Source organism: Podarcis melisellensis, assembly GCF_964234715.1.
Source record: "Podarcis melisellensis genome assembly, chromosome: 14".
NCBI classification, from domain to species: Eukaryota; Metazoa; Chordata; class Lepidosauria; order Squamata; family Lacertidae; genus Podarcis; species Podarcis melisellensis.
This window is the reverse complement of record NC_138546.1, coordinates 5,135,980-5,421,870: the sequence shown is the minus strand read 5'-3', so window position 1 is coordinate 5,421,870 and position 285,891 is coordinate 5,135,980. Positions and strand designations below refer to the sequence as shown.

Genomic DNA, 285,891 nt, shown 5'->3' with positions numbered 1-285,891 from the left:
CCAGATTTGGAAACTGGGTTTTTGTTTATCCACCTCCCGGTTAGGGGAAGGGGAGAAATTTGATTCAGGCAACTTGACCTAATTCTCCTTTTCCAGGACAATACAAGAAATGAAACACAGGCACCTGTTGAAATTTGCACTTCTCCGTATTTTGCACTCCGGTTCTCCAACTGTGTCCAGAAATGTATATACTGTAGAGACATATACTGGTGAAAAGAACATACAAAGATGCATTAGATTAAGGGAAACGGCTTTGCAGAAATGTGTACCTTAGGAAATGTTTCTCGTTCGCCTTCAGAATTTCACTGGCACAGCTGAGAGATATGGCAGCGTGTGGTTCTTTTCTGCCAAAGCATAATATCACTCAGAATTAAAATAGGGAGATTCACAAAAAGGACTTAACGGGGAGGGGGGACGTGTCATAAGTGGAAGGTTTACAGGCCGATTCTTTTCTCAGTTTTGACAGAGTGCAGACCCAACGGCAGTTATCTCTCTCCAGACTCCCCACAGATGGAATGGCAGCCCTGTGCACATGTTGGCTTAGCAGGTTTGCTGTTCCCGTTCGCTCTGATTGATAACCCCAATCGAGTGTCCAGGACATAGTGTTATCATTCTCTGCTTATCAGGCTTTGTGTGTGTTTCACAAGAGCTATAGGAACTGAGAATTGCCATTGATGAATTGCCCGTTATGCTGAGGGAGCCGTATTCAACGCGGGTGGCGCTGTGGTCTAAACCACTGAGCCTCTTGGGCTCGCCAATCAGAAGGTCGTGGTTCGAATCCCCACAACAGGGTGAGCTCCCGTTGCTCTGTCCCAGCTCCTGCCAACCTAGCAGTTCGAAAGCATGCCAGTGCAAGTAGATAAATAGGTACTAATGTGGCAGGAAGGTAAACAGCATTTCCATGCGCTCTGGTTTCCGTTACGGTGTTCCGTTCCGCCAGAAGTGGTTTAGTCCTGCTGGCCACATGACCCGGATGAACTGTCTGCAGACAAACACTGGCTCCCTCAGCCTGAAAGCGAGATGAGCACCGCAACCCCATAGTCGCCTTTGACTGGACTTAACCATACAGGGGTCCTTTAACTTTTTGCCTTTACCTTACCTATTCAAGTGTGTGCAGCTCCCGCTTACCAAATGCAATGCCGTCCCTGAAAATCATTTCTTAGGCAAGTGTTCGCATAGCGAATGCATGATTTCCATCAATTCCTATGGGAACATTTCTAATCTGGGCTTTGTCCCATCTCGCCCTGCCTCCTTTTTTTCCAATGGAGTCTTCCTGAGACGGCTGCAGCCAACCAGCAAAAGAGACACAAAGGAAAAACTAACTTGTCCCATCTCTCCTGCTCTCTGATTTATCCGATTTTGCTCCTTCCCTGCATGGTTTCTGCCTGAAAATAGCTGCCGCTAACCAGAAAGGAAGTAAGGAAGTGGGCAAACTCTGGCTGTTTGGATATCTGAATCTGTGGAGTGTATAGTGAAGTTTGGGCATAATTCTTACCTTTGGATAAGTGAATTTTCACATAGCAAGAGGCTGGATGGTGGTACATGCATGTACGCTTCTTATTGGGCTGATTTCAATGGAGCTGTCAGAAACATCCCTACTTTACATCCTTGCTTAGCAGTGGGAAGATTTCAGGCTTGTGGGTTCAACTTTGTTTTTTAGCGGAACCCTAAGACCCACCGTCCAGGGCCAAGTGAAAAAAAGTGGCTGAACTGGGTGGAAGTATATAAAGAATTAAGGAACATAATACAATATAAGAACATAGGAAGAAACTAGGAGTTGGTACCTTTATGCACATGTGGTGGGACTGTGCAAAGTTAAGAGAATTCTGGGATATATTATACAATGAACTCAAAAGGATTATTGTTTCAAAAAAAAACCTGAAGCCTTTTTGTTAGGCATTATGTCCATTGATATACCAAAACAAAAACAAAAAAACACAGAACCCTCTTTATGTACACAACCACAGCAGTGAGGATTTTAATAGCAAATAACTGGAAAGGGGATGTATTCCCCACAAAATCTGATTGGCAAGCAAAGATGAAAGAATTTTCAGAACTTGCAAGGATGACTAGGAGAGTAAGAGGAAATTCTAACCAGAAATTTGGTAAATATTGGACAATGTTCAGAGGAGATCTTAAAAAGTACTGTAATAACACAAATCTCCTGACAGACTTGGTTTTTGCAAGTGGCAGCTGGAGTCAGGGCCCTCGGTCTGCAAAGGTTGAAGCCCATTGCTGCAGTGAAGGAGATCTCTGCCTTGTTGCTCTCGAACCCTTGGAGATGTTACGTTTCGTTGATAATCCTTGCCCAGTCAAACATGGTGAAGCCTTATTCCCAGAAGCTGCAGCCTTTGGGAAAGATGGTTCACTGACATAAAAATGTGGGTGGGTGGTCTAGTCTCCGGTGGCCTTCAGGTGTCTATGGGGTCGATAAGGGCTGTATCCCAGGGACTGATACAGTCCCTTCCCATATCAAGGTCTCCTTGTCCCCGGCTGAAGTTCAGTGGCTCCTCCAATGTGGCGTTGGTCCAGGGAGGGTTCTGCTTCCAGCCGCCCCCTTGGCAGGTGATATCCCTCCTGTTGTGGCCTTTGACATACTCTTCCCCTATGAGAACAGATTGCTCTCACCTTTCCTCCTCTTCAAACACTGCAGGTTCCCCTTTGGCCCGTAAAAATACCTGCTCGGGGAGTCCGTGTCTGAGCAGAAAGCTTCTGCGCACTGTTATCGCTCTCCCCAGCCAAGTCCTTATCTTTGTTTCTGCTGCATTCAAAACATGCGTGAGAAATTACACCACAACAACACAATGCTGAGGGAGAAGGAGCTGAGCTGTGGACTTTGCTGGGTAGGCTCTGGCCTTGCCTCCGTTTTCCAAGGGAAGAGCTGTGAAATTAGGTCACTCTAGTAATAACATTTATTAAGAGGAGACCATGGAGAAGCTGCCATTCTTTGAGTGAGACCATTCGTTTATCCGGCTCCTCAGTGTGTACACAGACTACCAGCCGCACTCCTGGGTTTTAGGCAGGAGTGTCTCCTGGAAAGGCTGTGAATTGAACCAGGGATTTTCTATGTTTTCTTTCATGGCAGCTTGACACATTTTAGAGGTTGCACATTTTATATCGCCATTATGCCTTCCCGTGCTAGAGCATTGTTATACGGTATATTGCATTTTCTGTTTTACAATTTATAATACTCATTTAAACTTACTTACATTATCAATGACTTCCCTTCTTCTCTTTCCATAGTTCATTTTGCATATCATAAATCTCTGCATGTTTTACATAAACTAAACCATTCAGTATTCCATTATTACATCCATCAAAACTTATTTACACTGTTGAATTTATCTTAATGCTGCCAGCGTTTTCAAGTGTACACAATTCTCCCCCCCCATATATTCAATAAACATTTTCCAATTTTCTTTAAACGTATGTTCGTCTTGTTCTCTTATTCTGTATGTTAAGTCTGCAAGCTGTGCATATTCCATCAGCTTAAGTTGCCATTCTTCTTTAGTTGGTTTTCCATTTTTGGGCCAACAAAACACAGGCCGCAGTAGTTGTATACATAAATTACCTTTGTTGACACCTGGGAATTTCTGTCTGAATTATCCCCAACAAAAATGACCCCATTTTTGGGGGGTAGGGGAAGTACTTTTTGTTGAATGGTTTATCTAAATATTAAGGTTCATTATTGTTTCACAAGATGTGTATCTCTTTAAAGGCCAGAGTAAATACCATGACCTAGTTTTACAGCTGTGAAGCAGTACAGCAGGTGCTGTTAAGTTGTGTTAATTAAGCTGTGTCAGCAATTGGGTAAAGTATATAAAGAGCAGCGTGTAAGTCTCTCAGTACCCTGGTGAATGGGTCGGGTCATATTTACAGATTTAATGTAGGAGGAGTGTTAAGTTGAGGGTGAACATATCAGACGACACAGCGATTCTTCAAACAGCTCTTGTTTATTCACAGGCCAGGACAGAACTGAACTGAAGGGCTCAGTCAGCCTGCTTATATAGAGCTCCAGTACCACGTTACTGTAACAACTTTCTAAACCTATCCAATCACTGAACGTCACTTTCGATCCTTCATTTGCATAACTACAGTATCCATCCAATCACTGAACGTCACTTTCGATCCTTCATTTGCATAACTATCTACAGTATCCATCCAATCACTGAACGTCACTTTCAATCCTTCATTTGCATAACTATCTACAGTATCCCCCTGCTGGCCCAGGGTGAGAACTTCAGTACATAACAAGGAGTTTTTGTAATTAAAGCCAAGCAAAAGATATTTTTGTCTTTCTTCATTGTTTCCTGAACGTGTGGTCTCCCCAGCACACTTTCTGCAGTGCAATTAATCTGCTAAATACGCAACACATTTAAACATTTTTTTTCAATTCATTACAGATTATTTCCCAGCATGCTTTTACCCTTTTACAGGTCCACCATGCAATGGTATATTTTTAACTGGGCACCCCTAAAATGCAAAATCGAGATCTGGAACAGAGACCAGAAAAGTGGGCCTTTCCATAAATAGGGACTGTTGGAGCGTCCAAAAGCTGGTTTTAATCATGTTGCCATCAGAGCAATAAATTCCCCTTTCCCTCTGGGGTTGCCACTTGAGTGAAATATTTACAAGGATGCATTGGTTACCTTTCCCCCAGAGCAAACAGCAATAAATCAGAGGTTGGGAAGTTTTGCAGAAAAAGTCAACAACGCCGTCGGGCTACCAGCTTCCAGTTCAGAGCTCCGGGGGGTTTAAAAGTATGCAAACCTTTCCGTCACATTCTCTCCCCCTGCATCAGGTATTCTGGTAAATCAAGAGGTAGGATTTCTCCTCTCTTGGAAAAGCTGAATATCCAGAAAGTCCCCTCGCTGTCCCCACTGCTAAATGCGCAAGCCACGGTCGTGTGCTGTGATCTTGTTGTTGCACAATAATTCACTTGGGGCCATTCTACGTAGAAAGTGTATTCGATGGCAGCTTCTTTGTGGTGGTTTCACGGTTGTGCCCTTTCATTATACTCATGTCAGATTTCTACACCCAAGGCTTTTCAGAAGACCCCAAAGACTCCCCACCCCCCAACTGACCTGCCAGACATGGTGCTTATTATCGTCTGATTGAATTACTCTTTCTGGCTCTGTTTATTTATTTATTTTTCAAAAGTGGTGTGTTGCTAAATCCTAGTTTTAAGTTTTACCATTTTGTATACACTACGAGTTTTATGGCAAGCTGCTTTGGATGGGCACTTTGCATAGAAAAGAAGCCTAAAAGCATTTAAAATAAAATAATATAAAATATTTGGGTAAAGCCATGATTTTTTTACGCGATTATGATACTGCTGTAAATGTATGGGGACAGATGGGGACTAGGCCAGACAATCATATGGGGCAGATCTCAGTCAAAAACGCATACCTTCCAACAAGACGTGGCCCAAATTCGGGACACCACTTTCTGCATCTGAAATCCCATGCAAGTCACGTGACCAGTGCAAGATTGTGGACCCAAAAAAAGTAATTTTCCCTGTAATTTTTCCTTGGTTCTCAAACTTAATCCGTTCCGAAGTCCGTTCGAAAACCAAAGCGTTCGAAAACCAAGGCACAATTTCCCATAGAAAGTAATGCAAAATGGATCAATCCACTCCAGGCTTTTAGAAACAACCCCTAAAACAGCAATATAACATGAATTTTGCTATCTAACAAACTATTGATCCATAAAATGAAAGCAATAAACAATGTACTACAGACACACAATCAATCAATCAGTACCTGAACTGGGTTCCACACAGTTACAAAAAACCCCAAAACCCCGCAAAAACAAAAATGCAAAATAAATAGCAAAAACGGACCTCAGCGTAACACTCAAAACAGAAGTGTGGCACTCAAATGGGAAGCGTAACACTCAAAATGGAGCACGTTCAGCTTCCGAAAAAGTTCACAAACCGGAACACTTACTTCTGGGTTTTGCAGTGTTTGGGTTCCAAGTTGTTTGAGAACCAAGGCGTTTGGGAACCAAGATTCCACTGTAATCCTCAGTCTGGTCTCTGACATCACCACACAAGATTACAGACCCAGGAAAAATAAGCTTTTTTGGGCACAGCACTCAAAATGTGTGTTTCAGGGTGCTGTGCAAGCTCGTGGATCCCCCCCCAAAAAAGCTGGGGGGCAGGATCTTGGCCCAATATCATGTGAGAGAAAGGCACCCCAAATTTTTGTCGTTCACTTGTGGGGCAAAATTGGATGTCCCAATTTTTCCGGGACAGTTGACAGGGATGTAAGCAAATGTCAAAATACTTGGTGTTCACCCAACAGTGAATCTGGTTGAGTTTACATGGTCTTTGTTTACAAAGCAATCTGGTGCTTAATTTTGAAAACGAGGCATGGCACCTCTCCAGGCCCCAGACCTGATTCCTGGCAGACCTGGCAGTCTAGGTTGCATCACCTACACATTTGTTTAAAAGAATTATAGCCAACTTGATGACCCAAAGAGACTCTCAAACAGGGGTGGCAAAAGTTTCCCACAAATTGAACTAGCAACTGAAACATAAATCATGGTCCCAGGCACACCATATGTGCAAACCAGATTTAACGCATCTTTAAAGCACAAGGCTTACTCCAAAGAACCCTGGGAACTCTAGTTTGCTAAGGCTGCTGGGGAATTGTAGCTCTGAGGGGGGTAAGCTACCATTCCCAGGGTTTTTTTGAGGGGGGGAGCTAGGGGTTTTAAATGTGGTTCCAATACATGGGGTGTATGTAACTCTCATGTTTGTCTGTTGGGATGGGAGAGAGAAATTTGGTCAGATCGGCTTTCAGTGTGAACATCCCTAATTCTTATCCAGATAGCAAATGAAGATCATTCCAGTGGCAGCTACCCCAAAAGATAAGTAAAAGTGTGGGTTTTTTTTGTGAGACGAAAAGTTCTATTCCCAGCTTCATTTGTCATTACCAATACGCCGTGTTTAGAAACCTGTGAAAAAGCAGAGATTTTTTTCCAGGGTCAAGAAATGCAGGAGGGAATAAGCTTTAAGAATCTGCCTGGCATGGACAGGGGACAAGGCCCTAGCGAATCTCTGGGATGTTGGAGGAGATGTTTTTATAAACTCAAAGCCAGAGATGGGGGCCTGTAGCCCTCTAGATACTGTGGGACTTGAAGTCCCACCATCCCTGGTCTTTCAACAGGCAGGGAGAGGCTGATGGGAGCTGACCTGCAGGTTCCCCATTCCTGATCTAAACTTAGGGTTGTTGAGTTTGTTTAATACACCAGGCCTTTGATCTTAAGCACATCTTAAAGGGACCCCCGACCATTAGGTCCAGTCGTGGCCGATTCTGGGGTTGCGGCACTCATCTCGCTTTATTGGCCGAGGGAGCCGGCATACAGCTTCCAGGTCATGTGGCCAGCATGACTAAGCCGCTTCTGGCGAACCAGAGCAGCGCATGGAAACACCGTTTACCTTCCTGCCGGAGCAGTACCTATTTATCTACTTGCACTTTTTGGCGTGCTTTCAAACTGCTAGGTTGGCAGGAGCAGGGACCGAGCAACGGGAGCTCACCCCGTCACGGGGATTCGAACCGTCAACCTTCTGATTGGTCCTAGGCTTTGTGGTTTAACCCACAGCGCCACCCGCGTCCCTAAGCACATCTTAAGCCTGTAGAAATCCCAGTGGTGATTGTTAGGAAGACAAATCCACTTGCTAAATACCTTGTTATCACCCAGCTGTTATAAGCACCATAGCACCATCTGTCTTGGCAGACAATGGAAGAGTGCATTTCTGGGGATGAAGTCAAACTGCTGGAGAGTTACAGCACCTGCTGTGGCTGTGGAGACTGAAATGGGAGATGCAGTGTAGCTGGGTTCCCACGAGGCAAGACACGGTGATAACAGCAAGAGCCTTTATTGAACTAACAGAACTAGACACCGGGGCAAAGCAACTGCTTATATACATTTCTGAAGGCCTGGGCCACTCCCACTCCCAACGCGATTGGCTTTCTAAACTTCCAAGCTGCGAATCATGACTCATAGTTTAAGGGCCAATGGCAGAGGCCCAAATCCTGAAATGTTCTGTGATTGGATAGTGTTAAGTTGTGGGTGAACATATCAGACAACACAGCGATTCTTCAGACAGCTCTTGTTTATTCACAGGCCAGGACAGAACTGAAACTGAAGGGTTCAGCCAACCTGCTTATATAGAGCTCAACTAAAAAGCAACAGTAACAATTTTCTGTAACTATCCAATCACTGAACGTCACTTTCAATTCCGTATTTGCATATGCGGACCTGAGTGAAAACTATCTACAGTATCCCCCTGCTGGCCCAGGGTGAGAACTTCAGTACATAACAGGGATTATGTATCAAATCAGAATACAGGGGCTAAGAAGCCTTGGTCCAAGCTCAGGCAAACACAGATTACAGTGGACGCTCGGGTTGCGAACGTGATCCGTGCGGGAGGCACATTCGCAGCCCGCAGCGCTGCATCTGTGCACACGTGGATTGTGATTCAGTGTTTCTGTGCATGCGCAAAGCGCCATTTAGCGCTTCTGCGCATGCGCGACCGCCAAAACCCGGAAGTAACCCGTTCCGGTACTTCCGGATTTTGGCGGATCCGTAACCCAAAAAATGCAACCTGAAGCATCTGTAACCTAGGTATGACTGTACTGAATACATACCAGGAGAGACATGTTTTGTTGCAGCTGGGGCAGATGAAGACAACCAGGTGCGCTGCCGCAGATGTACCATGGCGTTTCTTCTGTCTGCAGTCCTCATTTCTGCTCGGGCCACTGCTGTGGATGCACAACCTGACTGTATGTCTCCAGGCACTGCAATCGTCTGCAAGGAATTCCCAGATGGCGGGGTTGATGTCGCCAGCCTTCATATCACATTTCCAGGCATCTTTGTAACGCAGAGTTGATCTGCCAGCAGGGCCTGGTGCCTGAAGCCAGCTCCCCATAGAGCACGTCATTTGGGGACCCTGCCATCTTCCATTCTCTGGACATGACCAAGCTAGAGTAGTCGTCACGGAGACAGGAGTGCGAGCGTGCTGGGAATGTGGGCTTGGGTGAACACATCATTGTCTGACACACTGTCCTGCCATGTGACGCCCAAACTCCAAATAAACACGAGAGCCTTTCCCAGAGAAAAATCTGGTTACCTGTCTTGCAGGTGACATCTTCTCCCTAAAGCATAGCCTGCTCACAGGTTCGACCCGGAGCTCCTGATCTCATCTCATTTTCCCCAGGCTTATCTTAATTGACGCGAAGGAGCTCCTTCGGTGTAGATTTATTTCCTTTACAGCTCAGCTCTTGCAAAGGTTATCTGCCTTATCTTAATTGTTGCGGGCAATACATTTGCTTAGCGAAAATTAATGATGAAATAAATACACTCTGACGAGAATGAAAGCACAATTCAAAAGGTTTTTTGTTTTTTAAAAAACCCAATAGGGAGTCATTGTGGGTTTAGGGCCAAAGGAGGTTTCGCTGGCAGCCTGCCCCAGATTTTTGCAGCCTAACTGTACCTTCAGGAGATTTGAACCCAGAGACCTCAGGAACCAGAAGCCAGCAAAGTGAAAGGTTAATTCTTGGAACATGGCATCTTCTTTGTATTGCTTTGCTTGCGGATTCAGTGATTAACTGAAGAGGACGGATGACGTGGAAAGTCCTTTTTGGACCGATTACTTCAGTGCCTTTACTGAGCGTGTTCTTATCGGTGGATCAGTGCAAGGCTGCCCGCCTCTGTGTGCATCAGGGAATGGGTTGCCAGCAGGGATCGAGTCACACTCAATAGTCAGCTGTTGCCTCATACACTCCAATTGTCCCAACCAGTGGAGCCCAATACCCATTGAGACTGGTTGGGTGGGTTGGACATGGGAAAAAGCTAAGGGGTTTTGGGAAATGATATATATTGAAACGAATATGACAAAACGAATATGCAAAAATGACACAAAAAATTAGAAACCAAAAAAATACAAAGTTTATTAGCGATTGGAACAAATTTATGACTTACATTGAAGGGAACTATAAGAACATAAAAACTACAGCAGGACTGATATAGATCTTACGGTGTGTAAACCATTATAATTATTAACTGCAAGAGAAATAAATTACTCATATTAAGAAGCCTGAAACCGGGAGGGATGGAAGTCAATAGGTGTACAAAGGAACGATTTAAGTATCTAAAGATATAAAGAGACAAATGAGAAGACAAAGAATTGTAATGGGAAATGGTCGCTATTTTTCTGTTATGCTCAGAAATTTACTTAATTTTCCTTTTGTGTTTTTTGGGGTTTTATGTAATGGTTGTAACTGTTTTTTCGTTTTTCTTTTTGGTTATTTAAGCAAAAATTAATAAAAAGAATTTGGATCTATCTATCTATCTATCTATCTATCTATCTATCTATCTATCTATATTGAAACGAAGATGGTGATGTTAAAATTGTTCATTCCCCCAAAACCTGAGGCTTTACTTCTAGGGTTGCTCTCCGATGTCTTTGAGGTCTACAAAGAAGATGGCGCTTTGCATGCCTCTGCACCCGAGACACACAGCCTCAGCTCTTCAATGTCGCTTGAAGTTGAAGTTGAGTAGGTGTATCTCATGGTGCATATTGTCTGCAGCAGGCATACATGCAGACATCTTTTAACCAGAACCATGCATTGCATAAAGAAACAATCAAACCCATGCTTGCCAAGGATAAGGACAGTCAAAAAAACAGAAGCCAGAATTTGGCTGCATGACAAATTGTTGTATCAGCAAAGTTTGGCAGATTATGTTAGCTGCGGGGGGCAAACCTCACTGTAGAGTTGTTTGATCAGAGAGAGTTAACTAAGAGAAGCCATCTATCAGGATTCCTCAACCTCAGCCCTCCAGATGTTTTGAGACTACAATTCCCATCATCCCTGACCACTGGTCCTGCTAGCTAGGGAACATGGGAGTTGTAGGCCAAAAACATCTGGTGGGCCGAGGTTGAGGAAGCCTGATCTACATTCTCAGATTATCCTCCACCAGGGCCAGGGCCTTCTCAGTGATGGCTCCGACCTGGTAGAATGCTCTGTCCCATGAGACCAGGCCCTGCAGGATTTAACTTCCTTCCACAGGGCCTGTAAGACAGAGCTATTCCGCCTGGCTTTCAATTTCAACTTAGCCTGATCTTTTATTCCCCTTCCTTCCCTCCCTCTCCCCTTTTTGTGAAGATTACCCGCTCTGGGATCTCACAGCTGCTTCTCCTCTGGTCTCCCCGCTGGCCCAAATAGGACTAATTTAGCCAGCTAGCCCTGGTGATCATCTAATGTTTATTGGATGGATTTCCCCCCTAAATTGATTTTTGAATTCTGAATTTATTGTTATTCATGTTTTATACTATATTTCATGCTGGTTTTTTGTTGCATCAATTAAGTGTTTTAAATTTGTTGTCAGCTGCCCTGAGCCCAGTTTCCTAAACCGGGAAGGGCGGGGTATAAAAAAAAATTATTATAATATTTATTATTATAGTTCTTGTTTATTGAGTATGCATGTGATGGATCAGCCACCAAATTCACAAGCTCCTTTTTGGATGGAAGTAGAAATGAAAGCATATAAACCAAGTTGCATAAGAGATATTTGCAAAACATCAGAAATAAAGGTTCAAGCACAAAGTTGGCTTGTAAATAAAGCTTCTGTGGCGTTATATCATTATTGTTTACTGTTCTTTCATTTTATGAGTGTATATTTATATATACAAAACATAGCTAAATCTGAAACAGGGGGATCTATTGTTCCTCTCTAGCTTTTAAATGAAGGAGCTTGCACAGCACTGTGAGAAGATCTTTGTGTCAGATGTCATTGGACTCCAACTCCCATTATTGCTGACTGTTGACTATGTGAGCTGGGGCTGATGGGAGTTGGAGTCTAACGACATCTGAAAGGTACCTGATTTGGGGAAGGCAGTGTTAAGAGTGTACATTATTCTATTTGTAAAAGTCTGTGTTTAAATTTAATTTTGCAAACTATCTCTCTTGCAAAGCACAACTCAAATGTAAAAGCTCTCTTGGGGGTTGCAAAATTGGATCTAGCTATACCAAGTTTCCCACCAGAAATTGGGAAGTATTTCATTTCTGTTCACATTGATAGGCAAACCTCTTTCTAATTTGCACTAGCTGGAACAGCATGCAAACTAAAGCTAGCCTTCAGAATCTGCACTTTTCTGAAAACAGCAGTTCTCCAGCCAGGGAATGTGCACGAAAATGCATATATTAAGGTAAGGCTTGCAATAAAACGAAGATAATAGTGAAGATAACGTACAAGAATGCATGACATTAAAGAATATTGCTTTGGGAACATATTAGGCAAACTTGCATGAAAGGGTTTGTATACTGGGCAATGTTTGCATGAAAAGGCTGCAGGATACTCATGACGACTTGTTTTTAATAAATTCTCAAATGGATTTAGAAATGTGGGGATCTGAACTCACAAGTAAAAAAATGAGAAATCAAAACTGATAGATTTGCCCATCTCAATCTGCCAACCTTATGCACCACCCTTCCCTAAACTTAGAAAAACCCCAATGCTTTAGCCTGCCAAAATACGGCTGGCAATGCCATCGTAAGAACATGAGAGGAGCCTACAGGATCAGGCCAGGGGCCCATCTAGGGCAGCATTCTGTCCTCACAGTGGCCAAGCAGATGCCTGTGGGAAACCAGCAAGCAGGATCTGAGCACAAGAGGAAGTCTTCCCTCCTGCGGTTTCCAGCAACTGGTATTGAGAACTGGTAATTTATTGTCTCGAACCATGGAGGCAAAGCATAGCCATTATGAGTCTGTCCACTCCTCTTTTCAAGATCTGGCGGCCTGCACTGTGTCTTGTGGGAGTGAGTTCCATAGTTTAACTATGTGCTGTGTGGAAATGTCCTTTCTTTTATCGAAGAAGAAGAAGAAGAAGAAGAAGAAGAAGAAGAAGAAGAAGAAGAAGAAGAAGAAGAAGAAGAAGAAGAAGAAGAAGAAATTATTTATACCCCACCTATCTGGCTGGATTCCCCCAGCCACTCTGGGCGGCTCCCAACAGAATTAAAAGCACAATAAAACATCAGACATTAAAAACTTCCCTAAACAGGGCTGCCTTCAGATATCTTCTAAAAGTCAGATAGTTGTTTATTTCCTTGACATCTGATGGGAGGGCGTTCCACAAGGTGGGCACCACTACCGAGAAGGCCCCCTGCCTGGTTCTCTGTAACCTCACTTCTCACAGCGAGGGGACCGCCAGAAGGCCCTCGAAACTGGACCTCAGTGTCCAGGCTGAACGATGGGGTGGAGACGCTCCTTCAGGTATACAGGGCCAAGGCCGTTTAGGGCTTTAAAGGTCAGCACCAGCACTTTGAAGAGAGCCAGCATGGTGTAGTGGTTAAGAGCAGTGGACTCGTAATCTGGTGAACCGGGTTCGCTTCCCCGCTCCCTCCACATGCAGCTGCTGGGTGACCTTGGGCCAGTCACACTTCTTTGAAGTCTCTCAGCCCCACTCACCCCACAGAGTGTTTGTTGTGGAGGAGGAAGGGAAAGGAGAATGTTAGCCGCTTTGAGACTCCTTCGGGTAGTGATAAAGCGGGATATCAAATCCAAACTCTTCTTCAAATCCAAACTCTTCTGCTTGGAAACGTACTGGGAGCCAATGTAGGCCTTTCAGGACCGGTGTCTTATAGTCTCTCCCAACATTCAGCTTCATTGAATGTCTATGAGTTCTAGTCAGGGAGTCAAAACTTTCTCTATGCCATGCATAATTTTATAAACTCTTCACATGTCGTTTCTTCCTTGCCTTTTCTCTGAACTCAAAAGTCCTGAACACTACGACCTCTTCTCAGATGGGAGTCGCTTCTTCCCATTTATGTTTATGGTTGCCTTTTTTTCTGAACCTTTTCCAACTTCGCAATACGTTGTTTGAAGTGAGGCAACCAGAACTGGACACGGTGTCCAAAACATCAGGACACATTGCATCCAAAACTTAAGGTGAGAGCATTAGGGAATAGGGCAAAAATAAACAAAATGGAGGCTCTTAGCTGTATATTTGATAGTTTCCCCTTATCCACCCCACCGGTGCTGGTGTTTACAGGAACAAAATGCCACCGAGACATAACCAAGTTCAATTAAATGTCCGTCCAGCTCCCTGGCTCTGGCTGAAGGATGAAAACAACCCCTTCTTTCAGACAGCCCTAGAACTCTGCCAATTTAATTCAGCAGCCGAGGATTTGAAAATCCAAGGGTACCGTTTCCCCAGCAAAGGGACAAAGCTGACCAAACTCTCCTTGACGTCAAACCACTCCGAAGTTTCCCTACTTGAAATTTGGCTGGCTGCAGGCTGCGGATGTGTGGAAAAAATAAAAATAAAGGGAGTTTGTGTGTGTCTTTGGGGTAAGGAAGGACAAGTGGGCTTACAAACCTCTGGGTGCATGTACTGTCTGGAGCAGGGAAAAGGGAAATACCAGGGCCATAAATCATAGGAGCCTTTGCGAATTTCCTTTGCACAGACGTACCTCGTAAGAGTCTTCTTCTCCCCCAAGAGATGTCTGCAATACAGGTGTCATTTATAGAGTAAGCCTATGCTCACCTCTTCAGAAGCAAGTCCCACTGAGTTCAGTAGCAGTTGCATAAGTTTTATGCATAAGATTGCAGCCATCGTGATTTTAGACGCAGCAACAGAATCACGAATGAAGCACAGATTCAAGCAATCGCCCTCTAGGTTTTTGGGTTTTTTGCGAAACCTGTATGCTGGGAACGGTGTGACCACATGCAAAGGAAGATGGGCCCCTGTGCTTTTGATATCTCTGCCGTAGAAGGGATATTTGTGGGTTTAAAACCAAAGCGGCTAATCCTGTGTTTGAGGATTATCGTGCACATTGTGATGGCCTGGGACTGGGGCTCGGACTCGGAACCAGAGGAGGCTCAGTTTGCACTGGATCCTTTGCCTCAGGCATCATCTGAACCAAGTCTGAGGCCTGATCCTGAAGAATCCCAGTCTGCACAGGTTCCCCTGCAACAAACACCAGCTGGGCCAAGTCAGGGGCCTGAGCCTGCCCTGGCTCCAGATGCGGGGATGACCTCGTTGCCTTCAGCTGGGCCATCACTTACAGCTGCTCCCCTGGGACAAGGGAGGCTGAGAAGGCCTTGGGGTCTAGTAACCCACCGACATCTCCCAAGCTGCAGAGACTAAGGTCTGAGAGAAGGAGATACCCGAGTACTCGCAGGAGGAGGGCACGTCTTCGGGTGAAACAGGGAGGTGAGTCTCTGGGGGATCAGGACTGGCCGTTACCCCAACAAAGATAAAAGGCTGTCGGACCCCGCTCCAGGTTGCTGTATGCTAGATCCTGCCCGAGATCCTGTACCTGTCCTTGCCTGGTTTCCTGCCTCATGTCCTGCCTTGGCCTTGTCGGACTGACTCCCAGTGGACCTTTCAGATTCTGGACTGGTCCTGGATCATGTTTCATGGGTTACCCCTGGGCCCAGCACACACATGAATGAACTGAGCATAAGCGCAAATGGCGATGCTGCAGCAGAAAGGGTCAGTGCCAAGGGGTGGAGCACGGAGGGTGAAGGAGCCCACCGAAGGAGCCCACCGCATGCATGCTCGCGTCTTGTTTTCACCCAATCTGTGCATTAGGTGCACTTTCCCTTAAAATATGCATTTGCGCACACATGATTTCAACGTAGAACTGCACCTCGAAATTCAGAGAAGTGCAAAATTTTGGAGGGCTGTATTTCCATTCTTGCATTGTATTGGAAAGTGCAAAATAGGTAACTTCTCACTGAAATTTGAAATGAATCTAAATTTCTCCCCCTTCCCTAATTTTTATTGCTTTGGTCTCTCTCGTTGGCCCTTGGTTGCTACTGTGATCCCCTTAGAGAACCAGATCTCCAGGTCTACGATTGCTGGAATGCTACCACCCCCATGTGGGTTAGAAAGGATGACAGCCACTTTCTACTCCAGAATTTTTGTTCTGCAGGACTTGACTACATGGTGACACTATATATACATGTAGCATCACCTACCGGGGGGATATGGGATTCCTTTCAGGCACAAAGAGGGCGCGAGGCCGTTTTTCTTTGTTAATGCAAGCTAATGAATAGTTGGAAGCAAGCAAGACCTGCAACCAAATGTTGCAGTGCATCCTCACCTCGTAGCAGGAGCGCTCCTGTTCGGAGTTATAGTACTGTTATGAAAATCTGGCCTTTCCTCCCAATGGAGCCCAGGGCAGCAAACGACATTTGATGAAACAGTAAAAATAAAACCATCTTACAAACAATTCCAGTACAGATGCAGACTGGGAAAGTTCTCCACTTAAAAGGGTTTGTCGGAAGAGCTCCCGCCACCCAGTGATACCCATCTCCAGGATACTCTATTCCATTCCTCTTCCACCACATTTTCCATTTTTCTTTATCAATAGAGTGATGGTTACTGAGCATCCTTAGGCCTCACTGGACTGTTTTGGGGGCTTTAGGGAAGTTTTGTTTCGTTACGTTTTCTACTTCTGTGAACCTCAGTCACCAGTCTAGCTGCCACATGGTGAATTAGTTGCATTTTCTGAGTCACTTTCAAAGGTAGCCCCACGTAGAGCGCATGGCAGAAGTCCAAGCAGGAGATAACTAGAGCATGCATCACTCTGGCGAGACAGTCCATGGGCAGCTGGGATCTGAGCCTGTGCACCAGATTGAGCTGATAAACAGCTGCCCTAGACACAGAACTGATCTGCACCTCCATGGACAGCTCTGAGTCCAGAATGACTCCCAGGCTGCGCACCCGGTCCTTCAGGAGCACAGTGACCCCATTCAGGACCAGGGAGTCCCCCACACCTTTTTGCCCCATTCCTCCAAAAAGTCCTTCTGTTTTGTCGGGATTCAACCCAGGGGCGTAGGAAGGGAGGCAGACTGCCCCTGGTGACCTCACGGAAGGGGGTGACATTGGGCACACCACTCGCCCGCAACTCCCAAGCCTACCTCGAGCCATTGGAGTAAGGGGGGGAGCTACACCGCTTTGCCGGCGCCATTCCCCCCTTCCCCCTTCGTTTTGGCAGCTTGGGGGAGACTTAGGAGTCGCAGGTGGGTGGTGCGCTGAGTGTCCGGCTGCAGGGCACGCACGCCACTCCGAGCACCCAAGCGGCTATCCCGCGCATGGGAGGGCACCCTCCGCGCCACACCCTCCTCGGGAGCGTGCCCGCCCTGGGCAGCATGGGCATATATTCACCCATCCTCCAAACATTCACTGTTGTCACTCACCCTTTGAATTTGCTGTCACGAGGATTGAGTATACTGGTATACCCAGTCATTGCTCGGTGAATCTTTTTGACTCTTTGCGTGTGAATGAGTCATCACCTATCAAAGATCGTCGCAGTGGATATAATCGGGTTATACATTCAGCTGTGAGTCAACAAGCGTCAACTTGGCAATCCGCATGATGCATTTCTGCACTGTCAGCACAGGAACTGCATCACCAAAAGAAGAACTGAGGAAGGGTCCATCTGCTTCACGATTCTGGTCTCACAGTGGCCAATCAGAGGCCCATGGGGGTGTTCAAAAGCAAGGCCTGAACACCACAGCTCTCTCCCTTCCTCATGCTTTCAGGAAATGGTACTAGCTCTGAGAAAACAACTCAAGTACAGCGGCCACTCATTGGGTTCTTACGGATGGACTAGGTAGCAGTTCAACATAGGTAAAATAAAAGGTAAAGGAGCCCTGGACAGTTCAGTCCAGTCAAATGTGCCTATGGGGTTGCAGTGCTCCTCTCGCTTCAGGCCGAGGGAGCTGGCGTTTGTCCACAGACAGGTTTCTGGGTCATGTGGCCAGCATGACTAAACCTCTTCTGGCACAACGGAACACCGTGACGGAAACCAGAGCGCACAGAAATGTCATTTACCTTCCTGCCGTAGTGATACCTATTTATCTACTCACACTAGTGTGCTTTCGAACTGCTAGGTTGGCAGGAGCTGGGACAGAGCAATGAGAGCTCACCCCATGGCGGGGATTCGAACCGCCGACCTTCCAATCGGCAAACCTAAGAGACTCAGTGGTTTAGACCACAGTGCCACCCACGTCCCTTTAGCAGTTCAGCATGGTCCTTTGCCAACAAACATGAGCTGCTGCCGTTATACCAACAAGGGCCCTTATTCAACCTTTCCCTTCCCTTAAGCTGTACTTTCTATAGTAAAACGATCTTGGAAGCAATGTACTGTTTGCCTGACAGGGTGTAACTAGGAAAACAACAAGTACTTTGGGGATTTGTGCCTTTTAAAAAAATCCACGAAAGCTGGAAGACTTCTCAGAAAAATGCTCATGCAAACAGGGTGAGAAAGTAAATGATATCTTTGCACATATTGCCCTCTGGTGGCTGACTTTGGGATCCGGGGGAAAGCCACACGGGGACTTTGCCCTGTATGAAGTTTTTTTTTTTTATCTGTCCTGAATCTCCCAACATTCATGTTCCATCAATATGCGGATGATACCCAGCTCTACCTCTTTTCAAATCAGAACCAGTGAAGGTCCTGTGTGAGTGTCTGGAGGCGGTTGGAGGATGGATGGCGGCTAACAGATTGAGGTTGAATCCTGACAAGACAGAAGTACTGTTTCGGGGGGACAGGAGGCGGGTGGGTGTGGAGGACTCCCTGGTCCTGAATGGAGTAACTGTGCCCCTGAAGGACCAGGTGTGCAGCCTGGGAGTCATTTTGGACTCACAGCTGTCCATGGAGGTGCAGGTCAACTCTGTGTCCAGGGCAGCTGTCTACTAGCTTCATCTGGCACGCAGGATGAGACCCTACCTGTCCACAGACTGTCTTGCCAGAGTGGTGCATGCTCTGGTTATCTCCCGCTTGGACTACTGCCATGCGCTCTACGTGGGGCTACCTTTGAAGGTGACTCAGAAACTGCAAGTAATTCAGCGTGCGGCAGCTAGACCGATGACTGGGAGACCACATAACACCGGCCTTGAAAGACCTACATTGGCTCCCAGTACGTTTCCGAGCACAATTCAAAGTGTTGGTGCTGACCTTTAAAGCCCTAAACGACCTCGGCCCAGTATATCTGAAGGAGCATCTCCACCCCCATCATTCTACCCAGACATTGAGGTCCAGCGCCGAGGGCCTTCTGGCGGTGCCACTCTGGTGAGACAGTCCGCAGGCAGGTAGGGTCTCAGCCTGCGTACCTGATGGAGCTGGTAGACAGCTGCCCTCACTGCGAGAAGCCAAGTTACAGGGAACTAAGCAGAGGGCCTGCTCGGTAGTGGCACCCGCCGTGTGGAACCCCCTCCCACCAGATGTCAAAGAGAACAACAACTACCAGACTTTTAGACGACATCTGAATACGGCCCTATTTAAGGAAGCTTTTAATGTTTGAGGCATTACTGTATTTTAATATTTTGTTGGAAGCTGCCCAGAGTGGCTGGGGAAACCCAGCCAGATGGGCGGGGTATAAATAATAAATTATTATTATTATATTATTATTATTACTCAGCTCACTTGGACGCCCACGACTTCTAGTCTTATGAGAAATGCATTTCTGTTTCTGCTTTCTGCATGCCATGCAAAATTCTATAAACTTCTATCATGCTGCCTCTTCTCGAGTCTAAGGGGAGCCCCTTCATCCTAGCTCCAGAGAAGTGAATGGTCACGTTTGTTCATTCATATATGTGGAGGGAGAGAAAAGTAGGGGTGTAAGAAGAACTTGCTTTCTGCTCCACCTGTATTTGTGTCTTTCTGTTCAGCTGCAATTCGCCTCCTGCCCCAAGAATTATTCGTCTCACTGTCTGCTGTGCTGAAATTACATTGCGCCTTAAACAATGTCATCATTATGCCATCAATTCTGCAAATTCCTTTCTTGCTGCATTATTTTGTCTGTTTTATATTGTATACAGCCAAATTTCGGTTCCCAAACTCCTCCGTTTTGGAACATTTCGGATCCCGAATGCCGAAAACCCGGAAGTAACTGCTCCAGTTTTCAAACGATTTTTGGAAGCCAAACAGCTTCCGAGCTGCATTTTTCATCCCCCCCCCATTGACTTTGCAGCTATCCCATTGATCCTCAGTTTTCAAACTTTCGGAAGCCGAACAGTCTTCCAGAATGGATTAAGTTCGAAAACCAAGGTTCCACTGTATTGAAATCTACAGATGGAAGGGTGACATACAAATTTAATAAATAATGAAATAATAATTCCACCCCGTCGGGACGCAGGTGGCGCTGTGGGTTAAACCACAGAGCCTAGGACTTGCCAATCAGAAGGTCGGAGGTTCGAATCCCCACGACAGGGTGAGCTCCCGTTGCTCGGTCCCTGCTCCTGCCAACCTAGCAGTTTGGAAGCACGTCAAAGTGCAAGTAGATAAATAGGTACCACTCTGGCGGGAAGGTAAACGGCGTTTCCGTGCACTGCTCTGGTTCGCCAGAGGCAGCTTAGTCATGCTGGCCACATGACCCAGAAGCTGTACGCCGGCTCCCTTGGCCAGTAAAGCGAGATGAGACCACAACCCCAGAGTCAGTCACGACTGGACCTAATGGCCAGGGTTACCTTTATCTTTACCTTTAATTCCACCCCATTCATTTCAGTGCAAAGGAAACACAATGCAAACATGTGTGTATGTGACCAGCTACATAGCATCTGCAAACCGAAAGCAACAGCCGCAGCATATTTGCTGGATCAATTTCTGTTGCGGATAAGAGGCGAATAAGTGAACGTTGGCAATTTCTGCTTCCGTTTCTATTAACCGCCAGAATTCCCCAATGGCCCTAGGGGAAAAAATGGGTGAAAATTAGGAAAACGGGGTGTGAGAATTGGGAAGCGGGTCCTGTCCTCCTAACCCTTAAAAGATTATCCGGATTGGACTGGGAGCCCTGGAATTCTGCTGCCCTACTCTAAAACCAGGGGGAGGGGGCAAACATGGCCCGCTGGACTTCTCTATCTATCCCATGGGACTCTCCCCAAGCCATATCCCCTCTCTGCAGGTCACATCCCTTCCCAGCTCCGCCCCACACCCTCCTTGAGAGTTTCTGCCTGGCTGGAATGTGTCCTTGACTCAGATGATGGCTCTTAGCCACCGGGGTGTGCAGAGAGTTGTGTGAGAGGGTAGGCAGGAACTGGCTTACCATACAAGGGTAACGTTCATATTTATTGCTCTGCCACCGCTAGCATGTGGCCCTTGAAAGGCTGGCCAGAAGGGAATGTGGCCCTCGGCCAGAAACAGTTCCCCATCCCCGCCTGAGAGGAAAGATGGAAAACAATACAGGACTCTTGGATCGTCTGGATGGAAAACAAAGGTGTGTGTTTTGTAGAAATTAGCCTACTGTAGAAAGGGTAGATTTGCATTCATTTGCCAGCTGACAACTGTTGGGGTATCTCAGTTGATTGTGCATGAGACTCTTAATTTCAGAGTCGTGGGTTTGAGCCCCACACTGGGCAAAAGATTTCTGCATTGCAGGGGGTTGGACTCTACCACTATATGATTCTATGATTTGCCTCCACCTGTTCCCCAAAAGATGCCCAGAAGAGCACATTTTCCTAGCTTGAATCAGCGCTGCAGAAATCCAAACTGATTCTAATTCTTTCAGATTTATTTTTCAACATGACTGTTTAGGAAAGCTGCTGAATTTGGGGGTTTTGAACCGGGAGAATGGAAACAAGAGGACAGCGTCGAAGCACGGAATTGAAAACTTGAAAGGGCTGCCTTTAAAATACATTGGCCAGTGAATCTTTCCTTCCTTTCTTGTTTTGTAAAAGACTCAAACAGATTTCAAAAGCAGAACTTGCAAAATATTGCAGATTCATGAAGCCAAATGAATTCTGACCATATGCCCAATTTCAGCTTGAGGGGGTATCCTTTTGGCTTTCGTCTTCCGGGAACAATAAAGCTTTTTTCCTTGTGTGCTGGCACAAGCTTTTTAGCTGCCGTGTGTTGGGAGGGAATGAGAGCGTCTCATGACGGAAGACCTCTGTCCAGTGTCACTTGACTGAGACACTATAGCGCAAATGTTCCAGAAAGTTCCCTTCAAGGCGAAGCTCAGACCTTGCTCCTATGGGCAGCGAGTGCGTAATGGTCCACCTGCTCATGGACTGCCATATCTGTTTCAGGATATGGACCTCACATTGCAGTGTTCTCCTGCCCAAAAAATAAAATAAAAATTCCTCTGTATAGAAAACCAGCAGGCTAGAATATTTCTCCCTGGCATACTATTCTTCTACCTGGAGGGATATTTGGTGGGGTATGAAGTCCATTCAGTCTTGTGAGTCTATCCGCGAAAAATTACGTAGTTGACCTCCTCTGTTGCCATCTATGAGAACTGAGGCCTCCTCGCCCAACCTGAGATTCCACAGGCCTTCTTACGTCAGAAGGGCAGTCGCTTTGGCTTACACTGAGAGCCCCAAGGAGAACTTGGCTGGAACCAGGTCTCAGCTCAGAAACCTGGGTTTGTCGACCAGCCGCCATCTTGAACCATCAAACGCTACGACAGAGAGGATGTTTCTGGGAGTAAGGGTAGGGAAACTGTGGCCCTCCAGATGTTGACGGACTCCAATTCTCATCATCCCCAGCTAGCACGACCAAGGATGATGGGAACTGGAGTTCAACAATGTTTGGACCGGTGACTGGTTCTCCAACCCAGGCTTTCCCCCTGGCAAATGAGCTACCACAGTTCACACACACATATTTTGGATTTTGAAGTGGCTCCCAGACCGGCCTGCCCCTCAGCTCATTTCAACGTCCTCCCAAAACAAACTAAATTTCAGTCCTGGAGATTGGGAGCGGACGTTAAAGATGGCGGCCATCTTTACGGAAGCCAGATATAAAGTTAAACAGTGCTTGGTGGGTGGTGAACACCCCTGGCTTGGCCTTCCTTTGGGATAAGACGTCCTTTGGACTAGGCCAAGCCAGACCAAGGAAGGGTACTTGGCAAAGGTCCTTTGGTGGCCCAGCTTTGTGATGGCTTTAGCAGCATGGCCAAGCTCCTTTTTCTTGGGAAGCCTGCCCTCGTCTCTGGCCCCATAGCTGAAACCAAAGACATGTTTCTTCCTCCTTCTCCCCAAGGGGCCTAGTTGTGGTTTTCGGGCCTGCACCACTTATTCTGGCTCCTCGCCGGTCACGTTGAGGAGACTCTCCCAATGAGCTCTACAACGCCCGCTTGCTATCCAAGATGGCCTTCCAGTCGTCGGCCCACGAGTGCAGCCTCCGACGAAGAGGAGGCAGCTGGAGGTGCTTGTTGTGGCAGGCCGTGAAGAGGACGTGCTCCCAGCTCGGACTCTTCTCAGCTCCTGGAAGGCAAAGAAAAGAAGGAGACTTAGGACCTTTTAAACTGAATAACGCCTGTATGTGGGTTTTGGTTTTTTCAAAAAAAATTCTGTCACCTCACTGCTCTATGGAATCTAATAGTGGGGAATGAAAAGGGGAGAGAAGTTTCTAGTCCTCATGGGCTTTACAACAGCTGGTGAAGTCTCACAATCCACTAACAGAGGTCTGCGCTCCTGTCTGCAGAGCTTGTATACCATGGGATGGCAAGCTAAGGCCCGTGGGCCAATTGCCTTCTCAATCCGACCCGCAGACGGTCCGGTAATCAGCGTGTTTTTACATAAGTAGAATGTGTCCCTTTATTTAAAATGCATCTCTGGGTTATTTGTGGAGCCTGCCTGATGTTTTTACATGTGTAGACTGTGTGCTTTTATTTAAAATGCATCATGAGTTATTTGAGGGGCATAGGAATTCATTCTTTTTCCCCCCTTCAAAATATAGTCCGGCCCCCCACAAGTTATGAGGGACAGTGGACCGGCCCCCTGCTGAAAACGTTTGCTGACCCCTATTGTATAGGTTTCATGTTTCGTTTCTGTCCTCGAAGCAGAATTTTGAATTTCTGCATGGTAGACACAGCCCTGTGTGTGCTATATGCCTGTAAACCCCAAAGTCTGTCGTAAGCGACTTTGCTTATTTACTACGGTAGCAACTGGCAGGGAGCCATATAGTGTACTAGCCAACAGATACCTGCGACCAGGAGCAATGTGATCGAAACATGCCTACTTGGATGTAAGTCCCACTGCGTTCAATGGGGCTTACTCCCAGGTAAGTGGCCGTAGCCTCAGGAGTGGCTGGATTATGTTTGTCGTGACACACAGAAGAATTGCCTAAAAGCAAAAAAAAGATATTCTCACAGCTCCTTCACGTCCCTGCCTGCCAATAACCTTAGAGCTCCTCTGTGTCCCTCCATCCCTGCTCCATTTAAACTCCTGCTGTTGTTTAAAACCATCATTTGAAATCCTGCTTCTCTTTCACTCCCCCTTCACCCTTGCCCTGACTTCATGCGAATCCAGGATTGTGATGCAGGCCTAAAATGGGAGTTGCGTGATGACAGCCTTACGTTTTTATGTCTATAGGAAGATACATACTGAAGCTCAATCCAGATAAGGCTGAGACACTGTTAGTGGGTGGTTCCCTAGACCAGATGGATGGGAGGTTGCCTGCTCTTAGCTTGGATCTATTGGTAGCTTGGATCTATTGGTCTGGATCTATAGCTGGATCTATTGCTGTTGCTTGAGGCTCAGGTGGCCTCGGTGGCACAGAGTGTCTTCCATCAGCTTGGGCTGGTGGTCCAGCTATGCCCTTATCTGGACAGGGATAGCCTAACTACTGTTGTCCAAGCTCTGGTATGCACATTCAAATAAATAAGCACAGTATGTGTCAATGTTGAAGGGCTTTTGGGGCCTTCACTGCCTAGCACTTCCACACACCCCCCACCAGCCCCCGATACCCTTTCCCTTGGGACAACCCCTTCACCTATTATATCAGGCCTGTCGTCGATCAGCAGGTCGCCAGAGACCACCGTCTTATCTCGGGTGAGGACGATCTGTTCCAGGAACTCTTGGCCCAAGTGCTTCTCCACCCAGGCGTACTGGAAAGTGGAAAAGGAAACAGTGGAAGAAAAGTGTTTGTGGGCAGAGGGTGGGGGGAGGATGGAACTGGCACCGGCATGACCAGCAAACCACAATGACCAAAAAAAACCAAAATTAACCCCATTATGGGGTTAAGCAGGGAGCAGGAAGTGGAGCTTAACTTTGAGCCAAGACTTGGAAGACTCCAGATGGGCTGGGTGTCTGCACAAAATTTGACTGCAATCCTGCACTTGGTGCAATTATGGAACCAGCTCCCCACTGCTTTGAGGCTGATCCAGGAGTCCGTGCCTTTTAATTGGCTTTTCATATCAGTCTTTTCGTGGAGAGTTCTGCTTTATTCGTCACTTTAATGCCCTCTCCTGGTCTCATCCTGGCTCCCAGGAGTTTCACTGCAAATTTGATCACTTTATTTTCATTCTTGATTTCACTTACTTCTCAGCAATAATTAAAGGTAAAGGTAAAGGTACCCCTGCCCATACGGGCCAGTCGTGTCCGACTCTAGGGTTGTGAGCTCATCTCACTCTAGAGGCCGGGGGCCAGCGCTGTCCACAGACACGTGGCCAGCGTGACGAGCTGCTCTGGCGAGCCTGCACCAGTGCAGCACACGGAAACGCCGTTTACCTTCTCGCTATAAAGCGGTCCCTATTTATCTACTTGCACTTAGGGGTGCTTTCAAACTGCTAGGTGGGCAGGAGCTGGGACCGAAAGACGGGAATTCACCCCGCCGCGGGGATTCGAACCGCCAACCATACGATCGGCAAGCCCTAGGCACTGAGGTTTTACCCACAGCGCTACCCGCGACCCAGCAATAATTATATACCGCTTAAAATACAGACCCTCTCTAAGCAGTTTATATAAAACATACTATAAAATTGCAACAGTTAATATTAGGCAAGCGTCTTCGTTGTGATGTTTTTGACACCGGCTAGAAACCTTTCTTTGGTTCCGGCGAGCACCTCCAGACATAAAATTAATTGTGCACGTCTGTTGTTTTTAAAACTGTTGATGTTGCCTATATTTTGATCATTCTCTTATGCCTTTTTTTCAAAGTCTGCTTTTACCACTAGTTTCAACGAATATTTAATACCAGGAAAACCCAGGAAATGTATTGACAATTTCCAGCCAGGGAAAGCCTGGCTAAACAGATGGGTTTTCAGAAGGCGGTCAAAACACACGGCTTAGTTCCTGCCTCTCCAGACTGCACGTAGGAGGGTGTTCCCGTCGGAAAGATTCTGAATTTCGTCACTGTCCTCTACTCTGGGAATCCTTTTGATTGAAAGGCTGGCTACAAATTGTCTAAATGAAGAAATAGTAATAAAAATAATATATCCATTACCTTTTCGTATGGGCAATACCGATACTTCTTGATTGGACTGGTGCATATGAACACATCGGTCCTACCATGACAGAAAAGAGAGAAGGTGAAGGAGGGAAGGAGAGGGAGAGAGAGTGGAGAAGAAGAAAAAATAATCCACATTTGCATTTATTCATCCTGTATGGATTCTGGCCTTCCTGCAAAAAAAAAAAAAGCTTAAGTGTGCTCTGCATAGATATAAGCAAAGACTGCCTCAGGTGGAGTCGGACCACTTAGTCCAGGGGTCAGAAAACTAAGGCCCGGGGGCCAGATGTGGCCCCCCAGGCTCGTAAATCTGGTCCGCGGACCCTGCCACCCGCCTGGTCAGTCCCCACACACTGTGGATGCCTTGCTGTGCGGGGACTGACTTTTGCGATGCTGGCACGGCTTCTGGGTGGGTGGCGACGCTGGCGCAGCTTCGGATTGGCTGCAGGAAGATCCTGAAGCCAATCCCAAGCCGTGCTGCCCATGGCTGAGGTAAACCTGGCACGGCCATGGACAGAGAGGCCAGCGGACAGGTTACGGGTCTGGGCCACGCCATGAGCATTGTGACGGGCGCATCGCAGGGCTTCAGCCAGAGCTTGGCACGCCTGCTGGTGGCGTGCTCGGCGGCCGCGCTGGAGGGCAAGCTCAAACAAACTTTCTTTTAACATCTTTTGTTTAACTACAGACAGTAAAATAGCTCAAATAGGTAGGAGGGCGAGTGGAGAGGAAATCCTGGATGTATAAAAACCCTCCATGGTCAACTTGGAAATAAAAACATCCGAAGTGCTTCTGGAATATTCGCTGGTTTTTCTTTTCGGCCACGATAGGGGAAGAAAGCAGCCTCGTTTCAGTTTGGAAAAGCTGAAATGACGATGCCTTGCCAGAGCGGGAGCAAGGTGAGGTCCAAGAAGGTGTGAGTGTTTGGGGGGCTGGGGGGAGAGCTGTGCGCCGCCTGCCCGGCCCTCCACGTGCGCGGCATGCCCGCCAACCTGGCCTCAGACGACGGGCCACAGTGCGTGGTTTACGCCACCTGGGAGATCCACGGGGATGGACTGATGGAGTGGCTGCTGCCTGTCAACAATGCCGATGAACAGGCAGGAAACCAAGATGTGCTCCTGAGCGCGTGCAGAGTGCGTTCCTCCTCCAGGTCTAGAGGCAGCTGCAGGACCGGCTTGCAGGGTATTTATATTTTTCGAAATATAGTCTGGCCCCCCCCAAGTTCTGAGGGACAGTGGACCGGCCCCGTGATGAAAAAGTTTGCTGACCCCTGACTTAGTCTATCATTCTCAGGAATATTGACACTGCCTGGAAGCATCTCTACAGAATCCCAGGCCGGTCTTGCCCAGTCCTGCTCCCTGTTGTATTTGTTTAAAGTTAGCTTAAAATGCTTAGGAACCCAGAGAAGCTTTAAAAAAGGCTCTGTTGTAAGAATCTCCCTGCCCTCAAGCTTGTAGTCTAAAAGACATGGCATGCAAGGAAAGTGGGATGGGGAGGGAGAAGGGGGGAAGCAATGGAAACAGTTCAGGTAGGGGTGGCTAGCTGACAGTTGAGGGTGGGCCAAAAGTAGCTGGTCTGTCAGCTAAGGCAATGGAACGACTAGAGAGGCCAAATTTGAACCAGCAACCTTCTATGTTCAAAGACTGTGTTGCCTAGTCCGAGGCCAAAATGAGTGGATATGTGCTATATTCCCAGCTCACCTACCACGAATGCGGGGGCAGGAATTTGGAGGGTCTGGGGCAAGGGAGAAAGAGGGTTCTGCACCCTGCTGGCCAGCTCCTTTCTTCTGCAATGCTACCCCAAGAGCCCACCTTTCCCATGAGGCTTTTAGCACCGTCCTCTACTGAAATTTAAGCCTGAACAATGAGATCTTAAGTGTGCTCACTCAGAAGTATCCCACCTGGAGCTTTCTCCTGAGTAAGTGTGCACAGGACTGCAGCTCGAGAATGTTTGCATGTATCCTGGCCATTCTTTAACTACAAGGTGCCAGGGGTGACTGATGCCCATGCGAATGGTAGGGCGGAAGGTAAGGAGGCCAACAGTAGGTGGCGCTAGAACCAGTGTTAGAAACTCAGGTGTATAAGCTAATCACCAAAAGGCACCTAGGCTATGGTCACCACAAAGGAATGCCTAGGTGTCTTTTCCTCCCAATGAGACTTATTAAGATGATTGTGATTATGATTACAGTGGTACCTTGCAAGACGAATGCCTCGCTAGACGAAAAATGCGCAAGACGAAAGGGTTTTTCGTTTCTTGAGTTGCTTCGCAAGACGATTTTCCCTATGGAAAACGTCTTGCGGGTTTGCTTCCTTTTTCTTTAAGCCATTAATACCTAGGGAATCCGCGCTCCGCAAAACGAAAAAATCGCAAGACGAAGCAACTCGCGGAACGAATTAATTTCGTCTTGCGAGGCACCACTGTATTCATTTCTACACCGCTTTGTATTTAAAAGGGGGGAAATCTCAGAGAGGTTTACAAGACCTTTTAACATCAAATAAAACAATCCAGAATAAAACAAATTCAAGCTTCCTGGAAAATATTTCAGATCCTTCTCTAAGTGACATTTTGCTGTCCCCATATTTATTTGCCTACTTAATTTATAGAGCTGTCCCATAGCAGAAGGACTTTAAGGAAGTGGGGTGTAGTGGTTAGAGTGTTGGACTAGGACCTGGGAGATCAGGGTTCAAATCCCCACTCAGTCAGGAAGCTCACTGAGTGACCTTGGGCCTGTCCCAGCCTCTTCACCCACCTCACAGGGTCGTGGTGGTCATTAACTGAGGAGGGGGGTGAACCATAGACTGGGATATAAATGCAGCAAATAAGCTCTTCTGCTTAAGAAAACTGGATGGTTCAGCCTGCTAGCTTGGCATCCAAAGATCTCCATGTGGGCGCAATTGGAACCCAAAACACGCCTGGCGCCTGGGGGATTTCCAACACTGGCCAGAGCCAATGACAAACGGAACCCACTGATGATAGTTTTATCCCTATTCTTGTCCTCCTCCCTGCTGAATTCTGCAAGGGGCATCACTGAGACTGTGGAGGTGGAAGAAGCTGACAGCCAGTAGATTACTTGCAAGTAAGAAGGGAGACAGGGGGGACCTAGCAGAGAACAGACTGAGGTTTTTTTTAATGGGAGCAGCACCCCATCTCCCCTAACAAACTAGCCCCTGCTGCAAAATGCTCTCAGTCCGCTTAGAGGGAAAATACAGAAACAAAGGCAAGTGACTGATCACAAATCAACAGAATAAGTAACAGCAGCAGTTAAAATAACAACTGACAGTTAAGTCCAGTCGCGGCGCTCATCTCGCTTTACTGGCTGAGGGAGCCGATGTTTGTCCACAGACAGTTTTTCCGAGTCATGTGGCCAGCGTGACTAAGCCGCTTCTGGCGAAACCAGAGCAGCGCACGGAAACACTGTTTACCTTCCCGCCGTGGTACCTATTTATCTACTTGCACTTTGACATGCTTTCGAACTGCTAGGCTGGCAGGAGCTGGGACCGAGCAACGGGAGCTCACCCCGTCACAGGGATTCGAACTGCTGACCTACCGATTGGCAAGCCCAAGAGGCTCAGAGGATTAACCCACAGCGCCACCCGCGTCCCTAAAATAACAACAGCCGATAACAAATAGATAAAATGTTGCTGTTGTTGACTGATTCATGCATTTAGTGTCGTGTATTGATAGATATCGCCCGGCCTTATAGCTCATGCTCGCCCTGGGACCATTTGGTGTAGGGAGGGCTAGAAGGACAAAATAATGAAAATAAAGGAAGAAGCCCGGCTGGTGGAAGAGCTGGGGTGCGCCTGCAGTGGGGAAGCTTCTCCCTTGCAAATTCCGCCAAACATACTCACTCTTTTAACTCGGCCATCTGCTTGACGGCTTCCACGGCCCCTGGGAGTGGATCCAGTTCCAGGAAGAAGTTCTTTGACTCCCAAATGCCAATTGCCTTTTCCTGCAAAGAGGTTTGGAGTGAGAAGGTTGGGGAGGAGAACATTATCCTGTTAAGTCTGCGGCCCTCTTGGCTACTCTCCTGCACAACAGAATCCACGAGAACAGCTTGAGCAGCAACATTTGAATAAGGGCTGCATAGAGAGCACATTTAGAACACCTGACTTTCCTCAAAGAATTCTGGGGGTTGTAGTTTACCCCCTCGCCAGCATGCCCAGCCCTCCCTGCTTATCCGATCAGTTAAACCAATAGCAGCAAGAGGGAATAGAATCGCTCTGCCCAGGCCCAGGTCAGAGTTAGCTACTCGCTGCTCGGTTGAGCTTGCAACCTCGTGGACTTTGAACACACTCGGACTTTTGTCATTAATAAAAGCACAAATACGGGGTTGTGCAGCAGGCCTGAAACTTGGGTTCAATTCCAAGGCACTTACTTACCTGCCAGCCTCATTTCCACTCTATGCAACAGGTAGATAACGGTAGCCTACCTTATAGGGCTGTTATGAGCATTAATAATAATAAAAAAGCCTTGGAGGTGACTTTGCCTATTTAAAAGTGCTTGTTATTATCTACTACTCTAAACAAATGCGTATTTATTTATTTCTATGTGGTTCTACCCTTGAAGAAGACTTAGAAATTTCAACTGGTCCAAAATGCAGCCGCCAGATTTCTGCCTGGGGTTCCTATTCATATAACCCATTTCAAAACTGTGTTCAGGTTGGTTTTCAGGCCCAGTTCAAGGAGACTTTGGATTCTCAAATTTCAGCAGTGCTCTGTGTGGCACTAAAATTTGGCGCCCCCCTTACCTCTCACACATCATTGTTGCAGCACTGCCAAACCAGTCACACTACACTAAAACCGCCTCATGTCATTGTTTAAAGCCCTAAATGACTTGGGCCCCAAATATCTGAAGGTGGCCTCCTTCCCCACAGACCCTCCTGGTTATTAGGATCTTGGTAGTTCCATCCATCACCTGTAGAAACTCAGGATGGCAGCAGTGGCCCAGAAGAGGGCATGCTGCTTTTTGGCAGCTTTTGGGTTGTGGAATTCCCTGCCCACAGAGATGTGTCTGGCACCTTCAACGTATTGTTTCCTTGGGATGCTGAAGACACACTTGACCTAACCTAGGCTTTGACACACGAGATAAAATATCTGTACACATTCCAGGTTACTCTGCACCCAGTGAGCTGCCGGTACACATGACTTGGCCACAATCCGTACCTATCCTGTCATTTATTTATGAAATACTGTGTTTTGATGAATTTCCCCAGCAAACCAGCTTCAATCCAAATTGAGAAAAAGAATGACCTAGCTGTGTGGTAAGCCTGTAATGTGTACACAGCGATATTTTCAGGATCCATCCTTTTTTCTTTTCTTTTTGGAAATGTTGTACAGAATGTTAATGTTTTGTATTTCTTCCTACCTCCTCCTTATGGCATCATGTTTTTAATGGCATTACCCCAGTATGTTTTACATGTACCATAAGTTGCTAGGAGACCTTTTAGGTAACAAGCGATTAATAAGTTTCAAAACCACAACAGTATTCCTACCATTATACAGTGGTACCTCTGGTTAAGAACTTAATTTGTTCCGGAGGTCCGTTCTTAACCTGAGGTACCACTTTAGCTAATGGGGCCTCCTGCTGCAGCTGCGCGATTTCTGTTCTCATCCTGAAGCAAAGTTCTTAACCCGAGGTACTATTTCTGGGTTAGCGGAGTCTGTAACCTGAAGCGTATATAACCAGAGGTACCACTGTAATTTGTTCCAATATAAAATAGTGGTAACCTGCCCTGGAACCTTACTGTGAATGGTAGATAACAAATCCAACAAACGATAACATCAAATTTCTTTTGTTTTGCTCCAGCTGCATTTCCCTTTCTGCTTCTCTCTGGTCTCCCTTCTGTTTAATTATATACTGCAAGCCCCTTGGGGTTTTGTATTTACAAATCCCCTTGAATATTTGTATTTTGCAAGGCACTGTAGGTGGTGTTGATGCTAATAATGAGCAATTTCCTTCATTTTACTCCAGCTGCAATTCCCTTTCTGTTCCTTGGTGGACCTCCCTTGCGTCTAGTTATATATGGTAAGCCCCTCGGGGCAGAGATCTGTCCTCTTGTAATCTGCAAGCTGCCTTTACTGACATGATGTTGATAACAACAAACAACAACAAGGCCACTGACTCACACTCAGCCCCGATTCCAGCTGCCCATACTGCTCCGAGACCCAGAACCCCCTGCGGTCCTCCAAGGAGATGTAGGGCTTCTCCGGATACTTGGCTCTGAACTTCTTCAAGAAGCCCCCCTCGAAATCCGCCAGCACCCCGTCCATGTCCACCAAGACCCGCAGGCGCCGGCGCCGGCCGGGGGCGCAGCGCGAAGAGGCGCTGCGTCTGCTGCAGTGCGCAAAAGAGCCGGCGCCCGAGGCCAGGAAAGGGGCGCAGCAGCCGCGCAGGGCTGGCCGCGGGTGCAAGAAGAAGCTGCTCATGGCTAGCATGGAGAAGGGCGGGATCCCGCTCTTAAAAAACCGGGGAAGGGCGCCGGATCAAGGCTTCCTCGTCGCTGTGCTCCCAGATCCCCAGCCTCCTTTTCTGCAACTGCTGCATCACGCCAGGTTTTCTGTCTCTCTGCGGCGCACGGATTTGGGGACCCCGCGAGGTCCGCCAAACCCGCCGATAATTGCTATTATTGGTGCAATTATTGCCGCTGCAGCACCGAGTCCTGCCGCTCCCTTCTTGCTTCCTCGCCCCGATTTGCAGCCAAAGAGGAGCCCCGGGAGAGGAGATGGAGAGGGCGGCGAGGGGAGGCGAGGGCACCCGGGCCGGCTGCGCAAAAGCAGCGGCAGGGTGGCGCTCAAGGAAACGAAGGTGGGCGCGGGTCCGGGTGCGCTGCGCTCGTCCCGCGCAAGATCCGCACGGGCTTCCTTCTCCTCGTCCCCTTTGCGACGGAGAAGGGCGCTCCGTGGGGCTCCTCGGGGTGTTTCCGCAGCGCTGGGGGTGGCCGGGCGCGGCTTGGCGCTCCGGTGCGCGCTCCTCTGGGTTGCCGCCGAGCCGCGGGATCCGCTCTCTCGCCCTCCTCCCGAGGCGCCGGCAGAGCAGCCCAACCCGGCAGTGCTCCGGTTCTCCTTCCCATCGCCCGCGGGAGGAGCTGCGGGTGGGGAGGGGGTTGGGGCTTGCGCTCCCGGCAGCTCCAAGCGCCGCCTCGCAGCAGCGGCATGTTTCCAGCGCCGGCCGATCGACGCGCGCCACCAGCTCCTCGCATGGGATCTCCTGTGTTCCCCCCCTCCGGGGTCTCTCCCCAGCAGCGCCGGATTTACGTACTGTATAAGCTAAACAAGCTATAGCTCTTGGGGGCTCCAAAAAATATACTTCTTAATTGTATTTCACTATTAATATACTTCTTAATTGTATTTCAGTTCAACAAATACTTTGATAAAATACATACTTTGTTATGTGCAAATGGCTTTGGATAGCTATTAGGTTCACAAATTACCATAGAGCATATATTCAACACAGAAAACAGCGACAATTTGTTGTTGACAAAGGACAGCTGGACATATAATGGGCCCCATTACCTTCAGTAGCTTAGGGCCTCATCAAACCTAAATCTGGCCCTGGCAAGACTAAATACCTTTAAAGACAGTGTCAATAGCAAGCAACCTAAATCTGGCCCTGCCCCACCACCTCCCTCCTTGCGCTGGAAGTAAACCCAGGGGTAGGAAACACCTCCTCCATTGGGCCGCTTCCCCCACTGCAAAAAAGATGACCCAAGCAAGGTCAGTCGAGCAGCGCAGCCTGATCCCATACCCTCCAACCTTTATCCAATGAAAATAGGGACGTCCATTCTATAGTATTAGTATTAGTACCCCGCCCATCTGGGTTGCCCCAGCCCCTCTGGGTGGCTTCCAGCATGAATAAAAACATAATAAAGCAATAAACATTGTAAAACTTTCCTATGCAGGGCTGTCTTCTATAGGTAGTACTATATAGCTACTTATCTCCTTGGCTCAGGAGTTGCATAACTCCATGCCCTCCAACATCACTCCTATGAAAATAGGGACGTCCTAAGGAAAAGTGGGACATTCCGGGATCAAATCAGAAACTGGGATGGCTTCTGTAAATCTGGGACTGTCCGCAGAAAATAGGGACATTTGGAGGGCGTGTGATCCTGCGTGTGTTTACATGGAAGAAAGTTTTGTTTTGTTCAGCGGGGCTTTCAGGGTGCATGAGGACTACGGGCAGGCTCAGCTCTGGAATAATCAGGTTCTGATGCCAAGATTCAACATGGTGTATACAATTAGAAGAAGTGGGCCTCTGAGCGTGTGCAGAATGCCTTTCCAGCAAAGGTTGATGAGCGCACAAGCAGTTCCAACATTGAGGTGTCGGAGCTGAGCTCCTGTGAGCTCTGGGTGAAAAAAAGCCCCTATTATTATTTTAAAATTATTAATCACCCTAAGGTCCCAGGGTGAAAGTCCAAGCAACCTAACTAAAGGTGCTCATATTCCTTGGTTGCCCCTGCTCCAGCTTTGTTGAAATTCAGTGGAAACTCCTGGAAGCATAAAACTGTATTTTGTGATTGTTAAACTTTGCAGAGAATGCTGTATTTTATTGTGAAATAGCAACTACAGGCAGAACTAGCCATATCTTTAAAATAATAATGATAAAGGTTGTGAAAGCCAGGGGTTATTTTTCAGCAGGAACTTACTGGAACTCAGTTCCGGCACCTCTTAGGTGGATGCCATTGCCATTATAAGAGAACAAAGGAAGCTTTCATGGTGAGTTCCAGTACCTCTTTTTCAAGAAAGATGAAAGCACTGGTGAAAGCCAATTTTTCGCAAAACATCTCCTAGATCATAATTATCACACTTATTCTGTACTGTAGCCCAGAACTCGATCCTTACTGCTTCTTGAGCAACTCCCATTTCCTCCTCAACGTTTCTGGAAGCATAACAGACTGCAGATTGAAGTAGGCCTCATTCACATCACCTGTTTATAATATGTGGGTTACAATACACTATTTTTGTTTACTCAGAACAGCTATTCGCCATATGAACATATATGGTTTTCTGGAGCATAAGACATGAGATGATGAAGGTGAGAAGAGGTCGCTGGCAAAAGAGATGCAGCTTTGCCAAAAAACCACCCTGAACTTGAAGTGCTGTTCCATTATTAGGTACAGACTGGATATACATCAGCCCCGGATGTCCACACTGGGAATATCAAGTGAAGGATGAGCTCATCTCTTCTTAGGATTTCCTGGTATCATGCTGCTCACAGCACAACAACTGATTTCCCCTCTCTCAAATGGGACCTCTTAACATTGGCGCCTGAAATGCATTTCTCAGAAACAAATGTCATTTTTAGAAGGTTCCAGAAGAAGCATTGAAAGAACTGGTTCTGAGGTGAGGTGGATTGCTTTGTGTCTCCCAAATAATTGCTGCCCTGTTGGCAAGGAAATTAGAATCCTCAGTAGAAAGTTGGCACGCAAAAGTGCCACGCTCAGCAGAAAACAGGAACTCTGTGTACTCTTTATGGATTTGAGTCTGCTTTATCTAAAGCAGGCTTCCTCAAGCTCGGCCCTCCAGATGTTTTTGGCCGACAACTCCCATGATCCCTAGCTAGCAGGACCAGTGGTCAGGGATGATGGGAATTGTAGTCTCAAAACATCTGGAGGGCTGAGGTTGAGGAAACCTGATCTAAAGTATCTGATGAAGTAGATTCTCCAATCCATGGAAATTTGTGCCATTAGGCACCTCCTGCCCCTGAGCTGTTTCTCCGCAAGTCAGTCATTATGAGAACTACTATGTAATAAAGGTTGCCTGAGTTTGCTTTCTTCGTCTTCCCTCCCTATCCATTTGGATTTTATTATTATTATTTAGATTGTAATGCTGCAGGCGGGTGGGACGCGGGTGGCGCTGTGGGTAAAACCTCAGTGTCTAGGACTTGCCGATCTTATGGTTGGTGGTTCGAATCCCCGCGGCGGGGTGAGCTCCCATCTTTCGGTCCCAGCTCCTGCCCACCTAGCAATTCGAAAGCACCCCTAAAGTGCAAGTAGATAAATAGGTACCGCTGTATAGCGGGAAGGTAAACGGTGTTTCCGTGTGCTGCGCTGGTGCTGGCTCGCCAGAGCAGCTTCGTCACGCTGGCCACGTGACCCGGAAGTGTCTCCGGACAGCGCTGGCTCCTGGCCTCTAGAGTGAGATGAGCGCACAACCCTAGAGTCGGACACAACTGGCCTATACGGGCAGGGGTACCTTTACCTTAAGGCTGCAGGCAGGGACTGGCTTGTTTATAACTGATGTTATGCAATTGGCTGTGCTTTTCTGGCCCAAGAGTAGGGTACAAATGCACCTAAATAAATAAATTGAAATGTGTTCATCTTTAAAGTGCCACAAGGATCTTTTGTTCTTTTTGCTTATGCAACTGTGCTACACGCCTCCAAACATCAACAAAACAATGATGATGATACAATGATGTGATAGTGAAGTGAGAAGCAGGGAAGTGAGAAGCAGCCATAACCGGAAGATGCCATGTGCTTCTGAGTGGCGTGAAGTACTCTGTGTGACATCACACCGCGTCTTACGTCACCCTGACCCTTAGCAACCAGACTGGGTTGTCCCTGCCTTCTTACTATGTTTTTGTCTGCCAGACAGGGTAGAAAGCTGCAAAGGGCATTGTGGCCACCTAAATGTCTTATCTGGGAGGGAGATTAGGCAGTTTATTACGGGCTAGGTGCTTCTCCATGACGACACTTTGAAAGCAGACAAGGCGGGTTGCGGCGCCAGGCTAAAGAAGCCACCTTTCCCCGGTCCAAAACGCGCAGCAGGGCGAGTGACAGTTGGCGGCTGCCTCTGTTTACACCGGGGAAGGCCGCTTCCGGGTTGAGGGCCTGGAGCGGCGGTTCCCATGGCAACGCCCTTGCTTAGGCGCGCGCGCCGGCGCCGGCGATGACGCCCGGGGAGCTCCGCCCCCGCGGCCCTCCGAAGCGGCGTCTGATTGGCCCTGCGCGGGCGGAGACGCTGCCTCAGGAGGGAGAAGAGGCGACTTCCTCCCCTCCTCCCGCCCCCTCCCCCTCCTTCCCCGGCGCGGGGCCCGCTCCGTCTCCCCCGCCTCGCTGCTCTCCCGCCGCGGCCTCCCGCGAGCCGCCAAGATGGCGTCCGCCTTGGAGCAGTTCGTCAACAGCGTCCGGCAGCTCTCGGCCCAAGGTGACCGCCGGGGACCCGGGCTGAGGGGGCGAGGCCGGGGGGCTGGCGGGGTGTCAAGCGCGGGGACCCGCCGGGCGGCTCCGGCTCTCCTCGGCCCCCAACCCCGCACGTGAATGGGCAGAGCGAAAGCGGCCTGGTGGGAGGAGGAGGAGGCGGAGGGGGACGTGGGTTCGAATCCCGCTCCTGGGTGGTGGTGGGTGTCGGGGAAAGAAGCCCCCTGGCTGCCTCCTCGGGAGGGAGACGGGCGCGGCTCCCCATTTTCGCGCGTCGTTTTAGGATTAACCCCTTTAACGTTTGCCTCGTGCGAGGGAATTTTTTTTTGGGGGGGGGGTACAGATCCGACGCATGTTGTAAAGGCGCTGAGGGAAGAGGTTTAGGGATGGTTAGAGTGAAATAGTGCTGGAACTCGTGGACAACCAGTGTGCCTAAGAAGAACAGAAGAGCCCTTGTGGATCAGGCCAGTGGCCCATCTTACTTTCGCCGTGAATGAACATTTGCCTGCGGGGAAACCAGGACCTGAGCACAAGACCATTTCCCAGCAACTGATATTCAGAAGCATTGCTGCCTCCAACTGTGGAGGTAAAGATTAGCCACCAAGGCGAGTAGCCCTGTCCTCCGTGAATTTGTATATTCTGTCTTTCCAAGCCATCCAGGTTGGTGGTCGTCATTGCCAATGTGGGAGCGAGTTATAGTTCAACTATGCGCTGCTTGAAGATCTTTTATCCGACATAAATCTTCCAACATTGGTGAATGGTGGAATTATAGCATTGCAGAGTTAGGAGGGACCTTGAGGGTCATCTATTCCAACACCCTGCAATGCAGTAATCTCAACAAAAGCATCCATGACAGATGGCCGTCCAGCCTCTGTTTAAAAACCCCCAAGGAAGGAGGCCCCAACTTCTCTCGCAGGAATCTGTTCCACTTCCAAACAGCTCTTAGTGTCAGAATGTTCTTTCTGATGTTTAGACGGAATCTCCTTTCTTGTATCTTGAAGCCACTCGTTCAGGTCCTATGCTCTGGAGCAAGAGAAAACAAGCTTGCTCCATCTTGTTATGTGGCCGCCAAGACCACATAACACCAGTCTTGAAAGACCTACATTGGCTCCCAGTACGTTTCCGAGCACAATTCAAAATGTTTGTGTTGACCTTTAAAGCCCTAAATGGCCTTGGCCGAGGAGACCTGAAGGAGCGTCTCCACCCCCATCGTTCTGCCCAGACACTGAGGTCCAGCTCCAAGGGCCTTCTGGCAGTTCCCTCACTGCGAGAAGTGAGATTACAGGGAACAGGCAGAGGGCCTTCTTGGTAGTGGCACCCGCCCTGTCGAACGCCCTCCCATCAGATGTCAAAGAGATAAACTACCTGACATTTAGAAGACACCTGAAGGTAGCTCTGTTAAGGGAAATTTTTAATGTGTGACATTTTAATGTATTTTTAATCTTTGTTGGAAGCCGCCTAGAGTAGCTGGGGAAACCCAACCAGATGGGCGGGATACAAATAATAAATTATTATTATTATTATTATTATTATTATTATTATTATTATTATTATTATCTTCCAGGTCCCAGTCCTTTAGATATTGGAAGCTGCCTTTCATATCTCCTCTCAGTCTCCTCTTACCCAGGCTAAACACACCCAACTCCCTCAATTGTTCCTCACAACAGATAAAAGCAAGGACTTCTTACGCAGCACTTAGTTAAAACTATGGAAATCGGTTCCCACAGGAGGCTGTGGTGGCCACCAACCCTCCTGTGAGAAAAGGTTGCAGCATTTGGGACTTTTTAGTTCAAATAAAAGACAAGAGGTGACATAGTAGTTTATCAAGAAAGCAGGAAGAGAGAGGTTTTTCTCCCTCACTCAATGCTAGAACTTGTGAACATCGAGATTAATAAAATGTATGTTAAAAAAAAAAGAACGAAGCTGAATGTTGGAAGATTCAGGACAGATAAAAGAAGGTCCTCCTCCACACAGTTCAGTTAAACTGGAATTATCTTCTGCAGGAGGCAGTGATGGCCCCCAACTTGGATGACTTTAAAAGAGGATGAAACACATTCATTGAGGACAAGGCTGTCAGTGGCTACTAGCCACAATGGCTGTGTTGTACCACCACTGTCACAGTTGCTGAGAATTGCAGCTCGGGAGAGTGCTATTGCATTCATGTCCATCTTGCAGGCTTCCCACAGACATCAGGTTAGCCACTGTGAGAATAAGATGCTGGACTAGATGGGCCATTGGCCTGATTCACCCAATTCGCCTTACGTTCTTATGTTGTCCTTATGTCCTGCTTGTGGGTTTTGCGGAGGCTCACCAACCTGTGTTGCTGGCCGCTGTGGGATGCTGGACTAGATGGCCTTTGCTCCAATCTGCTTGATGTTGCGTTCTTATGATGCTACCGCGACAATAAGCCATGATGATAATGCAGCCTTGAAACAAGCCTACCAATGTTACTGTCTGCAAAACATTTCTACCAGCTTGCTGGAATCACTAAAAAAGGATGTAGTGCACTGTCTGTTCTGCAGCAGCCTGCTGTGTTTCTGTGCTGGCTGCTTGGTGTATATCTTGGGTGCAGAAGAGCAGTGGAACCCTGCACCCTTCCTTCATCAACCACCTTATTCATCTGCATGGAATTCCTTTTTGGATATGGTTATCAAGCTAATGCTTAAATACTGTGATAATGTGTGCAGCCCTGAGCTCCTTGGGGGTTAAGAGGGATATAAATGCTAAAACTAGGTAAATAATAATAATAATAAAGGTAAAGGTAAAGGTACCCCTGCCCGTACGGGCCAGTCTTGACAGACTCTGGGGTTGTGCGCCCATCTCACTTAAGAGGCCAGGGGCCAGCGCTGTCCGGAGACACTTCCGGGTCACATGGCCAGTGTGACATCGCTGCTCTGGCGAGCCAGAGCTGCACACAGAAACGCCGTTTACCTTCCCGCTAGTAAGCGGTCCCTATTTATCTACTTGCACCCGGAGGTGCTTTCGAACTGCTAGGTTGGCAGGCGCTGGGACCGAGCAGCGGGAGCGCACCCCGCAGCAGGGATTCGAACCGCCGACCTTTCGATCAGCAAGTCCTAGGCGCTGAGGCTTTAACCCACAGCGCCATCTGTGTCCCATATAATAATAATAATAATAATAATAATAATAATAATAATAATAATAATATAATAATAATAATAATAATAATTTATCATTTATACCCCGCCAACCTGGCTGTGTTTCCCCAGCCACTCTGGGTGGCTTCCAACAAAATATTAAAATACAATAGCCTGTTAAACATTAAAAGCTTCCCTAAACATGGAGAAGTTTCCTTTTAGTGCCTTGCACCAGGTGGCTGTGACAGCTACTACTATTACTACTAACAGTAAATACTACTAATACTATTACTAATTATTATTATTGTTTTCCCCCTATGTTTTTAGCTATTCATATTTTCACCTTGAGTCCCTGCCGGAGGGGGGACTGGGGTGTCAATAAATGGATTTAAATAAATAACTACCATTGTTATTGGGGCTTTGAAGAATAACATTAAAAAGGACAGATTCCTAGCCAACAAGGAGTTTAGTCTACTTTTTGACAGTAGAAAAGGAATCTTAGAGAGATGAGGGTAGCAAGTGCGAGTAGTTACTAATCCTTAGGTTTGATTTTGAGCTACAAGCCTTGAGGTGATGGCTTTTGAGGAAGGCTTTGAAGTTGTTGGGGGGAGGGGAGAGATGGAACCATCTACCCATTCAGAGCAAGGCTTCAAGGCACAAGGGGAAGAATGAATGGGGGCAAGACTTGAATGGCCATCTTGCCAGAGTTATACCATGTTGACAGAACATTAGGAAAACCCTACCAGCACAAGGAGATCCTTTAAGTTTTATTTGAAGGTTTATGTCTGCAGACAAGGAAGTTCCTAGCACTAAGGTGAAACTGTGACACTCCCTTGCTATTTTTACTATCCTTTTTTTTACTGCTATTGTTTTGCTATGTTATTATAAAATTATTTTTGTATAGTTTGTTTGAAATGTATTCCTGTTTTCTGTGTTGTTAAGCCACTTTGAGCATATTTTTTGTAGCAAAGCAGCGTACAAATAAAATGAAGGAAGGAAGGGAATAGATGCTACCAAAACAAGCCAGCCCTAACTCAGCACAGCTCTGTTCTTGCTCACTCTTCAAAACATATTGCTGTTTCTGCTCAGCATTTGTTAAGCCAGGGTTTTCCAGAGATAAGATGGGCAGTGCTACATGCATAGGAACAAAGGCTCAATGTCTACAGGGGATTTTCAGGGTTAATGAGGGAACAGAAGTTAATAATCTTGCAAGTTCTTTTCAGACACAGCCTGACACTTTGCATTGAACTTTGTGGCAGTTGGAAAAGGGGTGCCAGCATGTTGGGGAGGACAATGAGGAGGGGTGAGAAGTGTTGGGGAGCACGTCTTTCAAACGTTTTGTGTGCTATGTTTTACTGGTGTGGTTGTTTTTAAACAGCAGTGCAGAGCAGGGAACCTGCAGCCCTTTGGTGGAATCTCGACTCACATCAGCCCCTTCCCAGCATGCCCAGTGGTCAGGGATGGTGGGAATTGTAGCCAGAAGCATTTGGAATGCCAGAAATTAGCCATCGCTAGTCTAAATAATGGTTCATCTTTCAGAGAGGAAGGAGTATATGTCTTACAAAAAAGATACAATTTATGCTGCCATTCTGTTCTCTGATTCATGCCCAAACCTTGCATTCAGAGGTTATGGGGCATCTTGTGCATGTGACTCTTGTGTTCTTCTGATGAGGGATTTGTAGTGTTGATCTAACTGGTAAAGTGTATGTGTGAATGAGAAACACTGAGTGTCTTATGCATACCGTAGAAGTTCAGCTTAATCTCCCCAATATTGTTTAAACTGAGGTTATACTCTGCATGCACTTAATTTTTAAAAATCTTGCCAGTCTCTGAAATATGCATTGTGTTTAATGATAGCTTCTATGCACTTTGCAAAGCAGTTGGGAAAAAGCATCCTAGTGAAGAGATGGTAATTTGGGGGGGGGGTCAGACCTGTTTGAATTCATGACTTAGCATGTGGTTGAAAGCATTAGAATAGCTTCGCAGTGTTCTGCAAAACCTAATGTACGTTTCTTAATCTTTAGCACAGCTATATGTCTTGCGGAACCCCAACCCCACACCAGCTACCACTTGAAGATTCTGCATGCAGTAACATGTATCTTGTTTGGGACTGTTAATTGGAACAAAGGGAAGCTTTAAGGTTGTCTATGTTCTTTAAAAAATAGCTAGCACTGATGCTTTCTAATTTTGCTCCCAGTCACTTTTGACTGAGCCAAAGTAATATTTCGTATTTGTGGTCGTTAGTTTTGAATTTGGAGCCCAGCTTTGTGTACCTACAATAGATGTGCTCAGAGCTGTAAAAATTTTCATACTTCTAGGAATCCAGGTGTGAAAGCATTTGCATTATTATTTTTTTAAAAAGCTCAGTTTTCTTAGAGAATTCACATTTACTTTATTTAAATATATAAGCAACATTATACAGTACATTTTTTTTTTTTTTTGCATTGTAGAGGGGCAAATGTCAGGCTTGAGGGATCGATTTTTTCTCCCAGATCCCTGAGATCCACTAACTAGAGCCAGATTTTTGCATAGTACTGTAGCTGAGTGCACAGGCCTCCACTTGAATACATGCATACCCCAATAATTTGTTTTTGTTACCAGCGGTCAACCTTGTCACATAAAAATCCCCTCCTCACCCCCCACTCCAACTTTCCCTCATTTCAGAAGCCAGTGACAGAGGCTTTCACTTGTTGTCATTGTTAAAATGGCTGGCAGTCAGAAACCCTTGTTGGGCTGCTGCACATCACCCAGATATCTAATGCTAAATCTAAATCTACTTTTGCTCAGCCTGCTCTATATAAATGCTTCATCTAAGGTTTGAGGAAAGACTTGTACTATTTTTTCACTAGCTGGCCTAGGATTTCAGCTGTGGTGCTGTCCATGGTATTTCATGTGTCTCGGGATTTTCAGTCTTTTACCTCAAATTCCAGCTGTTTTAATCTGAGAATTAAACCCGCTACAAAAGTGATGCATAATTCAGATTATATTAGAATCTACTTAAACTCCCACAAACTGATGCTCTTGCTTATTTAAAGCTTGGCGACTAAGGATAGCTAATATGATGCTCTCCAGATCTTGTTGGACTCCAAACCCCATCATTCCCGGCCAGCACAACATCTGGAAGGCACCAGGTTGGCTGTCCCTGTTGCATTCTCATCCTGCGCTTAACTTTGGGTGCTTCCGACTTGCTGGACAATTTAAAAATACAGTTTGCTGAAGTTCATTAGCAACAGACCCTTCACTGACATGACTGGATGTAAGAACAGGCCAGTTTGATTGACCTCTTTCCCACAGCGCCCAACCACAGCTCTCTTCTGATATTCTGTGGTAGACAATTTCTGAACATGGATGCTCCCTTCAGCTGTTGTAGCCAGTAGCGATTGATGAACCTCTACATCTCTGTGGATTCGTCTAATCCAGCCTTTCCCAACCTTGGGTGCCCAGATGTTTTTAGCCTACAACTCCTATCATTCCTGACCACTGGTCCTGTGAGCTAGGGATCATGGGAGTTGTAGGCCAAAAACATCTGGGGACCCAAGGCTGAGAACCACTGGACTCTAATCCTTATTTCCCAAGCTGCCTTCCAGCTAGTGGTGATTGCCACACCTTATGACAGTGGATTTTCAAGCGTCGTGTGAACTGGAGGTGGGGAGATGGACTGTAGCACACCGTTCTCTTGCACTTCTTTACTCTGAGCTCAAGTTCTGTATGGTGTCATGATGGGTGTTGTCAATGGTGTTGAATAGGAGGGGCACTACTTCAGTTTCGGCTGGTGGCAGTGGTGGAGGGGTTCAAGTGGTGTTTGTAGAATAATAGCAAAGGAGGCAATCAGTTTTATCTGCAGCACCTGTTAAAACACCCCTCTCTCTGTAGAAGGCACCCATTGCCTTCCATTATTCCATCGTATTCCATCATAGAATTGTAGAGCTGGAATGTATCTCTCTTATTCCGTAAGAGGCTTTTCACCACTACGAATGTACTTATGAAGAGCCAATCGGTGCAAACAGGTTCAGCTCAAAATATGGCTAAGGTTCATTTGCAGCAGACACACTCCCTTCTCTTCTCTGCCCCTTTTTTCATTTCTTCCTAGACTGTAACAGCAGTGCTTCAAAGATAGGTGTGCCCTTCCCCTCTAGTATAGCTCACAGAGGAGAAAGGATATATGTGAAGCATTGTCTTCTCACTCGTTGCCCAAGATAATGATGCTGATCATATTTCCATGGCACATGCTTTTCATGCAGAAGGTCCCTGACTTCCCCAGGTAGGACTGGGCAGGGCTTCTCTCTGAAATCTTGGAGAGATGCTGCCAGTCAGTGTCAGAAGTACTGACCAAGGTGAGCCAAAGGTCTGACTTGGTGCAAGGGAGCCTCCTGTGTCCTTGCACTTGGTGCAAACTCAGAGGGTACATAAAGGTGCAACAGGGAGCCTTTGCTTTATATACTTTTATTGAGCTGAAATGTAACAGCCCCTTTTTCTTGTTCCAGGGCAAATGACTCAGCTTTGTGAACTGATCAACAAAAGTGGAGAGCTGCTAGCAAAAAACCTCTCTCACCTGGATACGGTGCTCGGTGCCCTGGATGTTCAAGAACACTCCTTAGGGGTTCTTGCAGTCTTGTAAGTTACTTTCCTTCATTTGAAATTTCTGAAGCAAAGGTTTGAAAGGGTGTACAGACTTGCTGTATGCGAGTTTTTATATTTTTATTCACGAAGGTTTCATATTACTATGTTTCCATTGCAAGAAATGTTAGAATGTGCAGATTGAAGCAATGGTTCATTGCCTTTCGAGCTGTCCTGTTCTGCATTCTGGCAGCTTTTAAGAGCCGCGCCCGTTTTCACGTGAAAGCTCCTGTTAAAACGTGGGTTCTGTCTTCGTTTTCAGGTTCGTGAAGTTTTCCATGCCCAGCGTCCCTGACTTCGAAACGTTATTCTCGCAGGTCCAGCTTTTTATCAGCACTTGTAATGGGGAACACATTCGATACGCAACAGACACTTGTGAGTTACTTCGGCAGCCTTGCATCTTGCCACGTTTGACGTGTTCGCCTTGTGGGGCTTCTCATTCTTTCTTTTTCTTGTTTCGTTGTCTCTAGTTGCTGGCCTGTGTCACCAGTTAACCAATGCCCTTGTGGAGCGGAAGCAGGTAAACAAGCCCAAACATGCTCCAGATTCTCTTTCGGGTGCTGGGATTGTACATGTCTTCTGGCCAACTAAAATTTTGCCTTTCCTCATGCACTAACTCTGAACCTTTGCCCGCCACCTAAAAACTGCTAGTGATGGCGCCAGGTGTGCCTCCCTGGGAAGAGTGTTCCATAAAAGTGGGGCCACCACTGAAAAGACTCATTCTTGGGCCCTCCCTGATAATTCACACTGTTTCCTTCTGCTCTTTTATCAGTGATGCTTGTTTTCTGTTTTAAATGATGTGAACCTTTGTTTTCCTTTTGTGATCTGCTGCAAGATTTCTTTTTAATGTAAGCGGTAGAGAAATGTTATTTATTAAAGTCAGTTGTTGGTGGCTTTTCGTTTATAAGTGCTGCCGCTAGGGTCCCTTGCGGAGGCTTCCCTAACGGAGACCTGTTACCTTTCCGACAGCCCCTGCGAGGAATTGGCATTCTCAGGCAAGCCATAGACAAGATGCAGATGAACACTAACCAGCTGACCTCAATACATGCAGATCTTTGCCAGGTAAGGGAATCCGGAAGGCTAACAGGCTGAGTCCTTTTGCTTCAAGGGTGCTCACAGTGCAAGAAGCTTCATCAAAACATCCTCACGATCCCTTCCAGCCATGTATATTCCAGTGAATAGGTTGAAACAAAAGTAAAGGCTCATCAAGTTTGTCTGCTGCTTTGCTGTGCTGCTGCAGAACTTCTGAGTCTCGGCGACCTTTCCTGCAGCACTGCAGAGTTCCTTACAAAGCTAGTTGTTCACAGTGGGCAGTTGGTCAACAGTGACGTGGCATCTCCCAGTTTAGCTTTCGACTCAAGCCCGGGAATAGATAAAGTTGCTTACAGCAATAAAGTATTCCAGATACCTTGTGCCGCCAGTAACCTTGCGACTCCAGGTCGCTGTGTGAATTGGCATCAAGTCACTTCAATGGACGGAGAAGCTTGTTCCCTTTCTCTTTCAGTCGCGCTCCAGAGATGAGACAAGCTGTAGTAAGAGGATCTGTAATGCCATGCTTTAAACAAACATAAAGCCTAACCAGAAAAGTACCAAATAGAAACAAACAACGCTTAACGCACCTTTCTATAACATGCATAACCTTCAATGGTTCGGTGTGCAACAGTTAACATGTTTTAGCATGAATAATAGTGGGACTTGCAGGCTTATAAAGTGGGAAGGCAGTCAAAAGTTCTGCTACACCTACATTAACCCAGTTTTTTGAAAGAGTTATTCAAGCATCCTGATGAAGCCATTTGCATGTTTTGTAAATGCAGTTGTGACCACCCCCTAATCCAGTCATGGCCAAACTTGGCCCTCCAGCTGTTTTGGGACTACAACTCCCATCATCCCTGGCTATCAGGACCAGTGGTCAGGGATGATGGGAATTGTAGTCCCAAAACAGCTGGAGGGCCAAGTTTGGCCATCACTGTCTTAATCTCACTCTCTCCTGACTGCCAATGTAGTGGTCCATATTTCTCAGGAGTCCAAATTATTAGGGTTATTTCACTTCAGGGAGGAAACGGGGCTGAGACTCCCAGCATCTCGTTTTTTCATATGGTTTCATAATGTAATTCTGTTAGCATTTTGCCATGGCTTGTGATTAAAGCTCTGTTCTTAAAGCAGGAAAGATTGGATTTGAACAAAGGCAGCGTGTGAAAGTGGCTGGTTGGTTTGATTTTTTTTGGTAACTCTGGTCTATTTTGTTTCAGCTCTGTTTGTTAGCAAAATGCTTTAAACCCGCCCTTCCGTATCTAGATGTGGACATGATGGATATTTGTAAGGAGAATGGGGCTTACGATGCAAAGCACTTTCTATGTTACTACTACTATGGTGGAATGATATACACTGGGCTGAAGAACTTTGAAAGAGCACTGTACTTCTATGAGCAGGTAACTTCCCCCACCTCACCCGTGTGTTGAAGGAGAGCTCTCTGTGCCTCAGGAGGTGTAAACTTCAGGCTGTAACAGCTCTGTTGATAGGCACATCAGAAGCTACTAGATTTCCCCAGTCATTTCTGGTTGCAGCAAAAGCCTACAAATAATGAAAAAGAAGACTTCCTCCACTTACAAAACCTATCCTCACCTGGAGACAATTCTTAGCACCCATAACAGTATAGGCCATTAGCAAATCTGTGCTGTGATTCAGCATAGTTCAGGAACAAAGGAAAAAACATGTCTGCTTCCCTTTGTGTCCAGCAAAAGCAACATACAACGGAAGTTCCCAGCAGACTGTGCTGGATGTAAACAGGCATGTGATACACAACAGTCATGCCTGACCCTTTTAAGGTGGAATGGAACTATATCCTAACAGTGTTCCCTTTAACTGACATTTCTGCCTAACAAATGGATTGATATACAATATTGGGGGGGGGGACCTCTTTCAGCCTGAGGGCACATCCCCTTCTGAGTGACCTTGCGAGGGCTACAGGTCAGTGGTGGGTGGAGGCAGAGGCATAAGTGGGCGGAATAATGGATGTAAATGTTATCTTGGGTACAATAGGCTTGTTTCTGCGCGCGCACACACACACCTCTCTCTTCCATCCAGTCAAGCAAAAGGCCTGATCAGAGTTCAGGGAACGTATCCCAGCTGGGCAAAATCACCCAGGGTGCAAAACAGGGACGTGGTCCAGGGGAGAGTTCCAAAGGCCAGATGGAGAGGCTTGGGGGCTGCATTTGTCCCCTGCAGCTGAGGTTCCCCACCCCTGGTATACAGCTATAAAAGAGAAGGAACAAAGGGAAGTGACCAAGCCGTTCCCATATCATAGAGTTGGAAGAGACCACAAGGGCCATTGAGTCCAACCCCCTGCCAAGCAGGAAACACCATCAGAGCACTCCTGACATATGGTTGTCAAGCCTCTGCTTAAAGACCTCCAAAGAAGGAGACTCCACCACACTCCTTGGCAGCAAATTCCACTGTCGAACAGCTCTTACTGTCAGGAAGTTCTTCCTAATGTTTAGGTGGAATCTTCCTTCTTGTAGTTTGGATCCATTGCTCCGTGTCCGCTTCTCTGGAGCAGCAGAAAACAACCTTTCTCCCTCCTCTATGTGACATCCTTTTATATATTTGAACATGGCTATCATATCACCCCTTAACCTCCTCTTCTCCAGGCTAAACATGCCCAGCTCCCTTAGCCGTTCCTCATAGGGCATCGTTTCCAGGCCTTTGACCATTTTGGTTGCCCTCCTCTGGACACGTTCCAGTTTGTCAGTGTCCTTCTTGACCTGTGGTGCCCAGAACTGGACACAGTACTCCAGGTGAGGTCTGACCAGAGCAGAATACAGTGGCACTATTACTTCCCTTGATCTAGATGCTATACTCCTATTGATGCAGCCCATTATACCATTCCTTGTTTATTCCTAGAAAATAATGACTGGGAACCCAAGAGCAAGCATTGATTTAGGATTGTGGTTTGTTTGGAAGGAAACAGAAGTTCGTTTCTCTACTGGAGCACACAAGGAGCAACAGGGGAGAGCTTTTACTGTATGTGCACAGGATAATCTGCTTGACCATGGCTCACGGATTAGGACTGAATGCAAATACAGCCTCTCTCTGTGTATTTGTTTGTTTCTGGTGATTTTCATTTGCTCCCTTAATTTTTTTTCTTTTGCAGGCTATAACAACTCCTGCCATGGCAGTCAGTCATATTATGTTGGAATCCTATAAAAAGTATATCCTAGTTTCATTGATACTACTTGGCAAAGTGCAGCAACTGCCGAAGTATACCTCCCAGATAGTGGGTAGGTTCGTTAAGGTAAGACTCCAGAAATCCTGTACTGGTGCATTATTTTTTTTTTTAAGGCAAAAACTGTGATGGAGGAGGAGGAGAACTTTAATTACAGTAGTTCTTGGGCCATAGCAGTGCAAAAAAGTGGAAAAAATTAAAGCAGAAAACGGAATTTACAGGAACAATCATCAAAATCAAAACTTGCTATTTAAAATTGAGCATTAGTAAAAGTAAGAATTGGAATTAATAAAAATGAATGGGCAAAGCTGTGCAGTCGGAGTTGTCTGTTTTCTCTCCTGCTTTTAGGAAAAAACAAAAGAACAGGAGATTTTTGGGAATAGCAGACTCATTCCAGGTTATAAGGAGAAGAGGTGTTGCATAACCTTTGCAGTCCACGTCCTCTATTCAATCCCTGGCATCCCCAGCTAACAATGATTTTGGGTAGCAGAGGTGGGGAAATCCTGGGGCCTTGGAGAACTGCTTCCAGCCAGAGCAGGCAGTACTGGACTAAATAGACCAATGCTTTGTGTTGGGATAAGACAACTCTTGAGACCACTAGCTCCTGATGGGGGTCCTCATTGGTGTTTTGAGTTGCCCTTCTCTGCATTTGAAAAAGTCTTATTTTGCTTTCTCATCACAGCCACTTAGCAACGCCTACCATGAATTAGCGCAAGTGTATGCAACCAATAAGCCCTCGGAGCTACGGAATCTGGTGAATAAGCACAGCGAGACCTTCACCAGGGATAATAATATGGGTTTGGTGAAGCAGTGCTTGTCATCTCTCTATAAAAAGAACATTCAGAGGCTAACTAAGGTAAGGCATCCAATCTGCTGTATTCTTATGAGTCCTTGGGAACGTTATGCAGGTGTGCCTTGGCTGAGGGTCTTTAGCCACCTGGCAAAATTGCTTGTCTGGTTCTCATGGGTGCTTTCATAAAGTCTAAAATGTTACCTGCCGACAGCATCACACACCTGGCTTCTGATTATCCTGGCTTCTGCCCTTTTGCAGGCTTTCAGGGGTGGTCCTGGGTGTGCTGTACAGGATGCTAGTTCCCCATGGGAGTTGGTCAGAGTTTGCAGAAATCTCTAATGACTCTGCTCTGCTTCTGGATTTCAGACATTTTTAACACTGTCGTTACAAGACATGGCAAGTAGAGTGCAGCTATCGGGGCCTCAGGAAGCAGAAAAATATGTCCTTCATATGGTAAGGAATGTTGCTTTTTGAACGAAATGTCAAGTCGGATTTATTTGAACGTCTCTTTTTTGCATATATTGCTTTCAGTAGCGATCAGGTTAATTGTAAACAATTGAAACTAGAGATCATATGGAATATGCGCAACTTGTGGACCTAACATATAGAATAAGAGAACTAGAAGAACATACGTTTAAAGAAGATTGGAAAATGTTTATTGAATATATGGAGGAGAATTGTTCTTATCTGAAAACGTGGGCAGCATTAAGATAAATTCCACAGTGTAAATAAGTTTTGAGGGATGTAATAATGGAATGCTGAATGGTTTAGTTTATCTAAATTATGCAGGGATTTATGTTATGCAAAATGAACCATGGAAAGAGAAGAGGGGAAGTCATTGATATTTCAAGGTTGTTCAAATGAATATTCTAAAATGTGAAATAGAAAATTTTATAAAAAATTATAGGGGGGAAAAGAAACTAGATGTCATTGCAAGTAGTCAACATTAACCAGTACAATAGGACGATAATGAATATTCCTAACAACTTAATTTACCAGGATAGGCAAAATTATTATGATAGCACAAATCAAAACGTATTGATCTTCATGTCAAAACAAGGGTGTTTTTTAAATTTTAATTTATTATTATTATTATTATTATTATTATTATTAGGAGACCACACATTCCTGGTTATGAGATGGGGAGGACTTCCTTTCTTGGAGGTTTTGCTGTCAGTTAAGATGCGGGAAATACAGGCAGTTGGAGGGTCTTCTGGGTGGGATGGCAGAGGCAAGATGAAACAGGAACAGCGCCCAAATCATAAAACACTAAAATCTTGTTATTTTAGATAGAAGATGGCGAAATCTTTGCAAGTATTAACCAGAAGGATGGCATGGTATGTTTCCATGACAACCCTGAGAAGTACAACAATCCAGCTATGCTTCACAATATCGATCAGGAGGTAAATAACCCTTCATTTTCACCTCGGTTATGGTTGCCATGAGCAGCCTAACGAGTCAGTAGAACAGCAAGCTCTGTGGCACACTATGAATTCCCTATTAATTCTTTAAAAAAACAAGCATGCAAATACCTAGCACAACCCAGAGTGGGTTCTAGTCACTGCTGTGCCAGCTTTCAAATTTTCTAGAAGGTGTTCTGATTTAACTCACAGGAGATCATTGAAAAACATCATTCCTGCCCGCCCTCCTGCCAGGAAGTCTGAAGCAGCATAGTTCATTCTGTCCCCACCTTCCACTTTCTCCTGTATGGACAGAGCCCACCCCCAGAATCTTCCAGCCTCACAATTGGGATGAATTCAGGCAGTGAATTTATGGAAAGCAAGCACTTAAACTGATGCTGCTTATGAAGTTGAAAGGCAAGATTCTGGATATAAGAGAGAGGGAGAGCTGATTTAAACGGCACTGCTGAAAAATCTCTGGGTGTTTACTCTCAGATAAGTCGCCCTGAGTTTCACGGGCCTTGCTTCCAGGTGTGTGTTCATAAGATGGCAGTCCTCTAAGCTGGGAATCTATCATTGAGCCAAGTGCAAAATAGTGGCTGGGATCCTGGTGCAGATTGCTGCGGTTAAACAATTGGGCATCAAGGAAGCCTCCTGCCAGCCTCTTGCAGACCACCCAGACACCTTTCAACAGATCCTCTTCCACCTTCTGTCTGTTCCTGCCATAGAAACATCAGAGGGGATGGGCCAAATTCCTTCCTTGCCCTTGGTCGCTGCATTTCAGAATTGATTGTGGCTTTGGGCAGCGGTAACTTCCTGATGGTTACCTTGACCAGCCCAGTGAAAATGCATTCAATGTTCTCTTTTTCCTTGCTGCCCTGCCCCGGATGCCTGGGTTCTTAGCAACAAACACGTATTTGTAACGATACCCAAATCTGTAAAGCAGCAGTCTTGAAGTGAATGGCAAGGGAGAGGATAAAGAGTTCAAAGTGGTTACTGGGATGGATTGGCAAACAGGCTATATATGTGATGCCTGGGAATTCTGGCACACGTCTGACCATAGGGCTTCAATGTGGATGTTGAAGCTAACAAACTGTGACTGTCCTGTATAATCTGACTCTTCCCAGATGCTGAAATGTATAGAGCTTGATGAGAGACTGAAAGCCATGGATCAGGAGATCACTGTGAACCCTCAGTTTGTGCAGAAGGTAAGTGGCAGGACTAAGCACTGTTTGGCCTTTTTCATAGAATTGTAGACTTGGAAGAGACGCTGAGGACTAACTAGTCCAGCCCTCTGCAATGCGCGAATATGCACTTGTCCCCATATGGGGATTGAACCTGCAACCTTGGCAATATGAGCACCACGCTCTAACCAACTGAGCAATGTGCGTGGAAGTCAAACGTTAAGCATGCATGGAAGCAAGCACCCTTTTTTGAACAGAAAGCACAGTGCATTGCTGCTTAACCAGTGGGTTGCGCCATTTCCACACACCCCTCCTCTCACCACCTTACAGATTAATCCCAGCGGTGCTGTTTCCTATTTTGCTGGATTCACAAGGACACGTTTCTCTTTGTCACCCCCAAATTACAGCTCTTTTTTACCTGACTGAAACATAAGCCAAGAAATGGCTTCAGAGTAATTTCCAACGTTTAGAAAAATCACATGGGGAAGAGGGAAAGAGGCGTTGCTTGTTAAACTACTCTGGGAATTGTAGCTCTCGTGAGGGGAACAGGAGTCTCCTAAGAACTCTCAGCATCTTTCACAAACTGCTACAGCCCTCAGGATCTTTGGGGGAAGCTGCGACTGTTTAATGTTTTATCATAGTGCTTTAAATGTATGGTGCGAATGTGGCCTGTACTTTTTCTTATTGCCTGTGTTTTGGAAGTAGGTACTAACAACTTTCCCCTTTCCTCGACAGAGTATGGGCTCCCAGGAAGACGAATCAGGAAGCAAACCATCCAGTTATTCTTGAAAATCACATTTTACTTGCTACTCTGTCATAGAGCAACAAAAAACAGAAAAAAACTAAAGAGAACCACCTTTAGGATCAGAGTGTTTAAAAAAAAAAGAACTGTTTCGCCTGGACACTGAGCAAAATTAAAATGATGTCTTCTCAGTACGGTGTGATTCCCCAAATATTCTCTGCAAGGAAAGGAAAAATCTCATTCTGTTGTGGATTTATCTTGAGGTTACCATCGTTATTGCATTAAATAATTTACTTTTTGTTTTACATGGCTTTGTTTTCATAATGGCCCTTCTTTTCCTCCATGAGACATTCAAGAAGTTTTATGTTGCTTCTTCAGGGAACAAGACAGGGCTAGTTGGTCTAAAAGCATTTTTTTTTTTTTTTGCCTCATTTGTTTGAAATACAACCTTTCTGAATGAACTTTGTATATAAGCAGGATAGCTTATTAAGGGAGGGGAATGGTTTATTCCCCCCCCCCCACGCGCCTAATTAAACTGGTACATACCTTTACTTGGTGGTAGCTATTGCTAGATTAAAGACTCCTCAAATCTGACTGGCAAGGGATGAATGGAGAATATTCTCCCAGATTGTTCCTGCCTCTCCCATTTCTAAAGCAGAGAAGCTGGCCTCGTGCGAGACCTTTTGATAAGGGAGCCTGTGAACTGCCAGCCATGAACAGAAACTTCTGCCTTGCTAGCAGCCACTGGCTCTGCCTGCTGCTTCCCCTTCTCAGCCTCTCAGCTGGGCTTCTCCCATCACGACCACTTGCTTATTCCAGCCCTACCTGGCTTGATCAACAGGTAGAGAGGAGGTGCTGTTGTGGTCCTGCAGCACCCAGTACATTCTAGGGCATCTCTCTTAAATGACGTATTGTGCAGGAGTGCAAAATGATTCCGCCATTCTTAAGAACAAGGATCTGTCTTAAAGCCACACATTCAAAATCAGTCCAGCCAATGGAATTTAGTTGCCCATGTGTGGTTCAGAATTGATCACTGCGATCCGCTCTGGCATGGAAGGTCCGAGTGAATCGTTTCCATGGCTGGTGTGGCTCCACTGTATCCTAATTTATTTCTGTCGCATTGAGAGCATATGTGAGCTCTGGAAAGGGATTTGTGACCACGGGGTGGGAGTTAGTATTCTTGAAGTCATCTTCAAAAGGGGTTTGTTCATGTGTCTTTAGATACTTTTGCAAAATCTGAAACGGGATGTAGGTGAGTTTTGGAAAGTAGAACATATAAAACACTGGTTTTTATTTGTTTTTGCGCTCTTGAGAAGCTCTTGTGGCACTTTATATACCAGAGCTAGGAAACAGGCATGGCATTTTATATCCACAAGCGGTTTTTAATGTGTATGAAAGATACAGGTTGTAGCATATATGTACAGTGGTGCCCCGCAAGACGAAATTAATTCGTTCCGCAATTTTTGTCGTCTAGCGAATTTTTCGTCTTGCGAAGCACGAAATCCCATAGGAATGCATTGAAAATCAATTAATGCGTTCCTATGGTCAAAAAAGGTCTAAACAAAGCCAAATTTGGTACAACAACAGTTTATTAACTGCTCTTTAAAGTCACACATACTGTAAAGAGCAGTTCAAAAACTGAAGGGAAAATAAATTAACTTTATAAACAAAACATGTCTTTGTTTTTAGACGTCGTGAGACGTTTTCGTCTTGCGAAGCAAGCCCATAGGGAAAATTCGTCTTGCGAGGCAAATCGAAAACGGAAAAACCTTTCGTCTAGCGAGTTTTTTGTCTTGCAAGGCATTCGTCTTGCGAGGTACCACTGTATTTTTAAAGATTTGCTTGCTCTGAAGTTCTCTTGCACAGTCCTTTTTTTTAAGGTGGTGGGGGATTTAATTCAAGGACTCTGGCTTGCGAAAAGAAGGAAGCCGTGGTTAACACTTGCTTGGGGGCTTTTAACAACCGCATCGTTTTGTAACTTCTGTAAAGTACCTATTGGATTAAATTTAACACCTGCCTAGTGTGTGGGCTGGTGGTTCTCAAATGATAGGTACAGACCCCCCCCCCCACTCAAAGAAACTTGAAAGATAAATTCAGAGCGTTTTGATGACGTGCAGGTGCTTTATCAGGAGCTAAAGACAGAACAAGCTTGAAAACCTAAACAAGATGGCTTGCACAGTGTCACGTGTCACAAGTGGAGATTTAGAATTGTAACCTTAAAAGTGAACCCACCCTAGTTAGCGTCGTAAGCATGTACCAACGCTTGCAGCAATTTGAACTGGAGATGCGGGGTTATCGCAGTACTGATATGGGAGCAGCCTAGTGTCCCGACAGATGAGTTACATCAGGGATGGGAAGATATGTTTGTTAGTGGCTACCGGGTGCTAAGGCGCTGGAAGAATTCTGCTCTAGGTGAAACCTGATCTGATCCTGCAAGCACACATGCTGATGCAACAGGACATTCTCAGGATCACTTAAAACAGGTCACTTTGATCAGGGTTTTTCAACCTGGGATCCCCAGCTGTTGAACTACAACTCCCATCATTCCTGGGAATTCCTCCTTATCCTGGCCTTTGACACCTGAGATGCGTGCTTTCCTGTGATTGCAATCTGTTTTAGCAATATTTAATTTTGATTTCAGATGGCTGTAACCTGCCCTGGGACTTACTGGTGAAGGGGTGGGTAAGGAATTTAAATGATGATGACGATACTGGCTGATCTGCCTGGAGGATGATGGGAGTTGTGGTCCAACAACATCTGGGAACCCTAGATTTAATGAATGCTAATTTCGTCCTTATCTGTTAGGCGGTCTAGAGGATGTGTGTTAAACTGAAACGCCACACACAGGATCTCATGTCAGGCAAGATCTAAGTGACCTTAACTATGGACCCTTCCTAACCTTTGAACACTTTGCTGTGGCAGGATACTCCAGTTGGCATAGACCACGTAGATCTGTCCACCCTTGGTGCATGTGCTGTGTTGCCAATGCTGGAAATAAATTTCAGTTCCTATAAGCCACTGCATGAATTGTAGATATTTAGCTACTGAGCTCGACATAGTGTGACCCTTCCATCTTGCAGGAAAGGTCAAATCTTCAATGCAGCCTCTGCTCTAATGTTGAGGCTCAGCTTCAAGCATTACTTTGAATCGCTTGCCTGCAGCCCCTGAAGTCTGCCTGCGAGTTGGGGGAACAATCTCTAGTTATTAGACACTTGCATGCAGTTTGCATGTGCAAAGACAGCTTGATAAAGCTGTAGCTCTGGTTCCCTGTGTAAACAATGGCTTTCTAAAGCTTTCTAAACCAGCTTTGGTGATGTCTTCTTTCAAAAGATTCCTGCATTCTCTCATAGAACTTTATGATTGTATGATTCCTGTTGTGTATAAACACCTCATGCTGGAGCAAGTTTTGCCGTCCACTTTTCAGCTTCAACCATGACTTATAATTACACATGCAGGATTGATCACTAGGTTCCCCAACGTTACCACTGATTTGCAAGTTGTGGTGAGTTGTCCCACTGGTTTGCAAGTTGTCCCAGGTTCATTCATTGGCATCTCCAGGTACGCTAGGAAAAGACTCCCCGTCTCAAGCCTGGGAGAGCTGCTGCCAGTCCGAGCAGACAGCAAGATACACGGATCCCTCTGTCTAAAGCAGATTCCTGCTCCTAAAAAGTTGCTTGCAAAGGAACCATGATTATAACATGCATGCTCATATATTTAGTGTAGGCGAGGGGGAAAGCAGTGCAGGTCCCCAAGGGCGGCTCCCGATTTGCAAACAATGGTTTGCAGAAACCGTACTGCGTAAGCCATGGTTTGCAGTCAAACTAGCAAAGACTTCCTTTCAGTGGAAAATGCTTTGCTAATATTTGTATGGCACTATTAAAATATTCAAAGTGTTCCATGTGCACTATGTTGTAAACCTCACAACAGTCTTGTAAGGTAGGCCAGACGCATTCTGGCATTGCAGACTGGGATGGGATGAGGCAGAGATTTGGCAATTTTCCTAAGCCTACCTATTGAGCTCATGGCGAAAGTAAGATTCAAAGAGGCTTGCAGCTTGATTCATGAAATTCAGTATTCACTATTGGCATGAAATTCTTATTAGATCTAAAACACCGTCTTTTTTTTTTTAGCCCTTACAATTGTGGGTTGACTGATTTGCTTGTCTTTCCAAAGAAATCTTTCCGAGTTTATTTCCATACATAATTGTTCCATAGTTCGCAACTGTTGCTCCAGTCGTCATCGTACTTGATGTCCCACAGAACAATAACAGAGGTCAAGGTGTATTTCTAAGTTCTCTTTAGGCTATCCAGATGTTAGGCTAGTTCCCATCAGCCCCAGCCGAAAATGGCTAAGATTATGGGAGATGCAGTCCTGCCACACCTGGAGGGGACCAGGTTCCCCTTACTATCTATAGAACAGCCTTTTCCAACTAGGAGCTCTCCAGATGTTTTAGACAACCTGCGCTGGCTGGGGCTGATGGGATTTGTGACCTAAAACATCTGGAAGGTTGGGAAAAGGCTGCTTTAAGCAACCTTGGACTCTTCTTTAATGACTGGAAGGAAAGGCCTGTGTGATCTATAGCTTAATCTGAAAATCCTTTTAGTTCTGTGATCCTTAATCAAGCGGAAGATTGCTTGCCTCAAACGCAGCTGCCCTCTGACCTGCAGAGACTCATAAAGGACGAAGCTAAAATCTGCAGCTGTTTTAACAATCTGTACTATGCCATATAAAGCAATGTTGCAGTGTGCACCTTGCACAACAGTTTCACCTTCAGTTTACATTAAATTTCTTCCCATTTCCATCCTAGTGTTGTTGTTTTTAAAAAGACCATTCTGTTGCAGAAGTTTTCCTTTATTACTCAGTGCCGTTGTGAGCTGTCTTATGTGTGCTGTCACAGGATTACTCTGTATAATATGGAGAGATGTGGGGTTTGTTTTGCATGGCTGTGACAGGTCAGTACTGAGGAGCTTTTTAAAAAAACCAGAAACAAAAAAACCCTGTATTATTTAGTGACAAATAAAAAAGATCACACACAAGACTTCCAAGTTTTTTTCCAATATGCTATGTAAAGGATGGCGCAACTCTGCTATGGGGAAAGATTGCAGCATTTGGGACTTGTTAGTTCAGAGAATGCGGGTGGCGCTGTGGTCTAAACCACAGAGCCTAGGGCTTGCTGATCAGAAGGTCGGCAGTTCGAATCCCCACGACGGGGTGAGCTCCCGTTGCTCAGTCCCTGCTCCTGCCAACCTAGCAGTTCAAAAGCACGTCAAAGTGCAAGTAGATAAATAGGTACCACTCCGGTGGGAAGGGAAATGGCATTTCCGTGCGCTGCTCTGGTTTGCCGGAAGCGGCTTAGTCATGCTGGCCACTTGACCCGGAAGCCGTCTGTGGACAAACGCCGGCTCCCTTGGCCAGTAAAGCGAGATGAGCGCGCAACCCCAGAGTCGTCCGCGACTGGACCTAATGGTCAGGGGTCCCTTTTTGTTGTTGTTGTTTAGTCGTTTAGTCATGTCCGACTCTTCGTGACCCCATGGACCAGAGAACGCCAGGCACCTCTGTCCTCCACTGCCTCCCGCAGTTTGGTCAAACTCATGCTGGTAACCTCGAAAACACTATCCAACCATCTCGTCCTCTGTCGCCCCCTTCTCCTTGTGCCCTCCATCTTTCCCAACATCAGGGTCTTCTCCAGGGAGTCTTCTCTTCTCATGAGGTGGCCAAAGTACTGGAGCCTCAGCTTCACAATCTGTCCTTCCAGTGAGCACTCAGGGTTGATTTCCTTCAGTATGGAGAGGTTTGATCTTCTTGCAGTCCATGGGACTCTCAAGAGTCTCCTCCAGCACCATAATTCAAAAGCATCAATTCTTCGGCGATCAACCTTCTTTATGGTCCAGCTCTCACTTCCATACATCACTACTGGGAAAACCATAACTTTACCTTAATTCAGAGAAAAGGCAAGTAAGAGGCAACATGATAGAAGTTTTTAAAATTATGCATGGCAAGGAGAAAGTGGATACAGAGACCTTTTCCTCCCTAACACTAGAACTTGTGAACATCCAATGAAGCTGAATGCTGGAAGACTGAAGACAGATAAAAGAAAATATTTATTCATGCAGCGCACAGCTAAACCTATGGAACTCGCTGCCGCAGGAGTCAGGGATGATCACCTACTTGGATGGTTTTGAAAGAGGCTTGGACAAATTAATGGAGGAAGAGGGCTAGCAAGGGCTTCTAGCCACAATGGCTCTGCTCTGCCTCCACAGTCAGAGGCAGAAATGCTTCTGAGTACCAGTTGCTGGAAGCCACAGGAGGGGAGAGTTCCTCTTGTGCTCAGATCCTCCTTACAGGTTTCCTGCAGGCATTTGACTGGCCCCTGTGAGAACAAGATGCTGGACTAGATGGGCCATTGGCCTGATCCATCCAGCTCGCCTTATGTTCTTATGTTGTTCTCATGTCCTGCTTGTGGGTTTTGCGGAGGCTCACTAACCCATGTTGCTGGCCACTGTGGGATGCTGGGCTAGATGTGCCTTTGCTCCAGTTGGCTTAGTGTTACGTTCTTATGATGCTACCGCGACAATAAGCCATGATGATAATGCAGCCTTGAAACAAGCCTACCAATGTTACTGCCTGCAAAACATTTCTACCAGCTTGCTGGAATCACTAAAAAGGGATGTAGTGCACTGTCTGTTCTGCAGCAGCCTGCTGTTTTTCTGTGCTGGCTGTTTGGTGTATATCTTAGGTGCAGAAGAGCAGTGGAACCCTGCATCCTTCCTTCATCAACCACTTCATTCATCTGCATGGAATTCCTTTTTGGATATTCTTTTTTGTTCTTATATATGTAGCTGTATCTATCAGATCCTAGACCAAATAATGACACACATACCCACTCTGGGTTTACAGTGGTACCTTGGGTTACAGACGCTTCAGGTTACAGATGCTTTAGGTTACAGACTCTGCTAACCCAGAAATATTACCTTGGGTTAAGAACTTTTCTTTGGAATGAGAACAGAAATCGTGCGGCAGTGGTGCAGTGGCAGCGGGAAGCCCCATTAGCTAAAGCGGTACCTCAGGTTAAGAACAGTTTCAGGTTAAGAACGGACCTCCAGAACGAAGTAAATTCTTAACCCGAAGTACCACTGTACTCCTTAGCCCTTTTCCCCCTAAAGATGTCCCACAAGGCAGTGGGTATGGATTTTTCCTTGCAGTTTACTCCCAAAGCCTTTCTCACACGAGTGAAGCCATAAGGCACTGGAGGTTTAGGACCAGAGCAGAGCCGTCTTACCCATAGGCACTACAGGTGTAGGGCACCAGGCTCTCAGGAGCGCCAGGCTGAGAGTCTGGGGCCCGAGAGTTGAGTCCAGGGAAGAGCCTGCCCGTCGGTCGGAGCACCGCAGTGGGCTCTTCTGCTGTGGGCGGCTCTGCGCCACGAGTTCAGGGGTGACTGAGCCAGCGAGATGCTGAGGCGCCCGGCTGGCTCTGCCCATGCATGGGACTGGGTAAGCAGAGGGGGGGGGGCTGGGTGGATCTTTGCACCCTGGCGCCACATATGCTTAAGACAGCCCTGGACCAGACTTTGCCATCTCCCACATGGGCTAGCTTCCCAGGTGGATGAGCCCCACCTGCCCCTCACTTCCCTCTACATCTCATGCAGAAACCGCTTTCTTAACCGTTGGACCCAATGTTGCTCTTGTACACTCAATCTACCAGAGCCTGTCTTTGCATGCAGGACACGTCCCTAACTCACCGAGGGTTTGAGACCCATCGGCTTACCTGTATCCGATATTAACCTGATGCTTTTGCTTCTCAAAAGCCAACATTTGCTCTCAGGCTCCCAGTCACTGTTTGCTTAGGAGAAACAAGGTACGAGATTTGGGAGCAGCTCGGGCCACTTCCCTTTGTTCCTTCCCTGTAATAGTTGGATACTAGGGTTATGGAGCCTCAGTTGCAGGGGTCAAATGTGGCCTCCAAATCTCTCCACCTGGCCCCCAGAACCCTTCTGCAGGCCACATCCCCGTTTCGCAGCCCGGGTGATTTTGCCTGGCTGGAGGTCTAAAGGGAACCCCAGGCAGCTGAATTGTGGACTAACTGTCTTCAAGGGCAGCCCCACGAGCAGAGCACTGCAGTAATCCAGCCTGGAAGTCACCAGGGCATGGAGCCCAATTTATTTTATCTATTTTATTATTTAAATTTCTATGCTGCTTCATATTTTTAAGAAAAATCTCAAAGCAGTTTACAGCATCAATAAAACATAAATAAAACAATTGCACTAAAGGCACAGCACTTTCCCCAATGTGCTTTCACAAGGCATCTCGCCTCTCCAGGTGACTCTGTTGTTCTGTGCTGCTTCTGTCACATGACTGTCACAGGACGCTCTGGCTCGCAACATCTCCCTAAAGGCATGGGGGGGGAGCAGAAAGAAGAGCCCGTGACTGAGAGGCACTTGCTCTGATCACCTTCCCTCTTCCCAGTAGATTTTCAGCCTTCCTGCCTCCATTCTCTTCCTGAGAAGGTACGAACCCCAGATTTGTATTGCGGAAATATTACTGCGCATCTCCCCCCTCTTTCATAGATAGACCCGCCCGTTCTCTCCAGGCTGGAGTAGGCGAGGGCGAGATCATTTTCCTATTCTAGGGGGCATCAGTGACGATTTGGAGGAGAATACCTGGAGGCTAACATGCGAGGTTCTGGAACTGAGTTTTTTTGTAGCTGTGCTTTCGACTCTCCACTCTGTACCCTTGTTCTCCGCGGGGCCTAAATAAAGGCGACTAGAGCTCGCTTGCCTCCCCCTTGGAGAGTGGGCCTAATGGTACGTCCCGCCCAGTCAGTGTCAGGCGCTTCGGGCAGGACCAGAAATCTGGATAGCTGCGCATGCGCATAGATGGTTGGCGGAAGCAAGGTTTAGAATGTTGTCCCTAGACCCGCGATAGAAGCCGACCTCACTCAGGACTAGGAGCTTGGTTTTGCACCTGCGGAGGGAACAAAGGGGTAAGGTCTTGGGGGAATGCTTGGGAATGCCAGAGCATGGCTAGGGATGGTGGGTTGGGGGTGTTTCTTTGGATGCGTGTTGAGCTCAAGTTTCCTGCAGAGAGAAGGAGCGAGCATGTTTAGAACTCAAGGCAAGCAGAATGGGGAGTCCTGCTTTTTATGCATTTTAAAAACTTCCCTGTGCTGCACTTTAGACTCGCTTGCATTGGTTTATTATGCTGTTAAAAGCTAAGAAGCAACCAGAAATGATATTGAAACAGGTCGCAGCTCAACAGGGTGATCTGCTCCTGCCTAGCTGCCCAGGGGGAGGAAACACACGAAGAGGGGTTGGGAAGAATCATAGAGTTGGAAGAGACCACAAGGGCCATTGAGTCCAACCCCCTGCCAAGCAGGAAACACCATCAGAGCACTCCTGACATATGGTTGTCAAGCCTCTGCTTAAACACCTCCAAAGAAGGAGACTCCACCACACTGCTTGGCAGCAAATTCCACTGTCAAACAGCTCTTACTGTCAGGAAGTTCTTTCCTGGACCTCTTCTGAAGGCTGGCGGGGGGCGAAAGTCTTTGCTTCCCCCCGCCTGCCTTCCCGGGGGCTTTAAAATCGCCCCGGGACAGCGGAGAAGTCCGCTGTCCCGGGGCGATTTTAAAATGCTGGCGGGCGGCAGCCAGCATTTTAAGATCGCCCCGGACAGCGGAGAAGCCCGCCAGCACTTTAAAAGACCCTGGGACAGCGGAGAAGTCCTCTGCTGTCCCGGGTTTTTTTAAAATGCTGGGGGTGGGAAGAAAAGCCCTTGTCCCCCCCCCCAGCCTTCAGAAGAAGGCTGTTTCCATAGGAACGCATTGATTGATTTTCAATGCATTCCTATGGGAAACCGTGCTTCGCAAGACGAAAAACTCGCAAGACGAAAAAACTTGGGGAACGAATTAATTTCGTCTTGCGAGGCACCACTGTATTTGAACATGGCTATCATATCACCCCTTAACCTCCTCTTCTCCAGGCTAAACATGCCCAGCTCCCTTAGCCGTTCCTCATAAGGCATCGTTTCCAGGCCTTTGACCATTTTGGTTGCCCTCCTCTGGACACGTTCCAGTTTGTCAGTGTCCTTCTTGAACTGTGGTGCCCAGAACTGGACACAGTACTCCAGGTGAGGTCTGGCCAGAGCAGAATAGCTAATGGGTGAGAAGATGGAGGAGCTTTCACAGACCCCAGACAGGGAAGGGCAAGTCTTGGGGGAAGACTTGCTGGATTGTCAGCTAAGAGGTGCCTGGTGCTATAGCTAGCTAGCTATAATGCCCCTTGACTGCAGTCTTTAGATTACATATTTAAGCAATGCGGTTTCATTTTGTACTGGGAGGCAGTGTTGCGTAGGAGTTGCAGGGTTGGGCAAGGACTGGGGAGATGAGGGTTCGAGTCCATTCTCAGCTGTGTAACTTACAGCTGACCTTAGGACCAGCTCCGGTGTTCCAGCCTACTTCACAGGGTTGTTGTGAAGAGGAAATGGAGGTGGGAGAATCATGTACTGTGGTACCTCCAGTTACATACGCTTTAGGTTACATACGCTTCAGAGTACACACTCCACTAAGCCAGAAATAGTGCTTCAGGTTAAGAACTTTGCTTCAGGATAAGAACAGAAATCGGGCTCCGGCGGCGCAGCAGCAGCAGGAGGCCCCATTAGCTAAAGTGCTTCAGGTTAAGAACAGTGTCAGGTTAAGAACAGACCTCCGGAACGAATTAAGTACTTAACCCGAGGTACCACTGTATACCATCTTGATATCAATTTATGTGAGTTCACCCCATTCCACTATCAAGGAGCTTTGTCTGTTGTGTTTTCATGTTGGCAGCTACCTTATTCCTTGTAGAAAGGCGGGATATAAATATTAGAAATAATATATTAAATATAGGGCATACTAGGGGAGGGTTTGCCAGTTTTTCAGGGAGCAGAGTGCGGAAAATGCTGCTCTTTGCTCCTCCAGAAATGCGAGTGGGTTCTTTTTTGAGGCACAGGTTCTGGAAAGGCTGTGTCTGAGACCTGCGCCTCTCTCTTGATTCTCCAGGGATTCCTGCCGGGGAGCCGCAATGAACGCCATCGTTGTGCTTTGCCACTTTTGTGAGCTGCACGGGCCTCGCACCCTCTTTTGCACGGAGGTCTTGCACTCGCCTCTTCCGCAAGGGGCGGGCAGCGGAGACAGCCCCGGGCAGAGCGAGCAGGCAGAAGAGGAGGAAGGAGGCATTCAGATGAGCAGCAGGATCCGGTCCCACAGCCCGGCGGAAGGTGCCAGCGCAGATTCCAGCAGCCCAGGGCCCAAGAAGTCTGACATGTGCGAGGTGAGTAGATTTGAGACCGTGAGCTGCTCTTGCACCAGAATGGAAGTGTCAATATCTTGCCTGTCAGTGGAAGACTCTGTGTCTTCACCTTCAAGCACTGTGGAAATTACTCCCGTGCAAATACTTGGAGGATTTGTTGCCATTATTTATTAAATTTATTGGTCATTCTTTAACCATAGTAACTCAAAAGTGACACAGAATGGAGAAACAAGCAAACTCGTATTTTGAAACCAGCATTGAAAAACAAAAGCAAAAGGCAATTCTGCATTTAAAAAGCTGGATTATAATAGGGTTGTCATAATAATAGCTTTTATTTTGCAAAATCTCCCCCCCCCCAATGTTTTTTTACCTATTTTTTAGGAAAATCACAAAAAAAAATCAACACTTCCGATATGGGCTGCCATACGCCCGGATATTTTTTGCCATTTTCTGAAAATTCCACCCGGACGCCGTTTCTGATGGATGAATCCTGGCTATGTCCGAGAAATTCCGAATGTATGGCAGCCCTAGATTATAACATCCCACCCACCATAGATAATTGAAAGCTAAAGGCCTGGTGGAAAATAAATGTTTCTGCCTGGCGCCTAAAGATCTGCAGTGATGGTGCCAGGAGAGCCTCCCTGGGGAGAGCATTCCACAAGCGGGGAGCCACCACCAAAAAGGCCTGTTATCGTGTTTCTCCCCTCCAGACTTCCTAAGAAGGGGGCACTTGGGAAAGGGCCTCAGATGATGATTGCAGGGTCTGGGTCGGTTCATATCACAGTTTGATCCATGCGACGGTCATCTCCAGGCTTGACTACTGTAATTCGCTCTATGCGGGGCTGCCCTTGAAGCTGTCCCAGAAACTCCAGCGGGTACAGAATGCTGCAGCGAGGCTCCTCACGGGGTCTCTGCCATGGGAGCTTATTCACCCAGTGCTTTTCAAGCTGCACTGGCTCCCGGTGGAGTACAGGGTCAGATTTAAGGTGCTGCTTTTGACCTTTAAAGCCCTTCACGGCCTAGGACCCTCGTACCTACGGGACCGCCTCTCCTGGTATGCCCCATGGAGAGCCTCAAGGTCCATAAATAACAACACCCTAGTGGTCCCAGGCCCTAAGGAAGTTAGATTGGCTTCCACCAGAGCCAGAGCCTTTTCAACACTGGCTCCAGCCTGGTGGAACGCTCTGCCTCATGAGACCAGGGCCCTGCAGGATCTGATTTCTTTCAGCAGGGCCTGTAAGACAGAGTTGTTCCACCTGGCCTTTGGCTTGGAGCCAATTTGATTCCCTCCCTCCCTCTCTTTCTTTTTTTCTTTTCTTCTCCTCCTGTGATGAGGCTACATTTTAATATTTTAATGTTCCATTATTTTAATGTTGTATTTTATTTTTGTTTTTAAGTTGTAATCATTCATCTTGTTTTTATTATTGCTTGTAAGCCGCTCTGAGCCCGGCCTTAGCTGGGGAGGGCGGGTTATAAATAAAATTATTATTATTATTATTATTATTATTATTATTATTATTATTATTACTACTACTACTACTACTACTATATGGGAGAGATCGTCCTTGCAGTATTGGGGTCCTGAGCTGCATAAGGCTTTATAGGTGAAAAACCAACACTTTGAATTAGACCCGGAAACTAATTTGCACCCCATGATAAATGCTTTGTGACACAAACGGATTTCTCATGCCCTTATCGTGTCTAGATCAGGAGTGGGGGCCTTCCTCAGGTGAAGGGCCACATTCCCTCACAAATGACTTTCTGGGGGCCACATGCAAGGCAAAAGTGGATGGAGCTTTGTGCTTGACTCTTGCCTTGTGAACGGTGTGCTATATTCCAGCCACATAAAAGTTGAGAGGTTCCTTCCTCCACTTCTCTAACCAGGCAAAGGTAAAGGTAAAGGGACCCCTGACCGTAAGGTCCAGTCGCAGACGACTCTGGGGTTGCAGCACTCATCTCACTCTGTAGGCCGAGGCAGCTGGTGTTTGTCCACAGACAACTTCTGGGTCATGTGGCCAGTATGACTAAGCCGCTTCTGGCGAACCAGAGCAGCGCACGGAAATGCCGTTTACCTTCCCACTGGAGCGGTACCCATTGATCTACTTGCACTTTGACGTGCTTTCGAACTGCTAGGTTGGCAGGAGCAGGGACCGAGCAACGGGAGCTCACCCCATCGCAGGGATTTGAACCACCGACCTTCTGATCAGCTAGCCCTAGGCTCTGTGGTTTAGACCATAGCGCCACCCGCGTCCCTCCAACCAGGGAAGCAAGACCCATTATCGCAGCTCAAGGTTCTCAGGCTCCTTTAATGGGCTGCGGCTATTATGGGAAACCATCCAAGAGGCTCCCCACCACCCCTTACCTAAAGAAGGAAGTACATTTACCCGTGGTGTTCCTGCAGTGTCAGTCTTCAGGGCTTCCTCCCCCGGCGGCAGTAGATAAGAAGAACAAAGGAAAAGGAGCCTTCTTACCAGTTAGAAACTTTTATAATTACAGCGAGAGAACAAAGAACACATCTCCTAGAATCTACGTCACTCCTACGTCTTGTAATCTGAGCTCTTGTAATCTGAGCTCGTACCCTCTCTGCTTTCTGTTCTGCCACTTTCTGAGCTCTCCGTGACTTTGGAGAAGGGGGTGTGAATGCTGCCCAGAGACTGTGAATCTGTTAACCCTCTCTCTTCCAGTGTCTCTTCTCCCAGCTGTTCCCCATCCAGTATTTCCCAGCTACTGCCTTCTGATCTGTGACCCTTTGCAAGCCGCTGTTCCAAATCTATACTGTCCTCCTGCTCCTGGGAATACACAAGATCCGGAGCAGGGGGAGGGAAAGGCACCCACCATTCCTCCTCAGTGCATCCCTTCTCAGCATGGTCCCTGACATACACTAACTCTGGCTTCTCTTTCCGCCACCAGGGGTGCCGCTCTCTGCCTGCAGGGCACCCGGGCTACGTCAGCCATGACAAAGAGACCTCCATCAAATACGTCAGCCACCAGCACCCAAACCACCCGCAGCTCTTCAGCATCGTGCGCCAGGCCTGTGTCCGCAGCCTCAGCTGTGAGGTGAGCCACATACCATGCAAATAATTGCCAGAAGCATCCTCTGGCTTAACATTCGTGCATTATGTGTATTTTAATGAACCAAACAGAGTGGAAGATTCTGAGTTATGAGAGTGTGTATGAACTTAAAGAGTGCTTAGCTTTTTTTAAAAAAAAGTTGCTGTTTTGTTAAGTTGTTAATATTGTTTTACAGATGATAAATGCCATATTGATTTGTTAATCATATAATACGACTTTTGTTGTAATGGTGTAAACATATTTTATTTTTCAGTTGCTGTTTTATAGACAGTAATTGCCCGATTGGTGATTTGTTCATTATTTTATATGATTTATGCTGTATTTGGGACGTTCTATTCTGGTTTGCACGTGGGTGGCGCTTTGGGCTAAACCACAGAGCCTAGGACTTGCTGATCAGAAGGCTGGCGGTTTGAATCCCTGCGACGGGGTGAGCTCCCATCGCTCGGTCCCTGCTCCTAGCCACCTAGCAGTTCAAAAGCACTTCAAAGTGCAAGTAGATAAATAGGTACCACTCCAGCGGGAAGGTAAATGGCGTTTCCGTGCGCTGCTCTGGTTCGCTAGAAGCGGCTTAGTCATGCTGGCCACATGACCCGGAAGCTGTACGCCGGCTCCCTTGGCCAATAAAGCGAGATGAGCACCACAACCCCAGAGTCGGCCACGACTGGACCTAATGGTCAGGGGTCCCTTTACCTTTTTTTATTCTGGTTTACCATGTTGTTATTTATTGTTTGCAAACCGCTTTGGGATTCATTTGAATGAAAGCGGCCTAGAAATACAATGAATCAAATCAAATCTCCCTCGCTCACTATTTTGGGAAGTGATCAGGGGTCGAGCACCTGTGCACTGCATGAAAAAATATTTTCTTTTATCTGTCCTAAGTCTTCTTTGGATGTTCTCAAGTTCTAGTGTTAGGAGGGAGGGAGGGGAAAAATTATGCATCTAGTTTCTCCTTGCCATGTATAATTTTAAGAACTTTTATCATGTCGCCTCTTATTTGCCTTTTCTCTGAACTGAAAAGTCCCAAATGCTGCAAGCTCTCCCCGCCATGAACTTGCCTGGTCCTCTTGCCCTGGTTGATAGCCATCACTGTCTCCTGTGGCAGGAAGTTCCACAGGTGAACCGCACTGCATAAACAAGTACCGTATTGGCCCAAATATAAGCCGCACCCGCAAGTAAGCCGCACCTTTAAAATTCGGCAGCTTGGGGGAGGCTTGGGAGCCATGGACGGGATGGGCGCCGTGGCCCCACACTCCCGGGCTGTTCTCGGGGGGAGAAGCTGCCACACTTTAACTTTTCACGATAGGAATTTGGGGGGAAATAAATAGAAAGGAATATAAGCTCTTTTTATATGCAATAAGAGCAGCAAGAATATTACTGGCCCAAAAATGGAAGCAAGAAGAATTACCGACGATTGAAGAATGGAGGATGAAGTTAATGGACTATGCAGAATTAGATAAACTAACAGGAAGGATTCGAAACCGGCGGGGCCAGAAATTCACGGAAGACTGGAGTAAATTTACGGACTATTTGAACAGTATTTGTGAAGATCAGGCGACGTTTGTAGGTTTGCAAGAAGTTTTGTGAGGAGTATTATTGGAAGTATTGCAAAAATGGAGAACGGGAAGGATGATTTGCTAAGAGATTTAAAGGCAATATAAAGTTAAGAAATGCATAAGAAGTGGTTAAAACGGTGGATCATCAGAGGTGCTGATGGAAGTCTAAAAAGATTGTATAAGTGATAAGTTTTGTGGTACATTTTATAATTTATATGTTAAAATCAATAATTTTTTTTTTAAAGGAATTTGGGGGGAAAGTGCGGCTTATATTCGGGCCAAAACGGTACTTCCTTGTATGTGTCCAGAACCTTCCAGCGCTCAGCTCCATTGCATGTCCGCGGGTTCTAGTGTTAGTTTGCTCTCGTTTCCAGGTCTGCCCGGGACGCGAAGGCCCCATCTTCTTTGGCGACGAGCAGCACGGCTTTGTCTTCAGCCACACCTTCTTCATCAAAGACAGCTTGGCACGCGGCTTCCAGCGCTGGTATAGCATCATTGCCATCATGATGGACCGCATCTATCTCATAAACTCCTGGCCGTTCCTGCTGGGCAAAGTCAGAGGCATCATTGATGAGCTTCAGGGCAAAGCGCTCAAGGTGGGAGCATGCTTGGGGGTCACTGCTGTTTCTCCCAAATATTTTTCATTGAATTTTTAAAATATCATTTTTATTAAATCTCCAGAAATATTCCAAAACATTTATCGTCATATACAAAACCCTTCCCCCCCCCACAACATAACTTCCTTGTCTTCCCACCCCTACATCCCTGGTGTTTGTTTTTTATTTTTTTAATAATAATAATTTGATTTTTTTATACCCTGCCCATCTAGCTGGGTTTCCCCAGCCACTCTGGGTAGCTTACAGCATATATACAAATATCATTTTTATTAGCTTTTTACAATGCACGTGTTTTTATTATCTAAACTTCACTATCGTTGGTTCTTTCTGTAATCCGCTGCTAATATATTTATTTATTTATTCCAGATTTTCTTGATTTGCAAAAGTGTGTGCAATGTCTCTCGTATTTTTTTTCCCATGTAACATTTTTACAAATCAGTTTCATTTGTTGAGACATTAGGAAGAAAAGGGGGAAAGAGGTGGAGGGGAGAAGATGGGTGGGGGTGGGGACAGGTGGCGATGTTTCTATTTTACTTAATATACAGTATGTAGGGTTTGGTGTCAGCTTTGCTTGTGCAGGTTCTTTGCTGTTCACTCGTGTTCCTTTGGTGGTGAGAGTGGTTTGGGTTGGCCTAGGGTGTGGCTGTTCATTTGTGGTTGGCTGTGGTGATATTTGTTTTCATGTGTGAGTGGGTGTTTTGGATCAGGTTAGCCATACTGATTTGTATGCTGTTGGTGGATTTTTGTCGTTGTCTTGTTGGGCTGTGTGTGTGATAAAAGGGACCCATACCGGGGTGAAGGTGTCTTCTTCTATTTGTCCCCGTGTCAGTTTCAGTTTATTGGTTAATTTTTCTAGTAGGGCTGTTTCCCATACTATTTGGTACCATTGGTCCATGCTTACTCCTGACAGGTCTCTCCAGTGTCTGGCTATGATGTTTCTGGCTGCTGAGAGTAGGTGGGTTATGAGTTCTTTGTGGTGTAAGTGGGCATCATTGTCTTGGAAGATGTTTAGTAAGGCCAATTCTGGGGTGGTTTCTAATACTTGCTTGGTTATTTTACTTATTTCTCGTATGGTTGTTGTCCAGAATAGTTGGATTTTGGGGCACTTCCACCACATGTGGAGGTATGTGTCTCGCTGCTAATATTTTAAATCTTGCCCGCAACTTCATGTATGGGTGATACTTTGATAGGTAATCCATCAATAGGCTCCATCAATTGAATTTTAATAAGGAGAAGCAGGTTGCTGAAAAGAGAAATGGAAGAAAAATTAGTTTTAGAAAAAGGGAGAAGTTGTCACAATTGCTGAAAAAGGGAGTCATAGCATCATGGAATTGTTGAATTATCTATAGTAAAGTCCAATGGACATCTAGTCCAACCCCTTGCAATGCAGGAATCTCAGCTAAAGCATGCAGGACAGATGACCATCCAACCTCTGTTTAAAAACCTCCAAGGAAGGAGAACCCACCGTTTCCTGAGAGAGTCTGTTCCACTGTCAAACAGCTCTTACTGTCAGAAAATTCTTCCTGATGTTTAGCTGGAATCTCCTTTCTTGTAACTTGAAGCCACTGATTCGAGTCCTACCCTCCAGAGTAGGAGAAAACAAGCTTGTTCCCTCTTTTGTGTGACAGCCCTTGAGATATTTGAAGATGGCTACCCTATCAGCTCTCGGTCTCCTCTTTTCCTGGCTAAACAGACCCAGCTCCTCTAACTGTTCCTCATAAGGCTTGGTATAGGATATAGCGATACTGAGGGCCTTTTTGGTGCCTGCTCCCAGACTTTGGAACTCCCTCCCTAGAGAGATTTGACTATGTTTCCAAGCTCAGTTCAAAGAGTTGGTGCTGACCTTTAAAGCCCTAAAAGGCCTCAGCCCAGTATACCTGAAGGAGCGTCTGCACCCCCATCGCTCAGCCCAGACACTGAGGTCCAGCTCCGAGGGCCTTCTGGTGGTTCCCTCACTGCGAGAAGCAAAGCTACAGGGAACCAGGCAGAGGGCCTTCTCAGTGGTGGCGCCCGCCCTATGGAAAGCCCTCCCGTCAGATATCAAAGAGATAAAGTACCTGACATTTAGAAGACATCTGAAGGCAGCTTGTTCAGGGAAGTTTTTAATGTGTGACATTTTAATGTATCTTTAATCTTTGTTGGAAGCCGCCCAGAATGGCTGGGGAGACCCAGCCAGATGGGTGGGGTACAAATAGTAAATAATAATAATAATAATAAGCATTATATGTTGTCCTTTGGAGAGTTTCTCATTTCAACGGGCTTTTGGGAACTGACGGCTTTTAGTGAAAGGGCTGGCTGGTGCCATTCTGTTTTCATTGCAGTTATCTGTATGCATCCAACTGGTATTCATAGAATTGTAGAGTTTGAAGGGGCCACAAGGGTCATCTAGTCCAACCCCCTGCAATGTGGGAATCTTTCACCCAACATGAGGCTCAAACCCACAACCCTGAGACTCATACTCTACTTTTATATGTAGTTGTCATTTTGTTAATGTTTAATTGTTTTTTTGTTAATTATGGTGGTCTTCGCCCCTCCCCTATGCTTTTAGGTGTTCCTAAAAGCTGACTCAGGTTCCCAGCAGGGGAAAAAAGTGGGGTATAAATAAATTTTAAAAATTAAAGCAACCATACTCAGGTTACTGAGTCAATAATAAAAGAGACCAAGAGGGAAAGGATGCGTGGTCTGGAATTACAAAAGGGTTCAGTGCTTCCTTAAAAGCCAAGGTTCGAGGACAGAAATCTGGCTGAGTCTGGAATAACCTTGTGAAGTGAAAGGATAAGAAAAAGGGATTTATATCTGGATGCTAGGGTAGAGATGATCAGGAAAACAGGAAGACACAGTGAGAGGTAAAGGAGGTGCTGTGGTATTGGTGGAAGCCAATGTTTGTTTTTCTTTTTAGTGTTTATATTATTAACTTGTAAGATATGGATTTGGGTTCTTTTTGTTTTTTTGAATGTCAGTTTTTGTGCTTTGTGTATTGTTATTTTTTGATATTTTTTGTGTTGTTGTTGTGTGGAAAATACTAATAAAATTTATTAAAAAAACAAAACAAAAGGGTTCAGTGCATTTTCATTCTGTTTTTAAATATAATTTTTAATTAGTTTTCCAAATTATTACAAATCCATCCCAATTACTTTAATACAATTTCTTCAAATCAGGTTTCCCACTCCTGTTGCAAACATATGCCCATCTCTTCCTCCCATTGCCACATCTTCTTTTCTTTAATTTCCATTCCCTCCATTACTAAGTTGTTGTCCAGTTTTACAGCAAGCCATAACTTCCTCCTCACAGGCAGTGCGTCTTCATTCTCGCTCGTCTGTCCTGCAGGTCTTTGAAGCTGAGCAGTACGGGTGCCCCCAGCGGGCGCAGCGCATGAACACGGCCTTTACGCCTTTCCTGCACCAGCGGAACGGAAACGCCGCTCGTTCCCTCACCTCTCTGACGAACGACGAGAACCTGTGGGCCTGTCTCCACACGTCGTTTGCTTGGTAACCCACTTTGTGTGTCTCTCAAGTACAGGGCCGGGTATACGTATAAGCTAAACAAGCTGTAGCTTAGGGCTCCACTTTCTTGGGGGCCCCAAAAAAATTTAAAGGAAAAAACCTGGATGTACATTTCCAAACTATAAGATAAAAAACAAATATAATAAAACCTACATACAGCAACAGTGTTTTGTGTTGTGTAGGCTCCTATGGTATAAGTCATGGGCCCAACCTGCTAGCTTGTTCCCTCAAATATCACTGGTTTGCTCCTCTCTATATATAGGGTGCCTACATTCTGCATGGACTGGTTGCAGGGCAACATGGGCAAATGGCTTGAGATACCTATTAGGTCCATAAATTACCATAGGGCAAATATTCAACACAAAAAACAGCAACCATTTGTTCTTGAGAAAGGGCAGCTGGACATAGGAAGGGCCCCATTACCTTCAGTAGCTTAGGGCCTCATCAGACCTAAATCCAGCCCTGCTAACGTAACATGACAGTTGTGATGTCAAGGAAAGATCTTGGTTGAGTATTCAACTTCCTTGAATTCTGTTGCATTGATTAAGTCTCAAATAAATTTGTAACGGACTCTGCGCCGGATCAGACCTGAGGATCTGCGGAGTCTGCTTCTAGTAGTAGTAGTAGTAGTAGTAGTAGTAGTAGTAATAGTAATAATAATAATAATAATAATAATAATAATAATAATAATAATTTATTTATACCCTGCCCATCTGGCTGAGTTTCCCCAGCCACTCTGGGCGGCTTCCAATTGAGTGTTAAAAACAATACAGCATTAAATATTAAAAACGTCCCCTAAACAGGGCTGCCTTCAGACGTCTTTTAAAGATAAGATAGATGCTTATTTCCTTCACATCTGAAGGGAGGGCGTTCCACAGGGCAGGTGCCACCACCGAGAAGACCCTCTGCCTGGTTCCCTGTAACCTCACTTCTTGCAGGGAGGGAACAGCCAGAAGGCCCTCGGAGCTGGACCTCAGTGTCCGGGCTGCACGATGGGATGGAGACGCTCCTTCAGGTATACAGGACTGAGGCCGTTTAGGGCTTTAAAGGTCAGCACCAACATCAACACCAACTAGACATTTGTCGGAAGGACTTGAAACCGTTGCCCACCCGCAGCTGATACATAGAGGTGATATTTTTGCTGTGCCATCTTTACTTAAATCCGGGGTCCTTTCTCGCCTCCTCAGGCTCCTGAAGGCATGTGGCAGCAGACTGACAGAGAAGCTTCTGGAAGGTGCGCCCACAGAGGATACCCTTGTTCAGATGGAGAAATTGGCTGGTAAGGCTTACGGCTGCTTGAGTTGGAAAAAGTGTTGGGTGGAGGAGCGGTTGTCATGCAGTTCTACTCAACATTGATCCAGAACAGAACCTCAACGTACAGTTAGCGGAGTAAAAACTTAAAACACGTTGCAGGATTTCCCCAAAATAGACCAGAGACAATTGTATTTCATCCAGCAGAGCTTTTGCTTGGTACTGAAGACAAATGAGCAGTAATGGTCACAAATCCAATACAATCAAGACTGGCACTGTCCAAAAGAAATCCAGTTGCAGCAGACTTAACTTGAACTTATAATAAGTCTAAACCTTAACACTATATACAGAACACCACACCAGAAGGAAGAGAGACAGAAAGAGTGAAACCCAGGCTCCTTCTGGCCTTAATTTTATAGTCAGCATGACCTTGACAGAAAGAGATAACCAATTTAAGCTGGCTGTACGCAGCTTCTCTGAAGGAATAACCCAAACATCATGAACCTTTTGCTTGTTTCTTTCACACAGAAAAGCTTCCAGAACCCTCTTGAATTAATCAGAATAGGAAAGATCTCGACACATCAGATCAATACTCTTAAGAAATGCAAACTGACACCCCCATCCACCCCCCCCAATTTTTTTTGAGGAGGAACGAGTGCTGAGCTTGGACTAGGAAACTCCGGCCTCAAGTCTCTCTGCACAACTGTGTTGGATCTTTACCTCTTACCTTGCAGGGTTTATATATTGATTTTACGTATATATTGGATGCACCGTATTTTTCCGTTTATAAGACTAGGGGTTTTTTTACCAAAAAAATAGGTTAGAAATTGTGGCTTGTCTTATGCACGGGTAGTGCTGCGGGGTGTTTTCTTAATTTGGAGTCCCCCCAAATAGGGGGCGTCTTATACATAGGGATGTCTTATACACGGAAAAATATGGTATATCTCACCTTTCCTTCTCTTGTCTCTCACTCAGATCATTCACACACACACACACACACACACACTCACTAGTGCAGTAGGTGAGCTGAAAATAATGCCGATATATTTCACATTTGGTAATCAATGCACCCTTGGGTTTCAGACAGTAGATGGGGAGACAAGTCTAAAAAGCCCGAGAGACACATTTTCACGGTCCTCTAGCGGTTACGAGGCTCATCTGTCAGAAGTAATCTTTTTAGCATTAACTCGATTTTCACGAAACTAGGCCCCCTGACGTATATTTTGCTCTAGGAGGCTTAGTTTGATCAGAATCAAGTGTATACGCTTCTAGAATGAACGCTAAATACATGACTTCTGGGAAATGAGCAGCCATAGCTGCTAGAGGGCTGGGAAAATTTGTATCCCAAGCTTTTTAGACTTGCCTATCCATGTACTTGGAACTTGGGTGGCGCTGTGGTCTAACCACTGAGCCTCTTGGGCTTGCCGATCAGAAGGTCGGTGGTTCGAATCCCCATGACGGGGTGAGCTCCCGTTGCTCGGTCCCTGCTCCTGCCAACCTAGCAGTTCAAAAGCACGTCAAAGTGCAAGTAGATAAATAGGTACCGCTCTAGTGGGAAGGTAAACGGCGTTTCCGTGCGCTGCTCTGGTTCGCCAGAAGCGGCTTAGTCATGCTGGCCACATGACCCGGAAGCTGTCTGTAGACAAACGCCAGCTCCCTTGGCCAGTAAAGCGAGATGAGTGCTGCAACCCCAGAGTTGTGCGCAACTGGACCTAATGGTCAGGGGTACCTTTACCTTTACCCATGTACTATTTAATACCAAAGAGACACATAGGTTACCAAATGTGATTTCAGTGGGTATGGATTTTTCCTTGCAGTTTACTCCCAAAGCCTTTCTCACACGAGTGAAGCCATAAGGCACTGGAGGTTTAGGACCAGAGCAGAGCCGTCTTACCCATAGGCACTACAGGTGTAGGGCACCAGGCTCTCAGGAGCGCCAGGCTGAGAGTCTGGGGCCCGAGAGTTGAGTCCAGGGAAGAGCCTGCCCGTCGGTCGGAGCACCGCAGTGGGCTCTTCTGCTGTGGGCGGCTCTGCGCCACGAGTTCAGGGGTGACTGAGCCAGCGAGATGCTGAGGCGCCCGGCTGGCTCTGCCCATGCATGGGACTGGGTAAGCAGAGGGGGGGGCTGGGTGGATCTTTGCACCCTGGCGCCACATATGCTTAAGACAGCCCTGGACCAGACTTTGCCATCTCCCACATGGGCTAGCTTCCCAGGTGGATGAGCCCCACCTGCCCCTCACTTCCCTCTACATCTCATGCAGAAACCGCTTTCTTAACCGTTGGACCCAATGTTGCTCTTGTACACTCAATCTACCAGAGCCTGTCTTTGCATGCAGGACACGTCCCTAACTCACCGAGGGTTTGAGACCCATCGGCTTACCTGTATCCGATATTAACCTGATGCTTTTGCTTCTCAAAAGCCAACATTTGCTCTCAGGCTCCCAGTCACTGTTTGCTTAGGAGAAACAAGGTACGAGATTTGGGAGCAGCTCGGGCCACTTCCCTTTGTTCCTTCCCTGTAATAGTTGGATACTAGGGTTATGGAGCCTCAGTTGCAGGGGTCAAATGTGGCCTCCAAATCTCTCCACCTGGCCCCCAGAACCCTTCTGCAGGCCACATCCCCGTTTCGCAGCCCGGGTGATTTTGCCTGGCTGGAGGTCTAAAGGGAACCCCAGGCAGCTGAATTGTGGACTAACTGTCTTCAAGGGCAGCCCCACGAGCAGAGCACTGCAGTAATCCAGCCTGGAAGTCACCAGGGCATGGAGCCCAATTTATTTTATCTATTTTATTATTTAAATTTCTATGCTGCTTCATATTTTTAAGAAAAATCTCAAAGCAGTTTACAGCATCAATAAAACATAAATAAAACAATTGCACTAAAGGCACAGCACTTTCCCCAATGTGCTTTCACAAGGCATCTCGCCTCTCCAGGTGACTCTGTTGTTCTGTGCTGCTTCTGTCACATGACTGTCACAGGACGCTCTGGCTCGCAACATCTCCCTAAAGGCATGGGGGGGGAGCAGAAAGAAGAGCCCGTGACTGAGAGGCACTTGCTCTGATCACCTTCCCTCTTCCCAGTAGATTTTCAGCCTTCCTGCCTCCATTCTCTTCCTGAGAAGGTACGAACCCCAGATTTGTATTGCGGAAATATTACTGCGCATCTCCCCCCTCTTTCATAGATAGACCCGCCCGTTCTCTCCAGGCTGGAGTAGGCGAGGGCGAGATCATTTTCCTATTCTAGGGGGCATCAGTGACGATTTGGAGGAGAATACCTGGAGGCTAACATGCGAGGTTCTGGAACTGAGTTTTTTTGTAGCTGTGCTTTCGACTCTCCACTCTGTACCCTTGTTCTCCGCGGGGCCTAAATAAAGGCGACTAGAGCTCGCTTGCCTCCCCCTTGGAGAGTGGGCCTAATGGTACGTCCCGCCCAGTCAGTGTCAGGCGCTTCGGGCAGGACCAGAAATCTGGATAGCTGCGCATGCGCATAGATGGTTGGCGGAAGCAAGGTTTAGAATGTTGTCCCTAGACCCGCGATAGAAGCCGACCTCACTCAGGACTAGGAGCTTGGTTTTGCACCTGCGGAGGGAACAAAGGGGTAAGGTCTTGGGGGAATGCTTGGGAATGCCAGAGCATGGCTAGGGATGGTGGGTTGGGGGTGTTTCTTTGGATGCGTGTTGAGCTCAAGTTTCCTGCAGAGAGAAGGAGCGAGCATGTTTAGAACTCAAGGCAAGCAGAATGGGGAGTCCTGCTTTTTATGCATTTTAAAAACTTCCCTGTGCTGCACTTTAGACTCGCTTGCATTGGTTTATTATGCTGTTAAAAGCTAAGAAGCAACCAGAAATGATATTGAAACAGGTCGCAGCTCAACAGGGTGATCTGCTCCTGCCTAGCTGCCCAGGGGGAGGAAACACACGAAGAGGGGTTGGGAAGAATCATAGAGTTGGAAGAGACCACAAGGGCCATCGAGTCCAACCCCCTGCCAAGCAGGAAACACCATCAGAGCACTCCTGACATATGGTTGTCAAGCCTCTGCTTAAACACCTCCAAAGAAGGAGACTCCACCACACTGCTTGGCAGCAAATTCCACTGTCAAACAGCTCTTACTGTCAGGAAGTTCTTTCCTGGACCTCTTCTGAAGGCTGGCGGGGGGCGAAAGCCTTTGCTTCCCCCCGCCTGCCTTCCCGGGGGCTTTAAAATCGCCCCGGGACAGCGGAGAAGTCCGCTGTCCCGGGGCGATTTTAAAATGCTGGCGGGCGGCAGCCAGCATTTTAAGATCGCCCCGGACAGCGGAGAAGCCCGCCAGCACTTTAAAAGACCCTGGGACAGCGGAGAAGTCCTCTGCTGTCCCGGGTTTTTTTAAAATGCTGGGGGTGGGAAGAAAAGCCCTTGTCCCCCCCCCCCCAGCCTTCAGAAGAAGGCTGTTTCCATAGGAACGCATTGATTGATTTTCAATGCATTCCTATGGGAAACCGTGCTTCGCAAGACGAAAAACTCGCAAGACGAAAAAACTTGGGGAACGAATTAATTTCGTCTTGCGAGGCACCACTGTATTTGAACATGGCTATCATATCACCCCTTAACCTCCTCTTCTCCAGGCTAAACATGCCCAGCTCCCTTAGCCGTTCCTCATAAGGCATCGTTTCCAGGCCTTTGACCATTTTGGTTGCCCTCCTCTGGACACGTTCCAGTTTGTCAGTGTCCTTCTTGAACTGTGGTGCCCAGAACTGGACACAGTACTCCAGGTGAGGTCTGGCCAGAGCAGAATAGCTAATGGGTGAGAAGATGGAGGAGCTTTCACAGACCCCAGACAGGGAAGGGCAAGTCTTGGGGGAAGACTTGCTGGATTGTCAGCTAAGAGGTGCCTGGTGCTATAGCTAGCTAGCTATAATGCCCCTTGACTGCAGTCTTTAGATTACATATTTAAGCAATGCGGTTTCATTTTGTACTGGGAGGCAGTGTTGCGTAGGAGTTGCAGGGTTGGGCAAGGACTGGGGAGATGAGGGTTCGAGTCCATTCTCAGCTGTGTAACTTACAGCTGACCTTAGGACCAGCTCCGGTGTTCCAGCCTACTTCACAGGGTTGTTGTGAAGAGGAAATGGAGGTGGGAGAATCATGTACTGTGGTACCTCCAGTTACATACGCTTTAGGTTACATACGCTTCAGAGTACACACTCCACTAAGCCAGAAATAGTGCTTCAGGTTAAGAACTTTGCTTCAGGATAAGAACAGAAATCGGGCTCCGGCGGCGCAGCAGCAGCAGGAGGCCCCATTAGCTAAAGTGCTTCAGGTTAAGAACAGTGTCAGGTTAAGAACAGACCTCCGGAACGAATTAAGTACTTAACCCGAGGTACCACTGTATACCATCTTGATATCAATTTATGTGAGTTCACCCCATTCCACTATCAAGGAGCTTTGTCTGTTGTGTTTTCATGTTGGCAGCTACCTTATTCCTTGTAGAAAGGCGGGATATAAATATTAGAAATAATATATTAAATATAGGGCATACTAGGGGAGGGTTTGCCAGTTTTTCAGGGAGCAGAGTGCGGAAAATGCTGCTCTTTGCTCCTCCAGAAATGCGAGTGGGTTCTTTTTTGAGGCACAGGTTCTGGAAAGGCTGTGTCTGAGACCTGCGCCTCTCTCTTGATTCTCCAGGGATTCCTGCCGGGGAGCCGCAATGAACGCCATCGTTGTGCTTTGCCACTTTTGTGAGCTGCACGGGCCTCGCACCCTCTTTTGCACGGAGGTCTTGCACTCGCCTCTTCCGCAAGGGGCGGGCAGCGGAGACAGCCCCGGGCAGAGCGAGCAGGCAGAAGAGGAGGAAGGAGGCATTCAGATGAGCAGCAGGATCCGGTCCCACAGCCCGGCGGAAGGTGCCAGCGCAGATTCCAGCAGCCCAGGGCCCAAGAAGTCTGACATGTGCGAGGTGAGTAGATTTGAGACCGTGAGCTGCTCTTGCACCAGAATGGAAGTGTCAATATCTTGCCTGTCAGTGGAAGACTCTGTGTCTTCACCTTCAAGCACTGTGGAAATTACTCCCGTGCAAATACTTGGAGGATTTGTTGCCATTATTTATTAAATTTATTGGTCATTCTTTAACCATAGTAACTCAAAAGTGACACAGAATGGAGAAACAAGCAAACTCGTATTTTGAAACCAGCATTGAAAAACAAAAGCAAAAGGCAATTCTGCATTTAAAAAGCTGGATTATAATAGGGTTGTCATAATAATAGCTTTTATTTTGCAAAATCTCCCCCCCCCCAATGTTTTTTTACCTATTTTTTAGGAAAATCACAAAAAAAAATCAACACTTCCGATATGGGCTGCCATACGCCCGGATATTTTTTGCCATTTTCTGAAAATTCCACCCGGACGCCGTTTCTGATGGATGAATCCTGGCTATGTCCGAGAAATTCCGAATGTATGGCAGCCCTAGATTATAACATCCCACCCACCATAGATAATTGAAAGCTAAAGGCCTGGTGGAAAATAAATGTTTCTGCCTGGCGCCTAAAGATCTGCAGTGATGGTGCCAGGAGAGCCTCCCTGGGGAGAGCATTCCACAAGCGGGGAGCCACCACCAAAAAGGCCTGTTATCGTGTTTCTCCCCTCCAGACTTCCTAAGAAGGGGGCACGTGGGAAAGGGCCTCAGATGATGATTGCAGGGTCTGGGTCGGTTCATATCACAGTTTGATCCATGCGACGGTCATCTCCAGGCTTGACTACTGTAATTCGCTCTATGCGGGGCTGCCCTTGAAGCTGTCCCAGAAACTCCAGCGGGTACAGAATGCTGCAGCGAGGCTCCTCACGGGGTCTCTGCCATGGGAGCTTATTCACCCAGTGCTTTTCAAGCTGCACTGGCTCCCGGTGGAGTACAGGGTCAGATTTAAGGTGCTGCTTTTGACCTTTAAAGCCCTTCACGGCCTAGGACCCTCGTACCTACGGGACCGCCTCTCCTGGTATGCCCCATGGAGAGCCTCAAGGTCCATAAATAACAACACCCTAGTGGTCCCAGGCCCTAAGGAAGTTAGATTGGCTTCCACCAGAGCCAGAGCCTTTTCAACACTGGCTCCAGCCTGGTGGAACGCTCTGCCTCATGAGACCAGGGCCCTGCAGGATCTGATTTCTTTCAGCAGGGCCTGTAAGACAGAGTTGTTCCACCTGGCCTTTGGCTTGGAGCCAATTTGATTCCCTCCCTCCCTCTCTTTCTTTTTTTCTTTTCTTCTCCTCCTGTGATGAGGCTACATTTTAATATTTTAATGTTCCATTATTTTAATGTTGTATTTTATTTTTGTTTTTAAGTTGTAATCATTCATCTTGTTTTTATTATTGCTTGTAAGCCGCTCTGAGCCCGGCCTTAGCTGGGGAGGGCGGGTTATAAATAAAATTATTATTATTATTATTATTATTATTATTATTATTATTATTACTACTACTACTACTACTACTACTACTATATGGGAGAGATCGTCCTTGCAGTATTGGGGTCCTGAGCTGCATAAGGCTTTATAGGTGAAAAACCAACACTTTGAATTAGACCCGGAAACTAATTTGCACCCCATGATAAATGCTTTGTGACACAAACGGATTTCTCATGCCCTTATCGTGTCTAGATCAGGAGTGGGGGCCTTCCTCAGGTGAAGGGCCACATTCCCTCACAAATGACTTTCTGGGGGCCACATGCAAGGCAAAAGTGGATGGAGCTTTGTGCTTGACTCTTGCCTTGTGAACGGTGTGCTATATTCCAGCCACATAAAAGTTGAGAGGTTCCTTCCTCCACTTCTCTAACCAGGCAAAGGTAAAGGTAAAGGGACCCCTGACCGTAAGGTCCAGTCGCAGACGACTCTGGGGTTGCAGCACTCATCTCACTCTGTAGGCCGAGGCAGCTGGTGTTTGTCCACAGACAACTTCTGGGTCATGTGGCCAGTATGACTAAGCCGCTTCTGGCGAACCAGAGCAGCGCACGGAAATGCCGTTTACCTTCCCACTGGAGCGGTACCCATTGATCTACTTGCACTTTGACGTGCTTTCGAACTGCTAGGTTGGCAGGAGCAGGGACCGAGCAACGGGAGCTCACCCCATCGCAGGGATTTGAACCACCGACCTTCTGATCAGCTAGCCCTAGGCTCTGTGGTTTAGACCATAGCGCCACCCGCGTCCCTCCAACCAGGGAAGCAAGACCCATTATCGCAGCTCAAGGTTCTCAGGCTCCTTTAATGGGCTGCGGCTATTATGGGAAACCATCCAAGAGGCTCCCCACCACCCCTTACCTAAAGAAGGAAGTACATTTACCCGTGGTGTTCCTGCAGTGTCAGTCTTCAGGGCTTCCTCCCCCGGCGGCAGTAGATAAGAAGAACAAAGGAAAAGGAGCCTTCTTACCAGTTAGAAACTTTTATAATTACAGCGAGAGAACAAAGAACACATCTCCTAGAATCTACGTCACTCCTACGTCTTGTAATCTGAGCTCGTACCCTCTCTGCTTTCTGTTCTGCCACTTTCTGAGCTCTCCGTGACTTTGGAGAAGGGGGTGTGAATGCTGCCCAGAGACTGTGAATCTGTTAACCCTCTCTCTTCCAGTGTCTCTTCTCCCAGCTGTTCCCCATCCAGTATTTCCCAGCTACTGCCTTCTGATCTGTGACCCTTTGCAAGCCGCTGTTCCAAATCTATACTGTCCTCCTGCTCCTGGGAATACACAAGATCCGGAGCAGGGGGAGGGAAAGGCACCCACCATTCCTCCTCAGTGCATCCCTTCTCAGCATGGTCCCTGACATACACTAACTCTGGCTTCTCTTTCCGCCACCAGGGGTGCCGCTCTCTGCCTGCAGGGCACCCGGGCTACGTCAGCCATGACAAAGAGACCTCCATCAAATACGTCAGCCACCAGCACCCAAACCACCCGCAGCTCTTCAGCATCGTGCGCCAGGCCTGTGTCCGCAGCCTCAGCTGTGAGGTGAGCCACATACCATGCAAATAATTGCCAGAAGCATCCTCTGGCTTAACATTCGTGCATTATGTGTATTTTAATGAACCAAACAGAGTGGAAGATTCTGAGTTATGAGAGTGTGTATGAACTTAAAGAGTGCTTAGCTTTTTTTAAAAAAAAGTTGCTGTTTTGTTAAGTTGTTAATATTGTTTTACAGATGATAAATGCCATATTGATTTGTTAATCATATAATACGACTTTTGTTGTAATGGTGTAAACATATTTTATTTTTCAGTTGCTGTTTTATAGACAGTAATTGCCCGATTGGTGATTTGTTCATTATTTTATATGATTTATGCTGTATTTGGGACGTTCTATTCTGGTTTGCACGTGGGTGGCGCTTTGGGCTAAACCACAGAGCCTAGGACTTGCTGATCAGAAGGCTGGCGGTTTGAATCCCCACGACGGGATGAGCTCCCGTTGCTCGGTCCCTGCTCCTAGCCACCTAGCAGTTCAAAAGCACTTCAAAGTGCAAGTAGATAAATAGGTACCACTCCAGCGGGAAGGTAAATGGCGTTTCCGTGCGCTGCTCTGGTTCGCTAGAAGCGGCTTAGTCATGCTGGCCACATGACCCGGAAGCTGTACGCCGGCTCCCTTGGCCAATAAAGCGAGATGAGCACCACAACCCCAGAGTCGGCCACGACTGGACCTAATGGTCAGGGGTCCCTTTACCTTTTTTTATTCTGGTTTACCATGTTGTTATTTATTGTTTGCAAACCGCTTTGGGATTCATTTGAATGAAAGCGGCCTAGAAATACAATGAATCAAATCAAATCAAATCTCCCTCGCTCACTATTTTGGGAAGTGATCAGGGGTCGAGCACCTGTGCACTGCATGAAAAAATATTTTCTTTTATCTGTCCTAAGTCTTCTTTGGATGTTCTCAAGTTCTAGTGTTAGGAGGGAGGGAGGGGAAAAATTATGCATCTAGTTTCTCCTTGCCATGTATAATTTTAAGAACTTTTATCATGTCGCCTCTTATTTGCCTTTTCTCTGAACTGAAAAGTCCCAAATGCTGCAAGCTCTCCCCGCCATGAACTTGCCTGGTCCTCTTGCCCTGGTTGATAGCCATCACTGTCTCCTGTGGCAGGAAGTTCCACAGGTGAACCGCACTGCATAAACAAGTACCGTATTGGCCCAAATATAAGCCGCACCCGCAAGTAAGCCGCACCTTTAAAATTCGGCAGCTTGGGGGAGGCTTGGGAGCCATGGACGGGATGGGCGCCGTGGCCCCACACTCCCGGGCTGTTCTCGGGGGGAGAAGCTGCCACACTTTAACTTTTCACGATAGGAATTTGGGGGGAAATAAATAGAAAGGAATATAAGCTCTTTTTATATGCAATAAGAGCAGCAAGAATATTACTGGCCCAAAAATGGAAGCAAGAAGAATTACCGACGATTGAAGAATGGAGGATGAAGTTAATGGACTATGCAGAATTAGATAAACTAACAGGAAGGATTCGAAACCGGCGGGGCCAGAAATTCACGGAAGACTGGAGTAAATTTACGGACTATTTGAACAGTATTTGTGAAGATCAGGCGACGTTTGTAGGTTTGCAAGAAGTTTTGTGAGGAGTATTATTGGAAGTATTGCAAAAATGGAGAACGGGAAGGATGATTTGCTAAGAGATTTAAAGGCAATATAAAGTTAAGAAATGCATAAGAAGTGGTTAAAACGGTGGATCATCAGAGGTGCTGATGGAAGTCTAAAAAGATTGTATAAGTGATAAGTTTTGTGGTACATTTTATAATTTATATGTTAAAATCAATAATTTTTTTTTTAAAAGGAATTTGGGGGGAAAGTGCGGCTTATATTCGGGCCAAAACGGTACTTCCTTGTATGTGTCCAGAACCTTCCAGCGCTCAGCTCCATTGCATGTCCGCGGGTTCTAGTGTTAGTTTGCTCTCGTTTCCAGGTCTGCCCGGGACGCGAAGGCCCCATCTTCTTTGGCGACGAGCAGCACGGCTTTGTCTTCAGCCACACCTTCTTCATCAAAGACAGCTTGGCACGCGGCTTCCAGCGCTGGTATAGCATCATTGCCATCATGATGGACCGCATCTATCTCATAAACTCCTGGCCGTTCCTGCTGGGCAAAGTCAGAGGCATCATTGATGAGCTTCAGGGCAAAGCGCTCAAGGTGGGAGCATGCTTGGGGGTCACTGCTGTTTCTCCCAAATATTTTTCATTGAATTTTTAAAATATCATTTTTATTAAATCTCCAGAAATATTCCAAAACATTTATCGTCATATACAAAACCCTTCCCCCCCCCACAACATAACTTCCTTGTCTTCCCACCCCTACATCCCTGGTGTTTGTTTTTTATTTTTTTAATAATAATAATTTGATTTTTTTATACCCTGCCCATCTAGCTGGGTTTCCCCAGCCACTCTGGGTAGCTTACAGCATATATACAAATATCATTTTTATTAGCTTTTTACAATGCACGTGTTTTTATTATCTAAACTTCACTATCGTTGGTTCTTTCTGTAATCCGCTGCTAATATATTTATTTATTTATTCCAGATTTTCTTGATTTGCAAAAGTGTGTGCAATGTCTCTCGTATTTTTTTTCCCATGTAACATTTTTACAAATCAGTTTCATTTGTTGAGACATTAGGAAGAAAAGGGGGAAAGAGGTGGAGGGGAGAAGATGGGTGGGGGTGGGGACAGGTGGCGATGTTTCTATTTTACTTAATATACAGTATGTAGGGTTTGGTGTCAGCTTTGCTTGTGCAGGTTCTTTGCTGTTCACTCGTGTTCCTTTGGTGGTGAGAGTGGTTTGGGTTGGCCTAGGGTGTGGCTGTTCATTTGTGGTTGGCTGTGGTGATATTTGTTTTCATGTGTGAGTGGGTGTTTTGGATCAGGTTAGCCATACTGATTTGTATGCTGTTGGTGGATTTTTGTCGTTGTCTTGTTGGGCTGTGTGTGTGATAAAAGGGACCCATACCGGGGTGAAGGTGTCTTCTTCTATTTGTCCCCGTGTCAGTTTCAGTTTATTGGTTAATTTTTCTAGTAGGGCTGTTTCCCATACTATTTGGTACCATTGGTCCATGCTTACTCCTGACAGGTCTCTCCAGTGTCTGGCTATGATGTTTCTGGCTGCTGAGAGTAGGTGGGTTATGAGTTCTTTGTGGTGTAAGTGGGCATCATTGTCTTGGAAGATGTTTAGTAAGGCCAATTCTGGGGTGGTTTCTAATACTTGCTTGGTTATTTTACTTATTTCTCGTATGGTTGTTGTCCAGAATAGTTGGATTTTGGGGCACTTCCACCACATGTGGAGGTATGTGTCTCGCTGCTAATATTTTAAATCTTGCCCGCAACTTCATGTATGGGTGATACTTTGATAGGTAATCCATCAATAGGCTCCATCAATTGAATTTTAATAAGGAGAAGCAGGTTGCTGAAAAGAGAAATGGAAGAAAAATTAGTTTTAGAAAAGGGAGAAGTTGTCACAATTGCTGAAAAAGGGAGTCATAGCATCATGGAATTGTTGAATTATCTATAGTAAAGTCCAATGGACATCTAGTCCAACCCCTTGCAATGCAGGAATCTCAGCTAAAGCATGCAGGACAGATGACCATCCAACCTCTGTTTAAAAACCTCCAAGGAAGGAGAATCCACCGTTTCCTGAGAGAGTCTGTTCCACTGTCAAACAGCTCTTACTGTCAGAAAATTCTTCCTGATGTTTAGCTGGAATCTCCTTTCTTGTAACTTGAAGCCACTGATTCGAGTCCTACCCTCCAGAGTAGGAGAAAACAAGCTTGTTCCCTCTTTTGTGTGACAGCCCTTGAGATATTTGAAGATGGCTACCCTATCAGCTCTCGGTCTCCTCTTTTCCTGGCTAAACAGACCCAGCTCCTCTAACTGTTCCTCATAAGGCTTGGTATAGGATATAGCGATACTGAGGGCCTTTTTGGTGCCTGCTCCCAGACTTTGGAACTCCCTCCCTAGAGAGATTTGACTATGTTTCCAAGCTCAGTTCAAAGAGTTGGTGCTGACCTTTAAAGCCCTAAAAGGCCTCAGCCCAGTATACCTGAAGGAGCGTCTGCACCCCCATCGCTCAGCCCAGACACTGAGGTCCAGCTCCGAGGGCCTTCTGGTGGTTCCCTCACTGCGAGAAGCAAAGCTACAGGGAACCAGGCAGAGGGCCTTCTCAGTGGTGGCGCCCGCCCTATGGAAAGCCCTCCCGTCAGATATCAAAGAGATAAAGTACCTGACATTTAGAAGACATCTGAAGGCAGCTTGTTCAGGGAAGTTTTTAATGTGTGACATTTTAATGTATCTTTAATCTTTGTTGGAAGCCGCCCAGAATGGCTGGGGAGACCCAGCCAGATGGGTGGGGTACAAATAGTAAATAATAATAATAATAATAAGCATTATATGTTGTCCTTTGGAGAGTTTCTCATTTCAACGGGCTTTTGGGAACTGACGGCTTTTAGTGAAAGGGCTGGCTGGTGCCATTCTGTTTTCATTGCAGTTATCTGTATGCATCCAACTGGTATTCATAGAATTGTAGAGTTTGAAGGGGCCACAAGGGTCATCTAGTCCAACCCCCTGCAATGTGGGAATCTTTCACCCAACATGAGGCTCAAACCCACAACCCTGAGACTCATACTCTACTTTTATATGTAGTTGTCATTTTGTTAATGTTTAATTGTTTTTTTGTTAATTATGGTGGTCTTCGCCCCTCCCCTATGCTTTTAGGTGTTCCTAAAAGCTGACTCAGGTTCCCAGCAGGGGAAAAAAGTGGGGTATAAATAAATTTTAAAAATTAAAGCAACCATACTCAGGTTACTGAGTCAATAATAAAAGAGACCAAGAGGGAAAGGATGCGTGGTCTGGAATTACAAAAGGGTTCAGTGCTTCCTTAAAAGCCAAGGTTCGAGGACAGAAATCTGGCTGAGTCTGGAATAACCTTGTGAAGTGAAAGGATAAGAAAAAGGGATTTATATCTGGATGCTAGGGTAGAGATGATCAGGAAAACAGGAAGACACAGTGAGAGGTAAAGGAGGTGCTGTGGTATTGGTGGAAGCCAATGTTTGTTTTTCTTTTTAGTGTTTATATTATTAACTTGTAAGATATGGATTTGGGTTCTTTTTGTTTTTTTGAATGTCAGTTTTTGTGCTTTGTGTATTGTTATTTTTTGATATTTTTTGTGTTGTTGTTGTGTGGAAAATACTAATAAAATTTATTAAAAAAACAAAACAAAAGGGTTCAGTGCATTTTCATTCTGTTTTTAAATATAATTTTTAATTAGTTTTCCAAATTATTACAAATCCATCCCAATTACTTTAATACAATTTCTTCAAATCAGGTTTCCCACTCCTGTTGCAAACATATGCCCATCTCTTCCTCCCATTGCCACATCTTCTTTTCTTTAATTTCCATTCCCTCCATTACTAAGTTGTTGTCCAGTTTTACAGCAAGCCATAACTTCCTCCTCACAGGCAGTGCGTCTTCATTCTCGCTCGTCTGTCCTGCAGGTCTTTGAAGCTGAGCAGTACGGGTGCCCCCAGCGGGCGCAGCGCATGAACACGGCCTTTACGCCTTTCCTGCACCAGCGGAACGGAAACGCCGCTCGTTCCCTCACCTCTCTGACGAACGACGAGAACCTGTGGGCCTGTCTCCACACGTCGTTTGCTTGGTAACCCACTTTGTGTGTCTCTCAAGTACAGGGCCGGGTATACGTATAAGCTAAACAAGCTGTAGCTTAGGGCTCCACTTTCTTGGGGGCCCCAAAAAAATTTAAAGGAAAAAACCTGGATGTACATTTCCAAACTATAAGATAAAAAACAAATATAATAAAACCTACATACAGCAACAGTGTTTTGTGTTGTGTAGGCTCCTATGGTATAAGTCATGGGCCCAACCTGCTAGCTTGTTCCCTCAAATATCACTGGTTTGCTCCTCTCTATATATAGGGTGCCTACATTCTGCATGGACTGGTTGCAGGGCAACATGGGCAAATGGCTTGAGATACCTATTAGGTCCATAAATTACCATAGGGCAAATATTCAACACAAAAAACAGCAACCATTTGTTCTTGAGAAAGGGCAGCTGGACATAGGAAGGGCCCCATTACCTTCAGTAGCTTAGGGCCTCATCAGACCTAAATCCAGCCCTGCTAACGTAACATGACAGTTGTGATGTCAAGGAAAGATCTTGGTTGAGTATTCAACTTCCTTGAATTCTGTTGCATTGATTAAGTCTCAAATAAATTTGTAACGGACTCTGCGCCGGATCAGACCTGAGGATCTGCGGAGTCTGCTTCTAGTAGTAGTAGTAGTAGTAGTAGTAGTAGTAGTAATAGTAATAATAATAATAATAATAATAATAATAATAATAATAATAATAATAATTTATTTATACCCTGCCCATCTGGCTGAGTTTCCCCAGCCACTCTGGGCGGCTTCCAATTGAGTGTTAAAAACAATACAGCATTAAATATTAAAAACGTCCCCTAAACAGGGCTGCCTTCAGACGTCTTTTAAAGATAAGATAGATGCTTATTTCCTTCACATCTGAAGGGAGGGCGTTCCACAGGGCAGGTGCCACCACCGAGAAGACCCTCTGCCTGGTTCCCTGTAACCTCACTTCTTGCAGGGAGGGAACAGCCAGAAGGCCCTCGGAGCTGGACCTCAGTGTCCGGGCTGCACGATGGGATGGAGACGCTCCTTCAGGTATACAGGACTGAGGCCGTTTAGGGCTTTAAAGGTCAGCACCAACATCAACACCAACTAGACATTTGTCGGAAGGACTTGAAACCGTTGCCCACCCGCAGCTGATACATAGAGGTGATATTTTTGCTGTGCCATCTTTACTTAAATCCGGGGTCCTTTCTCGCCTCCTCAGGCTCCTGAAGGCATGTGGCAGCAGACTGACAGAGAAGCTTCTGGAAGGTGCGCCCACAGAGGATACCCTTGTTCAGATGGAGAAATTGGCTGGTAAGGCTTACGGCTGCTTGAGTTGGAAAAAGTGTTGGGTGGAGGAGCGGTTGTCATGCAGTTCTACTCAACATTGATCCAGAACAGAACCTCAACGTACAGTTAGCGGAGTAAAAACTTAAAACACGTTGCAGGATTTCCCCAAAATAGACCAGAGACAATTGTATTTCATCCAGCAGAGCTTTTGCTTGGTACTGAAGACAAATGAGCAGTAATGGTCACAAATCCAATACAATCAAGACTGGCACTGTCCAAAAGAAATCCAGTTGCAGCAGACTTAACTTGAACTTATAATAAGTCTAAACCTTAACACTATATACAGAACACCACACCAGAAGGAAGAGAGACAGAAAGAGTGAAACCCAGGCTCCTTCTGGCCTTAATTTTATAGTCAGCATGACCTTGACAGAAAGAGATAACCAATTTAAGCTGGCTGTACGCAGCTTCTCTGAAGGAATAACCCAAACATCATGAACCTTTTGCTTGTTTCTTTCACACAGAAAAGCTTCCAGAACCCTCTTGAATTAATCAGAATAGGAAAGATCTCGACACATCAGATCAATACTCTTAAGAAATGCAAACTGACACCCCCATCCACCCCCCCCAATTTTTTTTGAGGAGGAACGAGTGCTGAGCTTGGACTAGGAAACTCCGGCCTCAAGTCTCTCTGCACAACTGTGTTGGATCTTTACCTCTTACCTTGCAGGGTTTATATATTGATTTTACGTATATATTGGATGCACCGTATTTTTCCGTTTATAAGACTAGGGGTTTTTTTACCAAAAAAATAGGTTAGAAATTGTGGCTTGTCTTATGCACGGGTAGTGCTGCGGGGTGTTTTCTTAATTTGGAGTCCCCCCAAATAGGGGGCGTCTTATACATAGGGATGTCTTATACACGGAAAAATATGGTATATCTCACCTTTCCTTCTCTTGTCTCTCACTCAGATCATTCACACACACACACACACACACACACTCACTAGTGCAGTAGGTGAGCTGAAAATAATGCCGATATATTTCACATTTGGTAATCAATGCACCCTTGGGTTTCAGACAGTAGATGGGGAGACAAGTCTAAAAAGCCCGAGAGACACATTTTCACGGTCCTCTAGCGGTTACGAGGCTCATCTGTCAGAAGTAATCTTTTTAGCATTAACTCGATTTTCACGAAACTAGGCCCCCTGACGTATATTTTGCTCTAGGAGGCTTAGTTTGATCAGAATCAAGTGTATACGCTTCTAGAATGAACGCTAAATACATGACTTCTGGGAAATGAGCAGCCATAGCTGCTAGAGGGCTGGGAAAATTTGTATCCCAAGCTTTTTAGACTTGCCTATCCATGTACTTGGAACTTGGGTGGCGCTGTGGTCTAACCACTGAGCCTCTTGGGCTTGCCGATCAGAAGGTCGGTGGTTCGAATCCCCATGACGGGGTGAGCTCCCGTTGCTCGGTCCCTGCTCCTGCCAACCTAGCAGTTCAAAAGCACGTCAAAGTGCAAGTAGATAAATAGGTACCGCTCTAGTGGGAAGGTAAACGGCGTTTCCGTGCGCTGCTCTGGTTCGCCAGAAGCGGCTTAGTCATGCTGGCCACATGACCCGGAAGCTGTCTGTAGACAAACGCCAGCTCCCTTGGCCAGTAAAGCGAGATGAGTGCTGCAACCCCAGAGTTGTGCGCAACTGGACCTAATGGTCAGGGGTACCTTTACCTTTACCCATGTACTATTTAATACCAAAGAGACACATAGGTTACCAAATGTGATTTCCCTCCCCCCTCCAGTTCTCCTACCCCACTAGACCCCCATCTCTTTTTCTCACCCGTCTCTCTCTTCCTTCCCCAAACACCCTCACACAACTTTCGTTGTGTTTTCTTACCACCAGCTTAGTACCACACTCGCTGCTTAACGCCTGTATGCAAACAGCTCCTTTTCTCTTCAGAAGGAGCATGGAAATGGGATTTCCTTCCTTAAAGCCTTTCTCTCTTTCTCCTTTCTCCTGGAGATCTTGAGGAAGAATCAGAAGGCTGGGACAACTCTGAGGAGGAGGAAGGGAAAGCTCCAAGCCAGGGGGACGCTCGGGAATCCCGAGAGCTTGTCAAAAGCCCCACGGACTCCTCCCTCACCTTGGACTGCAGCAACTGGAACATGGCTCCCCGGAACCAGGGCTTCCGGTCCCTCCGGCACCTCAGACAGGTACAGGTGGGGTGCTGACATGGGGCCAGCATGAGTTTTTTTAAAAAAAAATCATAGAAACATAGAATTATGAGGTTGGAAAGGACCCTAAGAGTTGTCTAGTCCATCTGATCAGATGAAACTGTTTATTCCCATATTCTGCTAGGCCAGAGATGTTTAGGGAAGCTTTTAACGTTTAATAGGTTATTGTATTTTAGTGTTTTGTTGGAAGCCGCCCAGAGTGGCTGGGGAAATGCAGCCTGATGGGCGGGGTATAAATAATAAATTATTATTATTATTATTATTATTATTATTATTATTATTATTAAGGAATAATTCCATCCAAGGAAGAGTGGCAGATAAAATTGATGAACTACAGTTGACACTTGGGTTGCGAATGTGATCCGTGCAGCAATTTAGCGCTTCTGCGCATGCGTGACTGCCGAAACCCGGAAGTAACCCATTCCAGTACTTCCGGGTTTCGCTGGGTCCGTAACCCAAAAAAACGCAACCTGAAGCGTCTGTAACCTGAGGTATGACTGTATACTGAAATGGCAAAATTTAACAGGGAGAATTAGAAAACCAGGAAGAGGCAAAAGTTAATAAAGAACAGGGAAAGTTTATGATCTGTTTGAAAAATTATTGCAAACAGTGACATTCATTGGTAAGTTTGGCTGAAGATTGGAACCATAGATTGGCAAAGGATTGATCGTAATAGAGTTACGGAAGAGAACCAGAGGGGAAATCGTTATATGAGGATCCCCACAAAGGGGGCAGGGAGGAAAGTCAAAGGGGATTTCATGTTTTTATTGTGTTTGTTTACTTTCCTTTTGCTTATTGTATGTCAAATTGAAAATGCAAAAATTAATTTTATATATAAAATAAAATCTCAACTAAAGAATCCATAACAGATGGCCATCCAAACTCTGCTTAAACACCTCCAAGGAAGGAGAATCCACCTCTCGAGGAAGTCCATTCCCTTGTCAGACAGTTCCTACCGTCAGGAATTCAGATGTTTAGCCGGAATCTCCTTCCTTGTAACCTCAAGCCACTGGTTCGAGTCCTGCCCTCCAGAGCAGGCAAAAACAAGGTCGCTTCCTCTTCCATGTGACAGTTCTTAACATATTTGAAGATGGCTATCCTATCTCCTCTCAGTCTCCTCTTTTCCAGGCTAAACATACCCAGCTCCTTCAACCGCTCCTCATCAGGCAATGTGGCTCCGCCCACTTTTCCCATGCCCCGCCCTCGCCCCTATAAATACAGGATGTTTAAAGATTCTGCCTGTATTCTAAATTCATAACAGCAGTAAGCCAAAGGAACACCGCTTTCAGAACATAGGCGGCTGAGTTTGAAGGCCGCAGTGGAAAGATGACTGGTTGAAGCATGGGTAGGCAAACTAAGGCCCGAGAACCGGATCCGGCCCAATTGCCCTCTAAATCAGGTCCGCGGATGTTCCAGGAATCTGCATGTTTTTCCATGAGTAGAATGTGTGCTTTTATTTAAAATGCATCTGTGGGTGATTTGTGGGGCATAGGAATTCGTTCACCCCCCCCAAAAAAAAATATACCGTATTTTTCGCTCTATAGGACACACCGGACCACAAGACGCACCTAGTTTTTAGAGGGGGAAATCAAGGAAAAAAACATTATCCCCCCCCCCAGCCCCAAAGAGCAACGGACAGACTGCGCTTCTCCCAGAGCTTCTTGGGGCTGTGGGGGAAGCCCAGGTTTCCCCTCCCCCAGCCCCAAAGAGCAAAGAAGCCAAGACAGCAGGCAGGATCCATCCCGCTTGCTGTCTTGGCTTCTGCCATAGCCGCGCAACCTCTCCAGCCGGGAGCTAAACCTCTCCAGCGCGGCTAAAGAAGCGTGGCTGAAGAAGCCAAGGCAGCGAGCGCGATCCATCCTGCTTGCTCCCTTGGCTTCTTCTTTAGCCTTGCGCAACCTCTCCCGGCTGGAGAGGCACCCTTTAAAGAGCACGCGGCTCCTGCGGGCTTTTCTACGAGGAGGGAGAAGGGACTGACTGGCCGCGTCAGTCCCTTCTCCCTCCTGGGGAAAAGCCCGCAAGAGCCGCGCGGAGCTTGTGTGCGGCTCTTGGGGGCTTTTCCTGCCTGCCGCCCCTGCATTCGCTCCATAGGACAAACAGACGTTCCCCCTTAGTTTTTAAGAGGGGAAAAGTGCGTCCTATGGAGTGAAAAATACGGTAGTCCGGCCCCCATAAGGTCTGAGGGAAAGTAGACTGGTCCCCTGCTGAAAAAGTTTGCTGACCCCTGTATGAAGCTTGAGAGGGAGCGTTAAAAGAATGGATGGTAATCTTTGCATCATTTCCCCCGCTTTAATTTTAGGTTCTGGGGCCTTCCGCTTTCCGCATGTTGGCGTGGCATGTGCTCATGGGGAACCAGGTCATTTGGAAAGCGCGGGACGCAGACCTTGTCCAGTCCGCCTTCGACGTCCTTCGGGTAGGAACCTAAGAATCTGCCTTATCAAACCCTCAGTCCACCTGGATCAATATTGCCTGCACTGAAAGGCAGGGGCTCTGTGGGACTTCAGAAATTCCCAGCCCTGCAGGGAGATGTCAGGATTCGAACCCGGGACCTTCCGAATGCAGAGCAGGTGCTCTGCGACTGAGCTACCGCCCTTTCACCAGAGCCGTGTCTGCTCTCAGTCACCCGGGCCCGTGCATCTTGGGGGGGGGGGAGAGGTGTCTGGCGGTGATTGGCTGGGCTGCCCTGATGTCACAGGAGGGGGGCGGGGCAGGCAGAGAGCCCTTGTCCCCTTCCAGCCTGCTGCCGACTCTCCCTGGGCAGCGCTGTGGGTTGCGAGAGCGAAACCTGTGCCTGGGGCGGGTTCTCACCCTTCTGCCTTTCCGTCGCCAGACCATGTTGCCCATTGGCTGCGTTCGGATCATCCCCTACAGCGACAAATACGAGGAGGCTTATCGGTGCAACTTTCTGGGCCTCGCTCCTCACATGCAGATCCCGCCCCACATTCTGTCATCTGGTAAGAGCACCTTAACCTCTCTTCTTTTTCTTGGGTCGGCTTCCAGCACATACAGAAACGTCAAACGTCAAAAACTTCCCAATACAGGGCTGCCCTCAGGTGGCTTCTAAAAGTTGTATAGTTATTAGAGGATACAGCGGTTGGAGGATGGATGGCGGCTAACAGATTGAGGTTGAATCCTGACAAGACAGAAGTACTGTTTTTGGGGGACAGGGGGCGGGCGGGTGTGGGGGACTCCCTGGTCCTGAATGGGGTAACTGTGCTGCTGAAGGACCAGGTGTGCAGCCTGGGAGTCATTTTGGACTCACAGATGTCCATGGAAGTGCAGGTCAAGTCTGTGTCCAGGGCAGCTGTCTACCAGCTCCATCTGGTACGCAGGATGAGACCCTACCTGCCTGCGGACTGCCTCGCCAGAGTGGTGCATGCTCTAGTTATCTCCCGCTTGGACTAGTGCAGTGCACTCTACATGGGGCTACCTTTGAAGGTGACCCGGAAACTACAACTAATCCAGAATGCGGCAGCTAGACTGGTGACAGGTAGTGGCCGCCGAGACCATATAACACCGGTCTTGAGAGATCTGCATTGGCTCCCAGTACGTTTCCGAGCACAATTCAGAGTTTTATTATTATTATTATTATCATCTCCTTGACACCTGGTGGGAGGGCGTTCCACAGGGAAGGCGCCACTTCCAAGAAGGCCCCGTGAGTTTCATGGCGGAGTGGAGGATTTGATTTTTTTTTTTATAAATATTTTATTAGGTTTTTAATAAACAAATTTCCACTTTCAAATACATACTTCCATGAATCCAATGGACTCCCCCCATCTCCCGGGCACTGCATTCCCTGTGTAACCAAAACCTCAGCAATTTGTTAACTTGTTTTATACATAACAATATATCTTCCATTTTATCGTGTTATCTGATGTAAACATTTCAATACAATTGCATTAATTTTTAATTTCCACACAATAAAAATATTTCGTTACCTCACTTCTGTCTTATAGTGTCTTATTTATCAATTCAGAAATTTGCCGATACTGAAGCTATACCTTCCTAGAGAGGAGCATTTTTTAACATTCATACAACTTATAATGCTTTTTCAAATAGTCCTTAAATTTTTCCCAAACTTCCTCCGTTTCTTCTTCTCCCGAGTCTCGAATTCTGCCAGTCATTTCAGCCAGTTCCATATAGTCCATCAGCTGCGTCTGCCATTCTTCCAATGTGGGTAGATTTTGTGTCTTCCAGTGCTTTGCCAACAGAATCCTCGCTGCTGTAGTAGCGTACATAAAGAAAGTTCTATCTTTCTTGACCATCCTCTGGTCTACCATGCCCAGAAGGAAGGCCTCCGGTTTCTTAGGTAAGGTGAATCTCAGCACCTTTTTTAGTTCATTATGTATCATTTCCCAGAAGGCCTTCACTTTCGGGCAGGTCCACCAGAGGTGTAAAAATGTCCCTTCCTCTTCCTTACATTTCCAACATTTATTATCGGACAGGTGATATATCTTTGCAAGCTTGACTGGGGTCATGTACCACCGGTATATCATTTTCATAATGTTTTCCTTCAAGGCAGTACATGCCGTGAATTTCATTCCGGTGTTCCATAACCTTTCCCAGTCTTCAAACATAATGTTATGCCCCAAGTCCTGTGCCCACTTTATCATAGAGGATTTGACAATCTCATCCTGTGTGTTCCATTTAAGCAGCAAGTTATACATTCTCGAAATTAGCTTAGATTTTGGCTCAAGCAACTCTGTTTCTAGTTTCGATTTTTCCTCCTGGAAACCCACTTTTTTGTCTGCTTTAAAAACTTCCTGGATTTGAGCATAATGCAACCAATCTCGCACCTTGTTTTTTAACTTTTCCATACTCTGTAACCTCCATTTATCTCCAATTTTTTCAATTATTTCCCAATATTTAGGCCAGTGGGCCTCCATATTGAGTCTTTTACGTGCTTTGGCCTCCATCGGTGAGAGCCACCTCGGAGTTTTACTCTCCAATAAGTCTTTATATTTTGACCAGACCATGAAAATTGCCCTTCTGACAATATGGTTTTTGAACAATTTATGAACTTTAACCTTGTCATACCACAAATATGCATGCCACCCAAAAGCATTATCAAATCCCTCCAGGTCAAGGACGTCGGTGTTCTCCAATAGGATCCAATCCTTCAACCAGCAGAGGGCTGCAGCTTCATAATATAACCTCAAGTCCGGCAGGGCAAACCCCCCTCTTTCTTTCGCATCTGTTAGTATTTTAAACTTTATTCGGGGCTTTTTGCCCTGCCAGACAAATTTAGATAAATCCCTCTGCCATTTTCCAAAACATTCCACCTTATCCACGATCTGGAGGGACTGAAACAAAAATAGCATTTTCGGCAATACATTCATCTTTATAGCAGCTATTCTGCCCAGCAAGGAAAGTTTTAATCTTGACCATGTTTCCAGATCTCTTTTTATCTCTGACCAACATTTCTCATAGTTGTCCTTAAATAAATTCAAATTTTTGGAGGTCAAGTGCACCCCTAGGTACTTTACTTTTTTAACCACATTTAGTTCTGTTTCTTTTCTGAACTCCTCTATTTCAGTAGTTGTCAAGTTTTTTGCTAAAACTTTAGTTTTTTGTTTATTCAGCTTGAATCCCGCCACCCGACCAAAATCAGAAATTAATTCTAACGCTCTTTTAGTACTAGAGGCTGGCTCCTGTAATGTTAATACCAAGTCGTCTGCAAAAGCTTTCAGTTTATATTGTTTCTCTCCGACCACAATTCCCTGTGTCAACCGGTCATTTCTAATCATGTTCAGTAGCACCTCCAGGACTGAAATAAACAACAGAGGAGATAGAGGGCACCCCTGTCGTGTCCCTTTTTCAATTTTAAACTCCTCTGTCACCACGTTGTTTACTATCAATTTGGCTTTTTGTTCTGAATAAATTGCTTCTATTCCATTTTCAAACCCCCGCCCTACTCCCATCCTTTCCAAATTTTTCTTCATAAACAGCCAAGAAATGTTGTCAAAGGCCTTCTCCGCATCAATAAAAATCAACACCGCTCTTGTGTTTGAATTAATCTGTAAAAACTCCAAAATGTCAATGATGTTTCTTGTGTTGTCAAATAAATGCCTACCAGGGAGAAAGCCTGCTTGGTCCTTATGAATCACTTCATTTAAGACTTTCTTAAACCTACTTGCCAAAATGTCTGCAAAAATTTTGTAATCCACATTTAGGAGTGAGATAGGACGGTAGTTTTTAAGTTGAGTTTTTTCAGATTCTAGTTTTGGAATCAACGTGATGAAGGCTTCTTTCCACGTTTCCGGTGCCTTCCTCCCCTCCATAATCTGGTTACAAACTTCCAGCAATGGTTGTGTCAATGAGTCCTTCAGTACCTTATAATATTTGGAAGTAAGCCCATCAGGTCCCGGAGATTTGCCCAGTTGGAGGTTCTGAATGGCGCATTCAATTTCTTGGGTTGTAATATTACAGTTCAGGGTTGCTCTCATTTCCTGGGGTATTTTTTGTAATCCATTAGTTATAACAAATTGGTCCACCTCTGAGCTTTTTTGTGGCCTTTGAGAATAGAGTTCTTTGAAATATCTCTGAAAGGACCTTCTAATTTCATCGGGTTTCTGAACCATTCTCCCTTCAATCTCTAGATTTGTAACTGTGTTAAGTTTTTGTCTCTTTTTCAGCTGCCAGGCTAACAATTTTCCACATTTGTTTGCAGATTCGAAGGATCTTTGTTTCATTTGTTTAATTTTCCATTCCACCTCTTGATTTATCAGTTTCGAATATTGTGCCTGGAAAAACTTCACTTCTCTCAATACTTCCTTTGATTTAGGCCTGGATCTCAGTTTTCTCTCTCCTTCTCTTATTTTCTCCAAGATCTTCTCCTTCTTTTCATTCCAGAGTCTTTTTTTAATCGTGTTCTGTTGTATTAGAAACCCTCTTATCACTGCTTTGCTTGCGTCCCAGATTATTCTTTTTTCCACATTTGTCTTTAAGTTTATTTCGAAATAGTCCTTTAAAACTTTTTGGGCCTTCTTAACAATCTCCTGATCTCTTAACAAGGCGTCATTCATTCTCCATCTGAACGATCCGGTTGTATTTAGTCTCAATTCCATTCTCAAGGCGTTGTGGTCGGAGCAGGTTTTTGGGCAGATTTCCACTTTTCTGGTCTTAGGTGCCAGCCCTCTAGTTATCCATATTTGGTCGATTCGCGTCCATGTCATATGGGCCTCAGAAAAGAAAGTTCCTTCTTTCCCTAGAGGGTTCTTGATCCTCCATATGTCGATCAAATCCAAATTGTCAGTCATTTCAAAAAAGGTTTTTGGAAGTCTGCCATCTTTCGTTATATTAGCACTTTGTGACTTATCCATATTCACTGAGGCGACACCGTTCATATCTCCCAACATGATAATGTTGTTATAGTCCAAATAGTCCAGCATAATCTCGTGCAGCTTCTTAAAAAATTCCGATTTTCCATCATTTGGGGCGTAGATTCCTAGAATTAAAAACTTTTCACCTTGTGTCTGGATTTCAATTGCCAAAATTCTGCCCTGTTCGTCTTTAAATACAAATTTTGGGGACAAGTTCTCCTTTGCATAAATCACCACTCCTCTTTTCTTAACTTTATCCGATGAAATAAATTCTTGGCCTAACCTTTTGTTGATTAGCACTTTTCTATGGAGTCTTGTCACATGTGTTTCTTGCAGGCAAATAATGTCCAATTGTTCTTTTTTCAAAATATGAAATACTTTTCTGCGTTTTTCTGGAGAGTTCCCGCCATTTATATTCCAACTAAGAAGCTGTAGAGACATCCCGGTTTACTTCTTGGGTATCACAGTTGGGTATCTAATTTGTCGTCCTTTTCCGGAAGCTGTGGTGCCGGGCCGCCTCCAGATGGTATGGATCCTGGTGGTAATCCCGGTGGTGGAGGCCAAGAATCTACGGCTCTCTTTTGGAGGTCCTCCTCTTTGTCGTGTAGGAACTTCTGGTGGTCTTCTGGTGTTTTAATTCTTACCTTCTTTCCTTTATAGGTGAATGACAGACCTTGAGGAAATTCCCACCTATAAGGGATTGCGTTGTATCTTAACAATTTGGCCAAGTCTGTGTATGTGGCTCTAAGGTCCAACAAATATTTAGGAATGTCTCTATAAATTTCTGCCCTTTTGCCTTCGACTTCCAGGGATTTTTTAAAGTGTTGGCCTAATATCTTGTCTCTTTCCTCTCTTGTTCTCAAACAAACCAAACAGTCTCTGGACTTATCTTTCTTAACCGATCTTCCCAGTCTGAAGGCCGTCACAATCTTGAAATCTTTATCTTCTTCAACCCCCCAAAATTTAGAAAACAGCTCCGTCAAGAATTTCTCTAGGTTGCCCTGTTCCAACTCTGGGACAGCCCTCAGCCTAAGATTACATTCCTTACTTTTCAGTTCCACCATTGACAGGTAGGCTTGCTGTTCTCCTACCTGTCTTTTCAGAGGTCTTACTTCCCCTTTGGTCTCTTCCACCTTCTTGCACGCTTGCTCAGCTTTTTGATTGGCTTCCGCAGCTAATTTGTAGTTCTCCGCCGTAGCTCCTTGCAGTTTCTCAATAGCCTGAGTGTGCTGCGAAACCTGATCTGTTAGCTTGCTGATAGTAGATGTAGCTCTATCAATTTTAGATGACTGATCGTCCACCTTCTTATTCAAAAGTGCCAATTGTTCCAAAATTTGTTTCAAGACTGGATCAGTTCCTCCAGCTGCCATTTCTTCTGTAGCAGGCGTTTCAACTTCCTCCTCCTGCGCCGTCAACACAGTTGGCACCGAGGATCTACGATGATGAATCAAGGTTGTTTGGACAAGCTGCCCAGCTCTCTTGTCTTTTTTCTTTTCTTTAGCTTCCTCAGCTAAAGCTTCCTTAGCTTTAGCTGCTCTTGTTTTCGCTGGGCCACTCATTCCCCAGCTGCTGTTCAAGGTCAAATAGTCTTTCAATCCATGAGAAAGGCAAGTCCAGAGTATAAACAATTAAACCACAAAAAATCCCAATAAGATACAGTTCCCAGACCACTATGCCTCCGCAAATCCACTAGGGGGGGTTTTCAAAGGAAAGAAAGTTTCTTTTCCACCATCAAAGCTCCTATTTCAACTGAAATCCCCAAGTTCAGAAAGGAGGATTTCAGAAAGTTCTGTTTCAAATTAGTGCCACAAGGTAACGGAGAGGTTTCGATGACAGTATTAAAGCGATAGTGTATCCATCAATGCAACAGTTTATGTTAAGAGAAAAGTTTCAGCAGCCTGACAGTACTCATTTGCAACACTGGCAGTCCAATAACTCGGTTATCCCCTTCAATTCCACATCTCTTCACAATAGGAGGAAGATTCTCTAGCACACTGAACCAAAACATTTATTTCTTCACTCTTTTTCGATTTCTAGAAACACACAGTCTATTAATGCCCCTTCTTACTTCTTTCAAAATCTCTTTTTAACGCTTCAGCCCGCATCGGGTTCTTTGCTTTGCTCCGATTAGCAGGACCGGAAGGCGGACTTCCTGTTACTCGCCTCCCGTTTTCAGCCGAAATAGACAAATTTAAGTTAATCCTTAATCAGTACTTTGGTACCCCTTACTCACGGGTAGATTGCAGCCAATCTCGATGTTTTTCAAGAAGAAAGGTCGGCGCTCATCAGCAACAGCAGCGCGGCTTCACTTCCGCGAAAAGAGCGATGAACTCACAGCGCCGCTCCCCCGTTCACGATCCGGAGCCTCTTACGAGGTCCCTTCCTCGCTTCTGGGGGGGCTTCTGGCACCCGCCGAGTCCCACGGCCACAGGCTCGCTCTGCCTGCGGTTTATCTGGATGGGTCTCCGCTTCGCCGTAGCGGAGGACCCTTTTTCGCGGAGCCCCTCTTCACTGAGTAAAGAGGACCGCCATTGCCGTTTTGCGCCGCCTCCGGAAGAGCCGGCGGAGTGGAGGATTTGAACCCAGGTCTCCCAGGTCCTAGTTTGACACGCTAACCACTATATCACACTGCCTTTCTGAATCGTATGTGGCAGATCCTCACCCCCTTGCAGATCATTTCAACTTTGCTCAGCTTTTAAAAAATATATATATAAAAAACTTCCTTGGCACCGCACTTTATCATTATCGCAGCTCGACTCAAACTCTCATCAGAATAATTGGGAATTGAGGGTGTTTGACTGGAACTAGAGATAGAGTGGCCGCCGAAAATATGTATCAGTTTCATCTGTGTTTTACTGATTTGTTCGCAAGCTGCCTTGGGGATTAGCGTTGGTGAAGGACAGTTGAGCCAACAAGAAAGAATAAAGCTCAGGTTGTAGTTCAGTGGTAGAGCACATTCCTTGTAGGCAGAAGCTGGAGAGTGTCAGATCCTGGTGTCTCCAGTCAAAAGTAGCAGGTAGCCGGGGGGGGGGCACATTTTGTGGCTTGTGGTCAGTGCTGGATTTACGTATAAGCTACAGAAGCTATAGCTTAGGGCCCCACTCTCTTGGGGGCTCCCAAAAAAATTTAAAGGGGGGGGGGAAATTGGATGTACATTTCCAAAATATAAGATAAAAAACAAATAAAATAAAACCTACATACAGCAACAGTGTTTTGTGTTGTGTAGGCTCCTATTCGTTATGTGCAAATGGCTTTAGATACCTATTAAAGGTAAAGGTACCCCTGACATTAGGTCTGGTCGCGGACAACTCTGGGGTTGCGGAGCTCATCTCGCTTTACTGGCTGAGGGAGCCAGCGTTTGTCCGCAGATAGTTTTTTCAGGTCATGTGGCCAGCATGACTAAGCTGCTTCTGGTGAACCAGAGCAGCGCACAGAAACACCTTCCCGCCGGAGTGGTACCTATTTATCTACTTGTACTTTGACGTGCTTTCGAACTGCTAGGTGGGCAGGAGCTGGGACCGAGGAACGGGAGCTCACTCCGTCGCGGGGATTTGAACCGCCGACCCTCTGATCGGCAAGCCCTAGGCTATGTGGTTTAGACAACAGCGCCACCCTTAGATACCTATTAGGTCCATAAATTACCATATAGCATATATTCAACACAAAAAACAGCGACAATTTGTTGTTGACAAAAGACAGCTGGACATATAAAGGCCCCGCTACCTTCAGTAGCTTAGGGCCTCATCAAACCTCAATCCGGTCCTGCTTGTGGTACACTTGCAATGTTGAGAGACCGCCATGGGCACTATTCCTCTCCAGTTGCTTCTTTGCTTTACTTTTCTCTCTACCCCATCAGGATAAAGCTTTCAATGGTAGATTTTATTTTACTTTATTTTCCTGCACAATCTCTGGGCTGAATCCAGCATTAGTCATTAGCATTCCTGTCCATTGATTTCAGTGGGTCTCCTCTTGTGATTAACGTTGGACACGACATGCTGATGAGAGTAGCAGTCCAGAACCTGGTTTCCCATGCCTGCTCTAACCATTCTACTGCACTGTCTTTCGGTGTGGTAACTAATTATCCTGTGACTAATTTAGGGACGTGTCTCAAAGGCTGCACTGTGGTGAGTTACTGTTTGCAAAACTCTAGTGTGGGCTTTCTTTCCCTTTTAGAGTTCACCGTCCTTGTGGAAGTCCGCACGGCCACGCGGTCGAGCCTCTACCCTGTCTTGTTTGACGATGAGCAGCCTCTCAGCAAATACGAATTTGTGGTCACAAGCGGGAGCCCCGTGGCAGCAGACAGAGGTACGTAGCGTGCCATAACAAGAACAGAGTCCTTTGTGGTAGCCACGTTGAAACGGCTGTCACCACGATATATCAGAGACGCCTACCATGTTGTTGTTTGTTTTAGGGGAGGGTGGAGGAGAGGAATTAGGTATGCAAAAAGAGAAGTCGTGTTTAATAATAATAATAATAATAATAATAATAATAATAATAATAATAACAACAATAACTTATTTATATCCCACCCTCCCCAGCTGGGGGAGAGCAGCTAACAACAGTAAAAGTAACACAGTTTACATAAAATCACGATCAATTAATTGAAATACATTCTAAAATCACATCATTCTAAAATCAATTCAGAATCAAATTAATGGCAACCATTGGGCCAGAGTTCTATGAGGATTACCAAAGGAGGGGGTTAGACTGTGCCTTGGTCAAAGGCCTGGTGGAACAGCTCTGTCTTGCAGGCCCTGCGGAAAGATGTCAAGTTTGTGGCATGAAATACCATACTTTTCCGTGCATAAGATGCCCCCATGTATAAGACTCCAAATAGAGAAAATGGGAGGAGGGAGAATGCCCAGAGTTGTTGAGCTTTCTTGGGGGGGGGGGAGGTTTGCCGAAAATCGCTCACCCGCAGGAACGCAGCAGCCAATTGCACACACATTGGCGATGCCACCAATTGTCTGCAAGCTTGCTGAAAGCAAGCACCAATCGCCAGCCCAATTGCCAGAGAAGCCAATAGCCAGCAGACTGTTCAGCACCCACCAATCACCCGCAAAAACGCCACGGACAATATCCTGCTTGCAGCAGCCACCAATCGCACCTCTCCACTATCCGTGTAGAAGATGACCCCAAGTTTTTAGCATAATATTTTAATAAAATATCCTAGTCTTAAACACGGAAAAGGACGTGGGTGGCGCTATGGTCTAAACCACAGAGCCTAGGGCTTGCTGATCAGAAGGTCGGCGGTTCGAATCCCCGCGACAGGGTGAGCTCCCATTGCTCGGTCCCTGCTCCTGCCCACCTAGCAGTTCGAAAGCACATCAAAGTGCAAGTAGATAAATAGGTACCACTCTGGTGGGAAGGTAAACGGCGTTTCCGTGCGCTGCTCTGGTTCTCCAGAAGCGGCTTAGTCATGCTGGCCACATGACCCGGAAGCTGTACGCCGGCTCCCTCAGCCAGTAAAGCGAGATGAGCGCCGCAATCCCAGAGTCGTCCGCAACTGAACCTAACGGTCAGGGGTCCTTTTACTTTTTTAAACACAGAAAAATACAGTACCTGCATGGCAGTTTGGGGCAGCAGTAAAACTACTAGCACATTTGCAAAGCTAAGCAGGGTCCGGTATGGTTTCAAATGGGATGGGGGACCGCATGTTGAGATTCCTGTATTGCAGGGTTGGATTAATGACACTTACAGTAGGACAATGCAAACCATGGGGTTGTGCCAAAGGACAAGGTGGATTTTGAGGAGGTTGCTACCTGTGTGTGATAGAAATTTTGAAACTACGTAGTTTTCCCCAATGCTGCACTGCCTGCTTCCAGAGCACTTAATACTGCAGCACAGCTAAGTATTTTTCTTTCCGGTTCCAGTTGGTCCCACCATCTTGAACAAGATTGAAGCAGCCCTCACGAACCAGAACCTCTCTGTGGACGTGGTGGACCAATGTCTTGTCTGCCTTAAGGAGGAGTGGATGAAGTAAGTGTCCAGAGGCCTTGAGTAAAAGCTTGCTGGATCAGGCCAGAGCCTTGTCTTAAGCCCAGCACCTTGTTTTCTCAGTGGCCAGTCAAAGGCCTTTGGGCATAGCTGTCAACCTTCCCTTTTTTTGCGGGATATTCCCTTATTCCAGCGCTGTTTCCCGCTGCTATCCCGGATTGTTGGATATCCTGTAGACTGTCCCTTATTACCCCTTATTATGGTCCCTTATTTTCGAGGCTGCTGATCCCTTATTTTCAAATCTATGCCTTTGGGAAACCTGCAAGCAACGACCTGAATGCAACAGCAATTTCACCTGCTTCTGATTCATGGCATTGGGTGTTCAGAGGCTTTATCAAACCCTCAGCTTAATAATAATAACAATAAGAATAAATAATATTCTTTATACCCTGCCCATCTGGCTGGGTTTTCCCAGCCACTCTGGGCAGCTTCCAACTTCTATAAAAACAATTAAACATTAAAAATCTTCCCAGTACAGAGCTGCCTTCAGATGTTTAGAGACAGAATATTATACGGCATTCCACTATGTGAAGTGTTGGCTGCGTATGAATTTTCTTTCCATTTTCCCTCTGCAGCAAAGTGAAGGTCCTCTTCAAATTCACAAAAGTGGACAGCAGGCCGAAAGAAGACACCCAGAAGCTGCTGAGCATCTTGGGAGCGGCCGAAGAGGACAACGTGAAGCTGCTGAAATTCTGGATGACCGGCCTGAGCAAGACCTACAAGTCTCACCTGATGTCGACGGTCCGCAGCCCGACTTCTTCGGAGTCTCGAAACTAGGAAACTAGAACTCTTTCGGCTCTGCTTGAGGAAACCCTCGCTTGAACCTTCAGCAGAGCAGCCCGGCTGTTTCAGGATGCAAGGGGACGCAGAATCTCATGGCGTATCCTCCGCAGATCAGAGCGTGTTTCTGTGTGCTGGTTTGCAGTAGGTTTGGAGCGCCTTATCCTTCCTCCTGATAGTGAAGCTTCTTTGGCCGGAAGGCTGTTTCCTCTTGAAATCTGAGGACTGAGGGGGCTTCTGGACTTCCTCCTCTGTGACACCAGGCTAGAGGGGTGAGGTGTTTTATTACCTGGTGAGGCTTCATCGACACCTTTCGTAATCTGGTGACCACACATGGCAGCCTGAGAATTTGAATTTGTCTAGGGATGGGTTGAAATGGTATCTCAAATGCCCTGCAGCATCTAAGCAAAATTAAGTGGCTATTATTTGATGCCCCTCCAAACTCACAGACAGGACTATTCCTGAGGTGGCGCCTGTCCCGACGTCTGCATTTAGGAACCAGTTTGCAACCATCCTGTTCCCCCTCCCCCCAAATGTTTGGTAGTTCTTCCTTCAGTAAGCAAGCCTGTATTGTGGGAAACGACCTTTGATTTCCCAAACTCCCCATCTGAAAAATCCACCGAGGAAAGCCGTCCAGCAGGCTGAGACACTGAAAAAGACATGTTTGGCTGCTCTAATTTGAATGAATTTGTGGAGACCTCTTCTTCTCAGGCAACAGGAGGACAGGAACCTCTGTCACAGGAAGCCAGGCAGGAGAGAACTGGGAAGGAAGACCAAGGCTCCCAAGTGAGGTGGTGATATCCAATTTGCATATTTACCTGCCTAGCAGAGCAAGTGGGGAGGGGACAACCCTATTCCAGGATGCTCTCTTCCTTGCAGCAAAACAGAAGCTTACACTTAAAAATAAATGAAATCTGGCATCCAAAGGTCCTGTACTGTATTCTGGAGGAAGGCAACGCGAACCTGCATCCCTGTTACCCAAAGTTATGTTGCTGCCTTGCACTTTTAGCAAGATCTGACTCTTGCCTACTTACTAAGACTTATTTGCCGGTAGCAAAAGGAAAGGAAGCAAAGGAATTGTTTTGCAAGTGCATTGCAGCCTTATATCCTGCATGGTTACATACCCAGATCCTCTTCCTAAACTACTTCCATGTGCAAGAGCTCATGTATTCAGTTGCAAAATGGGAGAATATTTCAAGGGTGCCATTAAAACTCTCCCATTGGTTTCAGTGGGGCTTGCTGCTGCACAACCTATTTCTGGTGAAATGGAATTTGCAGAAATAATTTCTTTTGAAACGTGTTCAAGAACGTAAACATTAGTTAGTTCCCCCCCTTACCCCATGAAGTTTTTATTTCTAATTGCATAACTAAGGTGATGGTGGACAAACTCCACAAATCTCCTTTGCTGGGAAAGAAAACCTAAACTTAAAATATTTAATGTTTTATTTTAAAACGGGGAGAAGTGAAAAAAATAATAGGTGAGCCTAGGTTTGCAGTGTCTGATTTTAACATTTTTTATCTTGGTGTATGCGGTTAACATATTTATACTAATCTACTCTACAGGAAGATTCCTCTAACAAAACTAGCTATTATTTCCATTTTGGAGATGTTAGCAGGTCCTTGTTGATTTTTTTGTTAATTATTTCAAAACGTGTGTAAAAATGCGTACCAATAAAAAAAAAATGCTGTATTTTTTCCCCTATGAGGAAAATGTGGATTTAATGTTTTGGGGAAATAGGGCTTTTCCAAGAGTGTGGTTTTTGCTGTTCAGCCCAGTAAAACAGTGCCTAATGGACAAGTCACTGCCCATTTGAAGTAACATTCCCTCAAATATCAACAACCTCAGATATGCAGATGACACAATCTTGATGGCAGAAAGTGAGGAGGAATTAAAGAACCTTTTAATGAGGGTGAAAGAGGAGAGTGCAAAATATGGTCTGAAGCTCAACATAAAAAAAACGAACATCATGACCACTGGTCCCATCACCTCCTGGCAAATAGAAGGGGAAGAAATGGAGGCAGTGAGAGATTTTACTTTCTTGGGCTCCGTGATCACTGCAGATGGTGACAGCAGTCACAAAATTGAAAGACGCCTGCTTCTTGGGAGAAAAGCAATGACAAACCTAGACAGCATCTTAAAAAGCAGAGACATCACCTTGCAAACAAAGGTCCGTATAGTTAAAGCCATGGTTTTCTCAGCAGTGATGTATGGAAGTGAGAGCTGGGCCATAAAGAAGGCTGACCGCCGAAGAATTGATGCTTTTGAATTATGGTGCTGGAGGAGAATCTTGAGAGTCCCATGGACTGCAAGAAGATCAAACGCATCCATTCTTAAGGAAATCAGCCCTGAGTGCTCACTGGAAGGACAGATCGTAAAGCTGAGGCTCCAATACTTTAGCCACCTCAGGAGAAGAGAAGACTCCCTGGAAAAGACCCTGATGCTGGGAAAGATGGAGGGCACAAGGAGAAGGGGACAATAGAGGACGAGATGGTTGGACCGTGTTCTCGAAGCTACAAACATGAGTCTGACTAAACTGCGGGAGGCAGTGGAAGACAGGAATGCCTGGCATGCTCTGGTCCATGGGGGCACGAAGAGTCGGACACGACTAAACGACTAAACAACAACAACCCTCAAATCAGCTATCTGCTTGTTGAATTGCTTAATATGTGGGAGGCTGGTTCAGAATTTGATCCCTCCTTACTCTAAAATGAAAGGGGCTGGGCTCTCAGTCATGGGCGTAGCCAGGATTTTTTGTTGTGCAAAGGCTCAGCAACTTTTGCTTTCCCAAAAAATTTCGTTGGTCCATGCAAGGACAAAGAGTAGATCACTGCCAGTTTTTAATACTGTGAGTAGATCGCAGTCTGTTGGCAGTTGGACCTCCCTGCCCTAGATGGTTGCAGCATCCACACAGCGCACAAGCCGGCTTTGTATCTTGACTGGATACAAAAAAAGGTTAAGGTGCCTTTTTCACTCCACTGAATCAGCCGACCTTGAGAGTTTAAATAGAGCATGCAGCACCTCTCAGTTCTGCAAGACACATCTGCTGTGTCTTGTAGTTTTGAAGCAAAGTTCCTAACTTTTGATTTGAAAAATCAGGTTGGTGTGGCTTTAAGCATACATAAAGGGACACTGCTTAAGTTGTTTCTTAGTTCCCAATTCCTTATTTGCTTGAAAGTATGAAACATTGATAAAAAATGTAAAGTTAAAAGGTCCCTGAGCCCCAAAGTAAGCTTTTTGGGATAGCCTATCTCTTATATTTATCTACTTTTGCTTTTAATTTTTTTCTGATGCTAGTTTTCCTTTTGTGTTGTTAGGTTGTTGTAAACCGGCTGTGACATATATGGCATAGCGGTATATAAATATTTTTTTTAAAGAAATAAAATAATAAGAGGACAAGGGAGGCAGGTACAGGGAACATCGAGGCCTGCTCCAGTGGGAGGTATCACCTTTGTTCCCCGCCTTACCTGTTATATTTTTTTTAGTCCTTTAAAATGGTAAACTGCCTTGGCATAAAAGTGCAAGGAACGAAGAAACAGGGTTGCATCAGCAGTCATGCCCATATGGAAATTAAAAAATTAAGGAACTGGTCTCTCAATGAATGAAAAGGTTGAAGGCTGAAAATTTGAAGGTTGAAAATTTTACAATTTTTTAATTTGCTGTAAGCCGCCCAGAGTGGCTGGAAAAACCCATCCAGATGGGTGGTATAAATAAAATAATAATAATAATAATAATAATAATAATAATAATAATAATAATAATAATAATAATAATAATAATATCAGAGCCTGTTTTATTCCATATATAGCACAAGTGAAATTTATTATATTTACTTATACACCTTTTTCCCTGGCAGGGACTCAAGGTGGCTTATGGATAAAGAAATAAGAACCACTTACAACATGGAAAAAAACAATTATAAAAGTATATTGATAGAATTAAACACTATATAATTTTTTAAAAAACTTTATGGTTAACTTTCTTTCTCACTTGTTGTTAGCGGTTGCAATGACTGTATCCTAAACTGCCTTGGAGTGATGCTGTTTTGGAAGCCGAGGATTATACTGTAAATGGATAAAATTAACTTTATTTCTTTTAAACGAAACACGAAGCGCAGCTGGACGCGACATAGCGAGACGCTTGGAAGCGATGGCGTGTGCGCATGCGCTACCTGTCCGCGCCTGCCGTTTTATGTTCTCTACAGCCTTAATAACAGCGCATGCGCTGTAGTGGACGCTGTGCTCTGAGGGGTCAAAAAACCCCAAAGCACTTGAGCTGAAGTTAAAAAAAAGGTGGCCGAGGTGAAGGATGCGCATGCGCTACGGTAGTTTAAAAGAAAAAGCGGCTGAGAGGAAAAGAGCGCGCGCTGACGGACGCATGCGCCGTGGCGTGGGAAGGCACGTTTGAGCGGGACGGAGCGCACGCGCTTGTGGCAATTTAACAGACAAGGCAGCTGAGAGGATAGCGCGCGCGGAGGGGCGCATGCGCGGTGGGGGAGGGGAAAAAAGGCGGTTGGAGGAGCGCGCGGGGACGCTGGCCGTCGTGGCGCCCTGAGGCGACGATGTGGCGCGGGAAGGCGCAGGCCCTGCTAGCGGTGGGGCTCGGCATGGCTCTCGAGGCGCTGGCCTGCTGGCTAATAGGGCGACTGGGTCGGTCGTCGTCGTGGTGGCGGTGGTGGCAGCGGCCGCCTTCCCCGGTACGCGAGGTGCTTTTCTTCCCGTCGCGCGTGACGTGCGTGGAGTCGCTGCTGGCGGAGGCGGAGGCGGCGACCCCGTGCGCGTGCCTGCTGCCCCACGGCGAGAGCGCGCTCGGGCGGCTCCTGGCGCGCGTGCTGTCGGCGCGGCGCTCGCTGGACCTGTGCGTCTTCGCCTTCTCCAACCCGCAGCTGGGCCGCGCCGTCTGCCTCCTGCACCAGAGGGGCGTCCACGTGCGCGTCGTCACCGACACCGACTACATGGCCCTCAAGGGGTCGCGAATCGGCGAACTCCGGAGAGCCGGTGAGTCGCCCGGGAGGGAGGAGGGAGGGAGGTGTGAGGCGGAAGGGGAACCCCAAGGGTCGTCTAGCCCAACCCCCGGCGAGGCGGGCGCCACAAACCTGAAAACACCCGACGGGCGGGTTTTAACCCGTTGTTTACTTGTTAAATTTGCACACCGTCCTTCATCCGCAGATCTGAGGGCTGTTCACAGCATAAAAATATAATATTGTGGGTTTTTTTTATAAAAAAACAACAACCCCAGAAACGACATAATAAAGTCAAGAAATGTAAAAAGAAGAACAAGAGCAAGACAATGACCCCTCCTCACCCCCTCCCACAAACACATTTAAAAGGCCGGTAAAGGGGAGAGCATTCCACAAGAAGGGGAGCCACTGACTGGTTTTATGTTTTATTGTCTGGTTTTATATCGTTGCAAATCTCTGTGATGCATTTTCTTTTTAGAAACAAACAAACCCCACCACTCTGATTAAAATCCTCAAATGAAAGAGAGTCTGCCACCTTTGGTTCCACTGTGGAACTCTCCTAAAGTTCTTGTATGAATGTGTTTCATAATTTGTAAAGAGGTCCCAGCTTGGGAGAAAAGCGGGGTATAAAATACATTTAATAATAATTATGCTGAATTTGTTAGCAGAGTTGTCATTTACATACCCCACCCTGCAAGTATTTTGTTGTTTTCACTTATTTATACAACAGTCAACGTTCAGCAGTCCCACCCAACCCTAGCAGAACCACTTGGTTGTTGGCCTCCCTCTGTCTTAGAGAAATGGAGTGTGACTTCCAGGGTGAAGTCAAACTGTGACTGCAGAGATTGGTAACTCATTAACTGCTGCCTCCTGTGTTGTTTTTGTTGCATTAGTAGCACTGAATTTACTTCTCCAGGGTGCAAGCCTGGGCAGCGTGTATGGCGGTCATGTCTGTTCAACGCCATTTAACTTTTAAGTCATTTCAAGGTATAATTCCACAAGTTGCCCTGTGTTCTCATAAGTTTTTGCACTTAAGAAATTTCAGCCACTGAATTTCTGTAGGTAGCTCTCAGTACACTAAGTATAGTGCTGGGAGCTAAGTCAGTTTCGTGGAAAGATGGAAAAGTGATTTGTGGCACTGAATAGGGTATGCTGGTTTTTCAGGAATTCAGGTACGTCATGATCAGGATAGTGGCTACATGCACCATAAGTTTGCCATCATTGACAAAACAATGCTGCTCACTGGCTCCCTGAACTGGACTACTCAAGCCATTCAAAACAACAGAGAGAACCTGCTGGTAGTTGAAGACAGGGACTGTGTGAATCTTTTCCTGGCAGAATTTGAAAGGATTTGGGAGGACTACAATCCGGCTCATTACACATTTTTCCTCAAAGAAGAACAGCAGGTACAGAAAAAGGATAAAACTATTCCTCAAACAAAATTGCAGCTTAAATGACTATTTTGAAGCAGTAAAGTTTTTAGTCTAAAGACTAGTTCCTAAGTTAGGTGTTTGAGAATGGCATAAATTGCTTTAGGAATAACTAAATGCAAATTTATGCTCCTTTAAAAAATTGTACAAGCAACATAGTGTGTTTGAATTATTTTTTGAGAAATAGATGGCCTGTACTTATGTGCTATTATACCTGTTCTCAATAAAACACGCTTTTAAAATTCGAATACACGTTTCTGTTATAAAAACAACTGTCCCCATATGTAGATAGCATTTCAAGCAGAGTGTTTATTCTGCCATTCTCTTGGCAACCCTAGCATCCACATGCAGGATGTTACTGGGGGGTGGGGACCTTTTTAACATACAGCCAACTCCCAAATTTATGTGGCGCTTACATTCCAAGGCACTGCATGTTTAAGTTAAATCACACATATTTGCAATACGATTGAAAAAGCCTGTAAATACCCTGTTCCGCCCCCTTTTGTGAGGTTTTTGGGTTACTTTCGAGTTCGGTGCAATGCTTGTGTGCGTGATTGTGCACATATCAGATGCACCTAAAATGGTTGCTGCCTGAACAGCTTTGTCCTCTTTGGTTTTTAAGGTTTGATGTTTTTATTACGTTTTTAGATATGCTGTAAGCCATCCAGAAGCTCAGCCATATGGGTGGGGTATAAATAAAATAAAAATAATTAGAATAGAACAATTTGCCTTTGTAGGTGAGCAGCATAAAGCAGGAGACCTACTTGAAAATAAATGCCCAGTGTGTGAATGGGAATGAATGTGTGTGCTTAACTCACAGATAATTCATATGCTGCTCTTTCATGTGTGGAAGGGGAAGTAGTATTGCTGTTTTATTCTGCCTTGGTCTTACCACACCTGGAATAGTTTCCAGTTCTGGGCACCACAGTTTAAGGAGGATATTGACAAGCTGGAACATGTGCAGAGGAGGGCAACCAAGATGATCAAAGGTCTGGAAATCAAGCCTTACGGTTTGAGGGAGTTGGGTATGTTTAGCATGGAATTGGGGAGACTGAGGAGATAGGTTGGCCATCTTAAAAATCTAAAGGGCTGTCACATGAAAGATGGAGCAACCTTGTTTTCTCCTGCTCCAGAAGGTAGGACCTGAACCAATAGATTCAAGTTACAAGAAAGGAGATTCCAACTAAACATCAGGAATAACTTTCTGACAGTAAGAGATGTTAGACAGTGGACTGGACTCCCTTGGAAGGTTGTGTGCTCTCTCCTTCCTTGGGGTTTTTTAGGCCACCAGACATGGATGCTTTAGTTGAGATTTCTGCATTACAGGGGATTGGGCTAGATGACCCTGGAGGTCCCTTCCAACTCTACAGCTCTGTGATTCAATGACTGTACATGTGTAGAATTCAGCCCTAGAATCACAGAATTGTAGAGTTGGAAGGGACCTTAAGGGTCAACTCCCTGTAATGGAGGAATCTCAAACAGAACTGTAACTTGGTATGGCAGTGGGTGGAGAAGCTGCGACTCTACAGGTGTTAAGACTTTATCCACTGTCATTCCTGACCATTGGCCATCCTGGGTGGGACTGATGGCTATTGGGCAGCCAACATCAGCTGGAATATCACATTTGAAGAGGGTATACTAACACCTGTCTGTCCTAATAAATGGGTGGGTGCAGAATAAGGCTGAGAGGTACCTTATGTTGGCATGTAAGTTGTAGTCATAACCAATATCCCAAGTGTAGAAATGCAGCTCTGGTGTAAGCATATTTTTTGGTGCCAGTTTGGGGAAGGAACTGTTGAGGTAGGAATGAATATTCAACATCTAGAAGAACTTTCTGAAAGTAAGAGCTGTTAATACAGTGGAACAGACTCTCTTTAGAAGATGTGGACTCTCCTTCATTGTAGGTTTTAAAGCAGAGGTTGGATGGTGATCTGTCAATAGATACTTTAATCGAGATTCCTGCATTGCTCAGGGTTGGACTTAGAACTCTATGATTCTGTGGACACCAGTGTTTTAAAGGGCTTTGAATCAGTCTGTCAGTGGTTGAGTTTCCCAAAGTATTGAAGCTGTTCCAAAGAGAGCAGCATAGGCGTGGTTATCACAGTACTCTTGATACAGTAGAAACTCCATTGTACCCAAGAGGTGGGTACACTGTAGTGACTTAAATAAATACGTTGTGTGCTCCTCAAAGAGGAGGAGGGAGGAAGATAGCGGATCACGGTCATAAAACTTTCTCCAGGGCCATATGCTGTTTTAAAGCAGCTATATTCATTTAGCTTTTAGTTTTTGAAAACTGTTAGCAAAACACATACAGAAACAATATGTGGTAATTAATAGTAATTTATCACTAGTTCAGGGACGTGGGTGGCACTGTGGGTAAAACCTCAGCCGGAGGACTTGCTGATCACATGGTCGGCGGTTCAAATCCCCACGGCGGGGTGCGCTCCCGTTGCTCGGTCCCAGCGCCTGCCAACCTAGCAGTTCGAAAGCACCCCCGGGTGCAAGTAGATAAATAGGGACCGCTTACTAGCGGGAAGGTAAACGGCATTTCCATGTGCGGCTCTGGCTCGCCAGAGCAGCTTCGTCACGCTGGCCACGTGACCCGGAAGTGTCTGCGGACGGCACTGGCTCCCGGCCTATAGAGTGAGATGAGCGCACAACCCTAGAGTCTGTCAAGACTGGCCCGTATGGGCAGGGATACCTTTACCTTTATCACTAGTTCAGAATGCCCAGCCTTTCTTGAAGCCGTTAAGTAATTGGTGTACTGTAATCGTTGTGGCCTTCCAGTGATAGTTCATAAAATGTTTCTTAATACTTACTCATATTGAAGGGTAACTGCAGGTGGCATAGCTGCTACAATCATCCTTGTGTACTATTAAATTCTATGGACATTTAATAATTTCATGTGTGCTATTTTTGCTGTGTATCTGCCCTGAAATGCCTCTCCAGAGCAGACGGAAGTACTTGGAGGCTTTCCACAATTGTATTGCATAGATCCTTTTATTAGTAAGCATAGCATCCTTGACTGTTGTCTTCTATTCCTAATTGAAGGATGCAAAAACATTGGAATGCTATTTCAAAAACTTCTCTGTCTCTAGTGTTAACAAAAATCTTCTCCACAGCATGCCAAGGGTGGTGCAAAAATAGTTTATTACGATACAGTTTTATGTATAGTTAAGTAATTAATATTTACAAAATAATCATCAGCTACATCCATGGGAACCCTAGCATGTCACACAAGGTTTGTAAGGAATAAATACTGTGACATAAATGATACTTCTATTACAGTGAACAGCTGAAGGAGGAGATAGCTCTTAAAAGCATGAAAACAAAACAAGAGGAGAAAGATACCTTTCAGACTCCTAGGAGGCGGCTCAAACCATTCATCTTTGCAAAACGAAAGTCAGGTTGGACATGTTTGTTCACCAGGCAAATTAGAGATTATGTTCCCCCAGTGAATTGGTTTTATTTGATTCTGCTTTTCTTGCATGTGAGTTCCAGTTTTTGGGGTTAGCAGCTTTCCTGCCGAATCCCACGGCTGCTCTGGCTCCGAATCTTGCAGGGCTGGAGTAATTGATCATTCTCCTCATGCTTGATGCTTGGATGACCACTTTAGAATTCAATTTGGTCGTGGTCAATTAGGAGTTGAGGCTTCTGTAGGCTTGCTTGTCGATTAAGCAGGTTTATAATACAGACTGATTTCAGTATCTTTTAAAAGGAAGCTGGTGTTGAGTGGGCATGAGGAAGAGCTCAAATAGGGATACCTGTGTGTGTACAGTGCTTGCCTCACCTTCTTAGCCATATACACATTTTGTCCAAACAAGTACCACATTGGAGGAGTGTACTAATGCAGGCTTTTGTTACTCAAGAACACTTAGCAGATAGCTTCTCAAGTGCTTTGATTTGTCTTAGAGGTGACTGTTTTAATACACAATTAGAAGCTGTGTTCTTCTACTGGCAGACTGAAATGAGAACCCTACATCAATCCTCAGTGACTAGAGGGGTTAATTCACTTGGCACTAGAGGGGTTCTGCTAACAATTCCCAGTTTCATTTACTCCTTAGTGGACTTCAGTGCATGGCGTGAGGCTGCTGAGCACTGCTCGAAAAAGCAAGACATTTTCTAATGTGCCATATAACTGTTCTCCAAGGCATGCAGTCAGTAATGGACTCCCATCTACTTTCCATAGTCTAGTGGTATAGATGACCCCGGCACTGTAACTGTTGAAACTACATCGCAATGAAATATAGTGTTACAGTAAATTGAATAATCATCCTACGTTAACTGTATTCTGTCATGCTGTTACACCGCCATGCCATGTAACCTGAAAATGATGGGAGGGTTGCAGGAATATAAATCTACTCCATTCCCTTATCGAAATCCTTGGTTTACTCCGCAACAGCGCCAAGTTACCATGCAAGAATACTGATGTACGCTTAGTGACAGAATAACTACCACCATTAATATACAGAAATACTACTCTCTGCAATCATATATATATGCACACCCAAAAGTTGTTTATGCCACTGTCAGCTCTAAGATTATTGAACTGAAAAGGGTAAGAAAATTAATGTATAGTAGGCTTGAAGTTTTGAAACACTGTACATCTTCTTTGGACAGGCATTTCCAAAACTAAAAAGGTATCAGAGAAATTTAAAAATTATAATGTTCAAACAAACCAACAGACATTCTTTAAGGGAACATAGAGTGGGTTTATCGGGTTACACTAATTTCCTTTTCCAAGTCAAAAAGACACTGTATTAGAACAAGATTTTTAAAAAATTCACCCCCAAAACCCCTCCACTATTTTTTTTGAGTAATAAATATTTACATTGCGTGCTTTGAATACTATACAGGTTTTAAATTATTTTTTAAAGAGAATAACAAAGCTTTTTTAAAAAAGAAAGAAATTACAAAGGAAGTATAAGCTACACTGAGCGTGCATGTGCTTAAAAGTGTTCACAACAAACTAAGTACTGCATATGAGCCACCAAAAAGCAAAAAATCCAGTGGGATTCTAATCAAGTATGTTGTCATTACAAAAAGTGACACTTATTAAGAAACAGCGCGTAGGGCTGCTTGCAGGCAGCCTCTGCCACAGGAAAAACAGCCTGCTTGGGATCTGCACATCGGCAATCCCCCTTTTCCATATTTTAATGGGATAAAGGAAAATGAGTTTCATTAACAGAACACTCAATTCTGTTTCAAAAGGAGAGACGAATAAAGAAATCTGCAATAGGCAAGATTAAAGAAGCTGTTATGCAAGTATATTTATACTGTACATCCATTAGTGTTGAACTTCACTGAGACCACAGTTATTTTGTAGTGTAGGTTTGTGTAAAATGCAGCAGCTTGCAATAGAACATACCTATTTATTCACATAATGTTTATACTGTGCCTTTTAAAAGCCATTCAAGAAATACAACTAGAATGCCAACTTGCTTTGCTGTGTATGAAGAGCAACTTGGTCACAGCAGTACAGACTTTCTTGAGCAAAAAGATGCTTGGTTGCTTTTTTATTTTATTTTACACCAATTTTAATGTTTGTGAAATACTGGCTATTCTAATCTTAGAGGACATAGGACATTTGTTTGTTTTATTAAAGAAGTGTATGGATTAAACATAAACATAATCCAAAGATAATTCATTCCAGTGGCAAGGTTTCTCTCAAGTTGTAGGTACTTAAGGAAAAATAAGATTCTTCTGCCAAGCTACGAGCCTAGTTAATGATTTTAGAGGAGAAAGAAAATAATCTAGGCCTGAAGCACAACCATCTTTCCTTAGCCACCCTAGGGGATAAAATATGCTGGCTTTTCCATTATGTGCTAACCACTCTCTGCAGTCAGACGGTGTGGACAGACTGCTAGAGGCACCAATGCAAGACAGCCAAACCCTATCCCTTTCATACCTGATTTAAAAAGAAACTGCCAGACACACAGCAAGAAGACAGCAAATGTTCTGCTGTGAAGACCCCCCTGCTCCAAAATAGCAACAGCTTTTGAAGGAACATTGCTTTGCATATAACACAAACAAAGATGCTAAGAGCTGTTTTGCTTCAGCATGGATCAGCAGCAAGGGCCCACAGAATAGAATCAATGTGTGTCCAATTAAGAACAGGATGAAACTAAAAGGGACAGGGTGCTCTCCCTAGCCTCTAACAGCAAAACTTTGCTTTACAGATTTGTCTGCTCAAAAGATCAACAATTTTAGTCTGAATAGACTGAAAAGCAAAACGCCACCTCAAATTCACCCCACCTGAGCAAGGCAGATAAAAAGACTTTTAAAATACCAAAAGCCACCTTGCCCACAAACCTTGTAGAATTAACTTCCCAACACTTCCTATACGTATTTCAAAACAGCAATGTTCACCTGCTTTTGGAATAAAAAATTGCATGCATTGTTCAAAGCTTCTCTATATACGTTATTCCGCTTGGGAAAGGCCTTTTGGCCCTGGAACCCAACAGATCAAATATTCAATGCCTCTGTTATTGGGCCTCATAGGTAAGGAGGACAAATGGGCCGAGACAACTGCTTTGTTTCAGATAAACAATGGCACTAAGATGTTTTCAAAAATTTGGACTGCCACTTTTCAAATGCCCCCTTTTAACAAGGTTACTTGTGACTTGCCATTCCCCTGTTTAGACTTCTCTCTCCATTGACATCTTGCAACTGTATTTCCACATGCAGATGCTACCAGCTTACATGAACATACAGAAGACTCTCTTCAACTGTTTTGAGACCCATTAAGTCAATCCAAAGGCAAGCCAGCCCCAATTTCTGCCTTGACCTGCTTGGAGGACTGGTCTGACTTCAGCTGTACTGTTCCAAATACCTCTTGCTTATCAGCAAGCCACTCCCTTCTTGCTTTGTAAAAGAGCCCTGCCTACTTAGAATTCTGAACCATTCCTACCGATTAACTGGCAGAAGCGCTCTTACTGCCTCCAGAGGACCAGAGCAAGGATTGCAAAAGATTTGTTCTTTAAAAGGCATCTTGAAGAAAACACCTCTGAGCTTCTGGGCAGAAGAATTTTGTTTGTTTTGCAGCAAATTAGGTGGGATAAAAGTCTGGGTCACATTGTATGACAGACATAGAGGCAGATACATCCCACTGAAAGTCTAAGAAACGGTGCAGATTCTAGCATGGCCTTGCCAGAAGGAGTGTGTGGAAGGAGACCACCCTATTTCCCCAAGAGAAATAGTTAAGTTGCACTGATTAATTTCATCACAAGCTGATTGCACATCAATGCCTGCAACTGTTTGTATGCAAAGCAACTTAAAAGCTTTTCAAGAAGATCTAAGTGGCATTAAGGGAATAAATTCCAAACTGACCACATAGTTAAACACCAAGCTACAAATCAGGACTGCCACAAATGTATTTTTCTAAGCCAATTATCTTGTTGCAACAAACAAACTTTCACTAAGGGCACTGATTATGCCAAAAACAGATCTGCATGTCTTGTTTCAGTGGTTCAAAATTTTATCCAAAGCATGCACTTAAGTGCTGGATTCCTCTCAACAGTGGCAGAGCTAAGCACAGTGTGTTGCCTCCCTCCCCCCATCCCAGGGCCCTGTCACTACACCAAAGAATTTGGTAAAACAGAGCTAGCTTATCAACAGGCTGTTGAGCCTTAATACTGACACTTAGTGTAATGGATATACAGTAGGAAGGATGTTTTTGTAGAGAGCCAAGGGGGGTGGGGAGCATATCCCCAATTTCTCCCAGCCCTCTTGCCAAGGTTAAAAGCTTTGTAAGTTAGGACTAAGAAGTTGGGAAGTTCATTTGATGGTGGGCAGAAGAACTCCCAGCATTTTCCAGTCTTCTGGAGCATCCATACAACAACAGAAAAAAACCCCACACACAAGCAACAGCAGTGAGGATCCTAGAGAACAAAAAACAGAAGGGTGCTTGTGCTGTGATGCCGCAAGCAGGGAGGTGTGCGTGGTCAAGCCAAATAGGAAGGAGAGAACTAGTCTTTCTTCAAGTCCTTGGATTCAAAGAGCTTGAGGCGCTCCTGCACGGTCAGGCCTTCCTTCAGACTCTGTACATGGGAGGAGAGAAGGAAGAGCAAACCGTTAAATGCCGTTCTGGTGGGGAAAGCAAAAGTCCAATAGAGAGAGATGACACAAATGCTCAGGCAAAGAAAAGGCAAAAGATGGCACCCTCAATGGGAAGATTAGAAAGACATGCTTCAAAGAAAATGCACCATTATGGAGTGGTGTTATTGGTGAATCGATCCGCGGTGAAGAAAGACGGCAAAGGAACTGGATGACTGCAGGCACAGCTAACTTAGTTGGGAGAGTAATTGCTTGGATGTTTGAGGCAACTGCAAAAGCCTCTGCTAGCTCATCAGCGCCTCAAAACTGCACTTTTCCCATAACCATTTTGTTTGAGCACTCAAGTCCAGGGCTGTACATCAACAGTTCATCAGCACAGCTGCCCTGAGTGATTCATTTAACAAGCAGTTATGCCCCTAGAATGGTTAATCCTGGTGAAAGCTAAATGATTCTGGAAAGAAAGGATAGCTCAGTTGGTTGCAGCATGGTGCTGATATGTCAAGGTTGCAGGTCCGGTCCCTGTATGGGACAGCTGCATCTTCTTGCATTGCAGAGAGTTGACTAGATGATCCTCAGGGTCCCTTCCAACTGTACAATTCTATGATTCAAAGTCCTATCTTAATCCTGATATAAAGCAGCCGGTCTTGATAGACCAGGGTGCCATACTTTTCTGTCTGCTTTTTGCTAATCAGAGAAATATGTTAATTTCTAAGTTAAAACTTCCCCCCAAGTTAAGGGTCCATTTTGGGCCCATTTTATTTCATGAGGGCAAAGCCAAGCACAGCCTGAAAGCTTCTAGCTGCCAAAATAACATTTGCAGTGTTTTGGTAATCTCACATCACGTTCTCTGGAGCTACTTGTGATATGATCTAAGGGTTTACATCAAGAATGGGGAACCAGGTGGCCTCCAGGTATGCTTGGACTCTCAACTCCCACCAGCCTAGCAGAATGGCCAACAGACAGGGATGATGGGAACTGGGAGTCTAAAACATCTGGAAGGCAGCCGGTTCACCACCCCTTATCTAAACCCAGGATTCCAGAGGGGAGATTGTTGATAAAGTCCGGAGATCTCTGTCCGGACCTTATGAAGTCACTCTTCTGCTTCTTTAGCAGTTATTTTGAAATAAGACACTGGCTGTTTTTCACTGGAACATACATTTCTTACAATGAGATCCAACCACAAATCAATGAGTCAAGGAGATGCACAGTTTCTGATCATCTTGTGCCAATGTCCATTTCCTGCCATTTGAAAGAAGCCTTTCTCTCCACCCATCAAATCTAATTACAAAACCTTACAAACTGGGAGAAGTTGATGGAGAGGAATGGCAGCATCAGCTGATTTACAGGCAACCGAATCAATGGATGCAGTTGGACTGTATATCTTCAGGATTGAATCTGTTTTTATACTTTATCCATGACAAAAATTCCCTGTACTCAAGGATGGCAGGGAGAAGGCTAGCCTAGAACCCTTTGCTCTAACGTGCTTTGCTCTAAACAAAAAAAATTCCTTCCAGTAGCACCTTAAAGACCAACTAAGGTGCTACTGGAAGGAATTTTTTTTGTTTTGACTATGGCAGACCAACACGGCTACCTATCTGTAACTGGTGCTTTGCTCTGTGTGAAAGGGTTTCTTACTGTGTGTGTGTGTTGAAACATGCGAACCATTTCCCCAATACAATAACTCAAGTGACAAAGAGTCCCAACAAAAGCAGCACCATGCAATTCTGTGGTATTTGTAAGAGAGCTCTAGGGACACTGTAGATTAAAGCTAAATGCAGTTAGTCTAGTATCAGACATTTAAACTGCTCTTAATGCTGGTAAAAAATCCACAGTTGTTTGTTCTTTGGATTTGCCTCCCTATATTCCAAATCAGATGGTATAGAGGAAAATGCTTACAATACATCCAAACCAAGCTGCCTATGATATAGAACATTGCTTTTTTCTGTGTCAACATGTAGATATCCTCTTGGTCAGGTGCGGTACTTATCTTGATGGGCAATACACTTAATTTCTGAAAATTAAACCTCATTCAGGAATGAAACCATGTTTTGAGAAGGTCACTACTCCTTTTATACAGTAGTGACCTAATTTTTTCAGTTGTTGCTGACAATCTGCAGAAAATCAACCGCTTTCTCTCATTGGGTCATCTTTTCTTGTGGGGGACAACTAACCTAACAACTAAGACGGTTGGGAAAATAAACCAGTATGGGTTGGGTAGATCAGCTGATTTAGTACCAGAATATTTAAGAAATGGGTAAAAAGGATTTTAAAAGGGGGAAAGGTAGAGACCAGAAACCTGATCTGTGGACAGCGCAACTGGCTTTTCACATAACATCTGTCTGCCCTTCGTTAGGAGCAGGTTGGAAAAAATTCATCCATTCCAGAGGACATAATTAGTGAATCAAAAAGTACCCTTCTGACTGTACACACTGCCATTTGGGAGAGTTAAGTCCAAAGCATGCATTTTCATCCAGCATGCACACTCTTTTGTCCCATGCCTTCAACGCAGCACCCCGTTGTTTGTCTTAGGAGGTGCAGAAATCCTTCCAGTGATGGATGTCAGTGAGGGCAGGGAGAAGCAAAAGGATGGAAGAGGCACAGAAACAGCCATTCAATCTGGCATGATCTTAAGTTTTGAAATTCTGCCTCTTGCTCCTCCCACTTAACCTCTATGTAATTCAAAGGCAAGGGGAGATAGATTCTCATTAGCCATGGAGATGTGAGCCGGGCATGCAATAAGTGGGCTGCCCCTCAAGAGGTGCAGTGTTCTTTGGAAGGTGCTGTTTGGATTACCTATGTGACAGGGAACCTGGAATCTGGTGCATTTCAGTTATCCCATGAGACCTGCTCAATAACGGACTGTTGTTGGAAGCAAAGACAAAAACAACAACACAGAAAACAGAAATAGGAGAAATACATGAATCCTGATTGCTCCGGAAATTCCCAAGTGCCAACATACTCCCTCCCACCCTAGCAAGGAGGGGGGGAAAGGCAAACTGCAGCTTGGGGGCCTTCATGGCCTGCAAGGTCAGAAGTTTGCTTTTAAAACTCAGTACATAAAATCAGCCACAGAAGGGAAACTATAAATAAAAAGCAAAACACTTTGTAATAAAGAGGAACTACGCCACAGTGAAAAATTGGGGTGCTTCGAAACAAAGTGCACACGTAAACACAAAACTGGCAAATCACAAATGACACCCAGGACTGAACTGCACGATTATCACATTTGTGTAACTGTGTGTGTGTATGTGTCTTTTGCTGGGGCAGGTATCCTACCATATCAGCTCGGGGAAACCTGCTCTCAGGGTGAGGAGAGTTGTGTGTAACTTTCCCTCCTTCCAGTTCTACCAGGCTACTGATCCTGGAATTGCACACCAGCACAGGTGCTCAAACATGGAGCAGGAGGGTGGTTCATTGACACAGACCAAGCCTGTTAAACACCCAACAGTACTGCCCTTGTGGCCTAGCTGAGCCAGGGTGGTCCAACCTCTCAGACCAAGGGGGCTGCAACAGTACTTCCAACATGGAACCTGTGGGTCACACACTGCTTTGTATGTGTGTGGGGGGGTGGAGTTGAGGGGAAATTTCACCACCATCACCACTCACATTTGCACTGCCTTCCCAGAGCTGGCTAAGCAAAGTGCCTGGCTTTGGGAAGGAGGCAAAAGGCTCTGGCAGGGTCCTAGAGCCCTTCCTCCTCTTCCTACGGTTGGGAAAGTTCAAACTAGGTTTTGGGAAGCAGGCAGGAGGACTCTTGGATCCTGTCTGAGCCTTCATGTCTTCTTCCCAAAGCCCAGGGCCTTGCTTACCTAGCTTGGGAAAGGAGGTGCGAGGGTTTGTGTGGAGCATCAAATGTTGTTGAGGGCCACGTCTTGGACTGCCCTAGTAAAGCTCTCATGCCCTGCACTGAAAAATGGGAAAACTGAAACCACCAACGGGTAGAATAGAATCTAGAAAGCTGCTCAGTGCTATTTTTCTAGAAAAAAGGTGCCAGAACTCACCATGAACACCTCTCTTGTTCTCTTAGAACAGCAATGGCACCTGCCTGAGAGGTGCCAGAACTGAGTTCCAGTGAGTTCTGACTGAAAAAAACCAAGCTGCAAATGCTAATAACCCAGACATCCAACATAGCATAACCTCGTTTGGAAAGTTGGATGAAGTCACCATAAACTCACCTTTGACCTGATATTTCTCAGTTGCCGGCCAACGCTGGTCCTGTCTTTCTTCAAGAAATCAGGGTTGCTTTTGGATTTCATAATGTCTAAGTGAAGGAGGAAAAATAGAGCCAGTTTACCTTGCTGTTGAAAGCACTACAAGCGCAACATTTCCTCCGTCGCCGTGGAAAAAAGGAAAACAAATGGTTGTCAGATGGGCACAAGGAACAACACTGGGCCGAGACATTTTGCCACTGTAGGCAAAATGCTCCAACACCCCCTTGAAGCTCTGCCCCCCCTCTCCCTGGCCCAGTCATTGTGCCCACGCTGCCGCCAGCCCCTTCACCGCGACTGGTGAGATCAACGGTCCTGTGTTGATGGTGCGGGCAAAACCACAGTGGGGCTGGCAGCAGTGTAACTGCGAGCACAAGGAGGGAGGGTGTGGATCTGCTGCCAGAGGCAATGGCTTCTCTTAACCTCATTCAAGGACCACCCCTACCCCAGAACACAGTCTCCAAAGGGACCTCCCATTTGCCACCAGTTACAGAGCTGGCTCACTAAACTGGTATGGCCCACGTAAGTATACCCAAAGTGAAAGCCAGAAACTTGGCTTTGCTTTCATCCGGAATCCTCAGCAGCACCTATGAAAAAGACAAACCAGCTAACAAGACTAACCGTATCCAGACACAGTGGTGTTCTCTGGAGACTTCTCGCCAAGGGCTTCGGTGGCCGCCTTGAGCTGCTCTTTCAACCTGCTAATGTCGCAGTCCGCCTTGGCCTTCACAATGCTGAGCTCCGTGTAAATGTCTTTATACTTATCACTGGCATATTTCTTGTCCTTTAGGAAAGACAACAGCGTTTCAGCCGAGGAAATGCTTTCAGTCCCCTTCGGCCTTGGAGATCGGCAGCAGCAAATATTGCCAAAGGGCTAGACAGATTTCAACCCAACAACATATATTGTAGCAATCAGTGCCATATGTACTCTCTTATCTTTCCTGGTTTGGGCTTTGGTTAAAAAAAGAACACTGCAACCCATCGAGACAGGCTCCATTCTTAAAAAGCAGAACAATTTGGTTTTGACCAAATAGTTGTATATGGCATCTTTCAAATCTGTGAACTACTCTTGACAACCATCCACTCAAAGTAAGGCAGTACGTATTTCAAGGGGAGGGAGATCACACACTCCCATTGGGGAACCAATTTACAGCTTGCATTTGCCACTGATACAGACTCTTCTACATTGGAAACAATTAGCAGCTATACAGACTGAAGGCTCAAAATGCAGCTATCTTCCTGAGGTTCTGCAGGTCTGGTTGGGAGATGGTCTGAAAACCAAATGTACGCTGCTCTGAGTTTCATGACGGAACTAAAGACTTTTTCTTTATCTGCTCAGGCATGTTTCAATACTGGTTTCACTGCTTTGTGGGTACTACAGAAATACATTTTTGTTGAATTTTACTGAATTGTTTAATGTTGCGAACTACCTATTATCATAATTACAAGCGGTATGTATATACACGAGTCAGCTGAATTCATACGCATTTAAAGGCACTTGCTGTCTGATTGTATGATACAAAGGTATGATCCAGAACTATTACCCTCAATGCTGTTTGCAGTTCATCCTTCAAGGAGCTGATCTCCTGCTTCAAGTACTGTATTTCTGATTCCTTGACTCGCAGCAAGACCTGCAAAGGGGGAGAGAAACCCAGGCAGATGCTTTTTAGGTTAGGCAACTATGCACAAATGAAAGGGGGGGGGAGTTAAGCCATTGAGCAAGAAGGAAAGTCCATTTCATATGCCTCTGGAACTCCAACATCTGGAATCAAGGCAGGGCACACTCACCTCCAACTCGTAGGCATCCTTGCCTTGGGTGAGAGGTGAGCCAGCCATCTCGATCCCACCCTCCCCAGTCACCAGGGTCCGTAACCGTGTGATCTCTGAAGCCAGGCGGTTGTTCAGCTCCTGTAAGAAGACCACAAGATGGCTATGAGCAGCAGTTATGAATAAAGCTCTCCCCAGTCCTAGGCAACTGAACATGCCTATTTTGCTTTTGGATGGCGACCTCAAGGATATAAATGGCTTCAGTTTTCACGAAACAGCACAAAACAGCATTTGTGGTTCTTTGGGCCTTCCTTGCTGTTATCTGTACTTCTGCAGATCAGATGAAGGGATTGAGCTCAGTACTTCCGCAAACGTGGCCCAACCAGCACATTTGTTTCCCCCCTCTAAAGATGGACATTTCTTAAGTTCACAGAGTTTTAAAACATTTTTAGTAACCCACGTATATCTATACTGGTCATAATATACCAATAGCCTGAAATAATGACTTTTAAAAAAATCTATTCCTAGTGGTGAAAGCCTGATTCTTTTGAAGTGATTGTGACAAAGAAAAAAGATTTTAGAAAGCATACATTTTATCAACACTTCATTAAAGAAGCTGTGTCACAAGGCCTGGTGACAAAAATAAGCACACAAAAGGATTTAAAACCAAACCACAGGATTTCAAAAACTGTAAATGCAACCATCGTCTAAAACTATGGAGCTTGCATATTTGCACAATGTCATCTTTAACACAGCAGTTTTCATCTTGCATATTTTCCCAGAAAACAAAATGCCACTGAGGAGATACCTCTGCCCTGGTATTTCAAGACAATTGGAGCTGTGGTGGATTTTGTAAAAAGAAGATCCCATGTTTCAGAGACCGCCAAGCAAAAGGCAGTTTACAAGCCTGGTTAAGTCAGCAACACCATCTGGGTTGCCATCTTTTTAATTCATTTTCCTTACCTAAACCAGGGGGCTTCCTACCAACTTAGATTGAAAAAATGAGCAGAAATCAAATCTGCCAGGTGTTGCAATAAATCTATGGTTTTTTAAAATATATATTTTACATTTTAGTACTGTTTTTATTTTTAAAAACATATATGGGGGCTCCACCACAATCTCTTCTGTGCTTAGGGCCTTTAAAGGTCTTAATCCTGCCCTGCAGAATCGCTATGATTCTGGTCCTGCTGAAACTGCTTATCAGCACTCTTGACCAACTGACTCCCCTGCCCTGTTAGTCAAATCTTGGCTGAAAGCCATTCTGAAAAAGCCCCAAAATGACAATTTTCTCTTAGGCAGCTGAATGAGGCTGGACAGGTGTTGCTTTACCTGGTTGTGTGCATTGAGCTCCTGGTTCTCCCGCTGGCACTGACGGAGGGCCTGCCTCTCTGCTTCCAGGGCCTGGGCCAAGTGAGCGTTTTCCAAACACTTCTGAGAATACTGCTCGGAGAGAACTTCAAGTTCACGCTGGACAGACTGCAGCTCCTCCCTGATTAGGCATAGGGGGGTGGGGGTAAAAACAAAAAATAAAGATCGCAAGGCCAACTGCAATCCCCAAAACGGATCAAATCAACTATCAGAGACTAGGATGCATGGAGGAGGAGAAAGAGGCATTGCACAACCTTCTGGCTGTGGACAGACAAGATGGGCATTCAAGTGCATCCCACATGTTCAGTGTTGCTTTCCCAGGAATGCAAACTTAGGCATGCGGTTTGATTGCACTGACTAGACTAAACATTTGTGTTGCCTATAGATGGGATCCCCATTAGGGTCAGCCAGTGTGGGAACATGATACTGAACTAGATGGGTCTCTGGCCTGATCCAGCAGGGCGGTTTAGTGTGGGTGGTGTAGAATGACAAATTGTTCCACCCAATGCCACCCAGGTGCCAAGAGCTGCTCCACATTTCCTACCTCAACAAATCTAGAAAATACAGAGGAGCACCTACAAGTATTGCCTCTGGAGCGCTTCAATGTCTGAGTTGATGCTGCTGATCTGCGAGCGGTGAGTCTTCTCCAGCTCCCGCTCCAGCTCTTCCCGGTGGGCGTTCTTCATGGCTTCTATGGCTGTGTAGGAAAAGAGGCAAGGGCTGCAGATAAGCTGTCTTCCTCTCAGAAACATTCCCGTCTTCTGATCTCAGCTCAGGAACAAAGCCACCTTCTGATGTTGCTACTGATGACCGCTTATGGTCTTCTCTTTCCTCTTACCTGAGATGGTGGCTGCTGTCTCCTCAGCTAGTAAGCGGTCTTTCTCCTCCCTTAGCTTCTCCAGTTCTCGCTGGTGCTGCCTCTGCAAGTCCTCTATCTTCTTCTGATGGGTCTCTTCCATAGCTGCAAACCCTCGTTCGCAAGTTGCCTGGGAAAAGATGGGGCGGAGGAACTGAATTTGTGTTTCTTGGCCTCAGAACCTACAGGGATTGTGTTAGGTTGAATGTTAGGATTGTGTTAGGTTGTATGGGCAGGCAGGCAAGCAAACAAAGAAAGAGAGGAGAAAGCCATGGAGCTGATGGACAAGCATGCATGGAAGGTCTAGACTGGAGCTCTAACATGCCTCTTCAATCTTAACCTGATAGAAAAGCTACGTGAAATCTGACTGACTAGGAAGAGGGTTAGTTCAAAACCTACTTAAATGGGGACTTCCAAAAAGCCTTAGGAAGTAGCCGTTGTCACTGGTACTTGGGATGGGGAACCTGTAGATCTCCAGGTGTTGCCGAATGCCTGTTCCCATCAACCACTCAACAACATCTGGAGGAATGCAGGTTCCTTGTTCCTGATCTAGACTTAACTTGGGATGACATTTAGATAAGACTAGGACGAGACAACACAACCCAGCGTCATTGTATTGCTGCACAGAGTTGTTTGATGGAAGTACGAAGCTTAAATGCACACTTTTAACCACAAAATCATTTGGAGTGGTCTGGATATACTAAATTCACCTGCACCAATCTAGCCTACTCCTTGGGAGGTACTGAATGTGGTTTGTTGTCTGTCCCACTTCTGCACTGTACAACTTCTTTCTCTGGTGTAAAATGTGAAGCATGCACCCTAATTCATAGCTGCCAGGAAACAGCTGCTTCTCATGCAATTTTTTGTACCCATGTAGAACACACACAGGGTGTCTGCTGAGTCTTAAGGAGTGTGTATGAAGGAGGAAAGCTTCTCTGTCTGTCTGTCTGTCTGTCTGTCTGTCTGTCTCTCTCTCTCTCTCTCTCTCTCTCTCTGTGTGTGTGTTTGTACTCTCCTTTTTAAAATATACCTAAGGTACCTCTAGGATCCTAGCCTAAGTCTTTAAATAAAATCATTAAATATCTTCAGAATTTTTATTGGCTACTACAAAAGGGCAAAAACTGGGCTCTTTAAAAATGAAAGATGGGTCTTTTCTGCATTGAATGCTTAAAAACGGTACTTCTGCAGCTGGCTGCAAGGATATAGGTTACTGGCCAGCCTATATAAATATGGTAAGTAACATGTTGCAAAACTGTGGTTATATAAGTTGCCTATGGCCTCCTGAAACACATCTGTGGAGGTATGTACAGCTTCAGTTCCTAGCTCTTTACACTGAGGCCAGAATCTTAGCTGGTGGGCTGGGATATATTTATGCCACTTTGCTCTCTGTTCCTTGGCAAGCACAGAATTGCCCCTTGAACCAGCTGTGGGCTGCAGAAGTGGTTGCTGCAGGTCTGTCAGCCAAGGCAACACTTTTTAGGATGGCAGAATGTTAGTCCAGGGGGAGATCAGCGTTCTGCAAGGGACATTTAAAAGCACCCTCTGTTACGTTAGTGCAAGCATGCCAGAAAGTGCAATCGGCCTGTATGGTAAACCTTGTGAGCTGTGGAAAGGCTCTGTTGCTGAAGGGTGGAGAATGTTCTTGTGGGAATGCTACAAAGGTTTATGAAAGGCAAAAGCAAAAAGAAGGCAGGCTTCAGCCGTGCCTGGAACAGAGTATTCTCCTAGAACCATTGACTGCTTCTCGCATTACTATCATTTCATGATGTGACATACCATCTACCTCCCATTAGCCCCTTTATATGGCCATGTGCTACAGCAATTAATACTGGAGGGTGTCCGTGGGCAGAATGTTGGCCTTAGACTGGAGGGACCCGAGTTTGAATCATGGCTCAGCTGTGAATTTCAGCTGAAGCAAGTCTCCGTTCTCTCAGCCTTGCCTAGCCTGCAGGGTACTTCCAAGGATAAGGTGATGCAATCCCATTTACACTCTGAGCTTCTTTTAGGGAAGGGGGGGGTATAAAATGTGATTAAAAGGAAGACTTGTAAAGACCTATCTTTTTGCACAGGCTTTCCCCGGCCAGACCCTATTGTATGTGCTTGTGTTCCTGTTTTCTTTGTTTTTCTGTGCTTTGATACTACTGTTTCATTGGTTTTAGGTTGTAAGGGTGGAAGTTCGATAGGAGGGGTTTGTGTTTTGAAGGACAGTTATAGGAAATCTGAGATCTAAAGGTGAAAAGATCTTGTGAAGGTTTGCAGAAGATAACATGTATCCCTAGGGCTCTGGCTACATCACCTCAAGGAAATTATATTGGGCTTCCAAGATTGACAATTTGTTCCTATGTTGCAATGCAAAGTTTTGATTTAGTGTTCTTAGGGGGCAGCCTTGTGGACTGTAAGCATTCCATTTGAAATGCATCCCATCCTGTGACAGACTATTATTATTTTTTACCTTTTTCACTGTCATGGGAAGGAAGTGTTTCCGTCCCTCTTTTTAGCTCTATCTATCCTCTGGCCATCAAGTTATAGAATTCTATTTGCCTTTAAACAAAAAGGTGATTGTTGCATTGCCATGGGTGGGGGGCGGGGAGAGATTTACACACATGACTTATTGAAATTAAGTGCAGTGAAGAAGAAAAAACCTTAAGATTCTCAAAGTCCTTCTGGTATTTCTCCCTCAGAGTGGACGCATTGCCTTCCAGGTGCTTGTTCTCCAGCTCATCTCTCATGATGTTCATTTGGGCTTCCAGCTCTTGAATGCGCTCTCTCAAGCCATGCATGGCGTCCAGCTCGCTCTCTGAGCCCTGCACCCCACCGTCGGGGTTATCAGCAGCCCATGCTTCTCCTGCACCCAATGTCACAGCAGGCAGTGCCTCTGAGTGCTGATTCTGGTACTGCTCCAGAGATGCTTGCAAGCACTGCAGCTCTTGCTCATAGCGCTTCTGCAAGGCCAGCAGCTCTTCATTGTGGAAGACCTGCAGTTCCTTCATCTTGACTTGAAACTTGTCCTCTAGAGTTTGGATCTGCTCAAGGTGGAAAGTCTCCAAGTTCAGCTTATCCCGCGCAAGAGAATCTAGTCGCTGCAGCCCTTCGGTCTGTTCTGATTTCAGAGCATCCTCGGTCTTGTGAAGCTGCTCAACCACGTTCCGGATCTCCTCTTCATGCGTGTCCTGAAGCTCCAGTATTTTCTTGCTCTGCTTATGTTCTTCTTCTTCCAGGAGCTTCCGCTGATTATCAAGCTGCTCCACTTTGGCCTTGAGCTCCGAATTCTCCCTTTCAAGCACAGCAATCATCTCGGCATACTTGCCCTGTTGCTTTCGGAGCAGCTCTTCGTATTCCTCCCGGAGGGTGGCAACTGCCCTGATGCGTTCCTGACACAGAGCATCCACATTGTGCAGGGACTCTTTGTACAGCCGTGCCTCCTTGGCGTACTCCAGCCTTGCCCTGTAAGCCCCGTAACAGACCTGGGCCTGGATAATCGCATCTTGAACAAGCAGAGACGAGTAGCGCTCAAGATCCCCCAGACACATATCATAGGGAGGACTGGAAGAAATCCTTAGCAGCTTGCGGCAGTCTTTCAGGGCATCATCAGGGGACAGAGACAGGAGAGCAGCAGATATTTCCTTTAGGACATTTGCTCTGTCTTTGAGCTGCTGAGCAAGATCGCCCTGAACCGCAGCTAGAGCTTGACTGCCAAGATCCTGCAAAGTGTGGGCTTCTGGCATGAAGCCAGGAAGGCTGGCATCCCAAGCTGAAGTGCCCTCTTGGATTTCAAGGGCTTTGGAAATCTGATGCATAACGCTGTCAAATTCAGGAGTCTGGTATGCTTTAATGATTTCCTCTAGCATGCACTTGTGCTGCTGAAGGGCTGTTCTGGTGTTGTGGAGGTCTTCTTCGATGGCCTTTAATCTCTGATGAAAGGACTCTCTCATTTTCTGGGCAACAAAACTGAGCTCTGCTTTAATCAGCGTGCTGTCTGCCACTGAATGAATGAGGCACTGAGGAATGTTTAAACACTGGGCCTCCCCCTTTCCCTTCCCCTCTTCTTCCTTGGCACTCAAATTCTTCCTTAGCTCCTCCACCTGGCTCCAAAACTCATCTTCCAACACTAGCTTTTTAGATAAGACGTCAGCCAAGGCCACTGCAATATGTGAAATATTTGAAGGCTCCAGCAAGACTGCATCCACCGTACCATGAATCTCTCTCAGGGCTAAGGAAATCTTGGAGGTTGCATCTGTCAGAGACTCTGCTATCTGGTTGATCAAGCTGGCTTCAAAAGCTACCCTCCTGGAAAGCATCCGCAGCTGGTCTTGTTCAGAAAACCCTACTTGTTGCTGCTGGAGGGCAGCTTTCTCCTCCTCCCCCAAGCTGCTGCCTTCTGCATGCAATGCTTGGACTGCAGACAATTCTTCTGCCAGATGACCAGGCGAAGAAAGTGCCTGTTGCAACACGAGGACTGCATCTGATAAAGAAGTTTCCGTATTGGACAGGACACCCAAAAGCACCTCTCTCTCTTGCTCCGTGTCACATCTGGACAAAGTTCTTAGCTGTTCTCTGCATTGCTCTAAGCACATCAGGGCTTGGTTGTTTCTCCCATGGAACCTTCCCAGCTCATGGATGTGATTTTCGAGCAGCTTGTGTTTTTCTTGCTTCTCGCCCTCCAGCTGTGAGACCAGCCTGCTGACTTGAGCCAAGCTCTCCTGAAGCTGCTCCCTCAGCTGTGCTTCTGTGCTGGCCCACTGGTGGTGAAGCGTGATGAGGGTGTCTTGATTGTGGCCCTGCTGGCTTTCGAGTTTCATGGTCACATCTTTGAGCTTTTCTTCTGTGATGAAAAGTTTGGTTTCCAGGGCATGGATGATAGACAGGTAAGTCTCCGAATCGCCTGTGCCTGGGTAACTCGGAGCTGGTTCTGATGACATGCTGTCCTCCGAAAGCGACCTGTCTTGGCTGGTGTCTGATGAAGTGCTGCTGGTCCACATCTTCTCGGATCCATCAGGGTGAATATATTTTTGGCACTGGATGTTGGAGAAACGTATCCTTTGCCTTTTTGCTCCGGGGGTTTCTGTGTCCGATTTTGCAGAGTCCTTCTGGCAAATCTCTCTCTCTTGAAGGTCTGTAGACTTAGAGGTAGACCTACACTCTTCTGGGTTCACTGCTGCGTGCTCACAGATCTGCTTGTGACTGATATTGGGGCCCTGATCCTCAGTGAGCATGCACTCTGAGACTGGAAGTCTTCTTTGAAGCTGTGAATGTTGTGCTGGCTCCACAACGTGGCCACCTGTTTCCGTCGCAACACATGGCGCTAAGCTCTCACCAGCTGATGTTTTCAACTCATCGTCTTGCGTCTGCTGATCTTCCACGTTTTCTGGATTGCTACTTACGGCAGCTATTTTTAAGAAAGGTTCCGCAAGCTCCTGGTCCTTATTTTCCACAATTCTCGAGTGGGCTTCCCTCACCACTCTTAGCTCCTCCTCCTTTTCCTTCAGTACCGCCTGCAAGTTCTGGAACTGCCCTGACACCACCTCGTAGGAGTGCTCCAGGGCATGGTAGTTGCTCTCCTCCAGCTGCAGCTTGGCTTGCAGCTTGGCGACCTCGTTATCAGACTCGGCAACCTGGTTCATCAGCTCTTGGAACCGGCATTTGATCTGATCCCTTTCCTCCTCAAGGCTCTTGATGTGTTCGGCGAGCTTTTGGATGCTGGCTTCTTTCATTTCGAGCTGCTCTTCCAGCTGGTGGACAATTTCGCTGCTTTCAAATTTGACGGACAGCTTTTCTTTCTGCAGGACCTCCATCTGCTGCTCGTTGTTCTGAAGCTGGTTCTCGTACTCGCTGGCTTTGTCCTCCGCTTCCTTCAAGCTCTGGATGAGGACCTGCTTCTCCCTCTCGCAGCTCTCCAGCAAAGCCTCATAATTCCTCTGCAGCTTCTCCTCCATCAGCATCTGGGACTGCTCGCTGGCACTCAGCTGCTGGCTGAGGCCAGCGATCCGATCCTGGAGCCGCTGCACCTCCTTCTGGTAGTCCCTCTGCAGAGCTTGCTGTGTCTCCAGATCTCGCAGCTCCTGGGTCTTCTCCAGCAGGAGCGCCTCCGCGTTCTTGAGCTTCTGCTCGCTGGCTTTCAGCTGCGAGCTCAGCGCCTCCTCGCTGTGCTGCCACTCTTCCATCTGCTCCTGAGCTTTCTTCCGCTCGGCCTTCAGGTCGCTCTTCAGCTTTGCTAGAGTCTGCTCTTTGATGGAGAGCTCTGCGGCGGCATTGCTGAGCCTCGCTTGTAGGCTCTGGATCTCTGCCTCGTGGTGCCGGATCACATCCTTGGCCTCCCCATAGCTACGCTTAAGTGACTGGATCTGCTGGTTGATCAGTTCCTGCCGCTGACACTGGGCTTCGAGCTCACTCTGGAGGTCTCGATTGACTTTATGGAGCCTCTGCCAGGCCCCCGATGGGGGGGTGGCCACCTCGGTCTTTAAAAAAAATTGATTAAATAGGAGATTAGTAGCACTCTTGGTTCCCAGTTCTGAGTGTCACACCTCTGGTCAAGCTGGGCCACAGAACAATTCCTTGCATAGGTTTGATCACTACCCATCTGCTCCAATTTTGGATGGTTTCAGTTTTGTCTGCTTTCTTTTTTAAAAAATCCCTTTTGCTCAGGGAAACAAGGAAACACTTCTTCAAGTTTAACAGACAACACGGATGATAAAACATTGAAACAGCTTGAACGCAAACGAGCCTAAGAGGAACAAAACAAATTAAAACAAAAGAAAACAAAATGATGGAGAAGAGAACACCACAGGAGAAATGATGACTTGGGACAAGTAGAAAAAAGCTTTGGAAAGGAGTGAAAATTGTGAGGGGGGCGGGCAATTTGAATATACTAAGATAAAACAAGCAACTCTTTGAAGCATTGGGAAACCTACCTGCTAGGAAATATCTTTTGCAGCTTGAGGCTAAGTTTGGAAAGTATGGGTTTAAATCAATATCTTGTTTTGCTGGGATTTTATTTTCACTTTTGTGTTACCCACCCTGACTTTTTGGGCTGGGTTGACCTGTGAGTCTAACTGCTGGATTGTGTGTGTGTGCAGGTGTACAGTTAGAGCATAATGTTTTCGCCTAGCAAAAGATGCAGAGCTTCAGGTAAATAAAGTCCTGGAGGAATGAAGGCCACTGAGAAGACACAATTGCTCTCCTCTCACCTGAAGAGATGGCAGCTGCGAACTGATCCCTGCCGCAAGCTTTCCTGCTTGTGGAAAATATATGTGTGTGTGTAATATGTGAATGAAGTTTAAAATGCAGAAGTTCTAGATCTGTCTGCTACCCGTGTTTTGTTGTAAATCAAGGCGAGCGGAGAGGAAAGGAGGAGTATGATGAGAACATAAAAGTCAGAACAAGGAAACCCTCGGAGAGATTCAAAACCAAAGCCATGTTGCATGCAAGGGGGCGGGGGAATAAACACACAGAGAATCATGCAAGAGTCGGACAGAAATCATGTGGCTTGAAGAATACACAAACAGAAAGAGGCAAGAGGAGCACAGCGCTAAGCCTGATAATTTGGCCTGTCTTGCTGTACTGTAATCGCTGGCAGGGACAGCCCATAGATGTGACACTCAGGTACAATAAGTCAGATTACATGCTTCCACACCAAAAAACCAAAACCCAAACCCCTAAAAAAACAACCCATGCAATATTATCCACACCCAAGAGAGATTAGTAGAGTGACCCTCTCCACCCTCGCCCCACAGGAGGCAGAAGATACAACTGGTGTCTTGGTGGGGGGAAAGAGAGGAAAAGCAGTCATGCTCAACTTCTGTTAGCACTGAATGGGCTGGAGAAGCTCCACTTGCCATCGAGCTCAAGGCAGGACACACACGGGAAAGGTTACGTTGCAAGAGCTCAAAGAGGGGCTCAGTTCAACATGCACGCGGATCGAGTCCTGAAGATAGATATGCAGTGTCTCGTTGGGCGGAACATTCTGCAACATCAGCGCTATGAACCGGGGATGGGAGGGAGGCAAAGGATTAGGAGCTCACCCGGGCTCTGCTGTTTTCTGCTGTTTTGGGAGGAGTCTGGCAAAAACGCTCCCCAGAAGCTGCAACCATCTGCTTTTCACAAGGGTCATTTGCTTCCCCGCTGGGGTGACCAGCATGCCTGCTTTATCGGTCTTTCACCAATTCTTCAAGGTCTCTTAAAGCGCCATCTTATGCACGCTGACCCAGGAGCAAGTCCCACTGAACTTAATTGGACTTACATCCGAGTAGAGAGACATAGGATCACATCGTTAGCTTCTCAGTCCTACAAGCAAAGGTTCTCCTATTGGGCCCGGTTAAAAGGAGAGGAAGCATTTAGGTTATCTGGTGCAACCTGATGGAATTCGTCCCATTATTCTGAGCCTGGCAATCTGTACAGTGATCATCATCTGCCAGTGTCCTCCAGGGAAAGGAGGTTCACCCCACCCCACAACACCACCTCTGTCACCTACACAAATGGCAAAATAGCAAGGAGCCATAGGTGCAGGGTATCAGGTTGAAGGCACAACAGATAACCTAGCGAATGGGCAGCATCTGCTCTCTTTTGTCAGTATGCAAGAGATTCTGTTCCAAAAGATGATCTCTCTCCATCAGGAGACTTGGGTAGTCTTGGACAGAAGGCCAACTCTTCCAGAAGGTTGAATGCATTATGAAAAGGGAAGGATGCTTCTGCAGGATGGTGTTGCTCTTTATCAAAGCTACTTACAAAATAAAAATATTAGGCTTGCAACTCTGAAGAGTGGGCATTAAATCGAAACACATTTTAATAAACCCAAAGGCACCCTCACTTAATCAAGCAACTAATACTTTGAAATTTTAAATTCTTGTTAATTGAAATGTATGCAAACTGACAATGGCACACACCAGCTTGGGAGCTATGTTTACTCCCCTGCAGGAAGTCTGCTTCATCAGTTAGGGAACATGGTAGCAGAGTAGGACCCAGCAGGATTGAACCCTCCTGCTCTCAGCAGTGTAGTCAGCGGGGTGGGGGAGGAGATGCTGTATGTCCTTCTCTCTTGCCCATCTAGGCTTTAAAAACCCCAATTAAACATTAACCCCACTGATCAAAATGAGTCAGAATCAGATCCAGATTGGGTGTTCCCTGGGTTGCAGCCCTGGATCAGTTAGTAGGAGAGCGGGGCACACACAGCCCTAGAAACAAATTACATTATCAACTACATACTTTGGAAAGTGGCTTGTTTGCTATCAATTTTGACACCTCTTAAGATACTGCAACCCAATTTTCCATGAAGTTTCCTAAGATCAAGAGGCAGGTTTTAGTCTAGGTTTGGATACAACCAGAAATGGTTAACAATGGAGATGGTGGACCGAACCTTCCAAAACTCTTCTGATTTAAACCATTGCTTTCAAAACTGGAACGATTTCTCAGAATTCCCAAGCAACAAGGCTGCTTAGTGCAGTACTGAAAAGAGGAGCTTGCTCTGTACCTGCAGAAAAGAGGGTAATGCAAAAAGCTTCTCTCTCACCCCTACGACGTGGAGGACTGAAGGTTTTGCAAAGTGTGTCTCCCACCCAGGTGCGTCCCCACAACCACCCTGGACTGAAGTCCCACAGATTAAATTTGAGCGACGGCAACCAAGTAGGACGTTGGCCTTGCTCTCCTACCTGCAGGACGTAACCTTCCCGGGCACTCTGCTCACGGCCCAAAGCTACTTTCAGCTGGTCCTGCAGAGCACGGTTCTGCTCCAGGAGTTCAGAGGCTGCCTTCTGGCTCTGCTCCAGCTGCAAGCACAAGAGGAAAGGGAGAAGACCACAAAGACGTCGTTCAAAAACATCCACAACTCCAAACCGGCAAGGTGACCGGCTGCCCTATACAAACTGGTTGGGTGAATTGGATGGATTTCTCCTGCAACCTAACAGGAGCTTCTCCTCATCTATACCAAACTTTGGGGTAAGAACTAAGCTAAGAACTTCTCCAGGAAGAACCATCGTGCTCTAGGAAGCCATTCCATCTCCAGTCTCTCCCCAAAGGCATGGGCTTAGATGACGGGTGAGGCTTGGCTTGCATTTTCCTTCCCCCTTCTCCAGGATGGGCTCATTAACGGCAGATGCTACAAGGACAGCAGAAGGTTAGATAAACTAAACATAATTCACTTGCTGAAGATGCAGAAGTGCCAAGGTGAGCTGAGCCTCTCCAAGTAAATGAAGCCATGGGTCAACACGCTTGGACACTTCTCTCCCGGGTAGAGGGAAGAGAGGGAATGGTTTCTTCTATCCCACAAGAGTGGGCAGGCTTGCCAATTTAGATCCATCTCCGGATAATTAAGGAGGACCAGTAATTATGGCCCTATCACAGGTTATGGGGAACCTTTGGCCCATGGGCCAAATTTCAGCACCACCCCTTTGCTTGCATGCTGCCTTCCCACATTATGCTCAAAGAGGGTTACAACAAAGAGAGCAATGCTTTGCAAAATCAACAATGTGACCCAGCATGAATTCCAATTTGCCCTGGAGGCCGTTTCCCACAAGCCATGCCCACATGCAAGCCCCACGCATGATGTCACAGGTGCTCCCGATTGTATCCTGGCCAAAGAGTTTGGCAGTCACTGCCGAGGGAACTCCGTAGGATGGCCGATCCCAGAAGAGAGCCGAGCTTGGACTTCAAGTTCCGTGGGATGCATCGCTTCGGCTGCATGTGGCAAGCCAGTCCTTGAAAGGGCCTTCAAAGCGCCGAGCAGAGCTATTTGCAAGCTCCTTGCTCCTTGCACAGAGCCCTGCTTGGAGCTTTGAAGCCCCAATGACCTGCTGACTGTTGCCACTCCAAAGTGGCAACAGGGCTCTTTGCAAACCCAGTGTGGCACTTTGAAGTCTCAACCACGGTGGGGACTTCACGAACGCCCCATCGCTGGATGGGGTGCCAGGTGATCTGACAGGTAGGCGGTGAAAGGGTGGGACAGAAATGGATCCAGTTCCCTAGCCCTGCCCTATCGGAAGTTAAAGAGGAAAGGTAAGCCAGTTTAACATGCCTCTTCCATATTTAAAGTGACCGTAAGCAAATTGCAAACGGAGAGAGGGCGGGAAGAGATTAGTGTGAGCAAGAGAACTGAAGCCCCCTGCTTTAACCTCATATCCCCCTGTTTCTGCCAGGGCTCACTGCTAGGCCTCTTGAACTCCCATCAGTCCTAAGCCAGCCTGCCTGGAGGAGCCCAAGTCCCACCCACCTGCCCTCCTCCCTCCCTCCATTTTACCTCCTTCTCCAGGAGTGTGGTGAGGTGCTGCTTGTGGAGAGCCTCGCTGCTGTCATCCGGATGGGCGAGGTGTAGAGGGGCTATGGGGACCTGCTTTTCCTCGCGCAGAGGGGTCGTCTCCACCTGGTGCCACCGCTGCTCGATCTCCACGTGGACGTTCTGCGGCTTGGTCTCTGAAGGGCTGGGCAGCCCCGGGAGCCTGTCCACCTCCATGCGGGAAAAATCTTCCGGGCCTCCCCCGTCAGGGGCATCCAGGCTCTCAAACCGCTTGCGCCTCTCCTCCCTCCGCCGCGCACGCTCCCTCTCCAGCTCCCCGGGGTCTGCATCTGTGGAGCCGGGCTCCTTGGCGAAAGGGGCGTCGCTGCCTCTGGAAGCGTCCGCCACGCTGGCTCTCTCCTGAGCCAGGGCTTGCTGGATGGGGCGGAACTCGGCCCAGTCAAACGTTTTGGAGCGGCCTTCACGCCGGCGCTCTCGGGCGCGGCTGCGCTTGTGCTCAGGGTCGATTTCCGCTTGCTCGCCGTCCTGTTTTTCGCTCAGCTTGGGGCAAACGTCGAAGGACGAGCTGGTTTTGCTTTTCTCCTCGGGCAAAGAGCTGGCAAGGAGGGAGGAAAATGGACAAGAGAGCGAAAAACCATCAGCGCTACTGTTGGTTTCCTATCTGTATACCCCCTTTCAGTTTTGCTATGTAAAGGTACCATTGTAAGCCAGAAGGTAGTAGGGGCAGGGAGGGAAGAATCGAAGCCCGTCGAAATGTCCAGGGCCATGCTATCTCTGAAGCTTTTTGCTATTGCTCTTGATCTGCCTGTGAAATTATCTCCCTCTCGCAAGATTTAGCATTTGATGCCTATCAAAACTAGTGAGTGGTGAAGCGCCCCTTCATCTGAAGTCTGAAGCAGCTTAGAAGCTTTGCAAATTCATTTTTGCATTCCAAGCTAGAGGAGGACTTCACGGTGGTTCAGAACACACCTGAGCATTATGGGCTACATACACACATGCTCTGAACCAAACAGTTATGAAGTATGGCAATCAGAACGACCAGGGAAGGTCCTTTGTAAAAATCTGCTTTCTACTAAGTGGGAAGTGTAACTGTTCTCCCAAACTGGCCTGATTTTGGTCACACTCTGTCAGGGTTTCCCCCAATTCTCATTAAACCCCACAAGGACAAAAGGACTCCTCTCAACAGTTTGATCTAGTGTGTCCTCAAAAGAAAACTAGCTTTTTTGCTGGTGATTGCAAGGCAAGGTGAAATAATTCCTACGAGTAGCCTCACAGAAACCCTCCTAAGTTACAGAATTCAGGGCTGAATACAAGATGAGATTTTCCCTACCATACACACACACACAAAAATGGTACACTGATTGTACATTCCTGTGTTTTTATTTTAACAGGTTCCTCAATGGGACCCATCTTCAGGGAAGGAAAACGTTACCCCAGAATAAAGCCTAAATGATAATAAAAGATGAACGCTGGGCTTGTTTGCCCATTGAGATACAGGCATCCCCGATCATTCCTCCTTCTTTCTTTTTATTTTAAACCACTGCACTCAGTTCAGTTCCCAAAGAGGAGAGGACGTGGCCTTCGTTGGGCACACTGGCTGTCAGGCTTCAATTTAACAATGGAGGGGGAAGTCTGATCGCACAAAAGTAAATGTCGGTTTGCAGAGAAATTTGGTAGACGTGCTTAAATGGATTCCTTGGAAAAGGTTCTCCATGAAACATCTCCAAGCTCTTCTCTGTACTGAACACTCAGGTTTTCTTAGTGTTTTCCCCACTCAAGTGGGTGGCTTCAGATCAAGCAATCCCACACAGGCAGCACAACTTCCACCTGGCAAGACAGAAATCAGGAAGCAAGTGGACCTGCCTGCGTGGGATTTTCAAGTCCAAAGCCTTTCAGAGTTGTTGTCTGTATAAAGCAAAAATAAGCATACAAGCTGTAAAAGCGTACAAACGTCTACTTTTTGCCACCATTGTGTGTGTGTGTGTGGCCAGAAATGGTAGCGGACACAGCAACTTCTAAACCCATGCAACTGTGGCAGGACAGACACTTTGGCAACTTTTTGCAACGGGCAAGGCGGACATTTGACTACACCCATGTTGCGGGGAAAGTGTCATGTGCGAAGAGGGCCTTGGCTTGCAGTCAACAGTCCTGGCGTTTGGAGACAGCACACTGCTTCGCTAGTTCTACACGACAGGCATCAGCACAGGGCCTAACGCAAGCTACTGCCGACATCAAAGAAGGAAAGCGGCAGCCCTCAATGCCAGTATTGAGAGAGGAACAGAAAAAGAGGCAGACAACACAGGCAGCAGACAAGCAAGGAAGAGAGTTTCAGACATCGGAGGAGAACCTAAAAGGAGCTGCCAGACAAGGCCTATGGACAAAACATGACACATGCCAGCCTTCAGCATGCAAAGTGGCAGACTGGGTTTAAAAAATAGGAGAGGAGTTCTTCCTGATGTTTAGCCAGAATCTCTGACTAAGTTTGAATCCACTGGTTCAGGTCCTACCCTCCAGAGGAGGAGAAAACAAGCTTGACAGTCCACGTGACAGTCCTTGAGATCTTTGAAGATGGCTCTCATATCTCCTCTCAGTCTCCTCTTTTCCAGGCTAAACATACCCAGCTCTTTCAACCACTCCTCATAAGGCTTAGTTTCCAGACCCCTGATCTTCTTAGTTGCCCTCCTCTGCACATGTTCCAGCTTGTCAATATCCTGCTTAAATTGTGGTGCCCAGAATTGGAGAGATGTCCCAGGGGCCTAAGGATTTCAACACAGCATCTAATTTGCAGGTTAGATCCATCAAAAGCATTCATCAGATGCCCAGGCCCTCGCTGCCTTGGTAACATGGCAGGTCCAAGCACTGCCCAACCTGGAACTGAAGCCTGGATACTAGTCGCTTAGCAAAATGATGGCAGAGAGGCATTTCCCTACACTTCTGAAGACAAACAGTACCTGCAAGAGATCCCACAATCTCTTAACGGGAAGTTTCAACGCTAATCTGCTGTGCTATAGAGACTTTCTGCATCTTCAGCTGTTGCCCCCTTCCGAGGCACAGACCTGATCAGACCAGGAGTCTTTTCCAGGGAAACATTTCCAATGTTTCCAAATGTCCTTGAGACACTTCCAAGAATGTGTGAAAACGTCACATGGGAAAGGTGACCAGCAGACACAGGTAATGCCATACACATGGGGTCATTTCTGTGTCCTTCGCAGAGGTAGCAGCTTGTATTGCTTTTCCCATGTGACATTTTTGAACACAGGACTCAGCTGCAGGAGTGCGCTTTCGTTGTTAAGATGTAACGGGGAAAGCATCGCTGAGCCAAAGGAGGATAATCAGCAGCGAAACTGGGAGCTGCCTCTTTCCCCCATTCTCTTCTATCCCACTGTTTGTTCCCAAAGCAGAAAAGCAGGACTTTTTACCCCTCCAGAGTGCAAAAAAGATAGGGGAGGCATGCAGTGAATCACGAGATATATACAAACCACAAAACGTTAATACAGGAGAGAACACAGTTTTCCAACCTGGGCTTCAGCACGGATAGTTTCAAAGAGAAGCTTTTCCTGGGAACGCATGGAAATTAAACACACGAAGGAGTGAGGAGAGAGAGAAAAGAGGGTTCAGAAGCACCCAGAGAGAAATAGGGTGATGGACGGAGCAGGAAGGGAAATGGGTCGTTCTGGGTTGAAACCAGGGGCTGCGTTTTTCCAATCACAGCTCTCAAAAGAAGGAAAGCAAGAGCGTCCTCAAGCGGTTGCTAGGGAGGGGTCAGAACAGGGCAGAGAATGGAAGAATGCAAGTGGTAGAAGAGGAAAGAAAGAGGCAGCAAACTGAAAGAACACCCCCTGAAAACACACCCAGGCGGTGCTTCCATTGACTCTTAAGAGGGGGGTTACATGTGTCATGGGAAAAAGAAAGTGCACCCTCTTTGAATTCTGTGGTTTTACATACTAGGAGATAATAGCAATCATCCGTTCCTTAGCAGGTCTTAAAATTAGGTAAATAGAACCTCAGATGAACAACAACTCAGGACATATTACACCGTGGCATGATTTATTTAACAGAAATAAAGCCAAGATGGAGAAATCATGTATGAAAAACTAAGTACATCCTTACTGCTTTATAGGAATTAAGAGGCTAAGTAGCAGACAGAGGCTGCTAATCAAATGCTCCTGCTTAACTGATCATCAGCATGTTCACCTCTATAAAAGCTGAAGTTTTAGCAGTTTGCTGGTCTGGAGCATTCTGGTGTGTTTGTGTTCAATGCCAAGGAGGAAAGAGAACACAATGCTCTTAGAGAAGCAAGTGCTGCCGCCCATGAAACTGGGAAGGGTTCTAAGACCATCTCCAACCAGTTTTAAGTCCATCATTCTACAGGGAGAAAGATTATTCAAGATTGGAAAACATTCAAGACAGTTGCCAGTCTTCTCAGGAGTGGACGTCCCAGCAAATTCACCCCAAAGTCAGACCGTACAATGTTCAGAGAAGTTGCAAAAAACCAAAACCAAACCCAAGAGTTTCATCTCAGTCTCTACAGGCCTCAGTTAGCATGTTAAATGTTAAAGTTCATGACAATTAGAAAAAGACTGAACAAGTATGGTTTGTTTGTAAGGGTTTCCAGGAGAAAGCCTCCTTTTTCTAAAAAGAACATGGCAGCACAGCTTTGGTTTGCAAAGTTGCATCTGAACAAATCACAAGACTTCTGGAACAATGTCCTTTGGACAGATGAGACCAAAGTGGAGATGTTTGGCCATAACGCACAGCTCCATGTTTAGCAAAAACCAAACACAGCATGTCAGAACAAGAGCCACATATCAACTGTCAAGCACGGTGGTGGAAGGGTGATGGTTTGGGTTTGTTTTGCAGCCACAGGACCTGGGAACCTTGCAGTCATTGAGTCAACCATGAACTCCTCTGTATACTAAAGTATTCTACAGTCAAATGTGTGGCCAGCTGCCCAACAGCTGAAACTTGGCTGAAATTGGGTCATGCAAAAGGGACAAGGATCCCAAGCACACCAGCACATCTACAACAGAATGGCTGAAAAAGAACAGAATCAAGGGGTTGCAATGGCCCAGTCAAAATCCAGACCTCAACCCAAATGCTATGTGGGACCTAAAGAGAGCTGTGCACAAACAAATGCCAGCAAACCTCAATGAACTGAAGCAAAGTTGTGAAGAAGAATGGGCCAAAATTCCTCCACAATGATGTGAGAGACAGATAAAATCCTACAGAAAACAATTGCTTCGTGTTATTGCTGCTAAAGGTGGTTCTACAAGCTATTGAATCATAAGGTGTACTTAGTTTTTCACACACGACTTCCGTTTTGGCTTTTTTGTGTTAAATAAATCATGACACAGTGTAATATGCCATGTTTTGTTGTTCATCTGAGGCTGCATTTACCTAATTTTAAGACCTGCTATAGGAACAGATGATTGTTATTATGTCTTCATATGTAAAACCACAGAATTCAAAGAGGGTGCGCTTTCTTTTCCCCACGACTGTACATATTCTTCTGCTAATCACTTTGTACACTGAAAAACACTAGAGATATAATGGAATATTTGCAATTCAGGCAGCTGCCCTGAGCCTCAGGAAAGCTGAGAATCAAGGCTTTATTTAAAATAGTTTTACGTGGCCTTTAAGGTCGGGAGACTCCTCCCAATGTGGTGTACAATTAAAATACAGTACAACAAAAGAATTAAAAGCCAGTTTTTGAAAAAAGCCCCCCAAATACTAAAATACAACACACAACAAACGTGGCTCAAGAAGAAGCTGGCAGAAACAAGTGGGACTTCGAGGTTTTCCTAAACACCTGCAATCAACTAAGTCTGACAGGTAATTCTTAGAGTCAATTCTGAAGTGACATCTTTCCCAAGGAGAAAAACACCCACCGTGCAATGCAGTGTGGATTCCAAAGGAGAGATGAGGACTCTTTAAATTGCCCAAGGCTGAGGGATCTCATCAATCAACTCTGGGCTCTTTATGCTTTTCAATTTATTGGAGTAAACTTTTGCTTCTGAACTATTCTGCGACTTTTGATCACACATTTCCTCACAAGTCTTCCTAAACGGATGAGAAATCCTCGGTAAGATGCTCTCTGTGTCTTACAGATTAAAACAGGTGTGTGAGTCTCAGATCCTGCCCTTCCTTGAAGGAAGGTTGTGAGGGAGGGAGAGCGACCAACCAACTGGCCTTGGGTCCACCAGAGCGCTTTGTAACCCAGCCGACTTTTAAGTCTGTGTCTCCCTGGCTCCAGACCCACCCAACACTTCCAGCCGTTGTGCTGCACGGCGGCGTGGAATCGGAACAAGCCGCAGCCGAGAAATTTGGCAGCGAGGTACCAAACAGCAGCTTCTGAGCCGTGTGAGGATCAAAAGGAGGGGTCAGTAAAGGAGAATGGAGAAAGAGAGAAAGAACAGAGGCATAGAGAGAGACAGAGAAAGACTGGAAGGTGTGGAGGCCCAGTGAATAGGAGACTGCCCTGAAAAGCCCCTTTCTTCTTACCTGGTCACATCTGGAGCAGTGGTGCGGCGAACGTGCTTCATAATCGTCTGGATCCAGTTCCTGCGGATCCCCGAGGTCATGGCAGAGAGAGTGAACTCGCCTTCTTTAGTCTACGCCAAGAGAAAAGGAAGAGAAACACAAGGGGAAGAGATGATGCTGAGCTCTAGTTCATCTAGAGGGAAGCATCCTTTGCATCCCCTTCCAATAATAATATTAGGATAATTTATTATTTATACCCCACCCATCTGGCTGGATTTCCCCAGCCACTCTGGGCGGCTTCCAGAAAAATATTAAAATACAATAATTCATCAAATATTTAAAGCTTCCCTAAACAGGGCTGCCTTCAGACGTCTTCTAAAAGTCAGATAGTTGCTTATTTCCTTGACATCTGAAGGGAGGGCATTCCACAGGGCGGGCGCCATGACCAAGAAGGCCCTCTGCCTGGTTCCCTTTAACCTTACTTCTCGCGGTGAAGGAACCACCAGAAGGCAGTTCCCTCAGTGTCTGGGCAGAACGATGCGGGTGGAGACGCTCCTTCAGGTATACAGAGCCAAGGCAGGTTACCTAGTGAATGTTCCTAAGTGGGGTTTCCAGAAAGGATTGCAGAGAAAGATGCATCTTCTGTCCCCTCTCTTTCCCCAAGGAGGAGCCATTTATTTATAGGACGCAAAACAGAGGCTGGCCACCCAGAAGGAGTCAGAAAGGCACCCTCCTTTTCAAGGGATGGAGATAGCCACTTCCGATGGACCCAGTTTAACGAAACAGAACTGGGGTTTATTTTTTCAGCCCTGCTTTTCTATTCACAGAATCCCCAAGTGTCTGGCATTTGGATTATTAGAACAAGAGCAATGCAGCACACTTTTGTAAGAATACAAATGAAACCACGCGGATGAGACATGCCTACAACATATATTGCAATATGGCGTAGCACTACTCATTAGGTCACTCCTATCACTGCTTTTCAAGTTGATTTATTGAATAATTCGTTGAACTGCTTTACTGTGAACTTGTTATTATTTACTGTACAATAATATGTTTAGTATTTTACCTCCCCGCCCCCGTCACCAATTTTTCTCAGCCATGTTATGTTTTATGATTTGTGTGTGTACAATTTTGCAGCACACACACAAAAATCTAATATTTTTTCAAAAAAAAACCACAAACAAGAATGCACAGTCTCAAATTAGCTGTACTAAGGCTGAAACAGAAGAAAATAAAACCTAACAGCAAAAATGAAAAGAAAGACACTAAAGCTATAACGTCTGTAAAATATGGTCTTTGTCTGTCACCTCAAGGGCATTAAGAAAAGGCGCCAGGCAAACGGAGTTTAAAAACTGGGGTGGCATAACCAAGACTCTCTTCCCTAGTAACTGCCTGCCTAACTTCAGAGAAAGTTGGGGAACTGGGAGGAGATTTTTTTATTTACAATTTTATTGTAAATTGTCATGATGATATTATTATTAAAATTTATATATAAGTTTATTACATTTATGATATATGTTGTGACCACTCCAGCATGCCTCAGTCAGGAGTCTTTTGAATCAGATAATGTTTTCAAATGTTTTCTGAGGGCAGCCCCACGTGCAACTTATTGCAGTAGTCAAGCCTGGATGTTAACCAAAGCATGGGGAACTGTGGCCAGGAGGAAGAGTAACAACTTTATGCTGCAGGAGATACTGGAGCGGTCTTAAACAAACCTCGACCTAGGCAATCTCCCAAGCTATGGACCTCAACCTTTGAAGGATAAGTGAAATTCCATTTGAAACTGGATGAAAGCTACAGAAGTAATTACTATTTTTTCCCACCGCAGCCACCTCCTAAATTCACTGCATGACCCATCCTGCTCCCCCCAAGTTTTTCTTACATGGATTTGGAAGCCATAGTTCCGCTGGACGGGGTATTCCGTGACATCAAAACATGTTGACAAATCAATTTCCCCATCCAAATCAGCAGCCTGGCAAAACATCGCAAAGAAGAAATGTGTGAGGCTTGTTTTTCTCATCTCCAACAAGACAAAGTAGATCATTTGCTTATTCAAGCAGCACGTGTGCGGTGTTTTACAAAATACCAGAAGATAGGTCCCTGCCCAGAGCAGCTTACAGTCTAGAATTCAGCAGGGGAGGGAAATGGAAGCAGGAGAATGCAAGGAGTTGAATACCAGAGGGGGGGAAATGGAGCTTCGACTACCACTGGCGATTGTAGCTTACCTCCTCTGCCACAGAATCCCGGTAGTATCTCAGGCTCTGATCTGTCAGCACAAACCAGTGTTTCTTCCACTAGGGAACAAACAAGACAAGCTGTTTTACAAACTGCTCAGATGATCTGTGTGCTCTTGCCATTCCCCCCCAGTCCTTATTGTGCAATGCCCCACTAGCATACTGTGACTCTAGACACTAGGTCTTGCGATGTGTGCCTCTGTGCAAAGCACACACAAACTTCTGTATACGGGAGCAAGTACACAGAAGTCACAGAAACACATTAACAACTCCTGAAGCAGCAGCCTCCCTTATGATAGTCAACCTTGTCCTCTGCGATCAGAAGAGACGCAACTGGTTGTATGGTGGCCAGAGATTGCAATCTGGAAATGTTTCCGAGAGAGCAGGCTGTTTCAATTTTAACAACAAGCCTCTGGAACACTCTTCCACAAAGGAGATTTCAGAACCTCAGTCTCTCGGGTGTCCAACACCTCCTAAAAACTCGGTTGTTCACCCGGGCCTATTGGGGATGTTTGAGAGTGTTAACACTGTTGAGTTGCCTGACGTGCTCTTCTAAATGACGGGCTTCAAAAGTATTTATTGTGCTTCAATTTGAATTTTGGATCTGTGATTTCTGACAACCGCTTAGGGGATTTTTGACCAGGAGAAAAAATGCAAGCCAAGTAATAATACATGCATTTCATGAACAAGTGAAGAAGGTGGAATGGAGAAGAAAGCCTGAGCAACAGGAGAGAGCGGGGAGTGGTTTTTCGACAGGACACGCTCTCCAATCAATAACTTTGGCAGCTTGCTGGGTCTGGGAAGGGAACATTCAACCACGTTGCCTTGGGGAAACCAGAACAGCTGGCTCTTCCATTAAGGACACCCTCTCCAAGGCATTCTGCTTTAATCCAATCTCTTCCTCCTTACTGTATTTCAAGATGCCCTTTTCAGTATTCAGAGGCTGCTGCTATAGCTGCAGCCTGTGAATCTTGCAGCAGAAACTGGCAGCCCCGGCTTCTGCTTATCAACCAAGGCTGCCTGGATACTCAGGAAACAGCATACAGGCAAGGAGGACCTGGGAGACCAGGGTTTTAATCAGCCATGAAGCTCCCGGGGTAACCTTGGAGTCAGTCTCTTAGCCTAACCTACTTCACAGGGCTGTTGTGAGATTAAAATGGGGAGGAAAAGAACCATGTATGCCAACTGGAGCTTATTGGAGGAAAAAGGTGGGATATAAATCAAATAAAAGTACAACAAACTGTAACCAGATCGTAACAAAAGCCAGCTCTTTAAAGGTAAAGGGACCCCTGACCATTAGGTCCAGTTGTGGCCGACTCTGGGGTTGCGGCACTCATCTCGCTTTATTGGCCGAGGGAGCCGGCGTACAGCTTCCGGGTCATGTGGCCAGCATGATGGAGCCGCTTCTGGCGAACCAGAGCAGCACACGGAAACGCCATTTACCTGCCCACCGAAGTGGTACCTATTTATCTACTTGCACTTTGACATGCTTTCAAACTGCTAGGTTGGCAGGAGCAGGGACTGAGCAACGGGAGCTCACCCCATCGCGGGGATTCAAACCATCGACCTTCTGCTAGGCTCTGTGGTTTAACCCACAGCGCCACCCGCGTCCCTTTACTTGGAGGAGAGTTCCTTAAATCAGAATTTCATCCGGGATTTTACCTGTCCATCATCATACTGCTTGGTCAGCCATCCCTTCTTGAAGTTCAGCAGGTCAGGCTGCAGAGAGAGGAAAAGGAGATAATGAGTCCTTTGCAAAACTCAGACAGGACCGGGGCCACGTTCAGCTTCCAAGAGAGGGAAAACACGCTATCTTCATCCAAGGAAGGTGTCTGCAGTTCCACAAGGCCAAAAGGAAACGAGGGGAGACTCAGTCTGCACTGAATAAGGATGCCACAGGAGAACAAGCTACTTCCATTACTTAAAACTATGTATGTTGTTTTCAAAACCATCCCCGGCAAGGAACAGCATTGCGTGTGTGCTGGAATCCAAGGAAGCTTTTCCGCCATCGCCAGGTTCCATGCATTTATATATCATAGAAGTATCTGCAAATCCTTCCACTTTTGTGCTATGGATATTGTTCTTGCAGGCAGAAGCCATGCTGTGAATTCATTAGACTGCAGTCTTTGAGTAAAATCATCCCCTATATTTAGAAATGAAAGCTACAGTGGTCTTCAAGGTGGAATTATCATAAGCTGGCCCTCCCACCATCAAGGAAATAATGTCGCACTCCATGTCCCTGCCAGCAAAGTGGTGCCATCCTGAAATTCATAGTTTCTCTGTGATGTCACTTGTGTGAAACGTCCAGTGAGCCTTTCCAGATGCATGCAGAAACACACCTGTATGGCTTAGAAGAACAGGTAGTATTCCATTTACTATCTGAAATAATAAGACCCATATCTGTTTCCCATGGAGTTCTAACGCCCGTAAGGGGTCCAGCTTACAATACCACCAATTCCCTACATACAGTAATAGAAACTAGGATTTTGGAATACTGCACCTGAGCCACCAGTAGGTGGGCTGGTTTTGGAAGGAGAATAAAAGGCTATATTTTCACGCCATTTGTGGGTTGGGAGAAGGATAGCTTTGTGTGTGTGTGTGTGTGTGTGTGTGTGTGTGTGTGTGTACTTTACCACCCTTCATCTGAGGATCAAGGTCTGGTTTGCAATATAAAAACACAAAAATGTGTACTATATAGATTTTTTAATTAGCCAAAGGCCTGGATGAAGAGGAATGTTTTTGCCTAACGATATGCAATGAAGGTGCCAGGTGAGCCTCCCTGGGGAGAGCATTCCACAAATGGGGAGACACCACAGAAAAGGCCCCGTGCTCATGTTGCTGCCGTCTGGACCTCTCGCAGAATAGGCACACAAAGAAGGGCCTCAGATGGTGACCGCATGGTCTATTCATATGGGAAGAGGCAGTCCTTGAGGAATTGGGGGCAAAGAGAAGCAAGTATGTCAATATTTCTGGGGCGCTCCCTCCAGCTCAAGTCCCATACGCAGAGGACTGTGCACATACAAGATGCAGACAGGATCAGGCCCAAGGGGTTTTGAAGATGGAAACCCAAAGCAAAAGCGAGAGGGAGGGAGTGTACCAGTATGACGATGTGGACTTGGGTGCCTGAAGGACCCGAGTTCAAATCCTCACTCAGCCGGGAAGCTCCCTGGATGTCCCAGCCACTAAACCTTAAATGAATGGCTTTGTAGCCCTCCCTTGCACAGATAAACGAGAATCCTCCTCCATAAAAGCAGAGAAGGAGCCAATCAATTGCTCTGGGGCTGAAGCTGTGAGCCGCTGTCGTTGCACGTAGCGACCAGTAGGGAGCGTCTTAAAAACAGGAGCCTTTCTCCAGCAAGGCAACGATCCCGCCAGCAGAGAAATCTGATGCAGGGAATGTTTTCTGGAGGAGGCAAAACGGCTCAGTGCTGCCTATTGCAGCCAGCAGACCAATATAGAAATACATACGCCTACACATACACACACACAGGCTGCCTACCTTATCCATGCAGTTCCCTGCTCATCTGCCAACTCTAAAGAGTCTTCAAGGTCTCGCTCCACAATTCCCCGGCTTTTATTTATAAACTCTGCAGGGCTGGCAGGTGGCCGTCACGTGCGACGGGATTCAAGCTACTCCCAGGGGTTCCTATTTACGAGGCCTCAAAATACACTGGAAATTTGGCAGGTGGGGTGGCGGAAGAGGGACTGTCGTTTCTGCTCTGACCGCTCAGGGTTGCTGTTGCCGTTCCTTCTCCCCCCGAAGCAGATCCTAAGGGACAACCTGCCTTAAAGAAAAACCGCCAACTTTGGAGACGAAAGAAGCCCCCTCAAGTTGCAGGAGGACAGCGGTGTGAGAGAACGGGGATTCGGTGGGGGGACGGACGGACGGCAGCACAGTGTTAAACTGTGGAACTCACTGCCCCAGGAATGCGCCGATGGGCAAGCAAGCTAGATGGCTTTAAAAGAGGATGAGACAAATCCGCGGAGGAATCAGTGGCTATGAGCCACAACAGCTATGCTCTGCCTCCACAGCCAGAAATCCTTCTGAATACCAGAAACCATAGAAGGGGAGTGCACTTGGGTAGGGGTCCTGCTTGTGGGTTTGCCCACAGGCAACTGGTTGGCCACTGTGCAAACAGGATCATGGGCCGATGTTCTTATCTGCACCCAGGGAGATGCCACTTTGTACTCCCGAGAACAGTCCCGGGAGGGTCTGCCATTCTCCACATGTGCCATTCTCCATATTCTCCTTAGAGGTGGTCGCCCCCCATCTCTGGAATCCCCTCCTGTCGGGGATGGGGGGAGATCAGGCAATCCCTCTTCCTGCCATTCAAGAGGAGTGCCAATTTATTTTATTTATGGTGGCCTTTGGAAGGAGGTCAGTGCTTTTTAAGGACTGCGGTTTTCGTCAGATTTTACGTTGCAAGCCGCCCGCAGACAACTTTCAGGAAGAAAGCTGTGGGTAAGGTAAAGGGACCCCTGACCATTAGGTCCAATCATGGCCGACTCTGGGGTTGCGGCGCTCATCTCGCTTTATTGGCCGAGGGAGCCGGCGTACAGCTTCCGGGTCATGTGGCCAGCATGACTATACCGCTTCTGGCGAACCGGAGCAGCGCACGGAAATGCCGTTTACCTTCCCGCTGGAGTGGTACCTATTTATCTATTTGCACTTTGACGTGCTTTCAAACTGCTAGGTTGGCAGGAGCAGGGACCTAGCAACGGAAGCTCACCCTGTCGCGGGGATTCGAACCACCGACCTTCTGATCGGCAAGCCCTAGGCTCTGTGGTTTAACCCACAGCGCCACCCGCGCCCCTAAAGGAGGGAGAACAGGCTAAATGAATGAAACGACTGCACAGGAAACTCGCCGCCGGTAAGTGCAAAACTATCTAGCCAACCCTTGTTTCCTCTTCCAATGGCTCCGTCACAAATGCCACAGCTTGGAGAAACGCTGTCTTAAAAAGAGCCCTGTGGGATCAGACCAGAGGCCCACCTGTTTTCCATTTATATCATTTATTGCATTTGTATGCCACCTTTCTCTCCAAGGAGCTAAAGGCAGCATGCATGGTTCCTCTCTTCCCCCTTGTTTAACCCACCAATGCTGCTGAGAAGCAGGGACTGGTCACCCATCGAGAGCTTCATGGCAGAGTAGAGATTTGAACCCTTGTCTGCCAGGTTCTAGCCTAGCGCTCTAAACCACAACACGATCACTAACTCACATTTAGCCCAGCACCCAGTTTCTCAAGAAGCCCAGGAGGCGAGGCATGAAAGCGACAGCTTGTCCCCAGCAAGTGTCCACTAAGCTGCCTGAAATATCTCATAGAATTGAGTTGAAAGGGACCCCCAAAGGTCATCTAGCCCAACCCCCCTGCAATGCAGCAATCTCTGCTAAAGCATCCCTGACAGATGGCCCCCTAACACCTACTTAAACACCTCCAAGGAAGGAGAGTCCACAACCTCTCCTTTCCCATGAATTTAGCTAAACCCCTTTCAGACCCATCTAAGCTGGCGAAGATTGCAAATTTTGTACAAAGCATGTCATATGTGAATATCGTCCCCTCTTTTGACCGGATCTGCAGCTTAATCGTTTTCATAAACTGCCCCAAGTTATGCATTAGTTAAAAGAGGGAGTGGGTATCTCTTCACCCATGCATTCAAATTAACGACCGCCTTTTCTAAAACAATCCCTTCCCTCCCACAAAGGAATGCCCCATTTTACTCTTCCCAGATAGTGAAGGTTGCTCTTTTTGGCACCTTTCGCAGATCAGCAATATCCCTCCTACCATCCTTTCGTAAAGGATGTAACTCCCTTTCGTAAAGGGAGTAAAATCTACCTCCTTTCGTAAGGAGGCCCCAACCTGGTGCCGAGAAACCGCCTGCCCCAGGAGTTCAGGTTTCCGAAACTCGCTGCGGGATCTAGCCAGTGGAGCAAATTGCAGATTTGGGGGGCAGATTTAGGAGAAAGTGGCCCCCCCGAGCCACTCAACACAGCTACAGGGGGAGCATTGAGAGAGAGAATGGGGGAGCTGCTTCCTCCTTTGAGCTGAAGCCTCCCTTAAGGAAACCTTAAATCACACACAGCCAGAGCAATGATCCCTGAATGCCGTTTTCAGAATGCCATGCAATCAGGGAGAAGCTGATAGCGTCTCGGAAATAGAAAGCGAGGTGCTGCCAGTAGTAACACAACCCGCTGAGATAAACCCCCTCCGGATGTTAAGAAAGCAGCCTCTGGATGTCAAAGGATTTAGGCCGTCAACAAGCCCTTGCTGCCGGTGCCATTTTTGAAATGTTTTAGGCCGCAGGACAATCTTGCTGGCTCTTCCATACAGAAGATCTGCCCCACGGTGAGGATGAGGTCCCAGCCTTCGAAATGGCCTCCCTTGCACACTTGGGAAGTGTATTCAGCAGGAGAAAGAGATTGCGAGGGACAAGGAAGGACAACCTGCCACATCCAGCGGTTTTAGATTCCCCGCTTGCCCAAGTATGCGTCACTGGGGGTCAGAAACCAGATACACCTGGACTGAAGGAGACACCTCTGGGTCACCTGGTGGCAGCAACATTAAGGGATGTGAGTCACAGTGCTTGTCAGTGGAGCGCATTCACACATCGTGCCAGGTGGCCAAGCGAAACACGAGTGACATGCATGTTTGTGTGTCAAGCCACCCACAACCTCCCACCATTTCTGGACAAGGTGAGGCCCAGGGGCTGCCCCCAAGCTGCACCACAGAGAAACAATTGTCCTCAGAAGCTGGTTGTGACGAGAAAGTTGGTTTTGCTGGACAGGTTTCTTTTTTCTTTCTTTCCCTGCCAGCAAATGGTTAATGAACGGAAGCCTCTGATTAGCTGTGGTTCCAGGAGGGAGAGTTTAAAAGGAGAGGATTTGAGGAGAGATAGTTAGTTGAGAGGGTTGGAATTGAGGTTGGAGAGGTTAGGAGACAGGTTAGGAGACAGGCTGAGGTAGAAAGAGTGAATGGGAGAAAGAGTTGGTTTTGGGGAAAAACAACTTCTGCTCTGAGCGTATTGTGAAGGACAGAGTGTGGTGTCCTGTAGGAGGAATAGACCAGAATTTCACTGGGAGACAGAGGTTGAGCCAGGAGAAGTAGGAGCTGGAAAGGAACAGCCTGCTTGGGACTCAAATCTAGTCTGGGGGGGAGAGATTCTTCCAAGGAAAAGAAAAAACTCCCAAACCCAGTGAAGGGAGAGGGTGTGGAGAACCCCTTGGTCTATTACTTAAAGTACCTCAGGAGCAGGATTGTTAAAAGAGGTGGATAACTGAAAGAAAGTATCACCGTATAAAGGAACCGAACCCATAACGCAAAAACAACTGAGGACGAATTAAAGTGAAATCACACTGCATTCCTGAAGTAACCTAAATTTAATCCAATTGTGTTATATGCTGTCTTGCCTTGAATAAATCTTTATTATTTAAAGAAAACCTGTCTGAGACTCCCAACTTACTAGTTACCCCCTCACAAAGGTCCCCCATAGGATACTCTGGGCTAGAATTTTAAGAGGAAAGGAAAAGAAACCTTTGGGTAAAGGGTTGGTTGTTCAGTGGGGGGGGGGGGCAATTTATCTAAGTGAGAGCGGGCTGAACGGCATGAGAGGAAAAAGTGCTGATGCGCCCGTCACACTGGTAGAATGACAAAGCTACGCGCGCGCGCACACACACAGTCTGCATCCCTTCCATTATTTTTTGGGGGTGCTGCAAAAAACATAGCGAGTGACAGCTGCCCCAGGAAGGAGTGGTCCATATTGAACTGCTGGTGAATGCATTAAGCATACGTTCCAACAGGACATCATCCAAGTCCTTTGAACTGAGCACATTCCAGGAATGTCATAAAGACATAATGCCATAAAGTCTTAAAGACAGAGTCAATACTGTCTGCACCTGCGGGTTCCCACACTGGTCTACACCTCGGACTTGCAACCCACAACATGGCGACCGTTGTGGCATTTTCACTTTGGATTTCTACTTAACAATGCACATTATTAATCCCAAAATGGCAATTCACAGAGCAGTATACCTTAGCATTGTCACCAATTGAAAAGCTGTGGGATTCTTATTTTTTTACACTTGATCTTAGCTAAAAGGCTGAGCAGCTTTTGAAAACCAGCGATTTTGCACTCTGGGGAGGAGTCTGGAAATGGACCAGAAGGTTGACATGGGCTCAATATGGAGCAGTGCTTTTTTTCTTGGGGGGATGCAGGGAGACGCATACCCCTAAACATTTTATGAATCTAAGTTTGGCCTCATTGAGGGGCAGTATTTCAATAGGAGTAGGAAAATGAGAGTAGCTCTAAACACTTTTTTTATAGGGGAAAAAGCACTGCGGAGGACCCACAATGGAGGCATAGATATAGGGAGGTGGAACATGTGGTTGGCCAGAAATACACATCTTATTTTAAAAAACGACTCACGCTTTTCTCCTGCCGTATTGCAGCACTCATGGAAACAGAGGGTCTTGTCGGATAAAGTGTCCCAGCCCAGCCACTGTTTGCAGTCCTCCTTTGGTTTGCAGTTCCAGCCTTGGCTGGAATCCAACATGGCAGCAACAACTTTGCTGCGACCCACCAGTGGGTGCCAACCCAGTGTTTGAAGACCCATGGTCTCCACCAACTGGCAACAGCTCTCCAGAGGTTCAGAGAGGAGTCCTTGAAAGCCCTGTCTGGAGATGCTGGGAACTGAACCCAGGATGTTTTGCACACAAAGATGCTCTGTCACTGGGTTGCGGTCCTTCACTACAGTCCTTTGTAGCGGAAACGGCCGCTTCCTGTTTGAGTTCCTGCCTCACTCCTTAAAATTACCTGCTTCAGGGATAAGAGTGTGTTCCCAAAAAACACCCTTTGAAGCGGTGCCCAGGCTAACAAAGAAAGGGGGACGACGTGACAGGCAAGCTACACACACAGAGAAGAGTGTTATGTTTCTTTGTGAAAAGTCATGCATGTGGTTCATTGTGGAGAAAGCCGCATTATCTCATCTTGCTGAACAGGCACGGGCAGACTTGCCTGCTGATAAATGTTCCCCTCTGATAAGGTCAACTCAGTCTTCAAGGAAGCCTTGAGATAGAAGAGAGAGGTGCAGAAAGAGGGAGAAAGAAGCCGGTTCAGATAGAAGCAAGAAATAGGAGGCTTCCTCGCCGATCGCGCACCATGTAACTTCTTGCAACGGTGAAGTGATTAGTATTCACACAGAACAAATGCTGGTTAAAGGTTTACCACCGAAACTCACAAGGCTAGTATGCTTCATCTGTGAATTTGGAGACAGTGGGGAAGGGGTTGTTCCATCTGAAGTTTGAGCAAAAGAACCTGAAGCTGAGGGAGAGTTTGGGTGGGAATGGAGTGGCACGTAGGTGGGGGGAAAGCTGGGTTTTATCGCCTTCAGCTGACACAATTCAAGTGGCACTTACATCACTGAACTGGCTTCTTCAACAAGAGACAAGGCAACCCATTTCTAAACAGGACTGGGCACCTTCTAAGAATGGGACAAACTGCATGCACCCAGGAAAACCAGTAAGGGAAGGGCCATAACTTCCTGCCTACTGACATCAGGAAGGCATCTCCCTGGGCAGAGCATTCCACAAGCGGGGAGCCACTGCAGAAAAGGCCCTGCAGTAGCCCCACTTTCCCCAAAGACACCAAGCGGCACAATTCAGGTCCCTGCGCATCGCAAGTGCAATGACGGCCCGTGTGATGTAGTGATTGAGGATGTGGGTGACCAGGGTTCAAGCCCAGACCAGGGTTCAAGCCCCCACTCAGCCACCAAGCTCGCTGGGTGACCTTGCGCCTGTGACTCACTCTCAGCCCAGCCTACCTCGCAAGGTTGTTATGAAGATAAAATGGGCAGGAGGATCACTATGTATGCATCCCTGAGCTCTTTGGAGGAACTGGCGGAAAGGAATATAAATGCGGCGAACAAATAACAAAGCTGTCTACAGAGGTGGATAGGAATACCTGCAGAGCAAGCCCTGGCTTTGCAAATTCTGAGATCCTTATCCAGCCTTAATGGGCGCTGCAACTTTTCGCTCAAATTCCCAGCCGAGCAATTAGCACGCTAATGTCATGCCAGGTCTCCTATTTTGCCTTGTCAAGCACCTGCCTTTTCCCTGAACGCTCCCTTCTCCTGCAGAGAACACCTGCAAAGGAGAGCGTCGTGATTCATTCCTTTGGGGCACCGTGCTAGTTTCCACGCACGGCGGAAAACTGCAAATGCCTCGGGGCTCACCGTCATAGAGGACTCAGTTGACCTTCTGTCCAGCGATTTGGCTCTGCGGTGCGGGGACAAGGGAGAAGTCGAGACGTCCAGGATGGGGCTGGTTGCTGATTCGGCAGCAAAGTCCTGTAACAAACACGGAGGTCAGGGCTGGGGGAGAATCTGCAGAGCTCGGCTCTAAACATCATACTTCAGCACCAAAGAACTCTTTCTGCTGAAAGCCTGCGAAGCAGGGGTCAAAAGCAAGTCGAAATGAATCTGAGAATGGCGTACTTTTCCCCAAGAGAAGCAAAAATTCCACGTATACAAAGATCTTCCTGGATTTAATTACAGTGGCACTTCATTTTGAGTCCGCCTCATCGAGCATCCATTTCATCGAATGTCCGCGGCAAACCTGGAAGTACCGGAATGAGTTACTTCCGGGTTTGCCGCTCACACATGCGCAGAAGCGCTAAATCACGCTTCACGCATGCGCAGAAGCACAAACTGCTCTGTGCGCATGTTTGGAGCGGCGCTTTGTCATGCATCCTTTACGTCTAGCACCCGGGGCTCTGGAACGGATCCTGGACTCAAAGCGAGGTACAGCTGTATTTTTTTCTGCTAACAATGGGCCTGGCAAAGAGCTGTGAATGATATAAGTTGTGAGGGATAAAACAGAAGAAAAAAAGCTGATCGCAACCCTGAAGGTCATTTATTGCATCTCCCTGCAATGCAGGACTATGCAATGAGGAAAATGCCCCTTGAACAGCCTTGCGGGGCTTCTGGACACCCTGGGCGAAAAGACGAGGCAATGCAGAAAAATATCGTTCCACTGTCTTACCCAGGGCTCAGCAAACTTTTTCAGCAGGGGGCCGGTCCACTGTCCCTCAGACCTTGGGGGGGGGGGCGGACTATATTTTGGTTTTTTTTTAATAGATATTTATTAAAGTTTCAAAAATTATATAAAACAAAACAACAATACAAACACACACAAACAAAAAACAAGTATAATTTCATTCCCTTATTTTCTTATACCTTACTTCCCCGACTTCCTCATACCTCCCCTTTCTGTATTCCAATTTCTAATTATTAATTCAGCAAATCCTCTCCCTTATTTTCCATTTAGTTTTTAACCTTTCTTTTCTATTTACTTAAACCATTACAGCTGGGAACTATATTTTGAAAGGGAAAAAAGAACGAATTCCTATGCCCCACAAATATCCCAGAGATGCATTTAAAATAAAAGGACACATTCTACTCATGTAAAAACATGCTGATTCCTGGACCGTCCGCAGGCCGGATTTAGAAGGCGACTGGGCCGGATCCAGCCCCCGGGCCTTAGTTTGCCTACCCCTGGTCTTACCCGTTTCCTGGGGAAAACCCTCTTCTCGCTCCTGCCCTGCCGGGTCTCACTGGAGAGGGCAGTTCCAGAGGGGGCGTTGGTCTCCATGTGCTCTGCATTCTCGATATCTAATGCCTCAAATTTCTCAATTACCTGGGACCGCCTGCAAGACAGATAAGAGGGGAAACCAGGGCTGTTTTTTCCAAAAGACAGGAGCCTGCAACAGACCTCAGTAAATCACAGCAGCTCCATCCCTCTCACCCCCAATTCAACGAGAGCGTTCTCAAGGTATTGGAATGGCAACCCTTTCAAAACAGCTCACTCTGCCCTGTTTGGATTTATTGCCAGGGAGTGGGGTGGGAGGGGAGAAGGAATATGACTGGGAATAAACTTATTGGGATTCAGCCCGCCTGCAAGACATAAATACACATGTATCTGTGTGTTTGCTTGCAAGCACTTATCACTTTGAAAGCATTATCATCTAGCTAGACGACATGAAGAAATGCCTGACGTTACTCTCAAAATGAAAGGCAGCGTTTTCTCTGGAGACTGGAATCTTATGTCCCACTGTACAGTGGTACCTTGGTACTCAAACAGCTTGGCTCCCAAACAAATTGGATCCCGAATGCTGCAGGAAGTTCCTGCAGCCAATCGGAAGCTGCGCCTTGTTTTCGAATGGTTCCGGGAGTCAAACGGACTCCCGGAACGCATTAAGTTCGGCAACCAAGGTACCACTGTAGCTGTGTCGGTTGAAGGCGGCTTGGATCTGATGGATCTTTTATAAGACTAACTTCCAGAAGTCAGTTTTATAAGAGTAAATACCATATGAGATTAAGGTCTGGTTAACTACAACTTCCGGTCTCTTGCTGTGGGAAATGGCTGACTCCCACACAAACAGATCCCAGCCGTGCTAGTAATTCAGCGTTAACTACAATAACAATACCCCCTTTTTTTTTGTAATGTGCACAATATGTGGTCCTGTTTTGTTTTCTACATGGGTACTATTTCTTGTACCTTCTTTTTGTGTGTGTGTCTTATCTTATGCTGTGCACTTGTAATTTCTCCCCCAATAAAGAATATAAAACAAAATAAAAAAAGACTAACTGCTAATAAGGGAGGAACATTGGGCTGGAAGGGACCAGATGATCACAAAATCCAGAGTCCCAGCGTTTGAGGCAGGAGCTTCCCCACCAAGGAACCCCCTCCAGGTTAGCCTCCACAGTCAAGACCACGCCATGCCACATGCAGGGACAGAAAGCCACCCAAAGCTTTCCCAACACCAAGAGGCCTGAAGAGAGGCCTGCCCGATACTCCCAGGGAAGGCAAAGACCCCGCAAAACACCTTTCTTCATAAGCCGCGCTGCACATATTTTAACACTCTGCAATATGTTTTTTTTAACTGACAGCAGCCTTTTCGTTAAAAAAGAAAGGAAACCCCCACTTTCCCCCACTCCCTCCATCTCAGTTTTGCAAAAAGGGATGAAAAGCGAAGGGTCATCAAATTGACATTTGTCTCGGCCAAATGGCAAAGGGGCTCATTTTCTTTACGAAAAAGGAAACGGAACAAAAAAAACCCAACAAAAAAAAGCAGGCTGATTTCTTATGGAAAGGGGGGTTGCACCGTCAGGTTGTCTACAGCTCGAATTTTTAAATTATTATTTATTTTTTTTTGGAGATGAGATGGTAGCGAAGCAGGCGGAGTAAAAAGGGCGGACACGTCACACAGCAGAAGGTGGAGAGCAACAAGACCTGGAAGAAAAGAAAGCTGGAAAATGAATGAACAGACAAAATTATATTTCCTCCTCCCCAACCCACAAATAAAAATTAAAATCATTCCAAGATTTCTAAAAAAAAAGAAACAAAACAAAAAAATACAAATCATCAGCAAAATGAAATTATAATCATTGCAAACCCCCCAAAATCACATCCCCGCTGTGAGTGGTTATTCTGATCATTAAGGAAAGGGGCCGGGTGAGTAGTTTTGGGGAAAGGTGCAGGAGAAGGAATCCCTGTTCCCCAGTGGAATCTGTGTTTGCCCAGGCAGCCCCTGCGAGAGCTTGCCAAAAAAGAACATGCAGGCACTTGGAGAACTCAGTGGAAAGAGCACAGCGAAGGCGTTCAGACGACACCCGGCTTCAAAAGTGGCCGGGGGAGAGAGACCGGTTTGCAGTGGAGAAGTAGCCGGTGAGAAGGGGTGGTATGTCTCCTGCTTTGCCCGCATCTAAGATGTAATCAGCTGTACGTTTGAAAAAATAATATATACTATATATTGACCCAGTGGTTAAACGGTTCAAAAATATCCCCAGAACTGATCCACTGGGTCTGCTACTTTTTTCGTTGAACTTTATGAGCTACTTCTTTTGAAACCTACAATTCAGTACAATGAATAGTATATATTGTTTTTTCAAATGTACAGCATGTTACGTCTTGTGTGTTTATTGAATATGTTTCACGTAACCAGAAGTTTGCTGTTGTTTTGTGCAGCTATTTCTCAGCGGTCTGCTGCTCTCCAGCTGCTTTTCGAGGGCAACTTCAAGGCAAGTCTGGAACCGGCTGGGCGGGGAGCGCATGAGAGCTCCTCCCGCCAGCACTTCTCCCCTGCAAAAGCCACGCCTTCGTAACCCGCCTTGTAAGGAGGGGAGCAGCAGGATCGCTAAAACCAGCATCTGCCGCTGCTGAACGCCTGGTCTGGCCAACGGGTCTGCTGAGGAATGTAAAACAAAAAGAGGAGTTATTTAAAGACTTTGGGGCATGGGGTGCCATGCTCTCGTTGGGGGAGGGGGGGTTAAAAAGGTAGGGAGGAAAAGAGAAGGGAGCCCCATGCATGTTAGTTTGTGGCAGACGGCCACGCTCCAGGGTTAGAAGGGTTTCCATGTGGCAGGGAGTCAATGGGCAGTTGATAAGAGTGATTTGCTTTTGATTGAAAGCGGTTTCATTGGGTTGGTTTTTTTTTATTATTATTCCACAGGAAGTGAGGTGAGGAGTCAGGAACAGCCAGAGGGGACAAAAGAGATGTACCCAGACAAGGAGCACATTCTGTGTAACTGTGTGTAGGGAGAATAGGGAGAATAGGAAGATGGTGGAACTCCACCAGGAAATGTTTGAAGCCCAGATAGAGAGGGCTCGTTGATCTAAAACGGAAAGAAACGGTTAAGAGGTGACCAGTGCGCATTATGCTGGCTTTAGTGTCTCTCAAGGAGCAAAAATGACAAACAGTCGCGGTTGCACACAACTCCATGCCAATTCCGAGACAAGGGCTGAGGCTACGTTCTGCAAGCTGAATCTATTCTGCAACCTTCGAGCAAATTTACATAATTTGTTCTGGTTCTCCTGGTTGCAGAAAGGGACTGAGGCATGGCCCAAAAATGGAAACAAGAGGAACTACCAACTCTTGAAGAGTGGAGAATGAAACTTATGGATTATGCAGAACTGGACAAAATGACTGGGAAAATCAGATATCAGAGGGATCACAAATTCATTGAGGACTGGGGAAAGTTTACGGATTATCTGAAAAACATATGTGATGAACAGACAACGCTAGTGGGTTTTAAAGAGGTTTTGTGATAGTTTAAGGTGTATTGTAAAAAAGAAACAGAGATGAAAGTATAATACTAATCGGCAATATTATATATAGAAAATGCATGAAGATAGGGAAAATGGATGATTGGTGGAGGAGCTGGTGGAAGTACAAAAACTGGAAATTTGAAAACATGGTTGTGTGGATTAATTTGTAAAGGAAAAATCTAATAAAAAAATATTTTTTTAAAAAAAAGAAAGGGACCGAGGCACATGGAAGCCCAACTTCCAGAAAACCGAATCTGATAGGGCGTTCCTGGCTTTTGAGATTTTAGCAAGCTGTGCCAAAACCATTTCAAGCATCTCCCGGCAGCAGTAGAACCTGCAACTTAGATCAGAGTATGTCGAAGGCAAGGGCTCAGTCGCCAAGTGAGGAGTGGTCTTTATCTGGAAAGACAGCCAGCACTTTAGAGACAAAGGTGGTTGTAATCAAACAGTGCCAAGCTGGGAGGACTCCGTCCCCTCCAGCCGCAGCTTTGGGGACAAAAAGATAAGAGGTTCTGCAAATGTGCTGCTGTGCAGTCTTAGCCTTCCCTATGAAACCAAAAACCTCATCCAGAAACACAACATGCACCTACTGGGAAGTAAAATTAGACGAAACAGTTCAGTTTCCATTTCCATTGTACAACAAAATGAGTTGGCAAAAAAAGTTGTGGAAGTCATAGTACTGCTCTATTCTGTCTTGGTCAGACCACACCTGGAATTCTGTGTCCAGTTCTGGGCACCACAATTTAAGAAGGATGTTGACAAGCTGGAACAGGTGCACCAAGATGATCAAGGGTCTGGAAACTAAGCCTGATGAGGAATGGTTGAAGGAGCTGGGTGTGTTTAGCCTGGAAAAGAGGAGATTGAGAGGAGATATGCTAGCCATCTTCAAATATCTAAAGGTCTGTCCCATGGAATAGGGAGCAAGCTTGTTTTCTCCTGCTCCGGGGAGTAGGATCCGAACCAATGGATTCAAGTTCCAAGAAAGGAGATTCCAACTGAACACCAGAGGAAGGCAACCAAAATGGTCAAAGGCCTGGAAACGATGCCTTATGAGGAACGGCTAAGGGAGCTGGGCATGTTCAGCCTGGAGAAGAGGAGGTTAAGGGGTGATATGATAGCCATGTTCAAATATATAAAAGGATGTCACATAGAGGAGGGAGAAAGGTTGTTTTCTGCTGCTCCAGAGAAGTGGACACGGAGCAATGGATCCAAACTACAGGAAAGAAGATTCCACCTAAACATTAGGAAGAACTTCCTGACAGTAAGAGCTGTTTGACAGTGGAACGGTCTCCCTTGGGAGGTGGTGGACTCTCCTTCCTTGAAGGTTTTAAAGCAGAGGTTGGATGTCCATCTGTCACGGATGCTTGAGTTGAGATTCCTTCATTTTGGGGGTGGGGTTGGACTAGATGACCCTCAAGCTCCCTTCCAACTCCACGATCCTATGAATCTATGCTACAAGCAGGGGGAGTGTGGACACAATGAACTGTGAGACACGCCTTTCCAGAGATGAATCCCATGCCACTTGGAGGCTCTTGTAAATTGGCAAGGTTGGCATAAACCAGGATGGGTAATCTGCTGGTCACATATCCCCCAACTGGCACCTATTCAATATACATTTTCTCTCATCCTGGGGCACATTTACACTACAAATTTAAACCGGTTTCAGACCAGTTTAGGAGACACCTTTTGCTCTCAAGACCACCTAGTAGTCATAATTTCTTTAAAGTGGGTAAGGGGCACCACCCTAACATTACAATTCCCAATTCCTCTGCAACAACTACAGCAATTCCAAACCCATCTGAAGCTGGCTTAAGTACAGACATTTATACCAGCTTGCAAATGCGAAACTAATCTGTGTTTCAGCTGGACTAAACGGTGCTGGTTTTTTTGGTGCTGAATTCCTGATCCATTCCTTTTTTAAAAAGAGGATTGTGAAAATTTAATTGTAGCCAGCCACTGAATCTCAGCTCTGCCTGGGAACATGTTACCGGGGGGGGGGGGCGGTTTTCTCAGCCAAATACTGCTTTTTAAAAACATGCTTCTAGCCCTCATGATGGTATAGAGAAAAGTTTGAAAATGGATGGAGAGGAAGCCCTAAAAAAGGGAACCCCCAAGGCAATACTGGGCTGTAAAGGTAACCCCTGAACGTTAGGTCCAGTCACGGACAACTCTGGGGTTGTGGCGCTCATCTCGCTTTACTGTCCGAGGGAGCCGGCGTACAGCTTCCGGGTCAAGTGGCCAGCATGACTAAGCCGCTTCTGGCGAGCCAGAGCAGCGCACAGAAACGCCGTTTACCTTCCCGCCGGAGCGGTACCTATTTATCTACTTGCACTTTGACGTGCTTTCAAACTGCTAGGTTGGCAGGAGCAGGGACCGAGCAACGGGAGCTCACTCCGTCGTGGGGATTCAAACCGCCGACCTTCCGATTGTCAAGTGCTAGGCTCAGTGGTTTCGACCACAGCGCCACCCGCGTCCCATCAATCCTGATCTTTGGCCATGTTGTATGGCCTGGCAGGAGTGAGAGTCCCAACAAACAACACCTGGAGCTGCTGCAGGTTAGCCTCTCTCTGAAGCCAGAGAAGGTCCAGGTGGGGCTTTTACTCAGTGTTAGTAATTCAGATATATAAGATAGGTGACAAATGGCTCCTTAAACCAAGGTTGCGATTGCCAAAACAGAATGTCTTGTTGCTTTTCTTTTCTTTTTTTGGTGCAAGACAGCTTACAGTTTTATTTTTCAAATGATGGACTGACAGTGATTGATTCTCAGTTAAACATCTGTTCAGATGACAACCTTTGAGCTAGGTTAAGAACTTTCAGAACTTAAAGAAGGAAAATCACTTGATCCAGGGACACTCTGAATATATATTGGCCAATTTCTACTTATTTTTCTTAATGGTGACCCACACCACTCATAACATAGGAATATTCTTCCTAACTGTGAGCAGGGCATTGGGGTGGAGTAAGGGAAAACAAGAGACAACAATTAACCATAATGTCATTCACTGCTCCTGCTCAGGCTGCACAGAAAAAGGAATTTGGTTCCTGAAATTTGGTTCTGATTATGAGGTTAAAATAAATAAGAAGATAGAATTCTACAGGATGGGCTATTAGTGTGTGAAAACAGTCCAGATCCAATGATCCCCAGGCATGCACCTTCAGATGGTGGAGATGTCAGGCACCATCCTTGCGTCCAGGCATCCTCACTTGCCGCAAGTGGCCGATACCTAGGAGCAAAATGCGCCTGGCTCCTGGCTAATTTCAAACACTGCTTTTTCTGGTCACAGACAATGACTCTCGCACTCTGTTTAGCAACTGAATCTCCCCATGAGACAGAACAAACCAGGGAAAGGTGGATCTGGCAGACAAACTTGCGTACTGTTAATAATCTCCTTAGTGTTGAATCCCTGATATGCTTCAAAGGAAGCCTGGGGTGGTGGGTAGAAAGGAGTATGAAAACTGTGCTCTAAGGACTAATAAAATAAAATAAAAGATAAAAAAACTCCTTCCAGTAGCACCTTAGAGACCAACTAAGTTAGTTATCGGTATGAGCTTTCGTGTGCATGCACACTTCTTCAGATACATGCATGCACACGAAAGCTCATACCGATAACTAACTGAGTTGGTCTCTAAGGTGCTACTGGAAGGAATTTTTAAATTTAATTTAATTTAATTTGTTTCAACCATGGAATTGATGCTTTTGAATTATGGTGCTGGAGGAGACTCTTGAGAGTCCCATGGACTGCAAGAAGATCAAACCTATCCATTCTGAAGGAAATCAGCCCTGAGTGCTCACTGGAAGGACAGATCCGAAGCTGAGGCTCCAATACTTTGGCCACCTCATGAGAAGAGAAGACTCCCTAGAAAAGACCCTGATGTTGGGAAAGATGGAGGGCACAAGGAGAAGGGGGCGACAAGATGGTGGGACAGTGTTCTCGAAACTACCAGCATGAGTTTGACCAAACTGCGGGAGGCAGTGGAAGACAGGAGTGCCTGGAGTGCTCTGGTCCACGGGGTCACGAAGAGTCAGACACGACTAAACAACAACAACATGGCAGACCAACACGGCTACCTACCTGTAACTAGCTCTAAGGACAGTTTGCTCTGGGCTGTTGCTGGAATAATCCCGCAGCCCCTCAGAGAACATGAGAATTGGCACAAGAAATCCAAGACCCAGAGGGACTAAGGCAGGATGTGAGCTGGGATTTTGCTGGCTGTTTTTAAAGCGCTTGGTCTGTTCCTTGGGACCCTGGCATGTGCAGTATGTGTTTGTGACAGGGGTGGGAGTGGTAAGTGGGGAGTGGGCTCCCATGCGCAAACGGAGACCAGGCACAAATAGAGGAGGAGGAAAATCCAGGTGCAAAAACAGACACCAGATGCTTGGAACAAGTTTGCTCAGCTCCACAAACGGCAACAGAACCGACTCACAGGTGGGAGAAGAATGTTAATAAGCAAGAAGCAAAGTGGGGAAAGCAGAGAAGCAGCCAGGAGCCAAGCAGAAGGGGAAGGGGGGGGTTGCAGGGCAATGTTAATTCGCTGTTGCAGGTGGCCGCAGGCAGGGCTCAGAAAACCGTCCTGCGCCAGCCCACCTGGATACAGAGGACGCCTTTGCGGAGGAGAGAGCTGATTGACAGCTATTAACCGCGACAGCTCAGAGGACCTCCATGGCCAGAGGGAACATGGCACATCCCAAGAGCAGACACTAAGGGACCGGCAGCAATAAGGCTGCAGCATCCACACCCTGCTGAAGAGTTTCCCCAGACATTTCTGGAAGCCAGATGCTGGCTGGATCCAGCTGTTGCACGCCTCTTAGGAGAGTTTCAGACACCAAGATGGCTGGAGGGTAACCAGAGAGGCCTTGCACAGCGGCCCCATTCATCTTGGTTGGATATTTTGCTAATGACACCCCCCCCCAAAAAAAAATCCATGCTCTTTGCATTCTGGGACTTCATTCAGATGTTACACTTGTGCAATCACTGGCAGCTGCTAGCAGGGCAGGAAAAGCTCGCGACGGGATGGAGTCATGCCAAGCTGGTTTGCACGTAAGGCTAAACCAGCACAGAGCAGTGGTTAGTTAAAGTGTTGGACCCTGGGAGACCAGGGTTCAAATCTCTGCTCGGTCATGAAGCTCTCACTGGGTGACCTTGTCCCAAGGATTCTTGTGGCCCACTTGGTCTGAGAAGTTGGCCTGCCCTGCTCTACAAGCTGCTTGGTTTCCTTTGGGCTCCCAGTACGTTTCCGAGCACAGTTCAAAGTGTCGGTGCTGACTTTTAAAGCCCTAAACGGCCTCGGCCCACTATACCTGAAGGAGCATCTCCACCTCCATTGTTCAGCCCAGACACTGGGGTCCAGCACTGAGGCCCTTCTGGCGGCTCCCTCATTGCGAGAAGCGAGGTTACAGGGAACCAGGCAGAGGGCCTTCTCGGTGGTGGCGCCTGCCCTGTGGAACGCCCTCCCATCAGATGTCAAGGAAATAAACAACAATCTGACTTTTAGAAGACATCTGAAGGCAGCCCTGTTTAGGGAAGCTTTTAATGTCTGATGTTTTATCGCTTTATTATTATTATTATTATCATTAATTCTCTTGGGAAACCCAGCCACATGAGTGAGGTATAAATAAATAAATTATTATTATTATTATTATTATTATTATTATTATTATTATTATTTCCCCAGTTCCACAGCAACACTAATGAATCCTGCAATCCAGGAACCTGTGAAAGGGGACCACTTCTTGGGGCATGTACATTCTCCCTCCATTTTTCAAAAGACACGACAAGGTGTGTCACCCACTCAGCTGAGCGGCTCTGGGAGAGGGGGCCCAGCCACCTGCTAGGCCTTCGAAGTTACATGAAGCCTGTACCTTCTGGGCACACGTTAGGAAAGGAACACGAGGAGGGTCTCACCTGCGAGGGAATTCCCCACCCATGCGTGCACGGAGACTGGTACCTGGTGCTAAAAGGGTGATCCTGAAAAATGTAGCTTTACCATTGCAAGACATTCCTAGATCTCATGCGAGCAGCAGCTCAGGATCACTGCAGGGTCCCTGGTGAGAACTTCTAGGTGCCTGGGATGCATCTTGAATGACCTGCAGAATGTCCTGTTTGTTTCTACACTAAGACCACATCCACACTGTGGGCTACTCAGAGGAGACCCACTGGAAGTAATGAAGACAACTAAATTAGGCCAATTATTCTCTGAGCAAAATCTAACAGAATACAATCCCCTACATTTAAAGCACTATTTATACCTCTTGAGAAATATTTTCTCTCCCTAATGCATCCCAGGAATTGTAATTAGTTAAGGATGCTGAGAATTATTAGGAGACTCCCTCTTTCCCTCCCAGACCTACAGTTCCCAGATTTCCCTGGCAAGAGGGACTGACTGCTAAGCCACTCTGGGAATCCTAGCTCTGTGGGAGGAATAGGGGTCTCCAAACGACTCTCAGCACCCTTAACAAACTACATCTCCCAGAATTCTTTGGGGCTGTTTAAAGTTGTACAATAGTGCTTTAAATGTAAGGCGGCCTAACCAATGTGGCCCAAGAATCCCCCAATATTCTTGCCACCCCTTGTATACTTTTGCCTCTTGGTGCGAGGGTCAACACCACAGCATAATCTTTCTGGGGTAGACTCTTAACCTGAGGGTCGTGGGTTCAAGTCCCACGCTGGACAAAAGGGTTGAACTAGATGACCCTCAGGTCCCCTTCCAACTGCTGTGATTCTGTGCATACTGGAGACAAATGCAAAAAGACCCCCGCAGCCACTCGTCAGAAACCTGCTCGAGTGAACACGCCTGTCGGGATTCAAGAGTGAGCAAAAGAGAGAAGACAGCTTTCTCCCCTCTGGTCCTGCGCCTCCTGCTCTCTTGTCGTTTTACCTGCAGGCCTCGTCATGCCGAGAAAACGAGACAGAGAGAGTTAATTTGGAAAGGCAAGTTTCAACTATTATATGTGAGGGGTCTGGAATGTCACACACACACACACACACACACACACACACACACACACACGGTTGTATGTCTGCGAGACACCTTTGCAGCTGCAGATTTGCAGCCTTGCACATCAGCAGAGCTATTGCACAAATCCAGCTATTGTGCACATACCAAGGTATTTTACAGCTTATTCAGCTCCACTAAACGAAGTCTCCTTGAGTCTCCATCACAGCTCATTAAGCTAGGCCAGCATACATGCCAGACTCCCCACACATGCATTGCCTAGGGAAATATGTGGAGAGGGGAGAGAGGCAGTTGTGCAACGCTTTAAACTCAACCGCCAACTGAGTTAAAACCTGGTGCCGAGCCACTCATTAATTTTGGAGGCTTTCTCTGTGTTTTGCTTCAAAAGCATGAGGTCCAGCAACTTGCTCTGCCTTTCTTTCTTTCCGAAGAAAGCTAACATTTTCCAAGCCCCGAACCAGATACCAGACTCCTTGCCAATGCTGTGCAATACCCACAAAAGCCCTGCATTAAAGTCATGTCCACGGAAAAGGAGTTCCTTTGCATCCTGAATGCAGTGATATAGTTTCAGGGCTTGGATGCTGTGCTCTGGGAGGCAGCTAAACTGATAATTTTTGGGGGGGTCACACATAACTGGGAGTTGCCTGCACCTGCTTTCAGCTTCCTGTCTGCCCTGCCATTTCCCACTATCCCTTCCTCTGCACAACCGAGCGACCTCTTCAAATGCCACTTGGCTGGGCCACATTTAACACCACCCACCCAGCAAAAATGGTCTTGCGGAGGCTGCCCTATTTGTGCCCAGCAGGGCAGCTCAAAACCCCACTCAAACGTTGCCGCATCTCTCCATCTCGGGCCTCCAGCTGTTGTTGGACTACAAGGCCCATCATCCAGTGGCCAGGGATGATGGGAGTTGTAGTCCGACAACAGGAGACCCGAATTGGAGAAACGCTGCGAGGAGCAACGCCAGGAGCCAACTGGCTTCCTCCGAACGAGAAACCCGTCGGTGGTGCTGTCGCCCGTTCCTTACCTCCTTTCGCTGCCAAAGAGCCGAGCCACCTCTTCCCTTCCGGGGCTGCGAGCTCGGGAACGCCGCTCCAGCCTCTTCCTCTCCGCTTGGAAAGCCTCCCGGTTACTAATCCTGACAGCCTTGGGGACATCGGCCAGGGTGGCGTACTGCCGGCTTGCTCTAAAGGAAAGAGGGCGGCCCGGCCTCTCGGCTCCCCTCGCCCCGTCTCTCGCGGCCGAGTCCTTGTAGTCGCTCGTCAAGTCCAGGCAGTTGAGGGAGAAGCTGTACACCATTCGGCTGCCTGGGGGGCCACCTGGGGAAGGAAAGGGGCAGCTCTGCTCCGGGGAGGGTGACTGGGAGTCACTGTACCTGTTGTTGGGGGTGCTGGGGCTGGGAGGGGACGGCGGGGTCGGCAGCTGCTGCTCGTCCGGCTTCCCATCCTGTTTCGTCTTCTCCAAGGAGAAGTAGCCGCTCTCCACCCGGGTTTTCCGCCCGCTGTCGCTTCGGTCGCCATGCATGCTGCTGTCGTCTGCGAGGAGGCAAGGAGAAGCTGGAGGTGACTGGGCTGCCCTTGGGTGCCCCTCCCTCCCCGCAGGGAACTCAGGGCTATGTAGATCGGTGGGGTGGGACTTGCTTATTTAATATTATAAACACCACCCACCTTTCTCCTGAGGGCTTTCTGGTGGTTCCCTCACTGCGAGAAGTGAGGTTACAGGGAACCAGGCAGAGGGCCTTCTCGGTAGTGGCACCCTCCCTCCCATTAGATGCCAAGGAAATAAACAGCTATCTGGCATTTAGAAGATATCTGAAGACAGCCCTGTTTAGGGAAAGTTTTCAATGTTTGATGTTTTATTGTGTATTTAATATTCTGTTGGGGGCCACCCAGAGTGGGTGGAGAAACCCAGCCAGATGGACGGGGTATGTATGTATGTATGTATGTACGTACGTACGTACGTACGTACGTATGTATAAATAAATAAAATTATTATCATTATTATCATCATCATTATTGGGATTCAAGGCAGCTTATGGCACTACTGAATGTTATAAAGTACAAAGCAAACTGGCTAAAAACAGCAAGTTGAAAGGACATCAAAACACCATTTAAAACCAGCAATAAAGTTGTTTGTGTATGTAACAACGTCGACTAGGATTTGCCACACACAAAAATGGAAGGAAGAAGACGTTCCCACCAAGGAATGGGTAAGTAAGGTGAGGGACTATGCAGAATCGGCAAAATTACCGTATTTTTCGCACCATAGGACGCACCGGACAATAGGACGCACCTTGTTTTAGAGGGGGGAGAACAAGGGAAAAAAATTCTTCTGCTCTCTGCCCAGCGCCCCTTCAGCGAAGCGGCAGGAGGCTCTGCGCAGAGAGTGGGAGAATTTTCCCCCTTTTGTTTTCCCGTTCTAAAACAAGGTGCCGTTTAAGGTGCGTTCAGACGGCTACCTTGGAAGCCTGGAGAGCGAGAGGGATCGGTGCGCACCGAACCCTCTTGCTCTCCAGGCTTCAGGTTCCTTTCGACCTGCCGGGAGAGGGTCGCGGGGGGCTGCTTTAGCCCCGTACCTGCTCTCCCGGCTGGAGAGGTGACGCGCGCCTATGGCAGGAGCCGGGAGAGCAGGTACGGGGCTAAAGCAGCCCCCGCGACCCTCTCCCGGCTGGAGAGGTGACGCGCGCCTATGGCAGGAGCCTCCATAGACGCGCGTCACCTCTCCAGCCGGGAGAGCACGCGCGGGGCTAAACCAGCCCCCCGCAACCGTCTCCCGGCTGGAGACGCGGGGCTGGGGCGGGGGAAGCCCGAGCTTCCCCCTCCCCCAGAACGGGACCCAGAGCCATGCCGAAGCTGCGCGCAGCTTTGGCATCGCTCTGGGAGCTTTCGGGGCTGGGGGAGGAGGAAGCCCTCCGCCAGCCTCCAAACCATGTCGGGAGACAGCGGGAGGGCGCGCTGCGCCTCTCCCGCTGTCTCCCGAGTTTGCGGGGCTGGTGACGGGGAGGAGCAGGCTTCTCCCCCCCGCCAGCCTTCTAGCCAAGTCAGGGGACAGCGGGAAGGGCGCTCTGCGCCTCTCCCGCTGTCCCCCGAGTTTGCGGGGCTGGTGACGGGGAGGAGCAGGCTTCTCCCCCCGCCAGCCTTCTAACCAAGTCGGGGGACAGCGGGATGGCGGCGTTCCGCCTCCCCGCTGTCCCCCGAGCTTGTGGGGCTGGTGGTGGGGCTCTCCTGAAGCCTGGAGAGCGAGAGGGTCGGTGCGCACCGACCCCTCTCGCTCTCCAGCTTCAGCGAAAGCCTGCATTCGCACCATAGGACGCACACACATTTCCCCTTCATTTTTGGAGGGGAAAAAGTGCGTCCTATGGTGCGAAAAATACGGTAATTGCCAAAGTAAGAGATTCCAATGACAACTGCTTTGTGGAAGAATGGAAGCCCTTTCAAGAAAATGTCGTAGTATGATGAACTCGCAAGCAGGATTTGAAATATAAGCAACAGAAGGAATTAAGAGAATACAGAATGGATGTGATGGTATAAAAGAGAGAATATATTGGGCATGGAAAATGGGGTGGGAAGTCAGACATTTTTGGTACCAAGGGCAAAAAATAAATAAAAAGCCCATCTTGATTAATCCCAAGCATTGCACATGCTAGAATGGCGAACCCCCTGAGAGGAAGGCAAGGAAGAAAACAATCGCTTTTGATAGCCAGCCTTGAAACACAGATAAAGGAGGAGGGAAACATTGGCTCTTCCTAGGTAGCCACGGGGAAAACTCATCATCCTGTACAGGAAGCAGATCCCTAGCCCTTATTGTTTCGTGGAGAACAATGCAGCAGAGCTGCTGGCAGACTAATCAGAGGAGATGGGGGGCAGTGGGATGAGGCAAACCACTGGGGACGGGAGAACGAAAGAGGAACTCACTGTTTGACAAGAAATGCAGGGGAGTTCAGGTGGTGAGCCAAAAGATGCAAAATAAAATCAAGGCATTCCGCAGTTTATTATCGGTTGGAGGCAAAAGCCCTATGGCCCCCTATCTAGAGGTGGTATGGGGTGGGTGGGTTAGCAAACACATTCAAGATCCAGACACCTCTTCGCATTATTTAAATTGTGAGTTCGCAAACTCTGCAACGTTTTGGGAAAGCGCGAGGTAAAGAGGGTCTTGAGTGTCACGTCAAGAAACGGAACTCAGAGTGAGGTCAGGATGCTCGCAAAGGGGAAGGAGAGGCCCGGCTGCAGGTTTGGGAGACAGCCGAGAGGGTGTCAAAGCCCAACACACGAGACACGGGGAGCCACCTGGAGGCAGTGTTTAGCTCCCCCCTCCCCCCGGGGGGTCCCCAGTCACAAGCACACAGCCTTTTGCTTCCTTGCATGCGAAAAAGAAAAGCGATTTGCTGCACTTGGGCAACTTGCGTGAAGATTTGATGTTTCCATCCCCAAAAAGTTTTTGACTTTTGACTACTGAAATGAGGCTGCATTTTAATGTTCCATTCTAATCTTGTTTAAAAGTTGTATTTTAATCAACTGTTTTATACCTGGTATTAGCCGCCCTGAGCCCGGTCTTGGCTGGGGAGGGCGGGGTATAAATAAAACATTATTATTATTATTATTATTATTATTATTATTATTATTATTAGCCCTGCCAGTCCAACAATGCCATCCACAGAGTTTGATGCAGACTCCACAGACAAGAACGGTGGTCTCCCATCAGCTGGGCAGGACTTGCAAAGCTCCCTTGCAGCCCCTTCCCAATTCTCGGACTCCCTCCTCTGTACATCCCACCCAGGCCTCACGCAAGGTTTTTTTTTATTGTTGCATTTCATGCCACGATTTCCTCCGAGGAGCTCAAGGTGGCATGCAAGGTTCTCCCCCCCCCCCCCCCATCTACGTCGTCTGGGAATCTAACCACTAAAACCTCGCTGACTCTCACGATGAACATGCTGTTCTTGGGACGCGCCTGAAGCCACCCAAATCAGCCCCTGCAGCTCTGCCAAACCGTTCTCTTTACGGCGTGTTAGCCTTGGATTTATCTTTGCTATTCTCTGATACTATCCCAGCTCCAGCAGGCCAGAGCCATAACATATTCGGACAGGGTCACTGGGAAGTCAACACGCTCCTTCAAAACAGGAGAGACTTGACTTCTTCCCTTTGGATGTTACACAATCCTCTGCAGCAGCAAAGATAAGTGGAGGGACAGGGTGTCTGCGCTTAAATTTCGCAAGGCCTCCGTGCTTTACGCAGGTATCTTCCGAAATGCAGAGGTGTGGGATATCAGGTATGCCAACACAGCACGTCCCATGTGCAAAAAACATCGTTGACCCCCCACCTTCTATGCCGGCCTTGTCCTCTCTGTTCTGTCTGGGTTCAGGGTTCAACCCTTACCTTCCTTGCTGTCCAGCGTCGGCTCCTTCAAGGAGCATCCAGGGGGAGCCTGGCCTTGAACAGGGCTTGGGGCTGGGCTGAGTCCCCCGTTGCCATCTGGCTGGTCTTTGCTCCTCATTTCTTCCTGCCAAAGGGTGGACTTTGTGGTGGGGACCTTCTCTGCACCAGGGATGTTGCTGCTGGTGACGGCCATCTTTGCCGGGCCGGGTTCCTAGGAGAGAAGGCAGAACCGTCAGGCGACGTGAATTTCCCCGACAATTTTTTGTCTCACACCAACTTACGTCATGGAATGTAAACATGCAGCTTGGAAGCTGAACTGAGTGCTGGATCCCCTGCTGGATTAAGAACACACCTCGCCCTTGGTTATAATCACTCCGAGTTTAAGAAAATAAAAAACACATATTTGATAGGGAAGGCCTGAGTTCTGCCAGACTAGTAACAGAGCCATGGATGCTCTTTGTGCTCAGCAAGAGACACACACAAAGATGTCTCCTCTCCCGAGGCAAGGAGGGAGGGAGAAGGATGTGAAAAATGAGGAAAGCAACCTTGAGAGCATCAGCCTAGCACAGGGGTCAGCAAGCTTTTTCAGCCATAGGCCGGTCCACCGTCCCTCAGACCATGTGGTGGGCCGGAATATATTTTGCAAAAAATATATATGAATGATTTCCTATGCCCCACAAATAACCCAGAGATGCGTTTTAAATAAAAGCACACATTCTACTCATGTTAAAACACCAGGCAGGCCCCACAAATAAGCCAGAGATGCATTTTAAATAAAAGGACACATTCTACTCATGTAAAAACAGGCTGATTCCCAGACTGTCCACGGGCCGGATTGAGAAGGCGATTGGGCCGGATCCAGCCCCCAGGCCTTAGTTTGCCTACCCCTGGTCTAGCACTTAGCACAGGTTTAAAGGACGGGCTAGGGAGTCTGGAGGGTCTTTATGCACTTTCTCCCATGCAGACCCACCGGTCTTCAATGCAAGCTGAGTTGCACCTCAGCATTTCATTGAAGGAGACACACTTTGCCATCAAAAACGGAAGCCCTGTTACGTTTAGGCCTGCACTGGCTCATGTAGTAATGTCATCAAACCCGGAGTTTCCCCATCAACACGGAGCCTGATCATTTCAAGACCTGGGTAAGTGTGCCAAAACCAGGAGGATGCCGTATACAGAGTCGGACCATAGGTCCATCTGGGTTATTATTAGTCTTCTGTGGCTCAGAACCCGTGTCCCAAGGACCAACTCTGGCCATATTAACCGACCTGCACCCTGCAATCATAATCTGAAGCCCATTTTCATCTGTCCCTTCCACAGGAGGTCCAGGGGGTGGCAACACAAAAAACAGACCTTTTCAGTGGTGGCTCCCTGCTTGTGGAATACTCTCCCCAGGGAGGCTTGCCTGGCACCACCATTATGTATCTATAGGCGCCAGGAAAAAGATTCCTTCTTCATCAGGCTTTCAACTATCAACTACCTTTTTGCCTGAGTGGGATGTTTTAATCTATATATATATTTAATGGATTTGTCTTTTACATGTTTTTAAAATGTTGGCTTTTATGTATGTCAGAGTAAGATTGTTGTTTAAAATTCTGTATATCGCTTTGAGTTGCTGTGGCAAAGAAGCAACAAATAAGTTTAATCGTAAGAATACCATCAGCAATAATAACTGGAGGAGGCATGCCAAGGTCTCGGATCAGGATCTTTCCCAATCCCACCTGGAGATGCCGGGGATTGAACTTGCGACCTTCGGCATACAAAGCAGATGCTCCACCACTGAGCTATAGGGGTTGTGCAGACCTAGCATCTTAAATGTGTAGAACAGCACATCACTTTGCCTGCTGCTCCTGCACTGACATCTTTGTCTTGCAATTGTCTCAGGAGAAAAATGACATCGTGATACTGGTAATGTTGTATTTGCAACCCGCCTTACCCGATGGGTGGCAGGCTGGTTGCAGTTAAGGCAACCCTGGGCCTCAGAAATGGAACTGTGCTTTAAAATCCCGATAAGGCCATGCTCCAAAAGCCATACCAATGGGAAAATAAAACCGTGGCTTCACAAAGCAGAACAAATTCTGGGGTACAGCCACTGCTGCGGAATCGCCAACATCTTCCTCGGATAGTTTTTACATGCCAGGTTAAAATTGTCTCCTTCTGCCGCACCGCCTAGATTTAGCTTCTTAGCCTCTGTGGTTTTTAATCTTTTTACAGACTTGAAAGTGTTCTTGGCCAGAAGGACTCTGAGCCTCTCCCCATTCTTGATGCTCTTCCTGGTTATAACTTCATGTTGGTTTCATTGTTTTTAAGTGTTTCTGCTACTGTAAACTGCCTCAAGCTTTTTGCTCTGGAAAGACAATGCTGATATTTTCAAAATAAAGTAAGCTATTAGCATGCGCAGATAGTTTGGAGGGAAAGGGTCACAGCCTATCTTGCTGAAGGGGGTGGATTAGAAGTCGGAGGACGGGTTCCACTTTTCTTCCTATATACATAAAAACGCAAGGCTGTCGTCGCACAGCCCCCATTGGTGCTGCATCACAATTCTGCATTTGCATGAAGAAATCAGGTCAGGAAGGTGAAAAGCAAGCTTGGTATAGTTGCCTGAGGTGGGAAGGGGAAAATCTGGGTCATTAATGTGGAAGAAATGGGAGTGGGGTTGGTGAACGGAGCTAGCAAGGGTAGCAGTTTTTTTTATTTCTGCACATCTAACATGAACATTCTCCCTTCATAGCTCCTTTATTCCTTCTGCATTCTGGTTTCCAGCAAGACACCTCTTCCCACCCCAGTCTCCAAACAGCTGAGGGCCACAATAACATGTGCACACAAATATCTTATTTATAGATTTTGTGAAGCTGCCAGACGCAAAGGCAGCCTCACAAGGGGAATGGTTAATGAAAGACTTCCCAGTGGCAACGGGGGGCTAAGCGCTGAGTTTCAAAAAGAGGAGAGAGCTTTTATTAGTCTTCCTCCCGCAAGGGGCAGGAGTCAAAAATGGAAGAGAAGAGCAAAAGGTGGCTTTAGAAATACAGTACACCACTTGGACCTGTTCCAGAAGCAGTGCGCCTGGGCGCACGAACACATCAGGGTTGCTCCTCAAAGATGAGGAACACAAATCCACCCCACCCTTCTCTCGGGGTCCCCTGCACCCCCAAGACACCATTGTGTGTCGCAGCTACAAAGTTAAAGCAACAAAGATAAATCTTTCTCTCTGTGACCATGAGAACTTGAAACTCGCCTCACGGGACAAAGTGAATATTGTTTTTACATAGGGGAAGAATTGGAAGCTTTTTATTTTCTGAATCTTATATTTCTCTTTTAACCTCTTTTCTACTCTTCTCTCTCTCCCCCCCCCCCTTTATGTTTTTATTGTATATAGATCAAAGTCTTAGTTTGGATAAAAAGGGGGTGAGATATTAAGCTTTGTATTTTTCTCTCAGTCAATTCCTCAGTCAAAAAAACCTAGAAACTTGCCAGGAGTTTCAGAGAGAACTTGCAGAGTCACATGAATGAGAAGACGTTGTTAAATTGGTACAAATAGCAGTTTAACCAGCGGCACAAGGGGTCAGGTGTGTGTCTGGCTGTCAACCAGAAGGTCGGTGGTTTGAGCCCACCCAGGGACACAATTCCTGCACTGCGGGGGAACCGGAATAGATGACCCCTGTCTATGAAATGTATGGCATTGCGTTGACTTGGAAAGGCACACAAACCTCACTTCAGTCAGGTGAACAAACCTGGTCCAGAGGCCTTCGCTAAGCCCTTCCAGAGATGGATGACGAGCTTTGCGCGACTGCCTGCATCCCTGAAACCCCTCTGGAGTATATCGTGGGGATGTCGCCATGGCAGAAGCCTCTACGACTCTCACACACCTGCATTGCCCCTGGTACTGCCAAGCCAGGAAAGAAACTGCTTGGTGTCAACCTCAAAGGCAACCCTCGCAAGCAGGAAATGAATGCCTCAAATACAGTGCTACCTCGGTTTTCAAACATAATCCATTCCGGAAGACCGTCCCGCGTTCCGAAACATTTGAAAACCGAGGCGCAAAGGGAGGCCTGCAGAAAACTGAGAAAAATAACAAGTAAAAGCAGCAGAAGCTGTTCGACTTCCAAGGCGTGTTCAAAAATGGAAGCATTTACTTCTGGGTTTTTGGCGTTCGAAAACAAAAATGTTCGACTTCCGAGACGTTTGAAAACTGAGGTCCCACTGTATACCCTCAAGATATACCCCGGACGAGGAAGTGCCCTCACAGCGGTGTTTGTATGTCTCTTGAGGGGATTTTTAAGTGAGGCGGATATTCTTACAATCGCCTTCAATCACAAGCAATCCCCTCGCTCTCTGAGAGGCTGAAGGTGACCACACACACCTGAACTCAGCCCGAGGTAAAATTCACCCCACTGCTTCATTGGTGGCCAAGACCCACGTTGCAGTTTTACTAGGGGGAGGGATGCTTCTCCCACAGGCCCCAAACCAAACCAGTAGACAGGTTCCCTCTTTTGACTACAGTCCTCAAAGCATTCTGGGTAGTTATCGTTTTTCCCTCTGGAATAGCAGAGTGTGCAAGCAAGCAGGACTTGGAGCATCGTGAAGTGAAAAATGTCACAAAGAACAATCTCAAACCCCCATCCAGATACTGGAAGCAGAACCCCCTCACAAAAATTTTCCTAGGCATTTAACATGCCTGTATAGCAACCCAGACAGATGGGCAGGATATTAATAATAAAATTATTATTCCTGTTATCATCTGTGCTGCCACTCAGCAGAAGCACCCAGACAGCACAAGCTTTGCCCCCAAATCAGCACCATCTCCGGAGATGGCCTGGTTGGGAAGAGACCCAGCAGACGCTTCTACTCGCCTCGCATCTTCCCCCAAAATCCTACTTACCTTATTTGGTGCTCAGGAGCTCAGATCCTGTCATGTTTCCAAGAGGTTGCCACGGCAACCAAGTGCAATCCAAAAATATGATTATTATTTGGCCAGCTTTTTTTTTTTGTTTTAGCCCCTTCCCAATTTTTGTTCCTCTTCCAAAAACAGAAAAGAAGAAAAGGGGAACGGCTTAGGGGGCACTAGGATCGTGCTGCGTGGGGGCTTCCTCTTTGCCAGCCTCAAGCAAAGCACCCGCAACCCCCAAAATGGTCTGAGGTCTCGAGTCAAAGGACAGGAAAAAGCAGCTGCCTGCCTGGTTTATTTTGGAACACAAACACTAACCATCTGAGGGCTCTGGGAGAGACGTAAAGCTCTGAGGAGAGGACAGCACCAACTATTTCACCACAAGCCACTGTGGGAGAAATCGGCTGAGAATGGATGGAACGGGGCCTAAATCGGCAAACCCAAGGATGCATGCAATCCAGCATGTAATGTTTTACTGTTGCTATAAAGGTAAAGGTTAAGGGACCCCTGACCATTAGGTGCAGTCGCGGACAACTCTGGGGTTGTGGCGCTCATCTCGCTTTATTGGCCGAGGGAGCCGGCGTACAGCTTCCGGGTCATGTGGCCATCAGGACTAAGCTGCTTCTGGAGAACCAGAGCAGCGCACGGAAACGCTGTTTACCTTCCCGCCAGAGTGGTACCTATTTATCTACTTGCACTTTGACGTGCTTTTGAACTGCAAGGTTGCTATGGCCATTGGCTAATGCGAATAAAGTTTTATTTCCTAAAAAAAAATAATCCAGCATTCAGAATGAGTTGCAAAGTTTTGTGCTGGGTGGATAATCTCATCTTCCACGCACACACGGAAAACCCAGTTCTGCAGTCCTTCTGGTCTGATAGCTATGCAAGAACCACTCCAGAGCAGTGGAAACAGGGTGTGTGCCTTCTGAGTAGGATCTCAAGGGCTCTGGGGCCTGGCTACCATCTCCTCCCTGACTGACAGAAGCAGAACTCAGCAAAACAGGCCCTTGCAAACTTGCTTGGTTTGCGCTAACGTGACTTGCAACATTTCCCTCTCCTTGGTGGAGAATGGAGCACAGCGCAAGCGTTAGCTTAGCTTCCTTCTGGAGATGGCATCCGACTCTGCCTCACAAACCCTCAAGGAGCTGGAAGGCGTGTGGGCACCTTGAAGGGGGGGGTGAAGTCAGTTGCAGAGGGCAGCCCACATGCACCAATAGTCAGCATGGATTTCTGAAAAATAAGTCATGTCAGACTAACCTGGTCTCGTTTTTTGACAGAATTACAAGCCTGGTAGATGAAGGGAACGCAGTGGATGTAGCCTACCTTGATTTCAGCAAGGCATTTGACAAGGTGCCCCATGATATTCTTGTAAAGAAGCTGGTAAAATGCAGTCTTGACTATGCTACCACTCAGTGGATTTGTAACTGGCTGACTGACCGAACCCAAAGGGTGCTCATCAATGGTTCCTCTTCATCCTGGAGAAGAGTGACTAGTGGGGTGCCACAGGGTTCTGTCTTGGGTCCGGTCTTATTCAACATCTTTATCAACGACTTGGATGATGGACTCAAGGGCATCCTGATGAAATTTGCAGATGACACCAAACTGGGAGGGGTGGCTAACACCCCAGAGGACAGGATCACACTTCAAGACGACCTTGACAGATTAGAGAACTGGGCCAAAACAAACGATGAATTTTAACAGGGAGAAATGTAAAGTATTGCACTTGGGCAAAAAAAAATGAGAGGCACAAATACAAGATGGGTGACACCTGGCTTGAGAGCAGTACATGTGAAAAGTATCTAGGAGTCTTGGTTGACCACAAACTTGACATGAGCCAACAGTGTGACGCGGCAGCTAAAAAAGCCAATGCAATTCTGGGCTGCATCAATAGGAGTATAGCATCTAGATCAAGGGAAGTAATAGTGCCACTGTATTCTGCTCTGGTCAGACCTCACCTGGAGTACTGTGTCCAGTTCTGGGCACCACAGTTCAAGAAGGACACTGACAATCTGGAACGTGTCCAGAGGAGGGCAACCAAAATGGCCAAAGGCCTGGAAACGATGCCTTATGAGGAACGGCTAAGGGAGCTGGGCATGTTTAGCCTGGAGAAGAGGAGGTTAAGGAGTGATATGATAGCCATGTTCAAATATATAAAAGGATGTCACATAGAGGAGGGAGAAAGGTTGTTTTCTGCTGCTCCAGAGAAGCGGACACAGAGCAATGGATCCAAACTACAAGAAAGAAGATTCCACCTAAACATTAGGAAGAACTTCCTGACAGTAAGAGCTGTTTGACAGTGGAATTTGCTGCCAAGGAGTGTGGTGGAGTCTCCTTCTTTGGAGGTCTTTAAGCAGAGGCTTGACAACCATATGTCAGGAGTGCTCTGATGGTGTTTCCTGCTTGGCAGGGGGTTGGACTCGATGGCCCTTGTGGTCTCTTCCAACTCTATGATTCTACGATTCTATGATTCTCCTGCTTTCCAAGGGCACCTGATTCCCACACAGAACTTGGAAGGACAGCCTGCGATGGAGAAGATGCTCAGAAGATCGGAGAAGTGGGGTCATGCAAGGCTCAGGTGGCCTCGGCAGCACAGAGTGCCTTCCATCAGCTTTGGCTGGCGGCCCAGCTCTGCCCCGATCTGGAGAGGGATAGCCTAACTTCTGTCGTCTATGCTCTGGTAACCTCGACGTTGGATTACTTCAACGCGTTATACGTTAGGCTGCCTCTAAAGACGGTTTGGAAGTTTCAGGTGGGACAAGGTGGTTTGAGCATCTTACGCCAATTCTGGCCCGACTGCACTGGCTGCCCATTAGTTTCCAGGCCTAATTCAAAGCGATGGTTTTAATCTATAGCACCTTAAGTGGTTCAGAACCACAATACCTCAAGGACTGCCTCTCTCCACATGAAGCGACCTGGACCCTAAACTCATCCTCTGAAGGCCTTCTTCCATGTGCCTCCTCCACGAGAGGTCCAGAGGGTGGCAACACGAGAGCGGGGCCTTTTATACAGTGGCTCCTCATTTGCGGAATGCCCTCCCCAGGGAGACTCACTTGGCAGCTTCCTTATACACCTTTAAGTGCCAAGCGAAAATGTTCCTCTTCAACCAGGCCTTTTGCTGTGACATCCCATGTCCTTTTAAATGTGTTATGGGAAAAGCTGACTGGAAAACTCAGAAACCAAGAGGATAAAAACTTTATAAAAAGAATGGGAAATTTTTATAAGTTATTTGGGAGACCACTGTAAGCAGACGGAAACAAGAACAGGATTTTGACCCACTTGTCGTGTAAAAATTACTATGGACAATATGGTTTGATATAATAATAATAATAATAATAATAATAATAATAATAATAATAATAATATCTTTATTGTCATTGCCCCCTCTCAGGGACAACGATAATAATAATAATAATAATAATAATAATAATAATAATAATAATAATAATAATAATAATTTATTATTTATACCCCGCCCATCTGGCTGGGCCTCCCCAGCCACTCTGGGCGGCTTCCATAAAAACCAAAAATACAGTAAAATATCACACGTTAAAAACTTCCCTGAACAGGGCTGCCTTAAGATGTCTTCTGAATGTCAGTTAGTTGTTTATCACTTTGACATCTGCTGGAAGGGCGTTCCACAGGGTGGGCGCCACTACCGAGAAGGCCCTCTGCCTGGTTCCCTGTAACCTGGCCTCTCGCAGTGAGGGAACCGCCAGAAGGCCCTCGGCGCTGGACCTCAGTGTCCGGGCAGAATGATGGGGGTGGAGACTGGAGTATGGATGAATATGCAGTTGTAGGTGTTGAAAATGAGACCCCATGGGGGTGGGGGGAAATCTCGAGATTTGGAGAACCTCTTTATATAGATTTGTTTTTACAGTTTGTGTTCATTTATATTTTGTATGTGTAAAACCAATAAAAATTATTTCAGGGAGGAAAATACGTTATGGGAGAGGAGATTATTGATTTGTTTTCATTCTTATTCGTATTATGTTTTTTTGTGCTTTTTTATATTGTAATTTTATGTTATGAAATGCCCTGAGAGCTACAGATGAAAGGCAGTATACAAATTTAATTAATACAGTGGTACCTTGGGTGACAAACACTTCAGGTTACAGACTCCGCTAACCCAGAAATAGTACCTCGGGTTAAGAACTTTGCTTCAGGATGAGAACAGAAATCTCGCAGCAGCGGCACGGCAGCAGCAGGAGGCCCCATTAGCTAAAGTGGTGCTTCAGGTTAAGAACAGTTTCAGGTTAAGAATGGATCTCCAGAACGAATTAAGTTCTTAACCCGAAGTACCACTGTAATAATAATAATAATGAGGGGAAGGAAGACAAGTAGACGACACCTGCCTCTCAGCTCCTCAGCATTACGACAGCTCTGTGAAATCGCTCCGGTTGGGCTTAAGCCTTGTCACAACCAAGGAGAAGGTTCACAGTCGGACAATTAAACCTTGCACAATTCGCTTTGCAAGCTTCTCCACTCAACACTGCTTCTCTGCAGTGGCTCCTCATTTGTGGAACGCTCTCCCCAGGGAAGTTTGCCCGGCGCCTTCATTGTACACCTTTAGGCGCCAGGCAAAAATGTTCCTTTTTAACCAGGTCTTTGGGTAATCTGATTTACATTCTCTGCCCTTTCAAAATGTTTTTTTTTTGGGGGGGAGGGAGCTATTGGGTTGTTTTTACTTTTATTATGTATTTTGTGGTTTTATATCTTGATTTTATTCTGTGAACTGCCCTGAGACCCTGGGGCATAGGGCGGTATTCACATTCTAACAAGAAGAAGAGGAAGAAGAAGAAGAGGAGGAGGAGGAGGAGGAGGAGGAAGGAGCAACAGCTGGGGAGTTGTTCATGTGGCTCCCATCTCGTGACCCCAAATGACAGAATCTTCCTGGGCAATCCATGCCATTGACCCGTTGGGTTAACCCAACCCAGCAACAAAATCTCAGCCTTAATTCTGTGTACGCAACTGTACTTTCAAAGTACACAACTCTCCCCACCCCAAAATCCTGGTAACTGGGAGTTTGCTAAGGGTGCTGCGAACTTCAGGCTCTCAAAGGGATAAACCACAGTCCAGAGCAGTCTTTGTGGGGAGCTGTGTGCCTTAAATACAGCCTTAGTCCCAGAGAAGAAGAGGATCAGGGGCTGAATTCTCACCCCCCACAGACTCCGGCAGGAAAGAATGAGTCATGGTCCTGCACCAGGGTTTTGGGTCTCTCTCTCTCTCTCTCTCTTTACCATTTATAGTCAAAAAAGAGACCAACGTTGTCACTGGATCCCCAGAGAATGCAGTCCCAGCCCCCAAAAGATCTAGGAATGGCCTCAACCTCAGCTGTGGCCTCTTACTCTCCACGTCACCTCCAGGGAACCTCTCCCCTGTAGGGAAACCAGAGCGCTGGGTAATCCAATCCAACTGGAGAGGCCTGTGGACAGTCAACAATATATTCCCTGTTTCCAGCTGTGAAAAGGGGGCCGAAAGCATCTAGGCAGCAACCAGGAAGTAGCCTTTGTCTGCCTTGCTGCAGGAGGGTGTCACTCTGTGTATGCACATGAACACCATGTGGTAAAAAAGGTAAAGGACCTCTGGACGGTTAAGTCCAGTCAAAGGGCCCTGCGGGACTTGACATCTTTCCACAGGGCCTGCAAGACGGAGCTGTTCCACCAGGCCTTTGGCCGAGGCACAGTCTGACCCCCTCCTTTGGTAATCCCCATAGAACTCTAGCCCAATGGTTGTCATTAATTTGACTCTGAATTGATTTTAGAATGTATTTCAATTAAATGGTTATGATTTTATGTAAACTGTGTAATTTTTACTGTTGTTAGCTACTCTGAGCCCAGCTTCGGCTGGGGAGGGCAGGATATAAATAGATGATGATGATGATGATGATGATGATGATGATTGCCATCTCAAGGCCTGTCACATGGAAGATGGAGCGAGCTTGTGTTTTCCTGCTCTGGAGGCTAGGACCCGAACCAATGGATTCCGGTTACAAGAATGAGATTCCAACTCAACATCAGCAAGAACTTTCTGAGATTCCTGCATTGCCCATCGAACTCTACTAAGATCCTATGATCACTAAAGCACTTTGTATCTTCCCGGCTCCTGCTCTGGCCTTGCCTCCCATACTGGCACCATCTCCAGGACCCACCGATAGCTCAGCCTCCCAGGAAGAAAGTTCTGCTCAGTCTGGTTCAGAGATGCTGCTGTCATGTCCTCCATCTTCTGGGTCACAGAGATGCCAGGCTGTGAACAGATGGCTCAGGTCCATCCCTCGCAGGAGGAGTTCCCGTTTGCTTGCCCAGTCCAAAGAACAGCCTCACTTTCCATGCTTCCATTCCCACATAAGGGGACTTGAGAGGGCGTGTTGCTTGCTGGACCAATGTCTTTCTTAGCTTGCTCAGCAAGGCACAGCTCCTGCTGAGCCTTTGAACCCTGTTTTGCACGGTTCTGAATACCAAAGATCTTGGCAGTAAAACTGTACTCCTTCCTCAAGCGAGAGGCAGGACTCAGGCTAAGGCTAAGTCCTACACTTCCACAGAGAAAGCGCAGAATGAGGTTCTGGGTGCTCCTTCCCGACCCCACTTTCTTTCTCGCTTGAAAAGATGAGCGCAATATGATATTGCAAATGTTAAAAGATTATACGTGCAAGAATTGGCAAGTGGATAGCGGACGGATAAGGATAAATAAGTTTTAAAATAACAAAAAAACTACTCAATACTGTGTAGGCCTGAATAAAAGTCACACTCCCCCCCCCCCCAATTCCGACAGTGAAAAGTTAAAGGGTGGCTTAAATCTGTGACCTTACAAAAATGGGCTTTTACGATATCGCTGTAGGATTTTCGTCTACATTTGCCATTTATGGGGTGTGAGTGCCTGCGTAATTTTAAGGAGCGGCTTATATTCAGGTATTGTCTGTCCCCCCCCCCCCCTGAATTTTAAAGGTGAGGCTTATTTGCGTGTATGGCTTATATTTGGGCCAATACGATGTAAGGTGAATTGTAAGGAACGTAATGTAAACTAGAAGCAACTAGGAAAATAAAGCAGCGACAAGAGGAAAACTTAGACGCATCAAGAATGGAGTGCGGGAAACCCATTTTTGGAAATACCGGTATTAAATCTGTCTTAATATGTGGCTGATTTGATAAGATTTGGGAACTCAATAAAAAAAATTAGTTAAAAAAAAAAGAAAAGAAACGATGAGTGCTGCAAAGCCATGAGCAAGCTGTGAAAAGCTGCTTTCGTTTCAGAGGCGTGCTTTTCAAAGGGAGTCCCAGATCTTGCTAACCATAACTGGTGGGGATCACTTCCCCCTTCCTACCGATTTACCTGCGGAGTCGGGGGCTCCACTTTCCTCTTCTTTTTCTGGTTCTGCTTGTTCGTCCTTGGGTAGACAACCAGCATCTCCAGCCACCTGGAAGAAAGAGGAAAGAGAGGAGAGTTAGGAATCGAGTCACGGGAAGCATCCGGAAAAGGCTCCGAGAGCCAGGAGAGACTGGCGGTGGTTCCCTCTTTCGTGGAGCAGGTTGACTGGTTGGCTACAAGCATCTATTAAAGAAAGAGGTGGATTACAGTGGTACCTCGGTTTAAGAACAGTCCGGTTTGAGAATGATTTGGTTTACAAACTCCGCAAAACCAGGAATAGTGTCTTGGTTTGAGAACTTTACCTCGGTCTAAGAACGGAAGCCGAACAGTAGAAGGGCATCGGCGGCGGAAGGCCTCATTAGGGAAAGCGTGCCTCAGTTTAAGAACGGTTTTGGTTTAAGAACGGACTTTCGGAACGGATTAAGTTTGTAAACCAAGGTACCACTGTACTGGGCTTGTGCAACACCAGGGTAGATCGGAGGGGGTAAAAGCGGTATTCCCAATGCTTTTAACATTTGCAATTTTAAGTCAATGGATTCACCAGGAAGTCTGACTTTAGGGAAAACAACATAAGAGTCTTGCCATGGCTCTGTGTTCAAATCACACACACACACACACACACACACACACACACACACACACACACAGTCCCCCTTACGTTGGAGACATCCAGGCAGCTGTTGCTCTGGGGGACAGGATATAATGTGGTGGCATGCAAATTGTCCCAAGTCCATTTCCAAACATCTGCAGTTCAAAGGAAGGGAGGCGTTGGAAAGGTATGGCTCATCTGAACAGACTATGAGGGCTTGTGGGTTATGAAAAGGATGGTTGTATATGTTCCACTTCCCTCTATGAATCAGGTACAGTTTTGCAGCAGAGCAATAGCTCAGACAATAGAGAATGATGGTCTTAATCTCAGGGTCAGGGGTTAAAGCTCCATGTTGAGCAAAAGATTCCTGCATTGCACAGAGTTGGAACAGATGACTCTCAGGGTCCCTCCCAATTCTTCTGTGATTTCAAACCCTAATAATAATAATAATAACAATGGGGATTGAACCTGTGACCTTCTACACACTAAATGGATGCTCTACCTCTGAGCTACAACTTTCCCCATTACTCCTCAAATCTTAAATCTTCTCTGTGCAAACAGCAACAACGTGGGCACTGGTGCAAGCAGAGGAATAACTGTGCCCCCTTCCCCACCCCAAACCTGCTCAATGCGAATGCCTTCTCTTCCCCTCCCAAACGGTGGGGTGGCTTCTAATCTCCATTCCAACACACACACACAAGCAAAGATGCACTGTTTGTGCTTGGGGTGGCGTCCGTGTATTCCAGGGCTACGCTGCTACTTTTCAGGAGTTTATTCAACACCGTGAAAATAAAAGCCTGCCTCTCTCTCTCTAGTGACTCTGAACTGCACAAGCTCCCAGGCACAAGCTTCTCAAGAGGCAACAAGGGAAGAGAAGACAGCGTATAATCGTAATAATAACCACCCCGAATTCCCACACCACCCCCACCCCCAAGCCAGCAGCCGCAAAACTAAGACAGATGGACGTCGTTTTGCCAAACAGGAACCCACTCCAACCTCAATGGAGGGCGGGGGGAGAATTTCACATGAGCAGCACGACAGAAGCAGCCTGATCTCAGAACTCATGCTGTTGGAAATCCAGCGATTTTATAACATCATATTATTATTATTATTATTATTATTATTATTATTAACATGCCACCCATCCGGCTGGGTTTCCCCAGCCACTTTGGGTGGCTCCCAACAGATTAAAAACAGATTAAAAACATCAAATATTAAAAACCTTCCCTAAACAGGGCTGCCTTCAGATGTCTTCTAAAAGTCAGATAGTTGTTTATTTCCTTGACATCTGATAGGAGGGTGGGTGCCACTACTGAGAAGGCCCTTTGCCTGGTTCCCTGCAACCTCACTTCTCGCAGGGAGGGAACCACAAGAAAGCCCTCGGAGCTGGACCTCAGTGTCCAGGCTGAACAATGGGGGTGGAGACGCTCCCATTGGTATACTGGGCTGAAGCCTTTAGGGCTTTAAAGGTCAGCACCGACGCTTTGAATTGCGCCAACAGCCCCTGAGCAACTGCTCTCTGCCTCCCTTCCCAGGGTCAACAGAAAGTCGACTTAGACAGAGTGAAACCACTGGGTCCATCTAACTCAGTACTGTCAACACTGACTCCAGGGTTTCTGGATGTGCCGGATACTGATCCTGACACTAGAGATGGGCGATATATTGATAAATGGCCTGAAACCGGCACAGCGCTCAGATCGCGAGACCAGTTTCAGACAATTTCAGCTGGCAATCCATGCCTAGAGGTACCACTGTGGCAAACATATCCCAGACTTAAGCTGCCCTTTGGCGATGAGCTTATATATCTGAGTGTCTAACATTGTATAGGACCACAGACTTTGCTCTGGGCTCCTTCTCTTAACAGCAGAATTCCAAGAATCGGCGAGGTTCATGCAAAGCATTCGAGTCCTGGCTTCCCCCAAAGAATCCTGGGAACTGTAGTTTGTTAAAGAGGCAAAGAGGCCCCTGTTCCCCTCACAGAGCTTCAATTATCAGACTGTGTTAATCATCAATCCTTCTTCCCAGGGAATGCTGGGAGTTGTAGTTGTGTACAGGGAACCTCTTAAGAACTCTCAGCACCTTAACAGGCTGCGGCTCCCAGAATTCTGCCGAAAGTGGTATGATAGTGCTTTAAATGTGTTGTGTGGATGTGGCCAATTTGCCCTCTGCTCTGGCAGCATTCCAGCACGCTTTAAATAGCTTAAAAGCAGTCCATAAAGCACATAAAAATCTCGCTGTGACTCAGCCGAAGGAGCTCTGTGACGGATAACTCCTCAAAGGAACAAAACTGACGCCAGTTCGGTTTCTAAGGTCAAGTGGCCGGCCAATTTGCCCCAGTTAACCCCAGTTTTGACAGAACCGTACAGGTCCGTCCCACCGTGAATTGTACATAGTCCGAACATTTCTTTGGGCACGAAGCATTTCTCCAAGAAAGGGGTTGCAGGAGGCTGGAGCACTCTGGCCCCAGCGAGAGAGACGGGCAAGAAATTCAGGGAACAATTAATTCCCGCAGATCAAGCCCGCAGATCAAGCCCGACTTGGGCAGGACAGCTGTGACAGGGAGAAGCAGGAAACAAGCAAAACCTGCTCAACAGGTCAGGTCCAATTCCGCAGCCTGGATTCTGCCTCTCCCTGTCTGTTGTGCTCATTTCAATCTTCCCCCCCCCTTTGTTTTAATACCTATTTCAGGATTTGCAGGTTTAAGAGGCAAAAAAATAGAACGAAAGAGGCTAGCCGGCTGCAGCTCAGGGCAATTCAGGTTTGCCACTTCCGCTCCATGCAGACCTGCTGAGCTCAAGACATCTTTGCATAAGGATTCTAGCCTGCTATGGGCTTGGGACGGGGAATGATCCTAGTCCTCAGTGATCCACACGCACCTTGATTTTAAAAGCAGGCTAACCCAGGGCCTTCGTAAGAACGTAAACTTTAGGAACATCTGCAAAAGGAATTTAACTGCCTCTGAAAGTAGATCATTTAACTGCCTCTGGAAGTATATCCTTTCAGGAGCACATTACCAACTCAGAAAAAGGAAGTGTGCTTCACTGCTCAGAATTTGGGCGAAGAAACTGCTCTGGAGGAAGACCTCACCTGGAGTACTGTGTCCAGTTCTGGGCACCACAGTTCAAGAAGGACACTGACAAACTGGAACGTGTCCAAAGGAGGGCAACCAAAATGGTCAAAGGCCTGGAAACGATGCCTTATGAGGAACGGCTAAGGGAGCTGGGCATGTTTAGCCTGGAGAAGAGGAGGTTAAGGGGTGATATGATAGCCATGTTCAAATATATAAAAGGATGTCACATAGAGGAGGGAGAAAGGTTGTTTTCTGCTGCTCCAGAGAAGCGGACACGGAGCAATGGATCCAAACTACAAGAAAGAAGATTCCACCTAAACATTAGGAAGAACTTCCTGACAGTAAGAGCTGTTTGACAGTGGAATTTGCTGCCAAGGAGTGTGGTGGAGTCTCCTTCTTTGGAGGTCTTTAAGCAGAGGCTTGACAACCATATGTCAGGAGTGCTCTGATGGTGTTTCCTGCTTGGCAGGGGGTTGGACTCGATGGCCCTTGTGGTCTCTTCCAACTCTATGATTCTATGATTCTAGGCTGAGATTTTAGGCCTAGGCCAGGCATAGGCAAACTCGGCCCTCCAGATGTTTTGGGACTACAACTCCCATCATCCCTAGCTAACAGGACCAGTGGTCAGGGATGATGGGAATTGTAGTCCCAAAACATCTGGAGGACTGAGTTTGCCTAAGCCTGGTCTAGGCAGACGGGTGGATTTGTGCCTCGAAGGGCGATCTCCCTATTCAGACGCCTAACCGTTTAGCGTCTGCCAAATTGGGGCCCCCGGGAAGTAGGCTGCAGGGAACGGAGGAGGAGGAGGAGGAATATTTCATTTTAATTTCCTTCCAAAGGTCAGTCCTCCTTGGGAAGGAGAGGAAGAGCAGCTGTGTACACAGGGAGAGGGGACAGCAGGGGAACAGAGACCAAGTCAGAACCAGAAAAGGCCGAGGAGAGAGAGTGCCGGAACTGCAATAAGACTGGCTTGTGTACGACATTCCCAGGAGCAAACGACTCCCTGCAAAACTCCTGGGACTTTTGAACAGCAGGTGGAGGCCATGGTCAAGCCAGTGTGTGTGTGGAACAGGGCCTTCTAAGTGCTGGCACCCAGACTTTGGCAACCTTAAGTCAATATTGACCAAGCAACAGGAAACTGCTAAGGTCTATAACAAGCGTGTCTCTGGACCTTAGGCTAAGACTCATACAACAAAAACTTATATAATTTATGTTTGTTCAGGAAAGGGCTACCCAGCTGCTGGAGCTGTAATAGGAGTGATGCTTCTTTGAAATATATCTTCATACAATGTCTCACATTGGTATGGAATTGGCGTGCAATTCCACCCCCTGATACAAATATATGATTTTCTGGGTTCAACGACATTTGGAAAGACTTGGGGTGGAGGGGTGACTAGGGTGTTAGCTGTTGACTAGCCAAGGGCAAGAGGCCAAGCTCCCAATATTTGCGCAAGGCCCAGCCAATCCAGAGGCTTCAGACTGACAGCCAATCGCAGAGGCCAACGTTGCACATTCTTATCCCCTCCTTTGCCTGAAGAGGGCGACATCGCCCAAACATCCACACAAGCCCACAAGCCACCTGGAACAAACCAAGGATGCGAGAGTCAAAATGTGGGGGTCCCCAGCACACCACAAAGGGCGCTCAGCAGCACAGGGTGCAGAAACGGCCCCTCCTTGAACCCCCTGAGCCTCTTGCTCCAGCAGCGAAATGAGAATTTTGCTGCAGGCCGTGGCCTCTCTCGATTCCTGCCTTCTCTGCCGCTGCCCCTCTTCCGAGAACACGCTGCTGCCAACTCACCCGCTGATGATCTCCTTGTTCTCCGCTCGGATGAAGTGTTCCTTCTCAGGCGTCAATATGCAGAGGGAGAACTTCTGCCCGGTCCGGCTTTCCCCGTCCACGACATCCGTACACTGGTTCATGTTGATGGTGCCCTGGGGCAGGGTGGTTGGCTAGAAGGGAGAATGGAAGCAGGGAAGTTATAAAGAGGAAGGACGAGAGCATGTTTCAAATGTTCAGTGTTTTCCTGTACTGCAGCCTTTGCCACCCAGGTCTCCTCCCGGACATTCTGGACTACAATTCCCATCAGTGTAACATTGCCGGTTGGAGCTGATGGGAGCTGTAGTTTATTTTCTGTTTTCTCTTTTTATATATATATATTAAATTTGGAACGCAGATCTCAGGGCAGTTGCCAAGACAAAATCACAATATATAAACTTAAAATACATAATAAAAACAAGAACAACCCATTAATCCCCCCAACATATTTTTAAAGGGCATTTAAATAGGTGTCTCCAAACAACCCCCAGCGTCCTTAAAGAACTAAACAGTTCCTGGGATCGTATATTGAAATACAGTGGTACCTTGGTTTAAGAACAGCTTAGTTTATGAACAACTTGGATTAAGAACGCTGCAAACCCGGAAGTAGGTGTTTTGGTTTGTGAACTTTGCCTTCGAAGCAGAACATGTTTCACTTACTGTTGAGTGTGTTCCATTTGTAAATTGAGTCCCCCGCTGCTATGGGAAAGGACGCCTTGGTTTAAGAATGGACTTCCGGAACGGATTAAGTTTGTAAACCAAGGTACCACTGTATATTATCACAGCGGTAAGATTGTTATATGCACAAAGATGGAAGAGTTTGCCATTACCTACTACAGGAGAATGGTGACGGAAATTAATGGATTTGGCTGAGACGGCAAAGTTGACGTGTTTAGTTATAGAAAAATCATCACTGCCCTTTATTAACAAGGGAACCCCTTATGGACTTTTTGTGCAAAAAGGAAAATGAATATGCGATATCTGGGTTTGAAGTCTGAAAAAAAGGTTATTATTAGCCAACATAGTCATCTCAGTGCATTGCTATATACACCTGCCAAACAAATTATTCTGGGTTGCCTTTTCTTTCCAAAACACACTCACTGTTGATTTTTGCTCCTTCCCTCACCCTACCCGAAATCACCATGTTTTTTAAACCAAAGGCCAATCTCAGGGGCAGCTCAAGGTATTTTGCTGCCCAAGGCAAAGGACAAGATTCTCCATCCGCCACCCACAGCATCTGCCATCTCAAGGCTGGCAATGGGGATTGCGTCCTCCTGGGCACGCATTGTGTGTGGGCGCAGGACAGATTGTGTGGCATCTCCTGCTGAAACAGGAAAGTCCAGTCAGAGGGGCTTCTCCTGCCGCCCAAGACGCTGCCCTCACACCTGCCTAACGGTACACCAAAATGGGCCGTAATGTTTCTGTTTACTACGAACAGAGGTTGTGGAATATGAGCAATTCACACAAACAATCATTTTCTTTCAACCAGATAGGCCACTGTCCACATGCTAGGATTATGTTAGCCCTTGACAAAAATGGCCCCTCTGCACAGGTCCACGACCAGTCATACAACACTATTCCCCATTCCCCCCCCCCCCGGAAGCTACCGTATTTTTTGCACCATAACACTCACTTTTTTCCTCCTAGAAAGTAAGGGGAAATGTCTGTGTGTGTTATGGAGCGAATGCCTGCGGGTGGCGGGGGGGATCTGCTTCAGTCATGAGCAGAGGATCCATGGTTCCCCTTCCTTCCCTCCTCTGTGGTTACAAAGCATAGATCCACATGGATCCTCAGGATTTTTGCATTGGGCTACTCCAAACTCACTGTCAGATCACATGTCTGTGGCCACAGCATGAACCACAAAAATCATATATCCACTATTTCATTTAGAATATTTTTTTTCTTGTTCTCCTCCTCTAAAAACTACATGCGTGTTATGGTCTGGTGCGTGTTATAGAGCGAAAAATACGGTATTTCCGGTGCTCCTCCGACCTGGAAGTGGGCAGCCGCGCAGCGCAGCGCCGGTAGGAGCAGGCGGCGGGTGTTGCCACGGATCAGATAAACAAGTCCCTCGGGCCTTATCCGGCCCGCCGGCCTTAGTTTGGGGACCCCTGATTTACAACATGCCAGCAAAGGCACACTGGCAAAGCATCGTGGGAGGGAGAAGGAGCCTGCAGCAGGATCCCCCCCCCTGCCCCGGGGAATGGCCAATTTGTGTTTACATGCGCAAAGAACGGCCCCCAACGGCCCGCCTTGTCTTGCCAAGTTGAAAAACCTTGGTGAGCAGCGTGGCAGACAAGCCAGGCAGGCACACACAAGCGTTTTCTACCAGTATAAATCATCAGTAAGCTTTTCAGAAGACTTGGAAAGGATGCCAGGCGGGAAAGTGAAGGAGGAGGAGGAGGAGGAGGAGAGGAAATGGTGGCAGCGACGCTGCTCTCGCCCCACACAGCTGGGCCTCCCACAGCCAGGCGCTTGCTGGTGCAAGAGGTTAATGGTTTCTTGACAGGTACCACTGTAGAAGGCATGCCTGGAGCAACCAAAATTGCAGAGAATTTGCTGTGCTTTTTAAACACGAGCGAGCTGGGCTGTTTCGAGGTCTATGGTGTGCCGCAGCTAATTCTTAGAACTGTAGAGTTGGAAGGGACCCCGGGGGTCATCTAGTCCCACCCCTTGCAATGCAGGAATCTTTTGCCCAAAGCAAGACTCGAACCCACGACCCTGAAATTAAGAATCTCATGCTCTACCAAGTGAGCTAGGATAATTCAAACCTTGCCCTGGCCACAAACCTACGCAGAGGTTCCCTGGTACATACCACCATCTAAATCTACAAGGGCAAACTTTCTGAATTTTGGGGATAATCGTATCAGTGATGTCGGAGGAATTTGATCTTGGGAAATTAATAGGATGTGCTCGCCTGAACCTCACCCTCCTAGATCAACATGCAGATTGAAATTTAAGCTATCCACCTTTCCCCCATGCTTCTGGGGTATCTAAACCCAGTTCACAGGCCAAATAATATATCAAAATAGGCTTAGAATGTGCATTTGGATGCAAATATTCAAGCAGATTTTTCTGAAAAATCACAAATCAATGCGGGAACAGGATGGGTCTAACTTCAAGGTGGATGCATTTGAAAATGGTAAGCTAGGAATAAACCAGTTTTCCCAAACCAGATCAATAATGGTCTCCCTTATAGGATTATTGCATGCAGTCCAATACTGAGATATATAGAATTGGCTTCCCAGGTCACCCAGTGAACCGAGTGGGAGGATTCGAACCCTGCTCTCCCGGGTCCTAGCCTCACACTCTGACCACTACACCAGTCTCCCCAGGAGCTGCGGAGCCACCATCAGAATGGACAACTCCTTGCAAAGTGGAACAGCCACCTGGACACACAGCCGTGAAATGGGGTGGAAATTGAAGTAGCAGCAGAATCTGGGGAGGGTTTTTTGGCCGGGGAGGGAGAGAGAGTCTGTCTTCCCAGCATTTCATGGACTGGGATGGCAAGTTCAGCCAGGGGACATTTTTTAAAAGAGGCGTAAAGTTTACTCAAGGCAGACAGCAAGTCTAAACAGCCAATCGGACCAGCCGGGAGCAAAGAGGTAGACTGAGAAGCAGGCGGATCTCAAGCGTAAAGAGAGCCAGGAGGACTTAACCCTGTCGGATGCCCAAACTTGCTCAGCATCCTTGTATTTTCACCCTGCCCTCGGAAGCCTTCGAGGCAGTTTACACCACATCTACATCACATAAAGCGCTCTCAAACCACTTTTAATACTCGTGGGTTCCACTCATCTAAGCATTCTGGGAACTGCAGTCTGTTAAGGGTGCAGAGAAGTGTCTCCTCACAGTGCTACAGTTCCCAGAGTTCGCTGGGAAGAAGAAACGTTTGTTCAACCATTCTGTGAAGGGAATAAAGGTAAAGGGACCCCTGACCATTAGGTCCAGTCATGGCTGAGTCTGGGGTTGCGGCGCTCATCTTGCTTTACTGGCTGAGGGAACCAGCGTACAGCTTCCGGGTCATGTGGCCAGCAAGACTAAACCGCTTCTGGTGAACCAGAGCAGCTCATGGAAACGCCATTTACCTTCCCACCAGAGTGGTATCTATTTATCTACTTGCACTTTGACATGCTTTCGAACTGCTAGGTTGGCAGGAGCAGGGACCGAGCAACGGGAGCTCACCTCATCATAGGGATTCAAACCGCTGACCTTCTGATCGGCAAGTCCTAGGCTCTGTGGTTTAGACCACAGCACCACCTGCATCCCCAAGACCCTTTGCGAGAGGCTAACCCTAACCCCTCACATCCCAAAGAAGTGTGCAAGCATTGGCCAACCAGGGCAGTCGTCTCACAAGGCAAGGGTAATACAAAGTCGGGATAACTGATCAATCCGATCACAATGGCCATAGACTCACAGGGGTGCAGCAGGGAACCTCTTTCACAGGTGCTTCCAGAAGCATCTGACTTCATTAACTACTTGCAGCCGCTGATGGAAACTCACATATATAAGCTAGGTGCCAAATGGCTCCTTAAACCAGGGTTGAAGTCGCCAAAACAGAATGTTTAGTCGCCATTTTGACACCAGTCGTATTTTGGCTTCCTGAAATTTGTTCTGATTGCACAGATAAAATATAAGGGATGGAATTCTACAGGATGTGCTGCTAGTGTGTGAAAGCGGTCCAGATCCAAGGTTCCCCAGGAATGCACCTCCAGATGGTGGAGATGTCTGATGGCGCCCGGGCATCTTCACTTGGTCACAAGTGGCCAACAGCCAGGTACAAAATGCCCCCCAAAATAAATAAACCAGGGAATTGTCATTCTGGCCCCCAAAGATGGATGCCACCTGGGATAAAGGGTCTGGGCACCCTCCATATTTAAAACGCCCCTGCCCCACAAAACCCCCCTAAAACGCCTGCTTGCAGTATTTGCATACAGCCACGCTGCAAATGGGTGTGTGGGGAGGCTTGTAAGTTTAAATACGGGGAGCCGGGAGATGGGGCAGGTCTCTTTTATTCCAGGTGGCTTCTGTCTTCTCGGTTGTGGGGAAATCAGCCAGAAGGATAATAATGTGAGGGAGAAAAGAGCCATGTGTGAAGTAGCCCCCGCCCCTCTCTTTCCCCTGGGCTGATGGAATCAAACAAGCTTTTATTTTTCCAAGGCTGTTTTGACCTTATATGGGGAATTCTCGCATGCAGCTGTAATCGTGCTTCGCAGCCGCGATTCACCCCCAGCAAACCTCTGCCACGGGCCTGCTCCACTCCTTTCCAGATACAGCTGCAACACACAAACACAAGTCCAGCTACCAGAAGGTTAACAAATAATTAACCTCGGGGAAATCATCAACACAAAGGAAGATGGAAGCAGTTTCACGGATCCGGGCAGATCTGCACGCTGCATTTAAAGCATGGACAACACACATTTCAAGCGCAAAGAATCCTGGAGGACGGCAGTTTCCCCCGTTCACAGAGCAACACCACTTCCAGCAACTTTGATTCCAGAAACTACAATTGCTGGCACCCGTCTGCCTTGAGAGACAATGGAGTGCTCCTCCAGGGGTGAAGTCGTCAAACCACTGAAGAATCACAGCGCCTGCAGTGGCTGCAGAAATCGGTAGCTCGCAACTGCTGCTTCCCGCATTGTTTTTGCTGCGTAACAAGCACCGAAGTGACCACCCCAGGGTGCCAGCCTGGGCGGTGTGTCTGGAGGTCCTAGGCTGCCCAGACAACAAGACCCCCTTCTCGGCCTCTCTGATGGGGTCCAAAGGAAAGCAGAGCAAGACGTTTGGCACCAGCTTGGCCGCAGGAGGAGGCGTACAAGGTGCCACCCAACCATCTTCGGAACTTCACTCCAGATTTGTGTAGGGTTTATTCCTGAGCCTTTTCTTCTCCCTCAGATATTCCACAGGGCAGTGTCAGTTCAGGTCTTCCTCTCCTAGATGAGCTACCTTCCCAGGTGACCGAGCCCCATCTGCCCCTTACTTCCCTCTACAGCAGCGGTTCTCAACCTGTGGGTCCCCAGATGTTGTTGAACTACAACTCCCATCACCCCTAGCTAGCAAGCCCAGAGCTCAGGGATGATGGGAGTTGTAGTCCAACAACATCTGGGAACCCACGGGTTGAGAACCGCTGCTTTACAGAATACTCAGAAACCGCCTCATTAACCATTGGACCCACTATTTTTCTCGGCCGTTCAATCCACCACAGCCTGTCCCAATTCTTTGTGAGGCCGTGTGCTTTAAATGTATACTGAAGGCCTGCTCTCAGTTGTCATTAATTAGAGAAATGCATAGACAACAAGGTTATTAATGGCAATTACAGTCAGACCTCGATTGTCAAACGTAATCCGTTCCAGAAGCCCATTCGGCTTCCAAAATGTTTGGCAGCTGAGACACGGCTTCCGACTGGTTGCAGGAGTTCCCGGCACTCAAGTGGAGGTCGTGTCGGTTGTTCGGCTTCCGAAAAATGTTTGAAAACCAGAGCATTCACTTCTGAGTTTTCGGCATTCAGGAGCCGAAACATTCCAAAATGGAGGCGTCCGGGAGCCGTCTGGGGGGAGAGGCAAATATTGGCAGAAGGTGGGTGGCTGTTTCCACACCCTGCTGGCAAAGACTGACCACTGTGGAAAGTAGGATGCTAGATCTGGTGGAATTCTGGTTTGATCCTGCATGGATCTTCTTATGCTCTGAATAGGGAGGCCTAAGCACTTGCTAGGGAGTGACAAATGCTGTCAGCAGCGACAGAGGAGTGACTAGAGAGGGAAGGAGGGGAATTTTGTTCAGTCCATCATTTTAAGCAAACTGCCCCCATTTGCACCTCTCCTGGGTTACGGACACGGATCAGAATGCAATTATCCTTTGGATTTTGAACTTCTCCGAATTTTTGCCATGCACTTCTCTGCTCAAAACGAGTGAAAAGTTGCCTATTTGGGGACAGATGTGTCCAGAGATGCATATATTGAGAAATTAAGAGATTGAATGCATATTTTTGCAAGGATTTTCAAAAAAAAGATCTGCAGATTGATGGGGAAACAGGACATAACAGACTTGTGAACACACGTAAAACTGACGCAGACTGGCAATAAGACTGATCCTTCTGTTCCCAGTAACATCCATCTATTTACCTACAAACAACACAGAGAAGGCTGCATTTTTCAGCTGAACCTGATATCCTGGGACCTCTCCCAAATATCCCCCCCCCTTGGGAGATGGGAGGTGAGCTTAACCTCTCTCTGTAGCAACCTTAAGACAGAGGCTGCAGTCGCATAAAGCAGCCATAAAATGTTATCCATAAAGTTGGATAAAGCAGGAAATTGCCCACAATCAGAGTTTTCTTATCAAAACCGTCCCTTTGCAACGAAGGGAAAGAAACACCCACTTGCTGCAGCAAATCTTTGCAAGCAAATTCCAAGACCACCCTTTAAAGCGTTTTCCTGGCAGTAGGACTGGGGAAAAGCACCAGAGATCTAGAGAGCTTCCGGTGAAAGGAACGTCCGAAATCTGATCCTAAAAACAGAGCAACCTGCCCTGTGCGCTGACCACCACGTGCCAACGTTCTGGCGACACACAGAGATGTGGTACCCAGGACAACTGGCTTATAGGGACCCTCGTCTGCCTACTGGCCCATCTGCCTCCATACTGTCTGCACGGACTGGCAGCAGCCATCCAGGCTTTCAGGAAGGGTTCTTTCCTTGCTCTATATGGGAGAGCTCAGTCGGTAGAGCATGAGACTCTTACATCTCAGGGCCGTGGGTTTGAGCCCCACGTTGGGTTAAAGATTCCTGCATTGTAGGGGGTTGGACTAGATGACCCTGGGGTCCCTTCCCATTGTTCAAATAAGTCTATGATTCTACCTGGAGAGAACCTGAGCCCTTCTGTATTCAAAGGAGATCATAGGAATCAAAGTTATTCCGTTTTCTATCTATCCAGAATTTTCTGTCAATTAAGGGAGACGGATAATGGGAATCACAGTACTGTAGCGTTGGAAGGGACTCCGACAATCATCTATTCCAACTCCCTGCAATGCAGAAATATGTAGTTGTCCCATGCAGGTATCGAACCTGCAACCTTGGCGTTATCATCACTACGCTCTAACCAACTGAGCTATCCAGATGTTCTATGACTGAGCTATGGCCCTTCCCTAAGGCAGGACAAGCCTTTATTACAGCTTAGAAATCCTGGACAGATAATAGTCACATCGGGCGACAAGAGTGCGCCAGTCCCCCACGCCCTGAGATTTTTACCCCCTCCCCGGATTTCCCCCTGGGGGAGTCCTTATGCTCCCCCAAGTCCTGTCCCATCCATTAGGGTTCCCCTGGAGGGAGCCTCTATGCTACTCCTCTGCCTTACCTGTCCCTCAAAACTTGCACTTCAGGTTTGCAAATTACACACTCGGCTGGGAGCAAGTAAGAACTGCTTCCAGACAAACAAGTTGGCGTTCTTAAAATATATATATATACATACATATATATATACATATTTATCTGTGTGTGTCAAGCTGTGTGTTGCTGCCGTTTTCCTTCGAGGGCTCAGGCGTGCACCAAAGACTAACCAAAGTGTGTGAGAGAAGCGAGAATTCCTGTGGCCTTATTTCTGCCATCTATCATCAGAGGAGGGACACGGGTGGCGCTGTGGGTTAAACCACCGAGCCTAGGACTTGCCAATCAGAAGGTCAGCGGTTCAAATCCCCGCGGTGGGGTGAGCTCCCGTTGCTCGGTCCCTGCTCCTGCCAACCTAGCAATTTGAAAGCATGTCAAAGTGCAAGTAGATTAATAGGTACCACTCCAGCGGGAAGGTAAACGGCGTTTCCGTGTGCTGCTCTGGTTCGCCGGAAGCGGCTTAGTCATGCTGGCCACGTGACCCGGAAGCTGTACGCCGGCTCCCTCGGCCAGTAAAGCAAGATGAGCGCCGCAACCCCAGAGTCGGCCACAGCTTGACCTAATGGTCAGGGGTCCCTTTACCTTTACCATCAGCGGGCATGGGTCTGTTGCCTTGTTTAGTCTTTTCTTCCCATCCCAGAACACACCACAATTACATACTCCTTCAGTCAACCTCTGAAAGGAACTCTGGAGCCACTGTGGTGCAGCGAGTGTTTGGAGTTAGGACGTGGAAGACCTGGGTTCAAATCCCCACCCAGCCGTGAAGCTCAATGGCTGACCTCGGAAGCTGGTCCCTGCCTCTCAGCCCAAACGACCTTGAAAGGGTGTTGTGGGGATTCAATGAGGGGGAGAAAAGTAGGATACAAATGCAACCCCATCTTTCACATCCCCACCAACGCTAAGAGCCGTTGTACCAAGCATTTCATACAACAATAGAGTTGTACTGCTGGAAGGGATCCGGGCTGGGTTCTCTAGTTAATTCGTTCCAGAGGTCTGTTCTTAACCTGAAACTGTTCTTAAACTGAAGCACCACTTTAGCTAATGGGGCCTCCTGCTGCTGCTGTGCCGCCGGAGCACGATTTCTGTTCTCATCCTGAAGCAAAGTTCTTAACCCGAGGTACTATTTCTGGGTTAGTGGAGTCTGTAACCTGAAGCGCCTGTAACCTGAGGTACCACTGTATTTATACCCTGCCCATCTGGCTGGGTTTCCCCAGCCACTCTGGGCAGCTCCACAACAGAATATTAAAAACACGATAAAACATCAAACATTACAAACTTCCCTAAACAGGGCTGCCTTCAGATGTCTTCTAAAAGTCAGATAGTTGTTTATCTCCTTGACATCTGACGGGAGGGCGTTCCACTGGGCAGGTGCCACCACCGAGAAGGCCCTCTGCCTGGTTCCCTGTAACCTCACTTCTCGTAGGGAGGGAACCGCCAGAAGGGCCTCAGCGCTGGACCTCAGTGTCTAACCAACTACAAGTTGTGGACTGTTGCAGCACTAATTTTACTGCAAATATTAATAATGCGCCTCTTGTAGTTTGGTTTTCTATTTAAAAAAGAAAAGCCTAATGATTTGTTCTCAGCCAAGAGAGACAGAACCCTGTGAAGAACTCCTATCCAGTTCCTGTGGAATTTTCTCATTCCACATTAAAAACACAAGTATCCATGACTTCAAAAGGATATCAGGTACAGCTTTTGTTCCCTGCCTTACATAACCGTCCCAATTTGCCAAATTAGCCCCAAAAGCCAAGTCTCAGGAGCGGCAAAGACAGACTCTCCTGGAACGGCATTTAATTTCACCAAGCAGCTTATGGAATTAAGACCAAAACCCAGAGGCAATTAGAAGAAGAAAAACAAAAAAGCAAAAATTAAAGTCGCTGTGCGTTTTGCTCGATGCCCCCAGGACCGGCTGGCGGACAAAGAATGGCTTTGGGTACACTCACAAGAGGCTCCAAAAGCTATTCTTTTGGAAGGGTGGAAAGGAGGGGTGACAAAAACAAAACAAAACACCCAATATTCACATAGTCCTGTGTAATTACACCCTAGTGCAAGTCCTTCAAGACAAACGGCGCTCCAGAATCAGCCACCAGCTGCAGAGACTGTAGCAACAAGCTACAAGGATCAGGCTGGATGAACAAGTTTGTCGTTGTTTTAAATCAGGCTTCCTCAAACTCGGCCCTCCAGATGTTTTTGGCCTACAACTCCCATGATCCCTAGCTAGCAGGACCAGTGGTTAGGGATGATGGGAACTGTAGTCTCAAAACATCTGGAGGGCCGAGGTTGAGGAAGCCTGATTTAAATAGTATTCTGGAATAAAAAGAGGAGTTTAAAAAATGAACTACAGAAGGGAACCAGGGAGCATTCCAGGAGGGATCACTGCAGAATGGATTTCATATCCTGAAAGTCTTTTCAAACTGTATTTTTAAGATTCTAGACCTCATGGTGGGAAAGAAGAAATTAAAAAAACCAAGCAAACAGGGTTGCGTTACTTAGTCCATTAACCACGTTAATAGTCTAAAAGAGTTGTGGCTGGCTGTTTTTGGCCAGCCACAAATTTGTCGCCACCAGAAACACAACATACATGTCCTTTCAGGGGCTATGTTTCCATAATATCTGGTGAGGGGGGACAAATTAGATTTGAACCCTATTTTTTTCTTTTTAAAATTGCTCGATTAATTTAAAAAGCACTGATTACCGTAATTAATTAGCTAATTTAAAATCTGCTGCCTTGATTAAAGACCGCAGATCGATTTTATTAGAAGCAACACAATTTATACGCAGTTCTAAGAAGGGTTACCGGTAATTGCTCTCCATTTGCATGCAGAAGGGAATTCTGAGACCACACATAAGTCCCATCTGATTATGAATTATCACTTTTTTATTAACTTGTGCTATTTTTATGGGTTGCTTTTTTGATTTTCAGTTTTCAAAATTTGTGGTGATTTCGTTCTTTATTGCATTCGCCTGCCAGCTTGTGTCTAGCGAAAATCAGAAGAGAAATGTGGTACTTCTTATTATCATTACCATTCTTCCGAACAATTGTTTTTATTCCCAATGCAAAGGTTAGGCGACTTGGTTACAAATACATCAACAGATGCTTTAAGTGATAAAAGCAGCCCTATTAGAAATAAGTGGGTGATGACAGGTAAGAGCTCAAAAACCAAGATGCGGCTTAGTCAATATCCACAAGCCAAGATGAAGGAAGCCAATGGTGTAGACAGACTGCAATTCCCATTGTCCTTGGCCAATGGGCACGCTGGCAGGGGCCGATGGGAGTTGGAGTCCAACACTATCCAGAGAGCACCACCTTATCTAACCCAGAAGTTGTGAACTCTCCTTCCCTGAAGGCTTTAAAGCAAAGGTTGAATGAGGTCACCTGTCTTGGATGCTACAGCTGAGATCCCTGCATCACACGGGGTTGGACTAGATGACCCTAGGGTCCCTTCTATGAATCAGGGGTGTGTGTGGCCTGCTTTATAAAATGAAGTGTCAGGGAACTGACATCGGAGCCAGAAGTGGAGGCAGGGCTCCCAAGCGATGCCGGAGAAGGGCCCAGCAGTGAGAGAGGGAACTCATCGGCTGGGGAAGGAAATCAGCGTAACACCAGGGATAAAGGGAGGCGGATGGGGGAATCGGAGAGAGGGCTCCAGGACTCTTCGCTGGAGACCAGCGGGGAGAGCACGGGTCCTCCGCTACCCACACCCACCCTGCGCAGAAGACTTCCGCGCAGGGAAAGTAGGCGTAGACTTGGCGTCAAAGAACTTCTTTGCTGGAAGAAGTTCAAGAAACGCCCACTGACAGATTCTGCTAGCGACTGAACAGCCACGAAGTGAAGGGCTGTCCAGCCAGGAAAGGTTTAACCAGGCTACCTAGCCAGGAGTGGCGGCAACTTACGCACGAGCAACCCCATATAACCATTACATGAAGTAAAATAAAATATGAAATAAAACTTGCAAAAAACTTTTATTTGATAGATATGATGTTGTATAAATCTTTGGTTTTTTCTTGTTTTTTTCAATTTTGTTTTATTTTGTTTTTACGTCGTGATTTTCCCCCCTTTATTTATTTCTGTATTTAACTTTGTTATACCTAACTTCATTGTATCTTTGTATTTTAAACTAATAAAGATTTTAAAAAAACTTTGCGTTAAATGCACGGCCTGTTTAAATCATACAAATTGCAGCATTCTTCTTTTCCAAGGAGCAACAGGGCCCACGCAAGGTGGCAGCACAGAGTTAAACTACGGAACTCCTTGCAACAGGAGGCAGTGGTGGCCAACAACCCAGATGGCTCTAAAAGAGACAGATTCGTAGAGCATTAGATTACCCATGGAAGTTGGCCAGGCCTCCATGCTCATTTGCAGCAATGCTTCTGAAATAATTCTAATAATAATAATTTATTATTTATACCCCGCCCATCTGGCTGGGTTTCCGCCAGCCACTCTGGGCGGCTTCCAACCGAATATTAAAAACAATACAGTGTTAAAAACTTCCCTAAACAGGGCCGCCTTCAGTTGTCTTTTAAAAGTAAAATAGTTGTTTATTGCCTTGACATCTGGTGGGAGGGTGTTCCACAGGGCGGGCGCCACCACCAAGCAGGCCCTCTGCCTGGTTCCCTGTAAACTTGCTTCTCACAGGGAGGGAACCGCCAGAAGGCCCTCGGAGTTGGACCTCAGTGTCTGGGCTGAACGATTGGGGTGGAGACACTCCTTCAGGTATACTGGACCGAGGCCGCTTAGGGCTTTAAAGGTCAGCACCAACACTTTTAAATGTGCTCGAAAAACAGCCACTGGAAACCACAGGAGGGCTTTTGGGCTCGAGTTTCCCACCTGCTGGTCACTGTCAGAACAGGACGCAGGACTAGGCTGGCCACTGGCCTGATCCTGCGGACTCTTCCGTTCTTCTAGACTCCAGGCATCTGAGGCCTTGAGCATGCATTGCGCAACGAACATTCAAACCGCAATTGCTGGGAAATTTATTGATTCCTTAAAATTTGAACAAAACAAAAAGCCCCAAATCAGTTTGCAAAAATAATAAACACGACGGAAAGCGTCATTTCTCACAATGCCACATCTGGTGCCCGCAGCTGTGGACTCCCAAAATCTATGCTTACTCCATTCAGCTCCTTTGTCTTCCTGTAGGGCTCCCATCCCATTCACCTACTTTTAAGAATTCCATAAAATCTTCTCACACTCAGTTCCAAAGGCTGCTGGAGGAGAGAGAGGGGGAACCTAAGTTCTTTCATGCTGGAAACTTTCATTAATCCTGCAGAAATTGCTTGCCAACTTAGCACCAGTCATTTTAAACCCAGAACCAGGGTGTATCTGATGTGGAGCTAATAATAATATAGGTGAGCTAGTCACAACAGCCATGGTCTCCTATGATCTTGGGTCTCCACACCAGAGTTACTTCAAGCTATCTGGGACAGATGTCAGATTTTGCTCTGGAAGACTTGGGATAAGTTTTGCTCAAGAGTGTGCCTGGTCCCCACAATGTGGGGCGGGGAGGAAAACTTCCCTACGATGGGTCCGAGAGCAGAAATCTTGCAATCTTCATAATTAAAAGATACTCAACCCTCCTCTCTCAAGAGGATACAATGCTCATTCTGGGCGAGTGGAGTCCACAGCGTTCCCCAAGAGATTGAAGTTATGGACCATGGGTAGGCAACCTAAGGCCCGGGGCCCGGATCCGGCCCAATCGCCTTCTAAATCCGGCCCACGGTCCAGGAATCAGCATGTTTTTACATGAGTAGAATGTGTCCTTTTATTTAAAATGCATCTCTAGGTTATTTGTGGGGCATAGGAATTTGCTCATTTTTACTCCAAAATATAGTCCGGCCCCCCACAAGGTCTGAGGGACAGTGGACCGGCCCCCTGCTGAAAAAGTTTGCTGGCCCCTGAGCTACATCCTCCAAACAGCGGGAGCCAGTCAGGATTAAAGCCCACCAATGCAAGTGCAGAAAGGAAAACTTGGGTGCTTAAAATTGGAGACTGGCACAGGGAGAAGCGAGGGGGTTTCTCATCACTTCTAGTAATATGACGAATGCAGCGGGTTCCAGTTCCTGCTTTCAGCCCAGTCCCTAGGAGATGTTGCAGGGGTTCAGCGGAGCCATGTTGACTTAAGGATGCCACTGGCTCAGGAAAAGATTGCGGCGGGAGGACGGGAACGGTCCAAACTTCTAACAAAGAGGATTAAAAGCTTGGATATTCCCATAGGGGAAAGGAAGCGCCGTGTCTCCTCCGAGCCTTAGAGGGAGACGTCCCAGGCGGCTGTTTTCAAATGGGATTAGTGCCCCCAACAAATGTTTCGTTTCAAGGCCCTTAGGCAAGGTTTACATAACCATGGTACAGAAAAATACCAAACATGCTAACTATTCAAGGGAGAAGGGGTGGGGGAGAGAGAAGGATGTAAGGGAGATGGGTTTGAGAGACTCAGTGGCAGAGGCCATACTTAAAGGTAAAGGGACCCCTGACCGTTAGGTCCAGTCGTGGATGACTCTGGGGTTGCGGCACTCATCTTGCTTTACTGGCCGAGTGAGCCGGCGTTTGTCCGCAAACAGTTTTTCTGGGTCATATGGCCAGCAGGACTAAGCCACTTCTGGCGAAACCAGAGCCGCGCACGTTGCCCTTCCTGACAGAGTGGTACCTATTTATTGCACTTTGACATGCTTTCGAACTGCTAGGTGGGCAGGAGCTGGAACCGAACAACAGGAGCTCACCCCATAGCAGGGATTCGAACGGCCAACCTTCTGATTGGCAGGCCCTAGGCTTTGTGCTTTAGACCACAGCACCACCCGTGTTTCTGAGGCCATGCTTAGGATTCAACCCTAGAGAGCAACTGCTAAATGGACCAGTAGCCCGATGAGACCAGTAAATATACCGTATTTTTCACCCTATAGGACGCACATTTTCCCCTCCAAAAATGAAGGGGAAATGTGTGTGCGTCCTATGGGGCGAATGCAGGCTTTCGCTGAAGCCTGGAGAGCGAGAGGCATCGGTGCGCACCGACCCCTCTTGCTCTCCAGGCTTCAGGAAGCTATCCGCAAGCCGTGGGAGAGCTGCGCGACTTTGAACAGCTCTCCCACCTCTTGCGGAGAGCTGCCTGCACCCAGATGCCTGGGGGGCACTGAGCTCAGCGTCCCGGGCTTCGGGCTTCGGCGGCTCTCCGCAAGCCGTGGGAGAACTGCGCGAAGTCACGTAGCTCTCCCACGGCTTGCGGTTTACAGCCTGTTCTGGGGGCTGGGGTCGGGGGAAGCTCGGGCTTCCCCCGCCCCAGCCCTGCGCCTGGGGGGGGGGGAATAATTTTTTTTCTTTATTTCCCCCCCAAAAAACTAGGTGTGCCCTATGGGGCGAAAAATACGGTATATTGATAGTTATCAAAGATATATAAAAGTTCATATAAATTAAAAAGCATATTTTTATAATACCCTGAAAAAAAACAGCTGCTTAATCTAAAACAGAAGAGAGGCAGAAAGAAGAAAAGAAAAAGAAAGAGAGATAAAGCAAAAGAGAGAAAAGACTGAAGATTAAAAAAAACCTTGTGCTTCTCTGTCTTGCAGCAAGGTATAGTATTCACTCATTAAGATCCAACCATTCTATCTCCTGTAAACTAGTATTTTTTCAATCTTCAAATCCTGATATGAAAAAGTCCAATCCTTAATAATGCCAGTAATTATTTTTCTCCAGATCAGTCCAATAGTTTTTATCCGCCATTTGTCTACAGTGGGTAAGGCAGTATCTTTCCATCTTTGTGCACGGAACAATCTCGCTGCTGTAATCATATATAGGAGTTACATATATTGGAGTTAATCACATATTGGAGTGCCAGCTTCTTATATTCCTAACAAGAAGAACTGCAAGGGTTGGACTTGGTGAACTTTCAGCTCCCTTCCAACTTTACAATTCTAGGACAATAAATCTACTACAACGCACCTGCCACCCTGAGGCAGTTCTGCAGGTGCCCAGCATCTGTTTTCCAGTTCAGTGCAAAAGTAAAAATCCAACTGGTGCTAGGGAGACTGAGTCCTCCCAGCCAGCGAACTTTTCATGCATGCCCCCAAGTGCATTTTGGAGTCAAACCATCAGATGCCAAATGTGACAGTGAATAAGATTTCCCACCCACCCCTTCTCCCTATCACTCATATCGACAGCTCTATTTTCACTTCCCTGGGCAAGCTTGGCCAATGAGGAGATAAAGAGAGACAGACAGACCAAACCAGCAAACAGAACAGCACACAAGGCAATTGTCTCTGAGGCAGACAACAGGAATGCCCAGACAACACAATTAGCGCTCTGCTTGACTGCAATGTGCAATCTGTTGCCAAACGCAACATAATAAAACAGATGTGACAAAAAGAAAGCAGGAATGAGGACCATCTAAGCCAGTCTCCATCAACCTAGTGGAGATGCTTTGGACTACAATTCCCATCAGCCTCAGCCAAGGCAGGAAACCCTACATGGGTCCCCACACCATGTGATATTCCTCATTCTCTGCCACCATTGCAATTGCCCAAACACTTACTCTCTTGTTCCAGCCCCAATCCACACCTCTGCGGCCAGAATCAGGAGAGCAAGGGGAGAAATCTGCTTACTCCTTCAGCTCAGTGTTAGATAAGCTCAGATACAGAAGATAGCTGCCAAATGGCTCCTTAAACCAGAGTTACAGTCGCCAAAACGGAACGTCTAGTAGCCATCTTGCGGCCAGGGAGCTCAAAAGTTGTATTTTTTCCAAGACAACGTTTTGGTTCTTGAAATTCATTCTGATTGCGCAGATAAAATATAACGGATAGAATTCTACAGGAGGTGTTGCTATTAGTGGGTGAAACTGGTCCAGATCCAAGGATCCCCAGGCATGCACCTCCAGATGGTGGAGACGTCAGGCACCATTCTGGCGCCCGGGCATCTTCACTCGGTCGCAAGTTGCCGATAGCCAGGTGGAAAATGTGCTTGGCGAATTTCGAAATCCGCTCCTGCTCCTGCTGCTGCTTCTGCCTTCCTCAGCAGCTGCCTGCCAATACCTCAAGGACCACCTCTCCCCATAGGAACTGACCCAGACCCAGCATTTGTCACCTGAGGGCCTTTTTCATGTGCCCTCTCTATGGGAAGCCCAGAAGGTGGCAGCACGAGAACGGCCGCTTCAGAGGTGGTTTGTGAAATGCCCTCTCTGGGGAGGTCCGCCTGGTACCATCATTGCATATCTTTAGGCGCCAGGCAGAAAAAACATATTTTCTGCCAGGCCTTTGGTTCTCAATTATCCATGGCCTCCTTGAGGGGGATGTTTCAATGCTGCCTTTTAAAAAATATGGCTGTGTCTCAGATATGGCTTACAAAAAAGATAAAACAATAAGATTATCAGCAAAAACTTTTTTGAAATTCTGGTTTTGACATGTTTGTATGCTGCTGTAAGCTGCATTTTGAGTTGCTTTTGCAGGAAAAGTGACTAGCAAGTTTAATAAATAAATGATAAATACTGCGGAGGTGGCAGATGAGGAGGAACTGAGCCATTCAAGCCTTGGCAAATCACTTAACAGGGGAGATGTAAAACCAGTCCGAAGGCCAACGAAGGATAGATGGAGCCCTTAATTTTGTCTTCTCTCCAGTTTCTAATTTTTCCAATCTTCATTTCGTCACATTTCTCTATCAGCTTCTCTCTGTGTGTTTTAGTCCTCCCTCATATAATGCTCCCATGTATATTTCCAGCGGTGTATGGATTTTTATAAACACTTCCCCCTAATGCATGCATTTTTGTAGGGGCGCTGCATCGCGAAACCCGGAGAAATGCAAATTTCAAAGGATGTGTTTCGTATATTGTTTTTGTAAATGCAAACCGGGTGGAATATCACCCCCATCCATACTGCCTACTATTAAGAACCCAACAGCATTGACAGTTAACACGAGCAACTATTGCACAAGTTCAGCTATTTATTTATTTTTAAAATGGGGCTTCCTCAAAGACATCTGTTTCACGCACAAATCACCGCCAGCGGACGGAAGGAAATCATACTAATTATATCTTGCGCTCAGAACTCAGGCTTTGTTTCTTCTTTTCTCTTCTGCAAAAGACCAAAAGCTGAAAAGTGAGGTGAAGCTTTTTTAAATTCTCCTTTTCCTTCATGAGGAGGAATGGCAAACAAACCCAGTTGTGTGCCACTGAGTCATAAGGGGCCATGAGGGTCATCTAGTCCACCCCCTGCAGATGCAGGAATCTTTCCCCCAACGTAGGGCTCAAACCCACGACCCTGAGATTAAGAGTCTCATGCTTTACTTACTGAGCTATCCCTTCAGTCTGATGTTGTTGGACTTTGGCTCTCATCGTCCCTGACCATTGGTCATGCTGGCTGGGGCTAATGGGAGAGGAGTTCAACAACAGGGAGTCCCTAACACCATTGCCCTACAGCAGCGTTTGCCAACCTGGTGCCCTCCAGATTAGGGTTGCCAGGCCTCCAGAGCTGACCTGAAGTCCTCAGCTTTGCTTTGCCCCTTCCAGGTGGCAGGGGGAGGGTTTAATCCTCCAGGTAGGCAGGAGCTCCTTTAAATCTTCATTTCTGTTCTCTATGTGCTGTTTGCAAGTTTCAGCTCAGCACGAGCCACCTGCAAATTACTGCAAAGACTCTCAAGAGATGGGGTCCCTCGGGGTAGGATTAAGACCTTTAGCGGCCTTAAGCACTTTAAAGATTTTGGTGCGCCCGTAAACATCTAATTCAAAATATAAACAGTGATAAGCTGTAATTTTATTTTTCGAAATGAAGAAAAACCTACGGTAGGATGGAAAATATTGTTTACTTCCACTTCATATTTGAAAATGTTTCTCCTACTTTTTGTAATTGCAAAGTCTTTGATCAGATCCTCAAAACTATTGTTATGTAACGCATCTGCTTATATACTTAGCAGAGATAAGGTCCTCCTGCCGCAGTCCTCCACTTCTCTCCCAATTAACCTCCGTCTCCAGAGATCGGTGGTGGGAGGGAACACAGAGGAAGAATCACAAGGGGCCATCCCAATGACATCATCAGGGGCCATTCCCTGTGACATCACCAGGGCCCGCTCCTCGGTCTCGGGTTTGGCCCCTGAAATTTCAGGATCTGGAGTGCTCCTCACCTAGCAACCCTACTCCAGATGTTTCAAACTGTGGCCGCCCTGGGAGTTGGCCATTCAAAACATCTGAAGGCAGCCCTGTTTAGGGAAGCTTTTAATGTTTGATGTATTACTGTATTTTAATATTTAGTTGGAAGCTGCCCAGAGTGGCTGGGGAAGCCCAGCCAAATGGGCGGTAGATAGATAGATAGATAGATAGATAGATAGATAGATAGATAGATAGATGATAAATAGATAGGTAGGTAGGTAGGTAGTAGTAGTAGTAATTATCTGGAGGAAACCAAGGAGATGAGAAAACTTTCTCTGCACCAATTAAACCTTTGGGTACCTCTGCTATTGCGAAGGGGTGGAAGGGAAGGAGATCGAAAGAGAAAAAGATGGAGAATGGCGTCAACCTTTGCTTCCCAAACTGGGGCAGAAAGGAAAGCAAAGCAGAGATTTATTTTTCCTCCACCGCCAGAAAAAAAAGAGAGAGACTTGGGGAAAGGGGTGTGTGTGCGCGCGTAGTGTTGTTGTTTTTTGGTCTTGCTTGACAAGAGTACAGTGGGACCTCGGGTTACAGATTCTTCAGGTTACAGACACTTCAGGTTACAGACTCCGCTAACCTAGAAATAGTACCTCATTTTAAGAACTTTGCTTCAGGATGAGAACAAAAATAATGCTCCGGCGGCACAGCAGGAGCGGGAGCCCCCATTAGCTAAAGTGGTGCTTCAGGTTAAAACAGTTTCAGGTTAAGAACAGACCTCCAGAAAGAATTAAGTACTTAACCCGAGGTACCACTGTATTCCCTTCAGAGAAGATGACGAACGCTCAGGGCGGGAGGAGGAGATGAGGAGGGAGCTATCTTCATTCCTCGCCTTATGCTCTGGGTGCCCTTCGCTTCCCATTATTAGCATTTGATGTGGGAACGCAAGGCCTCTGGCCCTTCCTGGTCAGCAGAGGCCTTGGGAGTCTGTGGGAAGCAAGCAACCTCAGATCTTGCCTTGGGGCGCTGCTGTTTTTCTCAGGCATTCAGGAGTTTGCAAGCAAGGCTCTGTGTGTCCCTTTCCAACCCACCCCCTTCCTTTCCGCCCATCCTCCATTCTTGTTTGGGAACACTGGATGTCTGCCTAATTGAGTATTTACTTCTCATTTTCCCAGCTCCAAACCACACTCTACACACACACACCAACTTTTGGAACAGCTGAGACCCGTAAGGCCTTCCCACAGCCTACGGACAATTTGAGAGGCCAGACCCCTATTTCTATCGCCCCCCCCCCCCAGCAAACAGATGCATGCACAACACCCCACCCACTCCTCTCCAAAAAGGACAGGCAGGATGTTGGAAAAACGAATCTTTGAGACGAACAATAATTTGGGAGGTGGGACCGGAGGGGTAGAGGGGGGAGGCGTGGAGGAAGAGATGAGACAGGAAAGGAAGTTGCTAAGAGACCGTTTATTTCTGCAGTTGGGAGTAAAAATAGACGCCGTTAAAATGGAGGCCACAAACGCAGCTCTGAAGCAAAGCAGATGCCATCTGGGGCAAGCCTGGAAATTGCCACCCACTTGGGTTAGCTGTGGGAAGATAAGAAGCAACTCTTCTGAAAGATTCAGATAAGAAGCAACTCTTCTGTAAGATTCAGAAGTTTCTTTCAGGCCCACGAAAGGGTAGCAAAAGATCCTTGTGGACTAGTAACTTCGGCAGAATTATTCAAGTCTGTTTAGGTAGGGCAGAGCTGTGTGTGTGTAGGTCATAGGCATGCTTTAGACCACATAAATTGTTATTTTTCCAGAAGTGCTAGGTGTCTCTGGCCATCTCACTGGCTCTATAGCAGTGTTTCCCAACCTTTTTTGGGCAAAGGCACACTTGTTTCATGAAAAAAATCTCGAGGCACACCACCATTAGAAAATGTTTAAAAAATTAACTCTGTGCCTATATTGACTATATATAAAGTAACTCTCTTTAATAGGCATCAAATAAACACAAAGAAAGTATTTTATAATTACTTTATTATGAAATAGTAAGTACCGTATTTTTCGTCCCATAGGACGCTCCGTCCCATAGGACGCACCTACTTGTTTTTTTTTTGGGGGGGGGGAAATAAAGGAAAAATTTTTTTCCTTTATTTCCCCCCCCCCAAACCAGGTCGGGGAACAGTGGGATGGCGGTGCTGCACCTCCCCGCTGTCCCCCGAGCTTGTGGGGCTGGCCCATGTCTGCCTGGCGCGAGGGGCGCTCTGCTTCAGGGCGCCCCGGCGTCGGGCGGCAGGCTACAGTCCGCAGCATGGGGAACCCTCTGTTTCAGGGCGCCCCACGCGCCCCCCGGGTGCGCAAGGCTTGCCAACACGAGCGCGGAGCACGGGGCATCCTCCGAAGGGTGCCCCATGCTCCGCGCTGCCAGGTGCCGCCCGCAAGCCTTGCGCTCCTGGGGAGAGATCCCCCGGGTGTGCAAGGCTGGCCAACACCAGCGCGGAGCACGGGGCGTCCTCCGAAGGGCGCCCCGTGCTCCGCGCTGCCAGCTGCCGCCCGCAAGCCTTGCGCTCCTGGGGGGAGATCCCCCGGGTGCGCAAGGCTGGCCAACACCAGCGCGGAGCACGGGGCGTCCTCCGAAGGGCGCCCCGTGCTCCGCGCTGCCAGCTGCCGCCCGCAAGCCTTGCGCTCCTGGGGAGAGATCCCCCGGGTGTGCAAGGCTGGCCAACACCAGCGCGGAGCACGGGGCGTCCTCCGAAGGGCGCCCCGTGCTCCGCGCTGCCAGCTGCCGCCCGCAAGCCTTGCGCTCCTGGGGGGAGATCCCCCGGGTGCGCAAGGCTGGCCAACACCAGCGCGGAGCACGGGGCGGCCTCCGAAGGGCGCCCCGTGCTGCCGGCTGCCGCCCGCAAGCCTTGCGCTCCCGCCGCCCGACTCGCCCGTCTCCCTCCCACGGCACACCAGGCAACGTCTCGCGGCACACTAGTGTGCCGCGGAACACCGGTTGGGAAACACTGCTCTATAGGAGGGCTGAGTTTGAACTGCAAGGCAGCGTTAGAAATTAAGATATAGAAGATATCTGCCAAATGGCTCCTTAAACCAAGGTTGTTGTTGTTGTTGATTTCTTGCGCCAATTCTCATGTTCTCTGAGGGGCTGCGGGGTTATTCCAGCAACAGCCCAGAGCAAACAGTCCTTAGAGCTAGTTACAGGTAGGTAGCTGGGTTGCTCTGGCATGTAATTGTTGTTTAGTCGTTTAGTCGTGTCTAACTCTTCGTGACCCCCTGGACCAGAGCATGCCAGGCACTCCTGTCTTCCACTGCCTCCCGCAGTTTGGTCAGACTCATGCTGGTAGCTTCGAGAACACTATCCAACCATCTCGTCCTCTGTCGTCCCCTTCTCCTTGGGCCCTCCATCGTTCCCAACATCAGGGTCTTTTCCAGGGAGTCTTCTCTTCTCATGAGGTGGCCAAAGTATTGGAGCCTCAGCTTCAGGATTTGTCCTTCCAGTGAGCACTCAGGGCTGATTTCCTTAAGAATGGATGGGTTGGATCTTCTTGCAATCCATGGGACTCTCAAGAGTCTCCTCCAGCACCAGAATTCAAAAGCATCAATTCTTCGGCGATCAGCCTTCTTGATGGTCCAGCTCTCACTTCCATACTTCACTACTGGGAAAACCATAGCTTGAACTATACGGACCTTTGTTGGCAAGGTGATGTCTCTGCTTTTTAAGATGCTGTCCAGGTTTGTCATTGCAAACCAAGGTTACAGCCGCCAAAACAGAATGTCTAGTTGCCATTTGGGGGCAAGGCCATGTGTGTGACACCACACGTCATGCGCACAACGCCACAAGGAGCCAGGGGGTGGAGGCCAGAATATAGAGGAGTCTCGGCCCTCTCCAAAAAATACGGGGGGGGGGGGATGACTGCCTCAGCCCCTAGGAGTTGGTGTGCCTGGATGTGAGGGACCTTTGGCTATGCAGATGTTGTTGAACTACAACTCCCAGCAGCCCCAGCAAGCATGGCTAACGGCCAAGGATGATTGTGGGAGCAACAACTGGAGGCCCCCCGCTTCCCCAAACCTGCCTAAGAGACACTGCAAGTCAGAGCAGACCAGTGTTTCTCAAACCCAGGCCTCCAGCTGTTGTTGGACTACAACTCCCATCATCCCTAGCTAGCAGGACCAGTGCTCAGGGATGATGGGAGTTGTAGTCCATCCAAGTTTGTGAAACACTGGAGTAGACAATCCCAGTCTAAAGGGATAAACCTGGAAACTTTCTCTGTTGCCTTAATGGCCAGGGGATTAGAGGACCCAGGCTGTGCGTCCTCCTTTTAAAAATGTGCTCGGAGCCCAGCCTGTTTCGCTCCTCCTATCTGATCCGCCACTATGAACAGTTTTATTTACGTAACTCCGCTTTTCATTACCCTAGCCCAAGCTTTTAGGGGATTAGCGCAGAGTAGCTGAGCTGGGAAGAGTCACAGACACACAAAAGAGCCAGCAAAGGAGCTGATTACGCGCCACGGAGAGAATCCAAGCGAAGAGGATGCCTTCCTTTTAATTAATTACGCACTTCCTTTCGAAAACAGGAAACGGGCAGGAGGAACAGCTACAGTGGTACCTCGGGTTAAGTACTTACCGTATTTTTCGCTCTATAAGACGCACCAGACCACAAGACGCACCAAGTTTTTGGAGGAGGAAAACAAGAAAAAAAAAATTCTGAATCTCAGAAGCCAGAACAGCAAGAGGGATCGCTGCACAGTGAAAGCAGCAATCCCTCTTGCTGTTCTGGCTTCTGGGATAGCTGCGCAGCCTGCATTCTCTCCATAAGATGCACACACATTTCCCCTTACTTTTTAGGAGGGAAAAAGTAAGTCTTATAGAGCTAAAATACGGTAATTCATTCTGGAAGGCTGTACTTAACCTGAAACTGTTCTTAACCTGAAGCACCACTTTAGCTAATGGGGCCTCCTTCTGCCGCCGCGCCATCAGAGCACGATTTCTGTTCTCATCCTGAAGCAAAGTTCTTAACCTGAAGCACTATTTCTGGGTTAGCGGAGTCTGTAACCTGAAGCGTATGTTGCCTGAAGCGTATGTAACCTGAGGTACCACTTTACTTGCTTCCATACCCGATGTCAAACGCATAAGCGTGCCTAATCTATTAACAGGAGAGCCTGTGTGGTGTCGTGGTTAAGAGCGGTAGTCACGTAATCTGGGGAACCGGGTTCGCGTCTCCACTCCTCCACATGGAGCTGCTGGGTGACCTTGGGCCAGTCACACTTCTCTGAAGTCTCTCAGCCTCACTCACCTCACAGAGTGTTTGTTGTGGGGCAGGAAGGGAAAGGAGAATGTTAGCCGCTTTGAGACTCCTCCGGGTAGTGATAAAGCAGGATATCAAATCCAAACTCCTCTTCTTCTAACTCCAGCACCGTTCAGGCCAGGGTGGGTGGGGGAACTCAGGTCCGAAAGGAAATTGAATGTGGCCCTCCTGGCTTTTACATCTGGCCCTCCAAACTCTCCCAGGCAACAGCATCCCACTCCCATCACCCAAAGAGCTTTTGCGTGGCTGGAATGTGTCGCTGAACTGCAATGAGGTCTCTTGCACACCTGGTACTTGCTTTAGTGGGGCCTGAATGCAAAGTACCGTATGGAAGGTAAATGCTTATCCTGTTTCTCCACCAGTTTTATCTCTGGCACTGGGATGTGGCTTTGGGGCTAAGACGTTTTCTTTCCCCCAGCTTATTTGGCTCTTAGGTCCCCAGTTCCCAATTTAAATTTTATTTACCCTGCAAAACAGTTACGAAGAAGCACCCCCAAAAGCAAAACCAAAAACCCCCAATGGGTTAAGGAGAAAGCATGCTCTGCGCATGCTCAAAGACGAGTGCGTGGATTTCAAGGTTCTAAGAAGGAAATCTCCAAGCCTCATCCTCGAGTGAGCTATTCTAACATACATCTAAGAACTGCGGCAATAAGATAATAAGATGGAGAGGAGAAAGGGATGGCTGAAGGGAACAACAACCAGAGGTTTTAAGCACAGAAAAGGGCAATGCACAAAACGGCTATTGTTTGGAAGCGGTGCCCAAAGAAAAAGATCAAAGCCACTCTCTTAAGCGGGGAAAACTTAGATAAACGGCGGCGTTCTTGCATCTCCACTGCAATCTTTATTACCAAAGGAGCCTTTTCTGCATAATGAATCCATTGCCTACAATTTCAGACTAGGCCTCTAAATGGCATGCTGGGGTTCAGAAAACAGAAAAGGCAAATTACCTGTGGCAAGGACAAAAAAAGGAACGTACGTGACCTAGGGTAATTTTGCACCAAAACAGTATATGGAGGCTTGTGCCTTCATTGTGACGTGCGGTGTGGGGGAGAGGCATCAAGAAATCGGGGGGGGGGGGGCAGGGACGGGACGTATGCTGCAAACCTACACCAGATGCCAGCAAATTTCACAGTCTTGACTTTCCCTAAAAAGAATCCTGTCAACTGCAGTTTTGACGAGGGTGCAAAGAATTATCAGTTAAGAGACTGCTAGCACCACGTCACCTGCCAAACTCCCACTGCAATGACAGCTCCAAAATTTCCGGGGTAGAAAAAGAACGATGGCAGGGTTGGAAACTCAAGATATAAGCTAGGGGCCAAATGGCTCCTTATAAACCAAGCTTACGGTCGCCAAAACCGAATGCCTTGTTGCCATTTCAGGGCAAGTTGGCTCTGAAGTCTTACCATATTTTTCGCTCTATAAGACGCACCAGACCATAAGGCGGACCTAGTTTTTGGAGGAGGAAAAGAAGAAAAAAAATATTCTGAATCTCAGAAGCCAGAACAACAAGAGGGATCGCTGCGCAGCGAAAGCAGCAATCCCTCTTGCTGTTCTGGCTTCTGGGATAGCTGCGCAGCCTGCATTCGCTCCATAAGACGCACATACATTTCCCCTTACTTTTTAGGAGGGGAAAAGTGAGTCTTATAGAGCAAAAAATATGGTATTTTTTCAAATGATGGACTGTGATCGATTCTCAGTTAAACATCTGGCTAGTTCAGATGACAACTCTGAGCTAGTTTAAGAGCTCTGAGAACTTAAAGAAGAAAAGTCACTTGATCTAGGGACAGTTCTTTCTTTCTTTCTTTCTTTCTTTCTTTCTTTCTTTCTTTCTTTCTTTCTTTCTGTATGCTGCCCTTCATCCACAGATCTTAGGGTGGTTCACAACAATAGTAGGAGGCTGAACTAGCCTATATATGGGCCTATTCCTACCTCTTTTTCTCAATGGTGACATGGACCATTCGTAATGTAAGAATATTCTTCACAATGGAGTTTATGTATGCTACAACAGCGGCAAGAGTCTTGCTAGCACAAGGATGGAAGAATGAGGAAACCCTGACAAAGGAACAGTGGCAAGAGAAATTGATGAACTATGTGGAATTGGCTAAATTGACATACAAACTGCGAGATAAGGACAATTGTGACTTTAAGTAGGAATGGGAACTTTTTACAAATTACTTAAAAAGACAACGGGATGAACTGGACTCCTTGGCAGGTTTTGAATAAACATACACAAATTTATTGTTGATAACATGATGGAAAGATATATACAATTTTATAATATGCAGAGAAAATATGTGCAGCGAAACCAGGGAGAGGAGCTGAGGGAAGTCCATGGTGGAGGGGGGGGGAATTATGTAGGTGATTATGTGGTTTGATAATTTGTTATGTGGAAATTGAGCAATAAAAAAACATATTTTTTAAAAAAAGTAAAAACCAGGACACAAAAAAAGAAAAGAAAGAATATTCTGCACAACAGTGAGCAGGGCACTGGGGTGGGGTAACTGAAGGCAAGCGACAACAATTAACTATGACATTGTTCAGCGATCCTGATCAGGCTGCACAGAAAAGGCATTTTGGTTCTTGAAATTCGTTCCGATTGTGAGTATAAAATATAACTGATTGAATTCAACAGGACGGGGTGTTAGTGTGTGAAAACAGCCCAGATGCAAGGATCTCCAGGCATGCAGCTCCAGATGGTGGAGAGAGACAGTCCCAGAATATTGAGGAATCTTGGTCGCAAGTGGGCGAAATCTAGGTGCAAAATGCGCCTGGCTAATTTCCAACACTGGGTCCAACCCGTCCAGATTAGAACAGAGAAACTGCTTTATATTAGATCAAAATATTTGTTCATCTAGCCCCGTACTGCTTCCTCTAATTGGGAGCAGCTCATTGGGATCTCAGGTAGGGAAAGGCTTTTCTCATCATCTGCTACATGGTCCTTTTGAACTGGAGGTGCTCGGGAATAAACCTGAAACCCTCTCCACACAAAGCCGCATTGTCCCCCGTCAAATGCAACTTTCCAAATTAGGCATCTTTGTCGGCGGTGCTTAAGCAGAGGCTGGACAGTCACATGTCAGGGATACTGCAGACATGTACAGTGGTACCTTGGTTCTCAAACACCTTGGTTCTCAAACGCCGAAAACCCAGAAGTAAGTGTTTTTTGGAAGCCGAATGTCCAATGCGGCTGTCGGCTATTGTTTCCGGGGCACCTGCACCAAGCAGAAGCTGCATCTTGGATTTCAAATATTTCGGAAGTCAAACGGACTTCCGGAAGGGATTAAGTTTGGTGCTTTTGCTATTTATTTTGCGTTTTTGAGGCTTTTTAGGTTAATTTGTTTTTGTGACTGTGTGGAACCCAGTTCAACTACTGATTGATTGATTGATTGATTGATTGTGTGACTGCGGAAATGGATAAAAGCCCCCTATCCAAACAATGACTATCATCAGTGCAGGTAAGAAAAAAAATAATTTTAATTTTTATCGTCTGTCTTATTTATTTTATAGTATAGTACATTGATTATTGCTTTCATTTTATGGATCAATGGTCTCATTAGATAATAAAATTCATGTTAAATTACTGTTTTAGGGATTGTTTTCAAAAGTCTGGAACGGATTAATCCATTTTGCATTTTCTGTGAGAAAGAGCACCTTGGTTTTGGAATGCTTTGGTTTTGGAACGGACTTGCGGAACGGATTAAGTTTGAGAACCAAGGTACCACTGTACTACACTGCAGCTGCTACGCTGAGTAAGGGGTTTGACTAGATGACCTGGAAAGGTCCCTTCTGATTCTCACGATTCTGTTAAACCTGCAAGAAGAGAGGAACTCGCGTGCCAAACAGCAAGGGGAGGCTGAGAAGCAGAGGTAGCAAAATCACCAAGGCGGAAGACCCTAGACAGCGGTTCTCAACCTGTGGGTCTCCAGATGTTGCTGGACTACAACTCCCATCATCCCTGAGCTCTGGCCTTGCTGGCTAGAGTGATGGGAGTTGTAGTTCAACAACATCTGGGGACCCACAGGTTGAGAAAGGCTGATCTAGAAGACCTGTCCTTTTGGAGTCCCGTCCCGTGAATGGACACAGGCAAATTCAGCAGCAGATTTCTACTTTCATCCTAAAGCTGTTTGGGAAATGCAAAGTCAGCTCTCTCATGGCCAAAACTTGCTGAAAAGACTAGTGTGTGTTGCTCAGAATACAGAAAGAGGTCCAGAGGAAAGGATAATCCGAACAAGCAAGTTGGACAAGCCCCAAGGAGTCTACAAAAGCAGGTCCCGGACATTTAAATTCTGAATCATGAACTCAGGAGCAGCTGGCTGGGGCTTCTGCATTCCAGGCAGCCTGTTATGGAAATTACTGTATGTACACACAAACACACGTTCTCACAGTCATTATAAATTAAGCCTTTCTGTTTCGCTCCCTTTTTAAAATGTCAATGAGCTATGGGGGTGCGGTGTGGGGGGGGGGGAGGTGGAAGCGGATATTGGATCGGAGGCAAAGTTTTTATGCTAATCAGAAACCGAAAGGAAGCAAAATCTGGAAGCAGTTAATAGGATTCAACTCACAAGGGGGAAATCTGCTTGTGGTTACGGGTACTTTTTTCCAGGGTATTTTTTCCCCTTTCTTTCAAAGTTTTTAAACACACAATTTGGGAACAATTCAGCTGACACTTGGGATGAGCCGAAAGGGTTAAACAACTGTTTGCGATTCCTGCCAAACGGTTCATTTTCGGCTCCAGGATTAAGTAAACAGCTCTGATATAAAAGCGGCGCTGGCAAAATAAAATAAATCACGATTTCTTTAAAAAAAGAAAAAAGGGGGAGAGCCACCGAAGCTTAATAGCAAAGAACTATAAAAGGTGAATGGCAATTTTTCCGTAAATAGCTGTGACGACATGCTCTATGAAATAACTGTGAGAGAGTGTGGGATGATGGGAGTCATTTCAGTGTCTCTTTAAATATCCCACCCTACCATAAAGAAAGGGAATGAACATAAAATTTTAAAACCAGGAAGCCATTTTGGGATCTATCCACAAGGTTAGTAAACTGCCGTCAAAGTTCACCAGACAATGTGCAAATTACTGGTGTTACACAGAACTCTTGAGAGCATGGGACTCCTTGATCTCATGGTTGTGGGTTCGAGCCCAATGTTGGGCAAAAGATCCCTGGCCTTGCAGGGGGTTAGACTAGATGAGTCTTGAGGGTCCCTTCCACCTCCACGATTCTTTGATTCAAGAATAAGGAGGCGTGCCTTTAATTCTGAGCCCTGGGAAGTAAAAAAAACAGCAGCTCCGTGATCCAGGAGTCTGCAAAAGGTCTCGTTGGTGCCTCATCCAGCTGTTTCGGACTACAATTCCCATCTGCCCTAGCAGAGTTGTGGTCCAAAACATCTGGGGCTGAGGAAGGCTGCCTTGAACTGATCCAAGCTTTTAGATATTTAACAGAGCAGCCCTGTTTGCCTCTGGACCAGGCTAAACGTGAACAACTACAGAAACGGAACCGTGCAAATCCAGATGTGGTTCTTTTTTCGACTGCCAAGCCTCTCTCTTCGAAGCTGGCCTCTGCCCTGCCTGCCTCTCCTACTTATTTACATTTCAACCCAAGCGTTACACCGGCTTTCTTAACTCTTGCCAGAAAGAACCCCAGGCAGTTCCATTCCACTCCGGCCAGGCTCCCCTCCTGCCCTTTGGTTGCAAGTCGCCAGTGTAAGGGGGGAAAAGACAGGCAGACCCACCAGGGCAAAACCACCCCCATACTTTTTGCGCTTAGCTTAGGAAAGGGACAGGGTTCACAAAGCACGGGACGAAAAATTAACAGGGAATTTTGGAAATAACGGTGCTGTTTGCAAGGTAACAGAATCGGCTGGCTATGAAAATGGATGAAAACTAGTAGAAGGTTGAGATCAAAGGAGAAAGATGAAGCGGTAACATCAGGAATTTAATGAACATATGTTTGCAATGGGCGTGGGAAACCTAATTACTTTTTAAAAAATGTATTAAATTCAAATAATTTGGATGGATTTGTTAAAATTTGAAAACTAATAAAAATTAATATTAAGAAAGAAAGAGAAATTAACAGGGAAGATATAGCAAGAGTAATAAAAAGAAATTGTTATTTTGGGGAACTGAATTTAATTCTAAATTATATTCTGGAAACGTGGGAGATTGCAAGGGGCAAAAAAAAGATAAATGGATGCACCATGCTATATTAGAAGTAAAAAAACTTGTTTTGATGAATTGGAAGAGCCGCAAAAAGATTCCACTGAGCACATGGATTGATAATATGGACAGATTAGCTACATACGAACGAACTGCATGTCAACGCAAAATAAGAATGGATAAATATGAAGGAATCTGGAAGGAGTACAGTATTTAAGCGATAAGGCGGATAGTGGTGGGAAGCAGGGGGAGGAGAGAGAGGTGGGAAAATATTGTTTAAAACGGTGTAGTCATAGGTATATCAGTGTATTCAAATCTGAATTGTCAAATTGTGTTGTTATTGTTATTGTATGTGTCTTTTGCGGTTGATGTTTGTATCAAAAAATGATTAAACAAATAAAAAAAATAGAAACACCACGTAAGCAAATCAGGATGAAGGCTCGCTGTTGCACAACATCCCTGCAAAGACATTGGAACAGATGCTCCATGAAGACGGGACAGTCTAACCTCCGTGCGAGCTTAGGGGGAGCAGATAAGAACAAATTATAAATACAGTCGGCCATTTGGGGGAGCCCCTCCTGTGCAAAGGGAAGACCCTACGGATCTGCTTTGCTTTTGAATCTGGATGCGCTCGCCCCTGGCATGCAGCCCCCAGAACATCATCAAAAAACAAAACACAGCCTGGGTTCCTTGTTATCAACATGCTGCGTTTGGTTGCTCTGGCAGCCTTAATGATGCCTCAGGGGTCCTGCAATTCCATATGGGCTCAGGACATGGACGGTCAACTGGGACCAGGCACTGTTTTGGACACCTTGGGAATCCCGTGCTTTAAAAACAAGCCAGCAGGTTTCTAGACCTCAATAATAATAACAATAATAATAATAGTAGTAGTAGTAGTAGTAGTAGTAATAATAATAATAATAATTTATTATTTATACCCCGCCCATTTGGCTGAGTTTCCCCAGCCACTCTGGGCGGCTTCCAATCATTTGTTAAAAACAATACAGCATTAAATATTAAAAACTTCCCTAAACAGGGCTGCCTTCAGATGTCTTTTAAAGAGAAGATTGCTGCTTATTTCCTTCACATCTGAAGGGAGGGCGTTCCACAGGGCGGGTGCCACCACCGAGAAGGCCCTCTGCCTGGTTCCCTGCAGCTTGGCTTCTCGCAGGGAGGGAAGCGCCAGAAGGCCCTCGGAGCTGGACCTCAGTGTCCGGGCTGAACGATGATGGTGGAGGCGCTCCTTCAGGTACACAGGACCAAGGCCGTTTGGGCTTTAAAGGTCAGTACCAACACTTTGAATTGTGCTTGGAAATGTACTGGGAGCCAATGCAGATCTCTCAGGACCAGTGTTATGTGGTCCCAGCGGCGGCTCAAGGAAGACAGGCGTAAAGAGCAAGTGTTACTTTAACCCCATGGCTATTACAAGCTGTGCTACTAAGAGCTGGGAGGTCAGGGAGACATCTGAACCATCTGAATCTGAGGTTGGGGAAGCAACTGAATCCTTGGAAGGGTTTTTTTTGGTTGACAGAACACAACCAAGAGCGGCAACACAATCTTGGTGAGAAAAATGGTAACAAAGGGAAGAGGTGACACACCATGTGCTCACACAATCTTCTGCAGAAAGCCTTTCCCAGGCAATATATATCTTTCCTCTTTTGCAAAAGGGGGAAGGGACCGGGATAAATTATCCACCATCTTTCTCTACTCCCCCCTCCTCTCTCCCAGGAATTAATCTGAAAGCGCCGATTCCCAGCTGCTTCTCTAGCCATATGTGGAAAAAACCGTCTCATCATCGCAGCCTCCTTTACATCATACCGAGTCTTTTACGCAGGTTTGCAGAATGCAATGAAAAATGAGCAGGCCTAAATCTCCCTGGCTGCTTAGCATGGGAACAGGATGCTCGGCTGGGCTACAGATTCCCCATCTCTCCCCCCTCACACACACCCCTGCCTCCAACCACAGCTGCAAAAAACTGGAGGCGGGGAAAGAGAATACGGCCTTTGTACAACCAGCTCCATCTAGATCTGCCTCCTAGAGAGCAAGATGCCCGCCTGAACAAACTTCGCTCACCTGAGGCTCCAGCCAGAAGTGCTGCTGGCAAAATTTCCACTAGGTATCTATTTAGATGGGAGGCGCTGTGGGTTAAACCACAGAGCCTAGGACTTGCCGATCAGAAGTCAGTGGTTTGAATCCCCACAATGGGGTGAGCTCCAGTTGCTCAGGCCCTGCTCCTGCCAACCTAGCAGTTCAAAAGCATGTCAAAGTGCAAGTAGATCAATAGGTACCACTCCGGCGGGAAGGTAAACGGCATTTCCGTGCACTGCTCTGGTTAGCCAGAAGCGGCTTAGTCATGCTGGCCACATGACCCAGAAGCTGTACGCCGGCTCCCTCGGCCAGTAAAGCGAGATGAGCGCCGCAACCCCAGAGTCGGTCACGACTGGACCTAATGGTCAGGGGTCCCTTTACCTTTATATATTTAGATGCAAGCTGCAAAGGGGATGCACAGCTAGGGCTACGTAAGACAAACACTGCTGTTCGTGCCGCTGAGTTTGGCAAAGAGGAGAAAACAAGTTTTCAGGAAAAGATTTCCAGCGCATTGTTTTCCCACGAAGAAAAGGAAAAGAAAAACCACGTGGCAAGTTCACTAGCAACAGTGGAATATACAATATTAGTTTGGCAACGTCTAGGTCAGGCTTAGGCAACCTCGGCCCTCCAGATGTTCTGGAACTACAACTCCCATGATCCCTAGCTAACAGGGCGAGTGGTCAGGGATGATGGGAATTGTAGTCTCAAAACATCTGGAGGGTCGAGTTTGCCTATGCCTGGTCTAGGTTTTTAGCTTTGCTTACTAAATACAGGTGATACAAACATGCTAAAATACATCGCTCTGCAGGGCATCAGAAAATTTTCTATTGACAATTCTATTACACTTCATTTGTTTTCTATTTATTTATTAAACTTGCATGCCGCCCTTCATCCAAAGATCACAGGGTGGATCGCAACATAAAAATACAAAAGGAAAACAGATAATACATAATAAAGGAAAACAAAGGAAAACAAAAAAAAAAATACTCACCCCCTCCTATAGGAGCCTGAGTCCCAGTGTTAGAAACTCAGATATGTAAGCTAATTGCCAAACGGCACTTTAAACCTAGGTCACGGTCAACACAACATCTAGGTGCCATTATTTTACAATGAAATCATTAATTTAGTTTCTGTACCGTTTTATATTTTAAAGGAAAAAAATCTCCAAGTGGTTTACAACACATTAAAATTTCAACTAAAACAATCTAGAATAAAACAAATTCAAGCTTAAAGGAAAATATTTCAGATTCCGTTTACAATCAAGGTACAATCAAGCTGCACCTACATTTAAAACCCATTGCTTCCACCAAAGAATTCTGGAAAGTGTCGTTTACCCCTCTGAAATTGTGTTTTATTTTATTTTATTTCCCTTTTTTATTTAGATTAGTTTCTTTTATCTTATTGCATTGTGAAAAGCTTATTTATTTATTTTAAAAAGAAACTTACCCCTCAGAAAACTACAATTCCCAGCACCTGTAACAAACTACAGTTCCCAGGATTCTTTGCGGCGGAGCCATTCATTTTAAAGATATATATGGTGTGGATGTGACCCAGCAGTGGGGAAACAATGGGGTTTCCTTTCTATATGAAATCAACGCCACCTGCTTCCAAAAATAGACAAAACACCCCACATGCTGACCAACCGAGGCCCGGGGCATCAGTTGTGAGAGACCCGAGTTCAAATCCTGCAGTGCCACCGGGTGCGCCCTCTGCTCCTGCCTCTGATTCTCGTAAGAGGAATGGGGAACTGCAAGAAGGCTTTGCAGCCCAGCCTTCCAACAGCTGCAGCGCCACTCAAGTCTCTGCTCTACTAGAAGGCCTTTTTCAGGCCGCTTTGCACCCTTTGGGGGGTCTGCAAATGAAAAGAAAGAAAGGGGAAGGGGCAGCTGGGCCAGGAGCAGGAATTGGCACGATGGGAACATCCAGTGGCTGTGAAAAGGAGTGGGTTGGGCCACACCCTGCGCATTCCAGGCAGAGGCCAACGCTTTCTTGAGCAGCCGGCCTCCAGCTCTGCGGCAGTTGTGACCTCGGCAGCAGGATGGCGGCCCCGGGAGCTCAGCGGCGCTCAAGACATCCCCAGACAACTTGTTCAGATCAATGCGTCTCATTTAACGGAAGAAGACGAAAGCAAGGAGAGCGAGAGGTATAAGGAGGCCGAGACCCCTTGCCAAAGTCCTTTTAAGTCCCAAATCAATGCCAAGGTGGTTGGGGTTTTCACAGCAGTTGCTCACTTCCCTGAGAGTATGGCGCACGTGCAAATTCATGCTTAGCAGGCAACACTTACAGTCTCCAAATTATTATTATTATTATTATTATTATTATTATTATTATTATTATTATTATTTATTTGTACCCCGCCCATCTGGCTGGGTTTCCCCAGCCACTCTGGGCAGCTTCCAACAAAGATTAAACATACATCAAAATGTCACACATTAAAAACTTCCCTGAACAGGGCTGCCTTCAGATGTCTTCTGAATGTCAGGTAGTTGTTCTTCTCTTTGACATCTGATGGGAGGGCGTTCCACAGGGCGGGTGCCACCACCAAGAAGGCCCTCTGCCTGGTTCCCTGTAACCTCACTTCTCGCAGTGAGGGAACCACCAGAAGGCCCTTGGAGCTGGACCTCAGCGTCCGGGCAGAACGATGGGGGTGGAGACGCTCCTTCAGGAATACTGGGCCGAGGCTGTTTAGGGCTTTAAAGGTCAGCACCAACACTTTGAATTGTGCTTGGAAACGTACTGGGAGCCAATTGCATGCGTTTCTGGAAGAGCCCAGGAGATGGGCATCTCTAGGGTGCAGGAGTTCACAATCTGTGCTTGCACCCGCGTTTTGCCAGTTATTTGCAACTCAACATCTCTCACACGACAACGGAAGTTGATTTTACGTGACACACACAAAACCCCCATATTGTGACCAACTGAGGACCAAGAGGCGTGAAGTCGGCTAAGGAAGATCTGGGTTCAAATCCGACAAGGCAGAATGCCCCCGGAAGGACAACACAGCTTTCCCCATGCCTGGTTTCTCACCCTTTGCACAACTCCAAGGAAAGCCTCATACTTACAGCAAGCTCGCCCTCCCTGTACAGCCAGGACCAGGTCTTGCGCATCTTTTGGTTTCCTTTCCAGGTAATACTGACTTGAGACTGTTGCTTAATGGCACACCCTGGTCAGTTAAACCAGCCGGCTTTGTTCCTCGTGGTTCAAAGCTGGCTTAGTTAGAATCTGAAACACGTGCCGTTAAGGTAAGATGGGGTATATGCAGGAGAAATGGTTTTGAGGGTGTTTGTGGAATTTGTACTGTTAAAAAGGAAAGGAGTCAAACCATCACAAGAGGTGCTGAAATTCTGGAAGGTTGAATAGTTACAATGGCTTGGCTTGGTGATGGGGTGCACATTTTTATTCTTATTTATTTATGATGATTACTTTGTCATAATAAAATTAAAAATTAAAGAGAGATGTACAGAGCAATCCTAACCATGTACACTCAACGAATAGATATATGAGAACTTTTCTTTACAGCAAATACTAATATCCAAGCATAAAAGGCATTTGAAATCATTAAGTGATTAGAAATTACTTTGCATTGGTTGCTTTAGGTATACAGTGGTACCTCAGGATGCAAACGGGATCCGTTCCGGAGCTTCGTTCACATCCTGAATGGAACGTAAGACGCGACTGCGCATCTGCGCGTGTTGCGTTTTGCCGCTTCCGTGCGTGATGTCATTTCGAGCATCTGCCTATGTGCAAGCAGTGAAACCCTGAAGTAACGCACTCCGTTACTTCCGGGTTGCCACGGAGCGCAACCCCAAAGCACTCAACCTGAAGCACATTCAACCCGAGGTATGACTGTACTTTCCTTGCTTGCTTAAAGTTTCCTGAGTTATAATGCATGATATAAACAAACAGTGCTTTAAATATTAAAAAAGAAGAAGAATCTGAGCAGTGTTTTAAACCATCATCTCTGGTTTGGACCCAACACCAAGCCTGGACTCTTGCAGCCTTTTTCCTGGCTCTTGCTAGGACAGCACCTGAGCCAAAGGCTTCTTTAGTCAGGCTTATTCCAATTTGTGCATGTAGCCCTAAACCCACTGCAAAAAGCACTTTTGCATTCAGTGGGGGGCGAAGAGAGGAGGAAGCTACCTGCCTTGCAAAAGAATAAGCCTCCACAGACACATGAACCCAGTGGCACCAAAGTCTCTCAAAACTGCAGCTGTGCAGAGGCTGCCCAACGTGATGAGCTTGTGCGCACAGTTTGATGCCCGAACATTCATCGTGCGCCGAAAACGCGCAAGGAGAGAGAAAGGAGGTGTTGGGGGCAAACAGGGAAGCACTTGGCAGAAATCAGCCAATCATGCTGTGGGTTTTCTGGAAATTTTTTAATTGGGAAAGTTTTCCGGGGGGAAATTCCCATTAAATTTACCCAATGCAAAATAGGCTCATCCACACCGGAAAAAATTTCGGGGCTGATGGGATCTGTAAGCCCCAAACTTCGGGAAAGGCCTAGTCTGGCAGAGGTCGCCCTGAAAAGTCACCTAACCTAGCGCCTTTATTTTGCTCGTATTTAGCAAACAAAGCGAAAAGCTTCAGAACTGCCAAGCTCACCTGAACGTTGTGCTTGCAGTTGGCACCCATTCGTTGTTTGCTAACGAGCTTATGAAACAGAAAGTTTCCTGCGCAGGAATTATTATTATTATTTTTTGCGCTGGATTAATTTCCTGAAAATCTTCCGCCCTGAAACCAACTTTGCTTTCTCAAGCATCTGCAGTCTGAGTCGGGAACAATCCCTTCTCCATCGGGGGACCCAAGAATCCTCTTGTGTTCAAGAAGACAACCTCACGCAAAGGGACCCGAATACGGCCCCTCCAGATCCCTCCATCTGGCCCTCAGGCTTTTTCCAGACCATCCTCTTCTTCTTAAGCCAGCAAGCAAAAACTATGCCTCTTATAAACTTGGGTGAACAACTGTTGATCTGCCCCCCACTTTTGCCTACAGACCCCCCAACGGCTGGCACGTGACCCCAATCTGCAACCTCAAGACACTTCTGCCAAGGCAGGGGCCCATCGCTCCACCCTACTTCATAAAACAGGGAAAAAATGACTAGCCAGAACCAGAGACCCAGTAGCCACCACCCAGGTTTCTGTGTTGTCTACTGTTTGCCTTTGCCCTGAACTCCACCATGGACGGGTAATGGGCTAATTTCTTCCTAGCCCAGACTAACCACATTTGGGATCCAATTACCACAATCATCTCCTCCCTGTTTTTACAGCAAAGCTGGAGCTTTGACTGTGGCTTACTTCCTCTGGGATTAAATGCCTCCCAGGGATAGAAGGGCAAGATTTTGTTCACAAGGAAAAACAAAACAATCCCCCCCCCACCTCTGCCAATGAGGCGGAAGGTCTCATTTCCTGGGGGAGAGGGCAAGGGAATTTTTCTTCTTCTTCTTTTCCTCTTAAGCCTCTTTCCTCTGTTTGTGGAGATAACCCAACACAGCTACAGAGCGCAAACATCATGGCTAACTAGCAGCGCAGATGAACCTTCCGACCTAGTTATCCACCAGCCAAGGAATTCATGCCTGGGGATAAACGTAGACAGGTCCTTTCCTACCTACGAGAAACAGTACGCAGGATGGGCAGGAGTGAGAGAATGCAATGCATATTTCAGCGATCGCCCAATTAAAGAAAAATTACCAGACCCCTCAGCTAACCATCATGGTTCTGTATGTGGGTAGAAAACAAGGGCAAGAAGATTCCTGCCCTGTTGCAGCAGGGGTGGGGAACCTAAGAGCCCTACTGGATGAGGCCCAAAGCCCACCAATCCCAGCATCCTGTAATCACCGTGGCCAACCAAATGCCCCTGCAAGCATGTCCCGAGTTCAAGAGCAGCTCTCCCCCACCTGTGATCCACAGCAGCTGGAATTCCAAGGTATACTGCCACCGTCAGTGGAGTAGCATCAAAGCCGCCATAACTAATGGCCATTTAAAGCTTTGTTTTCCATGAATTCCCTCCCACACCTCCTTTTGAAGTTGGTGTCCATCACAACATCTTGTGGAAACGGTGCAGAATTGGGTAAACTGGGGAGGGGGGTGTTAAGTTCTACAGTGATTTTTTTTTTAACCTCCCCCCCCCCCTTATAAACTTACGAGAAATTATTTGGCCCCTGCCATAACTCCCTTCCTCTCCCAGGAATGTTGGAGGAGAAGAGATGTCAGCCCGTCCCAGGGCTCAGCTCCACAGCTCATCCATCTCCTTCCAGAACCATCCGTGCCAATGTTCAGAGTGACGTCATTTTTTTGGAGCATGCGTGAGTAAATTTAGGCCCCCCAGGCGGGGAATGAAGGTCTCTCTGCTCTTCAGAGCAGGTGTGGAATCACATTTGGGGGGTCTGGTTCAGGACTGTCAGTTCTCCAAACGCAATCGCCTCTGCTTCCAGCCAAAGATGCTTTCTGCAGAGATAATGCCCAGTTCTTTCCCCTCCCTCCTGGTTAATTCCACCCCTCTCTCCAATTTCTGATGCGCCAGATTCAGAAGCACCTTTCTCCTGACATACACAACCCCAGCCCCACAGGTAAGTTATTCCGTGTGCCTTAAGATCTACTAATCTCTGCACTGAGCCAAGATGGGCTCTTCTAGGAGGCCTGTTTATTGAGCAAACCATCCCAATCTGATTCCACAAAACTTACAGGGAAGTCAGACGGCATCCTGCATTTATTAAGCATCTCTTTCAACTTCTTTGCGGTGGGGGGAAGAAAAGAGCTTTCACCCCTATTTGTTTGCGGTGCATATGCCAAACAGTTCATCTTTCATTCATCACAAACTTTTCAGCACATTTTCCTAAACACAAAAGGTCTTTTTTTAAAAAAATGATTTTTTTGTGGTTGGGTGCATGGATGGCAGCAAATGGATTGAGATTGACTTCCGGAAAGACAGAAATACTGTTTCTGGGGAACAGGTGGGTGTGGGCCTTTGATGTGGCTGCCCCCAGAAGAAGAGATTCCCTCCCAGGAGAGGTCAGACGGGCTCCCTCTTTGCTTTCCTATTCAGGCTGTTGGAATCTAAGGAGCAGGAGCCGCTGTGTTTTCATGCCAGTTCTTAATCCGTCTCAATGTATTCTAACTATTGCTTTTCGCCAGTTTGCTTTTTTATGACTTTGCATTTTTAAACAATGCTTTTAAATGTTGTTAAGCCACCACAGATCTCAACTTGGAAGAAAGGCAGGATAAAGGTAAAAGTAAAGGCACCCCTGACCATTAGGTCCAGTCATGACCGACTCTGGGGTTGCGGCGCTCATCTCGCTTTACTGGCTGAGGGAGCTGGCGTACAGCTTCCGGGTCATGTGGCCAGCATGACTAAGCTGCTTCTGGCAAACCAGAGCAGCGCACGGAAACACCGTTGATCTTCCCACCAGAGCGGTACCTGTTTATCTACTTGCACTTTGAGGTACTTTCGAACTGCTAGGTTGGCAGGAGCAGGGACTGGGCAACGGGAGCTCACCCCGTCGCGGGGATTCGAACCACCGACCTTCCGATCGGCAAGTCCTAGGCTCTGTGGTTTAAACCACAGCGCCACCCACGCCCCATGATATAAATGCATTAAATAAATAAACTTAATATCCCAGAAATGCTAATAATAATTTTTAAAAACGAAGCAGGAATTGATTTGCGCTGCCCTGATTATAGTCCTTGGTTGTCCTCCTCTGAATTCTGGCCAACCTCAGGAAGTAGGGGGGAAGTTTGCGGCTCGACCTCCCCTGCCCTTCGTCTTTCACACAAAGCTGTTTTCCAGAACTGCAAAGGTGAGGCAAGCCTACATCCCATTCCTGGGCCACCAAGTCCTTTGTGCCAGTAAATTCACCTCCCCCCTGTTCTTTTCCTAGTCAATTCCGTTCCAAAAGTGGAGCTTTTTTCCATATGCGAAGCAGTTGACAAGAAACAAAGATAAGCAGTAAGAACTTGAACCAGGCGGAGTGGGGGGGCGGGGGGCGTGGCCCCTTAGGCGCCAACTTCACTCTGTGTTTGAACCCCCATCATGTGGGGCAGATCCACACCTTACATTGTTCTACCCGGACACTGAGGTCCAGCTCTGAGGGCCTTCTGGCGGTTCCCTCAGTGCAAGAAGCCAAGTTACAGGGAACCAGGCAGAGGGCCTTCTCGGTGGTGGCGCCCGCCCTGTGGAACGCCTGCCCACCAGATGTCAAAGAGAAGAACAACTACCAGACTTTTAGAAGACACCTGAAGGCAGCATTGTTTAGGGAGCTTTTAATGTTTGATGCATTGCTGTATTTTAATACAGTCATACCTCTTGTTACATTTGCTTCAGGTTAAATCTTTTCAGGTTGCATCTGGCGGTGACCCGGAAGTACCGGAAAGGGTTACTTCTGGATTTTGCCGCTCGCGCATGCGCAGACGCTCAAAATAATGTCACGCGCATGCACAGAAGTGGTGAATCGCGACCTGCGCGTGCAAAGACGTGGGTTGCGTTCTGCTCATGTTGCGAACGGGTATCCAGAATGGATCCCGTTCGCAACCAGAGCTACCACTGTATTTTGTTGGAAGGCGCCCAGAGTGGCAAGGGAAGCCCAGCCAGATGAGCAGGGTATAAATAATAAATTATTCCTATTATTCCTATTTTTATTATATTACATTTAAAGGTCACCCAATGCACATTTAATGCGGGTGACTTCCCCCCCACTCGGGAACTGCAGATTGTTAAGGGGGCTGGCACCTGTAGCTCTGCGGGAGAAAGCTATAGTTCCCATGGTTCTCTGGAAGACGCAGAAATGTAGAGTTGGTAGGGGTCACAAGGACCATGTGCTCTCAATGTTCCTTGGGTGTGCTTTAAATGTAGAGTGTAGATCTGTCCTTTGTCTTTGAAAACACAAAGTCAATTATCAGTTCCACCAGGGTGGTCCAACCCACAGTTGACCCTGGGCTACATTCAAGAAAAAAGCACCATAAAGTCTTTAAAATGTATTTTTTTTGATGTTGTGTGTTGTTAACAAAAGTGCGTACATCTTTGTTTCATAATTGAATATATTAAATCTATTATTTGTGTGCATGCATTGATTGTGTACATTAAATACCATATTTTTCGCTCCATAGGGTGCACCGGACCATAGCCCGAGCTTCCCCCGACCTCAGCCCCCAGAACAGGCTGCTATCCGCAAGCCTTCGGAAACCGGCGAGAACTCCTGCCGCGTTCAGAAGACTTGCGGATAGCTGCCTGAAGCCTGGAGAGCAAGAGGGGTCAGTGCACACCGACCCCTCTTGCTCTCCAGGCTTCAGCGAAAGCCTGCATTCGCTCCATAGGACGCACACACATTTCCCCTTCATTTTTGGAGGGGGAAAAGTGTGTCCTATTGGGCGAAAAATACAGTATATTAAATGTAAATTGCAAATACTTTAAATGACAATGTGGAAAGTTAATTCAGTGTGTGTCCCCTGGGTTCTGTGTCAAAGTCCTCTCGTGGCCCACTTGGCATGAAAAGTTGGACTGTCCCGAATTAGAGATTCTGAGCCACCAACCCCTTTGTGGGGTTATGACTTTTCTGTGCTGTTAAGCCTATTTTTAAAGTTGTTTCGTCAATCAACAGAAGGTGGCTGATTTGTAACTGTTTTACCGATGATTTGTTAACTATTTTACAGAATTTATGTCGTAATTGTGATGTTCTGCTATGTTGTCATTTACCGCATGCAAGCTGCTTTGTGACTCGAGTTAGTGAAAAGAGGCACAGAAAGATAACAAACGAAATGGAAATGATTCTGTTTTTCCCCCCCTGTCCTGCTGATTTCATGCTGTCTTGGCTCCTGGGCCTTCCAAGGGATTTCTGCCCTGCTCCTTCTTCCTCCCAAACCCCATCCTCAGCTGTCTCCCCATTGTCATTTCAGGAAATATTATCCCAGTGAAAGCAGCCAGGTTGCCTGGAGACAGGGGAGAGAAATGTACGGCGCTCAAACCCGGATGATTAAAAGGATCTGGATGGCGTTCCAGAGCCCCAATTTGCAGATCTGAGAGTTCTTTTTCATACGGAGCCAAAATGCGGCTCCTTAAAGGCAGGGAAGCAAACAAACAGACCTCAGAACTTGCGAGGGAAACGGAGGGAAGGTCTTGTCTCCCAGCACATCCCTGCGCTTGCTCCAAAGCAGCCAAAAGGATGTGGCAGCCCTTCGTTACCGCAGCCTTGCAAATAAGTCTGCAAAAGTTACTAGCCTGACTTACCGCAACGTAAGAACAAGAATTACCTGTGGCTCAACAGATTGCCTGACGAAAGAACAAAGCGTCTCTGCCTGCCTAGATCAGAGTCCTCCCAACCCCAGCAGAGCAAATGTGGTTATTTTTTAGAGACAAAACAATGGCATCATTATTGCTCAGAATGTTTAGCATACAGTATTAACTCCACAGGCATCAGCCCGGCAATCCTTTGCAGCAGCCCTGCAGGGCCGGCCAAGGTTATTTTCCGCACAGCACAGGTAGAAAGGCTGAGGGAAGTAATCCAAATTGACAGCTTCGTGGTCACCAAGCCCACACGGCAATAAAAATTAAAATATATGGCATCTGTAGAAAAGGGGACCAAATCTCAGCACATGCCAACCTGGTACATTCTCTTCTTGAGTTATTATTAGAAACCCTTTTAAATTATTTTATATTTATAAAAACAACATATCGAAGAAACACGGAGGTGCTTCTTCAGATACAGTGGTACCTCAGGTTAAGTACTTAGTTCGTTCTGGAGGTCCGTTCTTAACCTGAAACTGTTCTTAACCTGAAGCACCACTTTAGCTAATGGGGCCTCCTGCTGCTGCCACGTTGCCGGAGCATGATTTCTGTTCTTATCCTGAAGCAAAGTTCTTAACCTGAAGCACTATTTCTGGGTTAGCGGAGTCTGTAACCTGAAGCGTCAGTAACCTGAGGTACCACTGTATAGCATTATCATCCTTTGCTTCAGGTGCTGCTCACATGGTCCATTATTATTATTATTATTATTATTATTATTATTATTATTATTATTACTATTATTGCAGTCATACCTCAGGATGAATACGCTTCAGCTTAAATGTTTTCAGGTTGTGTTCCACGGCGACCCAGAAGTAATGGAGCACATTACTTCTGAGTTTTGCCGCTCGCGCATGCATAGACGCTCAAAATGGCGACACACAGTCGTGTCTTACGTTCACTTCAGGATGCGAACGGGGCTCCGGAACGGATCACGTTCACATCCAGAGGTACCACTGTATGTCTATACTGCCTTTCATTAACAGATAACAGGGCAGTTTACAATGCAGAAACACAAAAATACACAGGATAGGAACAAACAAAAGCAACAACCCCACCCCACACTGGACCCGATATTAAGTTTACGTTGCAAATATAGAACAAGATTCTCCCTGTCTTTCCTGGCAAGGCTCCTGATCTTTTAAGTAGGCTGAAATCCAACAGGTGCCGCTTTCCTTGGAAACTCAAATAACAGGATGTTCCCCCACCCATGTGCGCTGTGCCTGCTGAACTTCTGCCTGCCAAGCAAGCTGTCCCAGGAATAGTAAAATAAAAACATAATAATAATATGCCATTATTTAAAAAATGGGAGGCTAAAATGCACGTGGTTCCCCTGTCCCAAATTAATGTTATTACTTCTCAGTGGGGCAGGAGAGAGAGAGTGGCTGATTCCAGATTGCCAGCGAACAAACAAAATGAACAGGTGGGTTTTTTTTCCTCTTTTAATGGTGGAACTGTGTGATCCCAGTAATGTCCACAAGTTGGGCATTTGCACGTAGCATGTTGGCAGCTGTGGCTTAACAATCAATCCCTTTTCACAAGAAACTGTGGGAGATGCTGTTCTGGGAGGAGAATAGGGGCCTCCTATAAACTCTCCACACTAATGACAACAACTGCTTTTAGTATTATTATTATTTTATTTAAGATTGCCATACTTCAGAAAGTCAAAGCCAGGACACCCTGAAAGTTGTTGAGCGTTTTTTTTAGGAAGACCCCCAAACAGCTAAGCTTTTTTTTTACATACAAACCCCAGAGTTATTGAGCTCCCCCCCCAAAAAAAAATGACAACCCCCCCACACACAATTTTTCAATTGACTTGAATTTCCCCCAGACATCAATTCCACCTTTGAAATCCCGGTAATGTCCAGGAAAATCCGGACATATTGCGGCCCCATTTTATTATTTGTAGCCCACCCATCTGACTGGTTTGCCCCAGCCACTCGGGGCGGCTTCTAGCAGATAACAGAAAAATAATAAAAACATTCATAACTTCTAAACGTTGTACAGTATCTCCTTGACATCTTAGAGGAGGGTGTTCCAAAGGACAGGTGCCACCACCGACAAGGCCCTCTCCCTGCTTCCCTGTAACCTTAACTACAGCTCCCAGAATGCTTTGGGGGAAGCCTTGACAGCCTCCTAGTGCTTTAAATAAATGGCGGCTCAGCTGTTTTGGGCTACAACTCCCATCGGCATGTGATGTGATGTCGTCACGTTTCATGGGCATGCAGATGAGCAAATATGTCCATAGAATCATAGAGTTGGTAGGAACCCTGAGAATCATCTAGTCCACCCCTTGCAATGCAGGAAAATTCAGCTGTCTCGTACCAGGATCAAATCTGCAACCCCGGCTTTTTCAGCACCACGCTCCAACCCACTGAGTTATCCATGCTTTGCTATACAGCAGTACCTTGGTTATCAAACTTAACCCATTCCGGAAGTCTGTTCCAAAACCAAAATGTTCCAAAACCAAGGCGCGCCTTCCCATAGAAAGTAATGCAAAATGGATTAATCCGTTCCAGACTTTTAAAAACAACCCCTAAAACAGCAATTCAACAGGAATTTTACTATCTAATGAGACCATTGATCCATAAAATGAAAGCAATAAACAATGTACTGCAGTCACACAATCAATCCATCAGTAGCTGAACTGGGTTCCGCACATTCACAAAAACAAAACAAAAAGAGCCGCAGAAACAAAAACGCAAAATAAATAGCAAAAACAGACAGACCTCAGCGTAATGCTCAAAACGGATGTGTGGCACTCAAAACGGAGCACGTTTGGCTTGCGAAAAAAGTTTGCAAACCAGAGCACTTACTTCCGGGTTTGCAGTGTTTGAGTTCCAAGTTGTTTGAGTACCAAGGCGCCTGAGAACCAAGGTACCACTGTATTATGTTATGAGCAACTGACTGGGGCTGGTGGGGGTTGTGACCCCAAACACAACCACTTGCGGAGGCGTAAATTGTAAGCAGCCACCTGGGGTAGCAGAAGACCGAGTGACCACTGCGTGACTCAGCCATTTAAATTAAGCCCAGGCTTAGGAGGCAGAGTACAGCATGCTGCCTAGCTCTGCCCAGACACTCCCAAAACGGCAAAATAAACACCAAATCCCTAAAGGAGAGGAGGAAACACAACACCAACACCACATGTGGCCGGCTGCACCCACCACTTAAAGAAAACAAAGCTAAAAAAGAACAGAGACCTGTCAAGCCACTTTGGGATATGAAGGCGTCACCCAGTCAAAAGGCTCTCCTCTGAACAGCTGCCCACAACAGTTAAGGAGGAAGCAAGGGTGGGGGAGGGACGGATCCAGCTCACAAAGTGCGGAATGGCCAGGGAGGCCTGTCCATATCCCAAGCGCGGCACCTTCACGAAGGAGAGTTGGGAGCATGCGCAACCCAGAACGCACCCCGGCTGCGCGGAAAACAGCAACACCTGCGACCGACTCAAATTCGCTTCCCTAAGTGTCTTGGGGTCACGGCCCACAGCAAACCCACCAAAGGAGGAGAGGCACAAGAACATGGCAGCTTTCGCTTTACCCGCCAAGCGCACCCGCCACTCACCATCTCGTCCAGGGCGTAACGTAGGAGGCCGTGCTCGTAGAGGATGAAGAACCGGCGCTGCCATTTCTAGGAGAGAGGAAAAGGAGGCGTGAAAAGGGAATGCATGAAGCTTTGGACTGAGAGGGATTCCCCCCCTGCATCTTTGTCAGGAGCGCACCTGTCTTGTTCCCCTCGCAGAGCCACAATTCCCAGAGTTCCACGGGAAGAGAGGATAATAATAATAATAATAATAATAATAATAATAATAATAATAATAATACAGTGGTGCCTCGCAAGATGAAATTAATCCGTTCCGTGAGGCTCTTCGTATAGCGGTTTTTTCGTCTTGCGAAGCAAGCCCATTGACAGCTTAGCGGATTAGCGCTATTAGCGGTTTAGCGGCTTTTAGTGATCAGCTGTTAAGCGGCTTATCAGCGGATCAGCTGGAAAGGGGGGGGGGAACCGCAGGAACTCGCAAGATATTTTTGTCTTGCGAAGCAAGCCCATAGGGAAATTCATTTTGCGAAGCGCCTCCAAAACGGAAAACCCTTTCGTCTAGCAGGTTTTCTTTCTTGCGAGGCGTTCATCTTGTGGGGCACCACTGTAATTTATTTGTACCCTGCACATCTGGCTGGGTTTCCCCAGCCACTCTGGGCGGCTTCCAACAAAGATCAAAAATACATCAAAATGTCTCACATTAAAAACTTCCCTGAACAGGGCTGCCTTCAGATGTTTTCTAAATGTCAGGAAGTTGTTTACTTCCTTGACATCTGGTGGGAGGGCGTTCTACAGGGCAGGTGCTACCACCGAGAAGGCCCTCTGCCTGGTTCCCTGTAGCTTTGCCTCTCACAATGAGGGAACCATCAGAAGGCCCTCGGCGCTAGACCTCAGCGTCCAGGCAGAATGATGGGGGTGGAGACGCTCCTTCAGGTATACTGGGCCGAGGCCATTTAGGGCTTTCAAGGTCAACACCAACACTTTGAATTGTGCTCAGAAACGTACTGGGAGCCAGTGTAGGTCTTTCAAGACCGGTGTTATGTGGTCTCGGCGGCCGCCCCCAGCCACCAGTCTAGCTGATAACCCCTCTGGGAACTGTAGCGCCGCAAGGGGAACGTGGGTCAACTTTCAGCAGTCTTCACAAACTACAGGATTCTTTTTGTGGGGGGAACAATCAGTGTTTAAAGTGGCATCATAGTGCTTTAACTGTGTGGTGCGGATATAGCCTTAAAAGCCACGTGCAAAGGGCAAGGCTCATGCTGGCTTAGTCAGGGCTTAATCCAGATGTCTCGGTTACCCAGCAGAGAGGGAAGTGATGCTTGGAGGAGAGGCACTCTGCCCTCCACCCACAGATTCACAAATGTGGGTCGGTCTGAGGAGTCAGCCGCTATTTGTGGCAATCGCTGACCTCGTCCTTCCTCAAGACCTCTGGTGTACCCTGCAAACACTCAAAATGCAGCGAGAATCTCTTTCGCCACTTCTTAAGTGTCTCCCAAGCCTTGTGCGAAGAAAGAGACTGATTCGCGACCCACTCCCTGTTCACTTTCCTGCGCAGGCGAGAGGGCAGCTTGAATTCCTCCCACCTTGCCTCAAATGACAGTCCTTGCCATCCCTGACAGCTCTGAAAACTCGGAGGAAGTGAGGGACGACCAAGACTTTTGTGGGGAAATGCAAGACAGCGACGTTGTCAATGCTCTTAATTTTTCCTTTTCTTTTTAACTGCACCTAAGGGACGCGGGTGGCGCTGTGGGTTAAACCACAGAGCCTAGGGCTTGTCAATCAGAAGGTCGGCGGTTCGAATCCCTGCGATGGGGTGAGCTCCCGTTGCTCGGTCCCTGCTCCTGCCAACCTAGCAGTTCGAAAGCACATCAAGTGCAAGTAGATAAACAGGTACCATTCCGGCGGGAAGGTAAACGGCGTTTCCGTGCATTGCTCTGGTTCGCCAGAAGCGGCTTAGTCATGCTGGCCACATGACCTGGAAGCTGTACGCCGGCTCCCTCGGCCAATAAAGCGAGATGAGCGCCGCAACCCCAGAGTCGGTAACGACTGGACCTAATGGTCAGGGGTCCCTTTACCTTTACGCCACTATAGCTGTGCACCCAAGCAAAACTGGACCACATTCCCTGTTTAATTTAGGCAAAACCGAGCAGATTTGCATACTCTCCTCCCCCCTCATTTTGCATAATATATTCCAGTTTTCGCTACCCTGACATTTCGCCCTGTGACTCCTGGAAATCTTATTCCACTACCTCTGAGATTTCTTGTTTCTCAAACAATTGAGCAGTCATAAGGACTAGAAACTTGGTGGCTGTGAGTTTTGTTTTTGCTAGGGGAGAACTGAATTATGTGGCCTATCCTACGCTTCTCCTTCACTCCTGCTGTACTCCGTTCACCTGGCACCAGGCCACCTGGGCCGTGACTATCCTTAAACGCCCCCCCCCCCGACTCAGCAGAGGGACCCCAATCCTTACCCGAGAGCGGTGCACGGGATTGTCAAAATCAGTGCCTTCTGGAGCCAGCAAAAGCCATCCACCATAAATGGGCTTGGCCTGGAAAATAAGTGGAAACAACAACAATAAATAATCAGCTTTGTTTGTTTTCTAAGAAAGGTACAACTCTGGGGCATTGTGCTCAGTGACGCAAATGACAGCCACGACCCGCTATGAGAGCTGGCACAGAGCCCTGGCTATTTGCAGGACAGAAGAAACCACCGCAAAACTCTATATATGGTCCATCGCTCATTGCCAGGGCCTGGGATTTGCATGAAGAAGGCCCCAAGTTCAATGGCTGGCAGAATCTCCCATTAAAAGGATCTCAGGTGTGGCCTCCTTTGGAATTACCATGTATGGTTCTGGTCGCCTCACCCCAGAAGGGATACTGTAAAGGTTCAGATAACGTGACACCAAAATGATCGAGAGGATGGAACAACTCTCCCATGAGGAAAGGCTGCAACATTTGGGACTTGTTAGTTAAGAGAAAAGGAGTTAGTCTAGAAAAATGAGAGGAGTTTATAAAATTATAGGTGGTCAGGAGGAAGTGTATAGATTGCTCAGTCTACGGCGTTTCCCAAATTTTGGTCTCCAGCTGTTTCTGGACTACAACTCCCATCCTCCCTAGGGAGCAAGACCAGTGGTCAGGGATGATGGGAACTGTAGTCGAAAAGCAGACGGGGGACCCAAGTTTGGGAAACACTGGGCTAGAACTTGTGGATGTCTAATGAAGCTGAATACTGGGAGATGCAGAAGGGGTAAAATAAAGTCCTCCTTCGCCCAGGGCAGAGCTAAACTTTGGAACTCACTGCCACTGGAAGCACTGATGGTCACTAACTCAGATGGCTTTGAAAGAGGATTGGGCAAATTCATGGAGGAGAGGGCCATCCGTGGCTATGCTCTGTGTCTGTGGCCAGAGGGAGGAATGCTCCCGGGTATCAGTTGCTGGAAACCACAGGAGAGTTGCTCTTGTGTTCGAATCTTGGCAGGTTTCCCCTTGGCCACTGTGAGAACAGGATCCTGGACTAGATGGGCCACTGGCCTGATTCAGAAGCCTCTTTTTTTTTGTTCTCGAGGTACAAGGACTAAGTTCACTCTCCTTTTTCCCTCTCAACAATCTCCATGGCACGCAATTTTCCTCCCCATACCAAAGCGAGCCTGCAAAGGAAGCCTAAAATAATTCCACATTAATAAACAGAAATCAGAAACTCAAGGAGGACGTCATAAACGCTTGCAGTCTCTAAGATTTGGAAATCTGAAACCAAGAAGAAAAATAGCCAGGATACTTTCTTTTCGGAACTGTGAACCATCAAAATAAAATCTGGATTTTTATTTATTTATTAAAAGCAAACATGAACTTCAGAGAGGATTTAGCAACACCTCAACATACCTGCTGTGCAAGTAGAAGATTTCACAACATTCAAAAAATGCACGCGCACACCATCTGTCTCTCCATATATAGCTACAAGGGGGAAATGTTAGCACCCCAAATGTATAAAACAAGAAAATCACGGGCAATTTTAAAAACATATTTAGTTTTTAACTCTCCCACATCACATGGCTGATAGGGAACACTGAGGGTTCCCAAAAAAGGCAAAAAATCTTGTGACGGGGGAGGGAAATGTAAAGAGGAACCCTACCTCCAAAAAAACAGTCTGATAAGGATTGCTCAAGCTCAGTGAACACCCAAAACTGTTGGGAGGCGGTGCTGAAAATGGGAACGCACAAATGAAATGGAGTCTCCTGAAAGAGCATGGCTGGCTGGCACCTTGCAAAGAAATACCCCACGCTGCAACATTTTGTTGCGGGTCTCACTTGTGGGAAAGAGGATAAAGCCACATTTGGCAGCCATGAAAGGGCTTTGAAAGAAATGGTGGTAAATAAAACCTGTTCTTTCTTTCTTTCTTTCTTTCTTTCTTTCTTTCTTTCTTTCTTTCTTTCTTTCAAAATATACAATGCTCATCTTGGTTCCTGCCTTTGCCCTGATCCAACACACTCCAAGCCCGATTCACACATCCACAGACATCGCTGCATTTCTTAAATCAGGCATGTCCAAAGTCTGTTTCAGGGGCCTTATCCAGCCTGCTGGTTGATTTAATCTGGCCCTCGTGGCAGTATATATCCTGGGGTAAAATCCTAAAAAAAGCTCAGCAATTTCAATCCTAAAAAAAAAGCTCAACTACTTTGGTCAGCCCTCACACATGTTCACTTCATCAAATCTGGCCCTATTTGAAAAAAGCTTGGGCACCACTGTCTTAAATGAATGTGTGGACTGACTGCAGTGAACGACTGCAGTGAACGACCGGTATGTCTTGAGGTGATGTGAAGAAAGAGATCTACCTGTGGCCCTGGGATTGCAAAGCCCCACTCCGTACACCAAAGGCACACGGGTGGAGCATGCATGTGCAAATTGGCCTTAAATGTGCATGGATGAGGAGCCCTTTTCAGTCTCAGGGACACATTTCCTTCCAGGAAGCACATGACAGCAGCAGGAGGGGACGGAGCCATGAATGCAAATTTTACCTTTGTACAGTTGACTCATTTGTACACACACGCACACACAAACTTCCCCCTTTGATTGCCACCTAGGTGAGGAAGAGGCAGTGTCAGAAGTTTGAGGACACAGTCCAGCATGGCAAAAATATGTGAGGAGGGTGTGGCCAAGAAGCAGGTGTGGCCTGGAGAGGGCCAGGCAGAGGGTCCTGAAGGGCCACAATCAGCCCACGGGTCGGAGGTTCCTCACCACTAAGCCGCATTCACACCACAGAATCACAAGGGACCCCAAGGGTCATCCAGTCCACCCCCCTGCCATGAAGGGATCTCTAATTATTATTTTATTTATTTACACACACACACACTGCCCATCTGGCTGGGTTTCCCCAAGCACTTGGGCAGCTTCCAACAAAATACGGTCATACCTCATGTTACGCTTGCTTCATGTTATGTTCTTTCAGGTTATGTCCCATGGCAACCCAGAAGTACCAGAAAGGGTTACTTCCAGGTTTCGCTGCTCGCGTATAAGTGCAAAATGATGTCATGCGCATGTGCAGAAGTGGCGAATAGCAACCTGCGCGTGCACAGACGCGCCGTTGCGGGTTGCGCTCTTTTCATATTGCGAATGGGCCTCCGGAACGGATCCCGTTCACAACCAGAGGTACCACTGTATTAAAATACAATAGTCCGTCAAATATTAAAAGCTTCCCTAAGCAGGGCTGCATTCAGATGTCTTCTAAAAGTCTGCTAGTTGTTTATTTCCTTGACATCTGATGGGAGGGAGTTCCACAGGGTGGGTGCCACTACCGAGAAGGCCCTCTGCCTGGTTCCCTGTAACTTCACTTCTCGCAGTGAGGGAACTGCCAGAAGGTCCTCAGAGCTGGACCTCCGTGTCCGGACAGAACGATGGGAGTGGAGATGCTCCTTCAGGTATACTGGACCGAGGCATCCATGACAGGCCATCCAACCTCTGCACAAAAACCTCCAAGGAAGGAGAGTCCACCATTTCCCAAGGGAGTCCACACACACACACACACAAATACACAACTGTCTTTCACCACCAACTGGCAGAAAAAAATATTTTGCCTCTTACTCACAATTCTCCTTCAAACCCTGAGAACCACCCGTCAGATCTGCAAGGCAGATCTGGTTCCGCAGCTCTTCACTCCACAACATTTAATTTATTTTACAGTCTAACAGGAACTGTGCTTCCAGAATGTTGCCATCAAACAGCAGGAGTGTGCAACCTCCAGAGTCCCAAGCGATTGTGTTATAAGAAAGCAAGTTGCTAGGCCTCATGAACTGTGAGGAGAATTGCGTGAAAGGGGGTGGGGCAAGGCCAGGGGGGAAATCTCCAAGAGAGCCAAGGATAAAGATGCCGAAGGCATCTTTTGTAGCAAACTGCCCCTCCTCATGGCTGGCAGAAGGAAAACAGAAGCGTAAAAATTGGGGCAAAGGTATTTGCAGGATTGTTTGGTCTGCTGCGCAAGTTGCAGGGTTCAAATCCATGTAAGCTAAAAATCCAGTTTAAGCTTTTTAACTTCATCTTCCCCATATTTATCCTGCCCTCACAAAAAATCTGGGGGGTGGGGTGGGGGTCACCCTATTCCAGGGGTCGGCAAGGTTTACCTCGCCTGGGCTGGTTCACTCCAGCGGAGAGCCCTCCTTGGGTCGGATCACGTGTGCGTGGCTGCGATTTTCGGCGCCTGCATCTGCGCAGACACAGTTTTCAACGTCTGCATCTGTACAGACGTGATTTTTGGTGTCTGAACATGCACAGATGTGATTTCTGGCACTGCAGAAGCAAGTCCCCACACCACGCAGTGTGTGGGGACTCACCGAGCGGGCAGCTCGTGGGCCAGTTAAACGACCCCTGTGGGGCGCTTGTGGCCCATGGGCCTTAGGTTGCCGACCCCTGCCCTATTCTTTCCCTTTAGGGAAGTGGGGATGAAAGATAAAAGCCACCCACATAAAGCAGCTGGGTCCACATTTGAACCCATGTCCCTCCTCTCCCCAAACCCAGGCCCCTGAACCCCTGCACCAAGGTACTAACACTGATGCAGAGAAAATACACAGTTCAGAATACTGCAGTCCTAAAACCAGAGGATAGTCAGTTGTGCTCACAGGTCCCAAGGCTATCTCCAAATTAAAGGAAACTTCTAGGCCACACGAGTTTTGATTGATTAAAATAATTGAGAACTGCAGTTAGAAGTCGCAGGTCTCTTTGATCAGACGGCAGGCAGCTCTGGTTAATCAGCCCAGATTTGCAGGAAAGAGAAACAGGGGAACCCAGTGAAATAAACCTGAACAGACATGCGAATGGATGATAAAACGAGACGCTCAGGAGGAAATAAGGGGGAGAAGGAAACTCGCCACAACATTTTGAAAAAGGCACACAGACACACACACCCCTCTCCTGCTAAAGGAACATATCATCTAAGACAGCTCCTGGAGAGTTCGTTTGTGTGAGCACTAGATTCTTGCATTTTTTTTTAAGTCATAGAATTGTAGAGTTGGAAGGGATCCATCTAGGCCAACCCTCTGCAACGCAGGAATCTATTTCGCCCAACATGGGGCTTGAACTCACAACCCTAAGATCAATTATCTCACGCTCTACCAACTGAGCTCTGCCCAACTGACTGAGGACCTATTTATTATTAATTACTCATTTATGATTATTATTTTATTCTTAATAATAATATTCAAATTTGTAGAGTGCCCTTCATTTGTAGATCTCAGGACAGTTCACAACAACAAACCTTCCTAATCCATTAAGCCACTTTGGGTAGAGTGAACCTACCACCTAACTAAACCTTGAAACTACAGCTTTAAACCGATCGCCTGGCTGCAATTTGCCTCCTGGTTCCAAAACTATGTTTCCCTCTAACGATCTGTACTGATTTCAAGAAAACAACAGGGAACAACTCCGAACAGGCCTATGTAAAGGAATCCAGATTGCAGAACAACACGCAGGTGCAGTCAGACTGGATCACAGCAAACAATCAAAGCACCCCGGAAACCCCCCCGACCAATATTGCGTGATTTATTATTCCTCGGCACTGCCCCTCCAAAGCGACGCGAGGGCGTGGGAATGAATGAACGCTCTCCCTCAAACCGATCCCTCTTTGCTTCTGGCCATCTACCCATGCTGGGTAAAACTTTCACCCCAGACATTACTGAACCACACCTCTCTAGGTTAACCATTTAAGCCCCGGCGTCCCATCCCCTGCCCAGACAGGCCTGCGAAGCTCAGACGGACCTTGCCTTCTGCTCCCATCTCCTCAAAAGCCTTCCTGGCACGAGCACTTTTTCCCCGGTTCATGGCTCTCCGCTTCCAAGTTCCTTCGGATCCTCTGCCCTCTCTCCTTTCCCTCTCGGCTGATGAGGCACCTTCTTCCTCCGCGAGGCTCCTGGGATCCACACCCAGGGATCCACCCCCCCCCATGCATGCACACACCCTCCTGCCTGCAATCTCCCTCCTCTGCGGCTCAAAGCGGCCTCGCCCTCTCCTGAACTCTGCACACTTACGCACCTGTCACTCCCTCCTGCTCAGAGGAGGCTACGTCCTTCAGCTCCTTTGCAAAAACGACACCAGGCAGCTCCTCCGCCGGTGCAACGCGAGACTCTTGGCCTCAAGAGCAGTGGGCTTGAGCTCCACTTTGGGCAAAAGATTCCTGCGTGGCCCTTCTGGTTCCTCCGCCAACTCTACAATTCTGTGACGCCAGGAAAACATCCCTCGCCAAACCACACGGGTTAATTCCCAAGCAGGGTTAGAAACTCCGGTATATAAGCTAGGGGTCAAATGGCTCCGTAAACAAGGTTTGCAGTCGCCAAAATGGAACTTCCAGCTGCCATTTTGGGGGCAAGACGACTCTAAAGTCTTACAGTGGTACCTCGCAAGACGAATGCCTCGCAAGACGAAAAACGCGCAAGACGAAAGGGTTTTTCGTTTTTTGAGTTGCTTCACAAGACGATTTTCCCTATGGGCTTGCTTCGCAAGACGAAAACGTCTTGCGATTTTGTTTCCTTTTTCTTAAAGCCGTTAATACCCAGGGAATCCGCACTCCGCAAAACGAAAAAATCGCAAGACGAAACAACTTGCAGAACGAATTAATTTTGTCTTGCGAGACACCACTGTATTTTTCAAATGATGGACTGACTGTGATTGATTTAAACACCTGGCTAGTTATTGAGCTAAGTGAAGAACTCTGGGAACTTACAAAATGAAAGGTTACTTGATCCACAGACAGTCCACGTGTATATGGGCCTATTCCGATCTCTTTTTCTTAATGGTGACACGGATCATTCATAACGTAAGAACGTTCTTCACAACTGTGAGTAGGCACTGGGACGGGGAAAGTGAAGATAAGGGCAGCCATTCACTACAGTTGTACCTCGGAAATCAAACAGAATACATTCTGGAAGTACCGTATGTTTCGCCCCATAGGACGCACTTTTTCCCCTCCAAAAATGAAGGGGAAATGTGTGTGCGTCCTATGGGGCGAATGCAGGCTTTCGCTGAAGCCTGGAGAGCGAGAGGGGTCAGTGCACACCGACCCCTCTCGCTCTCCAGGCTTCAGGAAGCTCTGCGCAACCCTTGGGAGACCGGTGCGACTTTGCGCCGGGCTCCCAGAGGTTGCACAGAGCTGCCTGCATTCCGAAGCCTGGGGCGTGCTGAAGAGCGCGCCTGGGCTTCGTGCAGCTCTCCGCAAGCCTGGGGAGACCGGCACGGCTCCCTAGGCTTGCAGATAGCAGGCTGTTCTGGGGGCTGGGGTCGGGGGAAGCTCGGGCTTCCCCCGCGCCAGCCCCATGCCTGGGGGGGAAATAATTTTTATTTATTCCCCCCCCCCAAAAAAAACTAGGTGCGTCCTATGGGGCGGTGCACCGTATGGGGCGAAAAATACGGTAAGTCCGACTTCCAAGACGTTCAGAAACCAAGGCTGCAGGAAGCTCCTGCAACCAATAGGAACCCATGTAGGACGTTTGGGTTCCAAAGAACATTTGCATACCGGAACACTCACTTCTGGGTTTGCAGCGTTCAGGAGCCAAAACATTCAACTCGCAAGGCGTTCTACTTCCAAGGTACTGTGGTATAACACTGTCAACTTCTCTTGCCCAGGCTGCCCAGAAAAGGCATTTTGTTTCCTGAAATTCGTTCTGATTTTGCAGATAATATATAACTGATAGAATTCTATAGGACAGGGTACTAGTGTGTGAAAACAGTCCAGATTCAAGGATCGCCAGGCGTGCACCTCCAGATGGTGGAGAGAGATGTCAGAAGCCACCCTGGCCTCTTCAGCTGGTCGCAAACGGTTGAATTCCAGGTTCAAAATGCTCCTGGCGCCTGGCTAATTTCGACCACTGCTGTCGGCACCCGCTCCCCGAGTTCGCTATTAGAAGGAAGGGTTCCTGCAGCAAGAGGCCTATGAAAACAGCGGCACAAGTTGGAGTTTTAGAGCCAGCAACTAACGAAACTCCACTCCCCGCCACTCTGAACATTCCTCCGGCTTCACTCCTCTTGGCTGTTTGGGTCTGGCCTCCTCAAAGCCGGCTGGAACAGTTACGATAGGAAACAGGCAGGGCAGGAAGCCGGCTGTCGGGTTTACATGAGGCTGTCAGAGAACTGCCCTGACACATCCCAGGCATCTACGAGAAATGGGTCACATCCACCCAAGGAATCAGTGAAACCTGAGACTCTCCGCCATCTCCCTGCCAAGGAAGAAGGGGACAATTTAACCTCATCATTTGCTCTCTTATTATTTAGGAATGTGCATTATCCTTCCCTGGTTTAACCCTGCGTTCACTTCCTTTTCCTTTTCAGGGGTCTATTTTTAGACTGAAGGATCCTTGGGGCAGAGACCCGTCTCCTTGTATATTGAGAAAGCCTGTTGCACATTGGTGGTGCTACCCAAACAAGCAAACAATGCTTATTCCTCACATGTGTGCCCCATCACAACTCCAAGGAGCTAGAAAGGGGCTCCCTCACTTCCTTTATCTTCACGACGACCCTGTGAGGAAAGTTGGGCTGAGAGAGCATGATGGGCCCAATTTGGTTCCCCAATAAGGCTGACGGAAGCCGCCACCCAAAGCAAATCAGGTGTAGATTTGTACACCTGCATATGCATATCGAACGCAGGTGGCGCTATGGTCTAAACCACAGAGCCTCTTGGGCTTGCCAATCAGAAGGTCGGCGGTTCGATCTGGTTGGATCTTAATGAGTGAATACTATATCTTGCTGCAAGACAGAGAAACACAAGTTTTTTTTAATCTTCAATCTCTTCTCTCTCTTTTGCTTTCTCTCTCTTTCTGTCTTTTGCTTTTCTTCTTTGTGCCTCTGTTCCATTTTAGATTAAGTAGCTATTTTATTTCAGTGTATTATAAAAATATGCTTTTTAACTGATATGAACTTTTATATATCATTGAATATCAATATCAATATATATTTTACTGGTCTCATCAAGCTACTGGTCCATTTTGTAGCTGCTCTCCAGGATTTGAAGCTGGGACTTACAGCATCCTAAGCATGGCCTCAGGGACGCGGGTGGGGCTGTGGTCTAAACCACAGAGCCTAGGGCTTGCTGATCAGAAGGTCAGCGGTTTGAATCCCCGCAATGGGGGGAGCTCCCTGCTCCTGCTCATAATTAGGTATCTGGCTAGGTCTCAGTAAAGCATGGAAGGAACAAATAACCTAGATTGGTGTTGAAAACTAGAAACACTTTGTTTTATCCCAGAATAGTTCCATCCTTATTTCAGACATTGGGATATATTGGTCTATCGCGATGTTTAGCTGACGATGTATCGCGATGTTGGAAACCAGGTATCGCCCAGCCCTACTTCGGATGAAGAAAACCCCAGATTCAATTCTCAGCACCTCTAGCTAAAAAGATCAGGTAGCTAAGAAAAGGCGTATCTCTCCTCTCCCACCCCCAGAAAGACCTTAAAGAGCTGCTTCTGGTCCGCTGGAAGAGACAGTAATGGTCAGAGGTGGACCCCAAACTTTATACAAGTCTGCTATACATGTTCAAATGGTTATGCCACAAAAAAACCCCTGACTTTTAAAAGGTGCCACCAGACTGGTGATTTTGCCTCCAAAGATCTGAGGAGTCCGTCCACCCATGAATGGCATTTTAAGTTGTTTACGGAAAGAGAGACACCCCATGGTTAGTTTACCCCAAGAAAACGTCTCTATGCTCACTTGGAGGCCATTCCCGGTTCACCCTAGGCGAGCGACATTTCACAGGCCTGGCTTGTCAGACGTGCCAGGGAGGTAATGTCAGCCCCTGCAGGAACTGTGCCATCATCCTGACAGATGACCCAAACCTCAGCGCTTATTTATAAACAGCTCATCACGAAGCAGAAAACTCTGGGACTCCATCATCCCGTCCCACTCAGAATCCCTCCCGATGGAGGTTTGATCCAATTTAAGCCCCGTCTCGCTGCCTTCCCGAAACGCAGCCGAAATTTAAAAAACAACACCTGGCGCAGTCCCTAACCGCGATGCCAAAGGGATTAGGAAACAAGGGTATCATGAGAAAATGTTTTTAGGAGCTCGGAGGAGGAGGAATTCGCCGGGAGCTGTGCTGCTGACCCGTCAAAACATGCTGCAGAAGTTCACATTACTCACCAGGAAAAATTCCTGGCTGGGGGGCAGAGAAGGAGCAGAAGAGTGGGAGGGAGAGGCCTTAGACTCAAGAGGGTTTCTAACTGTGTTCCAGAGTATCCCAGGGTTCCTTCCACTTCCACGGACAAGGGGGTCCTGAATAGAAGGGGGCCATCGGGTCCCACATCCTTGTTCTCACAGTGGCCAACCAGATGCCTCTTTAGAAGCCTCCGAGCAGGATTCGAACACAAGAGCCCTCTCTCCTCCTATGGTTCCTGCGTCTGCCATTCAGAAGCACCGCTGCCTGCAACTGTAGCCATTGACAGCCCTCCATGAATTGGCCTAATCCTCTTTTAAAGCCGCCCAGGTTGGCGGCCATGGGGCAGCGAGTTCCACAGTTTAACACTGCACTGCGCAAAGAGGGACTTTCTTTTGTGTGTCCCGAATCTTCCAGCTTTCCACCTTCTCCAGGACAAACATCATTTTATACAATCTGCAGAAAACCAGGGCTTTATTTTTTTCCCCAGCCAGAACTTAGCTCTGGCAACTCTCAGGCAGGCGCCGTTGCCATTCAAAGAGGACAAGGGAGAATTTCATGGTGAGTCCCGGCACCTCTTTTTTTCTGGAGAAAACAGCACTGCATAAAACCATACAGAAAAGTTACATCAATTAAGCATTGTGGAAAGATGTATTCTGAGCTGCCTGCGTAGGCCTGGTGGAACAAAGTTATGGCAGAAGCTCGCTTGACATTTTGCAGAAAGTCTTTGCCCTGTTCAATCCTAATAATTACCCAAACACAGCTGGATTTTTCCAGCGTGATGGCAATGGCCACCAGCTGAAGAATTTGAGCGAGTGAGGACAGTCACCCAGGGCTTCTTTTCAGAAAATATTTATCTAAAACGAAACAAGAGTGGAAGCCGGCTGGGAGCATAACCGTTATTCGCCTAGAGCTGTGATCCTAGAATTCTTCACCCAGATATAAAAGGGTGTCAGGAACCGGATCATGGGAAGGTGTTTGGAGAGAGTCGTGAGCTTGGAATGAGCAACTAAGACCAGGCCTGAAGTCGGAACCAGACCAGAAGTGAAAAATGCTGTAGTAGTAGTAGTAGTAGTAGTAGTAGTAGTAGTAGTAGTAATAATAATAATAATAATAATAATAATAATAATAATAATGAATTTTTATTTATACCCTGCCCTCCCCGGCCAGAACCAGACTCAGGGCGGCTAACACCAGTAAAATCACAATAAAAACATAATAGGGGAGGGGGAAAGAAAATATTTAAAAACCGGGTTAAAATACAATTTAAAATGAAGCCTCATTTTAATAGTAGGCCATAGACCAAAACCATAAGGGGAGGGAAACATAAGGGTCAGACTGAGTCCAAACCAAAGGCCAGGCGGAACAGCTCTGTCTTGCAGGCCCTGCGGAAAGACGTGAAGTCCCGCAGGGCCCTAATCTCTTGGGACAGAGCGTTCCACCAAGTCGGGGCCAGTACTGAAAAGGCCCTGGTCCTCATTGAGACCAATCTAACCACCTTGCAACTTGGGACCCTCCAAAGTGTTGTCATTTGTGGACCTTAAGGTCCTCCGCGGGGCATACCAGGAGAGGCGGTCCCGTAGGTACTGGAACTCAGATAGACACTGCTGATCCAGGAAGGCTCAGCTGGAAAAGGATGCCCTTCTATACTCAACCCTCCTCCCTCAAGAGGATACAATGCTCATTCTGGGTGAGTGGAGTCCAAGGCCAGAACTGGAAAATCGTTCCCCAAGAGAATAAAGTTATGGACCATGGGTAGGCAACCTAAGGCCCAGGGGCCAGATCCAGCCCAATCGCCTTCGAAATCCGGCCCGTGGATGGTCCAGGAATCAGCGTGTTTTTACATGAGTAGAATGTGTCCTTTTATTTAAAATGCACCTCTGGGTTACTTGTGGGGGCATGGGAATTCGTTCTCCCCCCCCCAAAAAAATAGTCAGGCCCCTCGCAAGAGCTGAGGGACAGTGGACCGCCCCCTGCTGAAAAAGTTTGCAGACCCCTGTTTTGGACAGTGGTGGGCTCCAAACAGCTTGCCTCTCCCTGCCGCCCTTCGTTCCCCTGCCTCTGGGGTCAACATTCCCACCTCGCCCACAAGGCTGACCAAAAGGAAACCTACACCAGCTCTGACTCCAGGTAACCAGACAACAGCATGTGTGAATCAGATCTGTGCAAAGGTTCCAAGATCAAGGTCACATGATAGTTCCTTCCTAGCAAATGTCTCATAGGAAGACCATTCGGCCATTCATCCCCTCCACTGACTGGCAGCCCTATCGCCAGGGTATCAGATATGAGTCCTTCCCCAGTGATGCTGCGTGTGACCCAGAGATCCTATGCCTGCAAAACATCCTTTCCACCACCAGGCAACAGCCTCTCCTACCATGCTCAATATCTCCGAATTTGCGGCAGCCCTGTAAGGTGGGCCAGCATTATTACGCCCATCCCGCAGATGGGAAAGTTGAGGCCGGGGAGAATGGCAGATTCCGCAAAGCCACAGCTCTGAACTGTCACTCCAGACCTGGGCAACATGTCTCTTTTGTTGGGAAACCCATTGCATTACCTATTATGCCATAAAAAACACCCTTTCCCAACAAAAGCGCCTTTGTAAGGACTCCGTTACGAATTGTGAAGCTTTGTTTACAGTTTGCACAGAATAATCCTCCATTTACAGTGCGGTCAAAGTTTTGTCTGCCGAGCTCTCTTTGTCTGGAAGTCCGCCGTTATTTATCATGTGACTCACTTTTATCTCCTTCTTCCATTATCATCCAAAATGCCCTGTGAACTCAAAGTGGGATTCTTGGAAAATATTTAAATTTAGGACCCACAAGCTACTGCTTCCCACACTGACATCCTGCACAGTGACCCCCACTCCGTGGAAGGTAGAGGGTTACACACAGTCTCAACCATGGTGCTAGTCCTCATGACGGCAGGAGTCTCTTATCCGTTGAAGAGGCCTGCTCACAAGCCACAGACAGGATTGGTGCCAACAGCCCAATGACGCACACGTTTTCCAATTTATTGTATTATTCTTCTTATATTTATTTATGTCCCAGATGGGGGAATCAAGGCGGCTTACACAAATAAAAAACATAGGTGAAATACAATGTTTTTAGCAACGGCAATCTCCCCTCCTGTAGCTTCCAGCAAACAGTATTCAGAAGCATTGATGCCTCTGACCATGCATAAGCACGGAATTCACATTTTCTGCGTGACAACCTTTCGGGTATTTTAGAAAAATTCTAATCCAGGCATCCCCAAACTCAGCTGTTTTGGGACTACAATTCCCATCATCCCTGACCCCTGGTCTTGTTAGCTAGGGATGATGGGAGTTGTAGTCCCAAAACATCTGGAGGTCTGAGTTTGGGGGTGCCTGTTCTAACCTGTCCAGTCCCCCAGTCTTCTCTACTAAATATAGCAAGCTATGTCCAACCTCTGCTGCTCATAGACTCATAGAATTGCAGTCGAATGGGATCCCCGAGGGTCGTCTAGTCTAACCCCCTGAAATGCAGGAATCTCAAGAGACAGTTTGCTGGATGCAAAGGAAACTCCACAACCGGAGACCCAACTCTGCTACAAAGCATCTTTTGCGGAAAGAGAATTTGGCCACGTAAGAAGAGCCTGTTGGATCAGGCCCACGGCCAGGGCCGGATTGAGGTTTGGTGAGGCCCTAAGCTACTGAAGGTAATGGGGCTCTTTATATGTCTAGCTGTTCTTTGTCAACAACAAATGGTCGCTGTTTTTGTGTGTTGAATATATGCTATATGGCAGGCATGGCCAAACTTGACCCTCCAGCTGTTTTGGGACTACAACTCCCATCATCCCTAGCTAACAGGGCCAGTGGTCAGGGATTATGGGAATTGTAGTCCCAAAACAGCTGGAGGGCCAAGTTTGGCCATGGTAATTTACGGGCCTAATAGGTATCTAAAGCCATTTGCACATGTTGCCATGCAACCAGTCCATGCAGAATGGAGGCACCCTATACAGTGGTACCTCTGGTTGTGAACGGGATCCGTTCTGGAGCCCTGTTCGCAACCTGAAAGGAACGCAACCCACGTCTGCGCATGAGCGGGTTGCGATTCACCGCTTCTGCGCATGCACGTGACATCATTTTGTGCGTCTACGCATGCGCAAGTGGTGAAACCCGGGATGCAACCTGAAAAAAAGTATCGTGAAGCAAACCTAACAAGAGGTATGACTGTATATAGAAATGAGCAAACCAACGATATTTGAGGGAGCAGGCTAGCAGGCGGGGCCCATGACTTATATCATAGGAGCCCACACAACACAAAACACTGTTGCTGTACGTAGGTTTTATTTTATTTGTTTTTTATCTTATGTTTTGGAAATGTACATCCTGGTTTTTTCCCCCTTTAATTTTTTTGGGGGCCCCCAAGAGAGTGGGGCCCTAAGCTATAGCTTGTGTAGCTTATATACATAAATTTGGCACAGCCCAGCCAGTCTGATCATCTTCACGGCCCTCAGATTTCCCCATATCATTACAAGTGCAAAACTCAGAAGTGGACACAGCAACAACTCAGCATGCATGCAACACTTCCGTGCTTCACGTGAACTATTTGTGTGCGTGCAAATGCTTGCAGACACCCCTCTAAGGCAGGCCAGCGCCTCTGGAGAAAGGGCCGCAGTTCAGTGGCACAACATCCACCCGCCTTACGTGCAGAAGGTCTTGGGTTCAAATCCCTGGTCTTTTTGGTGGTGTCAGCAAGATTTTGAGTACTCTTTCCATGGGGACCAGCTTTTATGCATTAAAAAAAATTCCAGCGACACTCTTAACATTTGATGCTCGGCTATTTTTAAAACCTGCTCTGCCCTCGAGTTGTGAAACACTGGGATTTTATTGTTCTGCTACCATTTTCTCCCCGCATTTCTAACCTGCTCTGCTGTTGTTTGTTCAGCCCCCTCTGAGTGTTTATGAACAGAAACAGCAGGGTAAAAATTACTATCAATCATCCTCAGCCTCTTGCACCAACACAAGATTACACATCAAAGGGGAAAAAAAGCACGTTCAAGTATTCCAGCGATAATTAAAATAAACCTGTTGTGTGGCTCTTTTGAGATGGGGGAAAACGCGAAAACCAAACCAAACTGGACTACAGAATCCTATGCATTACAAAGTTGCTAGCAAACCATAACACACCCATTTCTTCTAACTGAGCTTGCTTTTGCTTATCTTGGGTCCAGGTTAACCTGTGGCCTTCAAATTTTGCTGGGCTACAACCCCCTGAACCCTGACCACTAGTCATGCCGGCCAGGGGCTGGCATGAAAGGAAATTCAACTTCTGGAGGACATCAACTTGGGGAAAGTTGAAATACAGGGATGACTAAAGCCATTGAGACTCTCTTCTGTACACACACACACGGCATCCTACAGAGCGGCATTCTTGGCCTGGGAAGATCTGAGTTCAAGTTCTGATTCAAGTCAGGAACGTGGCTTTGAACTGGTGATTTTCTCCTAGCCTAACATCCTTCAGAAGATGTTTACAAGGGTAAAATGACATAATGACACTTTGGAGCAGAAAGGCTGGTGATTGTATTATTTTAGTAGTGGTAATAGCAATAATATTTGGTGTTTTGTGTGCTTTTTGGGGGGGAAAGATTCCTGCATCGCAGGCAGCTAGACTACATGACCCTCATGGTCCCTCCCAACTCTACAATTTATTTTTATTTGTTTTATTTCATAAGATTCGTGCACCACTTGATTGTAAATTTTTAAAAAACCCACACCAAACCCTCAATGTGGTTTAGAAAAAAAAATCAGTAAAAACAGTTGAAAACAACTACAGTGGTACTCAGGTTAAGTACTTAATTCGTTCTGGGGGTCTGTTCTTAACCTGAAACTGTTCTTAACCTGAAGCACCACTTTATCTAATGGGGCCTCCCACTGCTGCCGCACTGCCACCACGTGATTTCTGTTCTCATCCTGAAGCAAAGTTCTTAACCCGAGGTACTATTTCTGGGTTAGAGGAGTCTTGTAACCTGAAGCGTATGTAACCCGAGGTACCACTGTATTTAAAACACTGAGAAAAATCAAAATCAGCGATGAACTGAGAACATTAAAACATACATCAACATTCTACATTTCTAGGGAGACTGTAGAGTTGGGAGGAACCACGGCGATCATCTAGTCCAACCCCCCAGGAATATTTCGCCCAACACGGGATTCGAACCCACAACCCTGAGATTCAGAGCCTTGGCTAAACGAAAATGTTTTCAGCTGGAACCAAAGAGAGTGCAGCGAAGGCACCTGATGTCAACAGGCAGTGAGTTCCAAAGTGTAGCTGCTGCCTCACTAAAAGATTGATTTCCTGCAAATACGAAACAAGTATAAAGTGGCACAGGGAGATCTCTGCAGATCAAAGCAGACAAGCAGGCATATATGGGGCAAAATGATCTTGCAGGTAAACTGTTCAGAGCTTTACAGTGGACGCTCAGGTTGCAAACGTGATCCGTGCGGAATAAACGTTCACATCCCGCAGCATTCGCAACCCATAGTGGCATGTCTGTGCATGTGCGGGTTGCGATTCGGCGCTTCTGAGCATGTGCAAAGCGTGATTTAGCACTTCTACACATGCGCGACCGCCAAAATCTGGAAGTACAGTGGAACCTCGGGTTACAGACGCTTCAGGTTATATACGCTTCAGGTTACAGACTCCGCTAACCCAGAAATAGTGCTTCAGGTTAATAACTTTGCTTCAGGATGAGAACAGAAATTGTGTTCTGGCAGCGCGGTGGCAGCAGCAGGCCCCATTAGCTAAAGTGGTGCTTCAGGTTAAGAACAGTTTCAGGTTAAGTACAGACCTCCGGAACGAATTAAGTACTTAACCCGAGGTACCACTGTAACCCATTCCAGTACTTCCGGGTTTCAGTGGTCCGCAACCCGAAAAAACGCAACCTGAAGCGAATGTAACCCGAGGTATGAGTGTATATGCTAATAGTAACACCTTGAGCTTGGCTGGACAGCAAATCAGCAACCGGGGCAGGTCTCCCGGGTTTCTTACGGGGCTTCCTTTCCTTGCAGCAAAAGCATATTTTAAGGAAACGGAGAAGAAAAAAGCCTTATCAAGTTCTGTGGTCTCAGGCTACAGGAAATACAGAGTGTGTGATTTAGCAAAGCCCAACCCTTGGGGTTCAATCTGATCTGACCGCTAACTCTTTGAACACATCAAAGGCTGCCAGCTGTTGCGTTTCAAATTGTATGCAAATGCTGCCGATCCTCTTTTGCAAAAAAACACCCAAACACAAGGAGCTCGCATTGCAGCAGCACTACTTTTCTGGCAGGATCCGACCTTGCAGGAAAGGGCGCCACAACACATCTGGAAACTTGCCACACGCTGGTGCTTCCTCCAGAAATCTCTCCCATAATGCTTTTCCTCCTGGCACCCAAGAATGGAGCTCGCCGGATCGCTGGGCCCAGCAAGAACACGCCACCGTTCCCCAACCTGGTGCCCGCGATATGCCTGTGTTGCCAATGTATGGCAGCCTCCTGGTGTCCTTGGGTTCCCAACTTCCATCAGCGCCAGGCCATACGGTCAACAGCCAGGGATGGGGAATTATTATGGGATATGTAAAAATAGAAATTGTCTGGAATGATTATACAGATCACAGAATCTGCAACTAGACAAACCATTGCAATCACAGAGCAGTTAAGAAAAACATGGTACACTATATTGCTGATTAAACCAGCTTATTTTTTCTGGAAGCCATTTAAGAAGACGAACAGATAGCCTGGGAAAATGGTCTTTGTTTATTAATTTTTCAGATAACAAATTTCAAGATGAAATCAAACCTTGAGGTTTTTCTCCCTACGCTGCGACATTAATTTAGGTTTTTATTTCTGTTTCCATATCAAAACATTTTTATATTTGTGGCTTTCATTAGAGCTTAAACTCGTGTTTGTAAATGCTTACACTTCTTTGAAGTGTATAATAGCCCCTTTTTTTGTACAAACAAGTATTTAAGGGGGAAAGGTTTTATTGAACCATGTGTTGTGTTTCTAATCCTTCTGAATGGTTTATGCTTTTTAATTATAGTAATGTGCTCCAGGGGCCCTGTAACGAAGGACATAAAATTACATGTATCTTCCTATATGCATAAAAACGGAAGGCTGTCGTCACACAGCCCCCATTGGAGGATGAGCAGTGCTGCATCACAATCCTGGATTTGCATGAAGTTGGGACAGGGGTTGGTGCGATGCACAACCTCAATGGCTGTGGCAAGGAAGTGGGTTAATGGCAGGGAGGTTAGAGAGTGAAGCAAGCCTGGACGCAAACCCTAGTAAATAAATAAAAGTGCTGATTAAGTCATGACAGTGCAATTTGCAACTCACCAATCACACACCCCTCTGCTTAAAGGTGGGACTCACAAACCTCCTATACAGTGGTACCTTGGTTCTCAAACTTAATCTGTTCCAAAACCAAAGCATTCCAAAATCAAGGTGCAAAAAAAAAGTAATGCAAAATAGATTAATCCGTTCCAGACTTTTAAAAACAACCCCCAAAACAGCAATTTAACATGAATTTGACTATCTAACGAGACCACTGATCCATAAAATGAAAGCGATAAACAATGTACTGCAGTCACACAATCAATCAATCAGTAGCTGAACTGGGTTCCACACAGTAACGAAAATGCAAAATGAATACAAAAACAGACAGGCCTCAGGGTAACACTCAAAACGGAGCACGTTCGGCTTCCGAAAAATGTTCACAAACCGGAACACTTACTTCCGGGTTTGCAGTGTTTGGGTTCCAAGTTATTTGAGTACCAAGGCATTTGGTGGTGGGATGACAACAAGGGGTCAGAGGGAGAAGAATGGGAAGAGGAGGTGTTGGAAGCTGAAGAGGGTACAGGGCTTAGTGAGCGGGGGGAGTCTATGGCAGAGAGCAGTCCAGACTCAAGAGACAGGAGAGGAGGGGGGCCAGGAGACAGAGAGGAGTCTGGATGGTGAAGAGGTACGGGTGTCTCCCCTTCATGCAACAAGCTCCCCTCCCCACTTGTCTCCCAGAACCAGAAGAGGCATGAAAAGGGCTGCGGAGGAGTTAGCTTCATGCAAGCGCAATCTCAGATTGCTTGGGGGAAACCCTGAAGAGGAAGGGACTTAGGCAGCTGTGAGGAGGCAGAGACTTTCAGCAACTGCTTCGGGGGGGGGGGCAATGCCTTTTGGAGACGAGTTGCTGCACTCATTTGTCCTGACCCTCGTGTCAATCCTGTTTCTGCTAACAAAGAGTTAACTCCATCCTGCTCTGTGTGATTTACTGCTGACTTGCTCTCGTCACCATGTGATCTGACCCCCTCCAAACACCCCTGCTTCCATCAGACAACATGGATGTCCGACTGGTAGCTCAATTCTTCAAATAAGCAGGTGAGAGGCAGGGCTTAGTCCAGGGGTCAGCAAGGTTTATCTTGCCTGAGCAGGATTGGTCCCGCAGAGATCCTTCCATGGGCCGGATCACGCGTGTGCCTGAGTGTGCCCACCTGCAATTTTTGGCATCTGCGCAGACGCGATTTCTGGCACTGCGGAAGTGAGTTCCCGCACCGCGCTGCACCGGTTTAGCACAGCAGGCGGCTTGGTTTGGGGGCGGCTTGTGGGCCGGTCAAATGACCTCTGTGGGCTGCTTCCGGCCCATGGGCCTTAGGTTGCTGACCCCTGGTTTAGTCAAAGAAGCAAAGGAGCAAAATGGGAAAAACTTTGCAGCCAAACCAAACTGAACAGCAGCCTGCAAAGCATTTGACGATCGGGCAAAACCCCCAGATGGTTTGCCATCATGCCACGAGCAGACTGCATTTGACCTGGCAGGTCACAAAATCTCTACTTGCCAAGTCCAGAGATGAGTATACTTCAAACTTGCGGAATCTCCACATGTTTCGTTTTGAGATTATTATTTTTTACTATTTCATCCACCATCCAGAGCCCAGGGCAAACAAGCATTTCTGGTCACACACCCATATCAAAAATTTAAAGCACATGACTCCCCACCAAGTATTGTGAGAACTGTAGTTTCTTAAGGGTGCTGGGAATTGTAGCTCTGTGCAGGTAAACTGCAGGGTTCTTTTTGGGGGAGGGAGGGGAGCCATGCTTTTAAATGCATGGTGTGGAGGTGAAGTCTGGGTAGAGAGCCGCAAATTTCCGATTAAGGAGGAGAATTTTGAGATTAACCACCTGCTCAATCAAAGCATTTGTCTGCAGGATCCGAACTGGGTCTGCAAGCCTTTTGCAGCCATCAGAGGGTTGGGAGACCAGGGTTCAAATCCCTTCTTGGCCACGAAGCTAGCTAGGTGACCTGGGGGGGGGCAATCACTGTGTCTCTCAGCCTAACCTACCTCACAGGGCTGTTGTAAGGATAACATAGGGAGAACTATATGCACCACCCTGAACTTCTTGGAGAAAAAGGCACGATATAAATGCAATCAAAAACACACCTAGGGTTAGACCAAAAGGTTCCTTCAACCTCCTACTAGTGGAAAGACTCATGATCAGAGGAAGAGAGAGTCCGCTTTCGCTCCTAGTTTTCACCTAAGCATTGCAGGGGGTGGGACTAGATGACCCTCGGAACCCCTTCCAACTCAATGAGACTGATTTCAGAAGCTCAACTTTAGAGATTAAGGTATGGTTACCAGTTTTTTCCAATGAATCCGGGGACACTTTTTTTTCTTTTTGGAAGCTGAGTAGCAACAGAGAGTTAGTAGTGGGGATGGTGAAGCAAAAGACCCTGGGCCCAAGCACACATGCATATTGTATAAAGGTGCAAAGCCCTTCTTTCGCACCCTCTGAAACATAAATGCACAGTTTTTTAAAAAACTGGGCAATGGCTGCCCTCCCACGACTCCCAATCCTCCCCCGATCTGTCAAACCAAAGGGGGAAGGGGGCAGGAGATCGGGGGAGGCTCAGGAGTCATGGGCAGGTGGCGCGCTGTTGCCCAGTTTTTTAAAAAACTGCACATTTATGTTTCACAAGGTGCGAAAGAAGGGCTATGCACCTTGCCCACAGAGAAACAGTGCACCTTGTACCCCTCCTGGGCAACGGCCACCCGCCCACAACTCCCAAGCCTCCCCATCAGTCAAAACAAAGGGGGAAGGGGGCAGGAGATCTGTACCACCGGACGTCCCTGGTTCCCCCTTGGCAGAGGCAGTCAACAGCCCGGAGCCAGCCAGAGCCAACTGCACTACCAGGCTGGCTCCGGGGACAGATTTGCAAATCTGGGGACATTCCGGGGATGGAATTTGTCCAGGGACAGATTTGCAAATCTGGGGACTGTCCCTGGGAACCGGGGACATCTGGTAACCCTAGGTTAAGGCCCTTTCAGCTGTTGCTATGGTTAAACAACCAAGGTTCAGAAATACCTGCCCATCTTCTGCAACCCACACAGAGATTATGCAATGGAATATGCAAGAGAACTCTCAGCCCATTAAGTGCAGGAAGGCAAGCAAGCAGCGGCTCCTTGCTGTAGAGTTGAGCTTACAACCAGTGAGGAGCACGTTGTCTGTGGCCTCTGACCAGGGAAGGGATAACCTGCCCTGTCACACAGCCAGATATTTCTAGGGATCAGCTCCCAATTTGGTAACAGGAGAAACACACCCTGCAGATTGACAAAGGTGAACAAGGAGGCCCATGGTCATCAGAACCAGCCAGCCACAGTCAGTGCCAACTCACAAAACTGAAATCAGGGCAGGAAAAAGTAGAATGTGAACTCTGTGCTAAACTGCTCCCAAACCATCATTTCCTGATCTTTTATGTGGGCCACTTGGAATTTCAAAAGCAATTCTGCATTCAGGTTCGTAAGGAATCGCCTCAGTAGACAGACCCAAGATAGAATCACAGACGTGTAGAATTGAAAGGAACCACAAGGGCCATCTAGTCTGACCCCATGTAGTGTGGGAATCTTTTGTGCAACGAGGGGCTTGAACCCACAGCCCTGAGATTAAGAGCACCACGCTCTGCCAACTGAGCTACCCATCTGTTCCAGCCTTCTTTTTCCACCCAGATGCCCCATGGAAACGCAGCCAGCAAAGCTTTCTTCCCAGTGCATGGCATTCACACATAACACCCTCCTGGGAAAATGGGAGGCTCCGTTTTGCTTATTCAGCCCCAAGCTGGGAAACCTGTGGTCTTCAAGATGCTGCAGAGCTCCAGCTTCCACCAGGCCTGACCATCGGGCCTATGCTGACTGGGGCTGATGGAAGTCGGCAGCCCCAGTGCAACTGGAAGACACTGGGCCCCACTCCCCACACAGGAAGAAAGGGGGCGGCTGCTTTCGCACCCTGTTTGTGGGGCTCCCCAGAGGCACCTAGACCTGCTGATATTGCAGCTAACTGTGGCATCAGACTACAGGATGAACATTGTCCCGATTCAAAACAAGGTAGCATGGTAAATTACGATGCGTTAGGTGGGTGTGTTTTCCCCCAAACCAAACCAATCCCTTGTCCTGTAATCATCAGCAAAACAAAACAGGCACTGAAAGCAACAGAAACAAACCAGCTGGGTCCCTAAGGAGCTCTCAGTTGAGCGAAGCGCATTCACAAAAATGCAGGAACTCTTTTTTCAAAAAACCATCCAGAAAAACACAAAAACGGCCTACTTTTCACACTCGACAGATGATGTTGAGGTGGCTCGCTTATGTCAGGGCTGTACCACTTCAGAATCGGCGGGGGGGGGGGAGTCGGTTCACACGCTTGAATGCTCCCCCCCCATATATATAAACCTGCACCAAATGCAGCAGTTTAAAGGGCACTTGGCACTCACCAACACGCCCCCCCCAGGTGCACAGCTGCCCATGGAGGCTTTTACTCGGTACCCACAGGGCCACCCACCCAGCCTTGCTGAAATGAGGCAGGAGCGAAGCATTCCATTGTAGTCAACACACTAGAGCAGAACGTGTGCTTGGCTGGTGCGTGGGAAGGGCTGGCGTGTCAGGTGTGCAAACACACCCACCGGACCCAACAGATTGGTGCGTGTGCACATGCACACACACACACACACACACACCTGATCTTCTTATTCTACGTCCATTACTTTGGTGGTTTTTCAATTGAGAGGTGCACAGAGATGCGTTCAACCACGTGGCAGGCCCCCAACCCAAAATTCAAAGGGGTGCAGTTCCAGAAACAGCGTGACCATAACCGCCCTGAGACCTGCAGGTACAGGGCAGCATGCAAATTTAATTCATTGTTCATCATCTCACCTGAGCGACCCAGGCCAGGGTTGCTACCTTACCAAGCAATACCCTAATCTTAAGAAGTAGGCAGGGTACATGTGTATTTACTTACTGAACACACCCATAGCCCAACTTCTTCCCCAGTGACTGGCTTCTGAGGTCACCCAGGGAGCTTCAGGACCAGGTGAGGATTCGAACCCAGGTCTCTCCCAGGTCCTAGTCTAGTCTAACCACGACACCACACTGGCTCTCAAGGAACTTAAGCAGGCAGGTTGTTCAAATCCTGCCTTTAAAAAAATGTTCCCATTTGATTCCCCACCCTCTGTCTTTTGCTGGATCTAATGTGTTTATTGTCATGAGATGCTTTTGAGTTACACTTTGTTTACAAAAAAAAGGTGACAAATAAGTTTGATATAAATATATAAGTAAAACTCCCTCCCTTGAACAAGAGAGCGAAACTATACCCCTTTTCAGCAAAACAAATGCAGAGTTATTTATCTGTCGGGCTTTCTTCTGTTGTTGTTTTTTAATGGATGGAGAGAGAGAGAAATTAGCCACATCACAAATTTGCTCCATGATTCACACTAAGCAGCAAGAAGGAGAGAAAAGCAGAACTTGCAAAGAACCAGAAAGCAGCTGCTGTTGCTTGAAGAACCACGGGCCAAACCCTGAGCCCCTCCAGGCTTTGTGCAAACACTTCTGATCAGTTATGCACTTGTACAACGCTGCTCAGAGAAATACATTTTTTCCATATTAGCTTCCAGATTACATTATCTCTCTCTCTCTCTCTCTCTCTCTCTCTCTCTCTCTCTCTCTCTCTCTGTGCCCCTCCCCCTCCCAGCTCTGCAATATGACTGATCTCATTTCCATAATAGGATTGTAACCATGGATGTCAGAAGTAGTGTGGAATGAGGAGGGGGAGGGGGGGAACAGAAGCAACCGATTGTTTGATCATCAGCCCAGGGAGGGATGTGCTTCACCCACACCCCTCCCGCCACTACTTATGGGGTGCATATACAGAATATCGTGTTTATCAACAGCAGCCTGAACAGCAGGAGGGTGTGTTTTAAAGACATGCTTCTGCACCGCACTTGAATTCAATGGTCCCAGATTCTGCCATTTACACCTACACGACTTTTAAAAATAAATAAATTGCAAGGGCACATTTACAAAGGGTTTACCTAAAAAAATAAAAAATAAATAGCCTCTCCAAGACGCCCGGCTCTGCCTGCTTTTGATATGGTGGAGACAGGCTTTTGGAAACATTTTAAGGTTCTAACCCTCAAGGTGACGGGGGGGGGGGGGGAGAGAGAAATGTTTGCAGCAGGAGCTGGTGTCCTGGTTAGCAATCCAGAGGCCTAGCATGGGTGGCACGTAGATGTTAAAATTCCCTTCTGCAGGCTAACAATTCCAGTCAGAAAGATTAATAGATTAGGAAGACAAGAGAAACCCGTTTTGATTCCACTCCCCGAAAATAAAAAAATATAATCTCTCTTTTTTTTTTTACATAAATGATTCAGAAAGTGTTGACATCACAAAGTGGTTCTGTTGTGCGTGTGTCACGGTTATGAGGTCACACTTCTGGTCAAAGTCAAAAGGGGAGGAAAGAAGACAGAGATACATTCTTTTCCTGTTTGCAAAAGAATAAAGCAACTGTGGCCAGTGGCCTTTTCAAATTGCATCCTCCCTCTTCCACTACAGTACTTCAGTATTATAAACAGGCAGGCAGGCAAGGCCTGTACCACTGCTGTCGTTTAACAATGTGTGCAGCAGCAGCAGCAGCAGCACTCAGTAGGAGCCACCTTCAAGTACAGGAATAACTGCAAATATTGCGCTTAGAATCCACCCCCTGACACCAAAACGCCCTCTCTCAACCCACGTCTCACCTGGTTCAGATCTTCATCGTTGAGCAAGTGCGACTCGCGAGGCTTAAAACAATTCTGGCATTTGCTCTTGTTAAAAATGTTAGCTTGAAATTTCCTGCAGGGGTTATCTTTAGCAGACATGGCGTTGTCTACCCAGGGAAGAAGGAAAACAGGAGGGCGAGAACGAGGCCAGAAATCAGAGCTTCTCCTTTCCCCAACTTTCGTCCACTATTTTAAAAGAGGAATAAAGGGGAGGGACCCAAAAACACACAATGTGCAAGCTTCGTTCTCCTTTGTATAAATATTTCTCTATGTATAAAAAAAGCAGGATCCTTTTAAAAACCAAGAGTGGAAACTGACCAGGGCCAAATCCCTTTCATCTGCCTGCTAGGCCACAAACACCTCCTCGCGAGCAATCCGGAGCAACAGAGAATCTGGCGTGCAAGAACATCCCGATTTTATTTATTTTTTCGCCAGAGGCAAACGAAACAACAACAAAAACTGGCGTGGAGGAAATGGGAAGAAGAAGGAAAAAATTATGTGGCCCCGGAGCAGGCTAGATAAAGCAGATCGGGGCTTGCAAACCGAACAGCTCCCCAAATCTGGATCTCTGAGGCTCCAGGAGGTTGCCAGAAAAAAGAGGGAGCGAGAGAGAAAAGCGGATGGAGGAGAAAAAAAAGAAAATCCCAGCTGTCAGGGCAGGTCGGCCTTCGACGGAGCAGAAAGTGGGCAGATCCCGGAGGAGAGGAGCGAGGAGCAGCGGTGCGCTTTCGAAGGAGGGATGCGGAGAGCTTTGCGCGTAAACTTGCTCCTTTCCTGGTCGGCGTCCTCAGGCGCAATTTCCGCGCAGGATCCCGAAGCGCGCTTGCAAAGGGCCGACCGCCGCTTCCCGAGGGGATCCATGTTGCTGCTGCCGCCGCCGCTTCATCCCCACCGTCCGGAGGAGGAATTAATCCAGAGGGATAAATCCAGAATGTAATGTGATTTCTACCCCTTTTAAGTTAACCTTTGCAAAAAAAAAAACCAAACCCCGAAACAGCAGCTGAGCCCAGAAAAAAGAGCGAGACGAGGAGGGCGCCCGTCTCCCTCGCCAAATAATCCAACTTCTCCCCAACGCCGGGAGGCGGCGAGGCAGGGGGGGGGGTGAATCCTGCCGGGTCTCAGCACCAATCCGGAACGGAGCCCGGTCCTCCCGGCGCCTTGCAAAAGGCCTTCTCGCCGCTCCAGCCGCCACCGCCTCCTCCCGCTCTCGGGCTGCCCATCCAAGGGGGAGGGAGGGAAGGAAGGAAGGGGGGGGAAGGAAACGCCTGGATTCCTCTCGCCCCTTTCTTCTCCTGTATTCTTCTTCTGCTGCTGCTTTAGGGCTTGCAGGGGGACATTTTGCATGCGCTCTCTTGTGTCTCTTTCCCCCCAGCTTTTCCCCCCTTTCCCCCTCTTTGCACCAAATGTTTGCAAGCAAAAAAAAAAAAGAAGAGGAGGAATTTAAAGGGGGGCGGGGAGCGGGGGAGGAAATCCTCACGCGCTCTCCGGGTTTAGGGGGAGGGGGCACTCCTTCTCCTCTTCCCATTTAATTGACGTGGAGGGATGTCCAATGGCAGGTCGCGAGTAGATGCTAACAAAAGGAGACGCTGCCCAATCCAGAGAGAGGAAAGGGGGGAAGGGAGGGGTCTTTGGTGCGCAATGTGCAAAATGCATGCGACCCAAAAGCGGAGATGGGGGTGGGATTGGAGGCTGGGCTGTTTCCTCCCCACCCCCCTCCTTTAAATCAGGTTTGGTGGACGCGTGCGTTTGGCACCAGTGGTGGATTGATTTGCGCTTCCCGGACGCCGGTCCTTCCCCCGCCCACCCTCCCATGAAAAAGCAGCAGCATGATTTGGAGATTGAAAGCCCTTTTTTGGCAAAGGAAAAGGGCCTCCTTCATTGTTCCTTTCCTCTTGCAAGCGGCGGTTTCTTCCTTCGCAGTGAAATCGGCAAAGCCGTCCGCATTTGCAAAGCGCGCTTCTGGCGCGCACCTTTGCGCAAACGCCACGCTGCCTCGTTTCCCGGCTCAGTCTCGCCCGAACCGCCCGTTGTTTCAAAGCAAATCAAAAGTAGCGCAGTTGTTTGGCAGGAAGCCCGCTGGAGATCGAGGCCGCTCGCATCCCGAGGGAACACGGGTGCGTGGTTTGCACGTCGGAAAGTGCCACGGAGGACGAAGCGCGCCCGGCATCTGCGGGGAAGGGTGGCTCTTTCGTCACGGCTTCGCCCCAGGCGCCCTTGGCGCAATAATCCCCGCTGTACAGGTAGATGCCTGGAAGAAAGGAAGGAGAAACAGAAGTATCGCACTTCCCTGTGCTTGTGTCACGTGCTGAATAATAATAAATAACAATAATACCCTTTTTTCACCAGCAGGTCCCCCAGTCCGGTTATACTACAGCAATTTCAAACTTACCAAAACAGTTATTACATTGACAAGACCAAGGTGTGTCGCTTGGTCGGAGAGGCAAATGGATGCTCTGGCTTTGTATAAAATTATCCCCAGCTTTCTCTGGAAGAAGAAATTCCATGCTGCTTAAATCTAAGGGGTATGCATATAAATGACTTTTAAACAACAAACAAAAAACCCAGAAATGATTGGAAACGTTGGCTTTTTTGCAAGATGGAAAAAATATTACTTATTAATTCTGAATTAAGAAGTGTTCAAACGTTTGTGTTGTTATTTATCAAGCGCAGCGTTAACCAACAGATGGGGAAATGTCCTAATAATACTGATTAAAAATGTGCTCTCTCTCTTCGCCGAAGTCAATGCCACCAAGAAAAGTGTTTATGGACTTGAACATTTTAGGGAGCCATTCTGTACCAAGTCCATTCAGTTCAGTAGCCCTACAGTGATCCTAAGCAGGCTTAATAGGGGTGTAAGCCCCACTGAGCACAATGGAATCACAGAATCACATTGCTGGAAGGGACCCTCAGGGTCATCTAGTCCAACCCCCTGGAATGCAGGAATATGCAACTGTTCCATGTGGGGATCGAACCTGCAACCTTGGCGTCATCAGATTGCTTCCCTACTATATGTGCCCTGGATTGTAAAAATGCAAGATTTCAGCTGCTGTGTTTTGCTTACCATTTCCGTTTCTGAAATACACAAATATTTTAGTTAGAAATTTCTATTTAAAAACAACCCTGAGGCTCCACTTTTCCAGCCTGAGGGCCACATTCTCTGCTAGGCAGCCTTCCAGGGGCCGCCTTCCAGGGGTAGGTGGGGCCAGAGGCAAGAGTGGGAGGAGCAATGAATAGAATGCAAATTTCCCCTTTCTATCCTCCAACCAAGCAAGCAGGAGGCCTTGTCTGAGTCCAGGGCACATCCCAGCCAGACCAAAATACTCCAGGAGGGTGCAATGCGGGCCATTAAGAGGGTGTGCCTGGGGAGAGTTCTGAGCGCTGGGCAGAGAAGCCTGGAGTGCCACATTCAACTAGTACACAGCATGGCCAAATTTGGCCCTCCAGCCATTTTGGGACTACAATTCCCATCATCTCTGACCACTGGTCCTGTTAGCTAGGGATGATGGGAGTTGTAGTCCCAAAACAGCTGGAGGGCCGAGTTTGGCCATGCCTGCAGTATGCAGATGTTGATTGACTCCAACTCCCATCATCCCCTGCCCATTGGCCATGCTACCTGGGGCTGATGGGAGTTGGAGTCCAGCCTCTTCTGGAGGACTACAGGCCCCCTTTCATTTAATCATAGACCTGGAAGGGACCCTGAGGGCCATCTAGTCCAACCCTCTGCCATGCCAGAATCTTTGCCCAACGTGGAGCTTGAACTCAAGGCCCTGAGATGGAGAATCTCATGCTCTTGCCAGCTGAGCTACCCCATTACCCTTAAATCGATGCATATGCTATATGCACTTCAGCCAAGCTTAACTGCCAAGGCACTCATTGCGTTCATTTCCCTCCCCTTTCTTCTCTCTATGTGCATACAATAGCTTTAAAGCACACTCTTTCCCTCAAAGAATTCTGGGAACCCCTCACAGAGTTCCCCTTTCCAGCAAGCCTGAACAAACTACGCACCCAGAATTCTTTGAGGGGATGAAATGTGATTCAAGTGAGCTTTAAAGGCATAACATGTACGTAGCCTTTATTTCTTTACATATATACAGTGGTACCTCGGGTTAAGAACTTAATTCGTTCTGGAGGTCCGTTCTTAACCTGAAACTGTTCTTAACCTGAGGTACCACTTTAGCTAATGGGGCCTCCCGCAGCTGCCACACAATTTCTGTTCTCATCCAGAAGCAAAGCTCTTAACCTGAAGCACGATTTCTGGGTTAGCGGGGTCTGTAACCTGAAGCGTATGTAACCTGAAGCGTATGTGGGACTACAGTTCCCATCATCTCTGACCACTGGTCCTGTTAGCTAGGTACCTAACAGGAGGTACCTAGCTAACCCAAGGTACCACTGTATAATCTGTGCCACTCTTTCATTAAAAAAGAAAAAAAAATCTCATAGCTGCTTTCCAAAAACGTACAGTGGTACCTCGGGTTAAGTATTTAATTCGTTCCGGAGGTTCGTTCTTAACCTGAAACTGTTCTTAACCTGAGGCACAACTTTAGCTAATGGGTCCTCCCGCTGCCACTGCACGATTTCTGTTCTCATCCTGAAGCAAAGCTCTTAATCTGAGGTACTATTTCTGGGTTAGCAGAGTCTGTAACCTGAAGTGTATGTAACCCGAGGTACCACTGTACATTGAAACCAGACTTCTCCTTATACAATCGCTGTGAAATTTTTGAGGGTGACTTAGCGGAGGCCGTGCTAGATTCCTTTCATAATGGTGCAAAGAGAGGGAGGCCCATTTTGCTGCCAGGACAGCAGGTGCAGAACATGGAGGGGTGGTTTTTTTGGTCTTTTTCCCCCCAGCTCCCTTTCATCCAGTTCCCTCTGCCTGCTCCCAAGGGTGGTGGCTCTGGCTGGGGGCCAACGGTGCGAATTTGAAAGGCACTCTTTGTGCTCGCTTTGCCCCTTGGCTCATTAACCACCCCGCGAGAGCGTTTCAGCCTTAAGGTCCAAGGTGCTTTCTTGGGAGGAGGGCTCTGCAAAAATTCCTTCCTGGGACAGCCGCTCCCTGCCCTGAGTTTGCTCTGCGCTATTATGACTCCCTCCTACATTACAAACACCCTCAGCCTGGAACCTCCTGTTTGCTTTAGTTTAGTGGATTGTTTTAGCCGTGTGGCAAAGCACCAAGATCCACCCAAAGCTTAATTTCGAAAATATATATAATCGGAGAGACGGAGAGGAAGGAAGGATGGAAGAGGAGGAGGAGGAGGAGGAAGAAGAAATGCAACCTGCTCTCCTGGAAGCATTTGCCCTAAAGCCAGGAGTGCATCCATACATTTAAAGCACATGCCCAAGAATCCTGGGAAATACAGTTTGTGAAGGGTGCTGGGAATTATAGCTCTGGGAAGGAATAAATTATCGTTCCTAGGATTTTTTTGTGTGGGGTGGATGTGCTTAAATGTATGTTGCCTAAACAGCAGTGGCGTAGCGTGGGGGGTGCAGGGGGGCCCGGTCACACCGGGTGCAACATCGGGGTTAGGGGGCGCAAATCCACGGGTTGGGGGTGCAAATTACTTGCCTTGCCCCGGGTGCTGACAACCCACGCTACGCCACTGCTAATCAGCCCAGGTGCATGTTCATGAGTTGTGATTAGTCAGTGGGAAAATGGGAAGACACTCTGTATTTCCCACACCCTTCCAACGTTTCACAGGTGAAAGTAAAAAACATCTCCCCCCCGCCCCACTCCCTCAGGCAGCTTTTCTCATTTTGTTTCCCATTCCTCCCTGGCTAAATTTTATAGTGTTGAAGACTTCCACCAGTAGCCTGCACAGTGGTACCTTGGAAGTCGAACGGAATCCGTTCCGGAAGTCTGTTTGACTTCCAAAATGTTGAGAAGTCAAGGTGCGGGTTCCGATTGGCTGAAGGAAGCTCCAGCAGCCAATCAGAAGCCGTGGAAGACACATCAGGCGTTTGGGTCCCAAAGAATGTTCAGAAACCAGAACACTCACTTCCGGGTTTGTGGCGTTCGGGAGCCAAAACGTTCGACTTGCAAGGTGTTTGGGATCCAAGGTACAACTTTATGTTTTATTTATTCTGCCACAGTCTGTCCTTCACTGATTTCTTAAAAACATGATTTTGTTACATATTTAGGCATTAATATCCTGTTTCTCAAGTAGGGGGGAGAGATCCTTCATAAAGTGGCTTGAAATATGACTAAACGAGGACTTCCGGGTTGGCGCGACTGGCTAATGGCGGATTCCCTCCGAGCTCCGGAGGGAATCGGCTTAGCAGGGGGCTGGGTCCTGCCGTGCCGGCAACACGGGGGCCCTTAAAAACCACGGGCACGGAGCCCGTGGACATGGTGACTCGGTGGGCACCATAAGCGCCCTCCCGACTCGTGAAGGAGCCTTTTTAAAGGCTACGGATCGGGTGCCAGGGAGCGGCGTGGTGCTGTGAGTCCTCCGCTTCCCCTGCCGAGCGAAGCCGCATGCCATTCTTCGGTTAGCGCTGACTTCTTCCTACTAAATTTGGACTTAAAAGCAAGAACAACAACCCGTGAGTAATTTGAAAATTGGATTACAATATATTTGGCTTTGGATTTGGCACGAGCGGGGGAGCTGAAAAAAAGGAAGTCCGTCTCCCGCCTATTGTAAACAGCTCAAAGCAAGGACCTGTCAACTAAGGTTGCGGGAAGAGCTGCCGGGATTGGATAAAGATGCAAATTCCACGGACTTAAAGGGACTAAGCTAATGTGCTGGAGGACTAGAGTTTACTTTGTTTGAATTAAGCACCACTTTTCTCAAGCCCGGGAGTAAACCGAGCTAAGAGCCTGCTGAGGATTTATAGAAACCTTTGGCAGCTGTCAAACTAGCTGTCAAAGTTGGAAGAATTGAAAGTTGAAACTTTAACCGGTTATATCGCTACAAAATATTGAAAACAAAGAAAGATTGTTACAAACAAATCTGACTTTTGGATCGGAGGGATCGGAGGGAAAAGAACATTAAGTAACCAGAATCCCTCTAGAGGGGATTCTTGGACATTACAAGAATGGAACTAAAACAGGGAATACAGGAAATACGTGCTGGCTTGGAAAAGCTGACCTCTCTCGTGGGAAAGTTGTTAGAGATGAATGAGAAAGGCCTTGTTTTGTCTACGAGCCCCTCAAACCCGAAGTTATCTGAAGATATACCAACTGAAATGGAAAAGGACTCGTTGTTCAAAACACAGACAGCTGGACAAGAAGAAGAACTAAAGATTGAGGAGGAGAAGACATCTGCCAAGCAGGAGGAGCTGAAAGAAGGGATGGCTGAGATGACACAGAAGAGAAAAGAGAACTGGAGACCTGCTAAGAGGAACCTTAAATTGACCAAGGTGAAAGTCGGACTAACTGGGACATATAGATTTTTGAAACAGCATTGGAGCACCACCTGTAAACAAGTAAGTCTCATTGGAAGAATCACGGTCAGCATTGAGAAAATACATCGTCGACCCTGGGTGTTAAGCATGAGAGACTTTCGAAGAAACTGGCTGAAAGGGACTAAGAGAGATTTGCGTGCCTCGGACGTAAGATCACCAGGCTAAAAAGATGGACTAAATGGATTTTGGTTAGGGATTGAAACCGGGGAGGGAAGGGTGGGACCTAACAGTCCGAAGGGGGTCTGTTTTTTCTTTGCTTTAGGAGTATAAAAATTATAGGTTTTTTATTATTATAAGAATGGGGAATTCGTGGAGGGGAAATAGTGGCAACCTTAGGAAGGGTATACTTCTTTCTTTTTCCTTTTTTAATTTTCTTTAGCTCTACTCTTACATTTTTGTTTCTTTTCTATATATAGGGTTAAGGTATATATTTTAATAAATGGCTAAGGTATAACAATGAATTAAAGTTTAACTCTATTATAAAAATTATCTTAACTAAACTAGGGTTAAGTGATTTTAAATAAACTTTGTTTCAGGATACTAAGGGGAAAACTTGCTTGAATAAACAACTGAAGATGGAATACAATAAGGGGAGACGTGGGGAAGCCTTGAAAAGAAGTTAAAGAAAATGAGTCTAAAAGGTGGAAACCTTCTTTGTTGCTCTTTGTTTTCTTTTCTGGTCTTTTTACTTTTTTCTTACTTCTCTTTTTCTTTTCCGTTCTGTCATTTGTAACATTTTGAAAATTTAATAAAGATTATTATAAAAAAAAAAGAAATATGACTAAACTACTATTATAAAGCTATAAAAATGCTGACACATGATTTAATCTATGTTTGTTGTTGTTTAGTCGTTTAGTCGTGTCCGACTCTTCGTGACCCCATATGGACCACAGCACGCCAGGCACTTCTGTCTTCCACTGCCTCCTGCAGTTTGGTCAGACTCATGTTTGTAGCTTCGAGAACACTGTCCAACCATCTCATCCTCTGTCGTCCCCTTCTTGTGCCCTCCATCTTTCCCAACATCAGGGTCTTTTCCAGGGAGTCTTCTCTTCTCATGAGGTGGCCAAAGTATTGGAGCCTCAGCTTCAGGATCTGTCCTTACAGTGAGCACTCAGGGCTGATTTCCTTAAGAATGGATACGTTTGATCTTCTTGCAGTCCATGGGACTCTCAAGAGTCTCCTCCAGCACCATAATTCAAAAGCATCAATTCTTCGGCGATCAGCCTTCTTGATGGTCCAGCTCTCACTTCCATACATCACTACTGGGAAAACCATAGCTTTAACTATACGAACCTTTGTTGGTAAGGTGATGTCTCTGCTTTTTAAGATGCTATCTAGGTTTGCCATTGCCTTTCTCCCAAGAAGCAGGCGTCTTTTAATTTCGTGACTGCTGTCACCATCTGCAATGATCATGGAGCCCAAGAAAGTAAAATCTCTCACTGCCTCCATTTCTTCCCCTTCTATTTGCCAGGAGGTGATGGGACCAGTGGCCATGATCTTCGTTTTTTTGATGTTGAGCTTCATCTTCATTAAATATATATATTTTTTATAATAATATTTATTAAGATTTTCAGAAATACAGAAAGAAAAGATTAAAGTACATTCAAAGCCTTATTTTCATATACCCACTTTCCGGGACTCCCTCCTTCCCCCACCCCTACCATATTCCCCTATCATATTGTTGGTTCCACAAGCTCTCAATTCTAATTAAAACTTAGTTTGTTTAAACCATTAGTCAAATTTAGATTTAAATTTATACAATCCTCATCAATACACTTAATAGAAGACAAAAGTTCTCTCCACAGGGCCCGCCCCCTTTCCATTCCACAATTTCCCTTTTTTTAATGATAAAGACACCCCACACAATAGAAATATAAGAAAATAAGAAATAAAAAAATGTAATAGATGAAAAAAAAAAGCCAATTCAGAAAATAGTTGACAAGCCTTTGGATTCTATTTCTCCCCCCCCCCCCGTCCCCGGTTTAATTTCCCCCTGACCACCAATCCTTGTTGTCTGCCTGGAATTCTTAAAATCCATAAATCACATTTTTCCCCCAACTCCTTGTTGGCTTTTTCTTTTTATAATTATTTTTAAAATTATTTTGAAACCATTTAACTTCAAATCTTTAATAAAACTCCCCCTATTGTTCTTTCCAAGTTATAGTCCAGTTTCCTCTTGTTCCGCTGCTAAAACGTTCTAATTCAGAAATTTAGTAAGTCTGCAGGAGTTATTGTTATTCAGGAACAAAAACTTGCGTTCAGTCCCTTCCTTTCTTCAATAGAAAATTCTATTGTCTCCTTTAGCTGAGCACCCTGTAGACACAATATTGTTTCCGTTTTGCAGCTTTCCCAGAAGATAACCAGTCCTGTAAAATTCCGATGGTATTTTTCCACTTACGACCTTCTTTGTAATGTCCCGAAACTCCTCTAGGGGGGTTGTTGTAACTTTGTTTTCTCTAGTCCAAAAGTCCGATTGTTATCCATGTTTTCGCCATTTTGTATCCAAGTTTTAACAGATTGTAACAAATTGTAACAAAATTAACCAGCAAAGTCCTCGTAATAAAGTCCTCTTTGAATTTCCGACTTTGACAGCTACTTTGACAGCTGTCAAAATCTCCTTCGCTTTTCGCCAGGCTCTCTCCTCAATCACCCCGGTTCCCGGGGGGGGGGGGTTTACGTTTTCCTTCTCCCTCAATTCTTCCTCCAGCACAGTTCTTGTAATTTCCCATCGTGGAATTCTTAGTTTTTATCAGCAATCCAATTCTTTTTGGACCTTGGTTTCCCAGTCCTTGTTTTGGAAGGTTTACAGTAGGGGGGGGACTGACTTCCTTTTTGGATCCCCCCCCCCCGCTCGTGTCAAATCCGAAAAAAATTCTTTTTTTTTCTCCTTTTAAACCCGGTTTCCAAATTACTCACGGGTTGTTGTTAAAAATCCGAATTCTCAATGGAAGAAGTCAGCGCTCTCCGCCGGATGGCATGCGGCTTCGCTCGGCAGGGATAGCGGTGGACTCAAAGCACCACGCTTCTCCCCGGCACCCGATCCGTAGCCTTTAAAAAGGCTCCTTCACGAGTCGGGAGGGCGCTAGCGGTGCCAGCCGAGTCTCCATGTCCACGGCCTCCGTGGCCGTGGTTTTTAAGGGTCCCCGCATCGCCGGTACGGTAGGACCCAGCCCCTGCCGAGCAGGCTCCCTCCGGAGCTCGGAGGGAGTCCGCTATTCGGCGATGGCGCCAACCCGGAAGTCGCTGATGTTGAGCTTCAGACCATATTTTGTGCTCTCCTCTTTCACCTTCATTAAAAGGTTCTTTAATTCCTCCTCACATTCTGCCATCAAGGTTGTGTCATCTGCATATCTGAGGTTGTTGATATTTCTTCCGGCGATCTTAATTCCGGCTGGGGATTCATCCAGCCCAGCCTTTCGCTTGATGAATTCTGCATATAAGTTAAATAAGCAGGGAGACAAAATACAGCCTTGTCGTACTCCTTTCCCAATTTTGAACCAATCAGTTGTTCCATAAAGGGAAGTTTTCCTTCTGCACATATGTTTTCCCTCTGCACATAACTGTTGCATTATAGGGATACATAACTGTGGCCTTATGGGAAGTCTTGCTATGGGAAGTCTTGCTTCTCTCCTCTTGCATTCTGGGAAGTCTCGCTTATAATCTTCTCTCTGTTTCTGCACACACTGTACGAACCTGTTCCAAACACCAAGACATTCCCTCCTTGCTCAGTTCATCTTAAGTTCATGATGACCTGTTCTCAGTGCATAGCTGACCACATCTATAGAACTTGATTATTATATTCTTTCATGTTATGATCAATCATTAGTAATCGTCTGTGTTATATTAATCTTTAGTTATAATTAATTAGGAGGTTTCATGCTTGTCTAGTCCCAACCTCGTTTCCCAGCCTTTAATCTACCAGTGATAAATGTTCACATGTAATTCCCACCCCTCACATGTAATTCCCGCCTTGCATTTGCATTAACCAATAGGCAATGAGTTTCTTTGTGTTTGTATCAACCAATCAGCCACAACCACACCTGTGGCAATGCTTGTAATATTCAATAAAAGAGAGGTCCCGGGACTTCCCCGGCAGACGCCTCTCACATGACACCTACTACTCGTCTCCCGTGATTTTCATTCCTACATCTGGTGACCCCCGACGTGCCAGATCCCTTACGCAGCCAAGCCCCTGTACTTCACTCGACTGGAAAAGTCTCAGCGCGCTACTTCGTGAGTATGGGGGGCGATTTGACAAAATTGCAGAAAGAACATGCCAGGGAATTGTTTTCTCTAGTTAGACAGCGAGTTGTGGGTGTCAATGTTTCCTTAAAAGAAATTGAACAACTGCTCGGCGATATCAGTTGCCAATTTCCCTCCTACCCTGAAAGGGGGTCCCTTGAGGTGGGGACTTGGCAAAAGATCGGGAAGACCCTCTTTGCAGTTCCAGTTCTAACTGTAGCTTCTTGTCCCACATAGAGATTTCTCAGGAGACAGATGAAGTGATCAGGCACTCCCATTTCTTTAAGAACTTGCCATAGTTTGCTGTGGTTGACACAGTCAATCTATGTTTAGCTTATTGTTTATTTTAATTATTATTTCACTGTTTTAAATAGCTGTTTTTTAACTGTTTTTATTTATGATTCTTATTGTTTGTAAATTGCTCTGTTTTTCCTTACAATCAAGCGGTATGCAAGTTTTATGAAATAAAAGACTGGATCCTACGCCACTCTACCAAAAGATGAGGACTGTTACACCCTCCTCTAAAAGGAGGCGTGAGCAGCGTCAACATCCCAGTCTCCAGGATCCAGGCTATATTTCCTTGCAGAAGATGCCGTCCTGTATCTCCCTGACACATCTTGCTAAAGCGATGCTGCCTGCCTTGTTTGATGCAGGGCCCAGAGACCTGCCCCAGCCAGCCAGCCAGCCTGCCTCCATATTGTCATAACGTTGGTAAATACCGTAAATATGAATAGAATTGTGGTTTCTTTGCAGCTGGGAGGGAGCTCTGTTGTGTATCAAAGGTGGCTTTGATCACCTCCACACCGTCGTAACCACCAGCGCCTGGCTGGGAGGCGGAAGTTTATTCTCCTCCACTGAAAGGCAAATAAACCCACAAAGGGGCAAGAAGATCACTCCTGCCTCTAGTTCCTGGGCCATTTTTAAAAAATCATTTTTAATTTTTTGCCAAAATCAAAAATCAAAGGCCAGCCCAGAAAAGTAGCCAGCAAGAAGCTTCAGCTTTAATTCTTCTTATTTGTGTTTAAACACCATTTAAACTTTTTAATATTGTTTGCAGATGCTTTCAATTTGTTTTTTTAATTTTATTTTTAATTGGGCTGGTTTTTGCTGACGTGAGAACCTTTGAGATGAAGAGCTAGATAGAAATTCGATTAATAAACTAACAAACAATTTAACACGATGAATAACACAGGCAACGGCTAAACTCTTATATAGCAAAACACATACTTTTAACGCACCAAGCACCACATATTGTTGAGTGTTACTTTCTGCTGAATGGTTTTGGGTCAGAATTATGAGCGTTCTGTGTTCCAGATGCATTTCACGCCATCCTATGGAAAGAGTCCCAGGGACGAGATAGACAGTCAAGCTAAAATTCATTGCAGTACACTGTAGATCAATTCTAAATCGAAAGATGATTTTCTTTATTCCTTTAAAAAAACAACACAACAATCTATAAGCCTTTAGTAGTAGTAGTAATAGTAGTTATTATTATTTATACCCCGCCCATCTGGCTGGGTTTCCCCAGCCACTCTTGGTGGCTTCCAACAAAATATTAAAAATACAGTAAAACATCAAGACATTAAAAACTTCCCTAAACAGGGCCGCCGTCAAAAGTCTTCCAGAAGTCAGAGAATTGTTTATTTCCTTAACATCTGATAGGAGGGCGTTCCACAGGTTGGGCACCACTACCAAGAAAGCCCTCTGCCTAGTTAGGTATTTGCAACTGCAGGATACTATTGCTCCAGGGTGAAATTTGTAGAGTTTACCAAATAGTTCATCACCTCCTGCTGTTCCTGGTGCAAGCATTTCCCAGGCAACACAGTGTATTGCTTTGATGGGTTAAGTATTTATGTATTTTATGATGATGGACACACACAAGCCTATTGCTCTGCATGACTGGGAGTTGTGTTCATAGCTTTCCTCCCTGTCCCTCAGCTCCATCAGGACAGAGAGGGGGAGGAGGGGATAGCTCCTTAGTAGAGCATGAGGCTCTTAATCTCAGGGTTGCGGGTTTGAGCCTCGCGTTGGGCAAAAGATTCCTGCATTGCAGCGGGTTGGATTAGATGGCCCTCCTGGTGCCCTCTGGTTCTGTGAGTGTGCATCTCCCTTGACCGCTCTCTCCCCACTCCTATGAAGAGCACAATATTTGGAAATCCTCAGCATGTGCTACAGTGGCGCATGCAGGCACACAAACATCGCATGCTCTAAAGCAGTCTGTGCATGCACGCACACAATCTACTCCCATGTTCTTCAACCTTGGGTCCCTAGATGTGGGTGGACTACAGCTCCCATCATCCTTGACTATTGGGCTAAGCTGGCTGTGGATGATAGGCATTGTAGTCCACCTACATCTGGGGACCCAAGTCTGAAGAACAACAATCTACTCCAACAAGGTACCTTCCAGATGTCTTGGACTGCAACCACGGGCCCCAGCCAACATGGCTATGCTGCCTAAAGCCGATGGGATTTGTAGTCCAAAAGATCTGGCGACCCTGAGGTTGGCAATGGCTGATTTAACTAGTATGATCTTCTGCCCGCCCCTGTTCTGGTCCACTTCAGCTGAGTCAGACCTACCACGCAGGCCGGCACCAAGCGGGTGAGTCACCAAAACCACTTGCGTCCAGGAAATGAATTAAAGATGCATTTTTTTGAGAGGCAGGAGCCAAACTGGGCTCTGCTGAAAGATCGTTTTTGCAACTCCTGAAACCCGCCCACCCCTCGTTTGTTTCTGTGCATGACCGATACTATTAATCACGAGATCAAGCACTGGGAGAGCATCTGTGTGTGTTCTAAGCACCTGGTGTGCATTGCTTTGGCTGCAAGACTTACAACAACCCTATCAGGTGGGACTGGAGGCCTCCCAGTGCTATGCAGCTTCCTACTTAAGGAGAGGAACGGCCTTATGAGGAACGGCTAAGGGAGCTGGGCATGTTTAGCCTGGAGAAGAGGAGGTTAAGGGGTGATATGATAGCCATGTTCAAATATATAAAAAGATGTCACATAGAGGAGGGAGAAAGATTGCTTTCTGCTGCTCCAGAGAAGCGGACACGGAGCAATGGATCCAAACTACAAGAAAGAAGATTCCACCTAAACATTAGGAAGAACTTCCTGACAGTAAGAGCTGTTTGACAGTGGAATTTGCTGCCAAGGAGTGTGGTGGAGTCTCCTTCTTTGGAGGTCTTTAAGCAGAGGCTTGGCAACCATATGTCAGGAGTGCTCTGATGGTGTTTCCTGCTTGGTAGGGGGTTGGACTCGATGGCCCTTGTGGTCTCTTCCAACTCTATGATTCTAGGCGCATTTGCAAGTGTGGATCAGGTGGGCTGTCAGCTGGTCCAATTGTGCCCTCAAAGGGGAAGCATGGAATTGGGTTATAAGCTCTTTCAAAACTCTCCTTAGGTGGCAGAAGCACATAGGCCAGTGGTGCTCACAGGGTGTGATGCACCACACTTGTGTGGCAGGAGAGGACGGCAAGTATGGAGGGAAGGGACAATCAATATTATATTTTGGGAATGATTCATGTTTTTATGCAGCTGCGCTGTTTTATACTTACTGGGCGTCCCATGATCATATTATACAGTAGTTGTGTTCTATGGTATAAATCAATCACTACTGAAGTTGCTTCTTTGTGTTTTTTTCCAATAAAAAACTGGAGTGGTGCAAGCAGATTTTTATTCTAGAAGTGTGGCTCAGAGGAAAAAAGCTTGAGAATCACTGATACCGAGAGAGGGGCTCGTGGTTATTTATTTTAGCCATTGCATTTCTCCCCCACCTTTTTCACCAAAGAGCTCAGGGTGGCATGCATGGTTCTCCCCCTCATTTAATCCACACAACCACCCTGCGAGGTAGGTTAGGCTAAGAGACAGGGGCTGGCCCCCAAGGTTACCCAGTGAGCTTCACGGCCAAGCAGGGATTTGAACCTTGGTCTCCCTAATAGGTCCCCCACCTGGATAGCTCAGTCAGTAGAGCAAGAGACTCTTAATCTCAGGGCCATGGGTTATAGTCCCGAGTTGGGCAAAAGATTCCTGCATTGCAGGGGGTTGGACTAAATGACCCTCGAGGTCCCTTCCAACTCTATCCATGCCTTTGAGCAGCCTTCCTCAACCTGGAACCCTCCAGATGTTTGGGTCTGCAGCTACTCTTACTCCCTGCTCTGTGCTGACTGGAGCTAATGGGGTTAAACATCTGGAGAAGGTCAGTTTGTCCGCCCCATTAGCCGATTCTCCTCTTTCCAATCAGTTGGGATGCAAAAACAAACTTGGAGTCATCTAGTGGGGAGGGCAGTTGACAGCTATGAAGCACAGATTTGTCAGAAGATCAGAGATGTTATCTTCTCCAACCTGGTGCCCTCCAGGTGTTCAGGGCTCCAACTTCCTCCATTGGTTAAGAGTGTGGTGTTGATGACGCCAAGGCTGCAGGTTCGATCCCCGCGTGGGACAGCATCATCCTGCATTGCAGGGGGTTGGACTAGATCAGGCTTCCTCAACCTCAGCCCTCCAGATGTTTGGAGACTACAATTCCCATCATCCCTGACCACTGGTCCTGCTAGCTAGGGATCATGGGAGTTGTAGGCCAAAAACATCTGGAGGGCCAAGGTTGAGGAATCCTGGACTAGATGATCCACAGGGTCCCTTCCAACTCTTAAAAGGTAAAGGGACCCCTGACCATTAGCTCCAGTTGTGGCCGACTCTAGGGTTGCGGAGCTCATCTCGCCTTACTGGCCGAGGGAGCCGGCATACAGCTTCCGGGTCATGTAATCAGCATGACTAAGCCGCTTCTGGCGAACCAGAACAGCGCACGGAAATGCCATTTACTTTCCCGCCGGAGCGCTACCTATTTATCTACTTGCACTGGCGTGCTTTCAAACTGCTAGATAGGCAGGAGCTGGGACCGAGCAAGGGGAGCTCACCCCGTTGTGGGGATTTGAACTGCCAACCATCTGATGGGCGAGTCCTACACTCTGTGGTTTAACCCACAGCGGCACCTGCGTCCCTACCTTCCAACTCTTAAGACTCTATAATTGCTCCAGCCCCTGCCAGCATGACCAACGGGGAAGGGTGATGGACCTGTGGTGCAAAACAGGGTTATGAACATGGAGGTGGGGAACCCTCCCCCCCAACCCAATAAATTAATGAGGTAAGAGAGAGAATCTAGCTAATATTAAAAAAATAAAGTGTT

General features: G+C 46.9%; 6 protein-coding genes and 2 long non-coding RNA genes across 16 annotated transcripts; 4 read left to right on the top strand and 4 right to left on the bottom strand.

Moving 5' to 3' along the window:
- Positions 1-21,512: 21,512 nt before the first annotated feature.
- Positions 21,513-33,366, bottom strand: NT5M (5',3'-nucleotidase, mitochondrial). 2 transcript variants are annotated; one of them, XM_081889382.1, is made up of 5 exons: positions 32,314-33,349; positions 30,037-30,137; positions 26,186-26,246; positions 24,734-24,848; positions 21,513-23,223 (listed from the first exon to the last, which is right to left on the bottom strand). In XM_081889382.1, exons 1-5 carry the CDS (start codon positions 32,620-32,622, stop codon positions 23,081-23,083), a joined length of 729 nt encoding a protein of 242 aa, XP_081745508.1. In that variant the 5' UTR covers positions 32,623-33,349; the 3' UTR covers positions 21,513-23,080. The 2 variants fall into 2 exon arrangements, with proteins under 2 accessions (XP_081745508.1, XP_081745509.1); XM_081889383.1 differs by lacking the exon at positions 24,734-24,848 and having other exon boundaries at positions 32,314-33,366.
- Positions 33,367-37,172: 3,806 nt separating this feature from the next.
- COPS3 (COP9 signalosome subunit 3) lies at positions 37,173-53,680 on the top strand. Its single transcript, XM_081889276.1, has 12 exons — positions 37,173-37,329; positions 44,902-45,031; positions 45,297-45,409; positions 45,505-45,554; positions 46,004-46,096; positions 47,284-47,463; positions 49,185-49,325; positions 49,939-50,112; positions 50,416-50,502; positions 51,339-51,452; positions 52,577-52,657; positions 53,369-53,680. The coding sequence occupies exons 1-12, from the start codon at positions 37,275-37,277 to the stop codon at positions 53,420-53,422; spliced, it is 1,272 nt and encodes a 423-aa protein (XP_081745402.1). The 5' UTR covers positions 37,173-37,274; the 3' UTR covers positions 53,423-53,680.
- A 7,852-nt stretch (positions 53,681-61,532) lies between these two features.
- LOC309357330 lies at positions 61,533-62,214 on the bottom strand. Its single transcript, XR_014163097.1, has 2 exons — positions 62,106-62,214; positions 61,533-61,762 (listed from the first exon to the last, which is right to left on the bottom strand). It is a non-coding gene; the product is annotated as an uncharacterized lncRNA (long non-coding RNA).
- Position 62,215: 1 nt separating this feature from the next.
- Positions 62,216-74,778, top strand: LOC309357239 (folliculin-like). Its single transcript, XM_081889350.1, has 6 exons — positions 62,216-62,357; positions 64,413-64,683; positions 67,573-67,719; positions 69,662-69,883; positions 73,232-73,392; positions 74,595-74,778. The coding sequence occupies exons 2-6, from the start codon at positions 64,435-64,437 to the stop codon at positions 74,761-74,763; spliced, it is 948 nt and encodes a 315-aa protein (XP_081745476.1). The 5' UTR covers positions 62,216-62,357; positions 64,413-64,434; the 3' UTR covers positions 74,764-74,778.
- Positions 74,779-77,428: 2,650 nt separating this feature from the next.
- Positions 77,429-78,110, bottom strand: LOC309357323. The gene is made up of 2 exons (XR_014163090.1): positions 78,002-78,110; positions 77,429-77,658 (listed from the first exon to the last, which is right to left on the bottom strand). It is a non-coding gene; the product is annotated as an uncharacterized lncRNA (long non-coding RNA).
- A 4-nt stretch (positions 78,111-78,114) lies between these two features.
- LOC309357167 (folliculin) lies at positions 78,115-108,595 on the top strand. Its single transcript, XM_081889204.1, has 12 exons — positions 78,115-78,253; positions 80,311-80,581; positions 83,459-83,605; positions 85,554-85,775; positions 89,123-89,283; positions 90,492-90,583; positions 92,583-92,773; positions 95,094-95,207; positions 95,625-95,748; positions 104,290-104,421; positions 105,990-106,095; positions 106,689-108,595. The coding sequence occupies exons 2-12, from the start codon at positions 80,333-80,335 to the stop codon at positions 106,888-106,890; spliced, it is 1,740 nt and encodes a 579-aa protein (XP_081745330.1). The 5' UTR covers positions 78,115-78,253; positions 80,311-80,332; the 3' UTR covers positions 106,891-108,595.
- Positions 108,596-111,180: 2,585 nt separating this feature from the next.
- PLD6 (phospholipase D family member 6) lies at positions 111,181-113,529 on the top strand. The gene is given in 3 exon segments (XM_081887851.1): positions 111,181-111,388; positions 111,390-111,888; positions 113,016-113,529. Coding segments are annotated over 3 exon segments (807 nt in total). The 5' UTR covers positions 111,181-111,373; the 3' UTR covers positions 113,309-113,529.
- A 2,883-nt stretch (positions 113,530-116,412) lies between these two features.
- Positions 116,413-270,410, bottom strand: MPRIP (myosin phosphatase Rho interacting protein). 8 transcript variants are annotated; one of them, XM_081889032.1, is made up of 25 exons: positions 269,050-270,410; positions 243,852-243,929; positions 241,405-241,470; positions 194,597-194,748; positions 189,104-189,188; positions 176,896-177,106; positions 172,551-173,058; positions 161,027-161,168; positions 159,697-159,810; positions 151,136-151,192; positions 149,465-149,533; positions 149,122-149,211; positions 147,258-147,367; positions 140,760-141,351; positions 139,177-139,293; positions 132,178-135,990; positions 129,518-129,665; positions 129,259-129,376; positions 128,641-128,800; positions 127,333-127,452; positions 127,089-127,175; positions 126,166-126,328; positions 125,512-125,597; positions 124,130-124,195; positions 116,413-121,320 (listed from the first exon to the last, which is right to left on the bottom strand). In XM_081889032.1, the coding sequence occupies exons 1-24, from the start codon at positions 269,167-269,169 to the stop codon at positions 124,163-124,165; spliced, it is 7,239 nt and encodes a 2,412-aa protein (XP_081745158.1). In that variant the 5' UTR covers positions 269,170-270,410; the 3' UTR covers positions 116,413-121,320; positions 124,130-124,162. The 8 variants fall into 8 exon arrangements, with proteins under 8 accessions (XP_081745158.1, XP_081745156.1, XP_081745157.1 ...); XM_081889030.1 differs by lacking the exon at positions 269,050-270,410 and adding an exon at positions 249,622-249,823; XM_081889031.1 differs by lacking the exon at positions 124,130-124,195.
- Positions 270,411-285,891: the final 15,481 nt, after the last annotated feature.

Excerpts from the sequence above, each read along its gene's own strand:
- NT5M (XM_081889382.1), bottom strand. The coding sequence starts at position 32,622 with ATGCTAGCCATGAGCAGCTTCTTCTTGCACCCGCGGCCAGCCCTGCGC. Across the intron at positions 30,138-32,313 it reads AGCTGGAATCGGGGCTGAGT|GAAAAGGCAATTGGCATTTG; the intron begins GTGAGTCAGTGG and ends ACCTCTTTGCAG. Across the intron at positions 23,224-24,733 it reads CGACAGGCCTGATATAATAG|GAGCTGAGAAGAGTCCGAGC; the intron begins GTGAAGGGGTTG and ends TTTGCCTTCCAG.
- COPS3 (XM_081889276.1), top strand. The coding sequence starts at position 37,275 with ATGGCGTCCGCCTTGGAGCAGTTCGTCAACAGCGTCCGGCAGCTCTCG. Across the intron at positions 49,326-49,938 it reads TAGTGGGTAGGTTCGTTAAG|CCACTTAGCAACGCCTACCA; the intron begins GTAAGACTCCAG and ends TTCTCATCACAG. Across the intron at positions 50,113-50,415 it reads ACATTCAGAGGCTAACTAAG|ACATTTTTAACACTGTCGTT; the intron begins GTAAGGCATCCA and ends TCTGGATTTCAG.
- LOC309357239 (XM_081889350.1), top strand. The coding sequence starts at position 64,435 with ATGAACGCCATCGTTGTGCTTTGCCACTTTTGTGAGCTGCACGGGCCT. Across the intron at positions 64,684-67,572 it reads AGAAGTCTGACATGTGCGAG|GGGTGCCGCTCTCTGCCTGC; the intron begins GTGAGTAGATTT and ends TTCCGCCACCAG. Across the intron at positions 73,393-74,594 it reads CTCCACACGTCGTTTGCTTG|GCTCCTGAAGGCATGTGGCA; the intron begins GTAACCCACTTT and ends TCGCCTCCTCAG.
- LOC309357167 (XM_081889204.1), top strand. The coding sequence starts at position 80,333 with ATGAACGCCATCGTTGTGCTTTGCCACTTTTGTGAGCTGCACGGGCCT. Across the intron at positions 83,606-85,553 it reads TCCGCAGCCTCAGCTGTGAG|GTCTGCCCGGGACGCGAAGG; the intron begins GTGAGCCACATA and ends TCTCGTTTCCAG. Across the intron at positions 106,096-106,688 it reads CTTAAGGAGGAGTGGATGAA|CAAAGTGAAGGTCCTCTTCA; the intron begins GTAAGTGTCCAG and ends TTCCCTCTGCAG.
- MPRIP (XM_081889029.1), bottom strand. The coding sequence starts at position 249,807 with ATGGGGGGGGGTGGATCCCTGGGTGTGGATCCCAGGAGCCTCGCGGAG. Across the intron at positions 189,189-194,596 it reads AACAAGGAGATCATCAGCGG|GTGGCTGGAGATGCTGGTTG; the intron begins GTGAGTTGGCAG and ends TCTTTCTTCCAG. Across the intron at positions 135,991-139,176 it reads GGGAAGGTTACGTCCTGCAG|ACCGAGGTGGCCACCCCCCC; the intron begins GTAGGAGAGCAA and ends TTTTTTTTAAAG.